Source organism: Onychostoma macrolepis, chromosome 07, assembly GCF_012432095.1.
Source record: "Onychostoma macrolepis isolate SWU-2019 chromosome 07, ASM1243209v1, whole genome shotgun sequence".
Lineage (NCBI taxonomy): Eukaryota > Metazoa > Chordata > Actinopteri > Cypriniformes > Cyprinidae > Onychostoma > Onychostoma macrolepis.
The window spans coordinates 28575986-28864343 of record NC_081161.1 but is presented as its reverse complement, the minus strand read 5'-3'; the positions used below and the strand labels follow the sequence as shown (position 1 = coordinate 28864343).

Sequence of the window (288358 nt, the reverse complement as noted above, 5' to 3'; positions counted from 1 at the left end):
CTGACCTGGGATCAGTGTAGAGGCTGAGGAGGCTATAGCATCAACCGGATACCCCCTGAGGTTCATCCTTTCATAAAACCAGAGAGAGACACAAGAAATAATGTCTGGGAAGTGTTTTTCTTTGTGGAATTTGCAAACCTCACTCATCACATTTGCTCTAGGCTTGTGTTTGTTAGACCATTCTGTGGTTACCAACTGATCTGAAAAGCACCTCCTCATATTTAAATGTATGCCTTTATATTCCCATGTTTCAAACAGTTTAGTGACCACAGCAAAGAGAGTGACAGGCTAGCATGTGCTATTCTGTATGCTTTCCTTTACTCAGCTATAGAACAAGCCTAATGCATTGTACATTTTTACATAAGCCATCATATGCTCTCCCTTTTCTGTCTCCACCCACTCTTCTTACTCACAGCACTGAAAATTAATCCCCTGAAACTTAAGGTAAACAGTGAGTGTGAAATCAGGAGAGAGAGCTGCAGGTCTTTTGAGGATCCAGCTCAGCTTCTGAAAAGTATTCTAGACTTTTTCAGTGATAAATCACACATTCAAATTGAAAAACCTTGTGATAATGTACTACTTTCTTGAGGTAATTTTATAACAGACATTTTCAATTATGTAGCAAGCGCCTGATCAATACTCTGTCAATTGAGACATGTGGCAGGAAAAAGGCTTGGATAACAAGACCGGGAACACCGCATTATGAAAAAAAGAAAAGAAACCTGAATTATTTACAGACCAATATTGTGGTCAAAGTGGTTAAAGATCTCGACTGGTGACCTGGAGAATGAAACCTAATGTGTGATACATGAACTGGAGAGTTAAAAATGCCTAAAACAATTCCACTTGTGTTGGCCAAGGAAAAATGCATTTGGGAATAATAAAATTTGGCAGAAAAATAAAATAAAATAAAATGATAGATTATAGATTGATTATATAAATACACTGCTGCTAAGGTCTAAATTGACCTCTTTATTTTATGGAGTCACACACACTGTCCTCCCACTCCACAGGTTTCTTACCTCATCCTCCTAATTCCCCCTAAATAATTACAACTGCTCATAGACATTCAGACACCCACTTAACCAGACACAATCAGATTAAACAACCTTTCAATATATTTGGTTGACTCCTAGTCAAACTGAGGCACTTTTATTGTATAAAGGCACAAATGACATGCCTACATCTAAAAAATACAGAAATTGTGGGAAATATTTCTCCAATTAAAAAAAGACCACTTAAAACAAAAAGGAAGAAAAAAAGGAAAATCATCTGTGCCCTAAAAGCCTCCATTCTCAGTGGATTTCACATGTACATGTCTTCTGAGAAGGATTGTTAGAGATTTAAGCTAGCATTAGACAAAATACTACTTGAGTCCGATCTGTAAGAATAGCTTCCCACCACCTAATCAACCCGAGGCCTGTGCTGTCTGTCCGCCTGGGTGCCTTGCCTTTGTTGCACCCTGAATAGACGCTAAATATCCTCCCAATCTCCTTCCTGGCTCTGGCTGAGCTCTCAGGGCCCAGTCTATTCACATGCTAATGCAGACAGGCTTGATTCCTTAATCACAATCCTGCTGAAATCCAGGAACAAGGAGATGTAATAGGGAGCCATTTCCTCATTGTTATTTCATTTTTTCCTTTCCGTAATTCTCTTACCTTCTCAGTTTTGCCATGAATTGCAAAGCAGGCCGATGAGAGCGGAAAAAGTTGGAGTCTAAGATGAGCCGTTCTTTATTGTAGCACTGGATGGTTAGTGGCAGCGACTCTCCGCATCAATTCAGTGGAGGATTTGATTTGTTTCTGTTGACGAGCTCTGTTAATTTCCTCTCCCGCCTCATTAAGCTCTAACTGCCAATTAATGTCTTTTGTTCTCGGTAATGGCTGCCTCCCAAACAGAGCCGCACGCACACACATACACACACGGACACAGGCTTACACAACAATAGGGGAAAAGTATCAGTAGTACACCCCTATAGACGGGAAAGGAGAGCGAGAGAGGGAGTCGTTGATTAATTGGGAGCTCAGTGGAACAGCAGGCAGACAGGATCTCTCATTAGCTCCTCTCCAAACTCCACCAGCACTCAGACACCACTCGTAGCCCCTCAGGACATGAGGTCACGATCTCCCATGGCAACAGTTGGACAGACTAACAACGCCCTAATTGCAAAACCTAAACAATGACACCATATCTTCACAAGTTTGCACACATAGCCACACAGATACACATACAAAAGCTTCGGAAATGTCAGTATTACTTGAAGTAGTTCAAGAAAGACGTCGCACAGCCAAAAAAAAAATAAAATAAAATAGATGGTTTTGGGTGGTGTGGTTTGTTTGTCTCTTGAGAACGCTTGTGTGTCATATCACTTATCTCTGCTTCGAGAAATCCTCAACTACGGTCCTATTATTAGCAAAGAGTGGCTTTTTTGAAACACGGGGCTCTTAGATTGTCGAGTGCCGGGGAGAACCACGCTTCACCCTTCGGTCCATTAAGAAAGAATGGCTGTTTTTGTTCCGGCCAGATACTTTCTGCGAGCGCTCCTATAGGGGCTTTTATGGGAAAATATGATTATGCCGTGATTCAGTTTTCAAAGAGATCCATCTGAAAGGTTTTTGAACCTTACATTTTCAAGATGACCTTAATGAACTTTGGTCAGCCCAACTTCTGAAGTACTGAGAACAGTCATCAACTTTTCATTTGAGTCAGAGAGAGCGGGAGAGAGAGAGAGCGAGAGAGAGATCAAAAAAGAGAGTGTGTGTGTGTGGGGGGGGTCATAAATTTTTAGAACATTTTTATGGACCTCAAAGAACGAAGGCAGTGGTGTATGTGTGTGTGTGTTTGTGCAAGTACACTGCAGAAATCTCATTCGTAACCTTCTCTCATCAAACATAACATTCCCAAATCATGCTCTCATCATTGTAAGAACACTGCATGTAGTTTTTTTTATTTGGTAGCTATATTCATAATATTGCATATAGCTAGCACCAGCCAAAACATCTATATCTTGAAAATAAAGGTTCCAAAAGGGGGGTTTTTAATATTCGCAAAGTTCATCCCTCATAAAATGTAGTACATTACCTACTCACTGTCAGTGTGTGATTTCGGACGCACCCCATTCAAGTAGACACAAGTTGTACTGGCCGAGATGGCCATTTTTTCCAAGATGGACATCAAGTGGATTGATTGGCTTTAAGAGACTTCTCGAAACAGGTAAAGAGTGACAAGAAGTGTCACTTATTAATAACCCAATCTATCCTTACCAATATATGCCAACAATGTATGTCAACTGAAAAAAAAAAGTAAATCTGATCTGACACCACATGTGTCAAGTACAGTGTCAATGCATCTCCTCACTGGCCTCAACTGATAGTAATGTAGACATTAACAAGGCAGGAGTGAGTGAGGCTTCAGCTTCCTGTCACTAAGCAGCTGTTGCTGTGTTTACATTTCAAACTGCTGTATCATTAAACCCCTCCAAAGCACTCCACAGAGAGACTTAATGTGAAAGAGGAAGCTTTACAACAGAAACAGGAGCAAGTTTGTGCCAGTACAGAAGCATGCATTAGAAATGAAAAAAAGGGTTTAAAGAAAGAAAAAAAAGATAAAGCTGTAAATGCAAAATTGTAAGTGTCATGCTTGAAAGAATGAAAGAAAGTCATGCACATTTGGAACGACATGAGAGTGAGTAAATGATAACAGTTTGTTTATGGGCAAACTATTCCTTAAAGAATATAATATAAGTAAAGGAAAACACAGATAATATATTCATGAATACATGAACATATACTGTACCACATTTGAACTATAAGTCATATATTCGGAGAATCCGAATATAAAATGATGCTAGCTGCTGAAAGCAAAACAAAAGCTGAAACTAAATCATCTCCAGATCCAGAACAAGCATTTTCACATCCAGACACCCTCCTCTCTCATTCTCTATCCCCACCACTGATCAGTGGATTACACTGATCAAATGAGACAGACAATATGCCCAACATGGTGGCAAAGCAGCCATCCTGCTGTGCCAGGGACTGACAGAACCCACTCACTCGCCTCTGCCAACCCATAGAGGACATGCAGACAGGGGCTGGCACGGGTCCTGAGCCCTGACCACTGCAGCTTCATGCTCATTATCTCTTCCTGGGATTTCCTGTTAGCACACATGCATGAAACAAAAAGCACACACTTACATGCTGCTAGCATTAGCAAGAAACTGTTTTGGCTTGCTAACAGAGTGACAGAAAAAGAACAGAGACAGAAATATCCATGCCTCACTTTTTTGGAACACATATAACTGAATATAAAAAGTGCAATTATTTATATTATACCATACAATCATTATAGAAGTATAATAATATTAAACATGTAAAACTCCCCGTATTTAATTTGACATTTGGCTTGCTGTCCACTTCACCAAAATTATCAAAACAGTTCTTTTATTCTCCACACAATTGTGTTTATGGTGGGATTAACTGCTGTCATCAGAACTAAAGAACTCTCTCCCATCTGTTTTCCATTTCTCTTCTGATTCTACATCTGTTTCTCATTATTCAATTTAATAAAGCAATTAAACAATGCAATTAAAAATAAAAATATGTGGTTAATGAGTCGTTTTGTGGTCCATTAGAAATCGGTGCTCTGTCTCACCTCTTAAATTAGATAAAACTTTGAATACATTTGAGAGCGCACAGCATATTATTTCAGTCCCACTTTATATTAGGTGGCCTTAACTACTGTGTACTTACATTTAAATTAATCATTTGGTACAAATCACTTATTGTTTTTACATTGTACTTATTTTTTAAAAATACCTTTATGTAAGTACATCTGTAATTCATTTATGTAATTACATTTATTACACTGTTGACCCATCCCTTATACTTACCCAAACCTGTCCCTAACCTTAGCCATATCCCACCGCAATAGCAGAAAAAGTGTTTTGCAATACAATAAATACATTTTACTTATTTTTTGATGCAAGTACATAGTAGTTAAGGCCACCATAAAGTGTGACCATTATTTCTTTTGTATGTGTGTGTCATAACTCCAACCTGTGCTCTAGGACTCTTGTTGTGTAATGTGTGTTAATTCCATTAATAAAACTCTCTGCATTCGGATCCTCTTGCCTTCGTCCCTGAGTCTCAAACATAGTTTGCAGGTATTCATTGATTATTGTCTTAAATTTGAATATGCATATATACTTAAATATTTTATTTTAATATTTTAACTATAAAAAAAAATGTAGGAAAATATTTAGTTATATTGACATTTGGCTTAGCCTGTACTGACTGTACACATACAGTATATTAGAATATAACAAACCATTAGCTATGACTTTTGGCTCAATAAACTCCTAATTTGCTGCTTATTAATAGTTAGTAAGGTAGATGTTAAGTTTATTAAATATAATAAAATACCTAACTACATAATACTACTATTGTTAGAAATTGCAACAAAATTAAAATAGAAATATAAACTTTTGAACTGCGGGTTTCGTCTGGTCAGAGGAGAACTGACCCCTGACTGAGCCTGGTTTCTCCCAAGGTTTTTTTTTCTCCATTCTGTCACAGAGGGAGTTTTGGTTCCTTTCCGCTGTCGCCTCTGGCTTGCTCAGTTGGGGACACTTAATTTCTAGCGATTATCGCCGATTTGATTGCACAGATACTATTTAAACTAAACTGAGCTAGACAATGACATCTCTGAATTCAATAATGAAATGCCTTTAACTGAAAATTGAGTGTTTAATCTTATCATTATACATTACTGACACTCTATCCTCCAATTTGATACTGTTAAGTGCTTTGACACAATCTGTATTGTTAAAAGCGCTATATAAATAAAGGTGACTTGACTTGACTTGACTTTAGGTAATGGGTAGGATTAGGGATGTAGAATATGGTCATGCAGAAAATGTGCTTTATAAGTACAAATAAACAGCCAATGTGTTAATAATAGGCATGCTAATAAACAACTATTTAATAGTGAAAATTGGTCCCTATACTGAAGTGTTACCATGCATACAATACATGTTTGCATAAATCTGAAGTGCTTGACACACAAAAACAAGTTTCCCTTGTATCCAAATTTCAGATGTAAAACTGTAGTATGAAGATAAGCAATTATCCAAGCATCAAGTCTCCATTTGTATCCTCACCTGACAAAGCAAAAGTTCCACAACACAATCAACAATCTCCTTTTCTCCAGTCACTCAGAAAAGAAGAGCACTTATTGTCAGTGGGTTTTCAGTGATCAGTATTTTCTCTTTAGACCACTTATTGGCAACAAGTTGTATCCAACACATACAGTTCCATATAAAGTATAGTGGAGGGTCTATATCCTAGAATGGGTATAATTACTCAATGTATCCTGTTGGCCATCAACATGCTAGTCAAACCAGTAGAAGAGGGATGCACCTTTTTTCTCTTTTACAGCTTTAATGGATAAGATGATTAAGCCAAAGTCTTTGAGAGGAAGCAAATGATATGTTTGGGAATTCTCTTGTACAGACTGCATTCTTCCACCATTGCACATTCCCGCCCAATTTTAAAACGTTAGGGTTTCCAGTCTCATAAACAACAGCCTCTGTTCCTCATTGTCTTAATAGCAACCTATCCCTCTCTTCTGTGATCCAGGGGTTTTCAAATGTTTTTGATGTCAAGGACCCCCAAATATGACAATCCCCTTGGGAAGGACTATTTTCTAAAAAAATATAAAGGCAATTATATGTTTGGAATAATTAAGATCTTTTTTGAAAAGAAGAAAGGTTTTTTGAAATAAGTCTCTTGTGCTCACTAAGGCTGCATTATTTGATCAAAAATACAGTAAAACGGCAATGTTGTCAAATATTAATACAATTTAAAATAACCTTTTCAATTTGAATATATTTGAAAAAAAAATTCCCTGTGATGGCTGGACTGAATTTTCAGCAGCCATTACTCCATTAATCTAGCTGTCACATGTCCCTTCAGAAATCATTTGAATATGGTGATTGTGAATTTCTTTTTTTTTTTTTTTGCAAATACACTTAGTATAATCGTCTCCCTTTTTTTCTAGGATGTGAACTCTCTCATGGCCCTTTGATTTTGAAAACCCCTGCTCTAATCTATGCAGCATCTCATATAATTATAAACAATTTACTTAACTTGTTACTGCATGTAACTTAAGTTATGCTGGTTGTTTACATTGTTGTTAGTGAAGCAGAATAATCCATTACTAACTTGTTCACATCGAAACCAGCTTTGCATTATGTTAAACAAAACAAAACGCATTCATCTGCATGTAAACGTGGGAAATGAAAAGTAATACGCACTCGAGCGTATGAATGGCATGAAGGTGGAAAGTATTTACTGACAGAAGCAGTTGTGCACCAACCACCAACTGTGTCTCTCACACACACACACACACACACACACACACACACAAACATCACCATCTGCTCCTGTGTGCGCTGATAGCCCGATGTGAGAACATATTAGCATTGTGAAATGTGTGTGTAGGTGGGTCAGCTCAGTCACGGCAGCGATCAGGGACAGAGGCGGAAAAAAGTACCTCATCAGATTAGGAAGAAAAACGCTTATGGTGTCAAGAGGTATGAATTACAACCAGCCCCATCTGTTCTCACTCTCTCAATGTCATTATCATCAACTCTCTAATTATTCTCATTACGACTGTTTATTTAGTGTCAGTAGTCATTCTCACATGGCAGCGTCGTTCACAACATACCTTGAGAGCACGACCACTGGCGCCTCGTCGGCACTGAGATTCATCGATCAGCGTTAGCACCAGACAAACAGGTCATGCTTTACTTGGACTGCTGAGGTTGAGGTCTTCAAGAACAACACAGCAACTGAAAATAATGAAAAGATGATGCTCATGAATATAAAAACATCAGCTTTTAAAGATTTAATGACATTTCTGAGGCAGAGAGTTGACAACCACCCTCGGTGCACCAGTAACCACAGGAAATCATTAGCAGTAAGAGCTCATTTCAGCCCTGCTCCATCTGATTGAGGAGCTAAAGGAGAACTTCATAATCATGTTAAATTAAAGGTCCTTTAGATTTAATCTTACCCTTTCCAATCTCTTAATTACTTATTTGTCCCAATTATTTGCTTTACTGAGCCCATTAACGGCCCTTTTCACCTCAGAATTAACCAGTAGCAGCTGTAATCATGTCAGTGTGAAGCCCTCTTCATTAGAGCGCGCACACACACACACACACACTGGGGAACATGTCAGAGGAAGCTCACACTCTTCTGATGAAAACCAGCATTAAAGTCACTTCAGGTGGCGTTTCAGAGGAAGAACCCAACTGTGCTGAGATGATCTGTGGCTGTCACACTTTCCTACACAACTCACACACTCATCACAGAATATGAATCATCATACAATACTCACGTCCCACTCTTTGTGTGATGCATCACTGCATATGTAATGTAATTTATGTGCAAATAAAATATTTCCTCAAACAGTCACCTTCTCAGCATGGTGCAAATCTTTCATATCTGCTGTGAATCATCCTGAAGATGCCTGCGCCGCTCGCTCTGCCAAAACAGGATATTAACAATTAAAGCAGCTCCGATTTATCATCATTTCTCAACGCCCTAAAATGTTGGTACATGACGGACATTTATCATTGTAAGAATGAAGTTGTGAACTGCATGTGCAATAATAATAAATCATTGGAGAAATGTGCGATGATAGCACAAGCTTTGCTGTGTTAAAAACCTTAGTAAAAAGCAAATTAATGTCTCAAAAGAGCTTCAAAAACATTGTCCGAATAAGGATTAAGGTGAAACCTTCCCAACTTTATCGGTCCATCTGTGCGGAACAGCATGCACTCGGCTCCTGTTGTTATTACATCTGATTTTTGTCAGAGAGATGGGCCACAAAATTGTTCAGGGCAGGCCATTCAAGAAATGGACAGTTTGTTGGCACTGCTGCTATATGACCTTAGCAGAGAGATTGAGCTATTACACTTTTAATGACCACTGCAGGAAATGTTCCCTTAATCCTGTCTGATTGCTAAAGTTATAAATTTCCACTTCCAACAGGTTTAAAGTTAATGACCATTATGGACATACCTGATGATTAACTTCATAATCACATCCTGCTGCTGTTTCCTTTTCTGTCTAGTCTGTCAGAGTACCACAGTGAATGTAACTGTAATATACAAAAGCATTTGTACACAATCCAAACAATGAAATGGGCAGAAACAATACATACATGCACACATACAGCAAACTTTATAATCAATTATATTGTGATGTGATAAACTTCGTAATATCTTAAATGTGTGTACATAATGCGCACTATTGTTTGAAAGTTTGGGGTCAGTAAGATTTTTTAAATATTTTTGAGTCTCACCAAGTCAGCATTTATTTGATCGAAAATACAGTAAAAACAGCAATACTGTAAAATGTCATTACAATTTAAAATAACTTTTATATTTTAATATATTTTAAAATGTAATGTATTCTTATGAATTTTCAGTAGCCATTACTCCAGTCTTCAGTGTCAAATAATCCTTCAGAAATCATTCTAATATGCAGATTTGCTGCTCTAGAAACACTTCTAAAAACACATTTCTCCCTGGGCAGCCCCTGGGACCACAAACATAATGCACAGCACAATCAGCAGTGCTGCTTGAAAGTTTGTGAACCCTTCAGAATTTTCTATATTTCTGACCCAAAAGATCATCAGATTTTCACAAGTCCTGAAAGTTGACAAAGACAATCCAATCAAAAAAAATGAGACAAAAATACAGTATATACTTTGCCATTTATTTATTGAGAAAAATGATCCATTGTCTGACATACTGTATCTGTCAGTGGCAAAATTATGTGAATCTTTGCTTTCAGTATCTGGTGAGATCCCTTTTTGCAGCAATAACGGTAGGTAAATGTTTCTTGTAACTCTCATGATTCAGTTCTTGGACAGATGTCCTAATACTTTCCTTTAGAATTTGCTTGTATAATTCAGAATTCATTGTTTCATCAACGATGGCAAGCCATCCTGGCCCGGACACAGCAAAACAGGCCCAAACCATGATACTACCACCACCACCACCACAACGTTTCACAGAGGGGATAAGGTTCTTATGCTGGAATGCAGTGCTTTCCTTCCTCTAAACATAACGCTTCTCATTTAAACCAAAAAGTTCTATTTTGGCCTCATCTATCCACAAAACATTTCTCCAATATCCCTCTGGCTTGTCCACATGATCTTTAGCGAACTGCAGACAGGCAGCAATGTTCTTTTTGGAGAGCAGTGGCTTTCTCCTTGCAACTCTGTCATGCACACCATGGTTGCTCAGTGTTCTCCTGATGGTGGGCTCATGAACATTAGCCAATGTGAGAAAGGCCTTCAGTTACTTAGAAGTTACCCCGAGATCCTTTGCAACCTCGTGAACTATTACTGCATACATCTTGCTTTTGGAGTGATCTTTGTTGGTCAACTACTCCTGGGGAGGGTAACAATGGTCTTGAATTTCCTGCATTTATACACAATCCGTGGATTTGTGGAGTCTGAACTCTTTAGAGATGGATTTGTAACATTTTCCAGCCTGATGAGCAACAGCAACTCTTTTTCTGAGGTTGTCAGAGATTTCCTTTGTTCGTGACATGATTCACTTCCACAAACACGATCAGACTTTGATAGATCCCTGTTCTTTAAATAAAGGCACACACTGACACCTGATAGTCATCCCACTGATTAAAAACAACTCTGAACAGATGGACTCCAATTTCACCTTCAAATTAACTGCTAATCCTAGAGATTCACAAACTTTTGCCACTCACAGATATGTAATTCTTATCTCATTTGTTAGACTGGGTTCAATTTTTTAACTTTCAGGACATTATCTTTTTGGTCACATTTATGCAGAAATATAGAAAATTCTGAAGGGTTCGCAAACTTTCAAGCTGCACTGTGCATTATAATGGTTTCTGAAGGACCATGTGACACTGAAGACTGGAGTAAAGGCTTCTGAAAATTCAGCTTTGCCATCACAGATATAAATTACATTTTAAAATATATTAAAATAGAAAACTATTTAAAATGCAATATTTCACAATATAACTTTTTTATATCAACTAAATGCAGCCCTCAGTAACATTTACTGACCCCAAAAATTTGCTATAAGTGAATTGTTTCTGCTATAATGTTTCAGACTGTACAAACGTAACACTCAACACAAAAGGGATGTGGTGAGACTGTCATGTTTGAGCCTTTATAACACAAATTTACCTCAGCCTCCACCTGCAGATGCGGCGAGAAACTCATGAACCTCACATAGACACACCACACTGCCCTCTCAGTGTCTAATCAGACGGATGAAACTAATCTTCTCACACCGACTTCTCCTCCAGTTCAGTAGGAGTCTCCTCAAGAGCCGCAGGAAAGATTCCTGAGCACGCAGGAGGAGAGAGACGGCAGCGGAGGATGAGTGAGGTTACTGTTTCATCTGGCTCAGTAAGCCTGGACTAATTTGAGGCCTGAGTGGAGAGGGCACTTGTGTGCAGGCCTGATGAAAGCTCTTCAGAGGCGAGAAAAGAGTGGAGGATTGTATCAAATTGCTGGTCGCTCTCATAGAGAAGCCCTTCTCTATCTCCCTCTCTCGACAGAGCCTCTTCTCTTTCTTTCCCTCTCTCTCTCTTCAGTGGTGCCACTCAATAGGATAGCCCTTTAATCTCCACCTATTCAGCTGCTCCCTTATTAAGAGTGAAACTAGGAAGAAACAAAAAGAAAAAGAGAAAATAAAAACACCTAGTCTATGTACAGCTTTTTCACATCAGAGCAAAAGAAATGAAAGAGACGAGAGTGAGCGAGAGTAGAACGAGAGCCTGCAGGAAAATCAGTATGTTGGGATTTGGAGTGTATCTCTCACTCTCCTTCATCCTTTCAGCACTCTTTCTGAGGAGAACATCAAACTCAGGGCTGCCAGCTAAGGTAAGCTTCAGAGAGACCGAAGGAGAAAACAGAAAGCAACCAAAGGAGAGAAGAAAAGAACTGGCTTCACTCCGTCAGTGAAGTTTAAACAGAATCCACAGGAACTGAATTAGCTTTGGGTTTGAGACTCTAAAAGGGCTTCTGGACAGGGAGGATAATGCAGATGCCTGACTCACCGAGTAGGGAGAAAGAGTAGGTCAGTTTGTCATCATCTGAAGGAGACAATCGAAATCTGTGGAGATTAGTGAAAATCAATATCTCTCATTTGATCTATCTACTGCCATAATGTACAAAGCCAGCGGCTCATTTAACAGGCTGGTACATCAGTCAATCATCAATCTGCTGCTGACACTCCTTTGCTAACAGCAAGACCAAGTTCATCATCTAGTCTGGTGTATTTAGACAGGAGCGCCCACATTAGCAGTACAGACTGCACTCGTGCCGATGTGAAATCAAGCTTCCTGTGAGAGACCAGTAGGTGTAATAACGGAGCAACAGAGGCCTCAGCACTTCTTTGACACCTGTGACAGAAGTGGCATCAAGTCTCTTTTTTCTATTTTGATGGCGGGACAATAAAGACCTGTTCGCACCAAGTACGATGCCTATAATTTTAATATCAATCTAATGCACTAACCACAGAAACCCCACATGGAAACTGTGACCACCGGGTGTGCCTCACATGTCCTGGAAAGTGAAGCAGCGGGCTCTTTGATCGCCCCCTGGTGGCTTGGTTTAAAATAAATTTAAAAAAATTACACTTCCAATACAATTTTCTGAATAAGGTTTTGGCCATTTAAGGTAGTTATCATCACGCCGATATCTGTTCAATTGTTAATTTTTGTGATAAGTTTCATTTTAGCTAGTAATTTGATGCTATAAAAACGGGGCGTGTCGTTATGATTGATTGGGTCTTCGGGAGTTTGATTCCGCGGCTCCACCTCACTACACTACTGCGCAGACTCTGGCTCCAAACGAATCTCTACTGCGCAGACTCGAAATGATGAATGACTGAAATGATTTCATTTTCTCAAGATGGCAGCTGCCATATTGAGATCCTTTTGCTTCACTTTTCTATAGTGAAAGGAAGCGGAGACGTGTCATCCATCGTTTTTTACAGTCTATGGTGACCACAGAAAGCATCACACATTTTCAACAGAAGTAGAACAATCTTTTGTACTTGAAAGTTAATTTAATATATATTCTGCCTAATTTTGGATATTTTAGCTGGCAATAGGCACGTGCAATTTGACACATTTTACCACATTTAAGTCCACGAAATTGTGCAGATTTTCCCCTAAAACCAGTGCAGACAATGCATTAAATAAGTCCACAGATTCCACCTGGGCTTTTCAGTCTCCAGTCCTTTTTGTCAATGTCAAAAAAAGCAACAAGTTGAAAACATTCCCTCTTTCCTTCTACGGTGCAAAGATGATTCAAAGCCAAAATGTAAAAAAAACAAAAAAAACAATTCACCCTGTAATGTTTTCAATTAAAAAGAAAAGAAAATAAAAAAAACAGTGTCACGCAGAAATGGTTCCTACAGATTTGAGTATACACATGACGTAGCCGGGCAATGTTTTAAATAACACATTTACTAAAGGGCTATTGTGGGCAAACTTCAACAGCAACGTTCCAGGGCAGAGGAAGCGTTATGTTTCATTTCTCTAAGTTACAGTCATTTTACTTCTAGAGCATCAGAATGCAGGTGAGAGACAGACATTTACTGAAATCACTCTTAATGAAACCAACTCAAACCACCAAAATAAATCAATTGGCACAAACACTTCCTGGCCGATAATCCACTTGAGGTGAGAAAATCAAAAAGGTGTGTTGTGTGTCTCACCAGCTGTGGTTGGGGGACCGCAGGGCATATTTGAGTCAGCTGGGTCTGTGGTTACAACAAATAGCTGAGGCAGCAGAAACTATGTCTCTTACACACTCTCTCTCTCACACACACTCACTCAACTTCATGTCTCAACTCTTCAGTCAGCCTTTCAGCAGCTTGACACCATGTGGGGACATCTAGATAACATATCCAGCATTCCCAGCCTCTGTCATTAGTCTCCATACTGAAGACATATGGGGTTAACTCGACACACACCCAGCCTATGATTCAAATCCCACAGTGGTGCTCTCAATTAAACCAACATTCATGACACGTTTTACAAAAAAAAAAAGTTTATTGAATTATTAACAACTGTACATGATCAGTGCTGACACAGTTTGCTACATACTTTGGTGTGAAGTTGAGAGGTTGTGAAAGGCAGACGGGTCAAGGTTTTGTACTGTACTAAAGTTGGAGTTTGCCGTGACCAATTCTGCTGTGGCAACATGAAGCAGACTCCAGTTCCCATAGTTCAAACAGTCCACATTTACACAAAAATGGTTAGCCAGGATCAGGTTTAAAAGAGCCACTCTCTTCTCTCTCATGCGCACACACATTCACACAGAGCTTCCACCAAAGTCAGTGCAGGAAATGAATATATTCATTAGAAAACTGGCTCAACTTGTACAGAAATGAATCCCCAATTGACTCCGATCACTCACGTAGAAGAAGGTTTACATCAATCTGTGAGTGAAAACAGGGCTGCAGGCTCATTAGGGTGGAGCTCTACAGCAAGAGTATGCTGTCAATCACTGGGGTGAGTCACATCCCGTTTCAACAACAGCGAACTATAGTGGGGCCGCTTATGGGATCAGTTGGCAAGTTACTCATCACAATGTGCGATCCACGCCGAGTCAGCATGTTACAATCACACTTCATTATCTGAATTCCTCTTTCCAACAAGACGCCACACAATGCAAAGGGCACAGAAAAGTAGTACAGTTAGTCATTCTCCATGTTTAATATCGGTGTCAATTTACAAACATCTCCTCACTCTCCTCTGGGCTGTTTCCGTCATATTCTGACTTCCGCAGGATTCCAGTCTGATCCCATTTCCATGAATAGCACACAGGCTCAAAAAGCAAAAAATAATTACTAAGATCAGGAAGGGGTTTTCCACATGAGCCTTTTAGCAAATGGCCAGCCCAGAGAGTGTTTACAAAATCAAAATGAAAAAGTGTGTCCTAATCTACATTCATCAAGCATTAAGGACATGAGGACAAAGAAACCCATCACAAGTATATCAGGACATGGAAATATATAATTATATATTTATAAAACGTCTTTATTACTCCATATATACACTTTTTAACAAATTGTCCAGGGAGCGGGAGGCTAAAACTGAAGCACTGCTTCATATTACATCACAGATCGTTCACTTTTTGTTAAAAGGAAGGAAAGGCGGTGGGGGAAAAAAATACTATGGAAGGAATAGGCACACACAATCCCATGAGCAGACCGAAAGCAAAGGCAAGACAATATTTACTACATTAGTGCCGTCAGGAAGTCCTTGGGACAGTTTAACACGTTTCCGCTTGGATCTGTAGAGGACCGCTCCACTGCTGTAAGAATCCAGGTGCGCTAAAAATAAAAACCATCTGGGAACCGATCCCAATGGACAGACCAGTTCCTAACCTGGGTTCCTACTATAAAAGGAGGAAAAGGTGGAGGAGTGATCCCTTGAATCCATTAAATAGCAGGCCCAAAGAGAAACTCCATACATGGGTCTTTATATCTGGCGAAGCAGTGAATTTAGTAGATCACTTCATACACAGTGGCCTTCTTGTCTCCAGATCCTGTCACTATGTACTTATCATCAGCAGAGATGTCGCAGCTCAGGACAGAGGACGACTCCTTGGACTGTGGAGAGAGGAAAGCAGGAAAACGATTAGCTGACATGATCAAACAGAGTCTCGGTGACGACATAAACCAAAGAGCAGCATGTCAACATCACTCCCTTCTAAATATTAACTGAAGCATTTAAGCCACTCTGAGAGGTAAGTAGGTGTGTAGACAATTGGCAACGTATGTGAGCAGTGCAGAGTTGTGTGATTTTTGCCTGAAGCAGGGAGACTTAAGTCGCTCAAACAATTTAACGGCCATCATCTAAATGAATGTTAGCAAGAATTCCCCTTGTGTTAAACAGCATTAATAGATTATCATAGCAGATTATCATGTCAGCAGTCAACTTGAAAGGAGGAAATAAAAATAAAAAGTTGATCAAACACACACATTTTAGTGAAAAGTGACAGAGATGGTGAATGCAAGAGTGGGAAGGTGATTGCAAAGACGGTTTAAATTTAATTCAGGGAATGTTGCCTGCATGTCAAAAAACCAAGCACAAATATTGCTGAGCAAACGCTCACCAGCAAACAATATGACAAACCCAGAGTGGAGTAGCAATCGACTGAGTAAAAGGTTTTATTTACTTGTGTTACATTTCCATTTAGCTTTATTTATTATTTCAGTTTTAGTCATTTTATTTCAGTTATACAAGTTTTTCATCATATATATTTGAAACATTTATATTTACCTATTTAAAAACAATGCAATGGTTTTAAACTTTAACAATAAATACTGATTGAAAACTGTAAATGCTCCACTGACACTACTGATTTTCTGTTTTTTAATGATGTCCATTATTTTGACAAGGCCATTCATAAGGACTCTAAAATTGCAGCCTCACTTCCTCAAACTAAGCACTAAGCCGTTAAACTTTCAAAATGTGTCAACAAATGTCATTTCATGCATTCTAACAGCCCATTTTCTGTACAGCTGCATCTCCACAGCAAAAATAAAAGCCATCACTCAAAGACCCTATTGCAACAGGAATAAAACTCCCAAAGAAAGCCTGAAAACAGAATCTAAGAAGCTCACACAACAGATCACTCAAACACACTGTATTATGGTCTGTAGCAAGGGGAGGGAATGAGGTATTGATTGACATACCTGGAAAATGCTGGCACCGTAGGGAGTCCTCCAGGCATTCAAGAGATTGTCCTTCCCAGTGCTCACAAACCATTTACCTTTAGGAAATGGAACAAACACACATGCACTAATGGGTACAGAGTCAAGGTTGATCTAAATGACTTGATTCACTACAGCTCGACTTATTTGGAAGTAGAGTGGGCCATTAAGAGAAAAAGAGAGAGAGTGCTGGGGGTGGTACAAAGTGCAACATGGCCCCGCTAAAATGGAAAAACACCACTGAATACTAAAGTAAGGCTGAAGTACTCAGTGCAATTGTTTTCCCATGCCATGTCTTAGATATACTTTACACCAAGTCTAATGACCCAGCCCCCCAGCCCCCCATTTATTCTCAGGTGCAAGATGCACTACATAAATGTGAAGTAACAGTATCTCACCACAGTAGGCAAATTTGAGGGAGAGGACACAGCTCTCGTGCAGGTGCAGCTGGTACTTGTCTGGCTTGGTGTGATGAAGCACCTCCACATTACTGCTCTCCATTCCCACAGCCAGCCACTCGCCCGTCGGACAGTAGCCCAGAGAGAAGATCTAGATGAGAGCACAAAAGCACAAAGCCCATCACACAAACTAATCTAAAAGCGCGTAAACAATTTATGCATAAACACTGATTTGGACGTTCAATACATTATCAGAAATGGAAGAGTAAAGAAGTAATTAAAATAAGTCAAGAAAATTTTTAAATGTAGTGGTGCAATGTAAGTGTTCAAAAAAAAAAATTCTCAAACTTAACACTTTCATTCAGCAAGGTGCAGCATGGCAGTTTTCAACATTAATAACGTGTTTCATAAGAAGCAAATCAGCATATTAAAATGATTTTTGAAGGATCATGTGACACTGAAGACTGGAGTAATGGCTGAATATTCATCTGTCATCACAGGAATAAATTACATTTAAAAAAGAAAATCTAATAAAATGCTTATTTTAAGTTGCAATATTTCACAATGATATTATATATTACTCAATGTTTATATATGATTTGTGTGTGTGTGGAGCATTTACCTGTGAAGTAAAGTCATGCTGCTGGAGTTGCCGTCCCTCTCTCAGGTCCCAGGACCGTACTGTGTTGTCCAGTCCACCTGTCCACAATTTGGTACCATCGTGGGAAATGTCTATACAACTTGCACCATCTGTGTGGCCCTGGAACTGCCTACATACATAGACCAGACTTATACACATTGTCGTTTAATGCATCAGAACAGCGTATACATATCTATCCACAAAGAGACGCTATTTCATGCAGCATCACCTGGCATGCTTCTTACCTGACAAGGGTTTGGTTATGAAGGTCCCAGACAGCAATATTTCCATCACTGCAGCAGGAGAAGCAGACCTTGGCGTCAGGGCTGATCGCCAGCGCATAGCAGGCTGGGGCAGAAGAGGTGAGCTCGGCTTTGATACGGGGAGTCTGAGAGGCCAAATCCCATATGGTCAGAGTGCTGGCTTCCCCTCCAACGATCAAAGTGCGGCCATCCGGAAGCAGCTTACAGGAACGGATATAGTTATCCCTGTTCTGAAGAGAGAGAGACAGAAGCAGGGAACATGTTGAGAGACAGACATTTTTGGAATAATACATTAAAAGAGGATTTTTTTTTTTTTACAAGAATATACGTACAAATGTCCCTCTCCAGCCCCTCAATAATCAGGCTGAAGAGGTGAACCAACCTAAATGGCAGGGCTGAAAAGCAGCTGTTCAGCTCCCTGTTATTTGCTCTGGCTCTCTAAATCCTGTCTAACCTGTGTTTATGAAGGTTAATCGAGGAGGAGAGGCGGCCGATAAGAGGGCACAGAATGGTAAGTGGGTAGGGAAAAGCTTTTAAGGGTTTTTAGTTGCAGCACCAGGATGAAGCACATTTTCAAATTAGCAGGAGAATTCTAGACCCGTTCCTGAGGGAGATCAATAAGTCCAGGCTTTCAGACAAATTAAATCACTTTATAATGGCCGAATAGCTCATCAAATACACCGCTTTCTGCACTATGGAGCAAGCACAGGGACATACACACAAAAAAAAGCAAGTTACACAGACTGAGGGGGATAAATGGAGAGCCATGATGGTATTTTCCCCTAGAATAACTACACACAGCCCGAAGATTAGTTCTTTATTTAGCCGTGGGATTAAAGGGAGGATCAAAATTAGAAATAGAAATGTGAGTGAAACTGTGCTTCAGAAAAGATAATTCTGGTCATTTGTGTAGACTGATTAGACAACATGATTTTTTTTACCAGACAGTCGAGTTGTGAAACTGGGCTCTTGCTGCCAGGCTGACTGATGTCCCAGATCTTCACGCAACCTTTGCCGCCAGTATAGACGTGCCGCGTGGGGTTGCTGATGGTTACGGCGCACACCACCTCACCGTGGCTGAGTGTGTTGATCTGACGGGCATGACGGGGAATGCCTGGTCCAATCAGAGCATCTGGAGGAAAAGGTACTGGCTGCATCTGGCCATCTGCGCTAACGTGGAAGGAGTATGCCCTATTTATCAGAACATGAAAGAATGAGAAAAGAATTGGAATGATCAATAATCAATAAGAAATTCTCAAACATGTCACATGATCCTTCAGATATCATTCTAATGTTGATTTGGTGCCCAAAAAAACATTACTTATTAACAATGTTGAAAACAGTTGTGCTACTTTATATTTATGAAAACCATCAATATTTGATCAACAGAGAGTTGAAAAGAACAGTATTTATTTGAAATTGAAATCTTTTCTAACATCATAAATGTCACTTTTGATCAATTTAATGCATCCTTGCTGAATTAAAGTATTCATTTCTCACCAAAAAAAAAAAAAGTATTCCAACAGTGGCATGTTATGCATAGTTTGAATTCAAAAACAGCACTTACGGTTTCCCTCCAGGTATAGAGGTCAGACTTGTTGGCAGACCGGGAGCACGCATGTGGGGATGAGGATCAAAGCCCGCCTACAACACACAGACATCTTAGTATCTTAGCATAAACACACTGAAACTGATTTTAAAATCTAATTTTTCCCTGTATCAGCTCCATTGTCATATAGTAATATATTGTTAATATTCTAGTTTAGCTCTTGTTCGCGCTTCATCTCTTCCCTCAAGCCATTATTAAAGACCCCCCAGACAAGTGTTACTTCCCATGCCATTAGCGCAAACACAGAGAAGCAGAACAAATGCAGTACAAATGCAAAAGGTAATATTTAACTGGAATGCTATCCTAACAGGGTATGCATGTAAAGTTAGCCTCTGAGTTATGGAAGAGAGCCACTAAAGGTCAGTCTAGATGATTAGAGGAACTAATATATGTGTGAGACAGAGAAAGAAAGAAAACTGGAACAGGACAACAAGCTTCTGCAAACCTTTAGGAAAGAAAATAAAGACAGGGAGTCTAACCATAGGCGAGCGTCCATAGGCAGCAGCGGCTGCGGCACTCATCTGAGGGGAGATGTGAAGGCCAGGGTAAACGCCTGGACTGGTCAATGAGCCGTTCATCTCCGGGTGGTGACCCATCATGGCGAACGGAGCCCCATATGGTGCCGCAATCGACAATGGTGTACGTAGAGCAGGTGCTGCTGGGAATATATGAAGAAAAGCCAAAGTTGAAAAGCTATAAATGACTGGTTAGCATAGCCCCATCATTTTTTTTTTGGCTCCAGATTAGCCACAGATTTAGCTCAGGTGGCTGGTTTCAAAAAGTTGTCCAATGCTCAAAAATATGGTCAAAAAAGTTTCAATGAATGTGAACGCCTAATGAATGGATATTTAAAAAGTGCACATTTACTACTTACTCAGCGCTTCCATGCCTGGTGGTTTTCCGGGTATGGGCCTGAGCCCAGGGGTGTTGCTGGTTCCTGGGGTGGGAGCGTCGTTGCGTGGGGTGGGGGTGTTGGACTTTAAACCTGGGGTGGAGGACTTGTCGTTCTGAAAGATGAAGGAACAGAGATGGAATTAACAGAGCTAAAGCTACATACCACAAATGCCCAAATCCAGAGAGCTCTCTCGCACTAATCCAGTCAAACACTGACAGCTCATTATAGCTGAGGAGGATAAAGCTAAACTTCAGACCAAACCCTTCCCCGAGACCTCATCCTCTCACTCATCTTTAATCACTCTCTCTTTTCTCCTCTTCTCCTCTGAGGCTAGCTAAGCGCATTGAGATATTAGCCAAGGCTAGCGGCTAAGCCGCTGTTTGTCTGACAGTAGCCGATGTATTCATGTTACGCTTCAATCTGACATTTATGCTGCAGCTATAAAGCTAAGGAGAGGAAGAGGGTTTTGCAAATGTGCAGAGGCTTGACACCATAAATGCCCATCCTCTATTCCCTAACGCTTACATGTGGGTGGTCTTTCACTTTTGAGGAGGGGGTGCTCCCAGAGGAGGCCACAGAAGCCGGGCTGTTGGGGGCATCTTTCTTGAGCGCTCTGGCCTTATCAAGTCCATTCTCAGGAGGAGAGTGAGACGGGCTGACCCTTGGAGTGGCTGGATCCTACAGTGGGAAAGAGAAACATAAGTCACATACGAAAGAGTAGCAGTTCTCCAACCAAAAATGGGAAACGCATACTAGTTTTTACCTCGTTGGACACATCCACGACCAGATCATCACTTTTGTCACCATCACTGTCCTGTAGTGTATAAACAACAGTTAAATACTGGAGTGATCCAAGAAAATAATGGATTACTAAAAATAGCATGGACATGAGAAAAAAAACATTTGGCTAAAACACAGCTGGCTGTAAACGTTGGCAGTATAAACAATCATACATTTCTAGCATGGTATAGACAGTTTATATATACACTCACCATAATATACACTACCATTCAAAAGTTTGGGGTCAGTTAAAAAAAAAAACTAAAAACAAAAAAACGCTAAAAACTCAGTAGAGTTTTTAAAAACTCAGACAGTAATAGTGTCAAATACTATTATGATCTAAAATAACAGCTTTCTAATTTCAAAATGTTTTTTAGGACTATTGGACAGATAGAAAGCACAAAGGACTGGGTTTATTTTAATTTATTTATTTATTTTATTTTTTAGTATCACTCAGATCTGTAAATATTAGATATTCAACAATGCAAAATCATTTCCTCTATATTTAGACTACATTTAGTCTTTAAAAATAGACTTTAAAACACTAATTAAACAGCTAAATGAAATCTGTAGTAAGTCACAGAATCTTACATATCGGCTCATGTTGTCCTTCTCCTCCACTCTGCGTTTCTTCGGGTCTAGACTGTATTCAGACGAGCCTCTGTGTTTCTCACTGGCCCTCAGGCTGTCTGACGGTGATACTGAATTATTCTGCTTAGACAAAGAAATAAAAAGTTGATCAGCACAAATCACAAATAAAAGCTTACCACTGTGCACTTGGTGACAATACAAACAATGTTCCCCTGAAATAATGCTACATTTATAGAATGAACATTTCGCACTTGCATCAAATCAATAATTCAGGATCCTCCCTCAAAAGATGTCATCTTGAGAAACCCAAACTTACAGAACCCCTTTAAATATCATGTAGCATACACATTTTAAACAAACGCTCCATGTAAGAGCATCTCCCCCAAAGTAACATAACGGACACTTTAGGTTTAGCTCATTAGCTGCAGACAGTCAGCTATGCTCAGGATGGCCCAGACTCTCAGCAGCACAAATACAAATATCAGAGGCGACATGAGGCCACCGGTGGCTTTGAGCAAGCCATGTGTGTAAATTCCTCACTCGCACAAGGTAAACATGGAGAAGCGAGGGGTTAAGCCCCAGGCCCTGTTAGATCACTCCGTACTCCCTGGCATGGAGAAAAGGAGAGAGCGTGGGGCCTGCCAAGCAAGCAAGCCCAGGCCCCATGAAGCAAAGCAGGCAGGACAGCTGAGCAAACTATCCCTGAAGAGTGAGGCCTCTAAACCAGCCTGACCACACCACACTTCAAACATTCTGGGCTAACCTCGCAGCCCTGGGCAACCTGCACTGAGCATTACACAACGCCAATGCGCCAAACTGGACAGCAGGGTCAAGCGAAAACTGATCCCTGCGGCACAGAGGGGGAGAGAGAGAATAACACAGCGAAACGCAAACACCAGACCAGAATAAACGGCCCCTCACCCCGAGAGTTAACCAGCCAGACGACAGCTTGTTTTCCTACCCTCCTGCACATGCCCGCCCTGACTAAAACACAGCAAACAGCCACCCTTTCACTACAACGACTGGGCCTTAAAAAAGGGAGCGGGTCCATGTATGCCACTTTCACTCCCTGGCCCTCTGCCAAGACCACTTGTAGAGCCACACAATTAATCGAAATAAAGGTGAAATAGCAATATGGCTCAGAGCAATTATCAAATTGATAAATATATGCTCAGTGTGTTTCGGAGGGAAGCGTTCTGTAAACAAGCAAGCAAGCAGCAGACTCTCAAAGTGGCTTGTTCACAGTAAATGCTGAACCTCACAAACTACATCTCTGCATGAGCTATGAGTTTGTGTCACTTGTGTGTATTTAAAAACACAACAAATACCAACCAACCATCTACCCTAAATTATGATGAAAAGCTGTCAAAAAAAGATTCGATTTAAGGAAATCCTGTGGTTTTCTGTCTAAAAAGCTTGATTATTTACTATGATATGTGTACTTGAAACATAATAAAATGAAAACAGCCACAATTATTAGTATTGTAATTTTACAGTTCTTCTGTAAAATAAAAAAAATTATTTTGTTGCAATAAATTGTTAAGCCCTTCAAAAATCAAGCACAGCAAACCTGGACCTTCCATTCCAATACTACTAATTATTGTATAATAATTATAATACATAAAAATAGTAATGATATTTTTTTCTAAATCACACATCTCTACTTTGTTTTGGGTGGTTTCAAAAATTAAGAAAGTATTCTTAAACTTTGAGTAGGTACCATAGGAGAAAGGCACAGCAGATAGGACAGGAAAGGAGGAAGGAAGAGCAGCTGGAGCTACATAGCCCAGAATGCAACGAGAGTGGCAGCAGCTGAGTGGCGCTCCCTCTGAGAGCACGGCTGGGCAGGCGGGCACCATCTCTGGGCCAGAGAGTGTGGCACTGCCAGTGCATGATCTCAGTGCCAAGCCCACACTCTCGGTCTGACTGACAAACTTCTATTCATGCAGAGAGAGAAGGGGAGACAGATGAAAAGGAGGATGTGGCTGGGCCAAAGGAAGTGATCTCCAGGCAGAAGGAACTCCATGCTCTCCTGGAGGCGACACAAAGGAATCCCAGCAGCTTAAACCCCACTCACAAACACTCTACAACAATCTCAGTGTTGCTTTTGTCAGCACTAAGCAGCCCATTTCTCTCCCCACCCCCTTCTTCTGCTAATCCAAAAGTAATAAACAGACCTAGACTGCTCTCTCAGCCTGACAGGGGAGCGTGTATGTGTGCGTCTCAGCTGCGGGTTTAATAGGCTGACCTTTTAAGACAGGCTTAACGTGACTCAATAAGCAAAGTCAGAGCGGTGCTATCAGATGACCCGTGACAACAGGAAGTCCTGGCGGGCAGAGAGCAGGATGGCCGCTGCTGCACTAAGCGCTAATCAGCAGCAGAGTCTGATTTCTGCAGGCATGACTGCACCCATTCACACTGCTGCCCATTCAACACACACACACAAAACTCTATTGCCAAGTCAAACCTTTCTGCATATCCAGTTTAAGAGGCGAAATGGGGCAATCCAGCATTTGGGAGATAGGGATACTAAGTGGTTATAAGAAAACTGCAAATAAACATGACAAGAGATATGCACAGAGGGACAGAACGAGAGCTGTGGAGACAAAGAGCCAAAGGAACGAGCGAAAGAGCAGTTAACAAAACTGAAGAAAAGAGGCACAAGGAGAAACAAAGGAGGAGGCAATGAGATATGGTTGAATGAGTCAGGTTTATCTGAGCCAGGAGCCGCAGACATGAAGAGTGGGTGAGGACAAATCCTTTAAGACAGAGAGTCAAAGTCTTTTTTAATTGTGATGAAATTATACCACTGCTAATCCCTGGCCTGTGCTTTTGCGCATTTTTTACCTGGATTAAAAGTAGGATTATACAGCAGGCTCCCCTCTCGTTTTTATTATTATTATTTTTTTTAAAAAGGCTTAGTGTGCCCTAATGCTGCCTGCTCTGCTCTCCTCACGCTGCTAACGTGCTGCTGACTCCCCTCTTTATCAAATGCCAGGACATAAAGGAACAGTTCAACGAAAAATTTAAATTCTGTTGGACAGGTAAGGGAATTGGTGTGTAGAGTCTTCTCTCTAAAACGAATTAAAAGTGTAATTTACATAAAATTTAAGAGACAATCATGCTGATCCACTTTGACAGATAGCAGTGCAGCATCTAACACCACTGTGGTATCGGTACTTAAAGTACACAATGAAGAACGACGCGAACACTTGCTAAAAAAAAAAAAAAAAACTACCGAATGAACCCATACAGTAGTTATGTGTAAGTAACAGACAAACTGAAGTTCTGCATAAAAAAAGTAAGTAGAGACAGACATGAAAAATCAGAAAATGACAGAACTCACCGTGCTAGATTCCCGCTCTTTATCCATGGGAGAATGAAGTCGTCGTTAAAAAAAACAGATAAAGAAAAACACCAAGTCAGAATTTACATTTATTTCCTTACCAAAGCATGAGCATACCGATTCAGGACATTTGTATTTGTTTTCTCTTCAGCGCATACGTGCGTTACCTCTGTGCTCCAGGTCATGATGGTTCTTCTCGTCTTTGACTGGCAGGTGCGCCTGGCTGCCCAGAGCTCCCAGCGCCAGCAGACCTGACCCTGAGCCTGTGACTGGAGGGATGCCTGGGGGCTGCAGCCCCGAGGGGTGAGGGGGCAGCTGGACCGGGGGTCCGTGGGCAGCATGAGAAAGGTGTTGAGCCTGAAGCTGCTGCTGCTGTCAACACACACATGTACATCAAGTGGGTCGGAGGGAAAAGGCATATGGACAGCACACACTGAATAAAGGTGACTGGTTAAGCCCCTCTCTCACAGGATGCACGGAGAGGAACATTGGCACCCTAACACCTCCATTAGTGGCTGGATCAAAGCAGGACACCCTTCACAAGGACATGTCCTCCTTGAGCTCAGCAGTAACAACTCACTCCGACACATACTACAGATTTCTAAACATGCACTGCTGTTAACAATCTACACTACTTAACATGCATTTTTTTGCAACAAACTAGAAATACACAAAACCTTGGCTCATTACATGAGCTTCAAAAAAAAATGTACACACTCCTATCCTATACAATCAAGAAACTATATTAAAATGAGGGTGCATGACTTTCTGGTATTTGTTTTCTGAGTCAATATGTACACACATTCATTCACTATACTACATGTATATACACACACACAGTTAAGTGAGTTAAGCAAAATGTAGGTAAACATCAAATGAACGGCATCCACTACAGTCACCTCACAGCCCATAATATTTCAGAGAGAGTTTACACAGGTCCGTGGTTACTATCTCCTAGGCTATGCCACTCCTCCACGCCTCCTTAACAACAGCCAATCAGACAAGCCATTCTATGTTTGTGTTAATTTAATAGCCTGTAACACATGGCGTCAAAGCAGTGGCTGTTTACAGCTGAGAGAGGAAGATGTAATAATTCAACTGATCAGATCAGGTAAATTTGTGTTGCACTGTGTGATCCATCTTAATTCCATTGGTCATTGCTTAATGTCTGTTAAAAAAAAATGAACAAAATGTTTTGGCTTTTTTTATTTTATTTTGGATTTAGACCTTTTGGGTAAAATATCGGAATCTCTTTTCATGTGAAAAGATTTAATACGAGTCCAATCACAGACTCGTATAAATTTATACCTCAATTCCCACAACTGTACACAGTAATTATAGAATTTATCACCAGACCAATTTTGCTGGATTAACGGTCCTGTGACACATACATCCAATGCACAAGACCTTCCCAAATCTACAGTAGATAGACATGCCCATATTAGTAATAACTGCAAAACCCCAAATCAGTCCACATCAGGACTTAACTAATAACCACCTCAAAAACTAATCCAGTCCATATAGTGCTTAACAAAAAAAATATTCAATTTCAGGATAAAAAGCTGACATACACTACCATTCAAACGTTTGGGGTCAACAGGATTTTTCTTTAAACTGATCAGTGACAGTAAAGACATGCATAAATGTTACCAAAAACACATTATTTCTCATGCAAAATGTAGCTCATTTAGTTAATGCATTAATTTGTTTAAAGCAATCAAAATATGTATCAAATATATTTTATTGATGTCACAGCAGTCCTGTAGTGGTCTTCTCAATGTAAAGAGGGTTCAAAAATATAATAAAAAATTAATATACCATGCGTAAACAAGCACTACTATTCTCCCAGTTAACAGCCATTGCTTTGACACCAACGATTAAAGGAAGCACAATGCAGAACACACACACACACACACACACACACTAGATAACACCGAGAAGCGTTAGGGTCTAAAGAATTTTGGGGTCTCAAATTCACTTCAAAAACCCAAATAACACACACACAGAGGCTGTCTTTAGCACTGACCATCAGAGCAGGGTAGACAGCATGAGGCTGCTGCTGATGAGAGAAAAGAGACGAGCATGTCATTACACGCTCACACTGCTCACTCATGAATAACACATCACTACTTCACAAATCCACCCAGGCACATGAATGCTGACCAACACTATTTCAGCAATGAAGGGTGCTTTTGTATTTAAATGTGTGTTTCTAACCTAACCACAGTGCTGAACACCCTAACCGTCCTAAAAAGACACAATGATCCCTACTAGTCTTCCGCTAATAGCATAGTAGTGACAAATATAACTGGCTAAACATTCACCTTTATCATTACAAGTCATGTTTTGAGTCAGACTGAGGCCATTTATGCTGCTAGTGTGAAATCTGAAATGCAAATGAACAGAAACGGTATGCAAAATCAATCTGGTGTTCTGTATCTAAACAAAGAGCAAACCAGCAGCAAACCCTTGCCGTTTTACATTTTTAAAAAAAGAGATAAAATTCACACTGACTTCTACATTAAGACAATTTTTACAACTTTTTATGAAATGAAGGTCTTATTTGGCTTAACCATCACACCTGTATTAATATGCTTTTTGAGCCCAGTCTTGTTTGGTGTGCATATAATACGTAGTTTTCGCGTGCATATGATACGCAGTTTATACGCAATCTCTTTAAAAATGACTTTAAAAGTGTATTTACCTCTGCTATTCTAAGTCTGTATGCATATTTGGTCTGCACAACTTGAAATTATAGTTTATTATAATTTAAATAAGTTTACAATTTAAATAGCAGTATTAATAAATTTAGCATTATTATTATAATTAAAGTGTGTGTTTTTAAAAAAAAGAAATTACTGTAATATTACTATTATTAATATTACTTTGTGATTTGATCCATCACAGCCCTAACATGCATATATACATATGCCAAATAAAGCAACAGTATGAGTAATGCATACACTTGCATATATGCGTTACTCACACTGTTGCTTTTTTTGGCACAGCTACAGCATCATTAACATAAAAACCTTGTCGGCTGTAACTTATTAGCAAAGCCACAGACATGTACAGCACTGTCACTTTAACAGGTCAGTGGTACCACAGACTAAAGCTTTCATGGGCGTCTCTCTCTCTTGCTAACCCACTTATTTGCTTCTACCCCTCCCTGTGGATATCACTCCCTCTCTCAATGTCTCTCTCTCCTTTCACAATCTTCCTTCTCTCTTTCTCTCTCTGTGCCAAATGCTGCTGGCTCCTGATTAACAGTGAATCTTTAATGACCCTCCCTCCCCCTCCCCGTCAGGGCACACAGATTGATCTCCTGCCATCTCACCAGCCAACAAATAAAAGCTTGTTTTTTTTCCAAGCCTGTGAGGATGTGTGTGAGAGTGTGTGTTAATTCCTGCAACAGTGCGGCAAGTGTCTGCCTGACTACATCTATTTATCCACCATCATGATGACCATGTGACTGCTAAGTGTGTGTATGTGTGAGCAGAAGCAACAAGCCCTGCCCCCATGCCTCCCCCACCTCTCGCCAAGCTGCTCTGCTGAATGGCTAGCTGTTAAATGATGGAGCCCCGTCGACAGTTGCATTCAGGCAGATTCGAGGAAGCAATTACCTTGAAAACAGGGGTCAGAGTCTTGGCTCATTTGCCTTAATTGAATTCCAATATCTGGCTCTGGCTGTCCTGACCCAGCTCAGGACCTCCTACCCACCAGCCCAGCCCAGGCTAATCAAAGTTGGATAGCCACACTCGCCACAGGAGACGCACTAAGTACTTTTACATCCAATAAAAGTTTGATTTTAGTTACTTAGTAGATTTTACTAAAACAATCATTGTTTTTTGTAACATCAAATGGAAACTTTTAAGACACCAAGAAAGTAATTATTCACCTTTTTTGAAATGCTTAAGCAAGCACACACTATAAGTTAACACACTATAAAGATAAGCATGACACTGTCTTTTTCCCCCCACTCTAATTCACGCGTTTGTCACTATTTGTCATTTTCCAAATCAAATGATGTTTATACATAATGTAGTGTTTCCATAACGGTAATATGAGGTATGCGATTGGTTGTCTGTTGCTAAGCATCTAGCCATAACATTCTAACACTTTTCACACTGCACAAGATTGGCACCACAAATTAATATGCTAACCCAGCTCTGGAGCAACGTTTCACACTCCAGGTAAATAGCGTTGCTAACCCCGCTTCTAAATTACAAGTATGAAACATACCTTTACTCAGGGTTAAAAGCGGGGTTTAGAATGACAATAACCAGGGGTTAGGCACAGTGTAATTAGCCTAATACAGAAATTCAAATAAGGTTTGTGTTGCCCAAGTCAATAGGAAGCTTCTCAATGCTCCTTAACACAAGCGCTTTAAAGTATTTAACATGGCTAATCACAGACAACCCTGACAGACTTAGACTTCTCCCTTTGTGTGATCAAAACAAGAGCTTAACTACACAAGCCTAAACATGTTTCTCTCCACATGCCTCTCAAACCCTGTGACAAACAGACACACAGAGAGAGAAGCACTACACGCACAAATGAACTCAAATGATCCAAGCGTCACACATTGACGAGACAAAAACAACAATGGCATAAAAAAGCAAACATCATGGTGTAAACATATGACATTACAAATTAAAACAATGTAAAATCAGACCATGAAGGGCAGGGGCAAATCTGCAGCAAGAGACTGATGGGACTAAGACACACCAACAATCCTGATCTCCGCCTAGAACACAAGTATATACGTCTCTGGCAATCAAGGATTTGCCCTTGGACTGTTTAAGAGCTGTTGAGGTGATAGGTGTTGGATTGAAGGTTTTACAGTGGAGGATTACAGCTGATGTATCACCTTTGACCCAATCCCCGCCTGTGGGAGTAGGCTAGTTTACCTTCTTTAGCAGCGAATTTGATCTTTATTGCTACATACTATAAATCCAATTGTCATTTAGGAGCCAGGCATGAATGCATTAGTACACTAAGCTGCATGTGTGCAGGTTTGTCCCTGGCCCTGGTCAAATGAAGGAGAAAGAGGGGTATACACACGGTGAGAGGCAGATTGGGAAGTCCACGTACCCCGATGATAGCATTCAACTCTGTCATTGTCACTTGCTTAGCACGTTCAACAGCCTGTGCAACCTGCTGTTGGTGCTGGAGGAAAGAGAAAAGACAAATCAATAAACTGAAAATTAGCATGGGCTAACAGAAATAATGGCACTAAGATGGCTTATTTTATGAACAGAAATGGAGAATATTTACCTCTTGTGACAAAAAAGGCATGATTTGAGCAAGAATCGCATTTAGCCGTTTGGCAATCTCAGTCTGAAATAGAAAAACAGAGACACACAAACAGTACGGTTATTAAATGTTGTCAGCTCTTCTCTAATCACTCAAATGTACTTAATTCACGACAGCATGCGCTCCAGCACTCTCACGTTACTTTCACATTGCTGAATGCTCTAATCAAGCCTCCGCGCATCTAAACGAGGCATGATGGGATACCTCCAAAACTCCTGATTAATGAAGTAAAAACTTCAGAAACGTCTGTCTTCACTGATGTTGCCATGTGTCTGATCCGCCTCATAATGAACACGAGGCTCTTCGAGCGCTGATATGGTGTGTGTGGCTCATAAAGCCAAACGGCGCTCCAGCACACTGCTACTGAAACAGATCTGGCCAAATCCACAGCTCTGCCAGGCCAAGATGGGCAGAAGGCCTGTGGTGCCCATCTGGCCAAGTGATGGAGAGAGGGAAGGAGGGATGGGGGGTCGTCTGGCCTCAACCATCCCCCCCACCCCCTCATTACCCAGACAGATTATTTCATTAAGATGCTGAAATATGCTAATGCTGATTTGGTGCTGGGAGATTAACGATGGCAATACTGAGCAATTACCATTTTTCCCCATGCTCCCATTCCAGCAGCGCAGGAGGCGAGGAACCGGAGCCCTACAGCAATATTCAAAATGACTTTTATTGATATGGAGAGACGGACAGGGTAATCAGCCAACATGCTCTGGTTCTCCTGCATTACTCACGGCTACCTGAAGCCCCCAAGAGCTATATTTCATCATGAGCTATGCTAACGCTTCAGGATGAAAAGGAAAGAAGGGAAAGGAGAGCGTGAGGGAGGGGGGAGAGGAAGTATGGGGCGGTGAACAAATTGATTATAGGTTGGAGCAGATGGCCCAGCAGGTGAGGGAGGAGAGAAATCTCTCTTTCTTTCACTGCAAGCCACATTCCGTTCATTTTTTGGCAGCGTGACCTCTGCGCCTGTGGGAGGGTGCTGACCCTGGCACTCTGATGGATTCGGTCTCTCTTTAGAGCGGGCGAGAGTGGATGAGTTCTGACCTGTGATGAACTGTCTCTATGGACGTGAACAAAGGATCTAAGCCCTCTCCACACCCCTTCAGAGTCATTGAGCTATTAATGCTTTCTCAGCCCGGCTTTGCTACACAAACACACACTCCTTCGCAAAACAAACACGTACAACAACAGTAATCTGTTGGTATCCAACCAAAGCGAGGAAATAGTCGAACATGAAAACTCTGCCTGCTCTCATGTGCCAGCCGTACACTGAGCTTCTTTTTCCATCGCTTCACCCCCTCCTCCCCTTGGCTTCCATTCCTGTATGCCACTCTGAGGTTGCCACAGCAACCGGTCCGCCCCTATCTCTCCCTCAGATCATTATGTAAATTGGAGCTCTGCTTGACCATAACAGGCAGTAAAATCATATTACGCGCACAGGGGCAGGTCATTAAATTGAATTTTCGGCCTGTCGATCAGATCAACTCAGCAAATTAATGTGGGATGAAAGGGGGCAGATGGGGGAGGGGGGAGTAACGGCTTCTCTTTCATGGGTGGGGAGAAGTAAGTGTGTGTGTGTGCGTGTCTGTTAAGAGAGGGAAGACTGGGAAACACTACCCTTCTGCCTGAGCCAAAAAAACCCTGGTGACTGTCCAAAGGAGAAGATATTCCACAGCAATTATCAGAAATGACTTTCCCACTGATATCCGACATATGACTTGTTAGTACACAGCACACAATGTACCACAGAATCTAAATACAGAGAGCAGTAAGCACCTGCTTTAGCAAAACAGCTTCCTGTTGTGATGCCGGCTCGAATTAAACAGTGCTGGTTGTGGTAAAAATATCTGCATTTACATTCATAAAAAAAATAAACACTTTAGGCAAGATATGATACAAGGGTGATTCTCAAAAACAAATGTTTATGCATCATGATCCTACAAATGTGCTTTAAGATTTTTTGCACTGTGACATTGACTCACATTTTATCCTCTAATCTCATTATGCTACAAAAATACTGCGATGCCATTATAATTAAAAAAGGGAATTACTAAACAACAAAAAAAGCAAGTAATAGTAAATTGAGAGGGAAAAAATAGTCATGAATCATGAAATTATTTTTTCTTTAAGCGAAATAATTAAAATTCTTCTCTCTTTTTTCTGACCTGGACGTGTTTTGTGAGATTTACTCCATAAATAAAAATTTAAATAATTTAAAAAAATGGCCTGAATCAGAATCACTGTACACAAACTAACCAATAAACATTAACCTCCGATTAAACCCCTGCACCATGGGATAAGAACAGGAAGTGCAGTATTGCTGAGTTCCAGAGGCCTGCCGTAAGCTACTAGAACGGCTCCTACACAGGCTGACAAAAAAAAAAAAAAAAAAAAAGAGCACAGGGAGTGAAAACAAGGCCCTTCAGCAGAGAGGCTTTCTGCTCAGCTTCACAATCCCAGGTGCTCGGTGCTGTCAAGCAGCGTGTGAAGAGCTCTCACACACAGCCCTGTCAATGGCACGCCAGAAGCCATTTACCTGTTGCTGTGGGTACGAGCTGAGTGCAGGGAGACACTGATGAGGATTAAATATGCTGCAAAACAACTGCACACTGAAGGAGAGCCACTCACTGACAAATGAACACACACACAGACCGCTGCACTCTCTCTGTGACTCAATGAACAATTACACACAAGAGGGAGGGAAAGTAGGGAGCGAGTTTTTATAGTTGAACTTACATTTACATGCTCACTCAAACATATGTATTCTGATGACAGATGAAGCTATCTTCACTGATAAGACACGCTAACAAATAAACCAAAGCACTCGGTGGCATTCACACACTTGAGTTCATTCCTTCCCGCCTGACACAGGCTCCTCTAACCCTCGGCTTCCCTTGGGCTGAAAGGCTGCATTGAGCAGCAGCCGTCTGTACAGGGTGTCTCTGTCTTGCCCTCACTGCATATGCAGCACAAATCCTGTTGGAACTGTTTAGTGATGTTTGTGTCTCTCTGTGCATTCATCTGCTGAAGCCGGACACAAAGGACACAGACACGACCACCTGGTTCAGCGCACAGAGCTGAGAGACAGATGTGACCCAAACTTTATACACAAACACAAAACAATATCTATATTCAAAAGTGAAGATGCAATGTGGCAAGCAGCTTAAAATGTCCTATAGGCTTGCATTTGATTACATATTGTCCAATAAAACAACACTTCATTCAGTGCAGCTTTTTCAAGGGAAGAATGTTCAATATTACAGACTTTTTAACTAATGAGTATCGGTTTACATTTAAAACATACGCATGTTGGCTGATACTGGATATTTAACTGTGAGTGCTCAAAGTTAATTGTTAAAGCACTAAATAAATTAAAAACAAATGCATTATTTAGCTAAATAAAAATCAAAAATGTATTTTTTAATTTTGCATTTTACAAATTATAATGTTGTGACGCCAATTCACTATTAAAGCAATTGATTTCATGGTTTATTTTTGTCTAGACAAGAAAAAAAAAATACAGATTTTAATATCGGGCATTATGTAAATAAAAACGGATTACTGGTGCAATAAAGTAAATGTAACAAAATAAATAAAAATACAAACAAATGAACCCTGATAAGCTCAAAAAATTGTGGGTTTTAAACTAGACAAACTGTCAGAATAAAATTATAATATAACCCTATCTGCATTCTGTTAGGAATTCACTGGCCTGCCATGATAATGCGGGCACATTTTGTCACCACTAGACATCTCACTCACATGTACACAAACACTTCTGAAGAGAGACTGCAGTGTGCTCTGAGTCAGTTTGCTTTGGCTCAGAATCAAATCGACCATCATCACCTTGGCAAACAATTCCTGGAATCCTGAATAAATTATTCATCTGAACAAGTTCCCTCCCCGCTGCCAGTCTCAACCCCCCTCCTCGCTCTCTCTCACCCTCTAAGGCCACAGACTGAGCTTCACTTAATGAATCTGGCTTAGTGTGTGCACACACAAAGAACTGACCAAATACGGCCACACCAATGATAACACACACACATACACACTAGTTCTGCATTCATTCAGCAGTGAGCACTTCAGGACAAAATGAGGAAGAAAATGAAGACAGAGGGAACTGTGTTAAACACAGAGGGACAGCAGATCAGGGGCCTCTGAGGCTCAGTAATTAAAGGGCTACATTGACAAGCAGCACAGCCGTCCACTTCCTGCCCCCACACGGCCAGCCCTCGCCCTCATCCTCCCCCTCATGACCGTAAAACTCACCATCCTGCCCCGAGGCTCTAACGTACCGCAAGATTAGCACTGACCCTCGCACCATTACAAACTCTCAAGTGTGTTTACATAAAACGGTTATTTAACACTAATCCAAATCTGGTGGATCCTGAAAGCACATGACAAATCTGGTACCTAGATGCATTTTCCTCCCTTTCCTTTCTTTTCCAAAAGCACTACATGAAGGGCAGACTATGTGTTATCAGACTGCTGTCATCACTAACTCCAGAGAGAGCAGGGAGTCCATGCTCCGATGAATAATTCATGCGTTTGAGTCCACTCAGTCAGAGCCCTATTGATAAACAAAAGAGAGGCTCTGAAAAAAAAGCCAGTCGATTAACCTGTTTGCGCAAAGCCCCTGCACCTTCCCTTCCCTCCCTTTTCATTTTCTCTCCGTCTCTCTCACAGCTGGAGATAAGTGCCTGACAGAACCTTTCAGAAAATGCAGTGTCTGTGAGAGAGAGACATGTGGCCCAGACACACACACACTCTCGGAGTAGCTGATGGATTGTGCATGCTGTTCCAATTCACCACCCTCACACTGATACCATTAACCTTGTGAGGCCTCAGGGTGAGAACCATAAAGGGCCTCTTCAAACTGAGCCCTCCTCACATGACTATACATCATATCACTACTAATGACATCGAGAGAGAGAAAAATAGGAAATGGGGGTGTTGCCTGGTATCTCTTTTAAAATGCATCAATTTCATAACCTCACTTGGTTACGAAACCCCAATCGATCAGTTGCCGAAGAAAAAAAAAAAAAACAACAACATACAGGCTGACAACAATTAGGACTGCCTGTGATGCCAACCATTCACATCAATTACTAAAAGAGGTTAAATAACATTTCCTGCTGGACACAGCTGACCTAGTGACCTTTATCTGGCCAGGCCTCCATCTTTCTCTTGCTTATCCTTTTATTTTTAGTTCTGTTGTGTGCAGACACTTTCAGCCACTTTTATTTATAGGGGCAGCATAGGAAACAAAGAAGAAAAGGGAACAGAATCGGGAAATGGATTCAGACTTGCACAAGCCAGATTCAAACAGACACCAATAACTATGCCTCCAACTACGGTAATCAATTTAATCGTACTTGTCACTACTCAAACTGTATGCTTGCATGTTTTTGTGCATGCACCCGTTGTAATATCTGCAATCCAAAAGAATACCTTCCATGCCATTGTCATCTTTCTGACCAGAAGAATTTGTCTTGTACAATAAAAATAAAATCCCACAAATGAAACCCACGCAATGTACAATGAAAAGAATATGGGGTCCGAGAAGATCACATACCTGTTTATGCATTTCAATGTTCAGCCCATAGGACATCTCATAATACTGCAAGAAAAGAAAAAAAAGAGAGAAATGCATTTAGCACACAATAGTATAATGCTATTGACTGCAGTAGTATCTCCTATATCATGCACCCAATTTATTTCCTAGTTTTTAACTATTTTTTTTTTAAATAAAAAAAGTGCACACAAAGCTAGAACTCAGATAATTGCTTGATTATAGGAGTAGAGAGCAATGTTTAGGTATCTCTCTGGCAACATTTGTTTAGTGGCATTTACTCACTACTAGCATTCATGAAAGCACACTTATCTCATACCAGTTACTAAACAGCGGTTTAAAAAAAATAAACTATGCAAAGACTGACAAATAAGCATCTTGTCCACCATTATTTACTCTCCCTTTCCTCACTGTTCTTCCATCTCTAAGAAACATTTATTTTCATTGAAAATTTCATTTCAGTTCCATCATAGGCATCTCTGTCAATTCAAGAGAAAGTGGTTTTCTATACTCAAAATAGCCGTTAAGACAATTTTCATCTGAACAACTACTGCAAACATTTTTTTCTTTTCTCAGAGCGTGGCTGTGCATTTCATTTCGTTTATCTGGTAGTGGCCTTTTTACCACTCGGCATTCCTCCGAAAAATAATATTTAACAAAGGTGCCGGCATGTTGAGTCAATATCTACTGCATGTTCAAATAAGATAAGAGAGAGTAGAGCTCGGTTAACACTGTTCAACCTGTGCACTATTACATCACATCCTGATGGAATTCAGTTTCCACTCACTGGACTTCTAATAAGAGGTGTTCAGCCACACTAATATTAGTGTAATTCCTGAATTGCACACAAGGGTCAATATTGAGTGAGACTGCAATCATCCTGAAGGTTGATAACGTTTCATCTGGGTCAGGTCTCTATGTAATTTAAGACAAAAACAACTATACACACCTCCACTGAATAAACATGCACGGTTTGATTTTTAATTCATTAGCTGACAAGACCTTTGTTGTTTACATTCACTGCACATCATGAAATTATCATTTAATCTTGACAAATTTTTCACAATGGACTGGTCTCTTAAATGCTGTTGGTTTCAAAAATCCAAATTTGATTAAACTGAGCCTGCCTTTCTCTCACACAAATAAAGAGACAGTCAGCACCTCGGGTCAGAGTGGATGGAACAAGCAGTAACTCCCTGCCCAAAACAGCCTCCAGGCATTTCACAACAAATAAAAACACCCACAACTCTTATAACCTCAACACTGATCCTCCAGGGCAATCAATGCAAATGCTACCACACAATAAATGGGGGTAGTGGATACTAAACACCAGCTCAGATAGCTGGCTGGTGACCCTATTGATGTTTTCAGAGGAACAAAAGATCAACAGATAGAAGACCTCGGATTAAAAACAAACCACATCTTGCTCTTACCATGACATAATGCCGCTGCATCTCCGTCTTCTCATTGGCCAGTTTGTCATACTCCACTTTAAGACTGTAAGGAGGGAGAAAGACCATTATAATGAGTTCCTAGTGTTCCTGGATGGCAAAGCCACTCAAAGATCTCTCGATGGTCACATAAAAACACAATTTATTGACATTATGTACTTATGCAGGGACAATTACATATACAAAAATTAAATTATAAACAGTTACAGTTACTATACACACACAACATTGTTATAGTTACTGTTCAACAACTGCAAAGTTTAAGGTTGCACTGATGCTGCATTCGATTTACACAGAATCAAAGCAGCATCAGAGCCGCCTCAGAGTCTAGTAACAGGTGTGAAATGAGTAGCAGCCATATTTACCTGTGGTACTGAGCTTGAAGGAACTGGAATTCATCTTTGATCCTGTCACAAGATTCTGCTACAGTGAATTTGAAGCCTGGCTGACCAGGCTGGTGAGGTGCCTGAAAAAAATATCAATCATTTATGTGAACTGTTGCAAAGGATAGACTTCACGTTACTAATATAATCCAACCTGGTCACTGTCTGATGCAGTATGCTATTACACCAACAACAGTGGTTTAGCATGTCATTGTACCTTTGACTTCCTACCACCATAACCAAAACAACCTACGACCTTCTCCATTACTCCTTTTACGGCAGTCCAAGGTCTCAGGTTTTACTTTCACTGTGTTTTTGAGCAAGTCATGGGTATAACCACGGGTGTCAATAACACATTTCATGCTTCCCGATTTTCAGGGAAACGATTTTTCATCGGAGCTGAACTGCGGTTTGTCAGAAGTGCCCAGGCGCTCCCTCGAGCTCGGCCCGTCGGTGGTTTTGAGTCTCCAACACTCAGCAGCGGTCGGCGTGACACAGACGGGTCACTGCGTCTAAACAGCCCCGGAGAAAAACGAGCAGCTGATTCCCCTCCTTTCGTTTTTTTCTAAACGTTTTTTCCACTTTGAAGTCAAATGAAAACGCACTACTGTTCAGAAGCAAGTTAACGGACGTCCAGGGGAGTACATCCTTGTTTAGTTTGAGCAGAAATAAAGGACCGAGGCGAGGGAGACGTCACGCGACACAATAGTGCTCAACGGTGGAGAAGGTAAACGTGCTCGTGCGCGGAGCTGCCTGAACACAATGCATCAATATAATTTATGTTACTCACCGGATGCCGGCCCTGCGGATACATCTTGAATGTATCCTTTCTGAGGTGAAGATCCAGGGATGTGGCGCTCTTCAGTAATCCGAGTAGATGAGCGAGAGCCCGTCGGTCACCCCTCCCTGCACTCGCGGACACACAAAGCCCAGTCCGTCCACCGCTTCTCCCGCTCCTTATACCCGATTTAACCCCTTTATCCTTCACACACAGCCAAGGAGCAAGACAAAAACACAGCGCGTTGGCTCATTATCTCCAATAAGAGTCAAGCATTCAGCTGCGCGCGTGCTGTAAACAGAATAGTTGTGTAGAGCGAGTCGAACACACATTTGCTGCTTGTCATCTGCGCTGCGAGCTGCGACTAACAAACTGCTTATGAGTCTTCTCGCAATAACAAGATTACCTGACTACTGTTTGCTTGAATGTAACCCGACAAGATTACAGAACAATGTAAAACACGCTAGATAAGACATAAAGCAACAGAACCCCAATCAATTTAGAGCAATTCCTCGATAAATGGGTCAAAAATTATACACTTGTTCCGTTTAGCACAACGTCGAACCTCGAAGTAAATACGGCAATAGCAGCTTTGCAAAATACAAAACAGGAACGGAGAAAATAAAGCACGAAGAGTGTTGAATTAGCTAAATAAACAGTCTAGATTACAAGTGGATTCTTTTGAAAGTTATCTTCCGCGTTACCTTTAGTCTCCATAAAATCCTTTTCCGCGAATGTTAATTCAGCAATAATTCCTTGCACCGAGGAAACGTCGAAGTCCTCCACTCGTGACCTTATACGATCAGTATTAGGCGCTGGTTGGGAATCAATCCCAACCCTAGAAAAGCAGCGCCTACAACCGCTTCGAGAATGTTTTCCTCAGTAAAGACTTGGTTCTCGCTTGAGCACAATTCGCAGTACTCCCGCTGTTGGTAAATTCTCCCAATCCCTATTTGCTTGTTTGTTTAAAATGTCTGATTGTGAAAAGTTTGCCTCGTACGTGCCAGCCGCTCGCAATCGCTTCGCCTAGTTTCTCCAACACTCACAGTACCACACACAGACTGCCCACTGACACGCGGGCTCAACTACCGCGAGAACAAGCGAACTCGACCAATCAAAGCTCGGAAAGGACTTCACCGCGCCGACCAATCAAACGCGGGATCCCCACGTGGGGCACGTCTGTTCCGCGCGTGCTGATTGGCCAATAAAAATCTGACCTCATGTTCGCCATTTTGGCTCTAAATAGGTTGCTTTCCCCGTAGACAAACAACTTACATGAGCGACGATTGTTCGAAGTCTAGCCACCAACTGAAATCTCAAGAGATAGACTGTAGCCTAAGACATACATATTACAAGCGAAATTGTCTGTTGCGCTTCTATTCACCGATTTATCAGCATGACTGCTGCCGTTTCCACGAAAAGCAGTGTAAAGTTGCATCAAATCTGGTTATACTTGCTTTGACGTTTCATAAATAATGTTTTAATGGCATGTTTTCAATACACTGTGAATCCGTCACTGGTGTAAAATAATATGTGAGCAGATAATCGACTGATTTGAGCCAAAGCATCCATCAAATGTCCCGTTTTATCCTTTCCAAGGACGTCTAGCAAAGTGAAGCGAGAGAGCACCCACATTGCCAATGTATAGTTATGCTACCGATTTTGAATGTAACTCAAATTAACAGCATAATCTGTGAAATCAGCCCTCATTACTTGATTCACGCTGTCTGCTCAGCAACACCCTCCATGCCCACGTCTGCGCCCGAAAAAAAAACCTCAACCTATCATGTTTTGCTCAGACCCACGTGGAGCGCAGCTCCTTGTTCTGCGCGCGCTGACCAATCAGAGCACTGGCGTGTATCTGATTGGCTAAGAGCGACACGGGTTGTCAGTTCGAGACCTAAGTTGTCAATCAAGCCCACGAGGGGTAGAGCGCTGACAAATGCCTGTGCCTCTCAGCCTCCCGCCTGCGAATAGTGCTTGGAATGGCTGCTTAATTAGCTTCGAATGGCTTTTCCTTCCAGCTCAAACAATCTGTCACTACCATGTGGTAAAAAGAGCCCTGCGTAAAACAAAAGAGGGAAAAGCTAGTAGGGGCTAAATATCAGTTTGATTTTTTTTTCTGTGTATGCAAGTCGCATTACCACAAAACAAAACATTTATTCCACTCAAAGGCTGGTTCATCGTAGCCAACTGTTTCTGGCTTTATTTGTTTTCTCCAAATAGGGGTGTAATCTGATATGCTTAATAATCCTCTGTGCTTATTTATTTATTTATTTATTGATCATTTAAAAAAATAATATTAGACATTTGCCTTATAAAACAGTAATCCGGGATACCTTAACATGGAAGGTGCGATGTACTTTTAAACGGACTAATTGGACACGGTTAGGATGTTTGCACTCAGGGACTTCAGGGTCATTTCAATACAAAGATCTGGGAAAAAGCCAACCATTGTTCGATTAAACTGTAAACTTTTGTCCATCCCATTTGGGCGGGCTATTGGCTGGAACAAATGTCTGGAGTGGAGCCGAGGATGGAGCATGGAGTCATAATGAGAGCCATTATTGACATAGTATTGCTCTAACATTGAAGAGAACTACATTTTGTCAGTGCACAAAGGTAATATTTATTCTTTCTCCTGGAATTACAAAAATTTTCAAAATGTTAAACTGGGTTAATGGCAGACACACTTCTATTAACAGTAAGCTCTCTGCAAGCTACTTGTGTACCGTTGTTGTGTGCAGAGATAATAGAGAGTTCCTGCTTGCTCAGTGACCCCTCACAAAAACGTTCTGTATAATACAACAAAAGTGTGAGTCAATGAGTTTTCAAGCTACAGACAAGGGCTACCATAGTCCTGTCAAGTCTATTTTGACGACCGTAGTAACAGCTGAAGATGACAGACTGCACTCCAACCCTCTTTTCAAATTACTGCCTGGGCTATAAAACCAAGTATTTGCCATATACCTGCAAGAGATTCATTTCAGCACAGATTTATGTGTTGCTATATAACCATTGCTAGAGGATGGAACTGATTTAGCTGTAATTATTGAGCGGAAACGCACAACAGTTTCATATCCAAGTGCCTGTTCATTCGCACCTTTGTTCTGACAAACACGCTTTGTATTTTCATGCTAATGCAGCTCCAAATGATAGCTGGCAGGATTATCCTCAGTATGTGAGAAATGCTTCTTTCTCAGTCTCTGCCTGCCTGTTTTCTCATGCATGCAACCTTCCGCTACCTAGCTCTCTCTTCTTTGCTTGATTTCCCTGGTAGTGGAGCAGAAAACTAGGTCCGACTCTGCATGGCGTGCATGTATTGTGGGACGCCTCTGTCTCTGGATTATTGACATGCTTTCATACGTGGGATTGGGGCCTGAAAAGAGACATTCCTGCTTACAATAGCTTCAGTGTGCAGCACTAGGCTGAATGGGCCATGGTGTATCAGAGCGACTTGTCAGGCTGTAATCAATGCAAACAGGATGAAAAGCCTTATCAAAAGAGACAAACGCAGACATGAGCACTGTCGCCAAATGAAAACAAGAGTAAGAAAGATGGAGGCTTTAGCAATTGGCCCTGGCCTGTTGTATGTGGAGTATGTGTGTGTGAGAACGAGGGAGAGAAATCGAGCCAATGAGCACTTAGAAATTCTCATTCTGTTCCAGTAAAAGTAATATCTTCAGTACAGGAGCCGCAGCATAACAGTGCTGACTCACACGCAGAAACAGCATATATTAGATGCTAATGTGCAGGTAATGGATGATATATATCCATATAAAAGGACTCGGTGCTTGTGGATCTGTGAGCGTTAATCCAACACTTTGATTTGGGAGCTGCCAGAGATGATGGGTAAAGAAAAGCTTCTCTTTAGGGATTCTCCTCCCAATCCAATCTGCATCTGTACTGATGGATTCACTATAATCTCACCATAAAGAAGAAAGGGATTCCACACGGGAACCTGTGGCACATAAGCCTGTTGAGAACTCAGCTGGCTGTCACAGTGTGTGTGAGTGTGTATAAGCCTGTTTTGAGCACAGCCGAGTGTGTGTGTGTGTGTGTGTGTGTGTGTTCGGAGAGAGTGTTATATGTTCATAAGCCTGTTTGGGACACAGCTGCCTATCACAGCTATTTGAAAAGCTCCGGGGGTAAGCCATAGGGGCATGAGAGCTCTCTTGAAAAAACTTGGCAGCCATATACTTTACTGAGTTTTTTCTCCATGTTGTCTAAGGAATCAATAGCTGTGTCCACTAGGTTCAGAGACAGGTTAAGTACACATTTCAAGAGAATCTGGATTATTTTCCAAGGGTAAAAACATTTATGGGGCCTCTTTGTGTATGTTAGACTCTCAGTAAAAATAGAGTAATGGAGAACATTTTAGCATCCATATGAGTCTGACATTTCATTGGTTATTGCAGAATGAATGCTGTTTTTCCTCTCTAAATGTTCACACAAACTGTACATTATACAGCCACTGTGAAATTAGCAGTATTACACAAACAGCACTAATGCTTTTATACAACAGCTCAATACAGCTAATATTTAGTATTATTGAGGTACTATTGAGATACTATTTGTTTTTATATTTTTTTTAAATCAATTTAAGTTTTAGTTTTTGTCATTTTTATTGTTTTTTTATGTCTATAGTTTAAAAAAAACATTACACTACACTAAAATAAGTTTCATTTTATAACAAAACTAATAATAATAAACTAAATAATAATGTAATACATTTTTATATTTGATTTAATTTAACTTTATTTCAAGTAAAAGTTTTTTATGTATTTTTTTTTTATGGTTTTAGGTATTATACTAGACATAGTATTGCCAATGCAAAAAGTTCCAAATAAAGCCACAGAAGCCACTGTTCACATCTCTAAGCAACATACAGTAGCTGCAAATGAATCTGTGTTTTTGAACAAATCGGTTGAGTGATTGATTCAATGACTCACTCCTAAAAACAGTTACTTGTTTCATTCCTGATTGAATCAGTGCATTTGAAGGAATTGGTTTAATGAATGAATCAGCGACTCATTTATAAAGACAGTTACTTTTCGCCCTCCACTGGTGTAGTGATGTAACCTGCAGAAAGAGTCGATCTAAAATCTCCAGCACTAATGGACAGACTAGTGCATTAGTGTCTGTCTGGAACACACAAACACACGGAGTGATAGAAACAGTTATATGAAATGACCATCGCTGCTGGAATATTACGTGTGGAACACTGCTCAATTATATTATATTATCTTTGATCATTTGTTAATATGTATGTATTATATTTTTTACATTTAAAATAAAATAGTAAATGCAATAGCTGTTTCTTGGGTGCAGGAGAAACAGCAATGGAGAGACACCAAAAGAAGCAAGTGAGTCTGGAGTTCTTCAGAGGGGTGCAGTTATTTTTGGTGATTGAGACACAAGTGGATAGGGCTTTAAAAGCAGGTCAACAAAGTGGCCAGGTGCTGCAGGCGGAGTGTGAAAGCTTGGGGGGACGAAAAGTCAAGCACCTCCTCAACACCACCAGTATCTGTACTGCCAACCAAGCTATCATCTGACAGAGAGAACAGTGGATGAGAGGAAATATAGCTGACTCTACACCTACACACACAAACACCCACAGATACACTTGTTCATGCTGACTAGCTGTGGAGAGGCTCTACTGAACACTCTCGCATGGTACCTCTCATCAAAGAGTACCTTTTTACAACTGTTTAATGAGAAACTCATAATTCGTTCTAATAAAAGAAAGACAATTCCATCCATAACTGATGAGACTGTAAATGTGAGGGGTTTCTATGATGGAAAGACCTATCTGTATCTTTTGTTCTCATCCTCTCTCAGACGCTGTGTGAACAATTCAACAAATCACAAGCACTCAAAATTTCCCTGGGGGAGATATTGTTCTCTGAGGAAAATTTCATGTAACTATTCCCCTATCCAGTGACACACACACACATACACATCTGCCTAAAATGCAGTATTGTAGGAGGCCCTGTGTAAAACAAAGGTTATCACCTCAGAACAGGTCTTATGGGAAACACACAACAAAGAGCAGTAGTCCAGCCCAGCCCAGCCCTGAGGGTCTCATTAGCATGACACAGCTGTGATCAGGTTAGCACACCCAATCTGTCCATGCTATCAGCCCCCAAGCACAACAAACTTTAAAGTGAACCTGCATTAAAGACGCTAGTGTTTTTCTTTTTAAATATTGTAATTAAAATGATTATTTTTAAAGCTAGAGATGTTATATTAAATTAGGATCAGCCGCAAGATATGTGATACCTCTTGTGATCAAAATGAAAAACACGAAACACTTCCTAATAATAAGTTATTATTATAATTATTACACAAATTATTAAACATAACTTAATTTTTATGACAGTTAAAATCAAAACTCCTTCACAATAGTTCTTTCACAATGTTTTTTTTTTAAAACAACAACTTTTTTTTTTAGTTCTTCTACCCAGATGTCTGTATATGAGTTTTAGTTTAAGACCAAAAACTAAACTATAGATGATTCTAAAATAATTTTAGCAGTAAGTGTTATGTTGAAAGGGCCTTTTTCTGCTTTCCCCAGCTGTCATTCCCATGAAGAGGCTTCAGATTTTTGTCTTTGTCCTTTTCTCAGTATGTTCTATCATTCAGCAGCTGTCGTCTCCATTATATCATTTTGCTTATTGCTCATTATCTAGTGCCTTTGTGTTGATCAAAAATAAATCCCCAACAAACATGGCAAACACACACAGCACTGTATGTTTATTTATCTCTATGGACTTGAAGTGAAATACGTATAGACCACACAAAACCAGAGATCTGTTGTGTGTACATAGACATACACACACCGGACACTATCAAATACATCACACAAACAGGTTTTCCTTGTGCGGACTTATCATGTACTGTACAACATCTCTTTCTCCCATTTACACCAACACAAGCGGAAGATATTCTTGTCACATCCTTAATCTGAAACTCCTGTGGACCTCTATCAGGCTTTTAACATCTCCAATCCCCCGCTCTCTCTTTCTGTTGACTTCACAGAGTGCTGCTACCTTGTTATCAGCGTTTCCCTGTAGTCCACTTAGCGAAAGGCTAGGGAACTGCCCAAGGTCCATCTAACTCACGAGAGAGTGCTGACTATTCTGCCACTGCAATTCTCTCTCTTTCTTTATCTGTCTCTTAGATAGTAACACATTTCAGAAACTCCTGGACAAACTCCATCGGTGTGTAGCCAATCATATTGTGAAACTCAGATAAGGTTAAGTACTCTTTGATGATATTATAGAGTGAGTTTAACACTAGTGCAGAAGGACAGAGCTCACTGTCACGGCCCACAACCCACCGTCAGGCCCACATTTCTTCAGGCATTTTTCATAATGATATTCATAACCTCAGAAGGACTCAGAGGATGGGTGAATAAGTGAAAAATGGATGTTGATGGTGCTATTTTGCTTACTGTACATTCAAAAGGGGTGTTTTTGGCATTAGATTATGCTATGCTAGTGCTCTAAAATGTAAAAAAAAAAAAAAAAATCAATGATGTATTCAAATCAATCTATTCTAACAACGATAACCTTAGTTTATGAGTTCAAATATTTATATAGCCTTTGAGGGAGATGAAAATAAAACTATTTGGCTTTCTGTCCATGATGAAGGACTCAAACACAAACTCGCCTCAAGCCGATGGATCCACCACCCCTAGACTAATTAATTAATGTTTCTATAATTTTTAATACATAATAAAACAGGATTTGGGTTGGCGGAGGGATGCCGGAGGACTTGAGGTAAGTGTTCATTTCCTTTTGAACTTTGTTTAGTTTTCCATTTATTGTACACAAAATACCCAATTAGTCAACTTTGTGGTTTTTGAAGCAATTTCGAATATTTTTTTCCTTAGCTTGCATGCTGACACCAAAATAAGCTCCTTTCATTTAGCAATTACATCACTTGTAGACAATTCTATAATAAAGATTCTTTTAATTTTTTAATTCAAAATTATACTTTTAATGCATTTCCCCTTCTTTTAACCATTTTAACTGTTTTAAATTCAGTACAATTCTTATTATTTTTCCTACCAATTGTACATTCTTCAAAACTATAATAAATGTTCTTTTATTTCCATTAATCAGTGTTTATATAATGTTGAATGCATTTGCATTTATTTTAAATAAACAAAAATCAACGTAAAAATATAATTCTCTTTTCACAACAGGTTTACCTTTTCTTAGACATGTTTGTAAGTCATGTTCTCTGTGATATGACGCATTGGGTCCTGTTTCCTGGGATCTGTTATTATAGCAAGAGATTTTCCTCAGGGATCAATGAAGTTCTACCGTATCCTGTTCTAATTATACTACAGAGAATAAACACAACCGCTTTCCGGTGAGAAACATGACTATGTAAAGATTAAAAGAAGGTTATGAGATTGAAACAAAATAGATTATTGAAAAACTATTCAATCTGGATGTTCCTTTATTTCTTGCAGTACCTTCAAACTCTTCAGTTGCTAACAACATGTTTGTGATGTTTTTTTGTTTTTTTTCTAACCTCCACTGCTTGCTTCATAAATGACCATGAACTCTGCTTGAGTGCTTTAAGAAAGCCCAAGCCGTCGTCGTGACCTAATGAACGCTGCTGGAATAAAGCAGCCGTGCTGTATCTAATGCTCAGGTCTTAAGTGGTTTGTCCCCTTCTGTGAGGTGATGGTGTTTCTGGGAATACAAAACGCTGTCTCTGTACTTCTCTATCAATGCTACTGCTTTATTCAACTCACGTAAAGCACTGCATTTTCTTTCCTTCTGCTTCTTTCCTTCTCTCACAGCAGAAAGCTTTTAAGTCTGTGTACAGTTTGCCACCGGCACTGAAAAGTGATGAGTGTGCCACAACCTGTTGCTTTTAGTGATTACCTTTCATTTGCATTATTTATACAGTAAAATCCTTTCGGTTGCTTTTTAAAGCATTATGTTAACAAGAGGAAAGAGTCACAGGAGCCACAGTTCACTACCACAATAAAGAATTGATCTGAGCAGGATGGGCTGCTTTTAACCTTCCTTTTTAAAGGCTCCATTAATGCACTCACAGAGAAGAGTGGCACTCCCAGCATGCACTAGTGTTAATGGCGCTGTGACAGAGGCCTGGGCGGACAGTCTGGAATGTGCGTCACTGACAGCCTACAACCTACAGGGTGTGAAATTTCTCTCTCTGCTCTCTCTCAAACACACACGTACACAAAACCCACTACACACACTCACACACCCACAAACACAAATAACTCGACAGCATGAGGTGGAGTGACTGGTTGCCATCACAAGCAGAGAGAATAGGAAATGGTTTCAAAGGTGAATTCAGGCAACCAGATCCTGCAAACAGTCAAAACAAGTGAAGGTAAACATCACAGGCATTTTGTGTAAGCCACAGTTAATGGATTAGAATTGTACACTTCCTTTCATTATAATGAAGGGCGATGAATTTCACATTAGGGCGTAGCCAGTGTCATGACACAACGATTATTTGTTAAAGTCAGCCACAAATATCTGAGGATATACGAACAAAGAACAAGATCAGAGGCATAAAATGAGATTTGCATTTACACTGCTGATGTAAGCATCGACGCAAACTGACGTGTGAGGAAAATGTTTGTATAGATTTGAGTAATATCAGTTGCAATGTTTATGTAATCTGTAGATCAGAAAGGTCTATGACACTGAACTGCAATATTCCCACCAGGGTTATACGTCAATTAAAAGGCGTCAAATTACAATTTAATTGAGGCTGCAAACATTATGCATAATAATAATTTGAATCGAAATGTAAAACAATTTAAGTAAAAATTTAAACTAATTGTAATTTAAAAAATAAATAAATAAAAATTTCTACTTTGAACAAAAAAACAACAATTCTCAAGACAAATTTGTAATGTTGGACAGACATTCCAATTCAAATTCTTCTGAGACAAAGTTTTAGTGTTGGCCGGACAAATTTTTGAATGAAGTTTGGCTGAATTTGTTTATAGGCCTTACAGACAGAAAAAAACTATAGAAAGACAGAATGATACATAAAATGACAGACAGACAGATATTTGAACACAAAAGTACTTATATGCTTAGCACATCTTCCTTCAAGGCAGAGGGTGTTCAGCTTACGCAGAGAGGTGCAAAGCAATCAGACAGCCTGTGTCTGCGAATGCAAAAACTAGAGTATCCGTAGGGATGGAGGATAACAATTAAAGAGCGTCTGTCAGAGTCAAGCACCCCCTCTCAGCCTTTTTTCCCATTAATTGGGATGTAGGGAGGCTGAGGGCGGGCAGGTTCAAGAGGCTCCATGTGAATGACAGACCCACTCAGGGGCCTCTTCAGAAACCATCCAGAGCAGATGAGTTTCTGACAAAACGTGATCAACAGCATACGGTAACAGCTGAGGGTGTTCAGCCCCCCCCCCCATGCCCATACAAATACACTTTCTCATTCACTGGTACAGCAGTCTGCCATCAGTGTTCATTTAGAGAGTGATGAGAATGTAGTTTGGATAATAACAGAATTTCTCAAAGGAAAACTATATTGCTCAGGTTGCTCCTTAGGTGTTCAGCTGGTTCATATAAGTATTGTTTTATCTTAAATAAATTCCAATGGATGGGTACAGAGATGGAATGTGAAAAGTAAGAATTCGATGTGAAATGTTTGAGTTACAACAGAAACTCTAGCCCTACACTGTAAAAAATTTCAAGCGGTTTCAACTAAGTATTAGTAACTAGTTCCACGAAAATTTTGTTTTCAGTCAATTTCTGACTTCAAAGTGTTATCTGAATTGTTATTTTTTAGTTGGCTCAACCTTTACCGAACTAGTTTTATAGTCCATTCAACTAAAATGTTTTAATTGGTCAAACGTTTAAAAGATGTCAATTAAAATTTAACCGTTTACTCTATGTGTTTTATATGTTACCTCAAGATTTATTATTTGGGCATCATAAGAAATTGCTGGGGAACTACATAAACATATTTTTATAGTTTAACAAAATTATTAAAAATGATTAACTGCTGTTTATCAATCACTAAAAACACACTTTACAACACATAATAGCCTTTATTTAATAACAATCTCCATTCAACATTTTTTCATACAAACTAAACATACAGGAATGAAGAAAAATGGCCTTGGATGGCCTGACAGTCAGTAAATTAACAGCAAATTTTAGTTTGTGGGTGAACTATCCCTTTAAAGCTCCAGTTGACAAACATTACATCTGTAATACAAAATTCAGTTTAAACTTTGTTTAATGAACTAAGAAAAAACTAAACAAGCTAAACAAAATGTTAGCAAACAAACATTTACAAATATTATTACTGTTCACAATTACATCTTTAAAATGAGGCAGAAGTCAAAAAAAAAAAAAAAAAAAAATGAACCAGGTGTTACAGTATATAAAATCACATCAAGTCACCTTTATTTACATAGTGCTTTATACAATACTGATTGTGTCAAAGCAGATTTACAGAGTCAAACAGGAAAATAGTTTGTCAATAATGCAAGAGGACATTAACAAGTCATTTTTCCAGTTAAAGACAGTTCATTGGTGACTTAGTGTTGACATCATCCAGTTTAGCTCTCTTCCAATAGTGTCTGTGCAATCAGCCAAGCGTCCTCAAACAAGCAAGCCAAAGGCGACAGCAGCAAGGACCCACAACTCCATTGGTGACAGAGATTGAGTAGAAAACCTTGGGAGCAACCAGGCACAGTCGGCGGGCAGTCCTCTGGCCAGACGAAACCAGCATGGCGTGGTTTAATTCTAGGCTGCAACAGAGGTCAGATTGAGCAGAGGACTTGTCTGGTTCTCGTGGTCTTGTCCCGATGGCTGAAGGGGTCTTCACAGGGGATCTGTCTCTGGAGCTCATCTAGCTGACATGGTCTCCGCTGACAGTCAGGGCTGTAGAGGTCATCTCTAGCTGCTGATCCACCATCTGATATGGATACAGACTGGGTGGCTACATTCACCTCGGAATAAGAATGAAACAGACTAATATTAGCGTAGATGCCACTGAGAACAGTAAAGCACATTATAACTGTAGTAACTCTAAACATTCACACATATTACTTGGATTGACAACAAACTCCTAGTCTTGAAAGTACACACAGTATGTAGTTGCAGTGGAGCAGTCTGATCACGAGCCAGTGTTTGGTGCCTTGGAAGAACTGACTGGGTTGCATCTGAAATCTTGCAACGATGACAAAGCACCAATGAAACCTTTGGCCACACGCTGATGGAGAAAGAAAAGTACATTTTAAGTTCAATGATGCCTTTTAAATAATTTACAGTGTATCAATATCAGTTAATACAATTTTTGATGAAACAGAAGTTCTTTTCATTGCACAACAGGGAGCATTGATGCTGACTGAATTTGTAATAGAACATGTACATTTCATATTATAGGGCTAAGTTACCTCAAATAGCATAAAAATAATATCAAAATATAACGGTCCTGTCTGTTGTTGATAAATACCAGTGGTGACGTTTTACAAATTGATTGATCAGTTGTCCCAGTGTTTACGGATCACGGTCTTTCCCTGTGCACAAACTCGTGTTCACTATCTAGTGATTCACTACCTAGAGAACTGGCTGAGACGCTTTGAACAGCCTTGTGAAACGATTCAGTTGTTCATTTTCGTTCAGGAAGACAAACATCTCTTCCGAAGCGCCTTCACGAGACCAAAAACACTGTGTGATCCGACCCATTTGAAAAGAGCGACATTTCACCTTGGCTTGTTGTTTGTCACATTTAATGTCGTGTTTTTATTTCACGGGACAATAGCAAAAGTTTACACACACAAAAACCCATTCAACACACCCATGTTAACTTCAAATTAGCGCATTACTGTGGTTTACATTTAGTACGGTTCATAGATTTCGGTTAATGTTAGTCATATTAAGCATAATGGAGAAAGACCATGCAATCTCTTCATTATCTTTTCACGTCACGGAAACACCAAAAAAATATCATACAACACGCCAAAATTAGCTAAAATTCATTATAGTAACACAGCTTTTGACATTAAGTGTTTTATGGATTAAACAAGCTGAAAGACCACATTCCCTTCACTTAAATTTCCCTCAGACATATCATACAACACTTATTCGATGTTTTTATATATGTTGTACGTTTGTGTATAAATATATACATTTTAAATAAAACATTTACACCTTTTAAATATACATTTTGATAAATTCAGTGTTAAGTACAAATATTTATTCAGTGCCACTTGACTTACCTGACGCCCGAGCTTGACATACTACCCTGTCTTATCCACTTTTTTTCGGATATACAACTCATAAAACACTTTCTAAATGTCCACTCAAAAAATCAAATATGTTGCATGATTTTCTCATAAAATTTAGTCTAAAAAAATAACATGTATTTAGTGGGACTTACCTGACTCGTGAACTTGACAAGATGGTGGCGCTGTTTCTCCCGCGAAGTCACTCAGGCGCGTGCACGTGCAGAATGATCTCAGTGTTGGCTGGATTTGTTTTTATTAGTTTAGTCAACATTTAGCATTCTGAATGTTGACTGGATTTGAAAATAACCATTCATTTAATGTTTTTAAAATATATTTGTGCAGACTTAATATAATATGTCTTCTCAACTAAGCCCAATCAATAAAATTAGTTCAACCTAAATAGTTTTGCTCTTCCAACATTTTGTTAATTGGATTTTTTACAGTGTATTTTGCTTTAAATTTAATCTTACGTACGTCTATAAAAACATTTAAAAGAATAAATTGTCATCATTTACTCAAACTCATGTTTCTCATGTCGTGCCAGTATGACTTTATATTTTCTGTGGAACAAAAAAATAAGATATTTAAAGGGGTCATCGGACGCCCATTTTCTACAAGTTGATATGATTCTTTAGGGTCTTAATGAAAAGTCTGTAACATAGTTTGGTTAAAATTTATCAACGGTAGAGTAAAACAACACCATTTTTACCCTGTCAAAACAGCTGTCTCCAGCAAGCTGTTTTCTTGCATGCCGCTTTAAATGCAAATGAGCTCTGCTGACCCCGCCCCTCTCTTCCGAGGCCACTCTCTGAGAGACGGTAAACTTTAGCCTCATTCATCGTGAAACTTGCTAGCTAGCACGTTATTAGGAAAGGCGATTTGCATAATCATTAAAAACATCTTACACTCACTTCTTCTGGAGCTGGATCATGAATGATTCACGCAAACATAGCTGCATTTAGGTAGATCGGGAGCGCATTCCCTTCAGAAACAAAAGTAATCCACTGCTGCTTCAGCAGCTCAGATGTCGGGAGTAAATGACTACTACTATGTTCATTATTACATCCAACCACAGAACACCTCAATCGCTTAGGAGACATTCTTGTCTACATCTGCTCCGGCGGTGAAACAACTGATGACAGCTTACTCAGGGTGGGTCTGAAGTAAAACGCTACTGTCAGTCAAACAATTGTGGGAGGGCCTGGGTCTGTGTCTGTGTGACATCACACAGACAGGCATCTGAGATTGGCTCAATTTGAGAAAGGGGAAATGATTTAACGAGATTAAAAAAATAAACACTGGGTGGATCTTTATCATTAAAGGGTGGTTGTGTACACACACTGCCAACACATATTTCGGTTCAAACTGCTTGTAAAAGTACACGTTGCATCCGATGACCCCTTTAAAAAAATGCCTTCATATGTTTTTGTTAATACAGTGAAAGTTAATAGAGTCCTATGTTTTTTGGGGGCCCCACTAACTTTCATTGTATGGACAAAATCAGTTTAAACAGTCTTCAAAAAATCTTTCGTTCTACAGAAGACAGAAAGTCATACAAGTTCTGAATGACACAAGGCGACATGAATTTATTCTCCTACAAACCATATGTATGTCACTAGGCAGAAACGTTTAAAGTCTAGTATTTCATATGCAATATGTGAACTGCTCGTTCATGTGGAGAAAGCAAAACAAACACTTGTGTTTCTTTGTAACCCTGCTATAGACAATGAGCAGAGCAGAGGGTGAGAAAAGAAGTTAAGAGCACTTGTAAAGAGGCCAAGAGTGTCAGCAGTGGGGATGTGACTTATCAGTTCAGTGCTAAATGGGTTCAGTGTCCACTGTCACCTCTTAAGACCTTGGACCAAATGCTTGAGGCTACAAAAGCTGAAGACTGCAGTCTATTAAAGTCTGGAAAACAAAAAAAGTCTTATTCAACATAAAATTACATGTTCAATGAATCAATATGATTTAGACGTGTAAATCCCGCCTGTTTCCTTTGACACATACACAGAGTGTTCTGGTCACTATGTACTTCACACACTTTCTGGAAGGAGACGGGAGAAGGCAGGCATGTCGTGACAATACACACCACTGTGTTTTCCTGTTGAACACAAAGGCTATCTGTCACTGCAGGCCCCTTCTGACTCACTCCTCCTAAATGCTAATTTCATGACCTTCCCAGAAAAAAATGAAAGAAAAAAAAGCTTCCCCTCTGGTCCTGACTGCAACTTAAATCCCCCTCCAGGCGAAATTGACTTCACACAAGTACTGCCATGCTCACTGAATGACACAGTCTCTCTAAAAATATCCCCTTCACTGGCAATGGATTGCTGTTGAGCTCTATTTCCTGTCAGAACACACTCGACTAGACGATGAGATGGAGGGAAGGAGAGAGATGAAGGGAAAGAGCGAGAGTGAAGGCACAGAACCGCTTCAAACATGGAGTTATCAAAAAGCACCGAGCAGGGGTTGCGATACACATCAAATGCGCCTCAGGCTCCCTCTTATCATGCATGCATTAACACCCACAGTCCCTCTTACACATCCTAATAAACACAAACACATCTCACAAACGCATCGTGTTGGTTTAACAATCATGAAAGCTCACCACACACACACACACACAAAGAGGTGTGTGCTAGCTCAGAGCAGTCAGTTACTCTGATTAGCACTGATTAACCTCCTCACGGATCATGAAGTCTGCCGGGGCCTGATACAAGATTCATCGATCGTAACGCTCAGCTGTTTCTTCCGGACCGAAAACGTCTCCAAACCAAAAACCTCATAATCATCTTTCCATGATCTTACACACAAGAGAGAGAAAGCGATTAGCCAAATCAACAGAGATTAATGCGCTAACCGTGTGTGTGTGTGTGTGTGTGTGTGTGTAATCCATTAGTCTTCTTTTCCAAAGAAGATTAAAAATGGACTTTCTTTTAATTCTCTAATTATCAGACTGCTCTATGTTAATGTATCTCCAACAAGCTCTCAAGCAATTATTATGAGTATGGCTGATGGCAAGCGAAAAACAAATAGCATATTTAACTGGCGCTAATGGCTTAAATGACTGTACAATTCGGTGCCAGTGAACTTATTTCGTATTTATCCACTTCAAATTAAAACAATCAGAGAAAGCATTTCACAGCAGTCTTCAAGGTCAGTCTTGTTAAATTGCAACCCTTTGAAAAGATTGCATCTATTACACCTGTGTGTCCAGTTCACATTTCTCTCATGTGGTTTGCCAGGAAATAGTTGGGTGTGTTTTTTTCATTTAAGACGTTTTTGCCAAGTGGCTCTGTGAGTCACACACCATCCTGAGGCTTGCACGTCGCCGTGTGAGTTTCTTTCCTGATGGTGTGAATCCGGACCTCTGTGTGAATTAGGGCAAAACTCCCCAGGAAGAACTGTATGGACTAAATGACTAACATGTGGTGTTACCCTACCCTTTTCACTCCTGTCTTCAACCATCTGTCCTTCCCACCCAATAAGTGATCCTTGTCCTTTATATCCAGTCAGGCAGTTGGAGTTCAGGCCAGACAGGATTTCTGGTACTATGGTCGTGGATACATTTGGACTGGTATTCATTGCCATAGTACCATAGAATGCCACAGTGATCATGAGAACATGACGCTCTGACAACTCTTGGCAGATGGCAGAGTCCATTCACTATGGACAAACAAAAATAAACTGAAAACAAACTGAAAAAATACACAATTTAATAATAGTGATCTATTTATTACACTGGCCAATTTTAAAGGCCATCAATGAAGAAAGTTTTTTTTAGAACTAGCTGTAGCAAATTCAAATACCACAAGCAAGGGTTAATGGGCCCATAGTAACCAGATAGTAACAGTAACTCCTTAAGAACAGATCACAAACAGATATCAAACTATAGCTGTGCGCAAAGTGACAAATCTCTTATGCAATAAACCCCACTGCAAATTAACAGACACTTCAGAGGGGAGATATTTTGGAAATTGACACAAAAAAATAAAAAATAAAAACGTTTTCTATGATGATTATTATTATTTATTAAAGAGATATAGATTTTCAGCAGGGGGAGTCTGGTATCTTTGTCAGCATTTTGAGCCACACATTAAAAATGTATTATTGCTTTCCATTTCGTCATACCTGTATGCAGAAGGTGATGCTGGAAACCTCAGCAAAAATGGTTTTGCAGAGCTGTTCATAAAGATGGTCATCGCAAGTTTTGTTTACAAACATTTTTATTTTGTTCCCCTATCATTTGCCATTACATAAATGTAAAATATCATTAAAATATATAACTAAACAAATCTATAGAAAATTATTATTATTATTATTAGTGTTAATTATTATTATATGTGTTAATATGTCATCAGTATGCCTGGTAACCCTTTCATGGTAATCTGAATTGTGATTTACTAATGTTTGTCCCTCTTTAGGGTAAAATGATAAGGCAGGAAGGTTTGAGATTCTGTTGTATGGAGACTCTCATACCGGACATCATGAATGTCCTGCAGAAGTTAATTCAGGAACATCTGTGTTTTCACTGGACGGTTTATTTTTCAATACAAAAGAGTAGGGAAAAATCAATCAGAAGATCTTCTGTTTTACATGACAGATATTTTTCCTCACAGAGCTACTCACACCATTGCCAAGACTGCAGTCCTCACACACTGGACTTCCTAATAGTCTCAGAGCAGGAGTTGCCCTGGTAACATACAGGTAAGTGTCTAGAGTCCTGACGGTCGTGCCACATGAGACAGAGAGAGCAGTTCTGCACTCACGTAATGACTGGCAGTCTAAACAAATGTCTAAAGACAGTTGAGACATGGTCTGCTCACAGTAAACTGTAAAGCGATACAGGACAGGATAATGACAAATGTAAATATATTGAATACAATATGGGTGTTGTTTACTATGATTTTTTTTTTTAATAATGGAATGCCTGTCAATGGAGATAGATATTTTTTTTCACCTGATGGTAAAGTTGCAACACCTACCATCAGGGCTAACTGTCCATGTTAACTAGACCTTGACCCTATGATATACACACGGAGCGACTTTCAATTGGAAGTCTGCATTTTAGTGAGGCTGCGTCCTTAGTCCCGTCTGAGGCCTCGAGGCTAGACTCTTTCTCGACATAGAACGCTAAAATGGTCACTACCAGTATCTATAATTGGGAGAATTAATATTTTAAAAATGAACATATTACCCAAACTACTTTATTTATTTCAAAATATTCCATTACCTTCATATTTATTCTCAAAAACTAAAACCATGTTTGTCAAACTTATATGGAACAATAGGAGGGCAAGACTCCGCTTGTCTTTGTTGTATTTACCATTTGACAGAGGAGGTTTAAAATGTCCAAACTTGTTGTGGTACTACTGGGCTGCACAGCTGAGGTCTGTTATGTTCTATTTTTCATCAAGCGAGTCTCCACACTGGACAGAAACGGAATCTCACAATCTCAATCTACCCCTTCCCTCATACATATATTCGGACACAGCAAAAAACTACAGAAACAAACTAAAAACCAATTGTAAGACATATGTGACCACGGACCACAAAACCAGTCTTAAGTGTCAATTTTTCAAAATTGAGATTTATACATCATCTGAAAGCTGAATAAATAAGCTTTCCATTGATGTATGGTTATGATATACTGTTATATCTATTGTAATGATATATATTATATAAATTGTTATGATAGGACAATATTTGGCCCGAGATACAACTATTTGAAAATCTGTAATCCGAGGGTGCAAAAAAATCTAAATATTGAGAAAATCGCCTTTAAAGTTGTCCAAATGAATTTTTAGCAATGCATATTACTAATCAAAAACGACGTTTTGATATATTTACAGTAGTAAATTTACAAAATATCTTCATGGAATATGAACTTTACTGAATATACTAATGATTTTTGGCATAAAAGAAAAATCTATAATTTTGACCCATTCAATGTATTTTTGGCTATTGCTACAAACATACCCCAGCGACTTAAGACTGGTTTTGTGGTCCAGGGTCACATATATGTTAAAGATATGGTATGATGTACAAAATTACTTAAAAGACTCACATTCGTTATCTAAATATAGTCCAGTATGGGGGAATCAGTTCTTTGTACCAGGAAGAGTGGATGCAACGTTCAAATTATGGGAATCGAAGGGACTTAAAATGATTCAAGATCTTTATTTGACAAACTCTGATATTATTATGTCTTTTGAGGAGTTGAGGCTTAAATTCAGCCTTAATAGGAAAAAAAAATTCAAATACCTCCAGCTGAGAAGCTTCGTTAAAGCAAATCAAGATAATGCTCTTAATAGACCTCCACATTCATCTTTAGAAAAAATGATGATAAAGGATAATCTGAGAAAGGGTATCATATCTGAATTTGCTGACAACTCATCTGAGAATTCACAGTATAAGTTTAATGCATGGAAGGAAGATTTGCAATTTGAAGTTTCAGATGAGGATGAGGATTGGAAAGAAGCTTGTACTAGTGTTCACACTATGTCAATAAATACACGCCTTAAACTTATACAGTATAAATGGATAATGCGGACGTACTGTATGTAACACCGGTGGAATTAAATAGATATAATAAAAACACACCAGACATATGCACAAAATGTATGGAAGCTAGAGGAACTTTGTTTCACTGTATTTGGTAATGCGGAAAGAAAAAATTATTTATATCTATATAAAAGATAATTTCAAAACAAATTTTACTGGACCCAAAGCTTTTTCTGTTGGGCTTATACCCAGAGAAACAAAATTATAGTAGAAGTGAACAAGCATTTATAGACCTCAGCTTGCTTTATGCCAAAAAATGTATAGCTCTGTTGTGGACAAAGATGCACAGACCAAGTACTACGCAATGGATAAGACAGATGTTGTCAAACCTTCCATTAGAAAAGACAACTTGCATATTAAAGGCTAAACAGTATGTATTTGAAAACATATGGAGTCCTTTCATTAATTATATTAAAGATCTGGATTTGATAGATGAAGAAGTGGATGACTAATCTTTGTGGACAATGCAGTTCTGACCTTATAGATTGATAAATTCTTCAACAAATATTATTCAAATATTTCATTTTGTATTCAGTATGATTATAAAAGTCAATTTTGAATAGATTACCATGGGCTAAAACAGGAGGAGCATTCTTGTTCAGTGTTGTTGTGTTTTTCCTTTTGTTTTAGTTTTTTTATGTTGATTTATCTTTGTAGAATAAATGCAGCAATCTTATGGTTGTATGGAATTTGAAAAAAATGTGCACGATTGTAAAAGTATTTAAAAAATGAAAATAAAAGAAAAAATATTGTGGGAAAAAAAAGAATGCTAAAATGAGATGGCCTAGTATTGCTGCTGGCTATGTTACCCTGCAGTGCACAAAAAGACTAATAAAATATATATATTGAATTATAATTTATATTAAGAATGTTTGTGGTCTCCCAGTAATTTACATCATGGGAGGTTGGGCATTATGTGATTAATTTACAACACAACAGAAGCATTTGTATGTGTGTGTTTTGTGTTTCATAATGATCTCAAGCAAGCCTTCCAAGGATCCTTAAAATTTAGAAGGCCTTTGACACCGCTTGATGATGTGGCAGCCGAGATATACAGCCTTACCAGGACACAGCCTTCCTATTGAAAAACAACCACAGAGACTAATGATTTAACCACGAGACACACCTGGAAACAATCACAACAGGAAAACAACCAACATAGGATCAGGAAACAAAAGACAACACTTCAAAATAAAAGTCAACATGAACCCAGAATCTGTTACACCCTTCTCAAATATTGTGAAAGTCAAATACACAGTACATCAAACACTGTAAACATGATTATGATTTCAAGGCATATGATGAAATAGTTCAGCCCAAAATGAATCCTGTCAGTCCGAGGGCTCAATCTGGCACACACTCCTTTATGTGTGGGTTTCAGTCTTCACATCATTCCCACAAGCCCTAAGAACATGGCTTTTGACATATGAATGAACACACACACACACACACACACACACACACACACACACCCTGTACACTAACATCCACCATCATACAAACACATGAAATCTCTTTCTTGTGCTTCCCTCTCTTATTCAGTCTCCCCCAGGACAGCAAGTCCAACCAAGATCTGAAAACACATTTTCGGCTCTACTGAACAATCGACTGTGAGGGTGCAGAGATGCTTGTCCTTGCTGCTCTCTCTCGCCGCCTCTCCACCTTGTGTTCGGACAGTCCAATAAATCTATATTGCTCTGGCAGCGCCACTTACACCTCAAGCCTGCTTTTTAGACAATCTTTTTCAGTACAGACTTTTTCTCCCTCCCCTCCAATGCCAGCTTCCTGTGGATTACTACAGACAGATTGCATGCTCAGCAAAGGACACTGAGTCCACAGCGCGCTAGCACTAATGAGCTATCTGGCCCACTGATGGGGCAACCGCACATACCCACGTCAAAGTCGCTCAGTGACCCTCACTAATTGGGTGCTGGCAGAGAACAGCTCCATTTGCCCAAGAGGCGTGTAGAGAAGCACACCACCTGAACGCGCAATGAGCAGAATAAGTATGCGCCGCATTTATCACATCACATAAGAAAACGCTTCCTGCAGCATGTTGTGAATTTCTTTTTAGTCATACTACAAATTATTTAAGCATGTTTCTATCTAAGAGTAAAAAAGAAACATAATTGTGATCACGTTTAAAATAAAAATAAGTCATATTGTGAGATACAGTGTCACACAATGTCACACACATATACAATCAAGTCACAATTATCTTTTTATATATATATTTTATTAGAGGCATAATTTTAAATTATGCCTTTTAAATTAGAGGCATCAAAGAAGCAGAGCAATAACTAAACTTTGTTTTAGCAAATATATTATAAGAAGATCTTTAAGATATTTAAAGTAGGCCTATCTGTTATTCTTCTTGGTTTCTTTTTCTCTTATGAGGACGCTTCAGTGGCCACATGTTCCACTCACCCTCAAAACCACAGAGAAGACGCTCATCTTAGGCAGGAAGTGGCTGCTGAGGCCAAGACTTTTCAGTAGCAGTAGATGGCAGAACAAAGGAAGTGCGTCACAGATCAGACAGGCTGAACTGTGTCTTGGAACACCGCAGACTGACCACATTCTAGAGCGACTATCTGTGAGAGCACATCTGTACTTCACACAGGAACATAAACAGGTCATGCATCCTTGCACCTAGCGCTCACAAGCCCTGCAAATATCACATGTTCAAAATACTGTTCGGCATCAGGGTGAAGACTTGCAATGAAAGAGAGAAAGATAGAAAAATAAATAAATGTATCACAGTTTCCAGAGAAACATGAAGCAGCATAAATGTTTTCTACTTTGATAATAATAAGAAATGTTTCTTGAGCACCAAATCAGCATATTAGAATGATTTCTGAAGGATCATGTGACACTGAAGGCTGGAGTAATGACTGCTGAAATTTCAGCTTTACCATCACTGGAATAAATGACATTTTATAATATATTATAATAGTTACATTTGAAATTGTAGAAATATTTTACAATATTACATTTATTTTTATAAATGCAGTTTTTGGTAATCATAAGAGACTTCTTTCAAAAATATTCATATTCAATTTTGAAATATACACTGACATATTACATTAGAGGAAGCCAGCATTAAAAGACATTAAGGGGTAATTCAAATGCTTTAAGTCTTTTCAACATAATTTGGGTGTTTGAGAGCCGTACCTGATAAATCCACCAGTGAGGGTCGAATCTGAAGCCTCATTAACAAATGTCTGTGAGCCATGAAGACAGCGGATGGAAACACACACCAATTCCGGATAAAAAGAGGGAGAGAAAGAGACAAACATAAACACATAGAAAGGGAAAAGCAGTGTAAGCTGTAATTAATGTCACACTTGTTAGCATGCTAAGCAAGCTGAGAACCAGACATAAGTTAGAACACTGACTCTTGGTAACACATTTTTACACACCCACGCACACACATCTCACAGTTTGTTTACAAGCATTAAGTCCAGACTTACTTTCAAAAGTTATAATAGTTTATCTACTATTATAATTGTTTTTTATTCTGTTATTTTTAATAGTCCAGGTTTTAGCTGGTCTTAGTGTAATCACATTACAAAACCTTTGTGTGTGCTGCAAAAGTCAGATAAACAGAGCTGAAATATGATAAATTACTAGATAAATGCTACTACAGTCTTCATCTGCCCGTCCATGTACACAACATAATGCGTAATCAAATATATGAAGGCTTAAATGAACATTATCATGGCTTTCTGAGAAATCGTACAACAGCAAGTCCAAATGTAGTCCTGTTAACATAAAGACATGCTGGAGGAAGCCCAGCTACAACTGTATTATCAAGGTCGGTTAGTCCAAAAACCAGACTGTTACATTTACTTTTAAAGTGCATGTAAACACATTTGTGTTCCTGCAGATTCCAGTCTCCCTCTTTGTAGTGCTAATTTTATATCTGCTACCACACAGACATGTGTCAAGAGGAGCTGGCAGGAACCTGCAAATCTGCATAAGCAAATCTACAGGGCCGCAATGAAGACACTTCAGTAATGATCCACCATCTTTATGAGCTTCATTAGCCACACACGCAGAACAGAGGAGCACCTGTGGCAAGGCTGAGCTCCCAGGCCTGGCACTCATGGCCCACCCAAGTGTGTGTATGTGCATGTGTGTGCAGGTTCAGGGCCTACAGCAGTGTTGCGCATCGGGGCCTATGAAACGAGAGCCCTTGATGAGAGACGAGTGGAGCGCTTTACTGTGTGAGAGAGAGCAGACTAAACCACAGCTCTGCAGCAGGCTGTAATTCACCCGCCACTGAAACCACCGACATTGCTGATGCCCCCGTCTGCACTGCACTCGCTCTTTTATACATGCACGCGCACACACACACACACACACACACAGGATTTCCTTGTTTGTTTACGTATCGCCAGGAATTGGTCACATGCAAAAATGCAGCTTCTGACAGAAAGCAAAATTATGATCCAGGGCGCTTTTCGTGTTCGAGGGCTGCGATCATGCCTCAGAGATGAGGTTTCATTTCTCCCACTGACCTCTCAGGATAAACTAGAAAAGCCACTTAACTCTGGGGCTCAGCTGCCAAACCTCAAGAGAGTTAGTCAGAGAGGGAAAAAGAGAGACAGACAGGGAGTGACAAAAAACTGACACAGAAAAAAAAAGAAAGAAGTGGTTACTTGACTACAGTACAAGCAGTGTGGTTGTGTGTGGTGCTACACAATTGTTACATTTAATTTGTTTTATCACACTTTTTGCATGCAGGATCTTGTAGCTATAGGGTTTAAAGAGTTTCCAAATTGGGCCTTAAAATGCCATCAAGTAAACATTTGGCTTTTATGAGTTTACGTTTGCTGGGATCCATCTATATGCTATATGTATATGCTGTGTGTGTGGGTGAGTACTCATAAAATTGCACAAAATTCACTTAGCACATGTGTACATTTAAAGATTACAGTTTTTCCAGGATAACACAGCCAAAATATTGCTATTTTTGTGTAATTAAATTCTCTCTAGAATGAGAATGCCCTGATATCACCTGTAACTAACTAGCTCGTAGGTTTAGGACTGTATTAAGCTAAAGCTACTATTTTTTTTAAGGTTAACACTTTACAATAAGGTTCAGTTTGCAGTGTTCCCCCTACCATTGTTTTAGTGGGGCGGCCCGCTAATTAATTAATTGTATTTAATTTCATTTTCTCTATAGCGCCAGACCACAAAAGAAGTCATTCAGTCCCTATAGAACAGGTCTATACCTTGTTACTTTTATTAAACAAACTAAATAGCCTTATGTTATTTATCTTATTTACACGACGGCATGTCATTTCTGTCTCTACGTTACATGAGGGCTTTTCACACTGCGCTTAACCCCGGGTTATCGTCGTTCTAAACACCGCTTTTAACCCCGGGTCAAGACACGTTTCACACCTGTAATTTGAAAGCGGTGTTAGCACCGCATTTTACCCGGGGTTATGAAACCCTGCTCCGTAGCAGGGTTAGCACCGCATTTGTGGTGTAAACCCCGCATTGCGGTGCTAAGTTTGTTCAGTGTGAAGCGGAGCGGTGTTTGCTTGTTGCTGCTGGACGCTTGGCAACAGACAGCCAATCAGAAACTGAGCAGCGAGGCTCATGTCACGCCATTAACAGGAAACGCGCGTCGTGTAAACTGCAGCTGGTGAGAAGATAATATTCACATACTTTGCTCCTTGTTTTCTTTCTTTTGTCTTTGTGCGTCATGAGTGCATTCACATGTCGCGCCTAAAACGCGTTTAAAACGCTAAGCGCGCTGCTTTCTCCTTCTTTCCAAAGCGCTGTAGCTCGCGCTCCCGTGGCGTCTGCCGTTGCTAAGCAACCATGACCTGCGCTCTTCATGAAGAAGCAGAAGCTTCAGCAAAGGACAAATGCTGTTCCTCCAATCAGAGACAGTGACACCGCGAATATGCAAATAAGAACGTTAACCGGGGTTTAGGAATGTACGGTGTGAAATGTCTGTTAATGAATACCCAGTGTTAACAGTTAACCCCAGGCATAGTATGAGCAGTGTGAAACGTGATTACAGATAACCCAGGATTCTGCTTATCCGGGGTTTAGGATGACCCAGGGTTAACAATTTCAAGTGTGAAAAGCCCTATGGTCGCGCTCTCTGTATCGCGAGTTCCGCCCCGGTTCGCGCGCACACACACACACACATACACACACACACACACACACACACACACAAACGTAAGCGCACACAGAAGTGAGCACGCTCCCACTCCTATTTGTAAATATTAAGCCGCAAAACGACTATTTAAATATGACTTCTGCCTGTATCTGTGCTAATATGGCGCAGACGCTCGGGTTTGTTTACTACTCAAACAGAAGCCCGCGTGACGCTTGCGGCGATATTAAGGTCTCACTAAATGAGGACATAAACACATGAATAACATCTCCAGGGGTGTATTCCAGAAAGCAGGTTATGTGACATACCTGGGTATGTTTGAGGATAAGTGAGCGGATAACCTCAGCTTTCGGTTCCAAAATCGGAGGTTACTTTCAGGGTATGTAAGTAACCATAGCAACTTGCTCTCTGAAGATAACCTGCTCAGGAGCAGGTTATGTTCAGGGTTAGTTCACTTCAGCGCTATCAGAGCATGTATGATCTACTGACGAGACTTCAGTGGGCATGACAGATAGCGCACAATATTATATATTATTACAATACAGTTATGTATATAGCCTACTATATATATATAGTTGTATGCTATTTTAATGATAAAGCGCTAATATAAGCAATAAATAAGGTTAGCCTATATATTGCTCTAATATGGTTATTATATTTTATTGGCATATATAACAGTTATCTGTATAAATTATAAAACACTATTATGAAAATGTAATGTTTAATTTATTATATTAGCCTATATATATATATATTTATTACATTTTATATTATCATCTCACACATGGATCGGCATTTTCTATAATGTATTTCTATAATAAAAATACATATCTGATATGACTTAATATATAATTAGCATCAAACAAACAATATAATTCTTATTCTCAAGGATTAAAGATTAAACGGAAAAAAAATACAAATGATTGCAAAACCATCAATTAGGTGGCGATATGCACTAAGCATAAGGCCAACATGACCTTTGAACAGAAGAAGAAGAAAGAAGCATTATGGCGTGCTTATTCTTAGCGTCCGTTTCCATAGTGACTCGTCGATTCGTTGCTCTGTTGAGAATGTCTTGAGTCTTAACCAGGAACATACTCTGAGTTGAATGAACTTACTCCCGGATGCGTTTTTGGAACCACATACCTCGAGTAAGCAAGGTGTGGTGTTAATCAACCGAAAGTTCAGGGTTTATCTGACGGTAAGTTAACATGCTTTCTGGAATACACCCCAGAACTGCTCTGAGAGTCACTTCATGAGCATTTGACCGTTTCCTTTGAGAAAAACTATCCTCATATCATATACAAACAGGAATGTAAAGGTATTCACGGCAACCCGTCAAAATAAAAGTTCGGTTTCACTTGAAGACATTGGGCAGAAATATATTACTATTGTTCAGCAGACAGTACGTAATAGGCTACTACTACTAAAACTATTAAAACCTTATCATTAAGGAATAATCATACAATGTCTTCAATGTTTTTATCAATATTAATCCCCTTTATTTTCCAAAAAATAAGATTTGTTTCATTTTTATTCATTAAAATATAAATTAAAGGAATGTTTTAATGTCGGGAAAAAAACGGAACAATTAGCTGCACATTAGTATATATGACCATACCTTCAGTTATCATGAACTTTTTCTTTTTGAAAATATTATAAATGTTTGAGAAATTAACATTAATCAAGATTATTAAATGCTGTAAGATCATTGTTCATTAATATTTCATTATAGCTACTGAATTAATTGGTAAATTAGGGGGGATTCAGAATGTTCAAACTCCATATGGAAGCTAACCAGTGCATTTCATGTGATTTAATGGGGCTTTTGGAGATATTTTAAGGGAGAGAAGGTGCACAAATGATTCTCAGAATGTCACATTACCTCAATGAATACTCACATAAAACTGAGCTAGCTCACGTTTATGTGTGTATATTTAACAAGAAAGAATGGCTCAAAAAACTACCCCTTGGTAGCATGTTTGATTACCTTCCAGACTTTGCTTCCTCTTTAACAATCTGTAGTAATTTGTGAGCACAAGAGCAAACATCTGGATGGTCCCATTACAGCTGTGTTTAGAGTGGTCACAGAGCAGTGAGTGGGAGAGAGACCGTCCAAGCACATCGACTGAAATCCCCAAACACATACTGAAGCCATAGAGCACAACCTCATCCAAATTCACATCTATCCTGTGACCTCAACATCCTTCAGCTCTCTAAACTGCTACTCAAGTCTTGCACTGGTTGGTCTATCTGTTTCACAGACCAGAAGTGACCCAAGAGTCACTAAGGCTAAAATCACTATTACTAGTGCTAATAATTAAAGTTAGGGATTTGAACAAACCTCTAACCCTGAGTATTTCATCCTGTAGCTCAAATTGTGTGGCATATGAGGCCTATGCAAAAACATGATGTCAGCAGCTGCTCTGTCTCCATCACGCGTGATTTATGAGCCCATCTTATTCTATCTCCTTCTACATTGGTTTCTTTTTTTGTATTACAAATGGACTCCCCCATCTTTCATCCATCTCTCTCGCTCTCATTCTGCCCAAGGGGCTTTAATGGCTTGATGAGCATAGGCTGAGTGGGCAGCAATGTGATAGAGCTTTGTGACCTGCTAACAAACAAATACATACACAAACAGTCAGTCACACACTGCTTTCACCTCCACAAGACTTATCTATCTATCTCTATGAGCAGGGATTCACTAGACACTGATAGCACTTCTTAACAGCTTATTGCATGCGGCTAAGAACAAGCACACACATTGTTTTCTATGTCTGCACAATACAGACACACATTTAAGAAATAAAGAATTGCTAAAAATGGATTCATGCATAAAATAGTCTTTTCAACCAATTATTGTCCAATTTATTGTCCATTGTTCATCCCATAGTGAAAAATTAACTACACGAACAACTGTACAATTTCCATTTCCATCCAAACGGACTCTAAGTCAACACACATAAAACATGTGTTCACTCTTTAAACCGATTTCTCACTGAATCAGCTGAAGCCAGAACGGCTACTGACTTTGTCAACATAAGCAAATACAAAGAGAGATAAACAGAGCAGGGAGAAAGGAGGAAATTGCTACTGAGGCCAAGTGCATTTCGCTGCAAGCCTGTAAATCACCAGATTATAGCTTTTATGAGCACCACTCGCGTGAAAATAATTGCTAATGTTCGGAGAGTAACCAATGGAAATCGAGGTAATGGAGCAGTTTATAAATTCTGATTGCTATACATGGAAGACTTCCAGCCCATCTACTTTGTTATTTACAGCCTATAATAAAAAATACTTAGAACTGCACAATGAGTGCATGACTGTTACGATCAATAAAAAAAAACCTGCTGTAGCTTAGTTTCTGTTCTGTTATTTTTAGCAAGGCTGCAGTAGAATCTGCCTCTAAGTCCTAAATTAAAGGTCAGTGTGAGTGAACAAAAAACTGCCCTTTATTTTAGTGGGAGAATAAGTGATGAGAGAGAAAAAAAAAATTGTTTTTACATCACTGTAATTAGGAAATCATTTAAAGAGAAGGAAGACTGAACAGGGGTTAAACTAATAATTGCCTGCAGGATGCATGAGCGACACACTGTCTGTGTGTGTGTGTGTGTGTGTGTGTGTGCGTTTTCCAGACAAATGAGGACATAGATTTGTATAATGACAAGGGTATGACATAGGTATTACAAGGAGAAGGTGACTTTTCAGGACATTACCCCATGTCCTCACTTTTCAAAACGCTTATAAATCACACAGAATGGATTGTATCGAAAATCTGAAATAGCACAAAGTTTCTTATAAGGGGTAGGTTTAGGTGTAGGGTTGGTGTAGGACAATAGCACATACAGTTTGTATAAAAACCAATACGCCTATGGGATGCCCCCACTTTTCACAAAAACAAACGTGTGTGTGTCGGTGTGACAGACGGATGTGAATATATGCAGAAACACACAAACACCACAAAACAGTTGTTTTCAATAGAACTCCAGCTTCCTACTGCCCTAGTTGGAGTGCGTTGGTCTTGCACAGTAGTTGATGCACAATTTCTCACACTCATCTCAAAGATTATGGTGTTCATAACAAGCTTTTCTCGGTCTCAAAGCCCACACAGATAACACGCTGCTTTTCACTCGGAGGTGAAAACACCTCCTCAGTATTTAAATCATTTGTGGTTTAAAAAGAGAGAAGCACAACAGTGTCAGGGTGAGGTGGAAGACGTGTTTATGTGTGTGTGAGATGGTGAGAGAGAAAGAGAGAAACAGAGAAAGGGAAGTGGGATCATTAGAGCTGTGTGGAAGGTTGCTATGCATGTGTGTATAAAGTGAAGAGAGAGACCAACAAAGGAGGAAACATACAAAAAGGTGATATGTAAAAAAGCCAGTGTGCGGCTAAAACCAGCTGGGGACTGATGGTTGGTGAATGTTTCATTTTAAGCTCATCCATTGCAGTAAACTCTTATTTTTACAACACTTAATTGGTTTACACACACACATATATATGCATGCATAAAAAGCATCACAGTTTCCACAAAAACATTAAGCAGCACAACTGTTTGTTTTTCAAGTGTCAAATCAGCATATTATAATGATTTCTGAAGGATCATGTGACACTATGGAGTAATGACTGCCGAAACTTCAGCTTTACCATTACAAGAATAAATTACATTTTAAAATATTTAAAACAGACAATGTTATTTTAAACTGTAATAATATTTCACAATATTACTGTTTTTACTGTATTATATATAATTGTATTATACATATATTTACATGAACTTTGCATGCATTGTGTGTGTTTCTCTTTTACTCATGCAGCATATCACAATATTAATCTGAACTATTTTCTACCACACAGGAAAACAAATGCTGAAAACCTGTTAAAGTGCGCAAAAATAGGGCACGCCCACATAATGTCATGCAGAAAGAAAGAAAAACAACGCTTTTATGGCAACCATCACCTCATTCTGCAGTTCCAAGAGAAGATTTCTGTTTGAATCAGTATTTTTCCTTTGAGGGAGGATGAGGTATATAAGTAGGTGACAGACCTTTAAACAATACTAAATACTGAGAAAAGGATGTAACAAAGACAAAATAACTATCGTGGGTTGATTTCAAACGTCATTCTCGCACCACAGCGTTGCCTTCACCTTCATGTAGACTAACACTCCACACACACATACACACTCCAATCCACTTCTCTTTTTCTCACTAGACAAGTAGCGTGCCTGCTAATGTGCGGTTGCGACCTATCTTCATCCCCTTTCCTTTTTTTCTTTTCTCGGCGTTGTTCTCTGTCTTTTGTTTTTTTTGCTCAGTAAATCGCGTGTGAACTTTACCCATGCTGTTGTGGGTTTAACTGCCCCTGAGATGAAATGCATGAGAGAGCGTGTTCACCAAACCTCAGGCAATGATAACACGTGTAAAAGCGTGAGAGACGGTGTTTATATGTGGTGTATGCATGTTTGGCACCCTACATCTCACGGACTAGTATGAGCAGAACAGAAGTAGCAAACAAACAGAGAATGCAAGACGTGCCATGTGGAGTACAGAATGTGTATTTTTAGCTTCCACGCTCTTCTGACAGCCCTGGATACATTCACAAGCATCAAAAGCAATGACAGTGGTGGCAATATGTGCAAAATCCAATTTGTCACCTACACCTACACAGAGAGAGGTGCACAGCTCCTGGAACCGTAAACCTCTGCTTATCACCCACACTGTAATACTGAAAGAGAGGGAAAAAGCATTTAACTCTCAACAGAAAAAAATTAAAGACTGAACGTAGAAATACAATCTTGAACTGATAATGCGCAATTACAGAAAATGCATTGTGTACATGCCCTCAGTTGCCATGACATCACAGAGCAGCATATCATTTTGTGTGGACAAGTCAAAGGCAACAAAGACAGCGGGAAACACATGAAAGGGAAAAGAGAACTCATAACAATTTCAACAACACATGCAGACAGCAGCTTGTAAGAAAGAACATCAATAATTCAAGCAGCTGGTGTGATAGAGTGAAAAGAAAACCAACTGCATAATCACATCACACCGGCACAGTTTACACATCAAGCTGCTAACACATTTATGATTGCTGCACCCCAAAATCAGCCATTGAATGTGTTTATGTGTGTGCTGAGTTCAGAATGAAACAAGTTATGGGTTACACGAGTTACGGGATATTCGGGTTATGAGTTAAATGTGGTAAAGTGTGAGTCTGAATGTTGCAAAAGCACACAACAGAGAGAGAGAGAGAAAAAAGCTTGCAGAGGAGACAGCATGTGGTTTCTGGTCTGTGAGGTTTCACAAGAGCAAACGTCTCTTGCTCACTCAGCACTTATAGATCATTGCACCAAACCGCAGCTGAACCTGTGAGATAACCTTCACACAAACACACTCTGAAAGAGAAAAACAACCTTAAAAATAAACTTGTGGCTGTACCATGGTACATGACAAGATGATAATTTGTGAGAAAGAAAGGGAAGAAAGATGAGACGAGCAAGTGTGAACTCGTGTTTTTGTTACTTTGACCAAGATAGGTGTTTGAGACAAGAGTGTTTGTGTGTGTGCGCACGTTTGTGGTGAAAGTAAGACGCTTTCGCGAGGGGAACTGGTTTTTTGGTAGCCTCATTATTTCTGCCGACATGATGATTCTCACAACCACATCTTCTTTCTTACAGAGCAACAACCAAGGCCGGAAAATAAAAAGCACAACAATACAGTGTTTTGTAGTTGTTGCGATGAGGCAGAATCTATTTTTCTGAGTTACAAACAGAAAAAAGCACAGAATGTGATTCTCTTTCCGATTCTAATCTATCTGAAGATAGTACAATTGGTGGATGGGTTTACATTAACAGTGTCTCTTGGTTTGGCACAATGTCAGAATGAGTCAGATGATGCTAAAAATATCCTCAGAAGTTAAAGGTTACAATTCACAAATTATACTCTCAAGAAGACTTCAGTAACATAGAATGTATTACAATTAATACTGTCATCTGAAGACATTTTTATAGAGCTGTTCAGTCAGGATGTCAATTTGTAGGCCAACTTGGAAGGCTAATTCGCCATAGGTTCTCTTGAGAATTTCCTTTGGGATTTTAAAAAGCCAGCTTTTGAGTTTGTTGTTAACATTAATTTAACAGTTTGTTCTACAACTTCAATTACGCACAGTCAAACCTCAAACATGAAGCCATTGTGTGTGTTTTTTAAATGTAAAATGCTATATATAGACAACAGCAGTTGTCAGATCATCAAGCATGCAAACTCATAAACTTGGGGTTATTGTAGTGTCATACACCAACTTATGTCATGATTTTCCTTATCAGCAATAAAACATTGCCCTTATGATAACTACCTAGCAATCAAATTGTATCAAATTTAAGGCCATAAAAAGTCTTAAAGGGGTCATCGGATGCCCATTTTCCACAAGTTGATATGATTCTTTAGGGTCTTAATGAAAAGTCTATAACATACTTTGGTTAAAATTTCTCAATGGTAGTGTAAAAACACCTTTTTACCATGTAAAAATCAGATCTGTTTTTATCAAGCCATTTTAGTCCATGTTGCTTTAAATGCTAATGACCTCTGCTCTCTTCTATGGGGTGACGAGCAGTACTGTTTACTTTAGCCGCGAAACTGGCTAACTAGCACATTATTAGGAAAGGCGATTTGCAACGATTAATAAAAAACCCGTATACTCACTTCTTCTGTGGATGAAGCTGGATCACGAATGATTTGCGTGAACATAGACACATTTAGGTAGATCGGGGATCATTGCATTCCTTTCAAAAACTAAAGTAACGTTAATCCTCTGCGTCTTCAGCGGCTCAGATGTTGGGAGTAAATGACGACTGCTATGTTCATTATTACATCCAACAACTAAACACCTCAATCGCTTAATCGGAGACATCTTGTAGTCGATGCAATGGCGGAAGGATGACAGCTCACTCAGGGCAGGTCTACGGTAAGACGGTCCTGTCAATCAACTATCGTGGGAGGGGCCTGTACAGAACTACGTCATTCTGACAGGAATCTCAGAACAGCCTGATTTGAGAAACGGGATTTTAAAATAGGGATTTTTAAAAAACACTGGGTGGATTTGTATCATTATAGGATGGATGTGTGCACACACTTCCAACACACATTTATGTTCAAACAACTTGTAAAGTGAATTTTGCGTCCAATGACCCCTTTAAATACCTTAAATGGTATAAGAAAAGTCTTAATTATGATTTCAGTCTTACATTTGGGGACGACAGTAATACAGTCTTACATTTGGGGATGGAAAGACTAGAATCACGATATAGCTGGATTAAACTTTAAAAGGCTATAATTTCACTGAATATATATGGCCTATGAGCACTGCATGTTTCAAAGTCAAAACATGGCACAGGTGTTTTTATATGAATGTATCTCTGAAGGGAACTGTTTACAGAAAAGTTTTGATGGCATTTTATTTTCATCTTACCTATAATGCCTGATGAAGTACACTAAAAAGTTTGCTGTAAATTTTACAGTATTTTTCTGGCAGCTGGATGCCAGTAAATTACTGTAAAAATGGTTACAGTATTATTACTGTAATTGCATTTACAGTATAATAATAACTTAATGTATTTTCATTTACAGTATTACCGTATTTTCATTTACAGTATTTTTACCGTATTTTCATTTACAGTATGAGTGCTGTAGTGTTTATTTTCATGTAGTTTAAACATTTTTTACCTGTAAAAAACAGTCAAATTGTGGTACAGCACTGTAATCCATGATTTTTACCACCCCAACCCCATAAAAATCACGATCATGTGCGACCATCATATACGAATTACTATTTTTATTTAACAAGGACGGTATAGTGAAGATAAAGGCATTTATAATGTTACAAAATATTTTAATTTCAGATAAATGCTGTTCTGAACTTTCTATACATCAAGGAAACCTGAAAAAAAATAGACTGTTTTCAACATAATAATAATAATAGTTTTTTTGAGCAGCAAATCATAATATAAGAATGATTTCTGAAGGATCATGTGACACTGAAGACTGGAGTAATGATGTTAAAAATTCAGCTTTGATGACAGGAATAAATTACATTTTAAAATATATTCAAATAGAAAACATTTATTTTAAATAGTAAAAATATTTCAAAATTGTACCGTTTTTGCTGTACTTTGGATCAAATAAATGCAGGCTTGGTGAGCAGAAGAGGCTTCTTTAAAAATGTTAAAACTTACTTATCTTACTGTTCAAAAACTTTTGACTGGTAGTGTTAATAAAAATCAAATAGTTTGTGTTGTTGTGTTAAATTTCAGTGATTTTGACAGTCAAAGTTGACAAGCTCTCCGATGAGAAACAGCAGGATGGGATTCAGGCAGATCCTTTTTCTTTGCACCCTCTTTCCAGAATTCCAGCTGATCTGTGACTTTCAATGCATTTGGTGCCACAAAGAACTGAATGAACCTGCAAGCACAAGAAAAAAAAAAGCATTATTTTATTTTATCATACACACCTACAAAGGAAGGTACATAATTAGTTGATAATCCATCACATTCAAATTATTAAAGCTCCATTTTTTATAATGCATTCTCAATCAGTAGAGCAAAGTGCTAGAATGCTGAATTAATGGGTTTGATTCCAGGGGCAGTTCTAGGGTGAGTGGATATCCGGGGCTTAGCCCAGAGACATTCATTTATGTATCAGAATACACGGGATACAAGTCAAATAAAACAGGCTATGCTGAAAAGTAACATTGGCTAAGTGGCTTAATTTTTTTTAAAGCGACAAGTGTAATTAATTCTAATTTGCACTTACAAATTGCATAAATAATATTATGAAATTCATGTTTTAAATATAAACACAAAAATATGCAATGATAGAAAAAAAAATAGAATGATACTTTTAAAAATGAGACTAAAATTACCAGTAGGTGGCAGCAAGCCACTGTCTTAATGACTGAGCCATTGAGTCATTTATTTAATCTATTCATTAAAAACTGCTGATTCTTTCAGTTTTTATGAATGGATCAGTGAATCACTGATTCAAGGCATTCAAAAAAGGTAAATTCTTTCAGTAATGAAACACTGTTGTGTGCAGAGACTCACAACATGGCTTTGTTTAGAACCATTTTAGCGAAAAGACAATATTTTCTTCACAATTTAAATCACTTAATATTAACTTCTTGTTTATTGAATTTTGTTGCCCTGACACTTAGTAAAGTCTGCCACAGACCATGCTAAATGCTATCTGTTCATATAATCTAGTCATTTCTAAATGTGTGTATGTGTCCTAGAAAATCTCAATCTTGATGCACACACACTCCTAGCGCCGCCCCTGTTTGATTCCCAGGGAATGAATAACTTAATAAAATGTGTAGGGGAGCGCAGGGCACAAACTAACATGGGGTAAGTTGTAACACACATGGTTTAAATATTTCCACACATGCTAGCATAACCAAATTTACAGTATTTACTAGCTGCCAACACTATATGGAGAATAAAGTGCACCAAAATTCAAAAATCTTTTGAAGATGTCACTGAATATTTATTCTACCAAAGCAGAAGTACATTTCTGGCTGAAGTAAATTGTCATCTCAGTTTTTAGTACTCATTTAAAATTAGACAAATCTGCTATTATTTTAATCTCCAATCTGTTATCAGTTTAGATAGTTTTATAATGCTTCTCTAACTGGCAGAAGACACTAACCAGTTTTAAATTCCAGTTGCACAGATGGGGAACGTTATAACACTGTGTTACAATGTGCCCCGCTATTATTAAACTATGCTATTCAATGACATTAGCGATGCAATTTACACCATTTACTTTTATGAGTTTCAATGAGAAGCCACAAGAAGCAGGTGAATAAAGACTGAGAATCGATGTTTAATGTTCAGAAATTGTTATTTCAAGAAATGTAAAGCATTTCTCGTGTCCTGTGTCCTATGACAGCTGTGTGTGAAGGGAGGGGAGTGTATCATTTCTGAATTTCTGAATGTGTTTCTTCATTTGCGCACTCTGTTTTGAACTACACTGTATATGTAGCTGTGTGTTGCGATCAGGGCCGTCCCAAGCATGGTTGCACTGTGTTCACTGTCAAACTCCAAAATTAGATTATTTTTAATTCTTAAAAAATGCCATTATTTTATTTGAAAAAGTTAATGATTTTATTTTATTGACAAAATATTTTAGTTTGTCTTAGTTTGTATATTTTTTCATTAAATCCGATAATATTTTAAGCTGTCATATGGTTATGTTACTACGTGCCCCTCACATGTTACAATGTACCCCACCTACGGGGCATGTTGTCACTTCCATTCTTTTGAGATAAATAACGAAAAATATATACACCTGTAATTATGAAACAACGCAACATATTTGTACTAGACAAGTGTGAAATTAAAGTGTATAAAAAAAAATTATACTCTGTCCCGTGCTCCCCTACATTAAATACAATATAACTTGCTTTGGCTAAAAGCATCTGGCAAATGCATGAATGTAAATGCAATGTAAAACAAAATGTATTTTGGGTTACCTAATTCTGCATTTCTGTAAAACGGACAGCTGATGATGATTCTGCCCTCATATTCAGGATCCTGTTTTTGCTTGGAGAAATCTCCTGTAACAGTCACATCACACTTTTAGTGTTACTATAGTTTATGATCAGAAAAAAAAACTACCGTACAGTAATACAAACATTTTAAATAAAATAAACATTTTTGGTAACACTTTACAATAAGGTGTCATTTGTTAACATTGTTTGTTTATGTTAGTTAATGCATTAACCAATGAACAATGCATTTATTACACTATTTATTAATCTTTGTTAATAGTTAATGACGATACAGTTGTTGTTTATTCCATGTTAGTTCACAGTGCATTAACTAATGTTAACAAACACAACTTGTGATTTTAATAATGCATTGGTAAATGCTGAAATTAACATTAACAGCAGCCCGTGGCTAATCTGGCTACTTTAGTAACATTAGATGAAAGCTCACCTGTTGTTACGACGGCAATCACAGGAAAAGACTCCTCTGATGCAGACGACATTACCACAAGATCACAAACTTGAAAATAAAATACAAAAGATGTAACGTTACTTTACAGTGGTATTTCTTAACTCGGTTTTCCTCAGTATTTCATGTTAGCTCGCGGTTTTATTTTACGTCTCTCACTGAATAGGGACCGTCTCTAAAGTCGCATACAACATTGGTACACACGTTTCTAACTTAAATAGCATTTGAAGAGAATTACACTTGCGATAAAGAGGCAGTCTACAGAAGATATTATGCTTCTCTGTGTTAGTTAACTTCGGCTAACTGACATTATTAACTTTCACAAGAAGAGGCTCCAAAATACACCTCTGACGTTGTCGACGAAATCTAGACTAGAAATTTGAAAATAACAAACAAAAGTAGTACTTGAAAATACTGTTTAAAATCTCCACTGAATTGAAACAGCGGTGTTGCCTACGCACTTTACCTCAGTAACGTTATTTCACCTTAGTTCGTTGTTAAGGTTAAGTATAACAACTCGCCAGATTAACTAACCTGCATCAAAGGGCAGCAAAACCTACAAACGTGTTTTTCGGTTTAATAAGGTTTATTTTGACTAATATAGGCGACCTTAATTTACTCACCAGTCGATGTTATCACTGTTATGGCGGCGTTAATCCGGCTGTCAGTCAGAAAAAAAGGCCTCAACTCCCGACATGTCAAGGACACGATGAATAATGTTAGTTTGCTGTTAATAAGTTAAAACATCTTAAAATATCTCAGTTTTGCATTAAACAGAAATAATATAGGCCTACTAACCTTTTTGTCCAGTTAACAGTGTAACGTGTCTCTTTTGTCCTTTTACAGCTGATTCCACCAAACAGCAAACAAAATAAATCTCCCTTGCCATTGGTCAGTTTTTCGCGGGCAAGTTCACTACTGTAAATTTACAGTAGTTTACTGTAGTGACCATACATTTTCCCATAATCCTTTGCAGTTTACAGTAAAATACTGTATATACATTTTACAGTAAAATACTGTTCAAATTACAAAAATCGGTTACAGTGTAGCATTTATGAGCTCAGTGCTGCTTTCTGTATAGCTGATACCACGGAAAACACTATATTTCAGCCATCTGTAAATGTGAAAGTCAATGTACCTTCTAAACAAATCTAAACAATGAAGACAGTAATATTTATGTTTTAAATAAATATAATAATTTATATGTTTGACACATCCTTCTCTTAAAATTTTTTAAAGGCTGAAACATGATGTGTATCCTTTTATAAGGCTTTTTTATTTATTTATTTTTTTTGTGAAAGCCTGTATCAGAATTGTAAATCATGTCATTCCCACTCATACGGTGTTTTACTTGTTCAGGTCTTAAAAAAGGGTCATAAAAAGCTTTAAATTGGTTCTTAAAGATTCTGTAGACCATGCAAATAGTGACATTTAATTCCTTCCTTTTGTTGACATTTGCGTTTTGAAAATGTTTTTATTGATGTTTTGTTTTTTTGGAAACTTATCAACTATAACACTGTGTATGTCAAGCATAAAATAAATCAAATGAAATAATAAAAAAAATCATGACCTAACTGTTCTCACCCAAATCCAACTACCATGTCAGTTCTGTAAATTGAGCGCAAATTTACTACAACTACCCAAAATATTTATGAACACTTTATAGCATGGTGTGATGAGTTGCACAACAACTTACTGGGTTTTAATATACTACAATATACCTGACGAAGTGATCGGTGACCACTGTGTTTTGTTCAGATGTGCTCAAATTCAATTCTGGTTGGGTAATGGAGATGTCAAAGGTTTATCCCGCACTAACCTTCTTAGTAAAAAAAAAAAAAAAAAAAAGAATTTGTTAATAGCTCAAGGTGAACCACATTCACCCTCATTAATGATTGCTTGTAAAATCTCATTGTTCATTATCATATAATAATTATATGACCTAATCAACTCATGCACACATATTCCTGACATGTTAATATAATGTCATGTCTCCAAGCTTCAATGAAGTTGCTTATTTCATGTTCGCTCTTGTCTGCCTCTGTGTTTTACAAATGAGCACTGACTTGTGGAGCTGATGTAAAAGCATGAAAGAGAAGTTACGATACAGACAAGCAGAGAGAAAGAGTAAGATTGAAACAAGAGTGCAACTGCTCCATGATGAAATTTGTTGTAGACTAGAAGCAAGGGAGCCCAATTTCCATTGCGGAGTGAGTGTAGGATGAATCAGGGAGTGTAGCCTAGAGTGGTTGTCTCTCCCTAGGGTTGACATCCACACCTGCAGGGGCCTCAGCTGTGAGCTCCATCCTGCTGCTGTAGCCTAATCTCTTTAATCCAGAATTATCCCAGCAGCCATCCACTCACTCCATCCACACTTAATCCCCCCTAATCCCACCAACTCCACACTCACTCAGCCAGCTGCAGACACACCACTATCCTTATCACTAGCAGGGAATGTGAATGTGTGTCAACAGCTTCTCTGATGCCTTGTATTATCAAATAGTACATGCATGCTTCTCAAACAACAGTGTTGTGGATCTGACCGGAGGATTGATTGTATTTCAGATACATTCAGCATGTTTCTAACTAATTATCTGATATGCATTAGCATTTGCAGTGAGGTTTTAACGTGACTCTCAATATGCTGGTTACAACGATATGCCAGTAGGTGGTGACAAGTGACTGTCCTTATGAGTGAATCACTGATTCATTCACTGAATCGATTCATTCGAAATTGGATTAATTCAGGAACAAAACAAGTGATTAATTATGCGTGGGCTTCGTTTTGAACTATTTTTTTATAGTTTTTAAAATGCTTCCATCTTGCTGCACTATTCGTCACCTTATCCTTTTCTCTTATTTCTTGTCACTGTCTGAGCTCTTTATAGGAGGCCAGCAAGAGAAGAAAAAAGAGAAGGTGAGAGACAGATCAGATCAATTTGTGTCATATATTAACAGGATGGAACAAGATCTTCCACTTTCTTATTCTCACTGCATCTCATTCTGCTTGGAATGACAGGTCATTGCGTTTTTACTTCTTGAATCAGCTGAGTGGAGTGTGACAAATCTGCACTTACTTTGTGCATAGAACTTGGAATTAAATGTTTTTGTTTTTACCATAGAAGAAAAATGTTAAAATACTGTAGGCGCTTAGGATATGGTTTGCTCTATTGTGAATGTCAAAAAAAATCTTGATTACACCATAAAAAAAGAACCCTAAATGTTATTTTACTGCAGGGTAAGTTACAACTTATTTTGTCTGTTGTTGTTGTTTTGACATTGAAATTCTATCCTCTGTACCCCTGCTGTTTATTTGTCATGATCATTATCACATCTTGGTTGACGAGAAAAACCACTCTTGGTAATTAGGTGATTAATTACTAAAGTGACCCAGTGTGTACTGGAGTACCACAGATGCATAATGAGACACGTGCTGTTTATTCATACTAGCGATAACAGGCGTTAGTGTCCTCTAATGGTCTGTTTTATAATGGAGCCACTATCAACTGAGAACCTGCTGCTGAGTTTATCCAACTACTTTCTAAATGGAAAGTGATTAGTTTGAATGTGTATAGAACATATATTATATATAGTTCTATAGAATCTAATCATATTTTTACATTGCTCATTGTGGCCCTCGTTGTTTACAGTTGTAAAAAAAGATGACAGCTGACACAATCTATGTCTGTTTCATGCTTTGCCATTCAGAATGAAGAGCTTTGTGTCACTTTTTTCTTTCAGACAGATTGTGATGTTCTGCAGTCAATGATCCTATAGCTTCACATAAAGTTCTCTAATGATCATATATGTGATGTTAGCTCAACAAAAATCAGTAACACTATATGTTGAGGGGATAGATCTCTCTCTCTTGGTTAAATGAAACGTCAAACTGTGCTTAAAGAAAGAAAAAAAGGCCATCACTGTCAAGCGAATGAGTTCACCCTTTGTGAAAATTGTGCCATTTACTCATTCATCCATGTTGCATGACTGTAAGCATTCCTGTATGACTGACTTTCGTCTGTGGAACACAAAATAAGATATTTTGAAAAATGTCTCATACAATAAAAGGCAATTTGATCCAGTGTTGTTTTGGACCCCATCAAAATACCAATGCAACATTATTATCGTAACTATACTGTAATATGTACATTTTAGCTTTTGTACCTCATGGGGTTCCGCCTTAGTGACAGCTTTGTACCTTTTTTTCTTTGCAGCTTTTTTTCTGTCAGCTGAACCACCTGTCAGAGACTAGTTCTCTTCACTCCTGGCCTTCTGCTCACTTTCCATCGGAGCACATTAGAATGAAGAACTCAGTTCATGTGATTCTCGCCCACCACAGCAACACAATCTGCTGCACTATAAATGATCTGAGGACTACCAACATTTAGTGTGAGTCACACTCTACAATTCTCAGATCACTTTTTCAGTGGCAACAGATCAACACTGATAGAGCTCTTTAACGCTTCTGAGAGAAGAGCGATTAAGATCTGGCCTGGTTGACACAGTGGAGAGGCACTCTCATCAAGCTGTTTTTGTTGATTGTGTAGGCACACATTCGCTGGCTGCATGTTGATACGGGAAATTAGAGGCAGAAGTTCTTGTGAGAGGTGAACAAACACATGTTCCTGCCATTCAAATATGTTAAACTTTCAGTAAACTAATATTTGGTGCAAATGTCAGTGTGTAGGTTGAGAAATGAGGGCAGAAACATGTGAACTCTCAGTTACCTTGAACCTGTCACTGTGATGCCACTTCGAAATAGATGCATTCATAATTTAACAGGAATTTCATGCATAAATATCACAGGTTGCCAAGTAATTTATTGCCTCCCCAGGGCCTCACCTGTTAGCGTATATAGAAATTATACATTCATAACACTGGATAATGCAGGCAGTTTGTTTATAGCATCATCCATTTTCTGGTGCTATTTTTCTGAATCCATCCAAGCTGTTTACTTTACCTTAAGGGTTCAGGAACACTAGGAAAAAAATGAGCAGTCTTATTTCCTTGTATATGCATATGACTAAACTACATAAACTGGTAGACAGTTGCATTTAGGACAACATAATATTTATCCATCCATCCAGGTATCAATCCATCCACCCCTCTGAAAAAGGCCTTGTTGAAATACAATAATTTTTGGGTGGTGCACATCTAGACAGAACATTTTTTGAAACACAGTGAGGTGTGACGGTTCTCCCACAGCACTTTGTGGAGGAAAATGTCAGACTTCCAACAGCCATTTATCTTTATTACTTTGATACAGCTCAAATACCTCCTTTCCAGTATGCTTCACAACACGTCCTCCAACAGGTTTTAAAGCATTTTGCTTGAATTTAACAATATGTAACCCTGGACCACAAAACCAGTCTTAACGGTCGATTCTATATGATTCTATTTATATGATTTTATATGATCGTATGAAAGCTGAATAAATAAGCTTTCCATTGATGTATGGTTTGTTAGGATAGGACAATATTTGGCTGAAATATAACTATTTGAAAATCTGGAATATGAGGGTGCAAAAGTTCAAAATATTGAGAAAATCGCCTTTAAAGTTGTCCAAATTAAGTCCTTAGCAATGCATATTACTAATCAAAAATTACATTTTGATATATGCACAGTAGGAAATTTACCAAATATCTTCATGGAACATGATCTTTACTTAATATCCTAATGATTTTTGGCATAAAAAAGAAAAATCGATAATTTGACCCATACAATGTACTGTTGGCTATTGCTACAAATGTACCTATGCGACTTAAGACTGGTTTTGTGGTCCAGGGTCACATATAGGTTTGACATCAGAATGTATTAGACATCTCAATGATAGCAAGCCTCAAAACCAGCCTAGAATAAAAGTTTGCTTAGCTCAGGTCTTTTTGCACTTGTCCCTGATTATTACCAGTCAGAATGATGGAATGAAAGTAACAGAGATGCATAAAATTAAAGTCATCTGACTCTAAGAGGTCACTCCAAACACTGATCTGAGGTCAGCCTTACAGTCCGTCCCACTATCTCAGATTAGCTCTTCATCTGATCCTGTTACAGCACTCAGACACACATCCTCCCAAGAGCAAGAAACATAAGTATGGATGGATAACTCAACACTTCAGCCAGATTGATCTATAATTACAGAAGAGTGCAAATGCCAGAATGAACTGATCTCCCCTCTGTCTGCACTGTAATTAAGATTAAAAATTATACCAATCACTTCAGCTTAAAGCCTGTGATCTGATAGAGCGCCAGGGGCATGTGCTCAGCAGCATTATCTTTACCTCTAATCCAGAGGCTCTTTACTGAGCTTTACCAAATAATGCAGGCATCCGCTTTCTATTTGTCTGGCAGATTGGACCATTGGTGTGCTACTTTCATTTTCAGTAGCCAGATGTTAATGATTAAAGGGGGAAAAAAGACACGTAACATTAAATTGGGCAAACACTGCAACCAAACTGTGGTAAACAAGAGAAGACTCATTGAGTTTTATGAGTGGTTATAATGTTTATGCAATTTAGCAATGCTGTGCTCCGTGTCACGTTAGTGTAAGAGTTATTCATTAAAGGCGTCAGCCTGTTTTATGTTTCACAAAGCATCAGCACTCCTAAAAAGGTCATTTTGCAATGTTTTAAGGTGCTTCACAAATGAATAACTTTTATGGGACTCTGCTGAGAGGCCAGGATATGAATGTGTTGTGGACACAGCGCATTACTGGAGATACAAAGTGAGTTTGATTAAGGGGGCGATTTTGCTGCTCCCTAATGAGAGGTAATAAGAATTACAACAACCTTTCCGAACATTAGCTCAAAGGGCAATAAGCTCATTTGGCAACTCCACCGCACACATCAGTCAAATTTATATTAAAAGAGTCTTGCGTAAATGTAATTCTCTCTTTATAAATGCAACTAGCAGGGATCAGAGCTAGGGGAAATATTTCCTTTGGTTTGGTCACAGTGATAGGTCTAATACACTGAAGCTGAATAAATCTGCCTGCACTCTGCATTTGCACTAAATATTTCTGGTTTATATGTCAAAGTACGTTTAATGCATTCCCTTAGCTTAGCTTAGGCAATATATTGCTCCCAAAAGTAGTATGCTATATAGAGCCATATGGAGCATTTGGTACAATGAAAAAAAGGTTTTAAAATGTCAAGTGCACTGTAAACTTGCTATCTGTCTATTGCTGAAAAAATAGTATTGAATAACAACTTGACATTTCTCCAAACTGAGCTAGAACACATATGTCCTCTGATCCCATGAGGTGTGTGTTACAGTGATGTGAGACAGGAGGAGATCTGTCCCTCCAGACCCAACCGACAGCCTGACATTCAGCTTTCTGAAGAAATAAATGTAGTAGCGGATAAAAGACTACACAAAAATAAAAGCATAATGGACCGTTTTAATGGTATATTCTAATGCTGCTGTTAATTAATTTAACAAGCCATTTACATTAAAGATAAAAAAGCACTTCCTATATAAAATATGTTGTTTTTTAAGCTGTTTTAACTGTGTAGAGCTGGCACTTGTGCTCTCCATCCACATGAATGAGCTGTAAAAGTCTGACTGCAGGCCACTCTCTTAATTGGTCCGCCTATTATGTTTTTGAACAAGCCCTTGAAGATTTGTTGAAGTTAATATTTTATAGCCAACATTCTGCAAACTCCAACCAACTCTTGAATTAATGAGTTGAGACAAGAAACCAAAGACTTGCCAACAGCAGCTACTGGCTGAAAAGCATTAAAGAGAGCTACATCAGCAAGATACTGCCAATTTAGAAATGGAGGAGGAGAGATGGAGACAGAGAGACCGTGTGTGTGTGTGTGTGTGTGTGTGTGTGTGTGTGCGCGTGCAGGCAGAAAAGAGAAAGAAAAGTGTCAAGAGAAAAAGCTTCTTTTTTTTTTTATTCCACTTAGTTCTTTCCACTTCTTAGAATGTTAGTGAGCATATAAATGTGGTCAATGAGACTGTTCCATTAAAAAAAATCCTTTCATGTGCTTTGCAGTTTAACTGACACTTTTACCTATAGTGACTTACAGCATATACATATACAGTATGTAGATCTTAACAACACCATCAGCAAAACCACTCTCCGTTATTCTGAACACCTGCATTTATACATCGGGAAAGAGGTGTCCTTCTCTTTGTGCTTTGCTTTGTTTTTTTTTTAACTTCTCAATAAATGTACAGTATATGCAACAAGTTTAGTCACATTTCCTTAACTTACTCTCAAGTAAATGCATCCATACAGGACAAATTCAAAAGTAGGGGGTCAGTACATTTTTTATGTTTTTGAAAATGTTTCTATAATGCTCACAGGCTGCATTTACTTGATCAAAAATACAGTAAAACAGTAATACTGTGAAATATTATTACAATTTGAAAAACCTGTTTTCTATTTTGCAAAGCTGACATTACGCCATTCTTCAGTGTCACGTGATCCTTAAAAAAAATCATTCTAATATGCTGATTTGGTGCTCAAAATTACTTCTTATTATTATCAACTTTAAAAACTGTTGTGCTGCTTATTTTTTGCGGAAAGTGTGATACAGGGTTCTTCGATGTTCAGATATATACCAACGCACACATACAGGTGCATCTAAATAAATTAGAATGTTGTGGAAAAGTTCATTTATTTCAGTAATTCAATTCAAATTGTGAAACTTGTGAATTAAATAAATTAATGCACACAGACTGAAGTAGTTTAAGTCTTTGGTTCTTTTAATTGTGATGATTTTGGCTCACATTTAACAAAAACCCACCAATTCACTATCTCAACAAATTAGAATATGGTGACATGCCAATCAGCTAATCAACTCAAAACACCTGCAAAGCTTTCCTGAGCCTTCAAAATGGTCTCTCAGTTTGGTTCACTAGGCTACACAATCATGGGGAAGACTGCTGATCTGACAGTTGTCCAGAAGACAATCATTGACACCGTTCACGAGGAGGGTAAGCCACAAGCATTCATTGCCAAAGAAGCTGGCTGTTCACAGAGTGCTGTATCCAAGCATGTTAACAGAAAGTTGAGTGGAAGGAAAACGTGTGGAAGAAAAAGATGCACAACCAACCGAGAGAACCGCAGCCTTACGAGGATTGTCAAGCAAAATCGATTCAAGAATTTGGGTGAACTTCACAAGGAATGGACTGAGGCTGGGGTCAAGGCATCAAGAGCCACCACACACAGACGTGTCAAGGAATTTGGCTACAGTTCAGCCACTCCTGAACCACAGACAACGTCAGAAGCGTCTTACCTGGGCTAAGGAGAAGAAGAACTGGACTGTTGCCCAGTGGTCCAAAGTCCTCTTTTCAGATGAGAGAAAGTTTTGTATTTCATTTGGAAACCAAGGTCCTAGAGTCTGGAGGAAGGGTGGAGAAGCTCATAGCCCAAGTTGCTTGAAGTCCAGTGTTAAGTTTCCAACAGTCTGTGATGATTTGGGGTGCAATGTCATCTGCTGGTGTTGGTCCATTGTGTTTTTTGAAAACCAAAGTCACTGCACCCATTTACCAAGAAATTTTGGAGCACTTCATGCTTCCTTCTGCTGACCAGCTTTATGGAGATGCTGATTTCATTTTCCAGCAGGATTTGGTACCTGCCCACACTGCCAAAAGCACCAAAAGTTGGTTAAATGACCATGGTGTTGGTGTGCTTGACTGGCCAGCAGACTCACCAGACCTGAACCCCATAGAGAATCTATGGGGTATTGTCAAGAGGAAGATGAGAAACAAGAGACCAAAAAATGCAGATGAGCTGAAGGCCACTGTCAAAGAAACCTGGGCTTCCATACCACCTCAGCAGTGCCACAAACTGATCAGCTCCATGCCACGCCGAATTGAGGTAATTAAAGCAAAAGGAGCCCCTACCAAGTATTGAGTATATATACAGTAAATTAACATACTTTCCAGAAGGCCAACAATTCACTAAAAATGTTTTTTTATTGGTCTTATGAAGTATTCTAATTTGTTGGTGGGTTTTTGTTAAATGTGAGCCAAAATCATCACAATTAAAAGAACCAAAGACATAAACTACTTCAGTCTGTGTGCATTGAATTTATTTAATACACGAGTTTCACAATTTGAGTTGAATTACTGAAATAAATGAACTTTTCCACGACATTCTAATTTATTGAGATGCACCTGTACATTATGGATACACATACATTACATAAATTATACTGCAGCTCAAAATATGATATTTAAACAGCTTCATCTAATTGCACTGATCTTTCCATAAAGGGAAAGCTCACACTTCAGCAATCATCCGAGCTGTCACTCTAAAGGTGCTCTGTATTTCCCTCTGAGACAATCCAAGTGCATGCTCACACTTCACCTTGATTAGTCCACATTGCTGTAAATCAACTTAATATATTTTAATGGTTGATGGCATTTGCTTGGAGAGCAGCATCAACAAGTGTGTAATTATCTCCCTAATTAAGCTGCCAAAACACACGCACTGCCAGAGCACCTCTGAAACAGTGAGTGCTCTGTTCATTAGCATCTCTGTAAGCTTATTAATCATCTAACAGGCAATTAGCAAGCCGTTACCATTCATGCCTGCTATGTAAATATCTTCCTAGGTTAATTTTTCCCTCTGATAATATAGAAAACATTATGAAAATTAGCTCCGTGACCATATAAATTATCTGTGTTGTTAAAGGCAGAACAATGGTACCGCAAAGATAAGCACAAATAAATTTGTTATAAGAAAAAAAAAAAAAAAGGATCAGCGGTAGGGGGAACGATTAACCTGACAGACGTTGGCTCGCCTCTGAGGCCCTTTATGGGCTGTGGTTATGGCCTCCATCAGGCTTCTGTTGGACAGATCACGCGGCTTTATCCTTGCAGGAGGCTACAGATGATAGACAGTCCTAGAGCCACTTACTACTGCAACCCAGCCTGCACCTCTGACACTACAAATGAAGAAATGAAAATGACTAACACCCTAAACAACAAGGCATAATGAATCACAACACAGGGCAACAAAGCTAACGCTCCATTAGTAAATTAAAGCGCTGCCCTGAGCTGCCCTTCGATTCTCATCTTAGTCCTCGCGGAGGACGGGAAATGGAGTGTAAATGGGATTTTCCACTAGATTCAAACCAAATTTCAGCGAGACCCACAAATAACACATACATCATAAATTTCATGCAGGCTCAGCCAGAAGCCCCGGTCCCTTCGGCCTGTGTTGTTAATGCGATGTAGTCACTGAGAGGATATTATGTCAAGCGTTTAAGCGGTCTGTGGTTCAGGGCTCTGGGACAAACCAAGCTGGTGAAGTTGTGGGGAGATGATGTTCCGTGAAGACTAGTAAATTGCTTGTATTTTTATGCCATCATGGTGCTATCATATTTGTAGAGGTATAACGTTCAGTAGGGTAGTTTATCATCTAGATGACAGTGAAAGGGACAAAACACATGAACTCTTTGGTTTTTAATGAAAAAAACACCAAATACTTTGGACCACTGACAGACACAGAGGCACAGTGGACTATTTATCAGAGGTTCACAGAACGTTTCGAAGAGGGACGACAGACATGCACACAAACGCCCTTCGATTTGGACAAGAAAGTGGATTCACTTGCCAGATGGTTTAGCCATTTCTCATTCCCAAATGGCTGAAAACTCTTTCCCACTCGACTCCGGCAAAAGAGCGGCCACCATGTGCGTCCTAATCAACAGCAATACAAGAGGCTTGTATATCTAAATATGCGTGACTTCACCAAGCTTTATGCGGCCCAGATGTGCCCTCACCCCCAAACCGAGGTGATGTATGGAGACTTGGCTTTAGAGAGACTATGAGGAGCTGATCTGAAAAGCAGCCCACATCTGAAATTTTGAACGCTGCTCGCCAGACCTACTTAACAGGGTGCATTTCCAAAGTCTTCAGCGTGGGGAGTTTAACAGCTCAGGCTTGCCAAGGACGAACATTACCGCATGCATCCCAAGTCCAAACACACATATATCTTCATTTCTTCGCCATCTGATGTGAATTTTCTGCGGAAGAGAAATCTAGACACGGAGCGTTCGATTACGCTCGTTCCCGTGCGCTCCTTTGGGCTGCTGTTAAGAACAGTCGATGACTGAGGCTCTTTCAATTACGGCTAGTTTCTCTCCTCGCTAATTACTGCCACTTGTGTTGATTTCTTCTCAAAAGGGCCATAATTTCTCTCCTCCTCAACCCCTCACTGCCACCCAATCAATTAACATGAGTAATACTAGGGCTATTAGAGGCCTGCACGCTGCCTCAGGAGGAAGTTTTGCCATCAGCAGGACGAATGATTGCTTAATATAGCAGACAGACTCAGAGGAAAGCTTACCACAGTACAATCCGCTAAAATCGATAGCGGCAGTCAGCCTATATTGTTTCAAACGAGGAGAGCCGAGCTACGATAAAAGCGCTCAATAGGAGCGTCTGGGCCTCCGAGACGCTGAGCAGGCATTAAGCTCCGGTGGCAACAGGGAGACATTACTCTCTTTGGGTAGACACTCAGCACCCTGTCCAATAGCTCAATCTCTGGTGCCAAACACATGCGTGCAGCAAGAGGAAGTGGATCTTTGTGGGGCTCTAGGGACGTCTTCTGTGGTGAGGACAAACATGCTGAGCTGTTGAGTCGGTATGTTGTGTTTTATCTTGATAAAACTAGGCAGTGGCTCGTTGGGACGGGTGTTTTTAATCTTCTGTATGGCAGGTTATCAACACCATCAATTGGCGTTTTGTTCTTTTAACAATTGAAACAGGGACAGTTACAATATAGCTTAAGGTGGCTTTAATTTCCTCTGTTTGTTAAGCTATTTTATTACACAGCGTGTTTCTGATTAATCAATAGCAGCATTCTGCTTTCAAATAACATTAAACTGTGTTTGAATGTTTACCCTGGCAACCAATCTCCTGATAGTTTAATGTCTCTGATCTCATTAATATTCATATAGGTATGCACGTACACTTCCGTACATTTCCATATGTGTGGATACACGCTGAAACAATATGGAGATGCTGACAGTAATTAAAATGCTATTTACAGATGCACCACATTAGAAATGTAAAAACCTTCTACAACTCTTTTACATTATGTTTATGTAACAAACATGTACAACTATATATTATGTGTAGATCATTTACATTGTACTTATATTTTTAAAAATACCTATGTAATTACATCTGTAATTAATTTCTGAAATTACATTTATAATTACACTGTTGACCCATCCCTTACACCTTAAACCACCCTTAAACTTACCCACACCACCAAACCTGCCCTTAACCGTACCCGTATCCCACCTCAATAGCAGCAAAAGTGTTTTGCAATACAATATGACCACAATAAGTATTTTTAATTTTTTTATGTAAGTACATAGTAGTTAAGGCCACCTAATATAAAGTGTGACCCATATATGTATGCCTAATTTACATAAGCACTTTACATCAACCTGTCAGGCTTCATTTGGCTGTCATGACCGGGCTGACTTACATTTAACATTTATGCAGAACTATGTGCTTGTTTACCTTCAAAACTGTTGGCTGAGTACATAAAACCGCAGGATCCAGACCCTGTGACCTCTCTTCAGCCCTCATATCAAGTTGCTCTTATCTACAGACAAGCACAGAGAGGATGAAAGGAGAGAGGGATCATTTAAATCAACAGCAGCTGATCACTGAGCAAATTCACATTTTTCTCATATTCCGTGGTATTTAGAGTTTACAGAAAACAAACTTTCCACATAGTAAGTCCAGCACGAACAGTAAAAAACAGCATGTATAGGTTAAAGATCAGAGTAGAGGTCAAAGTAAAAAAGTTGCCATATTTATGATTTATTTGTGTTTATAACATTTTTATTTTATTACTTGAAAATAAACAGAATTGCATATGCATGACAAATGAATCTGTTTGTGAACAATACTATGACACCATGTACACTTTAAAAGAACATATGAATACTAATCTAAAGAACACATCCTAACAACCAGACGATTTGACTTGAGAAATACATTATGTGATGATGAGCCATATGGATACTGCTGCTGTGCATAATTGAAGATGCTTTCTTTGAAGCCATGAACAACATGCTTATTTATTCTTACACAATTATGGGGGAAAAAATTAAAGAAACACTGCCAATCTGGCCTCATGAGAAATGAAATGAAGATTAACTGTACCATGCATTATTATAATCTCATAAATATACACCTCCATATTTTAGATTGCTAACCAGAATGATGATTAACTGCAGTATGCAGTTTTGCTTTGTAATTTACAGGCGAAGTGAACTGGATGTAGCCGCCACTGAACACTCATCAGCTTTTAAATCACTGAATCTCTTCAAAGAAACAAAGCAGCTGACACATAACAAAATATTGCTATGTGTTGTGCGAGTCTCTTTTGATCTCCCACATCTCTCTTTGCAGTGAAGTCTTCCACAGAGATTTGCATTGAGCATTAAGATTCCAGCAGCGTCTCCCAATCTCTTCACTCCTTGTAGGGTCAGAGAAATCAAAGCGGCATACATCAGACGAATATCAGAGCAAGACTCATGGATTAGTGCCCATGGGGTCCTGGCACTAATTAAAAAAGAAGTGGGAAAACGGTTCCCATCGGCTCCCGGTGGACACGCTATGGAATGATTAGCTGCAGGTGATCGATACATCCCATCAGCCCATCACAGGTGTACTGCTCTGGGGAGTCAGGCGGCGTAGACGAGGCTCATCTGGATTCTAAATAAAAACAAGTGCGCTTGGCAGAGAGGAAGGATAAATTATTGAACTTTTGCAGAGGAATGGAAAAGATGAAATCTGAAACAAGCAGAGATGGGCTGTACAGACAGATCAGGTAGAGTGCAGCTGTAAATAGGCCTTTACACTGCCTGATGCCACTGATGTTTCGGTCTGTAGATACACGAGCATTAATGGGAAGCTCGAGTTGAATCCATTAGAGCAGCTTCCTGTGCAAACATTATAGACAACTCTCCAACGATGCAGTTAGGCAGCTTAGTTTAACCCTCATGGGAACATCTCGAGAATTTCTTCCAGTCATGTAATGCAACATCAGGCAATCATACATATATTAAAAATAATAAAAACAATATATATTTGACCTTGTTATAATAATCATAATTATTTATATATATATATATAGAGAGAGAGAGAGAGAGAGAGAAACTACACCATTTTTTTTGTTTGTTTCTTTTTCATATATTTGACCTCACCATCATTTTTTTATCTCAAAAAAATCTCACCATGGCATTAAATATATGTTATTATCTATCAGTAGACAGACAGAAATGCACATAATAATAATAATAAATAAATCATTTTTCATTCACTGTATTATTCATATTAATTCATAAATTCATATTAAACATTTAAATTCATACATGTACATGAAAAAAAGATCTCACCATGGCATTACATGGCATTATATGCACTGTAAAAAAAATTACATTTTGAAAAATTGTGGAAACTGAAAAATAAACATTGACTCAACAAATTGCTTCCAAAAATTACTCCCAAACAAAAAAATACATTGTACTAATTTTATCTGAAGGTCCGAAGTTAAAATTAAAAATATATATTTCACCGAACATATTAAATTGTGCTCAGCCAATCTATCAAGCAGAAGTGAAAAATCTGTGTTGGCCTTGGCCCAACAAGCCTTGCGCGTGTACAGCTGTTTGGCCATTTTTGTTCTATTTCGCCAACAAAAATAATCATAATTTGCATCTCTGAGCAACATGTCCGTGTTTCATTCCTGAATGAATCAACCTTTAAATGATTTGGTTAAATCGCAATGACTCACTTATTAACAGTGACTGCCACCTACTGCCGGTTTTAATTTCACATTTAAAGTATCTTTTCATTTTTTAAATAATTCCAAATATCAGTATTCAACGTTTTAATGTTTAAAATATCAAAACATTATTTATGCAGTTATAACTGTAGCTTAAATGGTTCATGTCCTGCATTAAAGAGTTTGTAAATGTTTCTAAATGCCACTTCAGATGCAGCTTGTGTGTTTCCTCTGCATTGTAAAGATGCATTTTGTTGATACTGATTTCATTTGCTTGGTAACAGCCCAAATGTCTTATTCTAATTGACTACTAAAATGTAAGAATTTGACTCAAACGATGATGCACATTTTTAGAAAAATGACTTTATGAAGGTAAAAATGCCCATAAAAGGTAAAACTCAATTTAAACGTATTGGAAAAGATTAATTTCTATGACTGCTGTGAACTGACCACCACACAGAATATGCAGAATATCAAAACTTTAGGAGTCCACAGTAGTCCTTAAAATGTCAGCACAAAAACACACTCAGCAAAATATTGTCCATCTAAATATTGTTATCGATAAAATCCCAGAAAATATTGAGATATAATTTGTGTCAATATCGCACACCTCTATCTCTCGGTTACCTAAAGTTACTATTTATTGAACAAATTTATTTTTATTTCACATTATGATTATTATATTAAATGTATGAGACAAGGAAAACGTTTCTGCTGTAACAATTTTTTTTTGTTCTCCTCAGTGTAACCCACCATTGCTAGGTCTGAGCTTATGAGGAACCATTTAGTCAGAAGTGTAAAAAAGGAACCACTATGAATTTCACAGTGAGTATTTAACTCAGTTCTTATTGAATATGTTAATTCTATATTAGTGTCAAATACTATGAGCTCTTAGATGTAATTTGTGTGACGTGGCTCTGTGTAATGCAGGCTGCATAAGTTATTGAAGTTATATGTAGACTTATATTGACATTGCTATTTTATATTTTTTTACAGAGCCATTGGAGAACCACACAACTGCAATGAAAATTGGAATAGTAAGCATCAGCAGTTGCACTTCAAGAGCCCTGTCAAATGTGCTAAATGTCTCCGTTGTCCTGGAAGAGGAGGTGGTGCTTCACAACTTAGGAGACTTTATAAATTGATTTATTGATTTATTGTACTCTTTGGATTATTGTGTGCACTCAACATGGAGTACAACAAGGATTTACAGTAAAAGGTTAGTTCACCAAAAATGGAAACTGTCATTAATTACTCGGCCTCATGTCGTACCCAAACCCATAAGACCTTCAGTCATCTTCAGAACACATTTTAAGATATTTTTGATAAATCCAAGAGCTCTCTGACCCTCCATAGAAAGCTATGCAACTTACACATTAAAGGTCCAGAACAGTAGGAAAGACATCATTAAAGTATTCAGTGTGAGTCCAGTGGTTTAACCTAAATTTTATGAAGCAGTTTTGTTTGCAGAAAAAAAAAAAAAAAACAATTTACTACTTGATTTACAAAATAATATCCAAAGTGTGGTGGTGCTTCCCCTTTTGGGTTGCAGATCAATGTTTTAGTAAATAAGGTGGTTATTTATTTATTTTTGCGCAAACAAAGCACTCGTGTTGGTTCCTAAAATTGAGGTTTAAACCACTGGAGTCACGTTGATTACTCTAATGATGTCTTTCCTACTGTTCTGGACCTTGAATGTGTAAGCTGCATAGCTTTCTATGGAGGGACGGAAAGCTCTCAGATCTCATCAAAAATATCTTAATTTGTGTTCTGAAGATGAACAAAGGCCTGGACAGAACAGATGTGGAATGACAGAATTTTCAGTTTTTAGGTGAACTAACCCTAAACAGTTCAAAGTACCTCTTATGAGATTATTTATTTTATTTTATTTTTTGGCAAACATTTGAAGTGCAAGTTTCATGAGCTCAGAGTACCTTTTGTGAGAATGGTAATATTCAGGTGACACTAAACACTGGTTGAAGTAACCTCAGATAAATTATTACATTTTATGGTGTTTTTGATATTTTTTCATTGTGAATGTATTAATGTTTAAAGAGCAATTCATCAGCTTTGTGTATCTTATGAAAATTAAAATGCATGATTTTGTAAGGTTTACTGTGTAGAAAAATTTCAATGTACTTATTGTAAGGTATTTTTACAATATTGTTGTAGATTTTATTAAAAAATGTATTAAAATGTGTCCGTGTTCAGTGTATAATCATTTAATGTTTGCTTTTTTGTTTTTAAAAAAATCATTTTCTTTTGGGACAACGGGGGAATAAACAATTCAGTAAGGTTGCTTTAGCAATATACATTTGCCAATATACATTTTTAGATTAGGTAAAACAAAAAGTGTATGCTACTACTATTTAAAATATTTAATTGGGCCAATAACATGGTTTGGTAGATTTAATGTTTTTCCAATTGGCTCAACATATTATTTCTCATTGAGCCAATGTTAATAGACTGTTGCCACAACTGAAAAAATTAAATAAGCAGAAATTCAATTGGGCCAATGGAAAAATTTAGATGTAATCAGTCACTAGAAAATTTTGAGTTGGGAAGATCTGAAATTTTTTACAGTGTGTTGTTATCTATTCACAGACAGACAAAAATCTATTAGGCAGAAAGCACTGACGCTGCTTCTTTTTTCCTCAGCCACACCAAAAGAGTTAAAAGCATGACTTGTAAGAGCTAAAATCATCCCACGTTGTACATGCGAAAATTCTTCATAGCAAAGCACTGGGCTGTAGGTTACCGTGGTAACATGCAAGGGTTTAGATGCTCCCCCCTGCTGTTAACAGCATGGATCTTCTGAGCAGACAACAATGAGGCAGGTAATTTCCTCCGGCCCCCTGGAGTGCCTATCATCTCTCTTTACTGCCTCCTACACATCTCAATACAAACCTGAGCTTCTATGCTCATACTGAAAACCAAAGAACACCTGCAATCTCATGCGCAGCGCTGTGCTCATTAGCTAACAGGCATTTTACAGGGAACGGTACGAGAGGAGTCAACATGTCATAGAGCGATGCAGGCAAAAACAGAGGTCTGTTCCAGCCTGTGCTAAAAGTGTTTCCAAAGACATCAGGCCTAATTTGCCTGTAAATAATTGATTTGCTATCGTTCGGGTCCCACCGGAGACCCTCACTTTGTCAGTAGACTGCAAGGCTGCATCCACTGAAAATTAGCCTATCAAATGTGTCTGACCTCCTGGTTCTTGGACGTCACACACAAAAATACATTCACACAAGCACGCAGCATGCAGAGCAAACATAGCCGCTTTCTCTCTTCATAGCTTCCCTTCAGAAATAACCTTCAACTAACCTTTAAACCGTACTGAATAATTTAGATCTCATTTTCATATCAATGCAGGAGTCAAGCCAGGCAATTATCTTTTATCTGTATATTTCTCTGTCAGACCAAAGCATAATAAAGTTTTCCCAAGTGGGCCTGGAGAGAGAGGGGGGGGAAAAAACTAAGAGGAAGAAAGCATAGCACGCTCCCGTTATCTTAAGACATTAATGATTGATGAATAATGCTATAATGCCTCTAAAACCTTTTGTGAAACACCTGCAGTTAGTGGCTGGGTTGAAGAGAGAGAGACATGATAAACATGAGAAATTGTCAGATCACATATTCAATTAGGCCAGAGGAGCAGGTGTGCGTTTGCATCAAGAGAGAGTTTCACCATTAATAGACTGTGACACACTTACAAGCCAATCCAAGAGCATAATGAGAAACATCCTATTTAATTGACAGTGTCGAGGGGAACAGTATTTGGGCATCTAGAATACACACATTAAAAACTTTTTTTTTTGAGGCGATTAGCTTCCAGGGGAATTAGATATGACTGCAATGTCCAGTCACACAGATGTGCTATACATCTGACTTTGTCTCAGATCAATGATGATGGCATCATTTATTTAGTGGCGTCTGAGCTGTGGCCTAGAGACCAGCACACATGATCTGACATGCTGAATTACGTAAGGTCAAATCTGGCTTGCATCGTTTTCCAATATTGCTCTTCTCCCCATCATCATCTCCTGCCAGCAATAGTCTGCTATCAATAAAGTGGTCAAATCATGCCATATCCTGGAAAAGTAGATTTACAAACCAAGTCCACCAAGACCAAACTAGGCTGAAATCATTATAATTACAACATACTGTCAAAAAGTGCACTGATGATTTACTTGAAGCACTGTTCACTTGCTATAGATTTATTTTTGCAATGTTATTTTCATCCTTATTGTTTTTTTCCTGGTCTATATGAGTTATTTGGATTGCAGACCTGGTGAAATGACATTTACTTCCTTGTGGCAAGAAATAATATACTAACTTGACTTTAAAGTGTTAGTTCACCCAAAAATTCTGTCATTAATTACTCACCCTCAAGACATTTTTGATGAAATCCGAGAGCTTTCTGACCCTCCATAGAGAGCAAATTTTTGGGTGAACTATCCCCTTTAATGCACTTGAGAGTATTTTACTTAAAACAACAATAAAAAAGAAACATCTGATAGAGGATGCGACAATGTGTCGTGTTGGAAAAAAAAGCTTCTGGGACAAATCATAGACTTAACATGCATGAGGCATTTGGGGTGCAGTATCTAATGTTACATTAGTAACAGAGCTCAGCATTAAATCACTGGAAAAACTCTTCTAAACTTCTCCTGTTTGGCAGAACCAGGTTTGTTGCTCCACTGAGGTCTTCCTTTCTCCACTGTGTGCAGTGCTCTGCGAATAAGAAAGCCAGCAATGATATAGCAGTTCCTTACCCTTAAGTGTGTTGTGCATTCACAGCACTGTTAATTACCGAAGTGCATATGCGTGCATGGGGAACAACGCCAATAACATGCCCAGAGTCAAAAACACATTCATGCAAACACGCACACACTAAGCTCTTCAAAAGCCTATATGCTTTAGCAATGAAATATAAATATCATATCATGTGGTATTGTGGGTAATTAATTCTCATGAATAAGCGAATATGGTTGCATATAAAAGAGGAATCAGAAAAGCTTGCTGTAGTGTTTGACTGCAGCTCCCTGCTGAGAGAGTTATAATAACCTCAGCCCAGCATTTTCTTACGATAATAACACAATATCTCTCTCTAATTATGGAAATCGGGACCAACATTAGCATACTGAGCAGAGAGTTGCTAAAGAGAATCTGGCAGCTGAATATAGTTGAAACTGGCAAAAAACAAGTGTACGAGTTTGGCTTTCTACAAAGAACAAATAAAGATGTAAAAATATCTTTATCTCATTATCTAATCCATCAGAGTGGAATTATTGAGTGCTTGCTTGTAAACTGCATATCACTGGCATTGTTAGCAGATATTTTAATATGGTAATGGGAGCAGCAGTCAACCTTCTTCAAACAATCACATTACCATCACAAGTTTTAATGGAGCAACTACAGCCATCTGTTTATAAACACCGAGCTAATTCAGAGGGTCCATGCTGTGCTGTTTCAGCAAGTAAGGATCAACGTTTTTTGCAGAGGCATTTTGTAAAGTATAAAGATAAATGACTGCAGTGTTTAGCAGGCCTGCAGACCACATGCATTGACATGTCGACACAAAAACTATAAAAGCTGGAAATCAAGAAGCAGCGCAAACCAAACACATTTCCTAAACACAGAGAGAAAAAGATATGGTGAATGAAAAAAAAGAGGAATTAGCAAGAATGGGTGAGACCACAGAAAAGCAAAACAGTCTGAACAGAAATACAATTTAAAATGTCTGATAGACTCACATAAACTTTAAAAAGATACAGTATAGCCCCCCCCCAAAAAACATATATAACAGTTTTCAATTTTAATATATTTTACCATTTATTTTATTCCTGTGATGGCAAAGCTACATTTTCAGCAGCCATTCCTTTGTGTCACATGATTCTTCAGAAATCATTCTAATGTGCTGATTCGATGATAAAACATTTCTTATTATTATCAGTGTTGAAAATAGTTTGCAACTTAATATTTTTGTGGGTGGGGGGGAAGCGAATTATACTTATTCAAGATTCTTTGATCAATTAGCATTTATTAGCATTTGAAATAGATTTTCTGTAACATTATACATGTCTTTAATGTGACTTTTTGAGTAGCATATACATACTGTTCAAAATTCCATAACATCTCTGCACATGAGTGTATAGAAAAAAAAGAATATGGCATTAAATGTAGGCTCCACAAATCTCTACATATCTAATGTTACACATTAAAGCCTTTGACACGCTCCTTCCACCTCCCATCCCCCTATTATCACAGGTAAAGTAATGAGCAGTGGGAAATTCATTTATTTCTCTCTTGCTATCTCTCAGTTGCCGCAGGCAGTCAGGGAGGGTTAGCATTTCACTAATGTGTTCATAATTTAAATGGCAATGCTGTCTGTTGGCGGAGCATTCCATGAATTATGCAACAAGACGTCTCAGTCTTCAAGCAGACAAATAGAACAGGCTCATACCTCTGCAAAACAAACAATATTCCAATCAAAATGCCACTATTAATTAGCTAATTAGAAACCTCAAACAAGTGTGAGCTCGTGACAGATAAAGAAACAGCGCTAACCAATTTTCTTAAGTGATCATAATTAGAAAGATATCATTAGTGGGTGTTAATTACAAAAGAGCATTCAAACAAATTTGAATATTAGTTTTCAGTAAAAACAAATGATTCCCCTTTCAGCTGACTTCTGGTCTTCATCTCACTTCATGCGGCGCTTAGGATGATGATACACACACACACACACACACACACACACACACACAGGACACAAAGAGTGGGAAATGCGGAAGGCATTTGTTATGAAGAGACGCTGATTTTGAAAACCCTCGTGTCGTAGTGGAAAAGGAATCATTACTAATGAATGAAGGGAAGATAAAAAAGAAAAGATTTCTCTCAAATCTTTCAGTGTTATGTGAATCTTTAATGCAAATGGAATTTCAAATGAGCTGAAGCTATCTTCAGAGACCTCTACTGTTTTCCACCAGCCCTCGATTAAAATTTATATCACCAATGATTTATAAATTTCATTAATAGCCCAGCTTTGAGGGAACAGGAGAGACAGAGAGACGGCAGGCGTGCTCACATGCTCTCTCTCTCTATCCCTCTGCACAGAGTCTGATGTCTCCTGCATGCTCCCAAAGTATTACTCTCCCTCTGTCTCCCCGTCTCCAATTTAATATTCCATTTTCCTCACACATTATAGAAAAATCTAGTCTTGCACCGTCTCCCCCCTTCCCCGATGTCAAAATCAGAGTGATTTTATAATTGGGCCCTTGCTCATTGTTATTCAAAACCCGGTAGAGCCAATTAGTTTTACCCTTTCTGACCTGTTCGTGCTTTGCAGGAGCGCTAACTAAAGACTCTAAGTGAGGGAGCTGCAAAGGAGGTCTTATCTTCCCCCCGTTCTGATTAATAATCCTGTCACAGCCTTCTCACTCTTTAAAAAGAAAAGCCTGGTTAAGGCCCAGTCTTTCTCCATCACTCCCTTCCCTTTTTATGCCTTTCTATTAATCTTTAATGGTGGCTGGGTCACTCACTCCCCTTTGTCTTGTCAGATAAATGTAGTGTTAACAAGATAATGAGCTTTCAGGTGGATGGGGGAGAGGGGAGCTATGCTAGCAGGGTGACCCCCGTTCCAGCTGAGATGGGTGAGCTTTGGGGGAACAGGACAGGAAGTGTGGGTCAGGCTCTGTAGTACCATGGTTTTATCATCTTGATCATTTCATACGATGAGCAAAAAGAGAAGTGTCAAATCAAAAAGCAATGACTGGCCTTGTGAATGCACAATCATTTCTGCGCAGCTCAGGAGACCAGTATCATACAGCTGGGCGACAGAGCCGAAGGTATTTTCCATACCACTTGATATCAACATTTATCACAATACACAGTTACATTGAATGCTTTCCACATGTTTGTTAGACCTTGAGGATGAATGCGAAAATATAACTTGTTCACTACTAAAATCCATACCTTTTAATTTAGGGCCCCACAATGTCCATTTTATTTTTCTCTAAATTCTGTGTTTTATGATTTAATACAAATTTATCAGCAAAAATGGTGTCTAATGACAACAATTACAACAAAACTGTATAGTATAAATAAGACTCTGTATAATAGACCTATATACAATAGTTATATATTTCTGTCATCATTTCTTCATGTTAAACTGAACTTTTATTTTGTAGGTTTGATGTGAAGATCTTTCAGCTTCAGTGTGTATTTGACGGTAGTTTCTCTAACATAAAACTGTGAAAATCTTGTGAAATAACTCTTAGAACAGTTCTGGTGATAAAGTTCACATGGACTGTCCTCCATGTAGTGAGATGGCAGGCGCTGAAAGCACTGTGAGCGTCATGTGTGTTTAAGCTGTAGTGTAGTAAACAAAACTGCATCACTCATTTGACACACAGAACATGCAGACTTATTAGCAATATGCACATACTTGCTGCTGGTTGACTGACTGGCAAGTGCATTTCCACCATATTGAATACCAGTAATTGTTGTTATCATTGATATCAACTAATTTTATCATGATCTTGATAAGATAATGTTTATCACCTAGCACTATCGTAGATGTATAAGATGTATGCAAAGAGCTTCTCACGATCATGTGCACTGTTTCGCATTCAAACAAGAAATTCAATAGAGTAGGCTGGCATCTAAATTATGGGTGAGGGCGATCTGACACAGTAATGCAGCAAAATTACTTTTTTACAAAACCAAAATGACATTTAAGCTGAAATTGACACTGAAAATAAGGTTTCAGCAATTAAGTTTTGATAACTGTTTAGGATGTCATGCTCTCATGAGTCATAGTGAAGTTCTTCAGCAACAAGCCGGCTCTCAATATTTCAGTCGAAAAAGAATTTGCATATTTCTACTCCAGCATTATTTTTAGTTGTGGTGTAGTGCGTTCACAATGCTGACATTTACCTGTTGTGGCTTGTTCACATTGTGTGCATGGAATAAATGCATCAACAGTCAAAATACATTACCAGAGACCCACTAATTAAATGTCACTATTTCAGTCAACGATTTCAGTCCTCCAAAACTAATTTGGCCAAATTGAATATTCTTTTTGCCATTTCATCCAAATATTTTAGTTTAGTTAGAAATTTTCGTGCACCACTAGTGGATCTAATGGATTCAGTTTAAGCAAGAACATCAAAAGCAATTGATCCAGCTCAAAAGCATTCAATTTCACAAATATCCTTGTCATCGAAACCAAATGGTAGGTGAACTTTCATCCTGTATAGTAATATTAAAAGGAATTGTGTCCTGTCTGTTAGTAAGATGCAACACAGGTGTTTTTGATTGTGCCTTTGCATTAAAAGTGAATGAAAAACTCAATGAGACTTCAATCTGGGCTGATCACTGCAGAAACAATAACTCTGAGAGACAGAAAGGAAACGAATGTCCAATGAAGATGACTGACATCCCCAAAGGAGTCTGTTTAGGCGTATAGCTAAAATAATTTTAAAACAGGAGAGGTTAGTCCTTTAACATTTTTATATTTCTAAAATCACAATATGCTACACTACATTCAGCTTCATTCAGTGTATTTAGAATTTGAGGGCTGAGATCCAGCACAGAGAAATAGTTTCTTAGCAAATTCATCCTGTGACATCAAACGCAGTGCCATTGGTTTTGATTTTATTATATGTCTGTGTCCCATTTAAAACAATAAAAAAGATCTTCCTGCGCCGATGCTCATCTTACAGCTACATGTTTGTCTCTATATGGTTTTAAGCTACAACCCTTTGTTCATCTCTTCTCAAAGCTATGGGAACAGAGGAGGGGAATGTAAAAGCAATATGTTGCAAGAATGGGAAATGAGGGACTTGATCCTTCCTGTTTTTTTTTTCTCTTTCGCAGTTTTCCCCCCTTTTGCAGGATATTGCGATGAGGGGATTGTGGCTAGAGGGGAAAGAGGGATGTTAAATAAATCTCCCCTATGAACACTCAAGGTCTTCCAGCAATGACATATTCCACACATTTGTCCATTTTCCCATCTCTTATACCCTGATATATATCTCTCCTAATATATATATATATATATATATATATATATATATATATATACACATACATACACACACACACACACATATATATATATACACATATACATACATACATACATACATATGAACTATTTATATACACAAACACTCACGCACTGCACTTGCCCTCAGGAAACCATGTAGAGATGGGGGGCCAGTGTAATTGTCTCCCCTGCCTGGGCTGGCCGCCCAGAGGCCTCCTACACAAACCATTACATTAAATCTGTTATCCAACCAGCCGCAGTGCGCCGTGGGGGCATCTTTAAACACATCCTCCATTTCCGCATGCACGCAGACCTACTGCTGCTTCTTACAAACCACATAACACAGTCAGGCTGACTGACCCAAACCAGTGAGTACAACCAGACCAAACGCATTTCTGAAAATTAATACAACAACATTGATTTTCAGGGACGTTAATGGCCAATAAGGTATGAGGTTATGTCCGCAAAGCATCTCTGGCTTGGACGGCAAGCGTTGTGTTAAATTCTGTGTCACAAGACTAGTAGAGGTTGGTGTGGTTTGGTAAAGAGGAAATGGTGCTTTTGCTTTGAGGGTGGTTACTGTGGCCAGCACTCTCGGGTCTGACCACGGGCCAGTGAAAAGAGAACTTGGGGCTTTTAGAGCAGAGATGAAGTCAAGGGTGAGAGTGTAATGGTGGAAGGAAAAGAGGAATGGGCAGAGGGAGGGAAGATGACAGAGAGAGGAAGAGAACAGCATGCTACCAGCTGACACAGAGAAGCAGGAAAGCCATAGAAAACAAATGTCTGTGGTCTGCCTAAAGTTCAGGGTGGGGCAGAGTTTGAGGCTTTGGCCATTGTGAACAACACACTCAGACATGGTTCTCAGAGAACTGTAGATCGAGTCACATGAAAATGAGATGGCTGAACACAAAGAGCAAACACTTGGGTCCTTATTTGCTAATAATTTCATAGTATTTGCATATTTATGTTCACAGAAAGACATTTCTTTGGCAGAATTTTCGCTGGATTCACAAGAGGTTCATACACACATTTGTTCTCACCTTTGTTTTAAGATGTTAATGACTCCGGGTTCTGAATGATGGAGAGCGATTCCACAGATAGTCATTTGCATAAAACTCTCACGCGAGAACAGGCACAGCAAGTGAACACTCCACAAAACCTGTTAAAACACAATGAAATGTTTTTTTATGTCGTCTACATGCAATTATACATTTCGAATATATCTTAATGCAAATGCATTTTTGAATTATGATCTCGTGAACAGATTTTACACGCAGATATGAAAGAAAACTACTTATGGTCGTTCCGCTTTTGAATTTGCTGCCCCAAATGATTGGAATGTGCTACAAAAGTTATTGAAATTAGAGACACATATTCTAGTATGTGCATTTTAAAAATTACTAGTAAGTGCTCTGATTTCGACCTGTAAATGTTTTAACTGAGATTTTAGTCTTTTATGTGTTTTATGTATTGTAATATGTGTTTGTATGTTTCTCAGGAGATATTAATTCTCCTGCCAGGCTGTTACTGAAAATAAGAACTTAATTAACTTGCCTGGTTAAATAAAGGTTAAATTAAAAATATATATATAAGCACATACACCTGGTTAGTGAATGAGACCCATCGTTTGAGTATGTGTGAAGCTCCATTTTACAATGAATCTATATAAAGCAGATGGAATAAAAATAAAGTATTATTAAAGATGCAAATGTTAACAGTTCAGTGAAAAAGGGGTGAATGATATATGTGCACAACTATATGGTTGTCTATGCTTACACAAACTTGTATATAGACTGGGCAAGGAGTCGTTAAGTTTTACAGGCCAACTATTTCCAATGAGTGCTAAGTGACTTGTAATAAACTGGAATTTAGTTACAACAATCAGCTTTTGACCTTTTGCCCATTTAATAGGCAATTGTCCTCTGCGAAATGGCAGCCTTCTGCATCACAGCCATAATTTTTTTAAATAGTAATCTGGTATTCCTAATAAACAACACACTTTTAAAACATCCTTATACTGAGTGTTGAAAGAGAGGCTTGAGTCAATTAAAGCAATATTCTTTGTACGTATGCCAACCCTGACATATAAGCCAAACACTCACTCTTGACTGGAACAATCTGATACTGGATCCTGTTTTGTTATTGAACACATCCGTTAAAACCAAATGTCTGAGCTAAATTGTCTCCAAACATGCATTAAAAACTAGTTGAAACATTCCTTGGGGCTTGAGGAGCTGTCATCACTGATTCTATCCAACTTTTGCAACATTGTATTTTTGTTTTTTTGCTCCTTCACAATACTTTAGATGTCCTCAATCTAAACACTTTATTAAACCAAGCAAATTAACTGTAATAAATGACGACATCTATTAAATGTCTCAAAATATTTACTGTAATCTGGAAGACCCACTTATACAGATTGTGATATCATACCCACAGAGTTATGATTATATTGTACTTTTTTTGTTTTTGTAAATCATACTAAAGGTGATTATTGGCCCTGAATATGATAACCTTTATTTCAGAAACATATTTGCATGTATCTTTTTACACAACAACAATGCAATTAAATTAATGAAGGCTTAAATCATTTCTTTTGGGATTTTTTAGTAGTAACTCTATCAGAATTTGTTTTATCAATCTAAAGAAAAAAAAAAGTTTTGTCTTAATTGAGAATAAGGTTTTTTTCCCTCTCACGGCAAAGGATTTTTTCCCTTAATACTCTTTGAAAATGAGGTTACATGAGACCATCTTAGACATGTCTGGATCCACGGTAAAAGTTGTGTAAAAAAAAGAAGAAGAAAAAAGAGCAAATTAGTTTTTAGTTGTGTTTTTTGCAACCATTTCCTTTTTCTCTACATAATCCACATGCACAGGGGCTTCTTTCGCTTCCAGCTAATGTTAAACTGGACCCTCACTTGCCTTTCAATGATACTCCACTACTCGCAGTCATAAATACTTCATACCTAAAACTACACAAAACTCTTTTTGGTTGGATAATTCCACATGCTGGTCCCAAGAGCACTGTTCTCCATCCATATAGTCTGAAGTGTTGTAGCATTAAGTATCATCTGGACGGACCTGCCCATCTTCACACCTGACTGATGGGTTGATCTGAGGACAGAGAATAGAATAAAATAAATGTAGTTCAATGGTGTAGCCACTGTCAGAAAATATATGAATGGTGCAAAGAGAGCTAAAAATGACAAGAGATAGAAGCACACTAGATCAAAATCTGTTTTCTACAGAATTTTCATTCTGTTAGAAAAAGACTGGCAACAGGATCATACATGTATGCTAGTGCTTAAACTCACATTTGAATAATCATTGTCATCCCCTGAGGCTGACAAGATGTTGGAGTGGTTGCATAAGCATCCTAATTTACTACAGGATACTGCTTCAGTCGACAACAAATGTTCTCAAATAAATTTTGTGCGATATGCAATACAGCAACTCTATACCGATCCTGCACTATATCAGCATTAAACTTCTTTAAAATGAAGAGAGAGTGACACTGACAAAATTTCAAGTGTGTTATGAAATTAATGAGACCTCTTTCTCATCATATTCTCAGAAGAACCAAAAAAAAATGACCTGAATGACTGTTTATTTGACACAATTGGAATAGACAGACAAATCAAATCTGCTATGCAGGGCTCAGTTGACTATAAAAACTTAGCATCCGATGCAAGCTGCTAAAGTAAAGAAAAAGTAAAGAAGATAGTAGGGAACATTGTCTTGATCCTCAGCAAAGTGCAACATAACATTTTCATATAATAAGTAATGACAGCAGCCCTATAAATGATAAAAGCCTTCATCCGATGTATCAAAACTGACTCAAACTGGAACTGTCACTGGGTCGGTACCCTTTCAAAAGGTACTTGTACATACACTTTAGGTATTAATATTTACTTTTAAAATATTAATATGCACTTTTAGGGTACTAATATGTAGCATTTTGGGGTAAGAATGGTACAAAGATATACCATTTACTGTAGCTTTTGTAGGGTACCACCTCAGTGATAGCTTTGTACCATTTTTTTCTGAGAGTGTACCTAAACGGCATCAGGGAGGGATGGTAGACGACAACCAAGTTAGTTGTTAATACTGGCTAATAATGCAATAAATACTGAATCCCAAAATGCAATGCACTTTATCTTATGTTCTCAAAATGATGAATTAACTAGAATCATGTGTCACGCTTCTAAACTTCTTTCTTTTTTTATCAGGCAAAATTGTTTTCAACTTTTTTTTTTTTTAATCTAGAATAACTGGGAAACATTTGCAGTAACAATGTGGTCATAAGTCTGCTGTAGAACTGTTTCACATACTAAGTGTAGCCAGTGTACAGTATGCAGTCAGCAGTACACTATTATTCATTCATTCTTTTTAGATTAATAGAAAAACTATAGCACAGAATTCCTGTCAGAATGGACAACGTACCTTACAAAGGAAATAAAGCACACTCCACAATAAATTAATACTCTAATGTAAAGGGATGAAGAATATACAATAAGGTTAGCACCTATTACACAAAAACGCATTGGTTTTAACTGATTGGCTTTCTTGACTGATTTCATGGTGCTATTGTAACCATGCTGAGACCATTTCCACTGGAAATGCAAATTTTAAACTGTGCACCCCTACGAGAGAACAACATTAAACACAGCTATTGAACTTTTCCATCATGTTGAAGAATGTGAGCTATGACATTTTACCAAAAATAGGAAATTGGACCATTCCTGAACAAATCAGAAGTGTAAGCTTTGGTATGCAGCAACATCAAAGAGAGACTAAACGAACAATGAAATTCCAAACACTTGAGGCAGGTTGACCCAGGTTCTTCCCTTCTGAGCAGGAAAATATCAGGTGGGGTCGGGATCTAACAACCACCTGGGATCCATTAGGGTCTCCATTATATCTGGGCTTCTATTTCTTTCCCAGCTCGCAAAGCCTCTGAAGTGCGAGCTAGCACCGAGATCGCACGGCTGCCAAGGTTGTTAACCTGCAGGCATTTGTAATGTCGAGCGGGAGTTGCTTTATTAGCGGAGTGAAATAATCTCTACCAAAGTGGTTGAGATGATGACAGACCCAGATTTATGACCCCTGTAAAAGCCCCAGCATCGCGGCTGCTCCAGCATGCATCATGAAAACTAATAAGAAGTGAGACTCACTGCCAATGGCATAAATTCATGCAGATTTTGATCTCAGAACATCTGCAAGGCTAGAATAATTTATGTTGAACTCTCCACGAAGGGGCTTACAAGCCCTCTGATAACTTGTTTTGGTCTGTTTTGTGAGGAGGCCTCAGGTAATCCTTCGCCTCAGGGACAATACCTGTCAGAACTGCATCCAAAACCACAGAAAGCGCACATCAAAAGCCACGAATTCAGAAGCAGAGTCTCTCTGGTCTCTCCACAGCATCTGAAATGATTGCATTTATCTACCGTTTGTGATGCGATTGGTGTAGCAGAAAGAATTTAATCATGTATTCTCCTAATATGACTTGGATGAAAATGAGAAAAAAACACTTATGCAAATGACAGAGACTGATAAGTAGGGAGTTCTTATATACATATGCATTTTTACATACACTCAAATGCATCTGCAGTGCTCTCTTTCTGTGCACACATACTGGGTTTTGACATCTAACTGCTTATAAAACAGCTCAATTACACAAACACACTTCTCTGAATGTGGCATCTAGTTTTAGTGCAATCTGGATGATTGGGAATCTCCGCAGGCAAAGTGTATAGTTTGTGATTGGCACACAAGTCTAAAGGCAGCCAACAGCCAATTTCTGGTCATTTAAGCATTGTTGTTGTCATTTGATCATGACAGAGTTACCATTTACACCCACTGCCTTTATAATCCCTTTTTTGGCTAGGTTCAGGAAAGAAGAAAAAAAAAAAAACAGCAGCACTTTATGCTCAGATGCTTGAATCCACACCTCACATCTCTGCGGACTCTTTACAATCATTTCAGCAGATGTAGCAGCAGGTGAGCCTGGGTAAATATTCACAGAGGCATTATGATGCGAGTTGGCATTCTATTGCCCATCTAGAACCGGAATGAGTAGCCATGACACACCAGCAAATTCAGTAGATCACCTGCCAACACCTCAGCCAATGAAAATCAAGTATTAAATCACACAAATATTTGATGATAGACCATTTCACCTGTGTAAACAGAGATACAGGGCCAACATATTCACTACAGAGAAAGCATGAGCTCAAGCTGTACATCTGCAAGGACAGAGATTTATATCCGAATCTTTCTAGGGTACTCCTTAAAAGCCAACAGTTTTACAGTCTCCGGACGAACTTGTTTCATTGGGCAGGGACGCAACAACTGGATCGAGAGGAACATTGGTGAGTCCAAAAACAAGACAAAAAGAGAAATAAATACATTTTGTAAGTCTTTAACTGAAATTCATTACTATGATGAAGCCAAAAAAGGGAGTAAGTTAGAAAGAGAGAGACTGACATGCGATGCAACAATGTTCACAATGAATATATGTCAGGTCCTGGCTTCTAAGAGCATCAGTAATCATTCTGCTCTATCGTGAATCAATGCCAAAGTCTTAAAACATAATGTAGGTCTGCCCTCTGGAGGATGGGAGTGGAACTACACCACACTTCTGTCTCACTATAAAGGCAATAACTCCTCAAGGGAGAGTCTTAAAAATCAGATATGAAAACTGGGAAACCATTCTAAACCCAGATTCATTGTTACGACCTCAGGCAGTGATTCAGAGAGGACAGTGCTTACTACCAATAAAATGTGAATCTCTTGACCATTTAGCCTGCGGAAGCTAATGAGGCATTAGCTGGAGAATATTTAATGGACTCTGCTGGCATAGTAATTAAGGGCAAATGACAGAATTGGAGAGTGGGCACAATGGGGCCTGCACTGTTATAACCACTTAACATGATGGAGTCTGTTAGGCACAATATCTTAAGTCTAAAAATTGGAAAATTGTCCCCTCCTCCCAAGCAAATTACTGGAACAAAACTTGGCCAATAAGAGCAAAACATGTAAGAGAATATATACAATTTCTTTACATAAACAAATGGCTATTAGGTTTTGCAGGTCTCACTGTAAAAAAATAAGGCAACCTATCACAATCAACTTAAGTTAACTCAACTAGCAAATGACAACTTAAAAACTTTAGTTCATCTAATGAATAAAAGTCAGTCCACTGAGTGTCCAAAGATTTTTTTAATAATGCTAATCTTTTTTTAACAATCCTCTTTCTTTTAGATTTATGTTCATTTTCAAAGCTTTCTACATAATATGGGTAGAATTTGCCTCTTAAATCTAAAGGCAAACATTTATGCTGATAAACAAATGTATTAAACAAGTTGCAATGCACACAGTACCTCAGCACACGATTCTCAAACATGGTGAGAATCATCAAATTTTAAATCAGTATAAATATGAACTCAGATCCACATGACAGCTTACTGGCCATGACAACAGCAGCAGCATGAATTAAGCCAGTAAAACAATGATAATATTTTAACAATAAATAACATAAAATGTTTTCAAGCTGCAATGCATGCTGGGAACTTGTGCAATATTGTACAATATAAAATTGTTTGTTCAGATGACTCAATTTGAAAAGTTGGGAGAACATTTGGATATGTTGTGAACAAATACTTGAGTATCTAAGGTAAACAAAAAAAACTTGCTAGCGACATGTTTAGAGTATTTTTGTTCAGTTCACAAAAATTTAAACTGAAAGTTGGATTTTTTACAGTGCTGAAAACATCACATTCAGATTGTACCTATGGACATCTCTGTACTGTGTAAAATAATAGTATCTTGAGGGAACATTTTACTACTCAAAAGGTACTAATATGCACCTTTTAGGGGTAGATCAGGTATAACGGTGTCCCTTTAAGGACACTTAGTGACAGGCTGTTACATGTCTAAAGGTACACATCTTACAAATTTTTTTCAAACAGAATTTGTGATGTCATGACCTTAATTGTTCATCAGCATATCTGATCGGACCGTTCCTGTGCAGTGCACTCATTCAATACGCCTTACATGATTTGCCAGACCGTTGACTCTTTCTGTGGGCCGTGATACACAGGATTCAGACGTTTGTTGTGTAGATGGATCATAAATATTTCCTTTTGTTTGTGAAAGGTAGAAACTGGCTCTCTGAAAGCCAGAGGCATGAAAGGCTGGATGCAGCAGCCACTGTTCCCCACAGGATCCTACCATCTAACACCTGCAAGCATCCGGAAACAGTTATTCAGGGGATTTGCATCCAGGGCGAACTACGATCATTAAGGTGCAATCAAAGGCAGACGATGCAAGCAAATCACAGCAATACAAACCTGCAAAAGCTGCAGATGAAAGGAGGAAGATTAGAGAGATTTAGAGGACATTTAAAGCCATTAATCCAATACCTTGCCTTCTAAGAAGAGGGGAAAAGCAATTTAATTAACATCCAGGACAGCAAGCTGAAGGCATGTTATACGTACACACTCATGGCAACATCAAAAGAGCCAGTCCATGATTAGAGACGTTTTATGTAATGAATTTCTGTTCACCTTCTGGTATATAAAAGCAGGTTTAAAGTCTGACATTTCAAGGTAAATTTGGTGAAAATGACATTCAAAGTGATTAGAACATTCTTGCTTGTTAAAGTCTACCAAACTCTCACTTTACGAAGATGTAGGCAAGATTGTGCCTCTAACTCAACACTACAATAAACCCCTGTGCAGCTCTCAAAACACATGGTATTAATTTAGCTTTCCTTTTTTCTTGCAAAGTGTTCAACAAGGGTTTGTTAAAGTTTACCAAATGTGGCTGAATTTCAAGGAAAGAAACAAATGCAGATGTAATTTTCCACTTTACAGCCTGTTTATGTATTGTGAATTCCTTCCTAGGAGACGGGGGCTTTCATGTCTTAATTGGATTGTGTGACTGCGGCTTTGTCTAACAAATGCACATTTTCAACGCTAATGATCGACAGTCACAACCCTGAATTTGCCTAAAGCACTTTGACTGTGAGCCTAATGAGTAATGAATAAACTAATACCTTATGTTCTGCTAGCAGGAAACTCTTCAGGAACATTAAACATTTCAAACACCTCCAGATCCGCACCTTCACCCCGCTGCTGGCCTCCTGCCGGAGGTATGAAATGAAAGTAGTAAACACTGAAAGCTGGGTGCAAAATGAAAAGACAAGCTGAAGCAAATCACTTGAAGATCAGCAAGAATGGTTCATTAGTTCAATGACATGATTGTGCAATAAAAGCAACTAAAAAATTATATATTATAATGGAGCAATAATTGGCAGTCTATGGTTACCATAAGCAATATAGCAGTATATATAGTATAATGCACAATATATTGAGACTGTATTGGTTATCACACAATATGATACAGTATATATTTATGTATTTTGTGCGTGCATAAAATATACTAGTGCTATCAAATGATTAATAGTGATTAATCGCATCCAAAAAAAAAAGCTTTTGTTTACACACACATACATATACATATACATATATATATATATATATATATGTATGTATGTATGTGCATTGTGTTTATGATATATATAAATACACACACATACATACAGTATATATTTATAGTATTATATATACACATTTAATATATAAACATTTTATCAACAGTCTGTATTTATACAATGGCATGCGAAAGTTTGGGAACCCCTTGCGGAATCTGTGAAAATTTGAATAATTTGAACAAAATGAGAGAGATCATACAAAATAAAGAAAAATTTAAAAACAGTCGTAGATCATTCAGGTAACCACACACAGTATTAAGAACCAAGGGTTCCCAAACTTTTGAAGGAGGTTATTTTAATAATTTCAGCTATTTCTTTTTTTTTGTCTTGTGGACATCTTTTATGTAAAATATATTTATGTAAATAACTCAGGACAGTACCAAATAAAAAATAACATGCATCTTGTATGATCTCTTTGATTTTGTTCACATTCTTCACATTTTCAGATTCTGCAAGGGGTTTCCAAACTTTCACATGCCACTGTATGTACATAATAAATATACAAAGTACACACTCATATATTTTGTAAACAAGAACTTTTATTTTGGATGCAATTAATCGTTTGACAGCACTAATATACACCATTCAATAGTTTGGGGTCAGTGAGATTAATATTTGTATTCAGTTAGGACGCATTATATTGATCAAAACCGACAGTTAAGACTTCATAAAGATTTCTATTTTAAACGAGTTCTGTTCTTTTGATCTTTCTGTTCATCAAAGAATCATGGGAAAAAGAAAAAGAAATCACCTTAGATATTACATATTTAAATGTGCATCCTCATTTACACTATTTTCATATCTATACTTCAGAAGCAAATAAGGTTTTCCTTTGTGAAAGTTACTGCCCCGCTGTGAACTGTTGTAACATTTTTTAATTCCATTTGCTAATAATACTAATAATTTAAAAACACTGTAAAATGTCCTCCTTAGCCAATCTCAAAATGAATATCCACTTTCAACTTCTACATTATAATGTTGATTCACTGAATTTAGTTGTGTGTGTGTGTGTGTTACCATTTTATCAAATTAAATAGTATATTTTATTCTCCGCCATTTAATGGTTATCAGCCATAATATCCAAATAATTATCAGCGTTTTATTATCAGTGTATCCCTGAAATAAAGACAAACTAGTTCCTAAATTCTTCGAGGTTCAACTGAATCAAGTAAACCAGTATTTCCTCCAGTAAATTCGGACCATCAACCAGTTGAGTTGGGGGGGGGGGCATAAAGATGGCCAAAAAAGGAAAACATTATGCTCTCCTCACCTTTCCCCTCAATTTACCTCTTAACAAGCCTTTAAAGAACCACAAGCCCACACCGCAGAGCAAGAAAAGTAGTCAAAACCAAACCCTTTATAAAATCAAGAAAGTACATTAGTTGCAGCACTATTTCCAAGCAGCCAACCAACAATTCCGCAGGCTTATTCTGTTAAACCACGGACAGAGCCCCATGTGTCAGCTCTTAACAGACATGTGAAATGCAGTCGATTTTCCATTGAAGCCTGGGGATTATTAAGAGCCTGAGCTTGGAAGAGAGGACAACCACATGTTTCTTGTTGAGCCCTGACCGGAAAAAGGGGGAGAAAGTAAAAATGAGTTGATACACAAGGCATTAGTGGTTAACCAAGAGCTAATGAGGGAAAAAGAACAACAATGAGCTCAGATGTAACCATTTAAATGTGCAGTTTAAAATTTCAACTTCGCAGTACAAGACCCCCTCCTGCACAATTACCTCGCGGTTTAGGAGTCTCTTTGAAATGTGCTCAACGGTATCAAATTTTTGTAACCGTGTGATCCAATCAACCCTCCGCCGCCTATGTGCTGACCCACTCAAACAAGGATGTTTATTTTTGGAGGTAAAACACCAAAAGTACAGAACACAACCCTATGGTCTTCCCTCGTGCATAAAAACCCATCCGTGGATGGATGGAGCCGTGGCCTGGCGGTGGTAGCGGGACTCTCCTGGGGCCAGCCAATAAATCCAACAAAATAAAAGTCTCCTTTATTTTTTCAAACATTTTTTCCCTCATCCCAGGTGTTATATGATGGATGATGAGGTCAGGGAGGTATGGATCACATGGCAAGGATCAGAGTGGAGCTGGGCAGGAGACATGTTGAATCCATCTACTCCAAATCAGCCCCATGTGTCCTCCAGAGCCCTGTTATCCTATAAATGAACTTTATTGAGGCAACAAAGTGCAGGGACCTCTGCAAAAACATTAAAGGGGTGAGCAGAGGTGACCGATCCAGGGTGGCTAATGAGAAAAGATGGGGTTTTCCATGACATTCTTTTAAAAGGTACTAACGCGGCCAGCACGACGTATAGGAGACCTGCTGATAAGAGGGTGAAACTGATGAGAACGGGATGTGATGCACATCTGCATTCGTTATTAAACTATTAAAAGGAAAGGTAAGAAAACTTCAAATGCACACAAAATCAAAACAGACAGAACAAAAAATAGACGTGCAGCACAGCTAAAAAGGGAGCAAATTATTCGCATGACACGTGGAGTGCTCTGCGGTCAAAGTGAGCGTGAATCATGATGCAAAGACTACCGACTGAGTAACTAACCACATTAAAGCAACACGAACAGGGTTGATCCCTCCGCTCCAAGTCTGCCCACCTACCAGGGGGCCAGCTAAACGACAGGGTTCCACTGTGATCCTTACGGACATGATTAATGGTAGAGAGAAAGGGAAAGAGAGGGGAGTGGTGGGAGGATGTCTGGTTCTGCTTATGGTCCTGGAAATGAGATTAAAGGGAAAGCTCCAAACAGATTGAATTGTATTTGCCATAATTGCTGAGAACAGCTTATGCAGGGCAGGCCACAAATAACAGACTCATAAAAACAAGAGACTGCAAGAGAAGGCGGAGAGAGAGGGATTCAGAGGCAAACTGAGAGCTGTCGTTTCAGCAATCACATACACAAAACTGTGAACTTAATCCGGTGTGAGATTTCATGTTTAGAGCTTAGAAAATGACCTCCAGCATCTCCAGAAATATAGATGAAAAGTGTCTGATCAAAGCATATTGCAGAAACTAAGATAGGAAAACCACATTGATTCTGTTGAAGTATTACATTTTTTACTCACCTTAAAATAAGAATGACCTTTATGGGGAGAAAAATATTGTCCTTTCTTTGTATTTGTAAATCTCATTTTGTTTTAAAGGCAAGTTAAATGCTAAGGTACAAATCAATGCAAACCACATGAGGAAAAAAAAAGAGCCCTCAATTGGATTTAAAGTAACAACATGTGCGTTCACTTCAAGGAGAGTGAAAGGGGCTGGAACGGTCTGCCAAAGGCAAGGTTCACTTCATGACACTCCGAGACTGCTGGGATTAATCTTTTTCATTTGCACAGAGCCAGTTTAGTCTAAAAGAGGCACTTTTATTGATGTTAGACTCAAAATTAGCAAAATAAAAAGGAAAGAAAATGTCCATGAAGGAAAAACACAGACTAACTGATAATCATAAGAGCACAGTTAGAATGTAATACTAATAAATAATGAAAGCGTTACAATTAGTCGTCCCCAAAAGAGAAAACCAATAGCATCAGTTAATACCAATGAATCCAAATGGCATGACGCCAGTGGTATTTTTTTTAAATAAATTAAAATCAATACTGGAAAGCCATGGTTGGGTGCTCAATTTTAGAATATCTGTTTGGAAACTCAAATAATAATTAGACAGTTTAGGGAAAAAAAAAAAAAAAAGATCCACAAAATATAAAGCATGTCAGTTTACAGTCATGTTCTGAAACCTGAACAGATTATTGTGCCTTTCCATTCCAGTCCTGCTGAATTCTGTAATAGTTACCACAAACATGGTGTTCATTAATCAAAAGTATTACAAAGCCATGTAAAAGGTGATATATCAGATTTGGGAAGCATCAAAAGGGAGAATTCCTAAATGCATCACATTCTCCTACATAAAACCACACATCAAACTTGGCCAGCCAAGTCACACCACTAGATGGCGATATCAGCCAGGATACAGGACCATGAGGGATAGAGTGTAATGAAAGTCCTCAGTGTTAAATGCTTCACTCATGAGACGCAGTCTGCTGCTGTCACTGCAGAAGCAAAGCAATTTTACATAAACACTTCAGTAAAACAACTACTCCACCCTAAATCACCCAACCCAATAGACACCCACTGACTCAAATACATCACACATGGACATGAGCAAAACTGCAAAGGATAAGTGTACGAAGAAGCTGCAGTGGTGTGCTCTGATCTTTTATGACTTTGGACCATAACAATTCTGGAACCCTCCAAAACAATGGTGCAAATGACTTTTACTGTGCATTTATGCTCTTACTGTATACTGTATGTGCATTAACTTACATGTAATATTACTATTGTCCACCCAGGATGTGCCTCTGTGCCCACCACTCCACTAAAGCCTGGAAGCTAGTTTCCCTAGTGTTGAAAGGTCTACTTCCTCTAACCAGAATAGTACTGTAACCATTGCTGAGGATACAATAACTCTGGACTAAGAACAGAACGTTAAAATCTCTCATCCCTCATTAATACACTGTACATGTAGCTCAGATCAAGGCTATAAGAGTGGAGGGAGGGAATGTTCTTCTTTAAACTGTAGTTAGGTTATTTCAACATGAAATAAGAAGGTACATGAGACTCAATCACTGAATGTGCAGTTTACATCTTTCCATCACCTCTATAGCATGTAGCAATAGCGTACCTAGTTAAGCCAGTATGCTTATTTGTGAATAAATCATTATCCATTGCCTCTCATGTTTACGATTTATGTTTTTGGATAAGTATAACTATCCTTACTGCTATATCTAGTTACTTTCACTACGCAAGTCTATGTTATAGATACACAACGTTAGTGCTTACAACACTCAACCTAATCAGGACATGTCAAACGTTGCAAAATGTGACTTTCTGACTGAAGTATTCCAGAGCAGTATCAAACCGCACTGAGCTGAACGGGAGGTTACTATGTGAATGATGAATTGGAGTCAGTGTAGTCTCAGTGTGCTGAGTTCAACACACAAAACCTTGTCTCATTCGAATGATCTGCAATAAGGCAGCTTGGACATCTTCATCCATGTGACCCTGAAAGAAAAGAAGTGACCGGTATTTAGTGAGGATATATCCATTTTTAGAATTGCTTCCAGAAACTTCTATGTAACTACAGGCTATGACCCGTATACTATTACAGTGTCTCAATATAACAGCACTGTTGATCTCTGCACGTCATCTATGGTACAAAGAAAACCATATGCTATAGCATACCTAAGAGTTTTCAATAAATGGCCTTGACATAGGAGCAAAACAGAAGGAACTGCTACTGCAGAAAAGAAAAAGAAAAAAACCCTTCACACTCAACTCACATTCACACACAATTACCTGTGCTGCACTGAGAAGATGAGTTCGATAAATTGAAACCACTTCTCTGTGTTGCCTCTCAGCATCCTGTTTAGAAAAAAAAAGACAAGACATATTGCACAGTGTTTTACAAGTTTGAGATGAGGTCTTGCAAGCTTAGATGGTCCATGAGTTTAAAAATTCAGCTTTGACATCACAATAAATTACATTTTCAAATGTATTAAAATTGTAATATTTAGCTAATTTCTTCTTTCAAAAACATGAACACAATATTTTGAATTATAGTGCATTCTTTTGAAATTTAAAATGCATTTAAATTATTTAAATTAAACACATTATTGGAAAAAAATTAGCTCTCAAGTAAAACAGATCATTTACTTCAGAACACCACCAAATCTTTTCTTACTTCAGTTTCTTACTTCAACTTTTTTAAATTATAGGACAAAAGGCTCTAAAGTCAGTCAGTGAGTGTGTGTATTATTTAGTCCAAGGTGACGGCATGTCATATTTATGGGCAATTACAAACAAATCTACCGGTATGTGCACGTGCACAGAGCTACTCACAGCCAGCTGCTGCTGGAGGCTCTTGACCTGGGCTTGGAGTGTGTCAATGTGTTGAGTCTGTCTCTTGTTGGGCGTGTTGCCAGCATAAGCCAGCTGGGATAAGCCATTCAGAGCCTGTTTCAGCCTTTCAACATCTGCCAACAGTTCTGTGATCTGAAACGAAGAACACCTCGCTTATAACCAGACAAAATATCAGGCACTTATCGAAAAAGCTCTTCCAAATAACAAATTAGTATATAACAGTCTCACCCTTTTGTCTTTAAGCTCAGTCTGCTCTGTGGATGCCTGAATCCTCTTCTGCAATTCTCCAATGGTGCTCATTGATTCCTCATATCTCTCCTTCAGATCTCTGATCTCCTTCTCGATTGAGGCACTCTTTACCTGCAAGGCCTCGGTTTCTGCTCTCGCCCTCTTTTCACCCTCCCTAGCCCGAGTTGTTTCCCTGTATAGGTCCTCATATTGCTCATCCAGTCCTGAGAGCCGATCGCCAAGTTCACGCACCCCCTCCTCCAACTTCTGCTTTTCAGCTCTGAGCTCGGTCACCTGCTCTTCATGGCTGCGGAGGTTATCCAGAGCATGCGTGGCTCTGAGAAGCTCAGTCTGCAGAGTAGCTACGTCCTCAGCCCTCTGCGCACTGGTTTCTTCCTCCTCCCGCAGTGCCAAGCGAAGCTCATTCACCTCGCGTTCCAGAGCCTCTCTAACCTGGCTATACTGGGCCTCATCACAGCTCTGACTCTGAAGCTGTTTCTCTAGTTCATGAACACGCTGGACCTCCAGTCTATGAGCTTCACGCAAGCACTTGCACTCCTTTTGCGCCTCCTGCAGGCTGCCACTCAAAGAGCTCTGCATGGCCTCAAACTGCTCCAGATGGATATACTCACTGTTCAGTTTCTTTTGGAGACTCTGGATATCAGAGTTGCACAATGCATTTTTCTCCTCTAGTTCAGCCCGCTGGATTGTAACCTCTTTATATTGCTGCTCCAGCTCCATCAACTTCAGACTCAGCTCCTCCACCTGGCCCTTGCAGAGATCTTCCACTTCTTTGTACTTCTCACTGGACACCAGCCCCGTCTGAAGTTTCTGCTGCAGAGATGCCATCTCATCTTTCAATTTTTCATTCTCTTGCCTTTGGCATTCCCCTTTGGTCTTTTCGTCATTGTACAACTCCTGCATTTCGGCAAGTTTTTCTGCCAAGTCCTTCAAAGCGGTGTTGAAATGCAGCTCTTTTTCCTCTATAGCAGTCAACGGAACAAACTTTGTCTGCAATGCCTCTTGAATAGTATCCAACTCTTTCTTCTGTGCTTCAATTTCCTCATGGAGCTTTGATGCGCTCTCTTGAGCACACTGGTATTTGGAGTAGGCATCTCGAGCTCTTCCCTCTGCTTCTGATAAAGCTTTGCTCATTGTGCTTTTCAATGTCTCATGTTCCACAAGGCTGATATAATCGTTTTCTAACTTGGCCTGCACATTCTCAAACTCCTCCTTCAACATAGCATTTCCTTCTTTCGCCTTCTGTAACTCCTCGTACCGAACTCTATAATCATCCTGCAACTTTGCGATTTCAATCTTCGCTTTCTCCAAAGCCTCATTTAACTCTGCCTGCACTCTCTCACGCTCATTCTTTGTGACAAACTCAATGTCAAAGCTCCGCTTCAGTGATAATTTTTCAGCTGCCAAAATCTCAAGTTCATTGACTTTCTCCTGGTATTGATCTTGAAGGCTATTAAGATCTCTTTCCAGTTCTGTGTTGTGTTCTGTGAGTGCAGCCATCTCGCTCTCATAACGTTCACAAGGGATGTACATGCTCCTCAGATTGGCAATGTTCTCACAAAGAGAGGTCTTCTCTTCCTGCAGCCTTTGTAGCTGCTCCTCAGCCTGTTTTCTCTTCTCCGTCTCCTCTGCTAACCTAACCCTCAACTCCTCCACAGCGAGTCCCATAGACCTCTTCACCTCCTCATGGTTTTCCAAGGTCACAAACTTGGTCTTCATATTGTTGCCGAGCTCCTGCAGCTCCTCTCTGAGCAGTTCTCTCTCATCCTCACCTTCCTCCACTTCACATATCAATGACTGACACTTTGCAGTGACATCTGCAAGTTTCTTCTTCAGGGATGAGCTTTGCTCCTCCAGAGCAGCCCGGACTCGCTCGTGCTCTTGCAGGGGTACAGTTTGTCGGTCGTCCATTGCACGGTGGAGCTCTGCCACTTCCTCCAGCACACGATCATAATCTTCCCTTAACTCAGCCAGCTGTAGCTCCTTCTCATCTACAGCATTGGTAAGGAGGTTCTTCATGTTGTCAAACTTCTCTCCTGGAACCATTGAGGTCAACCTGGCATCCACAGTCTTCACTTGACCCTCCATGTTTTTATGGTCCTCTCGCATCACACTCAGCTCTGCAGTGAGCCTCTCAACCTCCACAGCAAGAAGCCCTTCACTTTTCTTATACTCCTCCAAAGCTTTCTCACTCTGCTTTAAATGGTTCCTGACCCGTCCAACCTCAGCAGAAGCACCCTCATATTTTCCCTTCACCTCATTCAGCTGTGCTTTGAGGTCATCAACAACTTGGTTACTGAGATGCTCCTTTACTGCCACCACATGAGCCTGAAGCTGTTTCACCTTTGCCTCAGAGTCTATCATTCGCTTCTGCACATCTCCCATGGCTTCCTCCAGCTCGTGTATCTGCTGATCCGATTCGCGTTTGGTGGTCTCACACTTCCTAGTCAGCTCCTCACACTCCTGTGACTTGCATGCTAGAGCTTTTTGGAGGCGGCCCACCTCCTCTTGTGCAGCCTCTTGCTGTCTGCGGACACATTCAAGCTCTTGACGAAGTGACTCAGGATCACCAGCCACTGGCCGAGAAAGCTCCAAAGGTCGAGCAACGGATCGAGATGGTCCTGTAGGCTGCAAGATCTGAATTCAAACACAAGTAGGCATTCATTATTAATCACAAAATATTCTAACAAATTATCCTAGTGTCTGTGTGTCTTAAGTGGATCCTCTGCCACAGTGGAAAAGCCTGGAAATAAAGATAGATAGATAGATAGATAGATAGATAGATAGATAGAGATAGAGAGAGAGAGAGAGAGAGAGAGAGAGAGAGAGAGAGAGAGAGAGAGAGAGAGAGAGAGAGAGAGAGAGAGAGAGAGAGAGAGAGAGAGAGAGAGAGAGAGAGAGAGAGAGAGAGAGAGAGAGAGAGAGAGAGAGAGAGATTTCCTTTTCCTCTCGACTATTAGAACAAGGGGCAAAAAAATAAATAAATAAAAAATATTCAACAGCCAGCCTTAGAGATGAGAAGATGGAATGGTTCCCATACTTTTTCTCATATGGGGTCACACTAGGGCTTAAAACGTTCAAAGAAAACTTTATCTAGGCCGCATCCCAAGTCAGACATCTGATCCTACTTTAGTAGGAGCATTTTTTCATCTTTTTAAAGTGTGCGGTGACCTCTAACATAGGTGAGAGTGAAGTCGTCTCTGCTGCTAATGTGACAACAAAATTGCATCCACCACATCTGCCCAAAAGCTGATCCCAGGCATAGTATGTCCCTTCAGAGAATAGAGCTAATAAATCATAAACCCTTCTGACACTGCAGGCTATGGAAGTTCTGAAATGAAATGAGAGAGAGCAACTTATCTGACTGCCACTGCCTCTCCTAAGCTTAATGCAGCTGACACAGCCAGTCTGCTTCACTGCATTACTAAACATCAGAAGAAGGGAAAAAACTAAAATACCAAACCTTGGGTGAAATGACCGTAAGTGTAAAGCTTGTGCATGCTCAGCAAACCTTTACAATCAATTCTTGATTTTACATTTAAGCTTTGAACTTAAAGTCTGATGCTACTGATGAACTGCATAAGGAAAATAGGATATCTATATATGTACACTGAACTGACTGACTTCTGTGTATTTACACAAGTACATAGAGTAATAATAAACTGTATTTACTGTTAAACTGTACTTAATGTTAACATGTAAGCAGTTGAATGTTACAGATAATTCCTATGTCACACATATTAGAGGCATAAAATAAAGCGTTACCCTCTTAATATACAAAAAATAAATATATACTTATGACAATGTTTAATAAATAAACATTTAGACATTTTGGATATTTTATTATCCATTGACAGCAATTTTAAAAATCACAGAAGTTTTATTTTAGCATATAAATGTTTAGGTGACTTGTTTTATTGCAGAACAAAATACATTGCTGTATATGACCTTGTTTGTAAAAATAAAACAATCTTCTGTGGTAACAGAGAGCATGCTATACTTTAACGATAGACTCTAACTTGTATTGAAGGGAATATCTTATGGATTAAAATCTGTTAGTAGCAGAAAACTGGCATGTGTTGAAGTTGGTTTACATCAACATGAAATATAATTAGCTTTTTGTCCTCAGCTGAAATCCTTGGCATTAATGTTAAGAAGATTTTAAAGAAAATTCACCTGAGCAGAATCCAGGCTGTGTGACTGTCGCACTAGTACATTGTCTTTTCCTGCAGAGAAAAAAGAACCAAAAATGAAAACGCACACAAACACACCTTTACTTACAGGAAAAAATATTTTCTGACATCCCTACACTCAACATTATTTCAACATCAGTACACGGTTTATATCGAGGTCTCCAATATCAGAAGAGTCATACTTAATCAGTCTTAAGATCCAAATTTTAAAAAGACAAAATCACCTTTGATCACAGACTGGCCAGGGTAATCTCCCTGTAAAATAAAAACATGCAGATTTATTCATCATTTCATCAAACTTTGATCATGAACTGCTGGATCTGGAGTTAACGAGCAGCAGTCCTTGATGAGCATGTTGCAAATATTTTTACTGACCAAATGGCTCCGCTGCTGGACTCTCACAGTCTCCATGGCCCTGGCTCCTTCCTCCGTCTCTTTGGCAGAAAGTAAACGCTTCAGCTGTTCTCTCTGGTGTACAAAACAGAGATGCACATGAATATTCAACAGCAACTAACACCCAACCTTGATAATAACAAATAAACAACTTTCCATCAATACTATGACAGAAATGGGATGAAGAGATGAAAATGAGAATAGATAATGTCATTGGGACAGAAGGAAACCATTTCCAGGACAGCACACAAATTACCTCCTTGTGAATGTCCTCCACTGTTGACTTTTCCTAAAAAAAATAAAATAAAATAAAATAAAAAAAAGATAGAATAGAAATAGAATAGAAAAAGAGAGAACATATTTTACACAAGAATTGCCATATGTAAATATTTTGGAGTGCTGAAAACACCTATCTAAGGCGCAAACAAAACGCCTGAAGAAATACCTGACTGAGTTGCTGCTGAAGCATGTTAACTTTATCGAGCAGCGTTCTCTGTTCCTGGTGGAACTTCTTTAGTGTCTCCTGTTGGCTCTCATTCTTTTTCTCCAAGTCCTAGAAAACACAAACATACACACATTTACAAACAGTGTCATTGATTGCTCACTCATTTGTATTAGTATACAATTTGCAATGCAAAATATGTCTGTGATCAATGTTTTATAACCCTTATAGTTATTAAACAATTCATCTACAGAATGTGTAAGAAACATGCAAATGGCACAGAATCAAACAAGTCCAGGTCTAATACTGATGAACAATAATGAACAAACCATTAATAAAGAACAAGAACATTTGACTGGCCCTCACCTGTATGATCTTATCACGGTTAGAGGTTTCAGAGACCATCTCCACAGATTGCAACTGACACAGAAAATAAAATATAAAAATGATAAACCATACAAAAATAATCACGATGACTTTTTAATCTAATTGCAGGTTCAAAAACTTTCTAAATCAGTGAAGGGTTTCTAAGTCCGAAAAAACTAACTTACAACAATAAAAGAAAGTTATTATAATTTTAGGCTAATATTGTTCATATAAACTAGAGAATATTGTTTTCAGATTCAAAACTGTGCTGTTCCTGGCTGTGGAGAAGAAATTGCTGCTCTACATATGCTTCTGATAAATCCAAAATGATTGGCTGCAGTTTATTTCCACTATGGTCACTGATTATTACAGCCTGACCTTTAAAACACCTTTATTGCCTTCAAAGCATTTTCTAAATTAGAAAATTATGACTTACTAAGATAAGAGAACTTCAGGAGGATGAAAAGAGCTTAGATTATAAAAAGTGCTGGATATGGTTCTTTTAGAGAAAATTTATATTGTGTACTACTATCATCGAACACTGGGTGGCAGTGGTGCGTAAAAGTTTCTACAGCACTGCAGTCTCTACTGTGCAGGTACAGTCACATTTGTGCATCAAAACACTAAACATGGTTTGAGACAAGGAATTATATTGGATTAAAATAATTTATTATCCTTTTAATATGAGAGATGCACAAGTGCTGAAATAAGAAACAAACTAAACTGCACTCTGCACATCAATCATAAATTGCATTAGTATGATTCCAGACTCACTGCTCTAGATAGCTTCAGTGAAATTACAATGAGAATAAATGCAGCCCTTTTCTGTGCAGTATGTTTAAAGAAAATATACTGGTATGTATTGGAGTAAGTAATAAAACTCAGATACTAACAAAAGTTAATAAGTGAAGGGGGGAAAGGTTTTAACCTTTTGTGATTTATTATAATCTGTGTATTATGTTTCTTTAAAATCTCCTCTGCAGGGAGTTGCTCAGAATGAAGTGAAGGTGAAAATGTTGTGTATACCTGTCTCTTTTTTTGTTCCATCTTGGCAGCCTCTTTTGCTGCGAATATAAACGAGTAAAGATTAATTAGCAATTCATGAAACAACCGAAAAAATAAATAAATAAATACAGAAGGAGAATTGAGATGTTTTTTTCCACTCAGGAGTTATGGCATGTATAAATATAAGATGTTATTTTTTACTCTAAAGTATGAAGCTGAAAAGACACTGTTCTACACTCTTCTTAGGAAGTGTGTGCATAAGCTCTTGGGGCTTTGATCTCTATAACCTTACTACCTGATAAACGCCTATTCACACCAAAAGTGATGCAACAAAGTAATGCGAACTGCAGGGGGAAAAAGGATTAAAAATCTGACGAAAAGTTGCATTCATTCGATTTACACCAAGAATGGCAGACATTTTCATCAGCTTCTTTGGGAAAAGTTCCAATATGTGAAACATTTAAATGGAAAAAAGAAAAAAAGAAAAAAACTTCACTTAAATGCAAAGGATAATGGAATGGAACAATGGAAGTAATGAGGTGATAAAGGAATATCTCATTCCAAAGAAAATAGTGGTCTATGCCAGAAATTGCTAGGCAAATCACTTCTTTTCGCTCTGCTTGTTTGTTGTCACTATGTCACTATTTGGAGTGCTTGTTCTGGACGCATCAACAAAAAGCTTGGACTGTGAAACTGCAGTGAAGGACTACATAATAACCTGCTTGATTTTGCCCTCCCTTTTTTATTTTCAATTTAAAATTTGAGATTCCTCTCCTTAACTAACCTCTTGTACTTTCTTTCTCATTTACATTACTGAACGTCCAGTATATTAGATTGCAGACTTCTATCTGTTCTGATGTGACAAACAATGACTGATGCAAATAATAAAATGCAACCAACCATAAAATTGTGTGTACATTCAAACTCAATCTCTGGACACATTTCAGTCACTTGGTAATATGGCTAATATTAACACAATATTTGGTCCAGTATTTGTTCTATGTTCTTTGGACCAGTGAATCACATGATGCTCATGCATTTGCCAATTCAGTTTATGTTATACAGTTCATACAGTGTTGTCCCAATGCAGTTAAAGGTACATTTTAATTCCTTGCTATTTAAAGGGGTCATATAATGCGATTTGATGTTTTCCTTTGTCTTTGGAGTGTTACAAGCTGTTTGTGCATTTATAAGACCTGTAAAGTTGCAAAGATTAAAGTCTCAAACCCAAAGAGATATTCTTTATAAAAGTTAAGACTCTGCCACGCCTTCCTAAAACGGCTCATTCAAACACGGCCCCAGATGTCTACATCACTGTGTGGGAAGATTTGCATAACACCGCCCAAATGTATACACAATGAAAGGCGGCGTAACTTTTATTCTTGCTGTAGTGTTGTTGTTGCCGCCACCGCCATGTCGTGGAGACGCTGTGTTTCATTGTGAAAGCGAAAGTACTTTGTTTGGCCTTCCAAATGAGTACACAACTAGAAATCAGTGGTTAAGTTATATTTACAACACTGTTCCAGAACAGTACAACGCAAATATTCGAGTGTGTGCAGCGCATTTTACAGAGGACTGTTTCCTGAACCTGGGAGAGAGTAGCCTACAATGTGAACACTATGAATGGCTGTGAATAAAGTGGGACAATTCCAACGTCGTAAGGACAGTCTGGTGCTTCTGACTCACAGCCTGTAAGTACGTTTCGATATTTAAAGAATTTGCTACTGACTATTCAAACGCGAGTTTCGAGCAGCGCTTGTTTGTCGTTTCTACGAACACAAATGCAGACATGGTAATGTTTACCGCGTAAAAAGACCGTATGAGTCATTATAATCAGTAATTTTGTCCTCACCGAATGCAACAAATGCCTCGTTTATAATGGGTTTTATTATTTTCGTCTCGTCGCGCCGGGACACGGCATCACAACATGGTAAGGGGCATAACATTTCCGTCACACACTTGAGGTATTCAGCCAATCACAACGCCCTGGATAGCTGACCAATCAGAGCACGCCTCGCTTTTCAGAACGATGAGCTTTGTCAGAATCGGCGGTTTCAGAAAGGCGGAGCAACAATAATGTACAGTATGAGGAAAATAATGTGTTTTTTGAACCTCGAACCGCGTGTAAACACATTGCATTTCACCAAATACACAAAATAATGTTCTTTTTGGCAACATCATATGACCCCTTTAAGCACTGGGCTAATGCTCTAACACCGTACACATATGAGAGAGAGAGATCATAAAAACAGGACGCAACAAAACCTTTTGTGGCACTGTCCAGATAATTCTTGACCAGAGAGACAAGCTCCTGGTTTTTGCTGAGCCGTGCATAGTGATAACTGTCATGGCCGAAACCATCCACAGCAGTGACGTCAGCACCATGTTTCAACAAAACGTCCACAGCATCCTTACACGCATACTCGCAGCCCAGAATCAATGCTGTTCTGAGTAAACAAACAAGTACACAAACACATTTTCAATATGACTGAGTGACATCAAAATATTACATTTAAAAACGCTCCTGTGAACTATTAGGACAAGAACAACACTAATACATTTTTATATCCCTCTATTCACCTTCTTTTAACATGAAAGTAAGCTATTTTCCATGAAATTGTGAGATTTCAGATTCATTAGCCGCTTTAGATCAGTAACCAGAAGAATAATAGTGCAGCCGCAGCGTTAAATTGCTCACGCTATAAATCATTATGTTTATGATTATAGATCATAAATTAAGGTATTATGCTAACAATAATGCCAATTTGTATCATCAAGCAGCTAAAATAACAAAAGCACCTGATACCAAAAATAAATAAAAAAATGGCGGCACCAGCGCTTACTTTAAAAATAAGGTGGATAAAATCTAAAGAGATGTCAGAAAAAAACACGGCGGGGCAAGAAAAGCAAGAAGAGAGGCAATATAAACCAATTACTGAGAAATATGAATGTGGTATTTACTTGTTCTGTTTGTCTCTGACTGTGATGTCACTTCCTCGTTCTAACAGCAGCTGACAGATGTGTGGATGACACATTTGAGTGGCAAGCACCAATGGAGTCCGACCATCCTATAAACACATAAAAGTGCACATTTGCATTAACTCAAACAGAAGAGACATTAAAAAAAAAAAAAACACTAATCTGAGAGAGCATTGAAGATAAAGTACATCTGAGGGGAAATAAAAATACAGAACATTTGTCCAGGTAAAAAGAATGAGATGACAAAGAAGCTATCTGGATATTAAATATCCCACAAGCCACATATTAACTCACAAAGTCGCTGGCATTAACTGATGCCCCGCTGTCACAGAGCAGCTTCACACTGGAGGAGCAGCCGGCCATAACTGAAAAGAAAAACAATAATAATATTCCATAACACTTCCCCCAAGCATGTGAATTAGATTCAGTAGACTCATCTGACATCACACTCAAATATAAAAAATAAAAAAAATGAATAAATAAATCTAAAACCTCCACTGGGCACTGAGTAAGAGCAAGAGCAAGAGCTCTAAATCTTACATGAAAGCCTTCTGAGGGAAGGAAAATAAGCCCATGAACTACATCTTATTGATTACGACTGCTGCCGCCTCAAAGAATCACATTCAATGTTCATCCACTACCCTTTCCATCTCTGCTTTACCACTTGTTGTAGGAGGAAGTAAAAAGAAAGCATGAAAGACCAAAAAAAAAAAAAAAAAAAAGTAAGGAGCAGAAAACCCACAAGTTAGGTGGAAGAGAGAGGACTGCAGAGTTCAATTCCAACAAAACCTCAAAATGTACAAATGCTTTTTGCTTACCAGCATCATGCAAGGCTGTTCTTCCCTGCAGGTCCACGTTTCCCACTGGGCAATTGTGCTGAAACACAAAACACTCGTCACACTCACAGTCACGCCATTCATGGCCATTAAGCTTTAAAAAGGTCAGAGGATGAGTCTAAACTTTCGAAAACATCCATGATGACTGCCTGCTCCTAAAGAGATGAACACAAAAACCAAGAATGGACCAGAATGACATGGGTGTGTGAGACTCTAGTTTGAAGCTTTGAAATGATTCTGAACCTGAGAAGTGAAACCAGGTCAAGCAAAGGAGTGTTGCTAAGATACTGGCCTCAGTGGTCTTCAATCCCACCACCCCCTGTGCCCTCATTTCTAAAATCTCTTTTTCTCTCTCCATATTCCACTCTCTGTCCTACTTTCTCAAGCCCAACACTTTCTCCACCTCTTTTTTGCTACCTCTATCAAAACAACTCCTCTGACTTCAGTCACTATAAAAACCTTTTATGCTCTAGCAACAGCCTCCAAAACCAGTAGCGAGGTCACATGGTCTTGCTGGCTAACTGTGTCCTGGGTAACTCTATCTGATGGGCTCTAGGAGCCAGTGTCGGATTGCACATGATGATGGCATAGAAATATAGACTGCAGGTTACAGTACGGGCAGCCTGTCAACACTGCAGACACCCGGGAAAATACTCTCATCCACCGAGTGTCAATGTTGTTTGAATAGCAGGACAGTCATGACACTTATGGTGGATTACGCTTCATATTAGCTGTCAGTGATTTCAAAGGCAAGCATCAGACAATCTTTCAGATACTAAAACTCATTTTTACATAATTAGTTGAGTCAGATTTTTCTCATTTTGCTCCCTGCGGTACAAAGTAATTAACACAAACAAGTCACTGTGACAAAGACGCTGTTGTTGGAGTCATCAACAAGCAAGTGATAGGAATCATTTCCCATCTTAATTATCTCAAGCACCATCACTCACAACGGCACAGAGACAGAGTTTTACCCTCTTGCAAAATGTATTGGTGGATTAATTGATTGAAATTAAGTGGCGTGTCTGTAAACAAGATCTGCTCGATTTGCCTTCAAACAGCATAATTTTCTCATAATCAGGATGTCAGGTTCAGAGTTATGTAATTGAGTTCAGGTCATTGCTTTATTTGTTACACTTTGTTTATGAGCCTGTGGGCTGAAGTAAGCTCACTGACAGGGCCGTCGCTACGAATTCTGGGCCCTGTGCACTGAATTTGCAATGGAGGGGGGCGGGGGTCGTAAAATGTCAAATAACGTTTGGGGTGATGGGTCATAGGGCCTTCAATTGGAGTAAATGAATAAATAACACAGGATAGAAACGATAGATATTACTGAATTCACGACAAATGCAACAAACTTAATAATGCATTTTTGTCACATAGAAAAGCTTCACCCTCACCCTCATGTCGTTCCAAATGACTTTCTTCTGTTGAACACAAAAGAACATTTTGTAGAATGTTACCAAACCAAACCACCTACTGTATAGACAAACATTTCTTGAATTTCTCAAATTATGTTCCACAGACGAAAGAAATTCATACAGGTTTGGAATGACATGATGTTGATTTTTTAAGATATTTATCTTTAAATCAGGCCCTTATTGAATTAACATTTTACTTCAATTAAAATTCATTAGAACTAAACATCTAAAAAGAAAGAAGTATCCAGAGTTTAACTGACTAGTAGGATGGTGGTCACAAGAAGTAAAACCATGGTCCTCATTATATGGATTTTAAAATAAGTAGCCTAATAAACTATAAAATTTGTAGTAAAAAAAAAAAAAAAAAACTAAACATGAAGAAACTACAAAACAGCTATGAAATTAAAATGGCATATTCCCCAATATGTAGTAACATAATAAATACATTTCTACCAACACAGGCTATTTATACAGTGTTAATAACTTTAAGTTAAATTACTATGGTGCTGAATTGACAAGCCTATTAGCGTTTTCCAATATACCTCATTGTCGTGGCTGTTTTCAGCCAGCATCACTAACCTTTCTCATATCACACGACTGTATAACAATTCTGTGTCACATCTGAATGGATCAAGCGACTTGCGCTGTTTATCTCTTATAAATCGTGGCAGAAGCGCGGCGCGCGCGGTGCGGGAGACTGATCACGCGCTGCTTTGACGCGCGGCTGCCGGATGCAATGGGGAGCGCTGCTTCGCGCTTCTGGAGTATGCTTTATGCGGTTTCGCATGCGCTGCAATTTAAAAACAGCGCCTAATATCGGGGAGGTCTCCTTCGTTTCGGAGATTGTGGGCCCCCCAGATCTCTTGGCCCTATGCACTCTGTTACCCTTTCCCCCCCACTAGCAACGCCCCTGCTCCCCGATAGCAATAAAGGTTTGCAAAACAAAAAAAAGATTATGCAGCCCTTCCTTGAACACAGAGATGACAATGAAGCAGGGCTGGGTATCAGCCTATGATACAGTACACAAATCAGAAAACTGTTCAATAGGCCTACTTAATTTAAACAGTATTTCTTAAAGAAAAAATTATCCTTTTTTTCCAGAAAGGATGTGCATTGTAAATGTATTTACCATTTCAATTAAAACTTTCTATTCAAGAATCCTAAAAAAAAGCATTACAGTTTCTACAAAAATATTAAGCAGCATAACTACCTTCAGCTATGATAAGAAATGTTTCTTAAGCACCAAATCTTTGATATCACTGTGAATAATTACACAAAAAAGCAAACATTTTACAGTAGTACTACTATATTTTGGTGCATTTTGATCAAATAAGTTGGTGAGACTTCAAAAACATTAAAAATCTTACCAGCCGTATTGAATCATACATCATGATTCAACACTTTGCTATATAACAATATATCTGGATTGCTATTAAAATTATATTAAATGTAATAGATATTCAGAAAGAGATCAGATGAGCGATTCAGAGAGTGTCTCTCCTCTGTTGTTTCTTTTGTTTAATACTGCATTTCAATGATACAGCTTTGACTGTGCTAAAAAATGCTGTTCAGAAAGTGCCTAATTGAACTTCAGACTTTATACAAGTCATAAATAATATAAATATAATTAGAAAAATAGTGAAGTATAAGGAGAAAACCTGGGCACATTGATAAAAGACTGAATCGGCACAGCCCTACAATGAAGGCTGTAAATAATCCTTTCTGAAGTTCATCTCATCATCACAGTCCTCAGAAAACCTCATATCTACTCTTAAAAGAAAAAAGTTTCTAGCCATTCCTTACAACTGTTTTTGATAGCGAAAAGCAGCTTTACCTGGAGCAGTTTCTGCACACATAATGACTGGGCATTTCTGGCTGCCAGGTGTAAGGCATTTTTTCCTACAGGAACAAAACAACAAATCAATAGGAGCCATTAGATAACAAAAGTGTTTTAGATGAACCAATCTTAACCAGTCCGCTTGTAGAGACCGATGTCAACAGTGGGAGTCTAACAAAAATGTTCCACATCCATTCCCATTTAACAAAACGGTTGTTTTGTACACATCACTTGATAGGGACATATTTATGGCTTATGTCTACAAAAGTTTTCCAGAGTAACCTCACTCTCCAGTGAAAAATGTGTGCTATATCATTTACATTTAAAGAGACGTTCAACCAAAATAAAAATTCTGTCATCAATTATACTCACCCTTATGTCATTCCAAACTCATAAGATTTTGAAATACAAATGAAGATATTTTTAATGAATTCTGAGATACATCTGTTCCTCAGTTTTGAAATTATTGGTTTGGAAGTTGACGGAGAGTGACAGAGAGTAAGTGATGAGTGAATTTGTACATTATCACTTTAAGGAAACCGGACCGAGAGTTTTCCTGTCCACAAAAGTACATTTAAGGGATAAGTTCATTTATGGTGTATATTCTATCATTATACGTGTTCCCTGGTATTCAAACTCACCCATCTAGAGTAAAATCCTCACCTGTGGCATCCTTGGCTGTGACATCCACACCATGATTAAGAATGAGGTTCAGGCAGTCGAGATGTCCTCTGGAGGCAGCAAGATGGAACCTGAAAAGAAAGAGAGAGAAAGAACAGAAACAGGAGAAAGGGTTAATCTTGTGGAAAGTGCATGCTGAAAATTGATGCCTGCTCTTACCACCATCATCAGCATTCTAGAGGAGGAAAGGACTACCATCAAGAGAAACTCAATTCTCTCTCTCAAATGCATCTGCTCGCAAAACTCCTCACTTTACATTACATAAGCACACTTTTTATTCATACATATCTATAAACATACTTCCATTAGCAAAATGCTGGCCAAGATAATGTCCATATTTAATGAATTCGCATTCACTTCTTACTTCATATGCAAGATGCAGAATTGATAAAAATCAGCACTTTGAGCTCAGTTTAAAGAGGCGAGAATGTCTCCGAGACATGTTGTAAAGAGAGATGTGCAGAGAGAGTTTTCACCTGTGTTTGGAAAGTGTTATTTTAGACGGTGTTGATGGTGAGAAGCTAAACATGTAGACAGGCCTTTGACCTGAAGATTGACGGGTGAAATTGTGGATAACTCCACACACTGTCCTAAACAATCACCCATGGAGTGATGGATGGGTGGCAATTTGTTATCATTAGAATTAAGGACAGAGAATGCACCTTGTGTGTTAGCAGTACCGTTTCAGCGATGTAGAGGTTCATCACAATCCCTAGTGTGTATCACTTTCTGAAACTTTATTTTTATGAAAATTCACACATCAGTTGCATTACAGTCATTTTGTAAGTCATCAAAACAACATTGTTCCACTACTATATGATGTTTTCAAATTTTATCTAAATTTAAAGTTAATACAATTTCCAGGGAAGCCAAAAGGGAGACACAGCTCATTGCTTCGCAGGTTCCTCCAAATATGATTTCATAACTAAAAATGACTCAACGCAATAACATTTTATTAGGTATATGGAAAGAAGGTGACTGTTATAATGGTAAGTGACCCTCATTAGAGGAGACTGAAGGGCTCAGATGGTCATGAAGACCCAGACATGTCATTCTAGCTTGGCTCCAACTCCTTGGCTGACTCGCATATCTGCGGCTTCAAGATACATTATGTATTTTTAGAGGTGCTAGAGAGGTGGGATGGGGGACCAGTTTGAATTCAAAACAAGAGTTTTGCATGCTGTACTAGTCTGTCACCAGAGTCTCTGCAGTTCAGCAAAAGCCATTTGAACGCATCGGAGTATCTGATAAGTGTGGAATGCATTAGGAATCTCAATACTTTACTGAATGCAAGGCTCATTCTTAATATTTTGCTGCTGCAAGAGGCCTTTAAGTAACTCAAAAAGAATCTTTTGAACTTCTAAAGAAATTTCTGTCTGTATGCGTTTATACTAAAATTAACTGTCACATCTGTCAATGGCGAACAAATTGAGAAAATTCACTAGTCATAAATATTTCTTACTAATCAAACATCTTCAAAAAACATTTTTTTAAAAAAAAAATTAATTAAAATATAAAGCCTGAGTTGAGACAGAAGCAAACAAATTCTGTTACACTACTAAGGACCTTCGTTTGCTGGTTTGCCTCTTTATATAATTGTTATTTATATACATATTATAGTATTTATTAATATTTTGAACTGTCATTTATTATCACTTTAAGTTTAAGTTTCATTAATATTGTGATTTATTGTATATTGTTTTTATTTATTATGTAGATTTATCTTTATTTTCACTTTATAATTTAAAGCTGCAGTCCGTAACTTTTTTGGGTTAAAAATGATCCGAAATCAACATTTAAAAAAGTACATAACCCCCCAATGTTCAAAACTATCGCCTCACTTCAGCCCGATTCACAACGGTTATCCTATAATAATGTTTTCTAATTTGAGTGGTACGGGTAAGTTTTCGCGGGAAATTTGAGCACGGCACTGCGTCATTACATCACGTCTGTAAACAAAGACATTTTCCCGGCTACTAGGCTCTCGCATGTGAGGATCCTACAGGTGGTGGATCTTTTATAGTCTTTTCTCACAACAGCTGGAATAATTAAATGTATCATTTTGATGGCGGATTGTAATCCAGAAAGGCTTATGTGTTTATATGAAACACATGTGAATGAAATTAAATTATATTCCAGTTTTAAATGTGCTTCTGATTACAGATACCTGAGTTTATACAAGATTTGTATTTTAAAAGACAACCAGTTCGAAGGGAGCATAGTTTGCTTTTTGGGTTAAAAGAATTTCTTAACATGAAATTCGAATGGTATGACAATTAGATATTAGACTGTACAGAAATTGAAATCTACACACTAATACACACTATACTCATTGTCACGCAATGCTGATGTTAACATTAATAATTTGAGAATAAAGTAGAACAATAATAATAATAATATGCACGGTTAGATGTGCTATGAGCTAACCGATCGTTAGAATTAATTACCATTGCTAGCGAGATTTGTTGTAATTCTTTTTTCCTCAGTTGGTCAGAACAAACGTGGCAGACTTGTTACTTACTTGCTCAGATGGCAATATATGGTGAAAATTCTTATTTGGGTCACATATTCCAAGACGTAGGCTAGAATCTGTGATTCCCGAGTACAGTATCCACACTGGTGCGGTGACTGGCTGCCACACATTCACGTCAAAACATTAGATTCATCCGCGTTGGAGCCGTGCCGGAACACCAGATCACAACTAGGGTTGGGTACCGTTCACATTTGAACCAGTATCGGTACCGGTACCCAACGGTACCTTTTTTCGGTACTTTACTCTCTGTGTAATAACAAAAACATTTATTTCAGTGAAAAAATAAGTCCAAAACTCTCAATTTCAACATTTTGAACAATAGGACCCTACAATTTTTTTTCTTTTTTTTCTTCCAGAAATTCTTTTATTTTTTCTGATAATCAAATGAAGGCATGAAACATTTATTTATTTTTAATCAAATCAAAATGAAACCCTTTATTTTTTGCCAAACAAAGAGGTTTACTGTTAATATTAATACATGGTAGAACAATTGTGTGAATATACCTTTAAAAAAAAAAAAGTTAATAATAATTGTATTTTTTTTCTACAATTAAGTCGTTAATGTGGTTGTAATAATAATTTTTATCATTTAATTGTTTTATTTAAATTTGTCAGTAAATGGAATATATAAAAGACGTACATTATACTGTACAAAAGTAATATATTTGTTACGTGTTAAACCGCACTTTTATTTTGACAGGTTGCCGTGAAGTTTCTGTGTGTATACAGTATGATATGATGCTGGTTCTCTCAAATGAAACGGTAAAATTCTCATGAAGTGCATCTCACAACATGAACTTACAGGCTGTGAGAGTCAGAGTCCGAAAATCACCACGAGTTCACGTGCGCTTCAGTATTTGTGTAGTAAACAAAACCGCGTCTCCGCCATTCATACATACCGAGGCTAACGGAACATGCAGGATTCATATTTAAACTGTGTTTTTGTGCTTTAGTCACATACACTAGTTCATACCGCGATTCGAATTAAGTGACAGACATTCTTTTATTCATCCAAAACTTGACGAATTCCGTGGCATTCCGCGCTATAGAGTAAATTCCGTTTTTATGAATGGACTCCGCATCCTGTCCACGTCTTCGCGGAAACCACATGACCCTAGAAATGTAAGCACACTTCAGAACATTTCGGTTTGCCCTGTGTGTAGCGTTTTAAAGAGTTGCAGGGGTGACAAGTCACAGGGTCTCTCTCTCTCTCTCGGTCTCTCTCGTATGCGCCCAATTGCGTTCTCAGGTACTGAAATTTGGTACCAAATGATTTAATGTGAATCGATACTTGGTAGTACCGACGCAATTCGGTCCGTACCCTTAAAAGTACAGAGTTCGGTACCCAACCCTAATCACAACCCAGGCAATTCCAGGTTTTCAAACAGAGATGGCGACAAAGAGGCAAAACTTACGGAATGCAGCTTTAAGTTTAAAGTTTAAAATGTAATATTTATATTTTATTTAAACTTTATTTCAATTACACACACACACACACACACAGACAGATATATAACCATTTCCTCTTAATCTTTGAAAAACAGGACAGGTCATAGTGTGTCACTGGTAAATTGAGGTAAAAGTTACTAGAAAATGTGAGAGCTACTAATATGACACTTCACTGACATCAGTGAGGGTTAGATTTTCAGTCTTGCAATTTTACTTAAATCATATTACGTTTCAGTTCCTAACAAAGTTATTGGCCAACTTATTTACTAACCAAAACCAATTTTACTCTCATTGGGGATCTGCAAAGTGTTAGTTACAAACTGTGTGTATAGTATCTATTTTCAAAACTGGGTGTGTTAAATAAACAAAAGTTTACTGCCACAGCAGGAAGGCTTGGTCTATGTTTCCTGTGAGCTAACCATCTATTAGCAAGCTCCATCAAGCAGGTGTATTTGATTCCATACTCTTATTTAAAGACAGAAACACACAGAAATCTGCTCATTTCCATCTGCCCACAAGGCAGAAAATGTTGTCCTAATGCAGGTTACCAATTTACCCACCAGAACTACTGGATTACACCCTACAAGCCCTGTGGTCTGCCCTCCCTGTGAGCTATTCTGACCGGTAAGGGAAATAACAGGCTAGAAATGCAGTCTGCTTGTGGGGTCCTGCTATATATGAACAGAGGATTTCCACAAATCCAAACTTAACATTTGACCCGTGTATTTCACTCGACTATGCACAAAAAGGCTGCATATCCCCATGTTCAGGTCATTTGGCAGCCATTATGGCACACTGACGTCCACAAGCATGTTTCATATAACAGGCTGGTGTTTATTAATTGAGCTCTGTTACACTATAACACCGACCCGGCGACTGTGACGGCGACCGATGCTCTTGATTTAGTCCTGAGAAATTCTAGCACCTTATTACAAGTCAAGCTCTTCTCCACCCACAGGGCAAGAAGAATCTCACACTATGACAAAAATACCCAAAGGGGAACCTTATGGCTTTAAATGAGGGAATGAAACAAAGCTGTGGTTAAATCAAGCTGAAATGTGTCTGTCTGTGCCCTACATAGACCCTGTCAAGGCAGTAAAAACATCAGGGATTGATGGGAGGCCAACTAGGCTTTCTAAAACAGGAAAAGACACAGTTGATCCTCAAGTGTTGGAGTCTACTGTGTGGCCATGTAATAATGTGGAACATCACTCAGTGATATTGAATAATGAGGTTCAACGATTCACCTTTGACCCCAAATACGTTTCCTGCATTTATCCCAAAATAAAAGGCATCATCTAAAGCTCTCTGGACTTGGAACTTTCAGAAGAAGATTAAATAAGCAGTTAACATGACAGTTCAGGAAAGAAAAAAAACTTCTAGATCCTAATTTTAGTCAGTGTACACAAGCATAGATTTATTCACTAAAGACCTACTTCCGGCCCAGGAGGCCCAGGCTGTTCTGGACTCTTCTGGTCTGCACTGGGTCATGCATCTCTAACCACAACATGTTTTCCCATTTTTACTCAAATTCCTGATCAGGCACAAAATACTTCAATCCAGATTAGACAAAAACATAGGGCCTATCAGTGAAACTATAAATACCAAATTGTGAACAAAAGCATAAATACATACATGAATAAACAGGGCTCCTCCAATTTAAAAATGAAACTAATGAAGGGCTAATGAAGTGACAATCAGTTTGATGCATGATAAATCTGTGTACTATGTTGAAAGCAGAGTTTACAATTATGATCAAGAAAAGAAATAATTTTCCTATAATGAAAAATCTTAAATACTGTTAAAATACTGTTTTGCCTATACTACTACAGAAATATTCAGATGTAAAGAGTGTTCAAGTATTTGAATAAATATGAATAATCTCTCAGTTTGTGTGTGTTTCAGGCAGGTATGTGCAAAACTACATACTTGCAAAACAGACTAATTGGTACGCTGCCTAGTCGATTCATTGGTCTTAAGGATGCCCTGTATAATTAGACTGGTTTGGGGTTAATCCCATCAAGAGAGGCCATGTTTCTTAGGGATGTGCTCTTAAGTTAAACAGTTAGACCACATGCAAAGACGACGATAAGAACGCAGGATTCTGGAAACAAGTTTTGAAATACAAGTTTAACTTCACACGCTTTCCTAAACAAACAAATCTAGATAAAAGAACTAGATAAACCAGTTGACCTTACTAATAGCCTAATCAGTTGTTGGATGACTAGTCAACCATGGTGACCCATCCTTAGTGACAGGGATACTTACGCAGAGCGGCCCTCTACATCAAGTTTGGTGGGGATGATGCCCTTCTTGCCAAGCACTGCTGCAACCTTGTCCACCTCCCTCCTCTCCACTGCCTTCATCAGCCGGTCATCATACTTATTCCAGTCTGTGTTCTAAAGCATAGACAGAGAGACACATCAGAACACTCATAACATCAGCATGTACACAAAGACAGCAGTTCAATAAAGCTGCTGAGGTGACACCTATTGTTCATGACTCCCCTAATGATCAGGGTGTAATTAGCTGAATGAAGGAATGTTAACAACTCCAGTGCGCCATGTATTCAAATATTCAAAAGCACAACAGGAAACGAAAGGCTTGAAATCTTCACAAAATAAAAAGGATGAAAAATACTTTTCACTTTAAGTATCTGATGGAAATGGAAATGTTTATGATGTTGAATGTCAATAAAAATGTAATTAAAATAAAATAACTGTAATAATAAATGAATCACCCAGGACACTAAATAACTTATGAACCAAAGTAACACCTGAGGAAATAAATACTTTAGAGTAGTCTTAATACACATTACTCAAATAAAAAAAAAGCTTTTGCATTAACAAAAGATGCTTTAAGTCTGACATGGCCATACAAGTTCACACAAGCTTTTCAAAAGATGTCTAAGCTCCAAAGATCTCAGGCAACAGTTCACTCTCCAGGAGAATCCTGCAGGATTCCTGAATTCTTTGAATTTATGGAGAAAGCTACAAGTCATTCTCTCACACTGGAGCAGTTTAAAACACACATACACGCTCAATTAAATATCAGCCTCCCTCGTTCCAGCTTTTGCATACATCAGAAAAAAGAACTGAAAGAACAGCAAAGTTTAAGGGAGAAGTACCACTGGAGAATCTTGATACCTACAAAGTACATGGAGGTGCATTTGAGCCATCGACTCATCTTGGCGGTCCTTTTGCCGTGGTCTGGAGAAGTACAAAAATAAGAAAAAGTTCTGTTTCAAAAAATGAACACTCAGCCAGCGAGTGTTTGTGCGTTTGTGGTCTTCAGATGAATCCCCCTCTCCAGCAGGCAGCCTGCACCTCGCAGGGGGACCAGAAACCTCTGCAGAGTCCTCGAACTTCTCTCCAGCCCACAGCCTCTCCACGAGACTTCATCACGGCACGAGAAACGGCGCAAACACACAGAGAGTGAGCCGCTGTAGCACAGGGACCAGCCCCGGGACAGCAGCTCCTCCTCCGGGGCTGAGTCTCTGTCTCTTCTCCTCTCTGTCAGACCGTCCTCCTTTCCGTGCAGCCTCGATCTTGCTTTCCGTTCTCTTCTCTTCTCCTCTCCTTCTGTCTGTATCTGCTTTGCTCCTCTATGCCAAATGGCAAGGACGTTCAACCTCTGGCAGTAAATATGTGAGCTCTTCCAGGTCTAAAATATCCCTGTAAACAGCACGCAGACAAGCTCAGGGTGGTTACCTCTTTATTTTTGCCCCTCAGACCTTCCTCCAATGACTGATTGGGGTAGAACTGCTAATAATAAACCATCCTAGCATATCTAGTCCATGAGTAACTGTTACGGTGACACCCGTGAGCAACAAGGCCAGCCAAATGAGAGGAACCTCTGCACTGCAGGCACATACTATATCCCCCTCCGCAGCCTCGGCCGCACATAAAGCTACAACCATTAATCTCTAGGAGATTAAAGTCTCTGGTCCAGACCAGGTCATCATCTGGCGGTCTGAGACGACGCTTCCAGCCTCACTCGCACCGGGGGGGTCTGAGCTGACGGATGAAGCACACGGTAGCAGGATTAGGTGTCGGCTTTTTACAATCAGCTGCCTGGCATATGGAGCCTGAAACCCTGTTTACAATCGGCCCATGCCGTCTCTGTATCTGCAAGACAAACACTACGCAAACGATCTATTTCTAAAAGCAAGACGTCAGCTTTTAATTTGGTAGGTGAGAGACTTGAAAGTGGATCAAAAGGCTGCAGGGACGCATTAGATTTTCAGACCAGCGCCAGTGGGGGAGTTCGGTTACCCCCGAGCGATACAGCAGAATACATGTGAGAATACCCACACGTATAGCATGTCATATGGGGGGCAATGGGAAGGGTATCGACTCTCAAAACCTGCTCGGTCCCATAGAAACAATGACACTGAAATGGATGCATATAGGGTCTAGTACCTTAAATAAGCACAATAGTGAGTGTGTGGATCTGTGGACTATTTCTGTTTTGTTTTGTCTTTTGCAGAGGACACTGGGTGAATAGGCTAAATACCTCACAACTGCAATTCAGTGCCATATTAAAGAAAATATACACTATGTGTCTGTTTGTTTGGGCACATGTGATTGATGCTATATTAATAAAGATTTACGGTTCAACAGTGGCCAACACATATGAGAACCACTTCAATACGGTTTATAAAGTCATCCCAGGATGAAGCACATGCAAATTAAGTTTGCAGAGCTGTAATCTATGCAAAGAGTGACACTTTAAGAGTTCAGTATAGTTCAACTGTCGCTTCATAATTCTTATACTTCAATTTGTGTCATTTCATAGTTTCGATGAACTTGCTATTGTTGTAAAATGACAAAAAAATAAATAAATGAAAAAATAAATAAAGAATGAATAGGTGTGGCCAATATTTTGACTGGTGTGTTAACACTATTATACACGCACACACACAAACAGATGGTTGCAAGTATGCGGATAACCCTTTCAAATGAATGGGTTTGACTATTCAAGTAATTCAAGAGAATTGTGTACTTCAAACTATGTTGAAACAGTTAGAGGTGGGCCTTAATGAAAGTAACAAAATTACCTTTAAATGATAATAATAACGCCTTCTGCTGTAGCTCTAATATGAATACTCCTCAGGCAGGTTTAATGTCTACAACTTTGAAAGTGATTAAAGGATAGTTCCACCAAATTCTGTCATTATTCACTTGCCCTCATGTCATTCTAAACCTGTACGACTTGATCTCTGTGAATAACAAAAGATAATATTTAGAAAAATGTTTCTTTCTTTTATTTTATGAACAAAAAAGACCCGTTTTCCCTGAATATTTTATGAAAGTCATACAGGTTTAAAGCTACATGAGTGTGAGGACAGAATTTTTATTGTTGGAATAATATATTTTAAGGCTACATCAAGCACTTAGTATTGTAGAACTTTAGTGTTCATAACATCTGCAAAGATCAGTGTACTTATTTTCCAAAAAAATTAAATCATCATCAGTATATTAATTGATTCAAATTAAAACTCATTAAGAATCTTAACCACTGGATACAGTTGACGAACCATGACTGTATGCGTTGTCATGCATGAACGAAATCCATTTGCATACAAGGGACAGGTGCAAACAGGTTGGTTTCTTATAAAGTTGAGTAATAGGGTGTGTCGTTTTTCTAGTGCAGATTTTAACATGCCCATGAAATCCACACAAAAACACACTCGACTTGTGTTTTTAACACAAACAGATTAATAAAGACCAAAAAAATAAGCTCTCTGGTTGGACAATGTATCTAGGTTGAATCTTGGCTGCCGGGCAGTCTGGGTGTCTCTATGTGTTATAATTCATGTCAACACCTTGTAAAAATGAAACCCTATCCCCCATCCCAAAATCACACACACATATACACATACACACCCACAGCCTTGCCTGGCAACAGCACACGTACATGGCCATAAATCAAGACACATAGAAGAAAGCTATAGATACTTGTGTCCAGATATACGAAGAGAACACACAGAGAGTATAAGAGATAGAGCAATACCAAGCAGTTATTATGAGCATGGGTCTCATTGCATAAAATGAGTAACCGAGTCAGTTTAACTACTAACCTGCACTAGCCCAGGGCCATATGTTGACAGTTACGAATTATTAATGGCATAAGCTGAAATCTGCACAACAGCTCACTCAACATCGTTGCTCCCTGTAAGGACACCTGCAGCTAAAAATCAGGCCATCGCATACATCTGTTTTGGTCATATTTCCACTCTTCTCACACAGAAAAACTCTCGTCCCTTCAGACCAGTGACATGCCATCCACACATCAACAGGTCTGATTTAGTGCTGCACTAACCACAATCGGCCCCCCCAAAGTGGAGCAGAGAGCGGTCACGCTGGATTTAGAAAGTTCTGGAGGCAGACGTAACCCTCTCAAGTGACTGTAAAGGGTGGGATTGCTGAAGGTGGGAAGAGAGGAAAAGAACGGGATTCTTGGAGTTCAGCCTAGTAGCCTACCCCATCACTAATTCCACATCAAAAACATCTCACAGCCGGATATCACAAGCCTGAAGCAGAGAATACTGGTGTAATATCCTCTTTTTGTATTAAAAAAAAAGAAAAAAAAAAAAAGCAACCAATATTAGAAGTATGCAAAAAGAAAATCATCTCGGGTCACGTTTTTTAATGTGATCCAAATTTTTAGTGCCGAGCATGGCAAACTGGTTTGACCTTCCTTCACAATTTCCCACATCAGTGTGGTTACGGTTCACTAAAAAAAGTTCTAATTTAAATAAGGCTGAAATCAAATGCTGAATATAAAAAGCTGAAATATAATCAATTAAAGCTGAAGTACTAAAATGACTAGAACTAAACTGAAATAAGAAGCTAAAAAAAAAAAAAAAAAAAATTACAGAAGCACAAAAAAAGACCAAAACTTTTGAAATAAAATGAAATCTGAATATATAAAAAAGTAAATTCAACATATAAATCAATATAGCTATATAAACAATACTAATATAAGACTGTCCCACATTCACTTCAGAAACTCATCCCCGTCATGCTAAAAAAATTAAAACATTTTTTCCTATGCACTCATCTCTCATTAAACTGCCCTTATTCATTAACTCATTCAAATTATATGTAAATCACTTGTTTTGTGAAACATTTTGTAAGTCTCTAGTGGTGTTTGATTTGTATTATGAGGGTTAAGGGTCTAAACCAGGGATCCTCAAATCTGACCCAAGAGATCCACTTTCCTGCAGAGTTTAGCTCTAACCCTAATCAAACACACCTGAGCATGCTAATCAGAGCCTTCAAGATCATTCGAAAATCACAGGTAGGTGAGTTTGATCAGGGATGGAGCTAAACTCTGCAGTGGATTGGCCCTCCAGGGAAAAATTTGAGGAACCCTGGTCTAACCTGTCATTATTGTGCACACTGTAGTTAGCTGGAGACTATTTGAAGGTCTACTGCTATGCTAAAGTCGAGTGTCTGTTGTCAAGCGCTGGGCTAAATGGATGCTCTAATTAGGGTCGCTACCCTCCCAAAAGGCATCTTGATGATCTCAGCAAAGTGTGTCGGTATGCTAAAGAAAAGCAGAGAGGAACTATCGGAAGATCTGTTTATATGTACACTATAGCTAAACGAAGATAGCTATTGGCTGATGGCAGTCTCGTCCCACTGACTTTCCAAATATTATGACTGAAAAGGGTGTAATGCTGCCATAACACCGAACCCGAGTTAACAGACATAGGGCATATCTGTTTCTCACACATTATCTAATCTTCGGTTCTAACTATAAGGTAGTTGGCTCTGGCCCCACCAGTTAACTTCAGTTATCTCCTATGGTGTCATTATTACAGTAGGAGAAAGAATGCTAGACTAGTGAGTGTAGATGTCAAACATAGGACGCTAACAAAGTAATAATCACAAGACTTGTTGTCATATACACTTCCTGGTTTAAATGTCTTGGCAATGTATTCATGTAAACACTTATGCACAGTCTCCTGTAAGGGGTAGGTTTTGGTGTAGGGCAATAGCACATACAGTTTGTACAGTATAAAAACCATTATGCCTATGGGATGTCCCCACTTTTCACAAAAAAACTAACGTGTGTCTGTGTGTGTACTGGTATATATGGTTTGAGGACACAAGTGTGTAGATGTAGGGCAATAGCACATACAGTAAGTACAGTATAAAAACCATTACGACTATGGGATGTCCCCACTTTTCACAAAAACAAACGTGTGTGTGTAAAATGATATAAAATAAAAAAAATAATAATTATATATATATATATATATATATACACACACACACACATTTAATATTCAGATCAAAATAACAGGTCAGTCCATTAGGCCTTGCAGTATTATGTATAATTCATTAATAAATAATAATTCAACAATAGTTGAACAATTCAACAATTTTCCTGACCAGACAAAGAGAATGTGACTGTATTTAAATTTTTATTACCAACTTTTTACTTAAATAATCACTTGGAAGAACTTGAAGCAATGCTGATTAGTTGAGAATCGCCTGAGGGCTGCATGCCATTGTTTTAATTTAAGGAGTGAATTCAGCTGAATATTATTTGCATTTTAATTATTATTTGCAAGTTTAATATTACTTTAATGAAATCAAAAATGAAGTATTGTAAACTCACTGGTAATTCTATAATTTTGATATAAAAATGACCCTACTAGAGATTAAAGGTGACTAAAGAAAGAGGTGTTTATTTAGCATTGATTGTAATATTACAGCGCACAAAGCATTGTTTCAATCACTTTATCATTGTCTCTTTGTGGGAGAAACTGAGAAGAATACAGATTTTGCGAAAACAAGACAGGGCCAGACAGGAACACAGACACACAGTTGGGTCTCGTCCAGCTGTTTGATCAAAACCTTCTGATCTGACCTTTGACCCAGTGGTCAGTACACTTCCCTGCTATTTTCCTCTACTTCCGACAGCTGGGTAAAGCCCAAGATCAGATTTCTGCTGACCTGTACAGTGTCATCCTCATATTTCATCCTTCTTCAGACCCCCACTGCATAATTCTTAGCACATCACAAAACCAACATGGGACAATCTAGCGATATCATTGACACTATTAGGCAACTTAATACTTTTGTGTTATGTAATTCTCTTATAAATATTCAAGTCCTTGACCATTTGTCAAAAAGCTTCTTAATTAAAATGAAAAGCGAGTAGTGTTTGAGAGCAGAGTGCTCATTATTCCACAAACACTCAGAGAATCTCAACATAAGAGAGGAATGAAAAATTAACATCTCATCAGCATGCCCATGCCTGTGTTTAGGAAACGTGCAAGCACTTGGCAAGAGTTCAAGGCAAATATGTCGGAGGGAAAGATGATTTCATTAATTAAAAAGCAAGCTCACTACTAATCAGCGCTATATATTGTAACGTGACAAGTGGATATGGAGATAATATTTTGTTTAAGGTTTTTGAAAGAAGTCTTTCATGCTCAAAAAGGCTGCATTTATTTGATCAAAAATACAGCAACACATAATACTGTGGAATATTATCATAATCATTTTAAATAACAGTTTATCTGAATATATTTTTAAAAATAATTTATCCCTGTGATGGTTGAAGTTGAACTTGATTCTATATAAATAATTTTAACACACTGATTTGGTAGTCAGGAAACATTTATTATTATTTTCAAAGTTGAAAACAGTTGTGCTGCTTAATAATGAATAGAAAGTTCACAAGAACAGCATTTATTTGAAATATTTTCTATTTCATTATAAATGTCTTTACGGTCACTTTTGACAAGTTTATGTGTTTTGAATTGTGTCCTTGCTGAATACGGGGGAAAAAAAGGTTGTTTATGGCACAAATGCAGCTGGTCATTGCGCTCAGAATGAGATCAACTTTAAACCAGACTGAAAGCAGTAAGATCAGATGCCTTATTCATCATTCAGTCAGGAGGGACAGATAGAGGCTGTGGGTGGCACAGCATATCTCAGTGGATTCTAGACAGGGGAGTCATGACTTCTTCAGAGTTCATCCTCTGTTGACCGGCGCCAGTCCGTCCAACGTCTCTATCACAGCAGAGGCATCTTATTCCACCAGAGCAGAGTCCTATCACCGCTCTGATGAATGAGGATGAATTCCAGACTAAATAACTCCCACTATAACTCTCTCACACAGTCACCCCTTTTTCAATTGTTATTTCAAACAAAATGAAGTAGGATCCCTTCCCATGTCAGGGGGCCAAAATAAACAGCCTCTGCAACTTACGTTTATTTAAAAGTTCAACTTTTATGGAGCTTTGGAGAGAGCCTCTCTAAAATGTGCTCTGATATTTCCACCTATTTGTTTGTGTACTTGTTGACACTGAAAAATTCCTAAAAATTATGAAAACATGGAACATCTGGATAAAAGATTATCAAAACTCTTTAGCCCGTTTGATTAAATGTGTATTACATGAGAGAAAGAGAGGAGTGAGAAGCTTAAAAAAAAAAAAAAAAAGGAAATGGTCTCTTTAATAATAACAACAGTCATGGTGGGGAATGCTTTGGATTTTTGGCATTACATTATAGTGACCTCGCCTGCTCCCATTTCTGTGGATTCTGGTCTGTGGTGGAAAATAGGAGTGTGACAGCACTTTCTCTAACACATTTCAATTCTTTCCCCTACAATAACACTGGAGCCCCCTAATGGACTGACTTAACCACTGAGATGGATGACTGTTCCTGCAATCCTTTCATTCATCCATAAACTCATGTACAAATAACATGCACTTACTAAACTTGAAAATCAAAACTTGAATTGTGGCTTTTATTTTATCATTATTTTATTGTCTACTAACTCTGAAGCAGTCCAAAACTTCCCACCCACTGACTAGCAAGTATCAAAGCAACATTCATGTCTATGATGTAACTCTAGCTATTGTCAATCCTACGATGATCTCTTCAATATGTCCCACACTTGCAAACTTGCCTCAAAACATCAAGGGGTCTTTAAAAGAACTGACTGCAAAACTTGCTCACAGCATTCCAGAAATTCAAAAGGTCCACGTGTTTCATTAAAACAATATTTGACTGACCTCAGTTAACTCATCTAGGTCTCAGTAAAATCCCACTAGAAAAACAAGAGAAGAAAACATTCATCTGGCCCAATATTGCATTTGCCTGAAGGAAACACCTGAAACAACATAAAGCCAACATAACTCAGAAGTACACAAAACACACCGATGAGAATCAGAATCAGTGGATCAGTGTTGATCAGAAGAACAGATAGCAAAAATGAGTGTGTGTCTGCATGTTTGTTTGAGTGTGAAAGAGACTAAGAAAGGACATCACACCGCTGTGACTCCAGCTAAAGCCTAGCAACCATTCCACTCAGTAACCAATGCTGAGACTGGCAGGTTAAGACTTGTCTCACTACACCCTTTAGAAACTCCTTCTCACTCCCCCTCCTCTTCCTACATACCAGACACACACACACAATGCCTACTAAATTCTTCCCTACATGGGAGAAAAAAAAAAAAGAAAAAAAAAGGCATCATCTAGGATGGTAGACCTCCTTAAGGCATTTCTATGTTATCATTTACTCACCCTCATGTCATTCCAAACATGTATGACTTTTTTCTTCTGTGATATTTTGAAAAAAAAAAAAAAAAAGTCATCAGTAGGGTCAAAAACAACACTGACTTTGTTTGTATATGGCAAAATAAGCACATTCTTCAGCAGTATGGAAAAACATGAGTGAGAAGAATTTTTATTTTTTTGATGGACTACAAGTAAAAACACATTTATCATAAAACATTGTTGCAAGTTATCATTTACCAAGGTGGTATAAATAGCAGAAGGGGTGACAGCTGGTTTAACAGCAGATATTTTATGATGGAGCAAACCTGAAAGAGTTATGCTGCTGACAAAACAATGGGCCATGAATTCATTTCTCCGTGGAGTGGGGTTAGTAGACCATTAACCTACTGGTAAGAAAAGTGGGCAAAAAACAGAGTACATTTGTCAATATATAAAGAAAATGGTCTACGTGAGAGCCGTGCCAGTGCCACATCTCTCCTCTAGGAGGCAGTCCAAACGCCTTACATTAACAAACTATTGCGGATTTGTTAAAATAAACATCCAAAGTGATGACAAGTAAAATCTGCTTCTATGCTCCTATTAAGTAAGATAGTAAATGATTTAGTGGAGCTGTCTGACTCTGAGAAACACCTTTCGTCAGGTTTCTTTACTGCTGATTACTGTGACCCAACACAGCTGCAGTCAAAGTTATTGTTGCTGTGGTTCAGCACTGAGGTGTGTGTGTGTGTGTGTGTGTGCGCGCGTGTGTGTGCGTGTGTGTGCGTGCTGAGATCAGCAGTACTAGAGCCACACAAAATCACAGGCTGTCAGACAGTGTTTGGAGACCCAGTTTCATAGTATGTCTCTCTCCAAAAACTGTACACCTCTACTCATAAAACAGATCAACCTCAAATGTTTCATAAAGGACCTCAAATACACTTCGTTTTAATTTTGAAATCGCGTTCTAATAACGTAGATAATCAGATTATAAATACAATCAATGATAAATGCACTACTTACAAACTTTATTAACACTTTTCTCAACATAACAAAATAGCCTTATCACAAAGACTTAAAAAAAATAAATAAATAAATAAAATTAAAAAAATAAATAAAATCAGCATTTGACAACTGTAATTAACAGACCCAATCCAAAGGTTTTGGGGTCCCAATGCAATTTGGGGTGGTATAGTTGGATACCTGGTCAAATAGCCCATAATTAATGAGTAATCCGAGAGTAATCTCTCTTAGGTATTCATCAACACAATGAATAGTGTCTCTGCATGTAGGACTGCAGCCTCTTGTTTGCCAAGTACATTCCACACGATCAATATGCAGCAACACATTTCATTCATTATCCATCTCTCCAGCTCCTGAGCTGGCACTAAAGTCTTTTCTGTTGCAGATTATAAAAAAAACTAGGTATTATCACATTTTTGAACAGCTACAACGGTTGCTTTATGTTGAAACATTAAGCGTATAGCAATCAATACATATGAGACCCTGGACCACAAAACCAGTCTTAAGTCGCTGAGGTATATTTGTAGCAATAGCCAAAAATACATTGTATGGATCTAAATTATCGATTTTTCTTTTATGCCAAAAATCATTAGGATATTAAGTAAAGATCATGTTCCATGAAGATATTTTGTGAATTTCTTACTGTAAATATCAAAACTTCATTTTTGATTAGTAATATGCATTGCTAAGAACTTCATTTGGACAACTTTAAAGGCGATTTTCTCAATATTTAGATTTTTTTGCACCCTCAGATTCCAGATTTTCAAATAGTTGTATCTCGACCAAATATTGTCAGATCCTAACAAACCATGCATCAATGGAAAGATTATTCATTCAGGTTTCAGGTGATGTATAAATCTCAATTTCAAAAAATTGACACTTAAGACTGGTTTTGTGGTCCAGGGTCACATCAACGACGTGCTGCTATTTTTTGTTGTTTGTTTTTTCCAGTTCTATTAATTAAACATGATTCTTACAGCGACTCATTAAAAGCTTGCAAATTAACATAGTAAACACTAACACAAATATAGATCTTAAGTGACAGAACACTAATGCAGTTTCCTGAATCTTATCCGTTAGGTTTTCTTGTTTGTGATGTTAGGCCTTAATGAGAATTTGGGGGCATTTATGAACGTTAAGACCCAAGTGAAACGGAATATGTGAAAGGTCAAATACCAGGAATACCTTAAATGTCTCAAAATGATGTCATGTGATATGGATACTCAAGGTTTCTATGGTGTTTCTGGGAAAAGAGCCAGGTAGAAAACAGGAGAAGTATGGACAATGGGATGAGTGTTTAGTAAATACAAAAAAAAGGCACAAAGTATTCTTTATAGCATCATGTCTACAAATGAATATAGCCTACTGCTATCTGAGAACACTCTAGGGAGATGAAGAAAGACAAAGGAGGGTCCCTGCCTTACTACAGGCTCCAAAACATACAAAGTCATGGAAGCATGTTGTTTTGTACATGTTTTGAACACACTTATTGTACAAGACAAGTGTGGGCAAGCATGGGAAAATGGCTCAACAGAAAAACAGCTGCTTTACTGCTTAGCAAGCACAACTACTTTTGACAAAAATACAGAATTAGAATAGAAACGAAACTAAACTAAAGAAACTTTTTGTCACCTAAAAGTGCTATACTGAGGACTTTCAACACATGAAAAAAAAAAAATTATACAAAATTTTTTTAAGGTAAGTGGTTGCAAATAATTTATTTTAGCTACAATTAAGAACTAAAAACCGTGTTGAAAATTAGTCAACTAAATTTGTTTATTTAAATGTAGCTAAAATAAATTGATTGCAACCACTTACCTTAAAAAAAATTTAGTAAATACAATGAATCATTTTTTTCAGTGTAACACAAATTCAAGACAAACCTGTTACTTAATGACCCTATTATTTTAAACACTTAATTAGTGAACACATCATCTAAAATTTCCCCTCTCCTTGCAAGTTTCAAAAGCATAAAAATTGAAACAAGTCTCCTATCCTCTAGCAGAAAAGTGGCTGTTTTGGTTGTGTAAGGTGATCTCAGAAAGGGTGAGGCAAGAAATGCCTCATATCCTTTCAGACCCTTCCCAGGAGAGTGAGAATGGGACAGATAAGTAGATACAGTCCGTTTCCGATAGAGTGGAAGGGAGGAGTGAACCATTTATTAAAATAGGGGGTGATAAAGAAACGTGCCAGATGTTATGCTGTTTACACCAATCATACAACTGGGTAACATCTGGTACACATATCAGCACATTCCTCTCTCTCTTTTTCCAACCATCCTCTGGATGACTTCAACAAAAATGGAATGAGGAAGAGCCATAGAAAGCCTGCATACAACTAAAAACTTGCTGATAAGCCCTGCACTTTTAAGATCAGTGATCAAATGGCATTAAACATTTGCCTCAAATGGCTTCTTCCATTTTCAAATGAGCAATGTACAAACTTGCTCAAATAGAGTCTCTCAAAATTCACAAAAGTTTTTCCATCCATCATCATCAACAAAAAACTTTTTGAAACTGACAAAAGTGTGTAAGGGGGTTCAATAAATTACATCACACAACCTGGCCACAGCATTGTAGTCTTTGAATCAACATTAAAATTTTTTTTTTTTTTAAATCAAAAATCACAAGCATAACCAGAATCCATTAATAAACCTCACAGTAACAAACTAACCTGTTTTATAGTGACAATAAAATGTTAAGTGGACAGGGAAAAAATAAAGTAGCTTAAGCTGCTGTGCCATGGCACAGAAACGGGATGTCCATTAACTGAACGTGCACGGCATCAGCCGGTTCCTGTGCAGACAGCTTTGTTCACAATAATGGGAGCAATCTTGTTTTCTGGGTTGATTTTTTTTTTTTTTTTCACAAGTCAGTCCTGAAATACGGTTTTGAAAACTTGGTGAAAAGATTATCCTGGCCCTCCACCCCCAGACCTCTGGCGACAGCAGTTCCTGGTTCAAGACCAGCAGGTTTTAGCGACCAGTACAGAGCCAAATTTTCTGGCCAAGAACCACCTATACTAACGCTTAAAACTAAGCTGCATTAAAGTGCACGTTCATTAATCAGTCTCCCAAATTCTCTGCAGTGGATCAGCTTAATCATTTCAGGTACAAAATAATGTGACATTCGTGTTATCAAAAACTCTTGAAGACACAATTGGTCCAAGACATCCTCTCTCTCTCTCTCTCTCTCCACGAGTGCCTTTCTGAATTAATGAACTCAGATCAGATGAGACCCCAATTGTACATGTTCAAAACAGAGCACACAGATTTTTAAACCGCCTTGAATCGGTGCAAAAGGAAAACACTCTTAAATCATTTATAATGTGTTAACCATCAGACTTAGCCTAATATTTCTTTCATGCGCATTACTTATATAAAAGAGATTCATAATCTGATACCATGTGCAAATCACATACTTGAGAACGAACCTGCTTATCAGGTAATTTTCCTTTCCACTTTAATAAAGTAAAACCGTGCTTTTTGGACTTAATTTACCCTCTGTCAATATACTCAATACTTTAACAGCAAAGCTCAAATTAGTTCTCTGTGAGGAATGAACAGGGAACCGGACTCTGTAACTACATGTTAGTCAATGGGTTCAGTGGAAACTCATCTAATTGCAGTAACGTCAGCTCTGCTGTGTACTGATGACAGGGTTCCGGGTTCCAGACTTTTGAGCTGTGCATATAAGCCTGAGGGCTTTCAACTACAACAAATTCCCATTGCCTGTAATCCCCAGCCATTTATTCATCCTAGGATAACCTTCAATCCTCACTGTCAGTTTCCCACTACACTGGGGGCCTGAGCTTAACACAGCAAAGCTTTCAGAGAGGCTCAGTGGGCACTGGAGACACGGACACAGCAAAGCTTTCAGACAGACACAGCAGGCACAAACAGAGATACACCATGTTTCGACACTCCTGTACTTTCACCAATCAATTCAGGAAATAACTAAATAAATAAATGCTGCACGATATTGCTGGAGGACCGGATGATTAACTCTTTTCAAAACATTTTACAGATGGTGAAAATAAAACTCTTTGGTTATTCCTGATGGGGGGACTAAATAACATGACCAATGGATACAGCAAACTAACCCCAATTACTTAGATCAAAGATAAGCAGTAGGGCTGGATAAAATTACTTATTTGAACAATTACTTAAAATCCAATGGTTTGACGTCAGAAGACTATTTTTCCTTATGTGAAACATCAAATATGTTTTGAAGAACAGTGGGAACCAAAAGGCTTATTGGAGCTTATTGACTTCCACTGCATGGAACGGCAGAATATCTTCTTTCGCATTAGGCAGATGGGGTCGACCGATTATCGGCCTGGCCGATTATCGGCGCCGATATTACTCATTTTTATGATTATCGGTCGTTTTCAAAACCGATGTGCCGATAAAATTATTTAATTTTGAAACGCGGTATTTGGCTCTGATGCAGCCTGTCAGAACTCACCACTCTGTGGCCTCGAGCAGTCTCCGCCACCGCGCATCTGATTTGTTGGGAGTCATGAGTCAGACCAATCAATGTGGAAGACTAAGGCACTCTAACACTGAAAGCGCTTGCTACAGTTTCAGTGATTATCACGCATCAGTTGTCTCTCAAAGGCAGCAGCAGACCTTGCTCAAGTTGCAATCTAACACTGAAAGCGCTTGCTACAATTTCAGTGATTATCACGCATCAGTTGTCTCTCAAAGGCAGCAGCAGACCTTGCTCAAGTTGCAATAAATCACAATCCACTACACTGAAGTTGCAAAACACCTCAATATTATCCATTTATGGTTTCCGCGATAGGAAAACGCAGACGGAATCGCGGAAGCCAGTCATATAAAGGGAATTTACTGCGCACGGAGTTCGTCAAAGTTTGGATGAATTAATCAAAAGTAGGTCAGTTAAATTGACTCGCGCTATGGACTAGCATCTGTAAATACTAAGCTGCAAAAAGACTTATTTAAATATGAATTCTCTGTATATGTGAATGGCACAGACGCGCGGTTTTGATTATACACACACACACACACACACTGAAGTGCGCGACGCTCGCGGTGTTTTCAGCATCTGCCTTCTCACTAAATGAGGACATAAATACATGAAAAACATCCCCAGAACTGCTCTGAGAGTTACTTCATGAGCATTTGACCGTTTCATTTGAGTAAAACGATCGTCATATCACATAAGAGGTCCTCATGGCAACCCGTCAAAATAAAAGTTTGGTTTATCTACTACTACTACTACTACTACAACAACAACAACGTTTGTTTAAAAGAATAATCACACAATATGCTATTTCTTCCATGTTTTAATTTTAATGGTAAACAGATTTGTTTGCCACAAAATTGAGTTTAACTCTCATTTGATTAAAAGATAACTGAAATTAATGTTTTATGGATTCATTTGCACTGCACTGTAAATTAAAACTAATCGAAATTACTGTCACATAGGCTAAGATTAAGAGACTGTCACAAAGGCCAAGATTAGGACGACATAAATTTTGACATTTCAATAGGCTATTGAACCCAGTGTGCCTATAACAGGCTATTAGTGTTATAGTTTAATTAAAATAGTTACAGTCTTCTTCACAACTTCTACAATGGAGCTATGAAGACAATTAAATTATTTACACTTATTATATTATAATTATGAGAGGTTATGCTATTACACATACATTTCTAACATGTAAATTATTGAAGCCAAATACTTACATTTTCCCCAAGCTGTTTAGCTGTAGTACAGTATTCATAGGCTTAATCATGAAGCGTGCAGTGGCCCCACTTTTAACTCTCTCTTTATATTACCCTTATTGTAGATGGATGCATGGAGGATGACAAGAGTAAGAAGTGCAATCAACACCAGGGAAGGCAGTTTTTGTCAGAGCCCTTGTTATTCTTAATTTTGACATTAATATTCATTTTTACATCAGACATAATATATCGGTTATCGGTCCACTTGGTCTGTAATAATCGGTATCGGCCCTGAAAAACACATATTGGTCGACCCCTAGTAGGTATACAGATTTGTATCAACGTGAGGTTCAGTAAATGACAATTTTCATTTTTGTGTGAATTATCCCTTTAAGCACTGCACAGTTGGTCTGGTTTGCTTTTTGGTGCCAGTGCACCCTTTGGAGCTAGAGAACAAAGAAGCCCTTAAAATGGTTATTTGTAATGCAAACCGCTTCAGTGATTCAGCAAAGTAATCTTACCATGATATCTTTCCTTCAACACCAAACAACAGCCAATCCTGAAGACAATCTGCGACAGTCACTTACGATACAATCAGCAAAGAAGGTACTACAGAAAACTACTGCTGAGATATGGTGAGAGGCAATTACATTCAAGTTAGTACAATTAAACATCGGTGAGATCACACTTTAGATGTTATGAAAAGTAAACTGTGGAAGTTTCACTCAACTAAAAAAACTAAATTAAGGTAGAAAGGTTTGAGAAATCGGTCTCTGAGGGTTGATAGCTTTAGGTAGTTTGTTCATTGAAATTAATACTGAAAACAGAAACTGCGAGTGAGATGCAGTACTGGGGACATTGTGCATTCACTTAATTCAGGCCTCAGGCATGCCTCAAGGGCTCCAAAGAGCCAGAAATACCACTGCTTGCACACTATGATACTTTTGAAGACAGCGTTGAGCAGAATGTAAACATTGCAGTACACTGCAATGACTAAACATCATCAGTTCACCCCAAATTAAAATCTCTGTCATCATTTACTCACCGTCATGCTGTTCCAAACCTGTTTGACTATTTATTACTGGCAACATAAATTGATTTTGGAGGAATATTTTGTAATGGTTTTCTGTATAATAAAGGCGAATGGCGACTGAGGATGTCATTCTGCTTTTAGGGCCCTATAATTGCCGTATAATTGACTACAGAGAAGTCTTCACTACAACAAAAACTGTGGAAGTTTTACTTTATTTTTTTTAAATAATAAAAGAATTTCCGCCATTTTTGAAAATAATTTTATATTAAGTGATAAAAAAAACAGAGTCTCAAAATATCTGAATAATAAAGAAAACACACATCATACCCATCGTTCTGATTAATATTCATTTTTATTAATGTTCTGGTCACAAGCTCCACAGCTATTAGAATATTGCTGTATACATATACATAATCCAAATAAACTAAAATATTATTAGTGTATTATTGCACATTTTTGTTTTGCTATTCTCTTTTGGAAATACTGGAGATCCTCGCTCTTGCCATTTTTTTTGTTTGTTTTTTTGTTATTTAATAAGTTTATTCATGATGAGATGAATATTTGTAAAATTATTGAAATACAAATCCCATACCAGAAATGTCAAAAAGTAACTAAAGAAGTTTCACACTCTTCTATATCTAATACGACTTAAAATTACCTTTGTTTTAACATAAGATATTGGACATAAATTAATGTTCGATTACAGGGGATATTCTGCATAAGGTATTTACATTAAGACCAGATACCAACTGTCCAGTTCGGATTTATGAAAATCTTAATGCGGTTCCTAAAATCTGGTTTTATATGGTTCTAAAACACAGGATAACACACTTCATTCTGATTAAGACTGATTACGCATCAATGTGTCCTATGGTCTGACGGAAAAGTGTATAAAAATAAATAAATGTAAAAAACTTCTAACACTGAAGATAAACCTCTCTCATGCTATTTGTAACTAAGAATGAAGATACAGTTTTCTCATGTTATTTGTATGTTAAGTTTTTTTTTTTTGCTATGCTATGTGTGTGTGTGTGTGTGTAAGAATGAATGACTGCTGAAACTGAGAGAACTTTTCCAGCCACTGAAAGAATCTACAGACATGTCACAAAAAGAGAGGGTGTGCTCCCATGATCCTTTGTGTTCTGTTAAGTCAGAGGGTAACCAGTGACAATAGTCCAGCTCTGAAAGCATGTGGAAATGCTTTTTCCCATGTGTCAAATAGGCATCAAGTCAAAACACAGCTCACAGAGTAAGAGCGCACATTCGATCATCAAATGCGGAGCGTAAACGACATCAGTTCCTCGGAATAGTCTTCACTTCACAGTGAGATCCCTTCATTTTAAAGCCAAAACAAAACCCTTGAAAAAGCTCTTCAATAACTAGCCCCCATGCAGCCTCCCACACTGCTCTGGGTGCCAGCCTCTTTGACATGGAAATTAAAAAGAGGGGAGGGTGAAGATCTCAAGGATCAGTTGCTTCTGAATTAAGGCTGTTTGTGTTTTTTGATTCCATGTTCTACTCGAGTAAAATAACACTATTAACTCATTTTCAGAAGCTCAATATGATATCTTAATCATTTCCAGTGATCCCTGGTCTCGTTTTTATACAGTCAACAAAATATTTTACAACTGCAACGAGAGGCAAGTTTAAAGTTTCCCAAAGTTCGGCATATTCATGTTAATTCATGCAGCATAAAGACCAGTGCCCATGTCCCGGCCTGTTAGAGATGTGACACATGATTAAATGTCAAAAGATTTGCCTTAATGCTGGACGATCTGAGTGTAAACCCTCTTGAGAACAAAACAACTACCTATAAGAAGTAGATTAAATAACACACCGAAAAATAAATGAAGCTTATCGACTATGCCAAAAAACAAAACTTCGATTCAGGAGTTTTCATAAAACAAAACAAGCACATCTGTTTTAAACTCGTAACTTACTGTGATGGTAACTTCATGCTTTTTCAGTCGATACTTCAAACTCTTCATGTTTTCTCTTTGGTTGTATAAATAAACAGTAGCTTGTCGGTTAGTACTTGAATAAATTAAAACTACAGTTACGTTTTACGGTTTAGATTGATTACGCAAAAACAACTTTTAACGTCCGACAACACACTGCGAGTTTCACCTGACGCGAAACACCAGCAGGCTTATCTGAACCCGTTTCCTTACCGACAACGCCGTAGCCCAATGGCAGTGAGGGATCGCGGACTAAAGTACGTTCGAGCCAATCAGACGCTAGGGGGGGCGGGACTTCCTCGTGGTCCTAGCGGCGTTTGAAATTGCAACAGGAGATGCTGTTGTGCGCCTGACGTCATCCTTACCTGGAAAAAGGCTGGACTTTGTCTCAGATAGATAGAGGCAATTGAGAGAGTTGTTGTGACAAATATTTATTTGATAACAACACCTGGATTGCTTTGGGTGGAGCCATACAGTTCAGGAAAGACAACTGTTACGTACGAAAAAGGTAGCCTATCTATTATAGTGAATTTTATTATTCTAATTACAGCGCCAATATTTATGATGCTAATGATATTTTCATTTATAACTCAAAAACATTTCTTCTTTCAAATGCGAGTTTGCATTAATCGCTGGTGTTAAACAATAGCCCTAAATGACAATCGGCGCTACAGTTCACAATAGCCTACCAAAAAATGGTTTGCATAGGCTACCTTTATTTTTCAAGATATCTGAATACATGTCTATCATTGGTTATATTTATGCCATTTAAGAGATGTGTTGCCCCCTTCTGGCCTTGAAAAGAACAAAAGAAACGAGAAAAGCCCCTTGATGAATGAAACTGGTGAGTGAGGTGTTTGAGATTCTGATAGAACATTGTTAGTTTTTAAACGTTAAATTTGCATATGGAACACTATATTTTGCCGAAAAACAAACAAATAAATATTAATAAATTAATTCGATTCTGTGTTTGCCTATTGGATATCTCTTTGTTTGGCACATCTGAATACATTTATATATCGTTATACATTGAGAGATTGAAAATTAAACTTTGTCATTGTTGGAACTATTTTTTCTGTGCCATGGATATTGTCCAGGAAGTGACATTGAGATATTTAGAGGAAGAGGCCTGATTGTCCTTGTATAAGCCCTCAGGTCAAGCTCATACAGTTATTCAGCAGGAAATTTGACTTTCTCACTGCCAAGTTTTGATTCCTGGACAAAGTACTGTCACAACAATATTAACAGGACAATTTGGTTAATGACTTCATCTGCCTCTGAAAGATATTTGACACCCATGCGTTTCACATAATTTATAAAAATTGGATGAAAACAGTAATATAATGACAGAGAATTAATGTTGATGTACTGTAGCATTCACAATGTTTCGTTTATTTATGTTCTTCATGCGCAAATCACCTTTCAGTCACTTGAGTCAGGACAAAGAACTGATCAGAGTAGCGATTAAGAACAAAAATATTATTTTTGCTTCATTTTAGACCATGAACCAATTCATTTTCACAAATGAGGACTTGTCATCAGGGATGACACTAATGTTTCCACACTCCTGTAGGCAACATCTGTGCGACCTTCAACTGGTAGTGAGAAATTTGGCGGGGTGGTTTTTTTAGCTGGAAGGAAGAATAATTCACTCTTGTCAAGTTAAGCTGGGGATCGCATATGCAGGAACAGAAGGGGAGATGTTTAGATGTAAATTGTAATGTCATTTCGCAGCTGTAGTCAAGAAAGGGGAAAATGATACAATTATTTTTTTGAAGTTGTAAATCTTCCAACCTTAATGTTTACTTCACTGTTACTTGCTTATTCTTCATAACTATTTGTGAAATGCACTAGCAATTTCTGTGTGAAAATTGTTTCGAAGTAAATCCTACACCGTGTTTGTTTGTTTGTTTTTGTCAGCGTGCTACAGTTCCACTACTTAATGATGTGTTGCCATCAGAAAGTAAGATCAATACCAGAGATCTCTCAGGACGGGGATGAGATCAAGAGGGAAAGTTCACAAGGTTTGAGTAAAGCACTAAAGGATTTTCTTGTCTGAGCCTGATATATGAATGCTGGTCGTAGTTACTGTAGCTCAACTGGCTGAACCTGGTACTATCACCAAGGTCATGGGTTAAATTCAGAGAATATACAGACACTGATAAAATACCCCGAATGAGGTTTATGAAGTCCTTATCACTGTGGACAGTAAGAGATGATCCATTGTGTGTTCATTCGAAATTTTTTCATCTTTCATTTGTCTATGCAAACAAAGCCCAAGCTTAATTAGTCTCTTAATTGTTCGAAAAAAATTCTTAATGGATGTTATTTCCATAGACCACAATGGATGTTGTTATCACAGAAAATATGGCTGGATTTTGAAAGCCTGTTCAAACAATTCTATTAACTATTAGAGAATTTATTATGAGTCATTGTCAGATTACGAAGTCTCACTAAAGATAAAAAATAAAACAGACATGATTAAATAGATTCCACTTTTCATTTGAAAAGGTCAAACAATTAAGATTAATTATAATGATAATAAAAAGAAATTACAACATAAATAAATAACTATTCAAAAATACAAGCAAGTCATTTATACACATGCAATACAGTACATTCACTTCTACTTTTTGGTAAATATTGTTACTGAATACACCCAGGGTGGAGAGCAATATACTGAAACACTGTGGGTAGAATACACACATCCAAAAAGACAAATTAAATTCCAATGTGATGAAATTCTTATCTAGATCATAATGGGAATACGTTGATTTGATGATGTGCATTAGGAAGTGACTAGTATAACATAACTCCAAACCCACTCAGTAATAGGAAACCATGTCTCCACAGGAAATCCTGTTAACAGTGGAGGATCTGATTATATTAGCACACTCAGCGGGAGACCAAAGCGAGTTTTGTAATATTGACAAACATCCATGGGCAAACCGGTGAATTTGTATCCACACAGCACTCAGTCGTTTAACATTCATACCTCTGTCTTTTGTACACAAACAGGACACATGCAGAATTTTTCTTCGTTTTTTTTTTCTAGACAAACTAATAGTATTCAAATGACATTTAAGTGCACATATAAAATGAGAGCAGCAGAATTATAGGAGCCATAATTGTGCCTATACTGCTCTGTTTTTAAAGGATACTTCTGGTTTGGTCTTCGGTGGGAAAATATTTGCATCCAAAAAAAAGATTGCCTGCTGCCCAGACTGTTCCTCACAGTCCGCTGACCTCTACAGACTAAACACGGGAGTGTGACGTATCATAACCAAAAGAACATCATCAAGATCATCACTTCTGTGCCGGGTGTCCATTAAAAGGCTCCAGTGTGAGCGTGACGGTAAACAGCAGCAGATGTACAGTCTTTTCAAATCTTCCAAATTGCCTGCAAATGACCGTCATTAGCTTACTATGTAAGTGATTTAAAGCAACCGCAATTTAACAAGACGTTAAGCATTCTCATCAATTATGAACCTGATCGCCCTTTTCCGGGTAATTAACTGCATGCCACGGAGCTGTCATTTCTACTGGATAGAAGAACACGTTTGGATGTGTGCAAAGAGACTGATATGGCCGTGCCTGACTACATGAAACATATTTCTGCCTAGCTTTGCTTGATATATTCCTGAATGCTTTGATTCACAAAGCTGTGATCAGGGTGGATGGTGGTATCTTGGCTGGGAGCTTGAGGGAGGGTCTGTCAGTAATGCTAATTGAGAATGAGACCAGACTGACAGGGAAGCACTGTGAGAGGGAAATTCAGAGAGCGCGTTGTCAATCAGTGAGTGCGAGAGAAAAGGAGAATCAGCAAATTAGACTGAAACTTTTACTTTGGCTTTTGCTCAACCAAGTGGTTTGGGTATCCATCCTTATTAAGCTGTAAGGTGTAAAACATCAAATTAACTGATGTTGCTGAGAAAGTGTTTTTTCTTTTTTTAATAATTGTAAATGGCTTGTGCTTATAATATAATGTAGCTACAAAGGGTAGACTGGGGCTAGTGTCACTATTTTTTTCTACAAATAATATTAAGGTAGGTTTATTTTATAATGTCAAATGTTTGTATAGGACTTTAAAATCCTAACTGCAAAAGGATACTGAACCTAACTCTTATTGATAAATAAATAAATAATATTCATTGAACAAATTCACTGTTCATTGACCAATAGCATGTGTGGTAAGTTGTCAAAATGGAGTTTGGCATTAAACAACTTATTATATGCTTTTCAGCTAAATTTAAACTGTATACCTATGCAACACATAATAATTTAGAAAACATCAAAAACATCATAGGTAATATCCTACAATATCAAATCAAAGTTTTTGCCAACAACAAATATTCTAACTTGCCCTGGCCTCACTTTTATGCAAAATACCCTTTTCCTGAAAACACAGTTCAGACTTTAGGTTTAAATCTAGCAGGCTCGGAGTGGTTTTAATATGCCCATTTGTTACCCAGCGGTTATAGCAAAATGATGATACTGGAATTTAATTTCAGAGGATGAAATTCACAAAGATTTAAGAGGGTTTTAAACAATGTGCTTGAACACAAAATCCCTGCTAGGAAAAAAAAAACTGAATAAATTGAATAAATAAATTGGAAATTTGACCTAAAGCCTTATATTTGCTCGGACATAATCCTCAGAAACATGCATGGTCTCTTATGTATTCTGTCTTTATTAAAGTCAGATTTTAATTGAATTTAAATAGATTTTAATTTAACACTCAGAAACAAGATATACACAATTACCCCTATAACTGAGATATAAAGTGCACAATAGGCTACTGTATAATTATTTTTGACATTTCATGGAAGAGGAACTGTTAAAGTATGGTGCCCTGAATGGTATTATGCCTTTAGTTGCGTTATTGTTTTTTTTAAACGCAAAATTAAGGTAACATTTTATATCGACAGTTAGCCTATTTTAAAATAATGTTTCACAAGAACAACAAAGACATTCACGCAATACAACTGTACACCATGCGTATACTGTTACTGGCAGTTCATCCAAAAAGAACAATTCTAGCCTATTCTTATTTACTCACCCTCATGTTGTCCAAAACCTGTGAACTGACATCCCTTTTGAGCTCCACTGCAGAAATAAAGTCATACAGTCTTAGAAAAACATGAGGTTGAGTAAATAATGATTGACAGTTACATTTTGGTTAAAATAACCCCTTCAACAATGAATACCGTTTGTTCCTCAGGACTGAGTCTTGTTTCTCTCAAACTCGGAGAAACAGGTCCTTCAGTTTTTTCCTGAACTCTTTACGCATAAGACAGTAAATAAGTGGGTTCAAACAGCTGTTCGCGTGCGCCAGGCACACGGTCACCGGAAACACATAGGTATGAACGATATAGTACGACTTATCCCAATACACAGCATTGAATTTCACCAGCACGCCCCAAAACGTTATGGCATGATTGGGCATCCAGCAGAGGAAGAACGACAAGACCACGATGGTGACGGACTTTGTGACTTGCGTTCTTCGTTTCGAGTTGTTCTTCATGCTCCGCTGTCGGATGAGCCTCAAGAGCAGCAGATAACTGATGGACACTATCGCCATGGGCAAAATAAAAGCGATCAGTATTTTCTGGAGATGATAGACTGCCAACCAATACTGTCCGTCGGGGAACCGCAACAAACAAAGTTTTTCGCCGGCCACGTTGGTGACCGTGGAGAAGATGGACGTTGGCGCGGTGGCCACGGTGGCCAGAGACCACAGGACGACACTGACCCACCTGATGGAGCAGCTGGTCTGTCTGCTGCGGTCCTTCAGAGCTGAAGCCACTGACCAGTACCGAGTGATGCTCATCGCGGTCAGGAAGAAGACGCTCGCGTACATGTTCATCACGGTCACCGACAGGATGATCTTACACATGGCGTCTCCAAACGGCCAGCTGAAGTCCAGCGCCGTGTCCACGGCCCAGAAAGGCAAAGTCAACACAAACTGAAAATCCGTTACGGCCAAATTGAGGATGAAAAAGTTTATTTTGGATGTGCGTCTCTCTTGTCTCACGCGAATAAAGAAGAACACCAACAGGTTCCCGATCAGACCAACGACGCAAACCACCGAGTAGGTGATGGAGATCAAGCATCTCAACACCGGACTCCCGTCGGCGGTCACATCAATGTCTTCCAGGCTTTTAAAGCGCTCGCGATCACTGATTGATCTGTTGATTACACCACTCTGATTACTGTCTCCCATTATATCCAGCGATTTCACTACTTCTGCGTTGCCCATTACGATAAATAATGTAGCATGTACACATTTATATGTAGGCTACTTATCTATAGTTAGTAGACCTATTGTTTAATCAGATTTATTAGTTAAGTTTAGGCTTTTTAACTGATAACCGGCAAAGCATCACTCATCCTTCCCTTCATCACCATGCAAACAAGATCAAGGTTCTGAAACTATTGAGCAATGAGCACAATGCGGCGCGCGCTAGAATTTATGTCAGGCGCTTTTTAAATGTCCCCGCCCACCGAGAGCAGCGATTCGTCTTCGCGTTTGATTGACAGGACGGCGTCAAATAAACATATACAAAACCTTTGTGAGTTTTTGGGTTCATACCATTATTAAATAACATACATTAGTGAAAAAATATATAAAAAAAGAAAAAGGAAATACTTTACAGTTTATTCACAGTTTAATAGCTGTCCAGTTAATATTCATATCTTGTTACGTATGTATGTATATATATATATATATATATATATATATATATATAATATATTTATCCAGACAAAATTAGATTAGTTATGTCAAAGTTAAACTTGATCTACAGTCTTAAGATTGATTTTACCTATAGCACATACTTATAAATCTACAGGCATTAAATGGTAATAACCTCAGAATAAGAATCTTGACTAAATAGCTGTCAATACACAGTCATGACTCATTAGTTATTTGCTTAAGTCAATAATGAGAAGTAAGAGCTTTAAGAGAGCAGGTGGATCTTGGCAAGTTTTTACTGCCATCTGCTGTTCACATGTAAATATACACCAGTTTTTCTCGAGGCTTTGGTTAAGTTGCTCAAGTTGAGCCTGATACTGATAGGTTTTTCAGTTGTCGCAGGAGCATTATTGCAATTGGAGTAAGCACAGAATCTTTGCATTTATTTTAAAGGTATAAAAGTTTTACAATGTTCATGGTATTTGAAACACCATGTGTTATCAGAATGACTGGTGGGCTAAAGAACTAAATTTAGAGAAACCAAACTCAGCCATATTTTATGAGCGTATATAGGCTAGTTGTTTGGACTCTATGTATGTGGGTTTTATCATTCATAAATGAGGACAAAGGTGCTTTAAGATAAAGCATAAAATAAAGATATATTTATATAAATATTTATATATTTATATATCTCAAAAAGTATCTCAAAATATTAGAATATTTATATTTGAGTTAAATGACCATCCCTACAGTATAAATTCTGGGTATCTCTTGTTCTTTGAAACCACAATAATGGGGAAGACTGCTGACTTGGCAATGGTCCAGAAGACAATCATTGACGCCCTCCACAAAGAGGGTAAGTCACAGAGGGTCATTACTGAAAGGTGTGGCTGTTTACAGAGTGCTGTATCAAAGCATATTAAATGCAAAGTTGACTGGAAGGAAGGAATTGGGTAGGAAAAGCTGCACAAGCAACAGGGATGACAAGCTTGAGAACACTGTCAAGCAAAGCTGATTCAAACACTTGTGAGAGCTTCACAAGGAGTGGACTGAAGCTGGAGTCAGTGCATCAAGAGTCACCACGCTCAGACGTCTTCAGGAAAAGGGCCACCAAGCCACTTCTGAAACAGAAACAACGTCAGAAGCATCTTACCTGGGCTGTGGAGAAAAAGAACTGGACTGTTGCTCAGTGGTCCAGAGTCCTCTTTTCAGATAAAAATAAATTTTGCATTTCATTTTGAAATCAAGTTCTGGAGTCTGGAGGAAGACTGGAGAGGCACAGAGTCCAAGCTGCTTGAAGGCCAGTGTGAAGTGTCTGAAGTCAGTGATGATTTGGGGTGCTGTGACGTCTGCTGGTGTTGGTCCATTGTGTTTTATCAAGTCCAAAGTCAATGCAGCCATCTACCAGGAGATTTTGGAGGACTTTATGCTTCCATCTGCTGACAATCTTTATGGAGATGCTGATTTCTTTTTCCAGTAGGACTTTAGCATCTGCCCACAGTACAAAACCACTTCCAAGTGGTTTGCTGAGCATGATATTACTGTGCTTGACTGGCCAGCCAACATGCCTGACCTCAACTCCATATGCAATCTATGGGATATTTTCAAGAGAAAGATGAGAAACAGTGGATCCAACAACACAGATGAGCTGAAGGCTCAATAGTGCCTCAGCAGTGCCGCAGGCTGATTGCTTCCATGCCACACCTCACTGATGCTGGCGTTTGTGTTAAAGGAGCCCAGACCAAGTATTGAGTGCATAAATGAACATACTTTAAAGAACTTGAACTTTTCTGTTTTGCAAATCCTTTTTTTTTTTTTTTATTGATCTTAGGAAATATTCTGATATTTTGAGATACTGGATTTTTTACTTTCATGAGCTGTAAGCTCTAATCATCAAAATTAAAACAAAAATAAACTTTTGAAATGTTTTACTTTACATGTAATGAATCTAGAATATATGAAAGTTTCACTTTTCGAAAAAAAAAAAAAAAAAAAAGAACCTTTTCACGATATTCTAATTTTTTGAGATGCACCTATATATATATATATATATATATATATATATTCACATAAGGCCTATTTGAACTGAAAATGGGTTAAAGCTTGTTGCCCCAGATACAGTGGCTGTGATTATTTCTGAAATATGAACAGGCACCTGGTTAGTTCTCAATTTAGAATCCTCACCTTTCCACAGATTGATTCAGGCTTGTCTGACCTTTATCACTGAGCAGTACGCCATTCAACTCAAATGGGTTATGTCCATCTTCCATTGCGAGTTACAGCAAGGTAAAATATCTGAGCTATTCAGCACAAGTGTAAAGGAGTGTAATGTCCAAATTCTCAAATGTACTATAAGAAATATAAAATCATATACACATCAGCTTGTTTTTAATCAAGACAAAAGCCAAAGTTAACTCAATGCATTTTATTACATCTAAATGTCTCTACATAAACATGTAACATTCAATAAGTAAACAATTTCTTTCAATGCATGTAATAAATATTTTTTTTTTCACTTAGTACTTTATACAAACTGACATTGGTCTACTGTACAATATGTCTTCCACATCTTAAAAATCTTTTTTTTTTCTTTTAATAAAACATGCCACATAGACACAGAGTGGATGAAATTTAAGGCAGTGAGCATAGATGTCAGCTTACTGAAATGGAAAACAAAATAAACTTGGACTTTGAAAGTCCATTCATAACACAGTTCTGCATCTAAAATATATAAATTAGTTTGTTGTGAAGTTGCAGATCCAACTTTAACATATAAATGCACATCACTGGAACATCCAAGTTTGCACAATGTTTGCCTTACATCAAGAACAAAAACATGCACACACTTTCATTCACACATTCACACACACACACACACACACAACTTATCCTTTTATCAATCATAAACAAAAATCAACAAATTAATAAAAACTTGTATTGTGTTTGTCATTGAACCTTGCCTGTGTATCCCTGGTAACAAATCTTGTCAAATACATAATGTCATTGAATCAAAGGACAACAACTGTCCATTTACTTGTTAAAATAAAGAGTCAATCATTAACACTGCTAGAGATCTAACAAGTACTCAATTTGGTATTAAGGATTTTGCAATAACAGTATATGTATTTTTGTCTCAGTCATGTTTATCTCAATAATTACTTAACCAATTACATTTCAAACCAATCCTAGAGCCAAGAAATAAATCAACTGATAAACATCTAATACTTTCCTAAGAAATGTAGATTAAAAGGAGGTTTAGAGGTCAAAGGAACAACAAAACAAAATGCGATAGCTAGATTCTGTCACACGCAATTACCCCAGTCCCAACCCAATTAGGCTTTGAAAGGAGGTCTTGTCAACACACTGAGAAATCCACACCAGCACGCTCACACACACACACACACACACACACACACACACACTTAGATAGCCTGTTTCATTTAAGTATATATATATATTTTTTTTTTAAAGATTTTACCAATTTCTAAATAAACTATTTCCATTTGCTTTTTGAACACACAAATTTCCCCCCAATCTTAAATAAACTTCCTGTGTTAATCCCAATCAGCACTTGAAAGTACATCCAAATGTGGTTACTCAATAGGATTATTTGCTTAGAAACACCAAGTCTGTAGATAAGAGCTCCATATCTGACAGTCAACATGAAGAACAGATTAATACAGGCTAACTGAAGTACATAATAACAGGTCCAGTCTTTCACACGCAAAACACACTCACACAAGGCACACGTGACAAAACAGAAGAAATGAGTGGCTTTAGTTTTCCCGTACAGTACCAAACACAGATGACCTAACAGACAACTGAACAGAGACCTCAGTCACTGCATGAGGCTGAAACAAACATCTATGAGCAATTACACGCCAATGCCAATGACATCGTAACCTCACCATCTACGCCACTGCAGAACCTCCAAACAAATCATTCCTTCTGAAAAATTCAAGAAGAGCGGGACGGAAGGAAAGGAGAAAATGAACAATCAAGCATGGCAGCCACAAAAAAAAAAAAAAAAAAAAAGAGAGTAAATCCTTATTTTCCACACAAAGTGTACATTTAAGTTCACTGAACTCACAAGCTCTCACTCTAGAAACGTCAACACTAAACAGTGTTCTTTTGGCATTGAGCAAGAAAATATGGATGCAAAATTGTTAGAGAATTACATTGTTTTAAAAACAGTCATGAATTACATTTCACATAAGAATCATGAGGTCAGATATTGGCAATCTGTAACAATGCTATTACTTCCAGTTGTTAACCTGAATGTAAAGGAATGCTTCTTAACGGCCCATCAAAATAAAAAGAGTTCATCAAAAAATGATTAATTTATTTAAAAAAAAAGTCATTTACTCTCATGTTGTTCCAAACCTGTATGACTTTTTTCTGTGCAACACAAAAGAATGTTGTAATGGGGTCAAAAACAACGCTGGACCCCACCGACTTTCATTGTATGGGGGGAAAAAACACTGAAAATATCTTCTTTTGTCTTCCGCAGAAGAATATACAATATGAGGGTGTGTAAACGACAGAATGTCAATTTTTGGGTGAACTTTCCCTTTAAAAGCATTATATAAAATAATCCTGCATGTTTAGGGGAAATGTTATGGATTGGCAAAGACGACAAGTTTTGCTGGGAAGAGAAAAGAACCAAGAGTCCGGCAGACGGTCCGATCAGAGCCATTGTGCCCTGTGGAATCAGACAAAATATAGACGATTACAGAAGATGGGGATATAAAAAGTGTTCATAGTATGTTAAAGAGGTTGAGACAAAGCTGTGAAGGAAAAAGAGCGTCAGTTTCCCAAGAGATAAAACCCAAATAAATTTTAGCAAGCCAGAAGGGGGAAAAAAACTCTTTCAAGTTTACATATACATTAGATAGCTAGATAGATAGGTATATACAAAAGTAAAACAAAAAATATATTTGTTCTCTGTACACGGCAACGATTATCATCGTTTACAAAAACACCCTTCAGTCATCCTGTATGTCCTGTTTTCTTCCCAATGTTTGGAAGTCTCTTCAGTCAGTTTCGGTCCTGGATCAGTCTAACGAGATGACGTCTGGGATGGGACCGTAGATGGCAGACGTCGGGCCCGATTCGGAGGTTGGGCGTGGGGCGGGTGGATGTCCGAGGCTTTCCCGCAGGCTGTTGGAGGACACCAGGCTGCTGCCGGTGCTGCTGCCGTTGACGTTAATGGGAGGGAGGTTGTTGCCTACGGGGGTAGAGGGAGGGTCAAGGAAGAGCTGGGACGAGCCGTACGGGAGAAAACGACTCAGGAGGAGGTCGTGATCTTCCGATGCTGATGCGGCTGCTGCCATCACCATGTTGTAGTGCTGGAGAGACAGCAACAAAAGAGTCAGGCAAACAGAAGATGGTCGCTAGAGTAGCTACATAAAGTTTAATAGTCAGGCCAGGAAACGTTTTTGTTGTTACCTGATGATTCTCTCCTTGTAAAAACGGAAAAAAGTTGAGATCTGTAACAGGTAGAGATAACAGAGATGAATGAGCACAAACGTTGAAGCTTAAACAAGCAAATTTTCTACATTAAACAGGCTCCTAATGATGTTTGTCCACTGTACCTGACAGGTCAGTGGGTGTAGAGTAGTAGTGGCGGTAGTCCTGAATTAAGGGAGGAGGTGGGGGAATGTAATTGGTGTCCACCTGAGGCATGCTGGGTGTTCGACTCACAGGAGACGCTTGTCTGTGGAGATTTAGTACCCTGTGAACACGCCAACAAACAAGCTAGCTTGAGTAAAATATTTTGCAAAACCCACACATAGAATGTTATTTGTGCATGTATAAGAAGCTAAATTTTACTGAAATGTACCCATTATCCATCTGAGGAGAGATGCTAGATAGCGAGGGACAGCTTTTCTTCTGAGGGGGTTCTTCATCTTCCTCTTCTTCAGACGAGCTGTCAAGTGTCAAATCAATCACCTCCACTTTTTTGCTGTTGCCTCCACTGTTGCCGTTCGTTTGAGAGTTCTGCTCCAACACTGTCGTACGACATCCACCTGATTACACACACATGCATAGCAGACTGTAAACCAAATAATCTCAGGGTGTATGTTCAGCTTATATAAGCATGTGCATGGCAAGGAGGGATGGAATTTTTCAGGGGAAGGTAATGTCACATTCATTGTTTGGCACTATCTACCAGATCAAGAAACGCTCAAGAAATATTTCTCATAATTAAAATGAAAAGCGACTATGAAAGCTGCTTTTTTTCATGATCTACTGATGAATAGAAAGTTCAATAGAACAGCATTTATTTGAAATTATTTGATTTTTTTTGGAACAATGTAACAGTACTGTCACTTTTGATATGTTTATTGCATTCTTGCTTAATAAAAGTATTCATTTCTTTCATGGAATAACATCTTTTGTTGTTGTTGTTTTTTTGTTTTTGTTTGAACTGTATTTTTTTAATTTAAAAAAACTCTTTAATTATCAAAATACAATGCTGTGTAAAATTACTGTATTAGGGCTTTCAAGATGCCAAGAATGCACCCAAACCCCATCCTGCAGCAGTTCCTCAACAATATGAGGAGATGATCAGCAGTAACTGGGACTGACCATCAATGCCATTGTATGAAGCCGACACCTCCTGCACTTCCTTTTTCGACCTCATGGGGGCCCAGCTGCCATCTTCTTTGAACTGGATTTCATCACAGTCTAAACAGCTGTTCAGAATCTCCATAAACAACCTAAGGATGGACAGAGAGACCGGTAGGGAAAAGGAGAGGAAAAAGACACAAAGGAGAGATTAGAGAAGAGAGAATGTAAATTTAGGGATCATCCGCTCTCTGGAAAACAGCTGGAAAACTTCATGCAAAATGTGTGAGTTTATATTGTTACATAAATATTTTGACCACAACTATATATGTGAGCCTGGACCATAAAACCAGTCATGAGTAGCACGAGTCTATTTGTAGCAATAGCCAGCAATACATTGTATGGGTTAAAATGACAGATTTTTCTTTTACGCCAAAAATCATTAGGATATAAAGTAAAGATCATGTTCCATGAAGATATTTTGTAACTTTTCTACCGCAAATATAGCAAAACGTAATTTTTGATTAGTAATATGCATTGCTAAGAACTTCATTTGGGCAACTTTAAATGTGATTTTCTAAATATTTTGATTTTTTTGCACTCTCAGATTCCAGATTTTCAAATAGTTGTATCTCGGCCAAATATTGTCCTATCCTGACAAAACATACATCAAAGGAAAGCTTATTTATTCAAAAAAATGACCCTTATGACTGGTTTTGTGATCCAGGGTCACATATAAGTAAATATATATATAAATCACATAGGGTTAGGATCAATGTTCCCTCTAAGCTGCGCGCGCGTGTGGCCGCGCACTTCTTCCACCGTGGCCGCGCAGAGAAATAATGTGCCGCGCACACGCAAAAATGAGTTGGGAAAGCCATTTGATTGTATTCTAGTAGAAATGAAAGAATTGCCATGCTCGGGTAAACCGCTATAGAGCTGCTGCCGCTATCGAGTTAGAACCGTTGAATGCGGTTTACAGGTTTCATAGAAAGAGAACGATGTGATGTGTGCCAAATGAGTCGCTGTAGAAACCCAATACTTCAATGGTTGCGGACGAAGTAGCTCAAATCGAGAGCCATCGCAATGACATGTGAAATAAAACGTCCTCATGTATTAAAGAAGAGCGTCTTGATTAAGTGCTGGAGATAGCGGACGATGGGCACAGAACGGTAACAAAACTCTGAGACATTTACAGTCACACACACAGGTGTATTGTGCAAACTGTACTTTAGAGATGTTTAGACAGCTATAGAAGAATTCACGTTCAAGTATTTTTTTTTTTTTTTTTTTAGTATTTAACTTCCAGATCTCAGTTAGTTAGTATGCTTCAGTTTGTTTTCTATTCTCTTCTATCAGTTTAAATGCTTAAGTTGTTTTGATATTATATTATGTTAGGCCTATATTATAAACCTAATAAATAATTGACCTTGTTTTTTAATGGAGTCACTTATGCTCATCAAGGCTGTATTTATTTGATCAAAATACAGAAAAAAACCCTTAGTAATATTGTGAACTCTTAGGCTATTGCAGTTTCTAATACTGGTTTTCTATTTTAATATATTTTAAAATATAGTGTATTCCTGTAAAGCAAAGCTGAATTTTCAGCATCATTACTCCAGTCTTCAGTGTCACATGATCCTTCAGAAATCATTCTAATATTCTGATTTATTATCAGTGTTGAAACTGTTGGGCTGCTTAATATTTTTTGTTACCTTTTTTCTTTGATTCTTTGATTAGGCTAATAAAAAGTTAAAAAGAACAGCATTAATTAAAAATATAAATATTTTATTTATGTAAGTCTTTACTATCACTTTTTATCCATTTAACACATCCTTGCTGAATAAAAGTATTAATAAAAAAAATAAATAAATAAGAATTTTTTGAATAGTATAGTGTATATTGTAACACAAAATTTCTATTTTGAATAAACACTGTTCTTTTTAACTTTTTATTTCTCAAAGAATCCTGAAAAATATCACAGGTCCCAAAAAATATTAAGCGGCACAACTTTTTCCAACACTGATTATAAATTAGCATATTAGAATGATTTCTGAAGGATCATGTGATCATGTGATCATGTTAAATATACATTAAATTGTAATATTATTTCACAAAATTACTGCTTTATTTAAAAAAAAAGCAGCCTTAGTGCTGTTCTTAAAGAAATTCTTACAATCCCCAACTTTTCAACAGTAGTGTGTATTTATTAAATAGGTTATCATTGGACAAATATGATATTCACAGCTTCACCATTGCACTTTAAAATATTATCTAAAACACTGAAAATTCAGCTTTGCTTCACAGGAATAAATTATATTTTAAAATATATTAAAATAGAAAACTTTTATTTTAAATTGCAATAATATTTCACAATATTATTTTGTGAAATAATATTCAGTATTTTTAATCAAATAGATACAGCCTTGATGAGCCTAAGAAACTTCTTTAAAAAAATGTACTGATCCCAAACTTTTGAACGGCATGTATTGTACTGTAAAAATGTTTTCTCAGATAACCTAAAATGTGCATCATTTAGTTACGTCAAGGGTAAAATCAAATATAAATAGCACATTAAAGTTAAAAGTTACACACGCGCTGTACAGGTCTGGTATAAAGAATGTTTTTGCTCAGGTGCCCGAAATGTCTGCCCAATAGAGAAAAGTTTTGCTCAGCAAGAAAAAAAATTAGAGGGAACATTGGTTAGGATTGTAAAAACAACTTAATTAATTTCTTGTGCTGTTCTGTTATTGTTTTGCATACCCGTCAATGATGAGATGTTCATAGGGTGCTTTTTTGTCACATACAGGACACACCCATGTGGGCTTCTTTTCATTCATCTGGATGTAGAGCGTAGCATCAAAACACTGCAGGTGTGAACACGTCAACGCCCGACACGGAATCATTAGCCGCATCTTTCCCAGCTGCATAACACAATCATGAAGGAATTAACACACACAGACATCCCCACATGGAAGAAATCCAGGCAAACTCACACATACATAAACAGATGTAGGTTTGGACACAGACCAAAGAATGAAAAGAGAAACATGAACAAAACATATAATCATGGCAACATACAACTGACATTAAACAGCCTAATTGTTTTAGACAGATTTATGAGTCATAATATATAAAATCCTCTGAATCTGATTTCATTTTGAGTTTAAAATAAAAAACGTCAGTCTTTGCTTTGTGTGATCTATACTTTGAAACACTAGAATCTTAAACAATAACATGTTATAAAGCTCTGCTTCTCATAAGGACTTTGTAAGGTCCTATAGCTGGTTGCAACAAACCTGTGATGTGAAAAAAAAAAAGCCTTTGTGATAATTAGTTTGGATTTGTATTTAAGAATTTTCTTAGCTTAAGAGGTTTGTTGCAGCTGGTCCTTGGCCTTAAACTAACATGTATATATAACATGTAACATGTAAAATATGCATTTGTGTGTGTGACCGAGTGATCAGACAAATAAGATGCTTACCGGACATAATAATGAAACTCTTAGGCTGGTGGTTGCTATTTCACTGTCAGGGTCTGCCGTTAACTTTTCTTTTACTGCAGGACATGAGCAAAAGAACACATTAGCAGCTGAAAACAAACAGAGATCTTTACAACTGCATTGCTATTAATAAATGACTTTGAGTTACTAATACAACTGGAGGAGTGAAAGAACAATACGGTCACATTTAACCTAGCAATAATAAAAGACTGAACACTTCAATGCATCATATTCACACCTACACAACCATTAAGAAGGTTGGGATTAGTAAGATTTTAATTTCTTTTTGAATGCAATGAATATTTTTATACAGTATGGATACATTAAATTGATGTTGAAATTCACCGTAACCACATTTATAATGTTAAAAAAAGTTTTCTGTTCTGAAATTTCAACAAAGAATATTATAAAAATATATCACAATTTCCACTAAATATTCAGGAGCACAAGCACAATTGTTTTAATAACATTAATAATAAGAAGAAATCAGCTTCACCAAATCAGCATATGAGATTGATTTCTGATAGATCATGTGACACTGAAGACTGGAGTAATGACTGCTGTAAATTCAGCTTTAGGAATAAGGAATAGGAATAAATTACTTTTTAATATATATTAAAATAATAATAATAATTTTCTTTTACTATTATTCAAATTAGCCTATTATTATTTTAAATTGTAATATTATTTCACAAAATTACTGCTTTATTTAAAAAAAAAGCAGCCTTAGTGCTGTTCTTAAAGAAATTCTTACAATCCCCAACTTTTCAACAGTAGTGTGTATTTATTAAATAGGTTATCATTGGACAAATATGATATTCACAGCTTCACCATTGCACTTTAAAATATTATCTAAAACACTTGTTTGTATTTCTCAAATCATCTGAATAAATATTATTGCTTCAGAACTTGGTTGAGCTGCCTCAGGCTGCTGTGCTGTAGCTTGTTTACAACAGGGGCATCAGGGCGTTCTTTCAGAATTAACAAGCCTCTTCAGTTTATAAGTTGCTACATAACATTTTAAAGTATCATGGAAAGTTTAACAAAGTGATCTGTAGCAGAACTGGAATGTTGCATTTCTGTCAGTGATTAGATCAATCCTAGATGAATTCACACCATTCTATACGTAAGGGATAATCAATGGCTAGCTGTGCATTAAACGATCTGAATGCACGACGTGGAGGCGAAGAACCGCCCGATGCGCAGCGGAGGGTGGTTGCCTCCGCGAAGTGCATTCAAATCGTTTAATGCACAGCTAGCCGTTGATTATCCCATTTATGCCATGGTCATTTGCCAGCATTCACATATTGAAGATGTTAATAATATTTGCGCTGCAATATTTGACCGGAACGATAAAAATGACGGTTATTTTCATCTGTATTACTATTCAACTCTAACTGTATTAATATAGAACATGATTAAACTGACCTGGAACTACCTGTGCAGTTAAACGAATTTAATCAACACCTGCCAGCCAATCAGAATCGAGTATTCAGACAGACCATGGCATAAAGAATAAAAGATTCTGGTATATACACAATCAAGCACTATTTAGTCTTGATGGGTTTAAGAAAATGACTACTGACTGCAGTCTATGGAGCACAATTCTTAAGGTTTTAAATTAGACAAAATAATTCACCAACAAATTATTAGTCCACAATATACAAGAGGACACAGAGACTATTTCTGTCTGAATTAAACTAGCAAGAAAAAACTCCATCTTCATTGCCATCTTTAGATTAGATATCAAGAAAACGTAAGCTCTTAACAGAGCTGTTCAGTCACTGAAGCCCTCTTTTAGCAACTTGTTCAAAATTCACATCTGAGGCAATTATTACAATTTAAAATAACTGGTTAAACATATTTTTAAATCATTTTTACCTTTTGTTTTCATTGATGAAAAGACATAAAAAACAGCCTTTATTTGAAATAGAAGTCTTTGGCAACAAAGTCTTTACTTGACTTTTAATTTAATGCATCCTTGCAGAATAAAATAACAGTAGTATAAATCAAAAGTGTAAATCTGCTATTCTAAAAACCCAATGGAAATTCCTGTAGAAACACATAGCTCAAAACTGATCTTTTTTTCCCAGGTTTTAGGACAACAAACAGAACAGCTTTATTTCTCTTGGGAATGTGCATGCTTACTGAGTGCTCTGGAGTGATCTGGATTTCTGATGCCTTTAGCCCGTAGCCTCTGCAATAGCATTGTAGATGACAGTTGTTTGACCAGGTACACCGCCATAGAGTAACTCTGAGAAAACAATCCAACAATGGATTCGTTAGTAGAGACACATTGGCATCCCACAATTCAATCCGAGCAACAGTTTGTAACATAGTAACATCTTATTAAAACAGTATGCAGTCTATATATATATATATATATATATAAGAGTGTAAGTTAACATGTGAAATGTGTAATAATTGATGGAATAACTTATTAACCGTAACATCACAGTGAGACAATGTGATACTAATGCAGAGTGCGCAAAACCTACTGCAGAGAAGAAGCTTCTTCTAGGCATCATTTATTTATATTTTCAGGTCAGATCTTACATCATCGTTTTATCAGTGCCATATGAACAGGTTCTGTAATAAAGAGCCCTTAAGATTCAGTGAGAAGGTACAGCTCATATAATTTTCACGACTCCTGAGCAAGAGTGAAAAATTTAAGGAATCTACCACAGAAAGCGCCAGGATTGCTCATTGCTTGCCGAGGCAAGTTATACGCTAAGAAATGACATCACTCATGAAGCTGAATATTATATGTAGGTGCAGTGATGTATTATGCGCAAGAAGATGAATATGTTAGCTTATAAGATATAGGGATCTGCGGATGAAGTAATGAACTCCTGTCTGCCTACAGCAATCTCAAAGTAAAACAGTGACCTTTTTTTTCCTAAATCTTTTTCTTAATATGCATTAACTGCTAATGGACAAGAACATTCATCCACCACAAATGCATTTCTAGAACATATAAAGGTAAATGAGCATTCACAAAGATCAAAAATTATTTCAGATAATGTATAAAACTGCAGGGAAATATTTACGATTAGCACAGACCACAACACAGAGAATAGACAAGGCATTTAAATGACTAATATGCAAGTTAATTAATTTCTGTTTAATGTCATATCCATCAATACTCTACAAAAAGTATTTTTGTTTTTCTGAAAAATGACTGAAATAAGGGCATCTGCAAGAGTGTTATTTTGATATTCTTTTTTTTAGCTGTGCCTCAAAACGCCACTCTGAGAGAATACTAAAATACTACACACATGCTGACCTTTTCACATAAACTGCATAAAGCTGATGCTATAATTGGCCATCATGTGACTGTAAATGGCTGCGAGACACGTATGGGGAGCTAAAAATAAATGTTGATTTCCACAAGAGTTCCTATAATAGGCTTACTTGATTTGTCTTATTAGACTACAAATTACTTTCCATCTTTTCCCATTGAAGGTGAAAAAAACATTATAAAACAAATGTTGCAGTAGTTGTATTCACAAATCAGGAGAGGGAGGGATTATTATTAACTTACACGTCCAATTTCTGAGGTCCAGGACACTACGATGGTGTTGGGGACAGTTGTGGACAGTCTGACCAATGAGGTAATGTTGATGGGTCTGCTGGGCCTCTTTGGTTCCACGCCATTTTTGGTAGGAGGCAGATATCCCTGGTGAACACAACAAATGATGAACTTGTGTATTTTATTCAAATAAAAATATTTAAAATAATTTTTTTTTTAAACAAATCGACCATGTGTCTCAGTTTAGAATGATGGATAGATGGACTGTAGTTTAACTTACTGGGAGATTACACGGTTTCCCATTGACTTTAACGCAAAGATTAGAGGGGAAGTGGTCCTCCTGAGGGCAGCTTGTCTCTGATAGACAAAACCTGGATTAAGCAGAAAACAGCAGTCTAGTGCTCCTGGAAAGTTTTATACAGTATCATGTTTATGCAAAACGTTTCAGTGAATCAAAATGTGAATAACTTACCGTAACTGTACTTGCACTGTAAAGTCACATTTGGTCCCCGATATGTCCCTATAAAGAGAGAAATTCGAAAACTAATAATTTGAGGCAATAAATGAGTCCAACATGACATCACACAATCAGTGCCTTAAGCAGGCATGTGATCAGCAAGAGACAAAAAAGAAGGGAAATCTAACCACGCCCACAAGCCACACCCCCAGCACTTATTATTAAAAAAATTTATTTTAGCACATTAAACGATATATCTTATATTGTAATAATACATACTATTGTCCTATAAAAAATAAAAAGCAGCATTTAATAATCATGATAACAATATAATATAATATATTATAATAAAGTACTATAATATACCGGTAGTAATGTATATAGAATTGTTATTATCATTAAAGTACCTGCCAAAAGTTTGGAAAAATTACAGCTATTAATGATTTTTAAATAAATATGTTCTGCTCATCAAGGCTGAATTTATTTGATCAAAATAAAGTTAAAAAAAAACAAAAAAAAAACAGCAATATTATATTGTATAGCAATATTGTATAGCAAACAATAAAAAAGTTTTCAATTTTAATATATTATAAAATGTTATTCCTGTGATGCAAAGCAGAATTTTCTTCATCATTACTCCAGTTTTCAGTGTCACATGATCTTTTAGAAATCATTAAAATTTATTTGACTCAAGAAACATTTCTGATTATTAGCAATGTTGAAAACAATTTTGCCGCTTCATATTTTGTGTGGAAATGATGATACACTTTATTTTTCAGGATTTTTTGATAAATATAAAGTTTAACGAACAGCATTCATTTGCATTCATCAAATATATAAATTAAATTTGTTAATGCATTTATTAAATAGAAATAATTTTAAATGTCTTCATTTAAATCTTCACTTTCATGCATGATGAATAAAATTATTAATTTCTCTCTCATTTTAAATCTTATGCAAATGTTTGAGTGGTATCATTGTTTCCACAAATATATTAAGCAGCAAAACTGTTTTTACCATTGATAATGAGAAATGTTTCTTGAGCAGCAAATCAGCACATTAGAATGATTTCTGAATGATCATGTGACACTGAAACTTCTCTTTGTAAACAATAACAGATTTATAAACGCTTCTAATGAGGAATGTTGCGTTCCCAAATACAAATTAAAGCGGCTCAAACCAATCACAGCGCAGCTAGTACTAACAGTGAATCGAAACTAAAAACAGTACTGTAACAGCAGACATGTAGCGTCTGACTACAGCCTATTATATAATTACATAAACAATTTTTTTTTTAGTTGCAATTTTAGAACAAAGAACATGCAAGGGCAATAACATACAAATTACATCAAATACAATAATAAACAAAAAACAATAATAAATAAATCGGCCCAAAATCAGCCCGATTATCTTGTGGTGTGTACCCAGCATTAGGTATTAGCTTAAGGCCATTTGTGCGATTTCAAATATTATGTAGTAACCAAAAAAAAAAAAAAAAACTCGGATCTACGCGAGTCACACTCCTTCAGAGTTCGGAAAATACGGAAATCCTTATTTATACGGAAAAATCACATCGCTGCTTAAGACACTCCTCTTTTTATTTTGGGATTTTGCTTTGTAACTTCATTATTTCATTTCTGAAGGAATATTATGAATAAACAGACTTACATTGAGCTGCTGACTTGTTGGACCTGCTGTGGCGTCAATGCAAATGCAAAACATGTTTCCTGAAACCTCTGGCTGTTATCTGAGGCTGCAGAGAGAAAAAAATCCAGAGAAGAATAATAACTACACTGAAACAACCTTACATAAAATATAGTTCATATTTAATGCTTACTGTGAACAAAACCCAACAGAACTGTAAATGACTTTGTGCTGAGTGAAAATTTCATATAAGGTTTGTGGGCTCTGAAAAATATCTGAACAAGCTTAAATATGCAAAGTATTTCAACCAATCCTAATTATTTAGATGAAGTCTTTTTAATGTTTCATTCTCAATAGCAAAGCAAGATTCCTGTACTCATAATTCCACCCATATGTGAGAGGGCTACAATCAAAGCTCGAAGAGTAATGTTACAGTCTTCTCCCCCAACTCTGATCCATGTCCAGCTTAAATAACATCAATATTCCTTCAAAACAAACTTTTTCTGGGAATGCTCATATCATTCCCACTCAGTTCATTTCCACTGTCATCGAAGGGAGAGAACCAAGCTGTTTTTTTTTCCAAAGGTTCAAGGACAAGACAAACAATGTGTCAGAAACCATTATGGTTACAGGCGGCACTCTGAAACGGTTGCTATGACAGAGTGCATGTTTGAAACTATACAGATTATGTGAGGATTGTTACTGATTGGAAACATTTGTTGTTGCGCTACCAGATTCAGCCTGCAACAAGTCATGCAAGTCTTTAGGGACTGTGCTGTTAATTACACTCAGTAACAATAAGAATGCTATAATAACAGACTGCAAATCACAGATCTGCATCTTTTTGATAAAGGTTAAACACCAAGCTTCGGGCCCATTTAGAGATGGAGTATTTGGTCTTGCCGGAATAGATACTAGCTATTTTGAATTCCTTTGGCCACAATAATTGTATAATGAAAATCTGGCATCGTGGCAGCCCTATTTTTTTTTTTTTTAAAAGGAGGAGGTTTCTGAGAGAACTGCTAAAAATTAGAAACATTAGAAAAGCCGATCATGTGACAAAGGAAGAAAGACCAACTACTGTGTCGTTCAGTAACGGTGTCGTTTTTTTCACTTTTGCACTCTTACACACAAACATAGACTTACACACAACGCTCTAACTAATGCAAGTGCTCTCATCCAGAGAAAGTATGTACGTGGATACGTTGTTTACGTTCAGATCAAAACAACATATATGATACTCGCCAAAATGGCGCTATAGGGTGAAGCGGAGGAGACGAATTGTTGAATAACGTCGTTATTTTTGTTTTCTTTGTGCACAAAAAGTATTCTCGTAGTTTCGTAAAATTACGGTTGAACCACTGATGTAACAAGGATTATTTAAAGATATCCTTGCTACGTTTCTAAGCCTTGATCATGTCAGGATCCTTGCTGTCTATGGTAGGGTCAGAGAACTTCATTATCAGAGAATTATGGTAGGAATTCATCAAAAATATCTTAATTTATGTTCCAAAGATGAACGAAGGGCTTTCAGGTTTGGAACGACATGAAGGTGAGTAATTAATGACAGAATTCTCAGAATTTTTCACAAAAAAATAGCACAAAAATCGGTACGGCATACACAAGATGAAAAGAGTTTATGATGGAGAAAACAGTGATACCTAGGTCGCTTCTTTTTTATTATTATGATAGGACAGTGTAGAGCTGACAGAAAGAAAGTGGGAGAGAGAGAGGGGGGCGGGATCAGAAAGGTTCTGATTCAAACTCGGGACGCCCATAGTGCAGCAGCGCTGTATATCGGCATGCTACATGCCCACAAGGCTATCGGCACCAACAAGTAGCTTCTTTTTTGTTGGAAAGGCAAGGGAATGATGATCTTGCTGATGAATCACGTTGATAGATGGCAGTGAAGCATCTAACCATTAAAGGGGTCATATAATGCTACATGCACTTTTACAAGTTGTTTGAACTGAAATGTGTGTTGGCAGTGTGTGTACACAACCACCCTATAATGATAAAAATCCACCCAGTGTTTTTTTTTGTAATCTCGTCAAATCTTTACCCCTTTCTCAAATTGAGCCGTCTGTCCGTGTGACGTCACACGGACGGAGGCCCCCCACGATTGTTGATTGACAGCAGCTTTTAACACAGACTGCACTGGTGGCTTAGCTCAGACCCACCCTGAGTGAGCTGTCATCAGTTGTTTCACCACCGGAGCAGATGTAGACAAGAATGACTCCAAGAATGATTTTGTTGTTGGATGTAATAATGAACATAGCAGTAGTCATTTACTCCTGTCATCTGAGCGGCTGAAGAGGATTAGGTTTTGTTCTGAAGGGAATGCTCCCTCGATCTACCTAAATGCATCCTCTTCACCTCCAGGAAAAGTGAGTACAAGGTTTTTTAAATGAATCTTTGCAAATGGCCTTTCCTAATAATGTGCTAATTAGCAAGTTTCAAGATGAATGCGGCTAAAGTAAACAGTCCCTCAGAGAGCGGCTTGGAAGAGAGGGGCGGAGTCAGCAGAGCTCATTAACATTTAAAGGAAAATGACACAATACGGCTTGCTCTGACAAGAGCTGTTTTTGACAGGGTGAAAAAGGTGTTTTTTACACTACCAATGAGAAATTTTAACCAAACTATGTTACAGACTTTTCATTAAGACCCTAAAGAATAATATCAACTTGTGGAAAATGGGCATTATATGACCCCTTTAAAGTACAGAGGAACAGCGATGTTAACGCTAGCTAAAGAATTACTGAATGTACTACAGCACTCTTGCTTGTATAATATCTTCCTAAAAGAAAGCTTGATTTGTTAATGAGACATTCGATTCGCAAGTGGTGCCATGTTGTTATCTTGACGAAGGTCATCATGTAAACACACTAGGGTTGTCACGATACCATAAAAATGTCTTACGATACTATGCCAGCTGAAGTATCACGATACCATGCAGTATTGTGTTAATTTAAAATTCAATTCTACAAAATAAATAAATAGATGTAAGTGAAAACAGACAATATTATTCTCTGAATACTTAATGTGAATGAATGACTGGCTATTGTTATCCATGAAATGATCTAAACAAAACTCATCTTAGCACTGCACAGAAGCTGCATGGAGTGACATTTAGATGTGGCATTTATACATAATTGCATAAATAATGTTATGAGATTAGTGTTTTAAATACTAAATTCTGAATATAGAAATATGTTGGAAAATAATGTAATATGCCTACTTTTAGATGGGAAACTTAAAAACGGCCAGCAGGTGGCAGAAGTTCGTGATTGAATCACTGAGTCATTCAAACGATTCTTTCAAAACGGCTGAATCCTTCAGGAGTGAATCAAATGACTGTTTTTATGAATGGTTCAGTGAATCAGTGATTCGCCCAAATCAACGCGGATTTGGATTCGAACACAGAAACAAAAACAGCACTCTTTCTCGTGTCGTATTGCCGAACTGTCAGGAGCATTTTTTTGCTCGCGTATCTTTAAATTTCCGAGTTAGCAGCATGTATATTAAAACATAACATTATAAATGAATAAACAAAATATACATAATGATTGATAAGAACCAAGTGCAAAGCCGCTATGCTGATGAATGGATTTGCATTCGTGATCGCAAAGATGCTTCCAGAAACGAACTATTACACCTGTTCTAGAAGTGGTCAAATTAATTACACTGTGAGAATACTTTCTTGTAAGATATTATGATGTTGAATAAGTGATGCTTGAGCTGCTGTTTTTTTTAAATGACATAAGATGGTCTGAATCAGACCCTTTCTTCTGATAAACTGCAGCATGAACAACGACGTGCAAGTGTGACTTCCCATTGCAAACTGAACTGAAGCATCGGGAAACACTCAGCACCATATAACGCGTAACGTTATACACAGAGCACAGCAGAAAGACAATTGGCAATCAACTTGTAATGTTTCTGCTGGCATGCATGTTCAAATGAACGTTTTAAACAGTGTTCTTGCCGTGCATACAACATATCTTACGGTACCGTATGGACGATACTACCGTTTAAAAAATGCAATGGCACCGCGGGTATTTTTAAGCTTTAGTATCGCGATACTACCGTAGTACCGGTGTATCGTGCAACCCTAAAACACACATCTTCAAAAATTACACAAAATGTCTTAATTTCCTGCTTCTTTGTGAAGCTGTTTTTCAGGTTGTTACCATTTTACTTTCTCGACACTTGCTGCACGCTCTCCCCCTCCCAGCTGCTTTTATTCTCGATTCATTTTATTTTCTCTGTTGCCTTCATTTGTCTTTTCCCTTCTCATACACGTACAATACATCATCCTGTTGACAGGTCTATTGACTTTGCTCTATTTCATCAGCATACATCAAAAAGAAAAGGCGATCTCTGAATATGAGTGTATGAGGCATCGTTATGGAGCTAATTACTTCCCATTTAACTATGCATATTGACCAGGGCCGTGCTGATTAAAGGCCAAACAGGTGCCGCTATACACCCACCTACACATTTTCACAGGCCGTACCTTCCTCTGGCCCTTTCTTTCCTGCTTTGCTTGTATTCAATCTGTCTCTTGTTCTCTCCTGCACCTTCATCAAATATCTCGCTTTCCTTAACATGAAACAGCAGGGGTGCAATTAAACCTGGAAAATCGACTCGACGACACATAATTAGCCTGATCTCTATTCTCACAATCAACACTGGGGAGGTAAAAGACGAGAGAGCTAGAGAAAGAGAAAGATGGGTAGGGGAGAGACATAGAAAATAACGGTGCTGAGATGGAGGGAAACAAAGGGAGATTGACGGGGAGAGGCGGACAGGGGCATATGAGAGAGAGAGAGAGAGAGATTGAGAGAGAGAGAGCACAAGCACAAGTTCCCTCCCCCATGTCTAATCTAAAAATAGCCCAGCAGTCTTCATCATCTGATTTGCTTCAACAGTTGGATGCAAAGTGGACGTGAAGGCCTGTGTGTTACAGTTTGTTTCTGACAAACCTTCCCGTTTATCTGCACGCGCCTAATTAACACAGACATAAATCCTGCTCTGTAGCCATGTGTGAGGGCAACAGTATCTAAGAGTGTACCTTTCTTAGCATCCGATTACAAATGTGAAGCCAAACCAAAACCCGAAGATATGCATGAGTTTTTATGTATGACAAAACGCTGTGCTTATTCTAACAAAAGCTTTCTGGTTGGTAAAGTCATTTGTTGCTGAATTTAGATTAGAATGAGCTAAAAAAGCATTTGATCTTCTCTTTCACAGGTGGGTGTCTTGTGAATTAGACTCTTTATTGTGTTGACTGCACTGTGTGATTGATAGTGATGTCTGTGTGTTTTCATTCTTCAGAGAGGCTCGCCGAGTCATGATTCTGGATACGGAGTTAAGTAATAGTTAGACTGACACTCACTGCAGCTGCACAACTTTGTGAGGAATTGGCGCAAAATCAAACCAACAAACCTAAATCTCATATCACGATATGAGTAATAATCCAGATAATCCAGTTCAGGAATGCACTAATTTAAAAAATTCCAATAAGATGGTAATGGAATGGAATAAAAATGATTTTAATCATGAAGGCACTTCATTTAATTGACTTTATTTTAATTTAGAAGCATGGATGTTCAATGAAATACACTTTTTCATCGTTATATGATTGGTAGGTTAAATCTGGTCTGAAAATCTTTTGGAAGAAAATACTTTTCAAAATTCAAAAGTGACAGGTATGACATTTATAGTTTTACAAAAGATTTCTCTCTCAATTAAATGCTATTAATCAAATTATCTTATAAAAAAAAAAAAAAAAAATACAACATTTTCCACAACAATATTAAGCAGCACAACTGTTTTCAACATTGATAATAATAAGAAATGTTTCTTGAGCACCAAATCAGCGTATTAGAATGGTTTCTGATAGATCATGTGACACTAAAGCCTGGAGTAATGGAAAGTGGGAACAAGCATCCCAGCACTGATTGTGAGAGCAATTAATATTACATGTATGTGTTTATTTTAGCAATGCTGCAGTCACTCATCAGCATATCAAACTGCATATTACTATTAGTAACTGTTTTATTTAGTCATGAGCTTTATGGAAAGCCAAACACTTTGAAAACCATGCAAACCAACATCCACGAGACGCACATGACTGTAAGCGGATCTGTTTACACGCTCGACCCACTAATAGCGTGCCTGAGATCAATTTAGGTATTCGTGTAAACATAGTCAGTGATGTTTGAAGTGAACATAAACAGACAGGACCACTAAAAATAAAATTCAGACCACTACAGCCTATCAAAGCTGATATATGTCCATCTGGCCACAGAGAAAATAGTGTGACTAAAGACAATACAGGAAGTAATACTCATAGACTTAGCATTTTAGAAAACTGGCGACAAGACACAAAATTGTGAGGGTATGATTGAACGAACTGCGCTGTTGCTTTAGTGTGCCCACACACAGCCCCATACTAAGCCTCTGTAGATCATTCATCTTAATGAAAACACTGCTAGGATACTCTAAACCCGACATACACGCCAATAAAAATTCCTCAGTCTTTCTGCAGAACACTAAGACAGAAAGAGAAACACAAAGAAATGGAGAGAAAGAGAAAAACAGAAAGGGAGACTGTGCACAACTGTAACTAATACTGAATTATCTACTAATTTGTTACTTTCTGTTTAAATGCGATCACAGCTTCGGCAATGTTGTATTGTTTGCGGTAATTAAAGCTAATTTCAATTCAAACTAAACTGAGAGACAAAGTGTCTTCTAGTGTTGAGCTGATGGGCTTCCACACACTCTAAATCTGTTTAACTCATTTCATCCCCAAAACTATTCTGACATTGCTGAAATTGTCTGTGATGCAGTCTTTATTCAGAAAGTGTATATACTGTATTGTTAGGTTCATAACTGAAGGATGCACACTGCACTGCTCTCAATGTGTGGGAGTACATTCATGCTGCGAACAGCAGCGATACACATCTCTGCTAATTAATAAAAGACACTGACATCCTTTCTATGACGAAAATTCATCTAAAAAGGGTCCAAGTTCTTTAAATGCTCCTACATGCCAGCATGCCAGAGAATGATTGAGATAATGACTAATGTATGCATAGAGCATGGATCGCTCTGATGAGAGCAGAATAATGTGATTATGAAGAATAAATAAATACTTGCTTCCTGTGGCGTATAAAGCAGGGGGCAACGCTATGCTGTTAAAGATAAATATGTTGTTCAAGCACAATGAGAATCACACACATGATCACATGAAAGGACAAATAATCCAGGAAAAAGATCTCTAAATGGATTTGAAAGTTTGGAATTTCTCAATGATTATGATAACAGGTGTAACTCAATATAAAAATCTAGCAATTTAGTTTGTGAACATTTTGTGTGCTGTAGATGAAAAATGGCAATAATGTTTAGTAAAACATGCTACTCATTTATGACTTGAACAACTATATTCCCCATCATTCTCTGTGACACCATGGGTACAATAACGCTGCATCAGCTTCATACCTACACTACCGTTCAAAAGTTTGGAGGGGTTTTTTGTTTGTTTGTTTGTTAAAAAGACATTACTTTTATTCAGCAAGGACACATTAAATTGATCAAAAGTAGCAAGTTACAAAACTTTTTTTTTTTTCTGTTGTTCTTTTGATCTTTCCATCCCTCCAGGATTTCACGATTTTTTTGTGTGATTTTTGCGATCAAAATGACTGATTTTGTGGTGGTAATTTCCATAAATTTGTGACAAATTTGCGATTTTTTTTTTCTTTTAAATTATATCACATTTACCAAATTAACTCAAATTAAACAGTGTCAGTGGTGCAGAAGGACAATAGTAAACACTCAATTTTCAGTTAAAGGCATTTCATTATTGAATTCAGTGATGTCATCATCCAGCTCAGTTCAGTTCTAATAGTATTTGTGCAATCAATTCGACGATATCACTGGAAATTAAGTGTCCCCAATAGGGCTGCACGATTAATCGCATGCGATTTTGAACCAGCTGGAGTTTATTAAACGTGCAGATTATGTATTATGTTAGATTCACAATATTCACAAATAACAAACAAAATGCATAAAGCTGGTTTATTTTGGTCTCTTAGTCAATTCTGAAACATTTGAACTTTTAAAACAACCTCAGGACCCTTTTTCCACCTTACCTATGTAAACATTAACAAATAAGTATTGTAGCTGTACATACTGCTTGTAAATCCAATTCATACATTTGGTATTTTGGTCTCTTAATAAATTCTGATATATTGATATATGTATTATATATTGATATATAAAAAAATAGAAGGGGAAAAAATTCAATAATTAAACAACACTGCGTAGTCAGCGTTGGTATTGTATCAGACTTTACTGATCAGTGTGCACTTAATGCACTTAACATTATATGAAATTCAAGTTCAAATGGAGTTAAAGTTTTTGACCAGCGAATGACGGAGATGGAGTGTCATTAGAACGGCTGTAACTGTCGCAATATATGCTTTCATCAACTTTTACAGGTTATATAACATTTATTGTAGCTATATGGGCGCTTAGTTTTTCTTGTTGTTTAATACACTTGGTCAAAATCTCAAATTAAGCGCTTATGCTTAAAACGTACAAAAGTATATTGGATAGATGGCAAATAACCTACTTCTTCTCCGCTCTTCAAGCACACAAAAACATTAGCCTTTACAGACATAGTGTTTGAGTAAAGAAAACGCTGTACTATTTAAACATCAATTATTTATTCACCCTTTCATTGCGAAAAAGCGGAGATCGGTCTCCTCCAGGAGACAAGCTCTTTTTAATGCTTATCATTGGTTAAACATTTTTAAAACCCTCTGATTTAAAATAATAATAACGAATTATAATAGAGATATGAAGTTTGGATAATTTTCCACGGCGCACCTGACTGGGCTAGGGTATGGCAACTGCATACTCTGCCATACGGAAACGCCGCCCCTGCTCGTGCGGTATATCGGGATATTGCTTAGCCCGGTCCTTGGCACTGATGTGATGTGAGGAGGCAGGTGAGACAAATTTGCCGCCATTGTTTCTTGACAGACCGCTCACATACACAGACGTCATCACGTGAACAACATCTGAATCCACGTAACGTAAAATAATTCAGTTAGATGATTATAATTTTATGTTATGTGAGGTCTTTTATTTATTTTTTTGCGATTATTTTGCGGTTAAGTGACGAATTATGCAGGATCACAAAAAAATGCGACATTTTGTTTATTTTGCATTGCATTCAGCGATCGCTGAATCGCGAAAAACTGGAGGGACTGATAAATTGAATGCATTTTAGAATTATTATTAAAATTATAATATTTCACAATATTTGTGTTTTATGGCTTTTTTAAATAAATGCAGCCTTGGTGAACATAAGAGGCTCTTTCCAAAAAAATAAAATAAAATAAAATCTTGCAGACCCCAAACTTAGGAAGCTGCATGTTATGGAAAGAGAAAAGTGTCCACTGAGTTAATTTTTTTGATAAAAATCACCTAAACGTTTTACGAATTTGTAAGTAGGACGTTCTCACAAGGACTTAAACACAGCATTTAGCAGGGTGTGATTTAACATCATTAATTCTACCATTACTTTAAAGCAAAGGGAAATAAGAGAATCAAAACACAACACATCAAAGAACAAACAGAGAACAGGCTATTTATTAGCTATAATAAATAAAATGGTGTCTAACCATGCTAACACCAAACCTAAAGATCTGTTCCAAGAGACTAATGAGCACACAACTGCTAAAATGGTCTTCAGCACTTGCAGTGAATGAGATTGTATGCCATTGGAATATAATCTATGATTCAATAAAGCTCAATGAAAATTCAAATATGCACAAACTGATCAAACACACCATTGTTTTACTCAGACTGAAGGTATAGGCTTATTTAGTTAGCGTTAATGACTAAACACATATCTAACATGTGTGCTTATCTATTCAAAACTGCTAAATTTACACTTTACTTTATTACACAGCAAGTCTAGTACTGTATATTGCGCTCTTAAAAAAGCCATACTGTCACACTAGTACTGCTGGGATTGTGTTTTCTGTACTGCATATCACCTTTCACATGTGCAATTCAAAACCTATACGACTGTGAAACAAACTGTGAAAAGTTTCAGTTGGTGTGTGATCCAAGCACCTATTTACACCACTGAGCATATGACTCTGAGCTAAGTGACTGCTATTTAAAAGGATTACTCTAATACAAAATCAAATGGCAAAATCATTATGGCCTTTAAAAAACAGAGAGAGAAAGCAATTGAAGAGACTATATTAACAGTAACATCATATAGTGTATGAAGAAATTAATAGTAACCTGCAGCATTAAATTGAAAAATTGTAACACCTTGAGTATAGTTACTTTGAAATACACACAGCCAAAAATACACTTCATACTGTATGTTCTCCCATCTTAAAGTAATCTCCAGAGCAGACATTTTGCTCTGACTTTAGATGTTTTAGCACAGCACACCCTGAATAGTCTATCTATCAGCAGGCTGATATTTTATACATGAGCTGTGGGGTGGATGCATTTTTGGGGTGGAAGCTTCATAGGTTTGTGCATTTCTGAGTGAAGTAGATGAGTGTTTGTTAGCTGCAAAAGAATGTTGCCACTATATGCACGTTTTGTTACTATAACCTGGTCTAGATGTCATTTGTGTTTAGCAGTGAGTGCTCTAGCACAGTCTGGAACTCATCTATGTGGAAGTATACTGTTGTCCAGAACTCATTCCTGAGGAACAAAGGAACAGTCGAAAATCGCTGAAGTAAGCAACACTAGTGATTCAGCTAAAGAAAAGCTTAATGACTGTCACATGTCTTCTAACAACTTTCACCATAACAGAAGATATATCATTGCAATTAGCTCTGAAACCAAATGTTTTTATTCTTTTACACCATTTTTCCAGAACAGTGGCAAGACACTCTTGAAACAAAGCTACAAAAGCAAACTATATGTCATGTATTGAGCTGAACAAGATATTTCACATAAAAGACATTTAAATATATTCCACAAGAGAAAATAATAGTTGAATTTATAAAAATGACCCATTCAGAAGTTTACATATGCTTGATTCTTAATACTTGTTACGTGTTGTTACCTGGATGATCCTCAGCCGGTTTTTTTTGTTTGTTTGTTTGTTTTGTTTTGTAATAGTTGTTCATGAGTCCCTTATTTGTCCTGAATAGTGTGAAAAGATGGATCTCAAAATCATACATTCATTGTTGGAAAGGGTTCAAATACGCGAAAGATGCTGGAAAACCAAAAGAAAAAAAAAACAGCTGTGGATCATCCAGGTAACAATACAGTATTAAGAATCAAGTGTATGTAAACTTTTGACTTTTTTATAAACTTTTTCAACTATTATTTTCTCTTGTGGACTATCTAAACCAGGGATCCTCAAATCTGGCCCACGAGATCCACTTTCCTGCAGAGTTTAGCTCTAACCCTAATCAAACACACCTGAGCATGCTAATCAGAGCCTTCAAGATCATTAGAAAATCACAGGTAGGTGAGTTTGATCAGGGATGGAGCTAAACTCTGCAGCAGATTGGCCCTCCAGGGAAAGATTTGAGGAACCCTGATCTAAACTAATCTTTTTGAAATATCTTATTCAGGTCAGTACTAAATAAAAAATAACATGCATTTTGCATGATCCCTCTTATTTCGGTAAAATAATTAACATTTTGCAGATACTGCAAAGTGTATGTAAAATTCTGACCACAACTGTATATAGATAGATAGATTTTCACACGTTAATTTTGGACACTGGCTGTTTGGACCACTGCAATGTGTGCTCTAGAATATTCTTTGTGAGTGTTGTTGGTTCCATAGTGTATGTACTCATGATTTCAACACTGTATGCAAATGAGAGTGAGCGAGACAGTTTAGGAAAAGAGAGAGAGGCTGTGGTTGGTTGTGGGGATTGGCAGTCTATTTGAACAACACTCCTCAGGCAAACGAACATGCTGATGCCAAACCAGCCAACACCATTAAAATGCTAATGTAAGGAAAAACGGGTCCACGCATCTCTACGGTTGCCATACATCACACAGATCTACAGATACACGCTGTTCTAAAAAACACACCACTAAAAATGTGCACTAACATACACACACCTCACTATCACTCCTCTAAATCTCAGAAACTCACCAAGACTCGTGGGTTTAATGAGCTCATCCAGTACATCGTAGAAGGGCAGCCGTTGCAGTTTGACATCAGGGTGCACGGGGTGCAGGTTCGTGGGGAGGTGGGGCAGGCCCAGCTCGTGTTTGGGCCCGAGGAGGGAGATGGGGAGCAGAGGGGATGGGGGTGCTCCGTGCCCATCAAATCCCAACTGCGTGAGGCCGGGGGGCAAGGAGGCAGCGGCGGGGTGGACTCCGGGCAGGGCCAGTTCTGCTGGGGACACCAGCTTGGTGGGGAAGCGTCGTCTGTAGAGCTCCTTGATCTTCATCTGGACGGCAGGGCTGCAGCCGGCTTTAAGGAGGTGTAAGGCTTTAGTCAGGAGCTCGTGCTTTCGTCCATGTTTATTTCTGCCCGCGTAGCCCAGAAGAACCTGCAGCTCTGACACCCGCAGGCTCATCACCATTTGCTACAGGAGAAGGAAAGAACGAGAGCGGCAGAAATGAACACGCACATTCTGAGCCAACTCGATGACAACATCACACTTCCAGCGCCAAACACACTTAATTTGCATAGGCCAAACTGTTTACTGGGCAAACACGCATACACATACACATACTCGCAGCTCAGACACTGATACACACATCTGAAGGCACACACTCAAATACAAACACATCTCTCACACACGCGCTTTCCCTCAGGCTAGGATAGTTCAGTAATGGTCTAAGCTATGAAATATGCAAGAGCAGCCCCAAACACACACAAACACAACGGAAGTGTCACATTCCACAGGCTTGAAAACGAGACGGAAAAACCAAACAGAAGAGGGCAAACAATGCAGAGCAAAGACGGGCAATGTACACACTAACATTCCTAATAATAAACCATTCTTCTCCAGAAGGGCAAACGAACACATGCTTTCCAGTTTGATTGATGTGTGCTTCCTGGTGAGATTAAAGAGACCAAAAGTTCACCAAAAAATGAACAGTCTTGTCATTTCTTCTTATGCGACCTTGCATCCTTGTGTTTTCACAGTACATCATCCTCAACCCTTGAAGTTCAATTCCAATACTCAAGAATGCAAAAACAGAGGACATTCATGAAAGTACCCAAGCGTTCTCAATATTGAGGATGCAGCAAATGTAGACTTAAGAAAAGCAAACCGTTAAAAATCCCAGTAAATGCTGTGGATAGACGTCGTATGTAAGCTTAAAGGAATAGTTCAAACAGTTGTTAGCCCCTATTGACTTTTTCCCTACTATGATTTCTGTTTTGATTACCAGCATTCTTCAAAATATCTTCTTTTGTGTTCATCATAAAAAAGACATTTATACAGGTTTGGAACGACATGAGGGTGAGTAAACGATAACAAAATGTTCATTTTGGGGTGAACTATTCCTTTAAACTTCTAAACTTCCTGCTGCATGCGTGCAAATGCGTGACTGCTTGTGAAAGTAAATATGTAGTTTTGTTTGCCATAATCTTAATAAAGACCTGAAAAAAGCCTGCAGTGCTTTATCGTGGCATATTATAAAGAATCTTACAGAGCACAATTTACAAATACTTGCAGTAAAATAAAAAGATATAAAATAATGTAAGTAAATGTTTTAATCAGTTACGATGATGTTATGTTATATAACTGTGCTGTCCTGCTATTTAAAATGTTCTGGGATGGCCAGTTGAGTAATAAGACATCTCTATTCTCACAGATGCGTTCTGTGTCCTTGTGTCATTTTGAGTTTGTTCTTTTAAGGGTAGCCTGGCAAGACCGGTCTCCATGAGAATGCAAACCCATTCTCTGCATTCTTAGAATTGAAAAACATCCTCTGTCATCATTTACTCACCGTCATGTAATTCCAAACCTGTATAGAAGTGAAAAATGTACACTTATGTGTTCATACAATGTAAGTCAGTGGGGTCCAGTGTTGTTTTAACCTCCATTGGCTTTCACTATATATACCAAAACATTTCAAATACGTTTCAAAATATCTTCCTGTGTTTCAAAAAAAAAGTTATACAGGTTTGGAATGCCATGAGGGTGAGTGAATGATGACAGAATTAGAATGTTGGGTGGAACTATCCGTTTAACCATTTGCATCTAAGTAATGTCTGTTTGCATTCTTTCCTGTGTAAATAAATATAGCTTCTCCTTTGGACAAGATATTAGATTAGAATTAACCAGACAATAAAAAGCTAACAATGCACTGATTAACAACTCAATCCCTCTGCTGCAAACAAGAACAAATCAGAGCAGATGCTCTTACAACTAGGATCCTGCCAGACATTCCTGAATAAAACACATGATGCATTTCTGCTTTAAAATGAGGAGAGGAGAGGAGAGGAGAGGAGAGGAGAGGAGAGGAGAGGAGAGGAGAGGAGAGGAGAGGAGAGGAGAGGAGAGGAGAGGAGAGGAGAGGAGAGCAGAGGAGAGGAGAGGAGAGGAGAGGAGAGGAGAGCAGAGCAGAGCAGAGCAGAGGAGAGGTTGGTTCAGAAAGAAAAAGAGAATGACAGTGGGCATGAGAGAGAGAGAGAGAGAGAGAGAGAGAAGGAGATGGGGGAAGGGCAGAGACATGAGCTGCTCGGCTTCCAAAACAAATGAAATTGAACACACACACACACACACACACAGAGAGACTACTCCAGTAAAAATACTCATAATGCTGTTTGAAAGCAGAGTCCGCCGACAAAGGTGCCATGACTGCAGCTTACAAGAACGACTCTAATGTCCCCCTATATGACCCATTAAAATCCAATCAGTCATTAATTCACTCACTGATCCATCATATTCCAACAATTGTCGGGAACAAATGCAGAAATGACAATCAATAACTGAGCTGTTCGGGTGAAGGGATGGAGAAATCAGAACTAAAAAGAGATGTAGACATTAATTTACGGACAAATCATTCGGTCTGGTGAACACACTCAGAAGAAAGGGTAAAAAAGCAGGTGAAATACTGCAGACCAGCCAGGAACATCTCACACAACAACACACTGACAACACAGGAGATTCACACAGCACTGAAGAGAGATGTGTGTGTGTGAGCGAAGCAGAATGAGAGATGTATGATTGAGCTTATGAGTCTGAACAGCTCGACTGAACAGGAAAAAAAGAGAAAGAGAGAGAGATGGAGGTTCCTGACCATGAGCACGCACACTGCATCTGTCAAATGCTTCACATGTCTGTCAGTTCTCTCTCTGAGACACACTTGCTTTTTCACATGTCCAGGGTGTCAAAGTAGTGACTTGTTTTATCAATCAAATAATGTAGTAATGAGAGTACTGAAGACACTGTGAAAAAAATAAAAAATAAAATCAGGTCCAATCATAATAAAGGAGGTAGCTGTGGTTAAATTACATTCCAGGAATTGGATATCAGGGTGTGAGGCATTGTGACGCATTGTGAAGCATTTTGCAGAACAACACTGAACCCGAAACTGATGCATATATAACCAGACAGCAGGACGTTTAACACATATAGTCTATTCTGTACATTTAATAACATTTTGATGTTGTTTGAACTGGAGTTCATGTGAGTACAAGACCTGTTGTCACATCAGCTCAGACAATTCGCCAATGTTGTTGGAAAAGTTCTGTATTGACGTTATATATGAACAAAGCCGTTAAAATGAGTGCTTTGAGACACTTTTGAGACCCTTCATGTAATTTAACACCACTTGACAGTTGCAGTATTAAGCCTAGAAAACCATGATAAAAATGAAGTTAAAATACAGAATTCACCAAACACCTTTGTGTGCAGCCTGCATGTTTTGTTCACATGAATTTTATTCCTCTGACTTTTCTCACCAAAGTCAACCGCCCACATATCTCCCTCCTACACTCATCCCCCTCTCCCTCATCACAGCCCAACCAACTAATACAGCATAATTTCACACACACCAAATCCCAGATGTCAGAAAGAACAGGTCTTAGTTGCGCCAGTGTCAACGTCAGATATGGCCACCCTGCTGAGGTTTTCCTGCACAACACTGTGTCATACGAGTTTCAAAGTGGTTCAACACCACCACCACTCTAAAATCCACAGAGAGAAGAAACACAGAGGTGTACTTGATGTCTGCAGAGTCAGGCAGCTTTATTCCAATAGAATAAACCACTATGAATAGGTAGAGTACTAAAAAAAAAGTCTGCAAAGCTAACTCATTCTTTCCAATCATACATCAATCCAATCACCTGATATGGCCCTGCAAAGTGGACTTAACAGGGTATCTTGCCATTTTATGAAAGACTTCAAATCACAGCGAGCATGCATGTTGAGGCAACTAGATCGTCAGAAAATAATTAATGCAAAAATGTGCTTCACATTGGGCTATTTCTCTGAAGTGCTGCATTTCCTTATACAGCATTTAATATCATCATCATCACACTATCATTCAAAATGTTTGGGTCTGTGAGATATTTTTAATGTTTTTAAAAGAAGTCTCTAATACTCACCAAGGTTGCATTTATTTGATCAACAAATAGTAAAAACCGTAATATTGTGAAATATTACAATCAACAAAAATAATAACTTTTTTCTATTTTATTATATTTTAAAATTGTAATAAATTTTATTAATAATGTTGAAAACAGTTGCTCCCTAATATTTTATGGAAACTGTGAAACATCTTTTTTCAGAATTCTTTAAGTAGAAAAAAGCATTTATTTGTAATTTAAGACTTACATTTTTTTTTTAAACTGACTACGCATTTTTTATTTATTAGAGGCTCCAAGTTTGACAAATACAGATAGAACTTGAGTTTATATGAATAATACATGAAAATACTTTTATAAACATAAAAGTATAATAATCCAATCCATGTTACTCATGTGTTGTCTGAGGTTGATGTAGTTCCAAATGAATGCACCATGTGAACTTCTGCTGAAATCCCCAGCACAGTGTGTAGGGAGCAGTGAAGACTGTGTAAGGACTCTGTGAAACAGAACGCAGCTTGAATCTGACCATCTAGTGAAGGGCTTATTAAACAGGTGCACATTAGTGAAGGTCTGTGTAATAATAAATGCACCCACAAACAGCACAAAGGTTACGACTGTTCAGCGTACGAGCAAAAAAACCTAAATTATTTACTTATCTAATGCAAATTTATGGGTTGATGCATTTGTCTCGGGGCAACAGAAAGGATAGTACTTCTCATTTCTTCTGAAAAACATTCAAAATCTTTTCTTTTTTTTTTGCAGCGTATGTAAACGTGTATGTGTGTGTGTATTTTGGCTCCTGCTGTCCAGGGTAAATCTGTGCCAGGTACATGCTCTAATATCACTTGATGCGGGTGATCCAGCCAAGTATTCTTCAAGGTCATGCAGATTTTTACTTATTAAAAACAGAAAAGAGAACATAAAATGCCAAATACACCAGCACAAAACTGAAGGTGTTTGTGTGTTTCTCCATTGCTGAAACAGAGAAGTGTTTTTCAGGCTCAGGTGTAACGCGTGTTAATTTAAGCATTTGTGTAGGTGCGTTTGCGGTCTGTCTTTGGGGTTCAGGTGCACATGAGCCGTGATGAAGATCATCTTTCTTGAACTGTAATTTCAGAGGATGAAGGTGATTCAGTGAAAGAATCCCTCCGTCTTTTCACATGCCTGTCTGTCTGATGCTGCGACTGAGAGCCAACAAACAGTTGAGGGGTCACAAACACACACATACCTACCCCCAATTTCACTTGCATGCACACTCTCTTTCTCTCTAGCTAAGAGCCCAGAACACAATTAGTGTGCCAGCTTTTCCTCCAACTCTCTCTCTCTCTCTCTCTCTCTCTCGTCCACCCCTCCCCCACCATCTCCAGCCCTGCAGCTCACTGGCGGAAGATCAACACTCACATACCTCAGTGCTTTGTGTTTCACCAACACAGCTCCAGTGGTGAGCGCACACACACACATAAATCCATGTAACCATACTATCATAGCATGATCTAAAGGCTCCAGATATGACAGCAGTAAATAGCAAAGTCCCCAACAGAGCCACTCAACTACCTTCTAAATGGTGTGCTACTCAATGGAGCTCATTTACAAAAGAAAGGACAAGTGACTAAACATGCATATAGACCAAAAAACCCAAAATATGATGAACAGATGCTGTTTTGTTTAGAATTATTATTTGCAAAAGGAAAGTGTTCTGTTTTAGTATTCTATCACATTACGAATTACACCTTCGTCTTTCAATTGTACTAGAGATCAACCGATGTTGATATTTTATAACTGAAAACCAACGTTGTTTATATGTCTGAAAAATGATTTGCAGCACTTCATTAGAGTCCATTTTGAATAGCATGTTATCAGAATTAATAATGTTTTTGTATACAAGCTACAATTGCATTAAATCTGTTAGTCTGAATTCACAAAGATGGACTGGTACAATTTTAGAATGTCTGAACATTTAAAACTTTATGTTTTGAAAAGAATTATTTTTCGCTCATTTTCTGTAATTACTGAAAAATGTGCCTTTAAAAGTGAAGATAAAATCTTTTGTTTTTCCAACATTTATAATCTGTCATCTAGAAAGAATTATGAGTAGTGGTAGATTGGTTTCATTAAACAGGAAAAAAAGAAAAAGAAGAAAGAAGAATTAGCTACAAAAACTTCATGCTTTATCTTTACTCACATAACAAAACTAAACTAAACTTTTACAAAATGTGCTCAAAATAGGAAACAAAAATAGAAATGTCATATGCATTGTCAATACAGTTGGTAGATTCTAGGGATGTAAAGGTATTATCGATATCGTGGTATCACGTTAGCAACAGTGTCTCGATATCATCGTGGTCACATGACGATATGAAACAATAGGTCTTCCGGGCAAAAAGTGTACTTTTTAAAATATGTTTAAAGTTCTTATTCTAACATAAAAGGTCTTTAAAGTTGTGTTTTGGGCCATTATGCTTGGTACAGTATCTGTCAAACGAACAAAAACGAAAGCACAATATGGCTTAATTCCTTCAAGTCTGTTTTTGCTGCGCATTTCAAAGCGAAGCAGCACTTTGTTCAGGCGATCAGCTCATGATCCATTGTTCCCGCGCCTCAGAACAGCTCTGTTCACAGTAAACGAATGCTGTGAACTCATTTATTGCATGTGCTGTGAGTTTAGCACATGTTTGGGAATACAACAGCCACCAGTTATGCTTTATGATTACAGCATTTCACTAGATTTGTTGTGAGACGCACTTTTGTAAGCCTGTTTCACTGAAGCTGGAGTTTTCCATCAGAATAAAAGCTCTACGGCCGTTTCCAGGATTGTTTACATTCAGGATAAAGCATGGGCATGCTAAGCGTAAACAACGCTGATTATGTTGATTACGTTCTGGGGTACTCTCCAAAATGGCAGAAGATGGTAACTCGGGGAGAAGAATTGTTGAATAAGTTATGTTATTATTGTATTCTTTGGCACAAAAAGTATTCTTGTAGCTTCGTAAAAATGATGGTTAAACCCCTGATGTCACATGGACTATTTTACTGATGTCCTTGCTAGGTTTCTGTGCGTTGATTGTGGTAATATCTTTGCTGTTTATGGAGGGTCAGAGAGCTATCTGATTCCATCAAATCTTAATTTGTGTTCTGAAGATGAACAAAGGTTTTACGGGTTTGGAACGGCATGAGGGTATGACAGAATTTTCATTTTTGGGTGAACTAACTAGGGATACAACGATACCATTTTTTCCGATCCGATCCGATCCAGAAAATTCTGAAGCCGCCTTTCCACTATCTCCGACGAACGACAAGCAACAGACCGGAAGTCATTCATTTCGAATGGAGAGTAGTGCGGGAGCTGCGTGGAGTTCCCATCATATGCATATGCGGAAAATTCGGATCCAATTTTAGCTTCGGGTGCATTAAATATTTGAACATCTGTGGCTAGACCGTATGCGACCGCCCGACCAGATGTGATGAATTCTATTAAAAACATGAGCATGATGTTAGAATTACCAATATTTTGTTCACTTTAACATTATTCATTAAACACTATTCCTGTAAAATGGCGCTTTAGAATAATTACGGCATTATTTTATAATTATTAAATCATTATTTACAACGATTAGCCCCATAAAACCTACTATGTTTTTATTTTGGGGGTCATTTGTGATGATACATTCATACATTAATTATTCAAATCATTAATTTTACCATGGTGAATAATATGCCCAGGTAACAGTTGCTGCACGACTTTTTTACAGAGTTGCGATTAATAAAGCGTAATTTTCGCACAATTACTTGAAGAATATCATGCTATGGCTTCAAAACAATATTAATATGCTGGGAGATTTGAAAATGATGCTTATGAATGTTAGCATCGCACACATCCAGCGTTTTCAGAGATGATAAGTTTGTTCGGTAGCTCACGGAGTACGGAGCCGGACTTAGGAGACGAGAAGCACCGGTTTGAATCCCGTGTAACTACGGTTCGACAAAGCAGTTAAAATCTGCATAAAAGGAAGTTCAAATAGCACAGTTGCATCAGCTAATACGTTTTTATATCAGTTTTGCATTTGTTAACACTATTGGGTAGGTTTAGGGCTGGATTTGGTGTAGGGCATATTTCCAACACGACAGAGCATTAAGCTTTAGCGACAGTCCCCGGATATTTGAATTCTGAACCACTTCCGCAATACGTATCTGAAGCAACGTAATACAAAAAAAAAACAGCAATACCAATATCTACGTAATAAAAATGTGCCAGGGTTCACATATTGAACCTGTGTTTTAGCGCCACTCAGTGGACATTTCTATTTGAAACTGCGGCGAAACGTGCAGCAAGGTACGTAAAACGGTGTCGCACAAAAAGTGGCAGAGGTATATTTTTATGAGACCAGGTTGAGAATTTCTATACTTCTGTGTCACTCTTTTGTATGTTAAACAAAATCTATCAAGACAACTTAATTTTAATGAAAAAAATAACATGAAAAAAATATAGCCTATAGGGGCTGTGTAAAACGTTTGGTCATGCGTTTTGTAATATAAATCCGATCGCTCAAACCACTTCAGGAGGTGGTCTGGGCCGCATTCCAGACGAAGCTGGACATGTGTAAATGCATCTGGCTGTTGAAACCACATATGTAAATTTTACTCCTCCCAAAATGTAAAAAATAATAAACGTGTGAGTGTTACAGGCTATGACATTATAGTCAGATATGATTGCGCTAATGTAGCACGCATCGCCGCAGACGAGCAGAGTATCTCTTCAACAAGCAGACGCGCAAACTGCCGCAAATGAAACTGAAAGTAAGACGCAGACACCAACACAATCATCTTTACAAGTAGTAAGACAAACTTATCTTTCCAGTGCCGATGCCGCGCGCTCTCCTATTGCGGTCTTTGATCTTGAAATGAGCCGATAATTAATAAAATGCAGCGCTTATCTTTTGATTTCGTTGACGTGAACTTCGTTTTGCGACTATGTGGCAAAGTGTAAATGGAAACGTTTTAACAAATCAGATTGATATCCGATCAGCGAAAACGCGCATGAAATGACCAGGTGTAAACAGGCCCATTCATAATCTATGACAAAAATACTATTATAAACTAGGTTATTGAATATTTTTGCAGCAAAAGTTATTCTATAAAAATCATGAGTGCAAAATTTTATAAAAATCGAAACATTTAGTGAAGTAGCGGGGAACAAATAAAAGTGAAGGACTAAATCTGGTAAAATGTTACACATTGCTCTTTGTATTGTTGCAAAATACATTAATGATAACAAGTAAATGTATTTATTTATAAATATAAACTACAAAATAAAAAAAATAAAAAACATTTCTTTTAAATGTATAGCACATAATGAAAGCAGCAACATGTTGCTGCCTCCTCCATTACTGTGCTATACATTAGATTATTAATAGTCTTGATAGGACAGAACAAGAAACTCTATAAATAATCTTTCATTGCGCAAAAGTATTATAATACGAAAAGCTCCAAAAGCTTCCCGTGTGCAGAATGAAGCGCTTGAAGCAGCACGGAGTCACAGCGCGCAGCTCCGGATAGAGAAGTTCAAAGCACAAAGGAAAGAGATATCGATGCGTAACTTATTAAATCTGTGCGATAATTTATTGAGCCTTTTCTTTTAACAGTTTTAAATTTTAGTTATTGTGTGCTCTTGGAGAGTTTCGTCGTCTTGACTGTAGTAACCGAACGTGACACAGTTTGAATGCTGAACGGATGATGACAGACAGACGCAGCTGAAAGAAGATTTTACGTGAACTTGAGTATAACGACTTAAATATTCATCTGTAGGCTACCTCACATTAAACTATGGGACGGCTTCAGAACACTTTGACTTTATGGTGCTTTATAATGTTTTTGTGCGTTCGTGGAGCTTAACAAAGACACAGAATAGTATACGCACAATATCGGATTTGGATCGGTCTCATCTGACCGATACCCGATCCACAGAAAATGCCTGTATCGGAGCCGATACCGATCCTGAATATCGGATCGATGCATCCCTAGAACTAACCCTTTAAAAGTGCAGTGTGAATTGCTGACAGCTAGTTTAAGGGATAACATTACTGCAGTCTAAATTCAAAATATGGAGCTTTTAAATTAGGAAAGAAGTTTTGTAATTTCCATACTGTAGCATAAAGCAAAAATAATATACCGAAATATTCATTTTTATTTATTGTACAGTGCAATTGTTTTAAAATATATGTCTATTTCTGTTATATGAATAGCAATAATTTAAAATTGTTGTTACATTTATTATTATATTCTAATTAATTTGGCTTCCTAAAACACCATAATTTAGACTGAGACCACAACCACAACTAAAAAGAGGGTTGAGTCCCCTTCAAAGTTCAGGTACAAGTCAATTCACTGACTTTTTCTAAAATAAGTTTTCTAAGTTAAGATCATGGGTTAATTTTGAATTCTCAAAATGCATTAGATTGAATAATTGAACTTTAAAATGTACAAAATTTCCATTTGTTTCCCAAGTCTTCATTTGTCTTTTTTTTGTTTTTTTAAATATTGCAATAAATATTGTACCGTGGACTTTATATCGAGATATTGTTATTCGTTATATCATGCGATTTTGATGTCGTTACATCCCTTGTAGATTCTGCAAGGTGAAAGGTGAACTAGCCTACTCCTACTCTTAACAGGTCAGTAGTAGTGCAACTACTGTTAATAGGTCAAACAGACACTGATATCGACCAGCATCAAAATTTTGCCAAGTCAAATAATCAGCCTGTTTAATACATCAGTCATCAATTTGGTTTTAAACACTTCCAAATCATTTGTTTTTAACAGGGGAATGGAGTAGGTTCCCTTGAACATTTGCCAGAGAGGAGGCTTGCCGTTAATCACTTACCATTTGCAAGCTCAAAAACAGGCAAAACCAAGGATACGACAGCTTTCTGAGCCCACCTGGCATACTTTCGCATATGTGTTGATGAAGCAGGTGCAAAGGCACTAATCACTTATACATTCCAAAAAAAAAAACCTTTTCCTGATGCAAGCATGTGCGTCAGTGTGTAATCTCTTCATAAACAGTCGGCTCTATCACACTCAAACTGTCTCTCAAACAACAACTTTTCTCCCTATGGATCTTAAGATGTCCCATCTCTTTATGCTCTAATGCCTGGACACAGCCAGACTACAGAGGACTTTCTGCAGGAAACACAATGAAAAATTCAGACCAGAATTCAGAGCATAACATGAATCCAAAACACTAGCAAACCAGAGACCAAAGCACACTTGAGCCTTATTTCCTGGAAGTGAAAGTCAACATTGTTCCTGTGTTTACACAGAGAAACATATTAAATTATATTTATCACCAAATGCATTTCCAAAGCACTATATAATGCCAAAACACTGAAGACAGTTTTTAAAGTCATGATGAATCAAAGTAGCAAGAGATCTTTTTTCTCTATTGTTGGGACTTGGTTCTATAAATCAGTTTTGGATTTAAAAAAAATAAATACGAGCTTGCAGTCAGTTGTGGAGGGATGGGGTTTAAACTGACTAAACGATCAGAAAAGTCAGACATGTCACCAAATAAGCCTGTCTTTCTCATTGAAACATCAAGTTATGGCTTTTTTAAATTAAATATAAAAAACAAAACAAAACAGAGACTACAACACCCTCAATTACAAACAAATTACAGAGAGAGCGAGAGGATGAGAGCTTCTCGGCATCCTCTTTCTTCAGTCAGCCTGGATGTGCATCACTGTCTCTTGGCAGCTTTAAAATGTAAAATCTAATTTGTTGACCATGTGGAGCTCATTGTGTTTTAAATCTAAACCTCATTCATCTATGATGTAGTGTGAAGTATGCTGAGAGGAGACATGGAGACTTTAATAGATGATTAAGATTATAGTCCTTGTCCAAACAGAGAATGAGTGCTGAGCCGACTACACATATTTATAAGCCATAATAGCAGCAAATGACCCCAGATCAGTAGGATGATTCCACAACGTTCTGGAAGAAATTCCTCTATTCCAGGATTTGGTTATGTGCTGCATTGTGTGAGAGAACATGCAGTGTGAGCTAAGCCCCCAGGAAATTGGTACAGGAGCTAGAGCCAGGTAAGAGAACATCTGCTGAAGGGAGATATAAAACACACACACACACACACACACACACACACAACAACAATCCCCACCTTAATCACCTCTCAGTTGATGGAGGCTATTTGTGTGGCCAGAGATAGCTGGCTACAGCCTGAGAGAGGGAATGAGCAGATCAGTATAAGCATGTGTGTGTTAAAATAGATCTCAACAAATGCATAAAATAATGAAACTAGGAAAGCGTTATTTTTTCTTTGTGCTGACTTACAGCAACAACCCTACGATAAAACATCTGGACCAACACTGATATTTCCTGCAGGTAAGCAACAGGACGATATAAATCTTTCATTCATGCTTCAAAAACAGCTTAGGTTACATCATCTCTTACCTAATCACCATTATATAAATCAACACCAGATATGAATATGATATGGCAAATATCCATGCTCCTCTGGGAATCACTGCAACTGAAAATTTAAAGAGGTATAAATAAATAAGAGGTGTAATAAATAAGTGATCTGATCCATTAATTACATTTCCCTTCCGGAATTAATAAAGTTCAGATTCTGTTGAAATTAAATTTCTTTAAAAAAAACAACAACATTTGTTGAATTCATACTCCTGGATACAACCTAACATATCACTCGTGAGGTAATTGAATGGACTCTGAGCACAATGGCTTCCACATTTAATCTCAGTGCAGCACAGTGTACGGAAATTGTGAGAAAATTAAGCACAAAATGAATCTTGAGGAAGTGTCCCACAACAGGACAAAGCAATAGATGGGGGAGTCGTGGCCTAATGGTTAGAGAGTTGGACTCGTAACCTAAAGGTTGCGAGTTCGAGTCTCAGGTCCGGCAGGAATTGTAGGTGGGGGGAGTAAATGTACAGCACTCTCTCCACCCTCAATACCACGACTGAGGTGAGACCCTTGAGCAAGGTACCGAACCCCCAACTTCGGTACAGCGCCACAGCATAAATGGCTGCCCACAGTGTGTCCACTTTGGATGGGTTAAATGCAGAGGGTAACCATACTTGGCCACATGTCACGTCACCTTCACTTTCTTCAATTAAAGATTCAGCTTTAAGCTTAAGAACTCATTACTACACTGTATGTTTTAATCAGGTGTGTTTCTAGCCTTTCATCAGTACATCAAATTCATCAAAAAAGTGTCCCAATATTTTGAAACTTTTTCTTTTTGGATACTATATTTGGATATATTTATATAACTTGGCTTTGCAGTAGAAAGTCGAGCTGCTTCATTGCTGACAAATGATAAAATACATTTTCAGGGTTTGTTTCTAGTTTATTGTTGTATAGTCAATATCAAATAATATTATAGAAATATGACAGAAAGAATCTGCTACTACCACAGATCGCAATGGAAAAATATTATACCAAGATCACGTGGCACTGAGATTCCAGTGAAAATACTTAAGCAGTCAACATGCATAGAGTCCATTGTGTTTACCAAGAACACATGAGTCTTCACATCACAAGCCCCTGAGCCTTTGAACTGATGCATATCAGTCCAGTAAGCAACACGTGGACAAGTCTATTTCTCTTATCCGCCCTACCCACACCTGCCAATCTCACTGTTATCCCAAGACAAAGTAACATTTTGTACAGTTGCTGATTACTGCCTTTAAAGTAACTATTAAATATTTCTGCAAGCAAAGTGAATACAGGTGGTGTAAAATATCAGGTTAGACGCCAAATCTAATTATGGCTTTTCTCTCTGCACTGGTGGACCAGCCAAAGACACAGACCAAGGGCAAACAATAGGTCTACATGTAAGAAATGAGTAATAAATGCAAAACAAGAACAAAGGACTAAATTTATGGAAAGCAAAAAGACAAGAAGAAACTTTGCATGAGAATAAATAAAAGAGCATCACACAAATCAACAAAGCGGAGACATTTAAAACAGTATGAACTTATTTTAGTCTGGGGCCGGTTGCATAAAAGATTTAGTCTTAAAAATTTGTCATCTAATTTTGTTCTTTAAACTGGTCAACATTTTTTAAATTCGGTTACATTAAAACATAGATTAGTCTAAGCTGAATCCAAAATATAAGACTGATTACCCCTTGGTTAACTGCTAGTTCTTAAGACACTGTCTTAACATAGAGGCTAAGTTTTTGCAACTGGCCCCTACTGTCAGCTCTCTATCATGATACAGAGGCTTTCAAAATCCATAGACACAAAAAAATAAAAACAAGCCTTATCAGACATCCACAGCTTTAAAAAATAAATAAATAAAAATAACACTTCAGCATGTTGTGGATCAGTATTTTCCATTCTTATACAGTTTTGAGCTCAGCTCACAGACCCTATTAACTGAAATTCAACAACATCAGAACATCACAGTCATGCAACACCTGTCATTAACACACTACATTAAACTTAAAGGGTTAGTTTACACAAAAAATGAATATTGCTCCAAAACCGTATGACTTACTTTTTTGTGTAACACAAAAGATGCAGCTTCAGTCACCATTCACTTTCAGTTTTTTCTCCCCCCTCATATAATAAGCAAATGGTGACTGATGCTGTCGGCCTTCAGTTTCAATGAATTTTTAGTGAACTAACACAACAATTTTTTTTTAACTAACACATCAATTTTTACAACATTGTATTATTATTTTTATTTATTTTTTTTTTTAAGAAAAGCTTTTTCATCCTTCTATGAACAGAAGGATGTTCACTGGTATTGAAGCATACGGCTGGTGAACTTAAATGTTGCGTCGGCATCTAAGTGAAGACATCTGACTGAAGTTTGGAGATCAGCTGCAATAATCAGCTCAGTTTTTATCTGCTGAAATCTGAGTGACGGTGCTCGTGCACTTCCTCTCACTTGATTGACAGCTCGTCAACAGCGCTCGCGCCCTGCACGCGAAGCGATGGAGCTTTCTAGCAAATCTACAAGTACAGGCGACTACATCACACACAAACCATCAAAATACACACATGCGGTCTCCTAACAGCATATTATAAAACAGCCTGAGTCTGAGACTGATTTTCGGCAGACACTCTTAACGTGAGTTTTTAGGGAGAAAGAGTTAAAGTTGGTAATTCCCCAGAGGAGAGCTCTGGTCAGACAGCTCCCTCTACATCAACAATAACACGCTGAAAGCTTTCTACAACACCTCCACTGCAAAACCATCTCTCGTGCAACTTTAGCCACGAGAACGGAGGTTAAATGCATTATAGCGGCCTCTTAAAACAGCAGGTAAGTAGTACGCGTACTTCTAACGGTACAATAAGATCTCCCTGCACACTATCCGACTGGAAATTGAGCGCAGCGTTTTACCTTTAGTTCCGCACTCTCCGCCATCTTGTGACTGCTAGCGCAGGCGTGACGCTATCGGGTCACGTGGTGTGCACGCGCAGCTCGTTGCCGGCGTAACCGTTCACACGTTTTTCAAACAATAGTGTCCAAAATGTTGCTCTACGTTTTTGAGAGGAAAGCCTGTATGTTTTGGAAAAGTTCATATGATTACTGCCCCGAAAACAGGGAGATTCATGGACAGGAAGGCTAAGCCTGTTTTAGGGTTTTTAGGGCGTCTGAGCATACTTTCCCAGGATTTTTAAATCTCCCAAAAGTTCGTTCATTTATTTTAGTATGACAGTGGGTTTCAAATCTATTAAAATAATGTTGTTTTTTGGTCAGAATTAACTAAAAGTATTCAGTCTAAAAGCCTCAGCTTTGTTAGACACTCGTCTACAATTTTTTTTTTTATTATTCAAATAAAAAGTAGTTACACTCTGTCCACATCCTTCCAACACCAACAAAAGGAACAAAATTGCTGTAGTATCCAAAGTACCTGGATTTTATTTTAAATAAGAAGACATGCAGGTAAAACATAGACCATTTTACTTAGGTGTATCTTGTGGCTAAAAACATTGAGGAGAAAATCATTTTTAATGTTACTGAATTTACAGAATTGTTATGACCCCCTAAAAAAACCTCATACAGCGATGTAGACATAAATCCAGAGCATGCACAAGGTGGTTTTCCAGGTAGAATGAATGAATGAATGAAAATGTCATAGTTTTAAGCGGTTTTAACTAAATAAAGTGTGTAACATGAAAAAAAAAAAAAAAAAAACTTTTATATTAATAAATATTTTTTTTAATAGACCACACAAAATAAATACGTTATTTTACTTAGGCCTATTCAAAAATTATAAATGACAACAAGTGCATGCTTAAATTATCACTAATTACAAAATATGTTTGTACTGTAGTTTGCTTTTTGTATTTTTCATGCCCCCTGCCAGGTAGCCTATTGAGTGGGTGCACATGCCAGACATGGTCTAAATAAGTGTGTGATCAAACGCATTACACTGTCCGCAGTTATAGTACATTTGTATCGCTGAAGAAGCACATCGGCAATGTGCAATGTCTGTGTTTACCACTAGATGGTAGTGTTGTATTTCACAACAGTAACAGACGCTGAGACTCATTTTTGGGTTAGTGCGTTACGGTTCAAAAAACACCGCTACTGAACACGTTTGCAGAAATATAGCCTAGGCTAGACCTCTTTCTTGAAAATCTGGCATGTTGGGAAAGGGAGCGGTACGTTTTTAAACATGTTTAAGTTAGGCTGTATATTTATTTGTCTGTAGGATAGCCTACAGCAAGATAACGATCAGGGCGTTATTATTATCACGCAAATGTTTTTCCAGGCATGAATTTCAGGTAAGATAACTACAGTTTCTGGATTTAGAAATCGTGTCTTAAAATAGACATTTAATCTTTGATAATTAAAAAGTAGCAAAAGTATGTTCGAAACATTGCGTGACGGAGATATTTTGAATTTATGAGTCAATACTTGTGACTTTAATTGAAGTTTTATTGAAGAATGAGACAAGATAATATTATTTTCGGGGGAAAAAAAGAGAGACAGAGAGAAAGAAACACTCCAGAGGTCATATGACTTTTAGTTTGAGCACTTTCATGTGGAATAACAACTTTTGTGGTATTCTCAATTGTTTATTTGGAAAATATGGGATAAGTGCTTGTTCAAACTTGTGTTTGTTGTACATTAATATGAAGTACAGCTGATTTTCAATAATTTTTGGGTTGATTAATTTTGGATGGATAGGTCTGAAATGTTGCTTATTTAAAGTGCTTAAAATTGATGATACACAATTAATTTGGATAGCACATCAGTGAATTCATTTTGAGAAAAACAAATACATGTAAAAACACAAATACATAAATAATGAGAATAATAATCAACAATTCCAGTTTATGAAATTTCACATTATACAGTTCATTGCACATTGCCACGTATTATGTATTTGTATTGTTTTTAAAAAATCAACCTATTTACACAAGTAACAGCATAATTATTTGAATGTTTCTTGTCATCCTCTGGCTTGTTTTACTGTTTTCATAAAGTAATCCTAGACACTTTCATCCACGGCGGAATGTTCAAATGCCAGTGAATAGCCTACTTGGGATGGATTGTGATTCAGCAGTCCTCAGGCCTCAGTGTTCGGTGTGCATAACTTGAACCTCTCAAACAGAGTGTGAGTGGAGAATTCCTTTAGGGGAGGTTTACAGATGTCACTGGGATCCTGGGATGCAGCTTTAAGTTAAGGTGGTAAGAGGGGTGGCTTGAATGTGCAGGTCCCTGTGCAGTGGCGCGGAGTGAGCATTTTGCAGGAGAAATGGTGAAGAGCGTCGTGAGCTTCTAGGGAAAAGGTTGATTTAGTTCCATGAATCACAGCACAAGGGAAATCTACAGCTAAACCTATAGAATTCTTTACTGAATCGTGCGACTTTCTCCAAATGTCACAGTGACACACCATTCTGTGTGTTTAATGAGTGAAGATTAGATCAAACTCCTTTTTAATCATCACCACCATGTTGCAGTTAGTCAGATGCAAATTTTGATGTTTTAATCCTTTTTAAGTACATTCATTTGTTTAAAAAAAAAGTAGCACTTGCATATTTCTTTTGCAATTCTTTTAGAATAAAGTTTATGGTTGATAGTGTATGTCTCTAAATTACCTTTAAGCTTCTGCTGAATTGCATAACGAGCCTTTCTCTCCTGATCCAACTCGTTGCACAATGTGTCTAAATAAAATAAAAAGAAAAAATTCATAAATCATTTAGAGTGGGTCACAAACATGAAATGTTTTTAGAATCCATGTGACCTAATATTTTCTGAAAGTATGCAAGTGTTACTTTTTCTAAGCTGTCATTTTTTCTTTTCACTAGTGCAAAAATATGTATTACCTCGGACAATCTGCAGCTGCTGGACCATCTCCTCTCGATAAGACAGTTCCCTCTTCATTTGATCCTGAAAATTATCTGTTAGAGTCAACACGTATTATATTAACTTAAGTTATGAAATGATATAGCAAATTAAAGCATGGTGTGAATATATCCATCTCTTAATTACCTTTCAAACTTTGAAATTCCCGTTCCAGTTTTTTTCTTAGCTCCACTTGCTCCAAGAGCTGCTTTTGGAGCTCCTCTGTGGAAACCGACAGGAATCACATCATTTATCATATCACTGTGACTTTTAATCACCACACATATCCCAATAGCTTTTGAGTAAGCTACAGTCTTTTAGAGAAAATTATCCCAAGTAAATCGGATATTTTTTTTTATCATGTATTTTCACTCTCTGTTTGGTTTTCTTGTCTAATAGCGCTATTTAGGTTACTAAGGCTAAACACACGGTCCCCGTGTTCTCAAGCATGACATTGCAAAATAATTAGGACAGTTGCCTGAGGGGTGTGTGGAAAACGAGCCTGGCAATGTGGATCGTCTGCAGTTCAAGGACAATTCTCAGTTATACACAATTGTATAGCGATCACACGCATTTTTAAATACATAATGCGTGTAAAATGGAGAAACATTGCACACAAAGAGCTATTTGCCTTAAAAGTAGACATTGCCTTGTCTGTTTTTAAACAATCATAAAATGTCAATTGGCTGACATAAAATGTCACGTTACCTTGTGTATAAACTGCTATTTTAACAAATAGAACAGCTCAAAATCGTCCATGAAATATATAAATATTTACCTTTCGCCATATTCTCGATGTCTTTCTCGAAATTAAATCTGTTATCAGTATTTCTCAGTGTAGCGTCGCCTGCCACAAAATAAGGAAGAAATATATTATTGCACTGAATTTTAAAGATGATTTATTTTGTATAAATATACAATATTGTTTTAAAAAATGCACACACAAGAACAGGACAATATTTCCATTGCTATAATACTCACTTGGGTTCTCTTTGCTAACACCAATATGATCCGAACAGGATTTTTGTGATTCACATTCGTCGTCAGTAGGGCTGTTGTTTGAAATGTGTGAATCTAAAATAAAATAGTCTTGTTAGCAGGCCACTTATTCAGAGTAAATATAAATCCTATAATTTCTTCTAAAATCGACGAAATTAAAGTATACGCCATATAATACTAATGAATTGTAGGATATTTTCCCCAGTCATCTCAATAGCAAAGAATTGTCCTAGTTTACCCAAATTCACTTATTTAAATGTTAGTTTATTAAATGGTCTTACCGGTTGTTTCCGGTGCGCAGCGAGGAGGTTTAGAGGCCGAACAGGGCAGAGATGCTCCCTCCTTTTCATGCGAGTACACCTGCAAAAATTAACCAAGCATTTATAAAATAGCACAACCCCAATTATGCATAATTTTCTTCTTTTCATATACGCAACCTTGCGTCAGACAACAGACTGCGTTTGTACTCTTCTAATGATCTACGAATATTTGGCAACATCAAGCCAAATTACTCGTATTAGAAGGTAAATTCGGTCAGATGGACTGACAAAGAGAATAATTTGCGCAGTATCCACGGGGGAGCCCTTACACCAACGCACCAATAGCCCGCGGGCGACGACAGAAATGACCGTTCATTCTAAACATTTAATTTACTATAATTACGCGCCGCTGGGTTCTTTTATTTAGATCGTTCTGCGCTAATAAATAGAGTATAAACGATCTGTATCCATAACAACATAAACTGCGAATTGTTCACAAATAGAAAACTATGAATGTAGAGTCCACAGGCTCAATTATGCGTCATTACTTGCTATTACAGTTGAAAGAGTGCTGTATCAGACAAGTGCTATTCTGAACAATGACTGTTTTAATTCAGTCTGCCATTTTGTTGATTCAAAATAATTTGACGCTAAGAGGGAGCTATTTAGGCCTATTTGATGTTTTAACAGGCTACTGGATATAGATTCAAATGGTGTCAGTGCCACTGAATATGACAGTTCGTGGTGTGACTCACTTCGTAAGTAATGGCATCGCTTTTCTTTGCCACCTGCTTGTTCTGCTTTTGATCAGGGGAGCCCGCGTCACTAAACGTGGCTGTCTGGTCATCGTCCGGCTGCGGAGTTTGACTGTTTTCCCTCACGGGACTTTGTCGGTCATCCACGGAAAGTTGTATAGACTCCTCGTCCTCCGCAATTCTGTGAGTCTCCACGTCGACATCTGGTTCTTCCCCGCTGTCCACACACGGAGAGGCTGATCTGTAGCTGGAGCTCTCGCTCACAAAGTCTGGCGACAAATGCCCAGGATGAGCTCCGCTGTACGCGTCCCTGTTCCCGTAGAGCTTAGCTATGCTCTCTGCGTCTTTAACGACAGGTCTGAACGCAGAAATATAGCTCAGCTTTCTGGGGGTGCTGGGTTGACCCTCACTTGACCTGGCCTCGTCCCCAGATTTGTCCTCGTCGTTCCTGAGGGACTGCGAACTAGAGCAGCGCTCGCTGTCGAACAGACTGTCTCTAGATGTGTTTCCTCCCCGCTCACTTTCTGACATGTCAGTTTCGGTTTGCCGGCCACCCAGGAGCTCCGTGTGCGATTTTGGTTGTGCTGGTTGATAGGATGAGAGCGGCAGGCTGCCCGCGGTAGGCCAGAACATGGGGAACGATGGATAGAGACCGTCCTTCGCACCGGGCCAAAACACACCAGGTACATTGGTCTTATTCTGCTCACCAACTCCATCATCTTTCTTTTGACACAGTCCAAAGGCTGGGAAACTATACGGATGCGGGAAGATGGGTGGCGGGATCTTCTGAAGCATGCCGAAACTCTTACTAGGCACAGGGATGACCGGGTAGTTACGCACGCTGCTGGTTAAGCTGAGGTTCCCACGGTCGTCGTCGCAGCGCAAAGTTTTGTGAGGAATATCAGGGGAAGCGGTCTGCGTGATGTTTCTGGAGGCCTGCGGTTTGAGCGGGGAGGACATTTCTGATCCATTCCCTGGCATTGCCCGTTTCCGGCTCCCGCCGTTAAACATGGCCTTGACGTCCTCCCACGCGTGACAAATGTCATCAGACAAGCTTTTGTCGGTGAGTTTTAGATGGCGTCTCCACGAATTAAAATTGGCTGCGTCCGGCTGGGTGTATTTCGACTCAGGTGTGCGGTGCGAATGAAATATAAATTTGTTGGGTGAAAAATACATGTTGCAATAGGTGCACTTGATGCATTTCGCCCTGGAGCTGTTGTACCTCGCAGGTATGAAGCTTCCTCGGCTGCCCCAGGCGCACTCGTGTGAAACATCGAATGCAAAATTCTCGGGTAATTTGGGAGGGTTGTGAGCCCCGAGGAAGGATTTGCAGAGGCGCTCGGCCTCGCGTTTGGTGATCATGCCGCAGCGGCGCGAGGAGATGGGCATGGCCCCCGCGCGCCTCAGGATCTCCAGCTGCACCGGTGTGCACTGGACACACGTAATTCCAAGCGCCACGCGTCTGTTGTGGATTTCGTTGTAGCTGTAGCTCTTCAATAAAGTGTTGGAAATCTGCGCCAGACACAGCCTCTCCTGACCGTCGATGACCAAAGAGACGATGGGCACTCCGTACAGCACAGTCTCACTCACTTGATTTGGCTTCAGCGAGCTGCTGCTAGAGTAAGGCTGCAGTTCTTGCTTTGAGTTGGGGGAAGAGCAAACATCTCGTCCCGTAGAAAGCTGACTGGGTATCGACTCCATTCCTGGAAGTCTGTGAGGAACGAGTCAGAAATGTGCAATTACAATTCAATTCAAGAACTGTATTTTACGCAACTTTTGAGAGATGATCTAGAATTATTCATGTGTAATTATTAATGTGTAGCCTAAGCGCTGTCCTAATATAAACACTTTTTTTATTATTATAGGCTAACAATTACTATTACTTTTGTTTTTATTTTATTTTATTATTATTTATTATAGTTTTAATATAGGTCTACAACAGTATCTCAATAAAAAGGCAAAATGAAAAAAAAATTGGTAGTATTTTCTGTTTTAAATGTCTCCTTTCTGACTACAATTTTGTCTGTCACATTTTTGTTTCATTCTCGATAGAATTACTTTTGCGAGATAAGAAATGATATTTAAAAATGTAAAAAATGTTACAATCATTTGAATAATTATTTTAGCATTGTATTACAGACTATACTGTTAGTATTTTAATTAAACGCTTCACGTTCTAAATGACAGCTTTAGGCCTGCTAATTAATATTTGCAATTAATAGGCCTACCTCGCTTTTTGGTTTGAGAATATTGCCGGCTCTAACGCTATCCTTAAAAGCTCGCACTCTCTGACCTGAGAGTCTGCATCATTGCTTAATGTCTCCAAATCGGCTCAGAAGCCGGAGCGATTTACTTAAAGGCCTCTTACGGCTCTAATACGCAAAGGGGCAGAAGGGAAGAATCTTTTAGCTACTCCAATGAGCTTAGCAACAAGGAAAAGAAGCAGTAAGCCGCTTTCTGTGTAATTACACAGCCTGTGTTGTTCGACTTTGATCTGTTAATAAAAGTCTTATCATTTATAATTAAAACATTGTGCAAGGAGCTGTTATATTTCAGTCCTACACACATATTCGTTTGCTAGATGTATCCGTAATCCTTCCATCTTTACGTTGTACAATTATTCCATAGATTTGTCATATTATTTTGTATCAAGTGATTTAGGTGCAATAAATTCCCTTTCGTAATAAAGGATCAGCATATTTTTAAACATTAGCTACAGGCTAGCTTTTCTTCTAAAATAATAAGCGCGTTAATTTAAGAAAATACACACGCTGGTTATGATTTTGATCAACTTGTAAATATAAAAAGAAACTTACCTTTTTACCAGGAAACGAAGTCAGATGAGCGAGTGTGTTTGCGTCAAATTAACAGGCCTAAAACAAGGACAAAACGTCCGTCTGTAGTGCGTGATGAGAACTGCGAGGCTGGATAGAGTCTCTCCTCTCAAAACAGCTTTAGAGTTTCCATTCCACTCAGCTCTCGTGCGTGGTGACGGGAGCGCGAGCAGAGTGACCACATGGCAATCCCGGAGCTCGTGCCTCTTCTTAATAGGTTGTGCGCGATCTACTTCAAGAGAGGGGACGCCAAAAAGAATAAGAAGGCACACCCACTGAGATCAAATCCGATTCTGGTATTAACCGTTTGCTTCCACTACTCCAAAACAAAGATCACTGCCAATTTATAATTGAGCTGCTTCTACAGACGATAGATAGATAGATAGATAGATAGATAGATAGATAGATAGATAGATAGATAGATAGATAGATAGATAGATAGATAGATCATCAAATCAAATAACAATAAAGATGCCACCAAAAGCAGGGCGCTAAGTGCAATTTTAGCCGTTTTGTGCGATTGCGCATGAATTAAGGCGGTACAGAGAGATGAAGAACAATGAACAACGATAAATTTTGATTTGTTATTTCCCCCCACTGATATCATGTACATCTGCATCTCATTGTTTTGAATTAATACGCTTCCTATAGATTTTAGAACTTAATAATGTTTATGTTTGAGTGACACGTTGGAAACCAAACAATATATCATTATGAATTTGCACTGAATATTTCCTCTAGGCGACATGTCCGCAGGCCATGCAGTCTAAACTGTTATTAGAGGCTCGTGGTCGTCGCATTTTACGTCACATGTCTCCCGGTGAATGATGCACATTTGTTAAACACACCAGCCAGTGAGAGCGGCTAGTGTGTACAAACAGTGATATATCAGAGCAATGGACTGAGGTAAGTGGTGCAACCTTATATGGCCGTATTAACTATTTAAAACCTGATCAATGACCTTCAGTTAACCCCACTAAGTCTTGACGTAAAGATATCAATATCGAACCGGGCAAAGTTGTCCTGTCCACTCTGAAATACGACAGTGGAAAATTGTCAGTCTCTCAGAAATGTTTTGGCGATGTGCGCGGGCATCACCAGTCACGCGTTTCAGTGCCCGCGTCTCCCACTTTAGGAGGGTTTGCAAAGACAGACGTTGGATAAAATGTAAAAAAAAATCACTGTAGTCTGTTTTAAACAAATGAAATATATGTCTTAAACAACTGATATATTCACCTATTACATTTTTCCATCCCATTTAATTATTACAGCCACCGTCTGTTTTATTAGGCTACCTTCCGTCATTCGCTGAGGTGTCAAAACAGACCTGATTAAACGGTAGTTAATTATATAAAATGTTAACAATTACCCGTAATCAATTAGTTAATAATGTCCAAAAAATGCCTTAGAGGGATGATTCTTCTTAGCAGAGCCATTACATCAGAACTGCCTTCGAGCTAAACTGTGTTTTGCGTTAAGTGAACATGTATCTAGGCACATGGAGAGGCTGCATCATTGGCTATTTTATTATAAACTCTTCCAAAATGTTTGAGTAAAAAAATAAGTAAATACATTAAAATAAGTAAATAAATAAATACATTTTAAAGGTATAAAGTGTAGCTTATATCGTCAGAGTTTAAAAAAAAAAATAAATGGGAAAGTTTAAAAATCTGTCAAGCGATGCTCCGTATGCCCTGTGACCAAGGGGCCACCGGCTTAACCTAATTCAATATTAATAGGAAGGGAAACTTTAACCAGATCTGCCTGGACGTGTCTCCTTTCACAACCAAGGAGCTTCGTTCTGGCCCAACAATAATTACAATTTTATTCTGTAATTATTCCTTTCTTGTTAATTATTTAGAGCTCAGACTCAATGCAGCATTGTTAGTGTTTATGGCGGGGAGACAGGGGCTCACATGTCCTACAAGACTAGATCCTCCCACGAGCAGGTACAGCTACACAACAGCCGTCTTTAAACAAGCCATCCTGCCATCATTTAGTCAGACCTTGGAGAAGAATATCCCTTGTAAAAATGTGTAAGCAGTGCACGTTCATGTACCACCTTAAAATATTGAAATCACTCTAACAAAAATACATTTGAAGTCATTTAATGGTTGCATATAGCTATTTATCACAATTAATTTCCCCGCCGACCAGGTTGCTTCGTGATAAACTTGATGTGCTTAGTAACCTCTCTGACATGCTATTAAATAATCAATGATTGTTTTTACATAACGGTCGAATCAATACGATAAATATTGTGTTTCAGGACGACATATGCCATTATTGGCTCATTAATATACAAGCTATTATATTACACGAGCATGAGTAAACTAATTAAAGAAACTTTATATAGGCCAGTTGCTGAGTATGAAAGAAAGAATCGAGAAAACAAAACGTCTTCATTAGTGCACTGTAAATGTTCTTTTGCGTAAGATTAAAACATGTTATTAAAATATAATTAGTTGCAATAAAATTACTTTAATTTAGTTTAATACCAACAACGGCATTTAGCTATTACCGCACAACTTCTCTCTCCTTTTATATTGAATCTGTCAGTATAGTGACAAATGGTTCGGACAACAGAATAGACTAAATAAATAAATAAACCAACCTGATTATAGTAGGCCTCAGCAGGCTTACTATAATCGGAATGAGTCAGGCACAAATATATTAAAGGTACTTTAATGCCATCATCAGCTGAACTGCACACCTTTACAGGACAGTTTGAACTGATGCCCTCTGGTTGCCGTTTTAGAGAACTAAAGACAATGTTCAAGAGACCAGACAACTCTTATATATATATTTTTTAAGTTTTATTTATTTATTTGAGTGGGCTGATATTCAGATAACCAATTTTATTTAAACCACAGCATGTTAAAGCGAATAAAAATAATAATAATAATTTAAAAAAGTATAAAATGCAATAACTTTTTTTTCTTCTTTAAAATTTTATTTTACCAAGAAGCGCATTTTATTGAGAGAACGCACTAACAAGTTCAGATAACAACAAAGACGGAAACCCTTTAGATTTAAACCAGTGTGTTTTAGAAAAATACGAGATGCTGTCCTGGAGGTCACTGCGAAGATTGGCACATAAATCAAAGGCAGACTAATTCAGCAAGAGAGGTTTAATAAACGCATCAGCTGAAAAGCAGTGTTCTACAGTCACCGTTATATCCGCGCAGTATAAAAGCGCGACCCCAATAAATTTCATTTTAGCGCGAGATCAATCAGCTTCTCTCATATTGATCTCTGTCGCCTTGACACCCCCGAGTCGCCTGCCGCAACCTTTTTGTTTCGAGTGAAAATAGCGTTTCGATTACTGTTTTTATTAGGAAAAGATTGCTACAAGAGGTTCACCGTGGCCTGAAAATTAAGTGGTGACATTTTAATTACTAGACATTGATAAAGGAATCTCGCTAATGGCTGTGAACAGGTCTTTCAGTGCTCGTCCGGCCCCCGCGCTAATCAAACTGGACTGCAGGAGAAAGGTCGCATTAGAGCAGCGGTATATGGGCCCCAACAGCTGAAGGAGGAGGAATACTGAGGGCCTTTAGCTGCTGGGGCCCATAGACTGCTGCTCTAATGAGACCTCTCTCCTGCAAACCAGTTGGATTGGACTGTTTGACCCTAAAATGCAAACGTGGGACAATATGACTTGCAATTGTTTAGCTATTTTTCCATTGACAAGGACTATTTATCAACTAAAGTTAAAGATCCATGTGTCAAAAAACAATTAACTCTCTTTTTATTTATACAAGGGCTGACTATATATAATATATATATATATATATATATATATATATATATATATATATGAATGAAGAGTTCAGATGCAAAATCCTCTAAGTGCCGTCTGAAATTTTCATCTAAAATGAGCATTTTCTATGTACAGGTTCAGTAATTTTACTCTAACAGCAATGCATATATATATATATATATATATATATATATATATATATAAAAATGCATGTGTGTGTTTGTGTGGATATTCATTATGCTTTTTGTATTGATCACCATAATGTTACATCCGATGCACAGTGTTATTGTAAACATTAAGGTTGGACTGTGTAAGTGAACACTAACAGTGATCCGGTTCAATATGCACTCATGTGGAGAGGAGAGTGACTCCGACCTCTGTATCAGATTCCTGTCCTCCCCATTGTAGTCATCCCGTACGGACCCCAACACTCAGAAAACACTGGACCAAAACTACATCCCATGACCACTAATGAATTATGTGTAATCAAATACCATCCTTTCAAACACACAAAGTGTAAACTATGTAATGCTAATCATCTGAGGGACAAGTCTAAACCTAATCCAGAGGAGTATCTTTAAATGAATAGCATCTTTGAAGATGGAAGTTGGTTTATAATACCATATACTAAATTATTTAACTTATAAATAACTTAAGCAGGTCTTAGAACAGCTACATGTAAATACATTTACGCAAAGACTGCATGGTCAAATTTTATTCAGAGAACATAACTCATACTGCATGTTTTTGCGTTGGACCTGAATGATCCTGCAAATGGTCCAGAGAGGTGTGCTATATGAGCACCAGCACCACATACTGTCGTCACAAATCATGTAAATCTAGCTTAGATTGTCCTGAAAAACATGGAGACATGAAATGCAGACAAATGAAACAATGAGACCTGAAAGGTTTTATTGGGAAAAATCACATTTATGTGCAAACCTCACCTCATCTGCATTAGGTAGTCACATGGTTATTTTTGTTCCTCATATATTTAGTTTTGGCCAGTTGTCATTAAAATCTAAGAAATTAATTTGAGACCGTTGTACATATTAAGACATAGGTGCAAAAAATAATATAACTTATAATAAAGCTTAAAAAAACCCAACAATGCAATAATGTATTTGGCTTTGGTATGTGACGACTACATTTTCAGAACTGTACACATTCTCCATTATATAAAATGCTCTTCTTCAATTGTGTGATGGCAGTCATATCCACTGGTGTAATAATTCAAAAGACACAGGCAGGGACGAACAACAATATCTAATTAAAATATCTGGCACTTGCATTTAAAAAAGTCCTTAAAGTAATACTGACAAGACATTAAAATGGCACATAAATATAAGAAAAGAAGGCAGATGTGATGACCTGATGTGGTTAATGTAAGGATGTTGCTAATTTGCTTTGATAAAACCCTAAGTGAAGGAAGGAAGTTAAGTCAGTGACTTTAGATGCATATGTTGTATAAGGACTTTGTTCACTATTTGGTTCACTATAAAGAGAAACAGGAATTCAGGTTTAAAAGGGTGCTTATGAGTCACTATTGCCATTCTTGCACCTGCTGCACTAATCTGCATCTGCTAATGTGATCTAAGAATACACAGGTTCTCATCTGAAATCCCATCTGAAGTTCATTTTAGAGTTTTTCTTTCATCAAAGACATGGGGAAATATTAACCACACTTGTCCGATTTTAAAACGTACACTTCCACTCAAAGGTTTGTGGTCAGTAAGATTTTTGAAAGCGGTTTCTTGTGCTCACCAAGGCATCATTTATTTGATCACAAATATAGTAAAAAAATTAATGCTGTGAAATAGTATTACTATTTAAAATATGTTTTAAAATGTAACTTATTCCTGCAATGGCAGAGCTGAATTTACAGCAGTCTCCAGTGTCACATGATCCTTCAGAAATCATTCTAATATGCTGATTTGGTGTTCAAGAAATATTTCTTCTTATTATCAGTGTTGAAAACAGTTGTGCCGCTTCATATTTTTGAGGCAAACGTGGTACTTTTTGCAGGAAGTTCAAAAGAACATTAATTGGCAACAGTCTTTACTGTCAATTTTGTTCAATTGAATTCTTCCTTACTTACCGATTACAAACTTTTAAACAGTAGTGTACATAGAGCTAAAAGTGTATAAAATTACCTTTTTATGAGAGAGATTAAGGCAATGCCCAAATCAAAGTAACCAATTCCCATGAACCCCTTGAATAAAGTTCACAGCTGGGCTTATACTGGATGAGGGCAAGAACCAAACCCACTGGCCTCTCGTGTATCACTACAGTCGGCTGCTGCTGGACTATCTAAAAGCTCATCCACACAAGCCTTCCACCATAACAAGGCATCACATTTTTCCATCTTCAATGGTGTATTGCCACAACTGGAAGGCCATTTGTGAAACTCAACCAAAAGTGGCTTTTAAAACAACAGCAGCATGACTTGCACTGCAGCAGGGAGCAAGGCTTGACACAAGCCCATATATTTAAAAACTGAGATGATTTATGACATGCCCACAATGTTTTGGCAAAACCAGATTGTTGCTTTAAGTACAGACAGAGACAGTGTTTTCTCTCAAATCCAAACCCACAGGAGCGAAATCTGAGTCGAGCAAGCAACAACCCCCTGCAAGGATCTTCTGCGAAAACATTTACTTTGGAATCTGCACAGCAAGTCAAAAGAAACCCACTGCAGAAGAACAAAGTTAAAGATTTGCATCAACACAAACCAACACACACGGTTAAAATCCTCATTTGCAGGATGCTAGCATAATCTGCATTAGACCCGTAGCAGTTCTCTCACCATGCACCATTTAATTCAAGGTTGGGAGGAGGTGCTCTATGTGAGGTGCTGCGAGATCAGCCGCTGCGTCTCTAGGTTCAGTGGAAGAGTAAAGTGAGGAAATGTGGACACCATATTATCCCGGTGCTGCTGCTGCTCACATGAGTCCCTGTGCTTGCTGGCTTTTGCGCTCCTCTAGACTGCGGCACACCCACATGGACACGACCTCCGTGTTGCCATCATTATATTGCATGATAAAGGGGTGGTCCTGAAGGGAGGAAAAGAAAAAAACAAAACAGAATGAGGCAAATGATTCTTCACTGATACATAACAGCAGTATAAATTAGTAATGGAGACTGAACAACAATTATGTTCACTTGTTCAAAGACGCCAAAATTATGGGTTGTACATACAGTAAGCACATCATTCTGAAACCACAAATCTCACTGCGGTGTGCCATAAAAATAAAAAAAGGACAGATACAGTTTACAGCTTTCCATTATGTTCATGCCAAGATGATGCCAACTGATTTTCTTTTCTATATTCAACAGAGATGAACAGTAACAGAATGAGCAGCGTAAATGAGTGTTGATTTTTCTGCCGCAAAGCTTCTCAAGTGCCAACTTGGCATTAAATAGTTCAACTTAGAATTGAAGGACAGTGATCCAAATACAAATTCATTAGGAAATACAAGCTGAACTGAAAAGAAGCCGACATCTCATCAGTAAACAAACAGCTGTTTCTTGATCTGATGTTCATTTGACGCAGACTGAACACCTTTGATGATCTTCTCATACCCTTTCACCACTACCGCATCCTCTCTCATTCTTTCCTTCTCTCACTCAACGAGGACAACGCTCTACCATCAATCGTTCTGTCCTCTTAATGGTGAGCTCTGCCTGTGCCACAGTGAGGTTAATCACTCTCAGTGCTGGAGTGCTGGAGAGGGCAGTCCTGAGGGGCGACTCTACCAGCCACCCATCTCATCAATCACACGGCCTCGCTGCCAGCTTCTCAAGCAGCTCTGCTTCTGTATGTTGAGCCTGCCTGCTCAGGTGAGGCTCTGACCCCAGCGACAGACAGAGGAGAGAGGTCATCTCATAATTCTTCTACTATCGCCACTTTTGGCCCAAGTCTGAACTGGGAAATTAAGTCTCTTAAAACACACTTTTTATACTTTCACTTGTTACATTTGTCCATGGATGTAAAATACATGCATCACAGCAGATGTTCTATCAAACAACATTCATAAAAGTTTTGCATAATTTGACAAAACTGCAGCTTACCTGGAAATGACAATAAATAAATATTCAACAAGACATTCAGAGTCTTCAGAAAGGCTGTCTCCTTGGTAATCAAATACACTAACTTTTCCAAAAAACTTTATTAAGGCCAAAATTGCTCTGTTTATTGGAAATGATACCACAGCTGTCATATATAAATCCCTTTCACAAAATAAATATCAAAATGGTTTATTTCAGAATTGAATTTGTTTAGATATTATTTTAAATCTAATATTTTTGTTGTGGATTTTCATATTTCTGGGACAAGGGTAAAATAATACAATTATTACATAAAACATTTGAAAAATAACAAAAATAAATGATGAAGGCATGGTAAAACATTTTAATGTGATTTTCATATAACAAAAAAACAAAAATTTGTAATAAAATCAACCCCTCAGACATTAAAGCGGCTAAAGTTAACAAAACAATCAGAGCCTAAGCACATTAACAATATATCATTTCATTTTAAAGTTTTAGTCATTTAAAAAAATTTATAATTTAAAGTTATTTTAGTACGTAAAAAGTACATAAAATTAAACTATTAAAATGAGAAATGTTGCCTTGGCAACTAGCTAAAATATTTCATTATTTTACCTGTATATGCTATTTTATTTTTTAAGCTAACAGTTATTTCTTTCAGGACGTGAAAAAAAAGCTTTATTTAGCTATAATTCATGTATCTAGGAGAAAGCAAACTGATGTGCAGGTCTGCTAACTAATGCAAACACACATACATTAGGATGCGTCTCTGCCGACCTGAAATAAATCAGAGCTTAGATGGTCACCTGCTTGTTTGACTGTGCTGAGACGGATCACAAACACACAAACCACACCACCTGTGTGTCCCTCTGTTGTGTGTGTGTGTGTGTGTGTGTGTGTGCTGGAGCATGCCAGAAACAGGACCTCCATTAATTAACCCACCTGCTGCTAACTTAGCACACTTGCAGAGTGGAGAGGCCGTATAAATACTCTGTTAGTTAGGTCATTATCGTCTCCCGGCTTTACCTTTCCAACACGTGAACAAAAAAATAAATAAATGGGAAAATCTCATTTAAAAGTGTGGCTACATTAATCACAGCCCCATATCAAAGTGTGATAATCACCTGAATTCTCTATTAAAGTAAAACTGCCAAACCCAGGGGAAATCTCACATCTCTCTTTAATTGTTTTGAGTCTGTTAAAGGCTTTTTAATCTAAGATTAATTTATGCAATTTTAAATAACTCTACATATGATTAATAAGCTTGAAAATTAAAAGGAGTCCAAAGCAATTATAACAAGTGGTTGGTCATCACCTCATTAGAATGTGTTGGCGAACAGCGACAGCTCTGCGTAATGCGTGTCATTGTGTGTGTGTGTGTGTGTATGCATGCACAAGGCCGATATCGAAGCCGAGAGAAAACACGAGAGAGAGAAACAGACTAAGGAAGGTGAAGAAGTCGGAGTAATAACTAGGTCTTTTCAGATTTGCATACTAACGACCTGCTCCCACTGGATACAGGACGATGTATATGAGCTCTTGGACAATGTTAAGATTTCATAAATGCTGATCTTTTAATTCAGCAGTCAGCATGGGACAGACCATCTATCTGGATTAAAAAGCTGCAGGGTAAGGCTGCTTCAATTATAGTTAAGCTAACGCTACGTCTGTGAGTGAGACCACCTATGAAACAAACATCTCAACAACAGCCAGTCATTTCTCAGATAGAGCTCCAAAACAGGTCTGTGTTTCAAACTCAATGTTTTCAGAAAACTCAGTACACAATATTGCTTGACTCTTACGACCTAGGTCTTTTTAGTAAAGCTTATAACTCTATGATTCAAATCAGAATTGGTAAAGTAGTTAAAAACTACTGTTCAAAAGATTGAGGTGAGTTTAAAAAAAAAAAAAAATTAATTAATCCTTTTGGTCACACTTTATATTAGGTGGCCTTAACTACTATGTACTTATTGCATTGATAATAAGAAGAAATGCTTCTTGAATTTCTTGAGATTTCTGAAGGCCGGGGTAATGGCTCCTGAAAATTCAATTTTGCCATCACAGACATGAATGACATTCTGAAATATATTAAAATTGAAAACAGTTATTAAAATGTAATAAATCACAATATTTCTGTTTTACTGTATTCTTGATCAAATACATGCAGCCTTGGTTAGCATAAGATATTGCTTTCAAAAACATTAAAACGTCTTACCTAACACAAACGTTTGAATGATAGTGTAAATATTATCGATTTTGTCAGCAGATTCCTTCCATTAATCATTAATGTAACTGGATTACACGCAAGAGAAACTGTTAAATTCTTTAAAATTCCCATTGCTAATATTTCTTTATAAAGACAACCACACATAAAGTGACTTTTTGATAGCTGCCCAAGCTAAATTAAAATCAAAACTGCAACTGATTGATTTATTCTGACGATCTGATCTCTAACATTTGATCAAGTCTTTGTGGCAAAGAGAGTCCGGCAGCTTTGAAGACCCCCATTCTCAGGGGTGTGGGCGAGAGGGAGGGATGGCAGACAGACACAGTGTCAGAGAGCTAAAAGGTAGGATTACCCTCGGGGGAGTTCAAGAAGCTCCTCAGCGTGCTAATGTGTAAACAAGTCATCAGAGCAGTGTCAGAGGGCTTTCAAAGCCTGTTCTCATCCGAATCCCCACGGCACGGGCCGCTGGCATTCAGCGGGACTGTGTGTCTTTTTAAGGGCCGCTCCCATGGGTCTTAAAACACATGAACGTAAGCAATTGCTCCTTAGCTCATCAGCCCACACAATCAGGAAACGTGGGGGTGGCTACAGGAGCGCTGTGACAGATTCGGTGAGTTAGTGGGACTCTTTCAGCTTTTTGTCCCTGGCTGAGGCTCATATCTGCTGCAGCTGAGCCCCCTGGACAGCCCGCAGGGAAAGGGGGGATGGCAGAGGCCAGGAGGGGACAAAAGGTGCTAAAAGGTTGAGTGACAATGAGAGAGAAAGATGTCAATCACTGCACCGTGTCTAACTAAAACTAACTTGTATCCTGTTTTTCTGATCTTAAGACCCTAAAAATGTTTAAAAACACACACACACACACACACACACACACACAATCATTCAAAAGTTTGGGATCCGTAAGATTTTTTTTTTTAATATTATGTCTCTTATGCCTCCAAGGAAAAAACGTTAAATATACGAAATATTCTTACAATTTAAAAGAGCTGTTTTCTATTTAAATATATTTTAAAATGTAATTTATTCCTGTGATTCCAAAGCTGAATTATCAGCATCCATTACTCCAGTCTTCAATGTCACATGGCCTTCAGAAATCATATTAACATGCTGATTTGGTGCTCGAGAAACATTATTATCAATGTAAAAAAATTTTTTAAAGACTTTTTTTTTCTTCAAAATAAGAGCATTTACTTTTAATATTAATCTTTTGTAAAATTATAAATGTCACTTAATTTGTTTAATGCATTCCTGCTAAATAAATAAGCACTGACAAAAAAAAAACCCCAAAAAACTTTGGAAAGTGTATTAGAAAAAAATTTGCAGTGTATTAGATCAGTCAAAAAAGACAAACACTGATATGTGTTTTAATAACAGTGCAAGTATCCAGACATCTGATGTCTGGATAGATATATTTAATTAGAGGATGAAGAACATTTTTCATTTGTTCTCAGAGCGACGAGTTAAATGCTAAGCATCATTGAAAGTGGAGACTGTTTGTCTATCACCCTCCTGATAGAGTTGAACTTGACAGTGAGTGAGCAAACACTGAAGCACAGGTATCACACTCATGCTCTCTGCATTAGCAGTCAGATCTCTGTGGACTGCGCTGTCCATGGTGCTGAGAAACTCCAGCTGCTGTGCTGACAGCTTTTAAAGGCTCTGAGTGCTAACTTCTTTGACAGTGTGAGCCGACACGCAACCTAGTCAGCCCAGCCACTGGAGGATTTTGAGTTGTTCCAAATGGCACAGAAATAGAATTAACACCGCATCTACACCGGACATGAGCAATGCGGCGCAATGTGACAAAATACAGTAGAACCCATTATGATCAGTGATGCTGTCTACAGTGGATGTGGCACGACAGTAAACTGATGCTTTGTTCTATTTATGGCATTTATTGACTCAAATTTCAAATGATCTGCAACAGTTGCTTCGTCGCGTCCAGTGTAGACAATTTTAGAGTTAAAAAGCATTAGAGCCTGTAGACTGATTTCCAAGACACAGATGTAGCCTGGGCTGAGACTCAGAATTCCAATGGATAATATGGAAATTAAGCCTGAGCTTTAGAGTTGAGACAAAAATATTCACAAGTTTCCGTTTTGGATGAGAGTCAATAATAAATAAATGATGTTATACACTGGGGAAAAATACAATTGTGTTTTAATTGTTTAATTATGTTTTATTTATGTTATACAGTCTTCCTATTTCAAAATTTTATTCAAAAAATTTACTCTACACCATTTATTTCAATGTGTGACAATAGGAAAACATTAAATACACATCAAAATGAATTAACCATTAATTATGTATTGTTATAAATTATATCATTTGTTGATTATGAAAACCCAAAATATATTTAAAAAAAAAATCACTTTAAATAAATTTAGAAAAAAGCATCCACCCTTTTTATTTAGGGGGGGGGTTGTATTTAATTTTGAGTACATGAATTCTTCCTAAATTCAGAGAACTGAAATGAATCTGATCCCACAGACCAGACATTTTTAACATTAAAAGCTTTTTTCAGCCTTTAATTAACCTCTGGCTGACGATCTCAAAAAAGTTCACATTGGTGAAAGTTCCCTTCACAAAATTTATGACATTGTATTGTCCCTTTTATATCTCCTAATGGGAGAAGCCTCAAGAAGTGCTTAGACTACCAAAAGCACATCTTTTAAAGATGTTAAAATGTAAACATTTAGAAGCATTTAATATCACAATGCTCAAGAACCTTTTTACCCGACAGCAACTAATAGTCATGTGCCCTTCACAAACACACATAGCATCCTGCTGCTGTTTTGTCCTTCCACGGCTGAATCCACGGCAGAGGACTCAAAGGTTACACAACACTTAAAAAATTCAAATCAATAGACGTTACTTGCATGGTGCACATTAGTGGAGTATGTAACACAGGACAGATAAACAAAAGCCAGAAGAAACAAAAAGGTCAAGGTTTTACCCAAAGCCTTACACAGAGTCCCAACAAAAGCCTTCCTACCATCGAATACACCCATTCAACTTACTCCATCCATGAAATAATTGGCATTTCATGTTCCAATCCTCTTGAAGGCTGATTTGGACTTAGGGGGAAAATGTGAAAGAGCGAAAAAGAGACTCACCATAAGATTGTTTGGAGCTGGTCTTTCTTTGGGTTGCTTCCTCATACTGTAAGAACAAAAGCAGAAGAGGTCATTATATGTGATTGCGCATGTAGTAATTAATCATCCTCTGTTAAATTCAAAAGGATGAATGCAAAAGAAGCATGTCAGAACTCCTTGAGATATGATTGAGGAGGCCAAACCTTGACTTACCTGCTTTGCTCATCCAATGAGGATTTAAAGAATTTCTCTACACATTTGAGGACATTTTTAACCCAATATTAAAGTAGTAGGGTTTTATGAGTTAAAGATTCAAATGATACTTGCTACGTATGTGATATAATAGTATGTTTTTCATCAAATACTGGCCAATTTATCAGTCAACGAAAGTATGAATCTCACAATAACACTGGACAGCAAGGATTAAATCTTTATATAGGCTTTTAAGGGAACGATATAAAATATATTTTGTCATTTTTTGCTGCTGTGCTTTCAAGGTTTCTCGTATAGACAGTGTCTATACATGTACAATGAGTGTTCAATATATTTTGCACTGCACATCCCCTTCAATAAGACAAGTTCACAAAACAATCCATGTTGAAATGTGCCACTGAAACTGTTAAGGTCAGACTGAAGTGATCAGGGACCTTGTGAAAAATAAACTTTAGTCACTCTGTTTGAAAGCATATCAAAGAACTTTATAGCAGCAGGTGCTGCACACAGTCAGCCAGAAACAGCACAAAATTCGACAAATTCAGGGTTCCTAGTCTTTAATGAACACCAGATTCAAGGACTTTTTCAAGTACCTCCGCAAACACCGACTTTAATCCTGTTTCAGTATACATGGTGTACCTGAAGGCCTTTAATAACACATCAAGTATAATATTTGCACATGCACGCTCAATATAGCAATCTTACTGCTTACATTTTGTCAAGTTTTCTGCGGTTGTTGTGCAATAGCCTACACAACACTGAATCTGACATTTGTGCCGCCGCTCTGCCCTCACACAGTTGCTTCAATCAAATATAAAGTGACGTCTTCTGTCAGTGTGCATCTCACGTCGCCGGTGTAATATTGATATGTCGGTGAAGAACACTGCGATTCATGATATATGAACTCATAAAAGCCAAACTCTTCATTACATGAATATACATATACATATAAATTAGTCCGCAACAGATTTTAACACCAGGAATCATACATTTGCTGACTTTTTAAAATAGTTAGAAGAAAAACTAGGCATCAAACACTAAACGACTCAGGATCACACACTACCAGGCTTTCAAGTTTCAAGAACACCGCAAACTCAAACTCGTGCCTTGTTGCTAAAAGATGTGTGACAATTGAAAACAAGGTGTTATAAAATCAGCTCGCAATATCAAACATGTTTGATTTTCCTCAGACCGGATGAACAAAGTCTGAGGCTAAAATAACGGAGTCTGTGACCATCATACTAAATGTAGAAGTCAGCAAATGCCATTCCTCTAGCCTTCAGTTGAGGTACTAAAATAACTAAAACTAATAAATAAAAATAAAAGAATAAATACTAAAAATAACCAAAAGTGAAAAAGAAAAAAAAAAACAATTATACACACAAATATATATATCATAGTTTTTGGCAAGATTTTGAATTAGGTTTATATATATACACATTATATATTATTATTATTATATATATATATATATATATATATATAGTCATGTCCAAAAATATCGGCACCCTTGGTAAATATGATCAAAGAATGCTGTGAAAATTAATCTGAATTGTTAATCCTTTTGATCTTTTATTAAAAAAATTCACAAAAATCTAACCTTTCATTGGATAATAAGAATTTAAATTCGGGGGAAATATCATTATGAAGTAAATGTTTTTCTCAAAAACATATTGGACACAATTATTGGCACCCCTAAAAATTCTTATGAGTAAAATATCTCTGAAGTATATTCCCATTCATATTCAAAATTTTGAGCAATCCAGGGTGATTATGAACATGAAATTATCCAGCCATGGCTTCCTGTTTCACAGAAATATAAATAGGAGGGAAAACAAAGCCCAAATTCCCTTAATCATCCATCACAATGAGAAAAAACAAAAGAATATATTTCTGATGTGCAGCAAAAGATAATTCAGCTTCACAAATTAGTGAAGTGGCTTTAAGAAAAGAGCTAGATCAGTGAAAATTCCCATTTCCACCATCAGGACAATAATTAAGAATTTCCAATCAACATAAAATTTTACGAAACTGCCTGGAAGAGGACGTGTGTCTATATCGTCCTAATGCACGGTGAGAAAGAGAGTTTGAGTGGCTAAAGACTCTCCAAGGACCACAGCTGGAGAATTGCAGAAAATAGTTGAGTCTCGGGGTCAGAAAACCTTAAAAAAATGTGTCAAACAACACCTACATCACCACATGTTGTTTGGGAGGGTTTCAAGAAAAATTCTTCTAGCTCATCCAAAAACAAACTCCAGCATGTTCAGTTATCAGACACGACTGGAACTTCAAATGGGACTGGCTTCTATGGACAGATGAAACTAAAAAATTAGCTTTTTAGCAGCAAACACTCAAGATGGGTTTAGGGCTGAAACGATTAGTCGACATTATCGACAACGTCGACAATAAAAAAAATTGTCGACAAATATTTTTGTTGTCGAGTAATCGTTTGATCTCACATGACCTAATGCAAGAGCCTGCAATACTGCGGTTCGACCAGTGTGGCGCTGTAGAGCAAGAATGTAATTCTGCTCTCCTGGATGAAATTCAAGAGAAGACACACCCGAACCTGAGCGGCGTTTGATGAATATGTAAATATATATTGCGCGCTTTCCTCTCAGTAACAAAATAAACACAACAAAAACTGACAGCAGTTAAAAATGCATCTGATTACAATGATGTGGATGTTTGCATGAGCTCTGCTTTTCAGTACTCAAGTAAAGTCAGTTCACATCATGTTTATTTATATAGTACTTTATGCAATAGATACCCTTAAATCAAACAGCTTTACGGTATTACACATGAAAACCAGAGTCAGTGTCGCTTTCAGTTAGAATTACAACTTGATTTTCTGAAATAAAGCAGCTCTCCAGTGTGGAGCTAGCTAATGATAAAATGTTTTTATTAGTGGGGAAAAAATATTTAATTAAAGTGATAGTTTGTTTTACAGAAATCAAAGCTTGATCTAGCCCAGGACTGTTTTGGTTATCATAACCCTATATGGTAGGCTATTTTAAGACATTATGTTTTGAATAAAATAGTTTATCCAAAGCATCTCATCACTTACCTTTATTTTGATTCTTATCACTTACAAAAGGAGATGTTAGGCAGAATGATGTGTTACTTTTCCATGTAGCTAATTAAATGGTGAGAGAGTGTCTGTCTGTCATCTCATTTTGTGTGCCAAATACATCTATTTGTATAATGAATTGGTAACACTTTAACTAATGTTAACAAATGATACCTTATTGTAATGTATTAATTAACATGAATGAACAATGAACAATACATTTATTAAATTCATGTATTAATCTTTGCTAATGTTGGTTAATAAAAATACAGTTATTCATTGTTTGTTCATGTTAGTTCACAGTGCATTTACCAATGTTAAAAAACACAACTTGTGATTTTTATAAATGCATTAGTAAATGCTGAAATTAAACATTAACCAAGATTAATAAATGCTGTAGAAGTATTGTTCATTCTTAGTTCATGTTAACTAATGTTAACCAATGAACCTTATTGTAAAGTGTTACCAATTAATTGTATAATAATTGTAATGACATAATATGCTTCTCTAAAGCTGAATTGACCTTTATGTTAGAATATGTATAACTTAATATTTTAACTAATTGCAAAAGCTGAATAATCAAAGTCTACTGATTAATCAGTTAAATAATCGACGATTAGTCGATTAATCGTTCTAATAATCGTTAGATTAATCAATTATCAAAATATGCCCCATGTGTGCAATGAAATATACTGCTGTATTTTTGATGTTGTGGGCCTATATTTCTGCTGGAGGTCCTGGGCATCTTGTTTAGACACATGGCATCACTGATTCTATCAAATACCAACAGATAAAAAAAAATCAATAAGTGACTGACTCTGTTAGAAATCTTATAATGGGCCATGTTTGGATCTTCCAACCGTACAATAATGTAGGTTGGAAGTGCTCACTGAGCACAAAACCAAGCTTCTGCTGGCCATTCCAGTCCTCTGACCTGAACCCTATAGAAAATGAGTGGGGTGAACTGAAGAGGAGAAGCACCAACATGGAGCTGTGAATCTAAAGGGTCTGGAGTGATTCTGGATGAAGGAATGGTCTCTGATCTCTTGTCAGGTGTTCTCCAAACTCTTCGGGCATTATAGGAGAAAACTCAGAGCTGTTAAACTGGCAAATGGAGGTTTCAAAACGTATTGAATAAAAGGGCGCCGTTAATTGTGGCCAATGTGTATTAGAGAAAAACATTTATTTCATAATGATATTTCCCCCCATTTTAAATTCTTATTATCCAATGAAAGGTTAGATTTTTGTGAATTTTTTAAAATCAAAATCAAAAGGATTAACAATGCAGATTAATTTTCACAGCCTTCCTTGATAAACCTAATTCAAAATCTTACCAAAAACTATGATCGTATATTAATGATGCTAAAATAACACTGGTCTGTATTACAACACTCACTTCAGTACCTGGGCCACAGACTGCTGATTAATATGACAAGCACTCCAGAGTTGCAGATGTCATGCCAATGTGGTTGTCAAGAACATCAAATGTACTTCAAAATTCAGTTAGAATGTCATCTAAGGCTACGTTTACACTAGTGTGTTTTCATTTTAAAACCCATAACTTTTACTACGTTTACACTACTACACTCCTGTCGTTTACACTACTCCGGCGTTTTCAACTCTCAAAAACGGAGACTTTCGAAAAAGCTGCAGACCCCGTTTTAGTTGGAAAACTCTGGGGTTGCGTTTCAGTGTAAACGGACCAAAACTGAGACTTTTGAAAACAATGTCTGCCCACATTCGCTCTGAGTATCCTTGACGACTGTGTAAACAATAACATCATGCTCATCGTTGCACCTGCATGAATGGTCATGTGACATGCGTTTTTGGTTTTGTAGAGTAGACTGAGATCGTTTCTGAAACACAGTGAAAACGGCAGTGTAGACAAGTATCATTTTTATTATAAAACGCCGTTTTAAAACGAAAACTCACTAGTTGTACACAGGGCCTAAGTTTGTGGGTTTTCCAGCCGAGAGAGCATTCAATTACTTTCAAGGACTTTCCAATTCTTGAATCTGTGTCTGAAAATACTTTCAAGAGCATGTAAACCCTACAAATTGTCCTTCATTTTGCTCTATAATTCATTCATTTTCCGAGGGTTATCTCTATATTACTTCACTGTGACTATGCAGGTCACATGTCTGATCACAACATGTAAGTCACATCACATGTTCCTGCATTAGGTTTCTAATATAAGAAATCCTAGAATAAGAGAACAAACCGATTTGTAGTTTAGTGTCAATACACAATCTTTTAAACTGAAGAGGAAGTTTAGAATTCTAACAGAGTTTACAGTATGTTTTATTAGTGTCATGAACTCAATAAACAATCATAAATCCCATATTTCTTAATAGATGCAGATTATGCATCCAGTATATCTTCTATCTACACCATCTTTATCTTCACATCCTCTTTATCATTGCACTGTTGAGGTTAATATAACTGCATCTCAAAGTGATAAAGGGAGAGGTAAGTAATTATCAATTCTCCTTGGCACAGATCACACCTAAGTGCAAGTAAATTAGTCAAGCTGACCCAGATAAGAAATGGGAGGGATTATAGGGACAGAGCGGCCTACAGAGGGGCCCATTTGGACCATGATGAATGACACACACACTCAGAGCAAGCTAATAATAGAAGGGGATGTTGGAAGAGCAGTGCCAGGCAGGGGTGGCACTAGAGAGCCAGCTGACCTGTTTGTGTAAATAAAGTGTGCTGCAGGTAAACATCAGCTGCTAAACAAATCCCAAAACATCTGGTTTCACCCACCATGCCCTCAGGCAAAAGAGGTTGGTGGGGAATTCTGGTTTCTTGGGGCATGACCTGTGGAAGGCAATTTTGAGTGCGGATGTATTTGAGAAAGGAAGGTCAGCAAACCAGGGACAGATGTTGGGTAAATATTTACTGTTGTGTATAGCTAGCCTAACTACTGTACTGTCTGGTGTGTAGACCCAGGAAAGGCTATTGTGTGTTAGACCACAACATGTTACATGTTTTACACGACTTGGAGTCGGCATGATTTTTAAAATGTTTTTGAAAGAAAGGCAAGGCTGCAATTATTTGATCAAAAATACAGTAAACCGTAATAATGGGAAATATTTTTACTATTTAAATACTTTTTCTATTTGAATATATTTCAATGATGGCAAAGCTGAATTTTCAGCAACCATTACTCTAGTCTTCAGTGTCACATGATTCTTCAGAAATCATTCTAATATACTGATTTGCTCAAGAAACATTTCTTATCAGTGTTGAAACCAGTTGTGCTGCTTAATATTTGTTGAAACCAACATATATATATATATATATATTTTTTTTTTAAAGATTCTTTGATGAATAGAAAGTTTAGTATTTACATAAACACACACAAACATATTTATACATCCCCATGTTTCAAAGTGGGGGTTTGAACAATAAATCCTTATAATTTATTGGCATAAATGCAAAAAATAACTTTCAGCTATCACTTTATAACATAATTATGGCAATATATACAAGACACAGTCAGACATTTGGCAGCTTCAGTATTTTTCAATGTTCTAAATGTATTGTTTTTTTTTTTTTAAATAAAATGTTTTTTATAGTTTGTGTTGCGGCTTATCAATGCAAATTCATTACAACATTACAAGGATTTATTTATTTATGAGAGGTGAAAAAGAAGAAACAGGTGTTCAGTTGGTATTGGAAACACTCACCATTGTGTAATGAAGTGAACAAATTTCTCACTGAACTGACCAATTGGAAGCACCGGAGGATCCTAAAAAAATAAACATATTCACATTATCAAAATTATTATTTACGAAAATATCCACAATATCAACCTGATGTTTATTCTTTACAAAAAAAAAAATTGATGGTGTATAACTTGTAGATTTTGTGTGGCCTTGACTAGTTTGCAGAAGGGTTACAGTCTATAATGAGGTATTCTATGTGCGGACATTCAAAAGCAGCCGTGTATATTAAATTTTGGAAGCACCTGAACCCCTCTTTTGTTGGACAGTGGACGATTGCTGATGCACAGAAAAAGGGACAAACACTCACAAACAGACAAAAAGCTTACGCTCTCAGAGCAAGACAGCCATTCATGGGCTCATAAGGCAGAAGGCAAGAACATTTAGTTGCGACCTCAACCTCCAAATAATGTTAACAGGGTAAGGACATTAAATCATATACTTCTAAAGGACCAACACACTGAAACCAAATGGAATAAATGAAATGAAGTCAAATTCCAGATCTATTTCTAATTGTGTAATTGTTGCTTTCATGCATGTATTCAGACACCTCTAAGATCAAATTGAGATATATTCAGTGTAGCACAACTTTCTGTTAATCGAAGGCCCTATTTGATCTAAGACTAGAGAAGAAAGAAAAAAATGTGGCCTGTTTCAGAGAAAAAGAATTGATGACATCAACATGCTACACAGACACAAAAGCCTTGATGTTAAAGACAGAATTGAGATTCAAGGTGTTTGAGAAGGACTGATGTATTGGAAGGGAAAGTGAATAGATTTTCTTTTAGGAAATGTCTGTTTGTGAGGGACAAAGAGAAGAAGAAACTGCTTTAACAGCCAGTAGGAATAAAATTAAACATTTTTTGCACAATACAAGCAATCTTGTTGCAGTTGGAAAACACACACATACACATAGATAGCAGGATGATAGAAAGGAATGATCTGATCCGAGGTTATGAGGAGACTAAAAAGATTGCACATGCGACAAAAACAAAAATCGAGTTGTTATTGGAGATAGTCTAGAAATGTATGTGCATTAGAAGTGATGCCTGCCCGAATAACTCTTATAAACATTATTTTTAAGTCTCATTCACAAAACTGTCTCAAACTCAGTCAAGAGTTAGTGGTTTGAATCACATTCACTCCTTCCTGATTCGGGAGTTCATAACTGGCTCCCTCACTGAACACAAGTAATTTATCAGTTACATTTTTCAAAAAGAAACTATTCAAAATGAAAAATTGTTAGTGGAATGTATGCTGTATTTTAGGTTCATGAGATTTACATTTTTAACTTATTCATGTACAACAAAATGTAATTAAATATAAATGTCTTTTCAACATTTGGGATGCTAATAATATCAAATATATTACAAAAAATATCATAGGTTATTTTTTTAACATATGATTAACTGTAATGGAACATTTAAGCATATTTAAACTACATTCAACATTTATTTTCCCCAAACAGACAAAAATATTCCTTCAAAACAGAATGATACTTAAATGGCACAAACACGACAAAACTGGAGCTAATTTATACTAGAAAAACATATATTATTTAACTGTTTATATAATCAATGTGTGGTCTATATATAATGCACTAAAAGCATCCCTTCATAGCTGTCAGTGTCTGAAAAAATCTTGGCATTTGTCTCCTAAATGTTTCTTTTTATCGTCTCCCTAGTCATGTTTTTTTTTTGTTTTTTGTTTTTTTGTTTTTTTGGTATGAAGCCCTGATTTTCTGTGATCTAGAGAGTTTGAAACACATCTATTCAAACGAACACTAGTGCAGCTATACATCATTACACGGCCAAGACTCACAGCCTGGAGGCCACAGTACACATTCATGTCCCAAGTCTGGACCAAAAACACAAATTCAGAGCAACACTCATAACCCACATGTAAATACAGCGAGATGCACACAGCCGTACACAAACAGATGCATGTACACTTGAGGATGCACAAACACCTTCATTTGGGGGTCTTTGATGTGGCGGCTGCATGATGAGGATGATGATGAAAGCACTGTTATATTATGCAGCTTGCTGCCATTATCCAACACTACAAACAGAGCCAGACCATGGCCCGTCTTCCTCCACAATACCAGCAGTAAATATACATGTAATTGCCCAGCAGCAATTATCAGGCAAAATTAGATCAGTAATTACAGAGGTGAATTTAAGCCTGAGTCTTATTAGAAGCATCAGGGTTGTTTCAATACACGACCGGAGAGGGACAATTAAAGACGGGCCGCTGTGCAGATGGACAAGTGTGCCATTCTGAAAAAAGAGCGTCTCCTATAAAGAAGTGCGCTAGCAACAACTATTAGACACCAAGAAGAGCTGGACCTGATCGAGGGATTTGGAGAAAAATAAAAGATTAAACAAAAGAAACAAAACAAAAAAAAAAAACTTTCGTGCTTCACCTTTTAGCTGTTTATTCACCCTTCCCATGAGACCTGTGAGGCCTTGCGGCTGATTATTTATACCGGGGTCACCGTGGATACCAGTCATCTATATTCACACACAATGCCCTTCAAACAAGACTGTCCTAGACTGTCATTACCATCATCCTCTCCAAGTCTAAGTGGTCAGATTATTAAATCAACGACCTGTGACCTTCCTGAATTTCTCCCATATACTTCATGACACTTCTTTGTTTTTTAGTGGCTTTTCATAATTTCCAATGGTAAGCTCATGTTCGTCATTACCGATGGTAAGCTCACCATGGCCTACAGCTCTCGAACCTCCTTTGGGGGCATTCACACAGACCGTGCTTTTTGCTTTTAAAAATGTGAGATGCAGGTAGTGGAATGGGGAAAAAATGCAAAGTCTTGAGACGAGTTTTATAAAAGTTGAACTAGGGTTGTACCGACAGACGATAGTATTGTGTATCGACAACAGCCAGAGATTTAGCCTGTAGCTGATGCCTTAAAAGATATAAAGACGATTATTATTATTATTAGGCTAGTATTATCTAATTAATATTAGCGCTTATTTGTTCCATCATATTTCTTTTTACGCGTTTTTACAGTGTTGCGTGTTATAACCAATCGCACTTGATTCTGTTGAGCTTATGAATGCAACGGCCAATCAGAGGCATTCAGATGAGTCATCGCTAAAACACCGGAGTTTTGTTGTTAAGTGCACAGCACGCGCGTTGACTGAATTCAGCTCTTTTGCGAATTCTCTCATCATAAACAACAAGAGATAGCTTTACTGATTATAATGGGAGTGTTTTTTTAAAGTGCATTAATTTGCGCTAGACTGAAGTCAGTGATGATGTTCTTTGATAATTAAATGTTCCTTGCTTGTTTTCTGTAGCTGCTGTTTGAATAACTGAGGAAATGTAAGCAGTATAATTGGTAACTTACAATGTTTTTATTAAATTGTGATGATGTTAAATACAAATTCAGTCACATAAAAATATTTTACGACATGACATCCATATGCTACTTGACTAAGATAAAATGTGTGGATTACACTAACATCAGGCTGCTTTTAGCCATACCCTGGAGTTGGTTCATTCTCCGGCTATGAAACTAAGGAAGGAAATAATTAAATAAATTAGCATGATAATATCATGTATCGGCGATCTCACAGGTTGACGACAGGACAATTTGACTATGGAGCATATCACCCAACACTAAGCTGAAGCTCAATTTTTGAAAGCTGTGTCAGGCACAAGATGCTGCAATAGACGCGAGATGTGAATGCAACAGTCAAACATGTCCATCTAGCACGTTTACAGAAAAACACTGGGAGTAGTGCAGTAAAATGGAAAAAAAATGCATTCTTTGTGAACAGACTCTTAGATCTGCTAATTTAGAAAATGAATCACCTGAGGTTTGCTGAGGTACAGTCACTTAGATTAGATGTTTTGCTTTTCTTGTTATTCTAACTTTGGTTTTACTAGAAAAAAAACTCAGGATGTCCTGGTGGCCCAGAGGTGAATGTGTAGAGCTGCTGTCGAGTGAGCAGACAACAAATAAATCAAAATAAAGCATAATGCAATGGGAAAGAATGTGGGGTTCTTGAGTTTTAAAAATTCAAAACTACTATCAAACTAGACAGCCAGACTATCATTACCAGCATCCCCTTGAAGTCAAATTAGTCAGATTATTAGATCAACTACCTGTGACCTTCCTGAATTTCTCCCATATGATTCCTGACACTTTTTTCTTCCTTCTAGGGACTTTTCAACATTACTGATAAACACATTTAATGGGTCTCAGATCGTACATTCACATCACAGAATGTGAACTGGTCTTGATGTCCTTCTTGAGCAGATATCCTCTTTATTCTGCCTGTTTCTCATATTCTCTCAGGTATAGTTTCTAAATGTTCTCTTTTCTCCTGCTCTTTCAGTCCATCACATTGACTCTACCTCTTTCTCGGTCTGTGCACTAGATTACTCTTTAAAGTAGGTCCTGGGGAGTACCCACAACTCCCGTCTCAAGCTCTCTCTCACCGTCTCTCTCCGAAGGTTGTAAATCAGTGGCAGTGAGTAATAAGGCCTTGGTCAGCTGAATGCAGTCGGCAGCGGTGTGGTGGCGCACTCTTTGGCCTGAGGGAGACGGAGCGAAGGGCACGGCAGAAAATAGTTTGAGTGATGCCTCTGCCGGATGAGTAATGAACAGTTCAAGCGGGTCAACTCATTACACGAGCGGCCGTTTAATTATTAATTACGTGCAGCAATCTATAGCAGAAAGGACACGTTGGGTATGTTTAATGTGTGTTTATGCTTCCCTCTCCATCTCTCTGTGGCGTTCTGTTATTAGCATGTGTCAGTGAGTAGCTCAAGCAGAGAAGAGAAGGGAGAGGCTCCCCCCACACACACAATTAACACAATTACTTATTAATTACTCGCATAGCGGTGGAAAGCGCATTTAAATGTCGGAGTTACCGTGGCCTACGGGCTTTAACTAAATGCTGAGGAGACTGATGCAAATTTGGGGATTGTTTGAGTGCTGAGTGTGGTACAAGATGACCTCTCGTAACTCTTCAGATTTGCTAATTTAAGGAACAAATCCATTGAGGTTTGCTAAGGTACAGCCATTCAGATCCAATAGTTTTAGCAGATGATTGGGTAACCATGTCATTTTACTGTGGTCCAGGGGTGAGTGTGTAAAGCTGCTCTACATAACGCAACAAAATAGGAAAGAATGTGAGATTCTGGAGATACATTTTAATAATAATTCCAACTATTTGGAACCTGACACAACGTCTTAAAAAATGCATCGTGTGTTGTGTAAAAAATGTCATGGTAAAACTGAAATAGTAAATCTTCATAGTCCAATCTACATGATCCTTCAAAAATGACTCTAATATGCTAATTTGCTGGTGTTCTTATAACCATTTTCAACATTGAAAATAATAAGAAATATTTGGCAAAATGATTTCTGATGAATCATTTGGCACTGAAGACTGGAGTAATGGCTTCTGAAAATTCAGTTTTGCCATCACATGAATAAATTACATTTCAAAATATATCAATATAGTAAGCAGTCATTTTACGATGACTGCATATCAGAGAAGTGAGTTTAACACAAGAGCTGTATCTATTTCAAGGATTATCTGGGTTTAACTGACCCTGACCCAACTCCTCAGAGAGACATGGGTGAGAAAATGTGTCAGGGTTTAGTTGGGTGTATTTTAGCGCCTAACGGATGTCAAGGTTAATGCAACAACTCTGTGGTCCGCAACCCTCTGTTGTCCAGAGCCCTGTCATGCTACATTAAACCAGCAAAATGTGTGTGCGCGCTTGTTTACACTTGCGCAAGAGAGAGATAGAACAAGAGAGAAAGAAATACATAGAATAAAAAAACAATGTATGGAGCTTTAAATTAGTTAGTGCATATAAGAAAATATAAGAAATTTTGTCATTTATTTGTTAAACTGTGATTGTTTTACTGTTTGTCTGAAGCAACTCCAATTTGCTGCCCAACCCTCCTCAATGTACTTTCAAGTTTTAGCTGAATTTCCAAATCCAGAGTTAAGGCAATCGTTCCGTTCAAGGCCTTGACATCAGCACGGCCGAGCTCTCGACAGCACCAGCTCTTCAGAGCTCAAACCCTGAGCAGAGCTGATAATGCACCTCGCTTCATTAGGAAACAAAATATCAGCTTTCCACCCCATTAGGGATGGTTTCGTACATGGGACACAGACTCACCTCATCAACAATGCACTGCAATAACTGAAGAGGCTGTGATAGAGGGGGGTAGAAGAAAAAGAGATTAGACCCCATACAACGTCCTTACAGTGCAAAGGAAATAAAATCATTAATGCAATAAAACAGGTAGCAATACAGCTTAATCAAATGCACTCTGACTCGGGAAAAGCCATTTGATCTGTAATGTTTTCTTATTTCTAATGGCACCTAATCTGAATACAGGCTGTTAAGACAGAGCGTATTATTGTCTGGTATTAACTTCAGAGGGAGGCAACCATGCGAGGTGAGGAGAAAACTGCAAGGGGTTGCGAGAGGAGCCGCCTACATCTCTGAAAATACATGAAAAACACTTACCATTAAAGAGCCCTGGTTCTTTTGAATCTGCAAGGAGAAAAAAAAGGGATTTAGGTGAGAATGTGTAAGCGAGAACAAAAACATGCAATTAGCATGTTACAATCACAAGCGTTGCACCAATACATGTTTATGATCACTGGGGGAAGAATAGGAAAACCCTGATGGCAAGATATGGGCATGATGTGTTAACATCGTTTACATAATGAAAACACAGCTGCTAATAGTCTGATCCTCAATTAGGATAAGCTTCACCAAGCATTTTTTCCATTAATTTCATATCTCCTGCATTTTGTTCACCTCCAGGTTTATATGTTTGACTCTTAAAAGTAAAATCATGATAAACTTCTCAAAACGCAGTCTGGAAATAAAAATAGTGGGTTATTTTTTTTTTTGACAGTAATATAACTTGTTTCAGAGCAATTGTTTTACATTCATAATCATGTGATAACAATAAAATACATAGCATTTAGGTTGGAAAGGGGCGTCCTGAAAAAATAAAATAAAAATCAGTACTTTTCTGCTTTGTAGTTCCCTCTTGCTGGATGCAGAGGGTTTAGATAGACTGAGAACTTTTTCACATATTTTGTTGTTTGAATTAAAATGTTACTTTCAGGGCAACATTCTGCTTATGCAATCTGGCTTAAAACTCCTGCCTGGACCTTATAGTTTCAACTAACAGCTAACGGTGTGAGACTGCTTTGATGACATATTACGCTAGAACATTGATTCTCTTTCTCAATTAAACATGGCCCAGCTCTCTTTAAATACCTGGAGACGCTGGACCTATAATGTAGGAGCTAAATAACACACAGCATTGGCTAAAACTGCAAAGCACGGCAATCACAGGACAATTAAAGGCATAAATATTTGTTGTATGCACCGTTTTCCAATTAAACCACTGGAGTTAGATGAAATACTTCAATGTGATCTCCACTGAACAATCAAGACCACTTAAAACCCAGATTATTTGAGAAGGTTTTTACAAGAAAATACAATTTTATTTTAAAAAGTTTATTTATTGTTTCTCTGTTTGTAACACTCCACCTGTCTGTGTTTGTGCTGTTTCAGACCAATGTATGTGAGCAGGGCAGAGTCGAAGAAGAGTGATTTTACTGGGAAAAAGAGCAGCCAATGTTTTCTTTGACTCTAGGATCACTCAGAGGGGTTTCACCAGGGAGTATGTGAGAAGAATTGGAAAAATCTAGAGTGGAGCTGGAGCGAAATGATTACACAACGCTTTGTCCAAATTTTCTTTGAACTGCAAGTTACTCTATATTAACTTCTTGTTTACATAACTGTTGTATAAAAGTAATATCACACTCAAAACTGTGCTGTTATACAAAATTTTGCCAAGGCTGTGATTACCTGCGGCCTCAATAGCAACAACACTCTTGCTAGGGTGATATTGCTTAAATTTAGCATTAAAGCTCTGGGAGAGCAAAATCATACAGTATATTCAGATGAATACAAGGCTTAAAATGAGCTGAAACCAAAACAGCCGGAAAACAGAAAAGGCAACAACAAATCAATCAGGAGGAAAAGCGCTGGAGGCTGTATACACACGCCAGCCAGTCTGCAGTCTTCAAAGATTTTCCGAGCGAGCCATCGGGAGACGCCATTAACTCCTGACAAAGAATGCAAATTAATCCCAACATGGGGTGAGATGAAATTAAAGAGCCTTTTATAATCAATGACAAGATAACACACAGAAATCACACACACCATGCACTCACACACACAAAACGGCAGCATATTTGCGGCTCTGAGTGCGAATGGAGCGGGGGCAGGGCATCAGAAGTCGTTGCAAAAATTCAGCGGGCATCTCTCGAGATCTCAGAACACAATGGACAATGACTATTTGAGCATGTGTGTGTGTGTGTGAGAGAGAGAAAACAGACAGATGCCTGGGCTGATGTGAGTGACAGGCCAGGCCCGAGGTAGCGTGTGTGCTGGCTGCGTGGTGTGTGCACGCGTGTGTGTGCGATGCCTGCAGGTGAAGAGTCTGCAGCACCATATGGAGCTGTGAAAATTAACATCAAGAGCAAAAACGCTCTAGCAGTGGGAGGTTTAGCTCTCCCTCTCTTTCTTACTGACTAACCCCCTCCCTCTTTCTCCTTCATGCCTTTCTCTCTCTCTCTCTCTCTCTCTTTCCATTCCATACGAATTCAGAAATGCAGGAACAGGGAAAGGGAGAGTAAGGAAGATTAAAGGAGGAAGTAATAAATTAATGGGGTGTGTATACATGAAATGCTTCAGTATAATGCCTCTGGCTCTACGGGCCAAGAACAAAAGTTTTGCCATTCATTGGTTTCAATTGCTATTGCTTTATCTGATAATGATATACTGCATGATGAGAAGAACCTGAATGGATTTCACACATTCCCATGTCATTGTCAAAGAGGGTTTTTGTTTTTGTTTTGAAGGGTTAGATACAGGCCAACATAAAAAGTACAAATTTAGTTCTGCAGTCCTGTGAGGAAGAGAAATGCAGTACAATATTTAACATCAACAGATCCAATCACGGTTCCAGACACCGTGTGTATGAGGGAGTGTTTGTGTGTACATGTGAATACATTAGTTTATGTAATAATACTCTGTGGATTAACATGATAATGGCCCTGTTAATAGATAATGCTGGAGAGCAGAGGAAAACAATTTCAAATGAGACAAGCCTCCAGGCCACGGGATAATGCACACACACAAATGCACGAATGCACTCGTATGCAGAAACCACCCTGGCCTCTAGCCTTCTCATGTTCTAATGTGTAATGTTCATCATCTCACAGTTTGTTCATCCTATATTTTGTCCATCTCTTTTATGTTACAAATATTAACGCTAAAAATGGATCAGAATTTAGAATTGATTAATCAAAGCGCTCCTCATAATATCCTTCCAATTTCACACATTGCATGTCAATATTGTAACTTTCGCCGTTGTGCACAAAAGCTTTGTATCAAGTGATGTGTGAGCTAAAGTACAAAACACACACCAGTGCCAAGCCCAGCCTCCGTGACCGTTCGATGCTCAAGGCTTTGGCTCTAGATACAGCCTCAAAATGTTCCTTTCTGATTTCCTCTGCATGCCCTGAGTGGCTGCTTTGTTTTAATATGCTAATTAACCCAACAGGCATGCTGGGAGTAATTTATTGAGCATTAGTCAACATTTCCCTCATTAAACTCACTGCACTCTTACATGCAGAACTTTAAAAAGCAGAGTCTGATTAGAGAAAACTAGGGCACTGAATCAGATTTTGGTATACATTATATTTCTACAGTATATGCACAGGGCTGAAAATACACCACTGTCCAAAAGTTTGGGGTCTGTAAGATTTTTTTTTAAATGTTTTTGAAGTCTCTCATGCTTAACAAGGCTGTATTTATTCGATCAGAAAATACACTAAAAACAGCTTTTTATTTGTATTTATTTGAAAATGTAGGGCATTTCTGTGAGATACACTAAATGTGTGTGGCATATCGTATTTGTCAGCAGATATTACTCCAGTCATATGCTGATTTAGTGCTCAAGAATCATTTCAGCACAACAGTTGTGCTGCTTAATTTTTGTGGAAACTGCGATGCAGTTTTTCAGGATTATTTGATGAATAGAAAGTTTAAAAGAACCACATTTATTTGAAATAGAAATAAAATATTTGATTAACATTATAAATGTCTTATGTCACTTTCAATCAATTTGCATTAACATTAATCTAGATTGACACATTTTGTAAAATATTACTCATGATATGTCATTCATTACTTTAATAATGTCAATCGGTGTCAACGTCAATAAATTAAACAAAAGTGTTACCATGTATAAATTGATTTAGAAAAGGGAGTTTCCAAAGAACTAGAGAAGAATAAGAAACTCAGGCTGATGATACACGGTGCAACTTTTTGAGCAATTTTGCCAGGCAACTTTTTTTGAGCAATGTTGCTTAGACACGTTCCCATTGAGAATGGGTAACACATTTCTATCTGGATATTTTAGATTGGTCGTGGGCCCTGTGTCTCACCTGGTTGCCCATTGATGGTAACATTGCCCAAAGTTGCTCAGCAACATTGCTCAAAAAGTTGCCCCGTGTATCATCAGCCTCAGTCTGCTGTTTATAAGCGGTTCATTGATATTCCTTAGGATGGCATTCAAAAATGTATGTAATTTTGAAAGTAAGGCTATACTTGTCCCACAATTTTTGACAATCTAATTAAACATGTACAACTAAGTATACTATACACACTATACATCTACACCATGTCATACAACAGGCACCATAAAGTGACATGCTTTGTGCATAGGGTACCATGAGGTTCTTAAACTGGGAACCCTCCAAATAATCCCTTAAAAAGGGATAATCTTGCTAAATCCCTGAATGAAATCTGATTACAGAGTGATTGGGATTGAGGAATGGAGCGGGTCTGCACTGCAGGACTGTACGTAATGTCATGTAATCTGAGTAAACATGGGTTGGATGAACAGCCAGTTAATTACTGCCCATACATTAAGTTAAAGAGGAAGTGGGGGTCTGCCGTGCCTCTAGGGCACAGAACTGTTGAGTATTGAGAGCTGAAAGTTAAACTGGTTAAAATGCTATCTGATTTGATGTAGTAGACTCACCTGTGGATATGGAAAAGAGCCCAGCGCCAACTGCCAATGAAATAACAGAAGGAAAGTTAAGTTATAATGAAGCACAAAGGAATAAATCACATACACCTGCATAAGCACATGAGCTTTTACCAGTACATGAACATACTAAAATTAATTCCTTAATACATTACACTCATGTTTTTGGGCATTTAATTGCATATTAATTGCAATTAAATGAGAATGTATATACAGTTTATAATAAACGTACATTAAATGCACTTTGTTGAAGTGTTTTTTTACCCACTTATGTGGGAATTAAGAAGGTTTTTTCAGTTATTTCATAATTTTATAAAGCCTTTAAGATGTGGTTAATGTGCATTGACAAATTTACTAACAATCATTTATGTTAACTGAAAAACATTTCTTTTGAAACTATGTATGTCAGTACTATATACAGTATCTCAAAAAAGTGAATACACCCCTCACATTTCGGCAATCATTTTAGTATATCTTTTCAAGGGACAATTCTATAGAATTGAAACTTGGATATATTTTAGAGTAATCAATGTGCAACTTGTATAGCAGTACAGATTTACTGTCCTCTGAAAATAACTCTACATACAGCCATTATTGTCAAAAAAGTACATTATTGTACACCCTACGTGAAAACAGCTATATGTCGTTTAACCATGCAAAGCCACATGTCCTATTCATCATGTTTATGTTTTTGTCTGCTTGACAGGACTATACAAATTTGTGTATCTTGTTTTAGAGCAGTTCAAATTTGGTGCTTTGAGTACAGTTCTCTCATGCTGACCACAGGATGTTCAACATGGCACCACATGGCAAAGAACTCTCTGAGGATTTGAGAATTAGAATTGTTGCTCTCCACAAAGATGGCCGAGGCTATAAGAAGTTCGGTAACACCCTGAAACTGAGTTACAGTACAGTGGCCAGTGGCATACAGAGGTTTTCCAAGACGGGTTCCACTCGGAACAGGCCTCGCAAGGGTCGATCAAAGAAGTTGAGTCTTTGTGCTGTGCGTCAGGTGCAGAAGCTGGCTTCAAAAAAAAAGACGCATGAGTGCTGCCAGCATTGCTTTAGAGGTTGCAGAAGTGGAAGGTCAGCTTGTCAGTGCTCGGACCATACGCCGCACACTGCAACAAGTCGGTTTGCATGGCTGTCATCCCAGAAGGAAGCCTCTTCTGAAGCTGGCTCACAAAAAAGCCTGCAAACAACTTGCTGAAGACAACCTGGCCAAGAGCATGACTTACTGCAACCATGTCCTGTGGTCTGATGAGTCTAAGGTAAACTTGTTTGGCTCAGATGGTGTCCAGCATGTGTGGTGACGCCCTGGTGAGGAGTACCAAGAAAATGGTGTCTTGCCTGCAGTCAAGCATGGTGGTGGTAGCATCATGGTCTGGGGCTGCATGAGTGCTGCTGGTGCTGGGGAGCTGCGGTTCATTGAGGGAAACATGGATTCCAACATGTACTATGACATTCTGAAGCAGAACATGAAGCCCTCTCTTCAGAAACTGGGCCGAACAGCAGTTTTCCAAAATAATAACGACCCCAAACACATCGCCAAGATGACAATTGCCTTGCTGATGAAGCTGAAGGTGATGGAGTGGCCAAGTATGTCTCCAGACCTGAACCCTATTGAACACCTGTGGGGCATCCTCAAGCTGAAGGTGGAGAAGCACCATGTGTCTAACATCCAACAGCTCCGTGATGTCATTGTGGAGGAGTGGAAGAGGATGCCAGCAACAACCTGAGCAGCTCTGGTGAACTCCAAGCCCAGGAGGATTAAAGCAGTGCTAGATAACAATGGTGCCCCTACAAAATATTGACACTTTGGACACAGTTTTGACATGTTCACTTAGGGTGTACTCAATTTTGTTGTCAGTTATTTGGACAATAATGGCTATATGCTGAGTTATATTTAGAGGACAGTAAATTTGTACTTCTATACAAGCTGCACATTGACTACTCTAAAATATATCCAAGTTTCATTTGTGTAGTATTGTCCCTTGAGAAGATATACTAAACTTTTTGCTGAAATGTGAGGGGTGTACTCACTTTTGTGAGATACTGTATAGTCAAGTACTTTATATATGCTTTAGTATGTTAGTCAACACTTCAGAATAAGTGTACTTCTTTAAAGCATGACAAATGATTATTAAAACACTCTCTCAAATGCCCATTTATTTCATTAATATTGTAAAAATTCAGTGCACATTCAATACAATACAGTAAGTGCACTTCTTTTTCACAAGGGTTCAAGGAGCAGTTATATTTATAATCCTGTCTACATCCCAGCATCACAGCAGGTGTATGTGCTTCAGCAGGTGTTATTCTGTGAAGTCTACAGCACATGTTGAAATAAAGAACAGATGTGGAAAATGCAGCAAACCCAGAAGCAAAAAGTCAAATTAAAAATAAACCTATTTTCAAACCTTACTTTAATTACATTCCAGTTGCATTTAGAGAATTAATCCAAATCAAACCACAGTGCATTCATTTATTAAATCTAACATACCAATCTCAGTTCAGTAGGTGAGTTCAGTTCATTAGTTAAGAAATCTGCCAACAGAACAGAGGTAATTCACCCAAACTACTTAAACATTCCAGCAGCCGAGCCGAATCGATCACGTCCCTAACAACATGCTAAGGTCAATACTAAATCATAATCAAATCAATATACTGTTCATCAACTCATGATAATGTCAATCCATATGACCCTTGATATTTCCCTCCCTAAACGTCTCACTGATAATATCTAACAGTATTGATAAATACAATGAAGGGATTGAGTGGAGGGATACAATAACAATTCATCACAGCCAATGAGAAGCGCTGACAATTACAAAATGGGAATCAATAAAGCCAATGAGAACTACCAGCACGGCATTTTCAGTACACGAATCAAACAACCATATTAAAATCAAATCCACTCATACGTACAGTTCTTGCTGCTGGTTTCTGCTTAGAAAAACATCCAATACAAAAAAATTCACTATACTCATTCACCTCTCTTCTCTTTTTCAGGAACAAACACACACACCTCTGGAACAGAGAACACAGCACTCTAATTACTGGACGTTCTGCTGGCTGAGTGATTGATAGCGTTTTGCCACACTGACTCCAAATCTTTCACTCTTACACACACACACACACACACACACTCATTTTCTTTAATGTTTCACTACACACACATTTTGTCCTTAATATTATGTCTTCACCATTTATTAATCCCATTTTTATATATAGAAACCACATGCATGCACACAAAATCTCATTCCTTACTTTATGCTCACATGTGAATTTGAAAGGAGAGGGTCCAAAACGATAGCAGAGCAGAGTCTGTGTGTGTGTGTGTGTGTGTGTGTGTGTGTGTGTGTGTAAAGCAGTCAGTGGGAGATCTTGAGTGTGATCCATGCATAGCTGTAGGCCAACATCTGTTTGGACAGGCTGCCTGCAGGGACTATCAACTGCACTCAGCAGAAACACTGACACCAGTCCACCCGAACTACAAACGCTGGGCTGTGTGTATACATGGGTGTTTATAAGAAATTATTATATGGCTGTTTTACCTCCATGAAAGAGATTCCAACGCTCCACACGTCTGAGTGAATACCATACTGTTCCCCTGATATCCGCTCTGGCTACAGAGGTACAAAGTCACATGAAGAATCATTACAATGCAGTGTACAAATCTGCATATGAATTGTAATTAGAGTAGAATGGTGGCACTGAAGGCCACACAAACATTCATTCCTGATTTCTGTCTGAGCTATTTAACAAGCTCTGTTGTCAAAATGTGTGTGTGCATGAGTGTAAATCGTACTTTAGAAAGCATAAAGCATTTGTATTTTTCCTTAAAAATCATTTGATTGTATTGTGTTCATTACAGGCACATACTTGACTGACAGCCTTTACAACCAAATATGCATGAGCTATGCATTCTATATTCAAGTAAAATAACATTAAAGACTGAACAGAAAAATTATTACAGGTATGAATGCAGCTTACCGCCATGTATGCATTGGTTCCAACGTACGTTTTAGCAATGGAGTTCACCAACTGTGGATGAAAGCAGGAGAAACATTTTTAGAAAGGAATAATTATTTGTAAATGATACAGTAGTGTGGCCTTCACAGATCAATTTTGAGTTATTACATTCATTCATGACAATTTAGGATTCAACCATGCATTTAAATGTGGATGTAACTCTCAAAACTTGGCATTGTGTGCAGCATGAAAAATTCTTCCTTTAATGGATCATACAGATAACAAGCAAAGAGTGCTCCCTTCATAATCACTGAAGCTGTCAATCACTTCAGTTCAGAGCAAGCTCACTCCCGAAAAAAAAAAAAAAAAAAAGATATCTTCAGTGGTAATGGTTTAGTTGCCAAGGTTGTTGTTGTTGTTGTTTTACAGAAAAAAGTCAGTCATGTGTGTCTGGAACAATGTCAGGGACAGTAAATGTTGACAGACCTATTTTTGGGGTGAACTATCCCTTTAAGCAGCAAATTTGATTTTTAAATCAAGTTTTATGGATTTATCTCAAGCATGAACAACAGTAATAGTCATCATCTAAAAGGATACGTAGCCCTTCACAAAAAAATTTGGTTTGTTAATGTTAATTAAAATGTTACATACAGAAATCAACATTAACCTACAGTACATTAATCAACTCTGTAAAAGAATGCATTAACTAAACCTAACAAGTGAAACCTGTTAGTTTTGAAGTGCTATCTTCAAAACCAACGAACAAATAGATTCCTCTTGCCTATCCTAATAACTGATGTAGATCTTAGCTGTGACAGTACTGGATATCTAGTACCATCACACTTCAGCCTCAAAGGTGAAACATTACCCCCTCTGTATGTGCACAGGTAAAAATAATATAGACAAGCCATCACATTCAGTCCTCTGATAGAAGCAGCACAGTTATCTCTGTTTAAACACTGAAATTCAGTACAGATGTGACAGCAGACGACCTGAGCTCTCTTCCATATGCTAAAGGACACAGTAAGAGGAACTGATTTAAATCTACTGAAAAGAGTGTGTTATTGCGGAGTGTTATTGAAATGCCAGCCTGGTTTAATTTTAGTCTGTACTCTCACAGGGGAGAGACAGTGAGATCCGGGCACAATGGCACATGTCAGCAATGACAGGACAAACATAATGAGAGCTTTCCCCCGTGGCCTGACGTGCGTCTGTGTGCGCGTGTGTGTAAGTGAATAAGAGAGACATAGGTTTACTCTACAGTGTCATGGTCTGGACGGGCACAGAGGAGAACACACGCACACACACGCACCTTATCCAGGGGTCAGCCTCAGCTTGAATCTCTTCGGGGAACATGGGTATGAATATTAATTAAAAGAGGGCCGTTTGGAGTGATTGGGTCCCATTGTTGGACTCCTGAGTGTATTAGAGGTGGAGAGACTGATGCTGACTTTCTCAGTCTACGCTATTGTCTCCAGCCACACGCACGCACACGCCGTCACTCACACACACTGAATATCTGGTCAATGTGGTAATTACAAAGAGCTGGAAGTGAGAGGAGAGGAGCAATCTAGGGGGTATCTGGGGGTTAGGGAGCAAAGGCAAAAAGTCCCTGGAGGAACAAGATAGAGAAGAGAACAGAGACATTGAGACTGATGGGACAATGGCTGATCTGAGCTGACTGTGCTCACAACATACATACACATGAGAAGCACTTGTGTGAGTATATGCATTCATGCAGACAAACAAAAATGCACGCAAGTAGTCACAGGATCCAAATTAATTAACACGTACCTGTGTGCTGACTCCAAAGTCACACAGTTTGACCTGACCCCGTGTGTTAACCAGCATGTTGGAGGTTTCACATCTGCACAGAGATACAATGCATTTACACAGTGACTCAAAATTATATATGCCAGCATTTAACATTATAGATGTCACTAGATTACTGAACTTCTGCAGTGTAATCTAGAGGAGATTTCGACTTTTATTATTTATTGCATATTTTAATAAGCAAATTTAAAAATAACCTGTGCATTAAGAACAAATGAACAGTCCTTTCATTAATAGTTAACTAGTTAATTTATCAAGATCAATATCCAACATTTCGATATTATCAGTATTTTTACACATTTTACAAATTACATAACAATAGTTCTCTCACCTCTGTGTAAAATCTTCAGGCTCCAGAGGTACGTTAATCCTTTTACCACCTACAGACACACACAGTCACTCTCATTGAAAACAAACTCAGAAGAGACTCAAAAGGGTTTGAGAGCTATGTCTGTAGAGGATAGAGCTGTAAATTATCTGAACAGTGGCGTATCTTTGATTATTGTGAGGAAGTGTGTGGGAGAGGGTAATGAGGGTCAGAAACGAGAGCAATGACAATTCAGCACTAATAAAATGTTACAAAGAAAAAGCACACATACACATACTTGTCTGAGCTGTAACAGATTCTTGAACATGTCGTAAACTCCAAAATCCAAGCTTTCAAAATTCCCTCATACACTTATTTGATAACAGTTTTGTGACTTGAAGAGGACTTACCGCAACAGCAATTCTGCCCAAGACATGCTCTGGGATTCTCCAGTAGACATCCAGAGAGCCACCTACATTTAAAACAAATAAATACAATTAAATTTCACATATTATGAGTGATGCTTTCTTTTGTGACTGTTGCCTCCCAGAAGCCTCACAAATGTCAAAACCGATGAGACTTACCATCCATAAACTCAGTGCATATCGATATTCTGTTCTCCACAAAGAAAGCACTGTAGAACTTTATGATGTATGGAGAATCACACTGTAAACAACACAATCAAATATATCAAAACTATGGTAAAACATTTATATGCCCATAACACATTTAGCACTTTATCATTAATGTACACTACCACTGGAAAGTTCGGGCTCTGTACAATTTTTTTTAATGCTTTTGGAAAAATCTCACCAAGAATGTGCTGCTTAATATTTTTGTGGAAACTGTAAAACAGGATTCTTTGATATGAACACTTGATGAAGAGGATATTTATTTATACTTTTTGGCCAACAGTTTATTGAGTTTACTGATAAATTTTGCATGATTCATCGAAAGGGTTCTCAATGATTTGTTTCATTAAGACTTTGGCTGGTAGTTATTTGTAGAAAGTCATGTAATGCTAATGCGGCAGTATTTTATTCAGAATGTGAAATTGGCTGATTATTCTATGCGACTGGCTCATTGTTGCAAAGGGTGATTTGTAATAAATTAAAGTCTATCCTGCATCTGTTGTCAGAGCAGGTTACAGGAACAGGTGGACTGAACTACATAGGCGTTGATCCCTGAATAATTCATGACATTTCTTTTATCCTTATCACAGTCATACACCTAATCTGAAAGCTGAAACCACACACAGCTCTAAATGAATTTGGTTTTTACCTGGAAAGTGGCTCCAAACTTTACCAAGAACAAAACATTGAGAGCATTCAGGTGTTACTTCCCACAGACACTCTCAAGGCTAACAAAGTAACACTTGAGTGTAAAATGCTCTAAGTTTAGTTATTGAGAGGGAAGTAAGAAACTGATATGACTAAAGCATTGTAAGTCACTGGTCATACTGGGTGAGCACATTTTCAAAATTAGGTCTGGAAAAGAGGACTGAAATACACATATACAGTACTACCCTATAGATACAGATTAAGTAATCAAGCAGGCATAAAAAGAGGTTCAGACCTTATAAAGGATCTCAAGCTCTGACATGATCTGCTTCTGGAGCTCCACGGTGATATCGAGAGGAATAACCTACAGTAGAAGCATAAGGACAGCATTTCAATAAACAAATAAACACTCACATTGACCTTTCTGAACTATCAAATGAGTAAGTTGAAATCCCAAATGAAATCCATTTACACCCAAACAGAACTCATAAGCAAAGTTTGTTATATCAAACTCACACATGCAGTGCTAGACACTTCACTGCCTTATTTCCCCGACACTTTTGCATCAGGTAAAAACAACATGCAAACATATACAGTCATTCAAGTATACTTTTCTGTGCATCAATACTTCTGTTTCAGCTGGATTTTGAGTTTGAGAGTGAATGCTTGAGAAACATGCTCAAAGAGTTTCTCTTTAACCAGAACTGACAGGAAAATAAACAGCCTACCACTTAAAAAATATTAAAAGCAGGCATTTAAACTCCCAAAGAGATATTCCGAGGCCAAAGTTTCATCTAATATTACAAAGTTCTGAAATAAAAACGGTTTGTTTTTTGTTGCAATCTAGGTGTTTGATCTCTCTCTCTTCTCCACTTTTGTAATGAAGCAGCGACTAGCTAAAATGCTTCTTTAGTTAAGGTTAGATTATCAGCCTCCCACTGAAATAATTGATTACAGGTAAGGCAGTAAGGCAAGGCCACGCAGTTAAAGCTCAGCAGAGATCACTTACAGCCTTAGCCAAATAGATAGCCCTGCTCGAGCAGACCCAGGCAGAGCGCAGACGGAAAGATGAGCAGACACAGCAGAAGAAACGAGAGGAGAGGAGGACAGATAGGAGATAAGACAGAAGAGAAGTGAGAGGATAAAAGTAAACTAAACAGATGTCAATGAGGATGATGGGAAGAGGGAGAAAGAGTAGAAGAAATGACAGAACAGAGACCAGCTAAGATAGAAAAAGAAAGAGCCACTCTAGCGTATGAGGGCCACAGGTTCTCAATCATGCTTAACTGAGGCAAAGTGTGTAGGAGGGCTGGATTTGCTCTTTTGTACTTCAATTAGTAGAGCACAATTAACATCTCCAGCGGTTATTCATTGCATCTTGCCGCAGTGAAGTCCACCTGCAACAGAGCCGCCTGAGGTCACCTCTTTAGCTCTGTAGGTTCTTTATCTATTTAAAAAGCAAACTAGCTGTATGATTTTCTTACCTGTTAGTTGAATGTGTGCTATAATATCATATGTTGGGTCTTTATGTGTTTTCATGGTTGTTGTATGCGAGCCGAATAGCTCTGCCAATATGTAATCTACAAAATATGTACAAGTTTTATTAAGTGTACTAAGGAAAACCAGTGAATTCCTATAAGTTAACATAACGTTTGAGGGGTCGCTTTCAGTTCCAGAGCTTGAGGCTCTAAAGCATACAGAGACATGTATTGTTCTTACCTTCACCGCTACAATTCTCTTCCCAAGCAAGTGGTAAGCTCTGTCAAAATGGAAAAAATGTACAATTAATGGCAATGCAAATTTTCTTAGCAGTACCTTACCTTTGTAAAATGTACAAACAAAAAAATCTAAATGTATACACAGACTACTCTTCAAAAGCTTGGGAAAGGTTTTAAATAAATGAAATTTATTCAGCAAGGATGCATTAAATTGATAAAAAGTATAAGTAAAGACATTTACAATTTTACAAAAAAAAAAAATCCATTTTAAATAAATGCTGTTCTTTTGAACTTTCTATTCATCAAAGAATCCTTAAAAATCATGGTTTTCACAAAAAATAAGCAGCACAAGTGTTTTCAACATTAATCATAAGAAATATTTCTTGAGCACCAGTTCAACATATTAGACTGATTACTGAAGGATCATGTGACACTGAAGACTGGAGTAATAGCTAAAAAAAAATCCAGCTTTGCCTTCACAGGAATACATTACATTTATCATTTATTAGAGCAGAAAACATTCATTTTTCACAATATTACTTTTTTTTTTTTTTTTTACTATTTGTGATCATTTTTAAACTGCAGCATTTGTGAGCATAAGACTTCTTTCAAAAACATTACAATATCTTACGGACCCCAAACTATGTGACATAACACAAACACAAACACACACACAAACACACACACATGTATCTGTATTTTTATCTTATGCAATTAAACATTTTAAACTTTGCTTAAGCGTCCAAACACTTTTTTTGTAGCCACTATACACACAATAAAAAAAAAAAATAAAAAAAAATAGGGACAGACATTCAATGATTGACATTTAAGGATGGAAACTATGTTCAGGGTTTTGTTTAAGTCAGAGGAACCTGAGATGTACATCCATATGACTAAGACAAACACCCAGGTGCTTTTTAAACATTTGTATTTATTTACAGATTATCAGCAGCTTAATCGCTACGAAAAAGAGCTCAGAGGAGGGGTGTCCTCATCCTAAGTGTCAAATGCAGGTGAGGTCAACCCTGAGTCAGTCACCTGCGAAACCTCAGCCATTCTGAGCTGTGGAGCGTTATCGGCTCCGTTCCTGTTTCAGCGTGAGCTCTCCCAGACAGGCCTCCTGTTACAGGTCGAATTAACGGCAAAGCCGCAATTATTTAATTATGATCCTTGCTCATTCCGAGCAGTGGATCTGGTTACTGCAGTAGGTGCTGAAGAGGGGTTGGGTTACAATAACCCACGACACGGTCCATTCCACCAGATAATATACTATAACAACAGACAGCTGCCAAACGAGGGTGGATTCAACAACACAGGCGCACGGTATGCGTGTTTGTGTAAATGAGAAAAGAAACGACAGAACAAGAAAAAGACTGATTTGATTACGAATCTCTGTATGTATGTGCGCATATGCCTGCAGTAAAAAAATTGGTAGTGGTTTGTGTTTGAGACAGTGCATGTGATTTATGGGAAATAGATGGCTGATCTGGTTACAGCTCCAGACACCTCGTAACTCCGGCAAGCCTTTAATTAATGTCGCTCTAAGTGACGCGACGGCTAACTTCCCTCATTTAGAACGAAGACACTCGATCCCATCTCACCTCAGTGTCCACTGCAGGTACACTTTACACTTCGGAAGATTCTGCGCCATACAAGATACACAGATGCTCAGTGATATGTTTGCTTATTGTTAACACAAAAATATGTACTGAAAATTAAATCTTAAAGGGTTCAAGTAAATGTGAAGGAACACAACTGAATAGTCAGAATCAAGTGATATCAATACCTATATCTGTTGGAGGTGATAAAGCTCATGGCTGACTATCGGAAGGTTGCTAGTTTCACTTCACGCATGTAGCGAGTCATTAACATCACCACTGCACCCTTGAGCAAGACATTTAACCCCAGGTCTCTCCATAGGAATCGACTGTGTAATATGTACGCTATAAGTTGCTTTGGATAAAAGCATCTGCTTAATGACTACTTACTAATGCCAACTCAACCAATGATGTTGTCTAAACGGTCGCCTCAGGACATTCTGAACAGTAATGTATCCTACTAAGCCCATTCGCAAAGTTCAGATAAAGTCCTTGAACTTTGACCCAGCTGAGTAAGTCATGCAGCAATGACTTAAGACTGACAGACGCATGGTCAGGACGAGGTGACATAGTGACGTGTGGTCCTGACCCCCGTAAATGTGTCCCTATTCTCTGTTTGTTATTTACACTCCAGAGCCCGAGGTAATGAAAGCTCTGTCATGCAGTATTCATGGATCTCTCGAAGACAGCCATCCCATGCATGTGCGTTTGCAGACGAACACACACGCATGCAACCACACAAACAGGTTTCAATTACAGTGGCCAATGCAGACCAGACAGTTCTCTCAGTCTCTTTCTCAATGCCATCTAACCTGAGATGACCAGATGATCACCTCACCTGAAAGAAAGCCACAAAGAGATGTGCGCGAGAAGAAACAAAGCCTACAGCAATGGTTCTCACCCGGTGGGTCGTGACCCAAAAATGAGTTGCAGGTTAGTTCTAATAGGATCACAAATGGTAGGGACAAAAAACAATGTCAAAGGCAAATAATCAAAAGCTTATACAGTATATATATTATTATTTATATTTATATATACATATATGTGTGAATATTCCCCAAAGCCTTGAACAGAACTATATATGACCACAACTACATTAAATTAAGCGTTCACATGGTTTGTGCTGATCACAAGGCATTTTTAGCAGTGAGTTATTGGTTGCCGAGAGCATAAAACCAATTCAAGAGAAATTTTGAGAGTGACATTTGTCTACATCAATCATTCTGTATATTCTTGTATCTGTGCATATATTTGTTCAGAATTCTAGTGTATGAATTTAAGAATGTTTTTGTTTACTTCATCTTTTCTTGGATATGTGAGCAAGAAACATGCCTATAAACACAGTAACACAACATCAAGGGGTGCAGGTTAGGTGAAAGCCTTACAGAAAAAAAAATGTATTTATTCCTAAGAAAAGCAATTTAAGTGAATACCCTTGGCGCCATCCTGTATGCAGTCTGATGGTCACAAAGGTGTGTGTTTTGCATAAAGGAGAGTCCGTGTATGTGAGCGAGCACAGTAGAGGTGATCGAGGACAGCTGTGGAGATGGATGAGAGACTGGCCTAAATTTCCCTACGAGCAACATCAGAGATTATATTACATTTCACCTGCCGCTACCTGTACTGCACTGCAGCTGTCAGTCTGAGCAGGAAACACAATAACAGTAAATGTTACCCTTCTTTAAAGCTCATGAATATGTAGAGAACAAAATAGAACTAAAAAAAAAAAAAAACTTTCTTGGTATTACAATTTTGCATTGGTTTTTAGCGCCTTCTCTATACAGACCACTTATGTTCAGAACAGCTGTACTTTTCTATCTAACACTTTAAAAAGAAAAAACAGTTTTGAATTAGGAGATGAATGCAAAATTCAGCAGTTTCTTTTGTTTGAGGGGAAAAATAATTCTAGGCAAACACATTTAGTGCTGAGCTCGCCAGACTGCATTCTTGTCTGGGTTGCAGTATTGGCTTTTTTAAAATGGTTGAACAATTTACAACAACCCAGAGGTGCTCCTCCAGTAAGAGAAGCATATGATGAAAGTCTGTGTTATCCACAAAAACACACAGAGCTTTGTCAACAGCATAGGTTCAAGAATGTAATTTAATGAATTGTGAGTGCAAGACAATGACCTTGCTCTGTCCTGTATAGGCTGTGGTATATCACTTTGGCACAGAAAGGAGCTTAAGAAAGGATCAAAAATAGTCACTTCAACTTCATGAGCACTAAATCAGGGTTGTCCTTAAGTCACATGTCTCAAGACATTTAATGACTCATAATATTGGGGTTTGTTGAAGGATGTCTGAAAACATGAGCACATGTGAGACCAATGTAAAATTAATCAGAACATGAGTGTGGACAACAAAACACTTTTTCCTTTTCAGTTACATTCTCGTGATTCAATTTGCTGGCTCTGGTTAAAACCTATAGATTGCAATAAAGGGTAAAGACGACCTTTGAAGAGGCTGACCACAATCAGTCCAATTAAATCTCAAGGTAAAAACCACGACAGCAAAACTCACTTGTAAACTGTTCCGCCATTTCCATGGCCAAGCTGCTCCTGGTACTGGAGGTCATGTTCATTTATCTAAAAAAACAGAGAAAGACTCTAAATAATCAAGGGGGGTGGGTGAATCGTCTATTTCCTTGGTGGGTATGTGTATGCATGCATTCATATACTTGTCTCTATGAGACTGCCACTACAGCAGTTTTCTATTTTTTTCTTTAGCTCAATAAATGTGTAAAATGGTAAAACAAACCAAAGTGAGCTGATGAATTGAGAGACAGAAACTGAGGAACACAGAAAAGAGAAAGCAAGGCAGAGACAAAAGAGACCCCACAATTGTAAAAGCAACACCAAGTGGAAAAAAAAACCTACTTGGGTCCAAAAAAAAAACACTGAAATTCCAGTGTAAGGTCAATTGACCCTTTGCAAAGAGCTTGACTGACAGGCGATCTGGCCTGGATATATAAATTATTCATATTTATTCAAATAAATTATAAACATTTTATAATAATGATGATGCTGTTATTATTATTAACAGCAGCATTTTTCATTAGTATATTATTATATTGAATTATAGTTAAATCTTCTACCAAGCAATATGATATCATTTCCATATATCAAGAACTATATGCCTTAACAAGTACGCGTAGGGGAAGTAATTCTCTTGTGAACTGGACCTGATGTGAAGTCAATGCTCTGCTGACGGGCCACACCCTGACTGCTGGGGCCCAGTGCAGGACATCCGATTAGGCTAAAGTGTGCGTGTGCCCGTGCGTGTGTGAATGCATGAGGGAGGATGCTAGTGCTCCATTAACTGCGCATGTTACAGGTGTCACAGGGGATGTGACTGTCTTAATTGTCTATCTGACACACTTTTGTTGACAGACTGGCCTGCTGGGGGCCTGTGGAGGGAGGAGAATGGGTGACAGTGAAACGGGGAGGGGTGAGCAGAAGGACACACAGATACAGCTCTGATCACTCAAGATAAAGATCTCAACCACACCACAGAGAAACGGTCAGAAAGCAGCCCTTTAGGAGCAATCAATAGAAGCTTTTTTTCACATTCGCACACATGGGCTATGGTGACAAATTAAATGGGATATGTGATATATCAAGCATCACTGGATGAGTGCAAACAGCATCGCTAACAAGATAATCAGATTCGACTGAAGTGGGAATACTGTGCATTATATGTCTGCATCAGAACGTATGCAGAAGTAAATGTGTGTGTGTTGTGAAGGGAGGGCTACTATACCTGTCCATTCGTCAAAATCTTCTTAAGCTCAGCTGAAGATTTCTTTAAACTGCTGAAGTGAAAAGACAAAGTATGACATTTTGTAAAAGCTTTGCAAAAAGCTGACATGATGAGTAAATTTTTAGAGCAGGTACTTCACATTAGAAATGTAAGATGTGAATAATTTGTCTAGTATGATCTGCTGCACTCCATTTCCCCACATCACTGCTGAATAACACACACTGCCCTTCAGAATGTATGTGCCAGCCAGGGGGTTTCATTCTCTAAAACAGAATCTAATTAATGCTGAAAAAATGTTTCAGATGTATGTTTAGGGCAAGAAGTCTGCAAACTCCTTTCTCTTGTAAAGAGAATGACATTATTGAGACTCTTATAATGAAATAAATGAATATGTGACCCTGGACCACAAAACCAGTCTTAAGTGTCAATTTTTCAAAATTGAGATTTATACATCATCAGAACGCTGAATAAATAAGCTTTCCATTGATGTATGGTTTGTTATGATAGGACAATATTTGGCCGAAATACAACCATTTGAACATCTGGAATCTGATGGTGCAAAAAAATCTAAATATTGAGAAAATTGCCTTTAAAGTTGTCCAAATGAAGTTCTTAGCAATGCATATTAATTATCGAAAATTAAGTTGAGATACATGTATGGTAAGAAATTTACAAAATATCTTCATGGAACATATCCTAATGATTTTTGGCATAAAAGAAAAATTTATAATTTTGACCCATACAATGTATTTTTGGCTATTGCTACAAATATACCCCAGCGACTCAAGACTGGTTTTGTGGTCCAGGGTCACATATTACTTTCAATTCAGCTTCAAAAATATTTTCAAAAGGCAAACTTCAACTGTTCACAACAAGGCCTTATTGATTAATATTTACTTTCCTTAAAAATAAATTATTCCTTTAATTTCTTTTAAAACGTTTTCTACTTCTATCATGACTGATTTCCAAAGCTCAAAGACACCATAATGGGACAAAACCATCCATAAATAAGCAGGAATTACATTTGTAACATACACTAAAATTCAAAAGTTTGGGGTCATTAAGATTTTTATTTTTTTTGATGATGCTTTAAAAGAAGCATCTTATGCTCACAAAGGTTGCATATGTTTGATCGAAAATACAATACAGTAGCATTGTTAAATATTAGTACAATTAAAAATAACTTTTCTAGTTGAATACAAAAATTATTTTAATTAAAATGATATTGATTTCTGTGATGGCAAAGCTAAATTTTCTTATCAGCCATTCCAGTCTTCAGTGTCACATGATTCATCAGAAACATTCTAATATGCTGCTTTGATGCTTCAAAAACATTTATTTTTATTATAAATGTTAAAAAACATTGCTACTACTATCAGATTCCACCGCTTAGTAATATATTTCATAACTGTAAGCTGCTGATCAAGCAATATGGAAAACTTTAATAGCATCCAACAAAACAGATCTAAACACATTTTATAGTCAACTACTGATTTCGTAAAGGTATTTCTAATGAATCATTAATGTAGTTACCTTAATCTGTATTTATAAACAAAATAAATCTTAGAAAGAAGATTTTTCTCTCAATGAGGGCAGGCATGATCTGGGATCACTCACCTATCATTGGACCGGGAATCAGCCGCAGAGGAGCCCCTGCCACTCGAGGATTCGGGCCGCGTGTTCACCTGCGGGCAAACAAAGACAATCAGAGCCCTGTGCTAATTAACCTGTGATTCAACAGCAAACTGCCTGGTTTGGCCGCAAGGTTAATTGGCTTTTGTGAGGGAGACAGAGAGAAATAAAGAGAGAGGCTTGAGGAAAGGGGTCACTTCATCTATCAGGCAAAATTAAATATATCTCTGGGAACATCCTTGAATAAAAAAAAAAAAAGAATGAATCAACATCACGTCCTTTATTTGTCATTAAAGAGGATTCATGAAGCTGATGCTAACAGATCACAGTGGGAGAATGACGGAAAAAGCTCAAAGAGAGTCTCTATATAAATAAGTAGATTAATTGAGGTCTGTAGGTTGTATAGTGTAGTGCAGTAAAGGAGTGATTCTCTTCTTAATTAGTGTCTATGAAGACCTCATTTAGATCGGTTTATCAGGGTTTTTTATTCTCATCAAGCCAATTAATCCAGAATTAAACAAAACCCATTGCAAAACAAGAATAAGATGGTCCGTATCACACTATTTAAATAAACAGAAACTGCATCACCCTAAACCTGGGGTTAATTAGTTTTTTTTTTAAACAAATTAATATTTTTATTCAGCAAGGATGCATTCATTATTTAAAAGAAACAGTATAGACATTTACAGTGTTGCAAAAGATTACTATTTCAAATAAATTACGTTATTTTGTATTAACTTTCTATTAAACTTACTTTCTATTAATCAAAGAATCCTGAAAAAAAAGTATCAAAACCATAAAAATACTAAGCAGCATAAATGTTTTCAATATTAAAAGATTTTTCTTGATCACCACATCAGCATATTAGAATAATTTCTGAAGGATCATGTGACACTAAAGACTGGAGTAATGACTGCTGAAAATTCAGCTTTGCCATCACTGGTGTAAACTACATTGCAAACTATAATAAAATGCAAAACAGCCATTTTAAATTGCAATAATAGTTCATAATATTTTCCGGGTGATGCACGAGAGCATAAAAAGAGCATAAGATGCATAAAATGTTGTGTTGTGCATAAAAAACTTCTCAAAAATATAAAATCACCACATAAGCTTTAAACGTGTTTTTGTTTTAACATTGCATAATTTTGTATAATGTTATCTAATTGAGTAACATAGAAAGCAGAACAAATAATTCTTATTTTAGCAGATAAAATACAAATCAAACGCACAGAGGGGGTAGAAAATGAGGAACGGATAGACAGAGTGTCTTGACTTCAATTGACATTTCAATAAGTGGTACACAGCATAACCAATCCATGCCCAACTCTGCTGAAACAATCATTGAGACACATACCTTCAGGCCGTGTATGTTGCGGATCCCTGGGGTCTTACCGGCTGAAAAGAAAATTGACTAGATTGTAGATCACGTGAGGCCAGTGAAAAAGATCATGAGCAGAATATATTAAATGTTTAAAATGACAGAATGATTCTATCTGCATCATTGCAAAACAGACACACTGAGACACAGCTTAGGGAGCCTTTAACTATCATAAGGAATATTGCGTGTGTGAATGCGTATATATTCAGAAAGACATTGCTTCACTAAACCAAACTGATATTTATTCCTCTCACAGAAGCCACTGAGTATAAAATAAAGTGGGATTTTGCTAACAGAAAATGTTCATACACAAACACATGTGAGCAGGGCATTGCTGAGTATGGGTTTTAAACTGTGATCTAGGCTCTAGGTGGGCCTCGGGCACATTTACTGCTGCGGTGTTGAACTGTAATTTGGACCAGCACACTAACACACACAATACACACCTCGTGGAAATATCTGTAAAGGCTCAGGTAACAGTCCATTGATGCGTTGCTCCATCACTGTGTTGCAATACTGCAGAGAATAAAGTGGATTTAAAAAAAATAAATAAATCTCTTAAAAACAGTCCGGATCATTGTTTCAGTATATTATACAGAATCAGTATTATGCTCAATAAAGGTCCCATGGAGTACATAAAAGCAATCTTGTGTCAAAAAACACATTTTCTGTCTCTCAGAGTCACTTGCATGTTAGGAGGAAAAGAAAAGATGCTAAATGAATTGGGCACCCTGCTCAGGTAATCTTTTTGAAACACCAGTCACCCTCTGTATCAATTCCTCCATTGTAATGGCTGCCAGACGTAGACCAATCACTGAGTTTTCTCATTTCAGCCTGACGTAAAAGCAATCTGCCAGTAATGGCTGCCTATTAATTAATTACACTGCATAATAGGCTGAAATGGAGTCTGGCATTTAAACCTTATACTATATGATATTATTAATGTCATGGCAAGCTTTTTGTGTAATTATTTTTTACCTTTAATTAATCCAATAATTTGTTTAATTTCTCTAATAATGCCATTAATAAAGAAATTGTAAAGACTTGTTTTGTAATGACAATGTACATTTATTTACATGAGACTCTGTAATATAATATATAAATATGGGTGTGTACACACACACACACACACATATACATGTGTATGTGTGTTAGTGCTGTCAAAAGATTCATCGCAATTAATCGTATTCAAAATAAGTTTTTCTTTACATAATATATTGTATATCTGTATATATTTATTATTTATATATAAATACACACATACAGTATAATTTTGAAATTGTTTACATATATTTACATGTACATATTTATATTCATATAATTTATATTATATATAAATATTTAATATATAAACATACAATTTTTCTTAAATATATACATGCATGTGTGTATATTTATATATACATAATAAATATACAGTACACAAGTTAACAAAAACTTATTTTGCATGCATTAAATCGCGATTAATCATTTGACAGCACTAAAATACACACATGAAAAAATATTTTATATTTAAATTAACTATAATTTGTTAGTTGATATATTATTTATTATGATTATTCACATTATATTTACATTATAAATACTCAATATTAATTAAAAATTGATCTTGCAGTTGATATGTAGTCACTTTTGCTGAATCCATTTTAAAACTTTTTTTCAGAAACTTGTCTCATACGTGTATTTTACATGTGATTTTGCAGTTGACATGTCATCTACCACTTTTGCTGATTCTATTTCTAAAGAACTCCACTCTCTCTTTCGAACCCGCGCAGAGATTTTTGTCTCCTGCCAAAAGAACATTAAATTGATGTTTCGGTTAACAGAACCATCTGGTTGTTCATCCTCTTCTCTCAATCCAGCACGAGACCTTTGTCTCCAAACACAGAGCCCCCATCACACACAATAAAGCCATTAAAAACCACAGATCCAGATGGACAAGAGAGGAGGGGAGAATGTCAGTGTTTGAAAGAAAGACAGAGACCGAGAGAAAGAGAGACAAAGGTAGAACAAGACAAAGGTCAAAAGCAAGCCTAACCGAGGGGCCAGCGGTACAGCGCCATCCCTCCGCCGCGTGCGAATGCGTGATGAATACGCCGGGGCGCGCGTGAGGACATGCAGAGGAAGCAGTGTTAGAGCAGCTGTTATTAAATACCCTATTTATCACTGTCACCTCTCTGCACTGCCTGCAGGCACTGAAACCATGTAGCTCAACCAAAACACACACCTTTAATTTTCCACTCGGTTGCTTTATCGATTAGGGCTGCAATTACCTAACTAATCTGTAACAGTGTATTAAAAGAAACCTCCCTTTGTTGGACAATAACTAAAGGCAGTTTGATCACAGGAAGGCAGCTTGAGAGCTGGAGGGAACAGAGTCGTCGGACCTCCGCTCTGTTGGACCCCGATCATTAACACACCCCGAGTAAAACGCACCGTAATTAGTCGGCCCAGCCTGGGAGATCTGTGCCTGTGTGTGTGTTAGTGAGGCTACATCTGACATGGGTCAGTCTTTAACTTTGAACTAACATCCTGGAAAGGCTGACGGTAAGAAGCAGCTCACCGGGGATCCAGAATATCTCAGAGACCTCAGACTGATGATCGCTGCTGGAGTAAAAAAAAAAAAAAACGTTTGAGTTTGAAGGTCGGATTCCACCAGAGAGCTCGGCGAATTAGCTTACGCACCTGTAAAGCAAGAACTCATCTCTTAATTCTTATTAAGTCTACATAACGGTAGATCCCTTCACATGGAATTAATTGAAGCAAATTTATAAAAGGTCCCCACAGAGACCCCAAGAGCCACCAAGGCAGAGGGCACACACTTGAAATATGACCACAATGATCGGTTAAAAAACATGTTACACGCATATTAAAATCCCCCTTCTCAGCAGCTTGCGCTCTCCCCAGAGGAGCAAACGGCGTCATTGGAGGAAAAACTCATTTTCACAAAAAGTGGACTCAGTTGTGCTGTTAACCAAAATGCAACGGGGAGGCAATCTGCAACGCGCGGTAATATTCACTGTCAGAGTAATATGGCCTCAAAGAATTCTTTGGTGATGTGCGATGGCACGTTCCTTAGGAGGAACATAAGCATTAAAGCAGATTGTCGCAAATACTCGCAGATATCTCCAATGTCAGAATGTGTGTTTCAAAACCAGCCACACGGCGACCGCAGAATTAATCAAGACAGAGAAAAAAAAAAGTTGAATTACACTCAGGCAGTGCAGGACACCCGCGAGACATCATTGTCAGTGTGTCACCTTCTGGCCTAATCTGGCTAATGACTGCAATGGCCTTGAGAGGTACAACTTTGATAAAGCATCTAAAAATAAATAAATATCAAATCTAAGTGATTTCATTTCCTGCAGAAGCGGTGGTTTTGAAGCCCATGGCTACTCGAGAGTCATTGAGAGCTGATGGGGGGTAAAAGACAACACCAGCTGAAAGTGGATTTTGAAAAATTCCTCTACCCAGGAGGGCTGTGCTTCTAATGAGGCGAAACTTTAAGTATTGAATAATAAATAATAAAAGTTGATAGTTCATTTAACTTCCACTGTACTTCACAGGGGGAAAAACTATTACGAGTCATTACGCTTGGTGTCCACAATGTGAGCATTAAGTATTGAAAGCACTTCTACCGCGGTCTCAAAAGAAGAACTTTAAAAACAACAAACTGAAATCTGAGAGAGATGAAGAAGAGAGGAAACAGGAGTAGGCAACAACATTTCCAGACTATTTGAATAGGCAATCAGGCAAAAGTTTATGATAGCTTATTAAATGCGTGAGACACAAATATTTTCAGCGTTTTCAATCTGTGCCTGGTCACAGGGGGAGGCCACTGCCTGAGTCAACACAAAAATAATGAATAATAAAAAATAAACAGGATTTTATTATCACAGTTTTCCCTTTGCTAATCTTGCTTGGTTAACACCTGTGTAATTTAAAAGGGGGTTCGAGCCAGAGACGCATGTTGCCATGGAAACATCAAGAGGTGCAGCCAGAAAAGAGAAATAGATGAAGAAATTGAAAAGAAAATATGTAGCTACTTGTCATCCTTGCCAATCAGCAAAGTAATGAGAACACTTTCCCCAAGGGTGAATAGATCTGGAATAATAGATTTGTAATAGCTTTTCCCTTCCAACAAAAACACTCTCAGCATTCAAAAGTCTAATACAACAGACTGTAATAGAGCGCAACAGTGACCACACATTTTTCAGCAGCCTTGGTTCCGGAAGTACTTTTTCTTTGTCTGTTTTCTCCATAGGCATTTCATTACAGCATTGTGATTGAACAGTCTTATGAACCAATCAGCTTCAGGATGAGGTATTGCAATTTATCAGTGATAACCGTACTGTTTCAAAACACACAGTGCCAGTAACTATTACAAACTCTCTCTCTCCATGTCCCTAGAATTATATTTTGAGTGTGATTTATTGGCCAAAAATGAGAAAACATAGTTAAAGATGAATTTGACTGATAGCTTTTTCCCCAGACTTTCTATAGATGTCCAGATAAATTCTTTTTGGCCACAATAACCATGCAGTGAAAATCTGATATTGGGACAGCCCTACCACAAACTATGATTTGACTGTAAAAAAACAGAATCAGAAAAAAAGTACAAGACTGTGTACTGGAATGAATCCCATAGTATTGCAAATGATGTTGTTGAATAAAGCAACAGTACAATATAAAACAACTGACTTAAAGTAATTAATAATAAGTATAAAACAGTCTTTTTTAATTTCAGATTTATTATATCTTTTCATGTGACGATACTGAAGAAATGACACTTTGCTACAATGTAAAGTAGTGAGTGTACAGCTTGTATAACAGTGTAAATTTGCTGTCCCCTCAAAATAACTCAACACACAGCCATTAATGTCTAAACCGCTGGCCACAAAAGTGAGTACACCCTAGGGCTCGAGTTTGTACAATATATCGATGTATTCTTTATAAGCGATACGATATAAGGCAATACCGTTTATATCGATACACAGTAGTTTGAAAATGAGTGCATCTGAAAATACAGCGGAGGACACAGACTGAGCTACTGCGGAGAAAGTGCATAATACAATTTGCTCTAAACACGTGACAAACTTTATATGAAGGGCTTTAAAAACTCGTAAGATATAGAAGTTTAGTTTCAATTTAAAACAGCTCTGAAAGGCTGCGTGTGCCGATGACAGAGACTCGCGCTGTTTAATGTGTTTGAGATGTGCCGTTTTCCTAAATGTGTAACTTACATTTCTCAGGTATATTCTCCATCTTTAAATGTTAGAAAGCCATGGAAATATTTCCATTTTGCTATCAGAAGTGCATGAGCTTTTGCTTTGAGATTCTCCGCTAAACTTCACAGTCTTCATTGAACGAGCGCCGCCGCGCGCATGCAAGTAGGGCTTGCCAAACAGACGTAGCGCAATGAAATAGGATATACATTTTGCTGAAATATTTGTAGTTGGACAATAAATGTGTCATATATAGAATTTTAAACCTACAAGTAAGTGTATTTGTATGATAGCACTAACTAAAGTGACTGTAATGGAGTAATCAAAACAGCCTTTTTACTCAATTAGTCTGTGCTTTTATTATTATTTTAATATTTAGTTTAGTAAATTTAACTTCTGCTTTAAAAGCATTATTTTTGTTTTTAGATTGCAATGTTACAATGTTAGAATGTAATTTTAACCCTTTTTTGACACAATATATGGTTACATTCACTTTGTTTATTTTTTTAATCCAAATATCAATAAATAAATAAATAAATAAATAAAAAATACTGAGATATATACCGTATACCGCAAATCAGCCAAAAAATACCGAGATATGAATTTTTGCTCATATCGCCCAACCCTAGCCCTAAGTGAAAAGTCCAAATTGGGCCCAATTAGCCATTTTCTCTCTCCGGTGTCATGTGACTCTTTAGTGTCACAAGGTCTCAGGTATGAATGGGGAGCAGGTGTGTTAAATTTGGTGTTATTGCTCTCACTCTCTCATACTGGTCACTGGAAGTTCAACATAGCACCTCATGGCAAAGAACTCTCTGAGGATCTGAAAAAAAGAATTGTTGCTCTGCATAAAGATGGCGTAGGCTATGAGAAGATTGCCAAAACCCTGAAACTGAGCTGCAGCACAGTGGCCAAGACCGTACCACTCAGAACAGTCGACCAAAGAAGTTGAGTGCACGTGCTCAGCGTCATATCCAGAGGTTGTGTTTGGGAAATAGACGTATGAATGCTGCCAGCATTGCTGCAGAGGTTGAAGGGGTGGGGGGTCAGCCTGCCAGTGCTCAGACCATACGCCGCACACTGCATGGCTGTCGTCCCAGAAGGAAGCCTCTTCTAAAGATGATGCACAAGAAAGCCCGCAAACAGTTTGCTGAAGACAAGCAGACTAAGGACATGGATTACTGGAACCATGTCCTGTGGTCTGATGAGACCAAGATAAACTTATTTGGTTCAGATGGTGTCAAGCGTGTGTGGCGGCAGCCAGGAGAGGAGTACAAAGACAAGTGTTTCTTGCCTACAGTCAAGCATGGTGGTGGGAGTGTCATGGTCTGGGGCTGCATGAGTGCTGCCGGCACTGGGGAGCTACAGTTCATTGAGGGAACCATGTACTGTGACATACTGAAGCAGAGCATGATCCCCTCCCTTCGGAGACTGGGCCGCAGGGCAGTATTCCAACATGATAACGACCCCAAACACTTGCTAAAGAAGCCGAGGGTAAAGGTGATGGACTGGCCAAGCATGTCTCCAGACATAAACCCAATTGAGCATCTGTGAGGAGCACGAGGTCTCTAACATCCACCAGCTCCGTGATGTTGTCATGGAGGAGTGGAAGAGGACTCCAGTGGCAACCTGTGAAGCTCTGGTGAACTCCATGCCCAAGAGGGTTAAGGCAGTGCTGGAAAATAATGGTGGCCACACAAAATATTGACACTTTGGGCCCAATTTGGACATTTTCACTTAGGGGTGTACTCACTTTTGTGGCCAGCAGTTTAGACATTAATGGCTGTGTGTTGAGTTATTTTGAGGGGACAGCAAATTTACACTGTTATACAAGCTGTACACTCACTACTTTACATTGTAGCAAAGTGTCATTTCTTCAGTATCGTCACAAAGATATAATAAAATATTTAAAAAAATGTGAGGGGTGTACTCACTTCTGTGAGATACTGTAAGTACCGTATTGACCCGAATATAAGACGATGTTTTTTTTCTTGGAAATACATCTGAAAAAAACGCGGTCGTCTTATATTCGGGGTCTAGACTTTGACATGTCAGTAATACACCACAACAATAGGTGGCGCCAAAAACGCATAAAACGAGTGTGCTATGAAATATGTAATGTAATGTGTGCTGTAAAGATCGCGAGTGAAAACAAAAGAAAAAGAAATGCTTACAGCAGCACCAGTCGTGACTGTCATGTTAGCCTGATGGGACCAAACTTCCTCTGTAAGTGATTTTAAAACATAAGACAGTGCCCAGATTTGAAGACTACAATAAGATATCACTTCTACTGTTAATAAAATTTTGGTAGGCTACTATGAGAAGGATAGCCTAAATGTTATATAATTAAGATGGGCTACCTGTTATTTCAATGGTATATCAAAAAGTGTATATTTTTCAATGTCATTGTTGGTACATTTGACCAGTATTTACCATACTTTCAAAACAAAAATTAAAATAGGAAAAATATGCAATTTGAAAATAATTTAAGAAAAAATGTGTTTTACAGAGAGAAAAAAAAAAAAAGATTTGGTTTTCAAAAAGCCTTTTTCCAAAAGGTACATCTGGAAAAAGGGGGGTCGTCTTATAATCAGGGTCATCTTATATTCGGGACAATACAGTACCTAAAAGCGCAGTGAGACAGACTTAGTTACATCATTTGCAAAGCTTCATGCAATGCTCTTTTGTCAAGAGTTTTGTGCGACTTCTCTGATTGGAGGAGTTTTGTTTACAGTTATAGGCAGTGTAGTTCTTTACTGCCAATCTGGCTATTAAAAACATTTGAGAAATTATGCTGAAATTACTCTGCTTATCAGCAAAATTAAAGGTTTATCCATCAGGCATACTCACATATGACAGCATGGCTTTGAGCTCCTCATCACTGCGAACTGTGATTCGGTCGCCAACTTCATCCTCATCTGAAATAAACGAGAACACATCTGAATCATCTAACAGCTACTCACTTGCCTCTTTAAACAAACATTTTTATCATTCATCTGTAAATTTGTATATTAAATAAATAAAATTAAATATAGTAAAATACTTTAAATACAACAACAATGCTCACATTCAAAAGCTGTGACTGTGGCTTCAGGCATGACATCTCTGATCGCGGCCTGCCAAACAAGAGGAGAATCACACATTTGACTGACAGCTGTCAATCAGCATCGCTATTCTGACCACGACTCATCACGGAGTGACACGCCCCATGAATGGGTTCTCTCTCTAAAATGTCCTGAGACACCACATAAAAACACACTGTGACTAAAGTTAAAACAGTAACTCACCAGCAAATCGTTGAAGTTGAGATGTGATGGACAGTCCACTGATGAATCCATGTCTCCCACCGGTGTCTTTATCCGAATAACGATTCCCTCAGATTCCATGCTGCACAGGTTATTCAAAACAAGTAAAAGCATAACAAAAGCACACCGAGAAACATAATCTTGGCTTTCAGTGCAGATTCCCAGACACACAGGAGCTGAACAGCAGGCTAGACGGCTAGCTGCTTAACTAAGCTCACTAACAGTGAAGAAAACATGAGAGTATTTCCCACACAACTGACGCAGCGGCTACTCGTCTAATAAACGAACCACGTGTCATTCCAGATGAACTGACTGCTGTTAATCCAATTTTTAACTATTTTTTCAGTAGTTAAACTGTCAACAATGAAAGTAAAGCAGAGGAAGTTTAGCGGAAGTGTTTTGACATTTACCCGGAAGCTGAACGTCCATTCGATGCATATAAAAGCCTAAAACATTAGCTGTATGCTAGACATTACTCGCGACGTTTCTGTATCAATTATTGTTGCCTGTAATTATTTTTTCAAAATGTTGTCATTAAATTAAATTATTTAGTCAATTGTTCGGTCATGACGTTATTTTGTAGGCCAGCTTGTTTAAGACTTTAGATAAATTATGTATTTTTATTTGTTTGTATCATTTTAATCACACATCATTTTAGTCATAAATCAACTATAAACACATTGCAAAATCTTTCTCTTTCTGTCTTTTATTTGTTTTTTTTTCAGCTTTCACTTTGAATTACAGTTCATTTTTGCTTTATATTATTTATTTTATATATAAATATATTTAGTCTAAGTAGCAACGTAATAGTGGAGGTACAGTAAAATGGTTATCACAAAATAAACACAGACAGTTTGATCAAAACTGATTCAGAGATATTTTTCACAAATAAATAAATATATGTGACCCTGGACCACAAAACCAGTCATAAGTAGCAACAATGTATGGGTCAAAATTATCGATTTTTCTTTTATGCCAAAAATCATTAGAATATTAAGTAAATTTCATGTTCCATGAAGATATTTTGTAAATTTCCTACCGTAAATATATCAAAACTTGATTTTTGATTAGTAATATGCATTGAACTTCATTTGGACCGCTTTAAAAGCGATTTTCTCAATATTATTATTATTATTTTTTTTTTTTTGCACGCTCAGATTCCAGATTTTCAAATAGTTGTATCTCGGCCATCAATGGAAAGCTTATTTATTCAGCTTTCAGACGATGTATAAATCTCAATTTCGAATAATTTACCTGTATGGCTGGTTTTGTGGTCCATGGTCACATAAAATACAAATGCATATTTATTTGATAGAAGCAAGGTAATACAGTCACAAAGTTTTTATTGCTGTAGATAATTTCCTACCTCACCCATAATTTAACTTTGTTATTTACTTCATCTCTTTCATATTTTACCTCTATTATTTACTTCTTTGCAGCTTTAGTTATACACAATTTAAATTGCATTATTATTTAAAGATTTCCACTTTGCACAACTCATTAGCGTGTAATTGAATGTACAACAAAGAACATTTAGTGTGCTGTTGATTACAGCCTTATCTTAGGGGATGACTCATTCGCTCAATCATGGTCACAGCCTGATTGCAAAAGCCTCAACAGACATTGATCATTCAGCAAAGTAGTGTTTTGTTTCTTTGGACCTCAGAGTCCAGCTAATGCAGCCTTGATACCCTGGACCACAGGCAGGATTTAGAGCATCGTGTAATGATAAACAGCTATGAAAGCCAAGTCTGACCCATGGCGAGCTGAAATCTACAATGATATGATCGCGGCCTTCCAAACAGGATCAGGTCTCACATCAAACTTTAAAACAATAGTGATTCCAGCCTCTCAATGGGGTGGCCTGTTATCAGCCCTAAAGCTGCCCTGTCAATGGAACAAATTTGCAGTCTGAAAGAGCAATGAAAGAATGCCACCTTAAATGTTTTCTTTGCTCACTTTGTAAGAGGACAAAAGCGAAATGCTTAAATACGCAATGGGGTTGACTTTTACTGAATGAAGACCATTCCCATCTCAAACTACAATCGAAACAGTCCGGTTTTAACCCTCTAGTAAAAACTTACAAAGAGCTCTGTTTAATAATCAGATTAAATTACTCGTATTACAATTGCCAAATAGTTTTGATAGCTCTAAAATGTACCGTTTGTATAAACAGCTGAATACACAAGTGGCTCATAAACACACAATCAAACCTAATGAGTGGTTAACCCTTCATGCTCTGAGGTCTTTCTGAATGAGTGCTGCTCTGCATGACATTGATTGTGTGTCACACAGCACAATAAGTAATGGCTGAGTCTCATTGTTGCAGACTTAGAGGCTGAATTGTAGACAGAAATGGAGAACCAGAGTCAATGTATCTAGCTGTAAAGTGCTGATTAGAAGAGAGATGTAACTGCAGTTTGTCGTCCCTCTGTGGACCTGCTGTTAATGTCTGGTGCAGTATTAAAAAAAAACATGCCACATCAGCAAACACAATTATCAGAAATCAAACTGGACCTATAGCCATGAGGATGAGCATAGAATGGAGAGAGAGGGCTGGAATGCAGTGTCTGGTAATTAAAAAACATTTTATCAGCCCAAACGGTCTTCTCTCTCTTCCTCTCCATCGACAAGCTGCTTAGCTGAGACAGAGCAGTTTGACTACAGACACATGAGCTGCTGGGGTTTCACTCTCTGCTCTGGAGAAGAACAGGAATAAAAGACAAGCTGGGAATGTTTCCATCACAGCAAAATTGGTAGTGAGACATACATTTTCTGATATTATTGTTAGTAGAAATTCAGAAAAGGGTTTGATCAGAGAGTTGGATCAACCTGAAGAGTTCAGTCACACAAATCAGCAAAAAGTCTTGCAATTTCTGAAACTTCACACATTTGTTCCTCGGTTTGTAAAAGATCAGCACTACATTCAGTATTGACTGTCACACCACTCACCCACCGGATCCACTGCATCTGGAATGTGTCCACCACTCTGATTGGAAAAAGTGTGTGCAATATGTAAATGAGATCCTCATTGCTTCCATAAAGTAGTGATGCACATGCATAATAAATTGGCTTGTTAATATTTTATTACCTGTTTATTTTGCTCATCTATCACTGCAGTTGAGGGGTTTGCATTGGGTACCAACTACATCTCACTTTGCATAAGAGAAATGCAGTTGGCATTTATAATGTTGTCAGTTTTTAAATAAATATTTTCCAAATTACATATTATATTGTAAATATATTTGCTTGTTTGTATTCATTTTGAGTAATTAGTAGGCAATTAGGGACCTCCTTTTATATACCTTTATTATAATACATTTATTGTTCTGTCTCTTCGAGACAACACACTGAATCTCAAACAAGCCATATCAGAATTTGTACAAGATTTGTACAAAATAGTAATTTCTAAAGAATGTGTTGTTATGCTGTGCACTATAACTGACAAACGCCCTCACTATCTACTGCCAACACCACATGTTGTGGCCTGGCTTTGCCATGACTGCCCTAACATCTGTTTGTTAAATGGGATCATTATAAGCATATTAAGAGGTCAGTGAGATCAAGGTTTTGTGTTTAAACTAGTCCATTTCCACAGTCATATCAGAGCAGAAACACTGCGAGATGGGAGTTGATAAATCAAGCCTGAGGGGGTCTGGTAATAGCTCTGAGTCAGGTAGCACAGCCCTCTCAGCTTATCCTATTCGTCACCTTAAACGTTCTGCCAGCGTGTATGCTAATGTACTCACACCACTGCCTCTAGATCTGACCTATACTGAAGACATAATAAGCGCTCCGCTCCTTCTGTTTTAGACAGCCCCAGTCCTGTCAAGAGATCCAGTAATGTCTGCAGTACCATCCATGTCTACTCACACACATCTTATTTTACACTTTAAAATGTTTCTAGATTTAAAGTCGCATATTTTGTGTACTGTATACACTGTATATCATGTATATACACTACCATTCTAAAGTTTTGTGTCAGTAATATTCTCTTAAAGACATCTATAATGCTAATTATCACTTATAATGTTTATAATAAATAAATTCTGAGTAACACTTTACAATAAGGTGTCATTTGTTAACATTAGTTAATGTATTAACTAACATGAACAAACAACGAACAATACATTTATTACACTATTTATTCATCTTTGTTAACGTTAGTTAATAAAAATACAGTATTTCATTGTTAGCTCACAGTGCATTAACTACTGTTAACAAACACAACTTGAGATTTTAATAATGCATTAGTAAATGCTGAAATTAACATTAAGATTAATAAATGCTGTAGATGTATTGTTCATTCTTAGTTCATGTTCAACTAATGTTAACTAATGAACCTTATTGTAAAGTGTTACCAAATTCTGTTATTTTAAACTTTCTATTCAACAAAGAATCATCAAATAAAAAATGTTAAAATATTTCATTATATTACATTATTTAAATAATTTATACTGTTTTTTTTTTGTTTTGTTTTTTCACTCAAATGAGCATAAGGTGCTTCTTTCAAAAAACATAAAAAAATAAAAAAATAAATTGTACCCAAAATTTTGAACTGTAGTGTATTTGTAAGCGATACAGTCAGCTGGACATTATTCCAAAATAATCACTGACCAGCACCCCAGCACAAAGCAGAAAGGTCTTACATCACTCAGAAGCAGTTTATTTTGCAATAATGAATGACGGACTGTGTGTTGAAATACTGATTTATTAGTTTGGCTTATTTATTAACACAGGTTTCATGGATGAGTTGTATGCTGTTGTCAACGAAAATGTTCTATATTAAGACATTTTTGAGCACTACTCCTGCAGTGGACCAATCAGAATGATATGTGACTTGGCTAAGAAATGTATCTGTATTTTGATTTTGATTGGATATTAGAACTAGAGCTGAATCTGGTCTCTCACAACATTCACGTCCTGGTATAAATGTTCTCTCCTATCAGGCTGATCATATATCCCAGCTTCCTCATCTCAGTTATATCTGAAGACAGAATTAATGGCCAGAACTACAGGCAAATGTATAAAAGTACCAGAGGTATCGAGGTATTCTGCTCAGTATTGATCCTAAAGCAGCTCTCGAATGCTTAATCCAGCGGCCGGCATGATGAGCAGGCTCCAGAGGGTCATTTACAGCGTCTGTAAGTATCCAGCCGCACTGCCTCATTGTAAAACATAACAAAAGCAACTGAAATACAAGCCTGGACTGTACCTGTGCTCTATAGCGTCACTTTTTCATTAAAAACCACAATCCTGCAGCTGAGCCTCAGGGAAAGCCACAATGCAGCCCTCTAACACAAGGGCAAACACACGGGACCTGACGCTAGCCTTCAAAAAAAAAAAGCAGTAAATAAATAGATAAATTGAGGTGGGTTTTTGCGAAAGGCTTGAATGTAAATGGAGTATTGAATGTAACTGGGTTTGTCCAGCATGCAACATTTGGGCTTTTATGTCTGTGGGTTTCTTTAACGTTTAGAAAGACTCCAGCTCCCTTTGTGTGCAAAAAGCTGATTTAGTGCACTAAAGAGCACTGCGAGATCCACCGCACATAAGCAGCTAATGTTACATACTCTAAAGTAGCCTGTAAATATCATACAGAGTGTATCTATAACTGGCACATTAAACAGATGTTGGTCTGTTGACTAAGCTACAATGCTGTGTACAATTTGTGCTTCTTTATGTGTGTAGTGCTAGCTTGAGCCTTTGTGTAATTACAGGGTAAAAGTTCAGACTATAAAAACCCTCAATGACACAGGAAATGTTTGACTGTCGTGTCTTGTGACCCCTGACTGTGATGGAGACCGGCCACACGCTTCAATCTTGCAGAGGTACGCAGGTCAGAGACGGCACATTTGATGAATAGCACTTGGCCTTTATGGTTCTCGATATGTGTTTTGTGTCTGAAATCGGAGGGTCATTTTCAATCCGAAGAAACTAATCTTAACCAACATGTAATCACAGTCAAAGTGAAAGAAAGGATCCTGATGGAGTTCCTTCCCATTCTGTCCATATAACAGTGCCCTCTGGTGGTAGAACTGGCTTGAGCTCCTCACAACATTGACATAAAATAAAACATACCTCAAAAGAACCTGCTAAGAGGCCATAGTTCTGTATAAACAGACAACAGCCTCTTGGCAAACAAAGCCATTGTGAGCAGACCTTGTTCTATGACTGTGTGGAAGGAAATGGAGATGGCTCATTAGGTGTGCTTGCTTTGTAGCAGGGGATCCATCTGTAAAACATGCAGCACATGAGGAAACAGGAAGGAACTTTATGATTGCTAGAATCAATGTGTGAGAGATATTCTGTGTTGACACATCCTTGACGGATACGAATCTCACTCTCTCTCTCTTTGTTTCTCATTCTCTCATCTCCTTCCCAAGAGATTTTCACTCCTGTCACAACCCTGGATCGTCCAGCCGCTAGAGGTCAAAGGTCACACTCTAAAAGAGAAATTAGTTTATTGACACAATAAGACCTGGCAATTTATTTGATGTTCCATCACACAGTGTTCCAACCTTCCTCATGTTTGCCTCTCAATTTCACAGATCCCACGGGAAGGAGAGAAACAGAAGCTATATAAATGAGAAATCTATCACGGCTGTTATCATGCTCTGAGGTCCCTTGATCCCGAGTCCACATAGTGGCTAATCTGGTTTAGATACCTCATATTGTAATGATTGAACTTGTTAAATTCCTATTCGACTGAATAATAATAAAACTGACTCAAAGCTATTTAATTACACAGGTTTTTGTGATTAAGCACAATTAATGACATTACATATATAGTACATTTATAGTTATATACTATATATATATATATATATATATATATATATATATATATATATATATATTTAAATTAATAATGTATATATTTCTATACTTATATATTATATAATATACATATTTTTATTTGCAGAATGATAATTATATACAATGATAAATATAAACTATATATATATATAGATAGATAGATAGATAGATAGATAGATAGATAGATAGATAGATAGATAGATAGATAGATAGATTTTTATTTTTATAAATTTATATTTATATATATATATATATATATATATATATATATATATAAATATTTACAGAATGAATTCCCAAATTAAAGCAGAGTCAACATAAATAATATTTGTTTAATGGCATCATTTTACTATGTATCAAGTGCTATAGACTTTAGTATTGCTAATACTGATACCAATACCTCTATCAAACAGATTTTCTTTTCAAAGTTTCTGGGGATAAAATTCTAAATTTTAGCCATTTAACATTATATTTGAAATATATATATTTTTTTATTAAATATGCATAAACTAAATTATCGGACTAATGACTGTATGTTGTATTTATAAAAAACAAGATCATTATCAATCTCATAGCAAATTTTAATAATAAGTATAATAGTTATAAAGATAAATACTTTAGTTAAATGGTATTTGAATGTAACATTTAACAAACATGCAATCATAAAAAAGGAATCAATCAATTTCACAACAAGGACTTCAATAGGGAATATTGAGCTTTCAGTTGCAGATATTTGTCGTTGGCAGAAACACATCTGCAGTCATTATGTTCCTGGAGCACTGAATGAAAAGTGCTTAACCTTTGCTGTGCACCTACATCTGTTCGATCAGATGAGCAGACATTCAATAAGGTGGATTTCTGCGTAATGACAGCTGATCTGAAATGGAAATAAGACAGCCAGTTTAGCACAGGATGTGAAAGAGGCGAGCCGTTTGTTTCCAGGTTTGCATCTGTGGATATACACAAACATGTGCATCAGGAACATTTAAAGTATAGAGCTGGATGTGACAGCTCATTAACACACAATTGTCTAATGATGTGAAAAACAAGGCCTCTGACACTTTACCAAGACTAAGCAGCTCATCTACCCTATAAACACAGACATATTCCCTCTCTCGCTCTATCCTGGAGAGGGTGATAAATGCCTGTGCAAGCGAGTCAACTGGACGATCAATCAGAGGCCAGCCCTCCTTCATCTGGTCAATGGCACTCTTGTTTCTGCTGTGGGAGAATGGCACAATGACTTTACCACTTAATTATGTTGTTAATTGCTGTGTTAAGATTTCTGCAGGAGGTCCCTCAGGTTAGTAATTGAGGGTGGTCGCACCTGCAGACTCCAGGCACGCTGCATTTATTCACAATTCAATAACTTGAGTCAGGCGATAATAATCATCTGCTTTCAAATGCTGCTGCCCTTACTGTTAACCTGCTCTCATAGGAAATATTGATATTCTCCACAGCAAATTGCTTGATGAGTAAAGCAATGTGTTTTTACAGATTTCATGCTCTCGAGAATATTGTTGATTAAGACCTTATTTACATTGCTTTTAAAGAATTTTTAAAACTCACTTTGAAATTGATGAATTGTAAACATGTTTATTAAATGTTTTTGAAGGAAGTCTCTTATGCTCTCCAATGCTGCATTTATTTGATAGAAAAACACAGTAAAAACAATAATATAGTACTACAATTTAAAATAACTGTTTTCTACTGCAATATATTTTAAAATGTAATTTAATCCTGTGATGGCAAAGCTCAGTTTTCAGCAGCCATTACTCCAGTCTTAATGTGAACTTTTCAAATACACATTCTTGCACATACACTTAAAATCTTAACAGAACAACTGAAAACATTTTTATTTTTAAAATCTGGTCTCCATCTGCTGATGCCATACAGAGTCAGTGTGCGATTAATGAATACAATTGAGGACACTGCTGCTGCCCAGCACAGTTCTAGTCATAAGTCAGCTCTGTTACAACTGCCTGAGGTTAAACCACACACTCTTTGCCTCAGGCTAATAACCTAAATATGCCCCCTAATACGGCCACCTCAACAACAGGCACACTTGACGTGCTCTCCATCATAAAACATGTGGTTTGATTACCTTGCAAAGTACAGAAGAAGTAACCTTGCATTCATCTGGCCAAGTTTCAGTGCGTTCCCTCCTGTGGTGCTTCCAGAACAGCCAATAATTAAACAATATGCACACAGGCTGGTGAATAGCAGGAGCTGCTCTCCGTTTTGGGGAGGGTTGTGCATGGGGCAAGGGAGGCCTAGCTGTGTCTACAGCTGGGACTGTAGCAGTTAACACTCTTAATGCACCATTAACATAAACTATAACATTTGACTGAACCTGCCACGCACTCCTACACACATACACATCACGCTGTCTGGCCCATTAACACAACTATAACATTACAATGAAGAGTTTCACACACAAACACACTATTACGCAAAGTGTAACCATTACCACAAGCTGTAACATTAGGCTTCACCAGACATAATGACGGCACTAAACCAATAGTAGAGAATGAGCATGCCAGACTGTGATGCGGCTGTTTGACTTTGTATAACCTGTATGTGGTTGAAAGTAATATGCAAAGTTTGGAATTTATTACTATAACATTCTACACAACAGTAATTGACAAATTTGACTTTTCAATGACTCCTTCTACAGGTTATATTGTTGTTTTTTTCAGTAAATGGTGACAATGAGTCTGAAATGGAGTCATTTGATTCTTTATTGATGAATTATTTATTCAACTGATTCATTCAATAACAAAACAGGCCTTTGGGCCTGTTCTAATACCCACAATTGCAGTCGATGCACTTGACCACTTGTCCTAATTAGATTAGGTGAAGGCTTCAAGTGTGTAAAGAACTTTTGATTACCAGATGGGACACATGTGTATATTGTAAAATGCTAAAAGTGTTTACAGAGCTTAATTTCTATTTTTTTAAACTTTGTACTTTGAAATAAACTTCTCTAGTCAGTAGTCTCCAACATGACATGATTTAGTTGTGGTGCTAAAGTGGTAAAAAAGTAGTTGCAAATATTTAACAAAATGCACATACTCTTCTCTGCACCAATGAAATGTGCAACACTTAAAAATGATCTATAATAATTTAAATGTAATAATGAATTAATTTTACTATTAATATTATGGACAATGCAAAGTTTTCCTAGACATCTCACGATGAATGATGGGTATATAGTGATTCAAGTGTGGATTTAGTGTGTGTTAAGGTCATGTTTCCAACCTAGTCCCAGACTTTTGTCTCAAGATGGACACCAGTAATGTTTTTTCTAAGGCACGTTTATAAAAATTACTTAAATGTCCTAATTGAACTATGGCCTAATCCTGGTTTAGTCTAAGCCCTGTGTGTGAAACCAGGCCTTAGTGTCTTCATGAATGAGTGACTGAATCATGCAAATGATTTGTTCAACTACACTGATTCACCCAGGAACACCACTACTGCATTTTATTTCCTTGGTGTGATTAATTCTACTGCAGCTTTGTTTGGAACCACTTTTACTGGCAGAGCAAAAATAGGGAGAGTAAAGGGCCATTCACTCAGAATGCCTTTTAGTGTTGAATAAACACGAGACACAGATAGTAGTATGGGAAAAATGCAAGGTCTTTTTTAAAGCATTTTTTAAAAGGTGAACTCCATTGCTGTATTTTTCAAATGCAGTGTCGTGTGTGAGATGCTGCAAAAGATGTGAGATGTGAGCTCAGCGTTCAAAAACATTAGTCTAGTGCATGTTTACATGTAAAAATTAAGGAAAAGCAGTGCAGGGAATGCAAAAATGGCCTCAAAGTAAATATATTAAATACAGTATATTAATAAATGCATTGGCATATAAAGACAAACTCATACCATGGTCCACACACAAGATAAAAGATGTAAAGTCAAGTGCAAAAGTTTTCTGAACATGAGAGAGAAACAAACATGCAGTAAAAGCCCACTGACACAGTGCAATAACCTCTGTTTTCTGTGTCCTGTGAACAGGCTTGCCATTGATTAAAACAGCAAGGTGTGCAATAAAGCGCAGGCGAAGTGCTGGCTCCATATGGCCTCAGACCCCGAGGCTGTGAGCTTGCTCTTAAGCCTCCCCCTGCTCCCCTGCTCCCCTCTCTCATCTTCCCAATTCTACAGATGGTAAAAACACAATTCAAAGCCCCAACACAATGGGTCCTTGGCAGCAGTTCAACCATTTACTTCAGTAATTAACAGTGCAGATACCACTACAATTATGGGATGGATACTAACTATGTCACCCTGAGAATTAGAGTGAGCTAACGGCTTGTTCTGCATGATAGGTGACTCTACTCTAAAAATATATAAAATAGGATAGTTCTAAACAGTGATAAACAACATGCTTGCAGGACATCGTGATTACCTCATAATTAGCTCACAAAAGTTCCCGTCAAGCAGCAAAATGTAGTAATTAAAGTGTGACAGAAAATCTTTGTAAGCAGCAGAAAAATTTACATTTCAGGCTTGTGTGTACTGATTACATATTAAATCAATGCATTGCCAACTGCTAAGCACAAATAAGCCCTACACTGAAGGGTCTGTAATTGCAGCAGAATGAAGGGCTTGCCTCACTTTCTCTCACTGCAGACAATAACTTCAAATTATGTCCGAATCCCACTCAAATTATCCCATCTCATCATCTATTCTCTAGAAGCATGCTGAATGTATACTACATATCTAAAAGGTTTTATGATCTGGATACTCACAAGCCATCAAGCACTCTTTTGGACATAAATACATTGCAAACCCAAAATCTAGACAGCTGCTGGGCTACTTGAGCCCACAACAGCTCATACTTCCCCTTATACTTAGTGTTGGCCTATTATATACACTCTTAAAAATAAAGGTGCTTCAAAAGGTTCTTCGCAGCGATGCCATAGAAGAACCTTTTTTGGTTCCACACAGAAACATTCAGTCAAAGGTTCTTTAAAGAACCATCTCTTTCTTACCTTTTTATAATCTGAAGAACCTTCTTTCGCCACAAAGAACCTTTTGTGAAACAGAAAGGTTCTTTGGATGTTAAAGGTTCTTTATGGGCATCGTGAAGCACCTTTATTTTTAAGAGTGTAGTATTTGAATAGAACACTGTACTACTAAATTATATATACGTAAAACAAATATGTACACTGAAACATTTTTTGCTATTTTGATTAAATGTTAATTATGCTTCTAGTGGCTACATGTGTATTTGCTGTCAAATAAATAAAATGTGAACCAGAAAAATTTAGTTGTTGCTACATTTGAAGGGAATAGCCATTTGCTCTCTTATCTAAAATATTCTTATCTAAACATAGCGTCAGCATTAAAGGAAGTTATTGTCTTTTCTTCCCTACTATGACATATATCTAAATGAAATGGCTTCTCAAATGAGGAAAAATGAGTTGATTTTGTCCATCGGGAATTGATTGGATTGTTTTCGTTTGTCAGGGAAGTGACAAATGTCATTTTTGACAGGAATGAAAACGAGGCTGTGAGGGACAGAAGCACAAAAGTCTTTCAATAGACAAAACTCCATGGAACAGTTTTGAAAGTTGCGAGTTGTGAAAATTACATGATCTAGGACCTTGATAAAGTGTGTGCCATTGCAAAAATGTAAGTCTATCCCTCACAGCCTCATTTTCATCTGTGTAAAGTTCAGCATGGCGTCTAACCTGACTAAAGTCTATTGCTGTGATCTCATGTAAGATAAATCATTTGTGACCCTGGACCACAAAACCAGTCTTAAGTCGCTGGGGTATATTTGTAGCAATAGCCAAAAATACATTGTATGGGTCAAAATTACAGATTTTTCTTTTATGACAAAAATCATTAGGATATTAAGTATGTTCATGTTCCATGAAGATATTTTGTACATTTCTTACCGTAAATGTATCAAAACTTAATTGTTGATTAGTAATATGCATTGCTAAGAACTTCATTTGGACAACTTTAAAGGCAATTTTCTCAATATTTAGATTTTTTTGCACCCTCAGATTCCAGATTTTCAAATAGTTGAATCTCAGCCAAATATTGTCCGATCCTAACAAACCATACATCCATGGAAAACGTATTCTCAATATTCTCAATTTTGAAAAATTGACACTTAAGACTGGTTTTGTCGTCCATGGTCACATTTAATAAACACTGCACTATTCTATTAATGCATAAGAATTTTTATTTTTATTTTATTTATGTAGTACCACGTAAGTTTTGGGGGCTTATGAGGACTGAACATTTTTGTGTTGTTGGCAAATTATCCTGTAGTATTAAATCATTTTAATCATTAACAAATGACTCACTGAAAAGCCTTCTATGCTTCTTTCCTGAAAAGCTTGTTTTATTCTCCAAGGTTGCCAATCAAGCGACTTCCCCTAAAATGTGTGGGAATAACTGATAACAGTTTGACCTGTTTTTCATCACCTCTGCACCTTCCAGCAAAACACTCCATGGTGTGACGTGATTAGTTAATATGTTTAAATGCATGACCACCAGAATTAATCTGTCATAGATGCAGTTCAACACACACAAAAAAACACTGCCTTTATTTAAGAAATCAAGACAGAGGCCAATTGCATATAATCCTGTGACAAACCAATTAAAAATATGTCTATATTCAGCTTTTGTGTAGATGGTAATAGTGGGCACCACAGCACACAATGCAGCCTGTTATACAACTACATTTTGGGCAATGCTGTTCTGTCCTATGGAATGCATCTATACCCGACGGAAAAGGCACATTGCACAAGACCATATGCTGCCAAAGTTCCAACAGGGACCATATTACCGTCTAATTCTGCATTGCAGGAAATGAAGGAATCAGTGCTGGCATTGAGTCTGATTAACTCCGCATGACTCCATCAATACCCCAGTGAGCTGGTCTGCTTCTCTCTCCACAGGTGAGCACTGTGTTCCCATTCCCAACAACAACACACATATACACACAAAAGTGTCCATCTATCTCCGGAGGTGAGGAGGAATTGTATGAACTGCAAATGATCTTACAAGATGATCTCCTGCATGAATAATAAATATAATTGCATTTAGAGGAGAGAGAGAGAGAGAGAAAGGGAAACCGAGCTAGCTACTGCTGCTACTGCAACACAAACACACCATTATTTGTTATGCCAATAAAGCACATTGAGCAACAATTGAGAATGCTCGGATTTAAAGGAATAAATGTAATCAAATTATCAAATTAGCACTAATTAACATCAGGGTGCTGAGTCTGACTATTAAAGCTCACAAAAGTAGACCCGAAAAAAAAACAGCTCAAGTCAACTTCTTAATTATTCTTGTGCATGCAGCATTTCCAAGACTCGTGCGCCCTAAGTGCAGATAAAGACACCATCTGCTGGTAATTAGAGCTAAATAATATCAGACATTATAGCTAATCATTTTGACTGCAAATTTGATTAAAACCTGTGTATAATTCTGGCTAGTTTTTGTTCTTCAGAAAAAAAGGGTCCATGTGTTTTGCAAAACCATAGTCAGGAAAAAAGCGACACATTAAAACAGGCTGATTATTCTTTTCCAAAAACCTCAGGAAACATATAAACATAAAAAGAATAGCACGCCCAAGCCTAATCTTTTATAGCTCATTTGCGTTAAATGAGAAGGAATTACTGTGTATCACTACGGCCCGCTACAACAGCAAGGCATTGGCCTTAATGGCTTTTTATTAGCTTAATCTCCAAATTAAATGGTGTTTGAAGCTGAAGACGCTCTCTTTTCTACACTGTTATTACCCCCATCATCATGAACCCATTTTCCTGCCGAGACCAATTTGAATAAGACGACAAGGCTGCTTCAAATCTGTGATGGCTGTGTGTGTGCGTGCGTGCATGTGCGTGTGATGGACCTGCAGGCGAGAGAGAGAAAAAGAGAGAGATCCATAATGAGGGATGCTGGGGAATTGCCCTCCTGGAAGACCTGATGTGTTTCCAGTTGGCTGCCAGCTGCCAGAAATCAAGACAAACACTGATCATTGACAGGAGGATTAACACTGCTTCGCACAGACATACACACCTGAACACGCCGACGTACAGAGATCTTTTAACGGGCGATGCTTAAAGCAAAAACTGCATTAATTAAATCAGTTACAGGCTTTCAAACATCTTCGACTCGTATATTCAATTAGTCAGCAACATGGTGTAGCTAGCAGGGGGACATTATGGGTGTAATTAACAACGTATTAATGTGTAAATGAGACAAAACTCTCTCGCTCTCCCTCTTTTTCGTCAGAAATTCACAAGTAAATAAATACGTCTTTGACTATACAAACAT

General features: G+C 37.9%; 6 protein-coding genes and 1 long non-coding RNA gene across 31 annotated transcripts; all 7 read right to left on the bottom strand.

Moving 5' to 3' along the window:
* Positions 1 to 14774: 14774 nt before the first annotated feature.
* tle3b (TLE family member 3, transcriptional corepressor b) lies at positions 14775 to 40641 on the bottom strand. 16 transcript variants are annotated; one of them, XM_058781316.1, is made up of 22 exons: positions 40546 to 40641; positions 38845 to 39036; positions 38037 to 38137; positions 37654 to 37717; positions 36224 to 36268; positions 30604 to 30666; positions 30391 to 30495; positions 27353 to 27385; positions 25494 to 25698; positions 25327 to 25343; positions 21981 to 22100; positions 21373 to 21423; positions 21135 to 21287; positions 20589 to 20721; positions 20194 to 20372; positions 19673 to 19749; positions 19047 to 19296; positions 18088 to 18335; positions 17825 to 17972; positions 17203 to 17353; positions 16787 to 16863; positions 14775 to 15697 (listed from the first exon to the last, which is right to left on the bottom strand). In XM_058781316.1, exons 2-22 carry the CDS (start codon positions 38866 to 38868, stop codon positions 15590 to 15592), a joined length of 2352 nt encoding a protein of 783 aa, XP_058637299.1. In that variant the 5' UTR covers positions 38869 to 39036; positions 40546 to 40641; the 3' UTR covers positions 14775 to 15589. The 16 variants fall into 16 exon arrangements, with proteins under 16 accessions (XP_058637299.1, XP_058637300.1, XP_058637298.1 ...); XM_058781317.1 differs by lacking the exon at positions 40546 to 40641 and adding an exon at positions 39537 to 39944 and having other exon boundaries at positions 20194 to 20369; XM_058781315.1 differs by lacking the exon at positions 40546 to 40641 and adding an exon at positions 39537 to 39942.
* Positions 40642 to 74096: 33455 nt separating this feature from the next.
* On the bottom strand, positions 74097 to 78070 carry LOC131543834 (uncharacterized). Its single transcript, XR_009271993.1, has 4 exons — positions 77441 to 78070; positions 76800 to 76868; positions 76334 to 76417; positions 74097 to 74265 (listed from the first exon to the last, which is right to left on the bottom strand). It is a non-coding gene; the product is annotated as an uncharacterized LOC131543834 (long non-coding RNA).
* Positions 78071 to 90322: 12252 nt separating this feature from the next.
* On the bottom strand, positions 90323 to 157982 carry uacab (uveal autoantigen with coiled-coil domains and ankyrin repeats b). Of its 3 annotated transcripts, XM_058781649.1 has the most exons (22): positions 157751 to 157982; positions 138806 to 138936; positions 132538 to 132626; positions 131872 to 131936; positions 128599 to 128656; positions 128075 to 128145; positions 127763 to 127869; positions 127067 to 127248; positions 124823 to 124860; positions 123797 to 123850; positions 123434 to 123541; positions 123245 to 123277; positions 122971 to 123063; positions 122820 to 122850; positions 122579 to 122628; positions 118382 to 121039; positions 118133 to 118285; positions 117590 to 117655; positions 117238 to 117295; positions 105616 to 105763; positions 103690 to 103808; positions 90323 to 90399 (listed from the first exon to the last, which is right to left on the bottom strand). In XM_058781649.1, exons 1-20 carry the CDS (start codon positions 157796 to 157798, stop codon positions 105741 to 105743), a joined length of 4116 nt encoding a protein of 1371 aa, XP_058637632.1. In that variant the 5' UTR covers positions 157799 to 157982; the 3' UTR covers positions 90323 to 90399; positions 103690 to 103808; positions 105616 to 105740. The 3 variants fall into 3 exon arrangements, with proteins under 3 accessions (XP_058637632.1, XP_058637631.1, XP_058637633.1); XM_058781648.1 differs by lacking the exons at positions 90323 to 90399; positions 103690 to 103808; positions 105616 to 105763 and adding an exon at positions 115874 to 116283; XM_058781650.1 differs by lacking the exons at positions 90323 to 90399; positions 103690 to 103808; positions 105616 to 105763; positions 157751 to 157982 and adding exons at positions 115874 to 116283; positions 139688 to 140153.
* Positions 157983 to 162268: 4286 nt separating this feature from the next.
* On the bottom strand, positions 162269 to 164081 carry rxfp3.3a1 (relaxin family peptide receptor 3.3a1). Its single transcript, XM_058782671.1, has one exon. It carries the CDS (start codon positions 164025 to 164027, stop codon positions 163008 to 163010), a length of 1020 nt encoding a protein of 339 aa, XP_058638654.1. The 5' UTR covers positions 164028 to 164081; the 3' UTR covers positions 162269 to 163007.
* Positions 164082 to 166872: 2791 nt separating this feature from the next.
* On the bottom strand, positions 166873 to 208251 carry pias1a (protein inhibitor of activated STAT, 1a). The gene is made up of 14 exons (XM_058782510.1): positions 208125 to 208251; positions 192336 to 192774; positions 180192 to 180276; positions 178539 to 178586; positions 178347 to 178437; positions 178079 to 178213; positions 176683 to 176788; positions 174517 to 174590; positions 173796 to 173956; positions 171054 to 171184; positions 170305 to 170491; positions 170057 to 170196; positions 169911 to 169951; positions 166873 to 169810 (listed from the first exon to the last, which is right to left on the bottom strand). Exons 1-14 carry the CDS (start codon positions 208146 to 208148, stop codon positions 169517 to 169519), a joined length of 1956 nt encoding a protein of 651 aa, XP_058638493.1. The 5' UTR covers positions 208149 to 208251; the 3' UTR covers positions 166873 to 169516.
* Positions 208252 to 208704: 453 nt separating this feature from the next.
* skor1a (SKI family transcriptional corepressor 1a) lies at positions 208705 to 216117 on the bottom strand. Of its 8 annotated transcripts, none has more exons than XM_058782481.1 (9): positions 215913 to 216117; positions 213097 to 214807; positions 212363 to 212441; positions 212064 to 212156; positions 211861 to 211929; positions 211230 to 211304; positions 211064 to 211138; positions 210836 to 210901; positions 208705 to 210515 (listed from the first exon to the last, which is right to left on the bottom strand). In XM_058782481.1, exons 2-9 carry the CDS (start codon positions 214795 to 214797, stop codon positions 210418 to 210420), a joined length of 2256 nt encoding a protein of 751 aa, XP_058638464.1. In that variant the 5' UTR covers positions 214798 to 214807; positions 215913 to 216117; the 3' UTR covers positions 208705 to 210417. The 8 variants fall into 8 exon arrangements, with proteins under 8 accessions (XP_058638464.1, XP_058638465.1, XP_058638466.1 ...); XM_058782482.1 differs by having other exon boundaries at positions 208705 to 210512; XM_058782487.1 differs by having other exon boundaries at positions 210378 to 210512; positions 211064 to 211127.
* A 4463-nt stretch (positions 216118 to 220580) lies between these two features.
* map2k5 (mitogen-activated protein kinase kinase 5) lies at positions 220581 to 273634 on the bottom strand. The gene is given in 23 exon segments (XM_058782096.1): positions 220581 to 222746; positions 229087 to 229132; positions 236044 to 236105; positions 242251 to 242283; positions 242605 to 242631; positions 247217 to 247246; positions 250780 to 250851; positions 251219 to 251269; positions 252992 to 253053; positions 253056 to 253064; positions 253362 to 253410; positions 253748 to 253809; positions 253922 to 254003; positions 254913 to 254981; positions 256337 to 256376; positions 260454 to 260518; positions 261693 to 261744; positions 263310 to 263377; positions 264682 to 264722; positions 265152 to 265221; positions 272781 to 272848; positions 272998 to 273046; positions 273218 to 273634. Coding segments are annotated over 23 exon segments (1350 nt in total). The 5' UTR covers positions 273350 to 273634; the 3' UTR covers positions 220581 to 222635.
* Positions 273635 to 288358: the final 14724 nt, after the last annotated feature.

Bases quoted from the DNA above. Each gene is read 5' to 3' on its own strand.
- uacab (XM_058781648.1), bottom strand. From the start codon at position 157,798: ATGAAGAGTTTGAAGTATCGACTGAAAAAGCATGAAGTTACCATCACA. The intron at 123,278-123,433 runs GTATTTCTTCAG...TATTTTTTTTAG, and splicing joins TTCAGCAGCAACTCAGTCAG to GAAAAGTCAACAGTGGAGGA. The intron at 122,851-122,970 runs GTCAGTAAAAAT...TTTATTTTACAG, and splicing joins TCCAGCAGCGGAGCCATTTG to GGAGATTACCCTGGCCAGTC.
- pias1a (XM_058782510.1), bottom strand. From the start codon at position 208,148: ATGGCGGAGAGTGCGGAACTAAAG. The intron at 176,789-178,078 runs GTAAGTTAATAA...TTGTTTTCTCAG, and splicing joins GGACCTCAGAAATTGGACGT to AGTTACTCTATGGCGGTGTA. The intron at 169,952-170,056 runs GTACAGTGGACA...TACCTGTTACAG, and splicing joins TACACCCACTGACCTGTCAG to ATCTCAACTTTTTTCCGTTT.
- skor1a (XM_058782481.1), bottom strand. From the start codon at position 214,797: ATGGAGTCGATACCCAGTCAGCTTTCTACGGGACGAGATGTTTGCTCT. The intron at 211,930-212,063 runs GTGAGTATTATA...ATTTTGTGGCAG, and splicing joins TGTTAGCAAAGAGAACCCAA to GCGACGCTACACTGAGAAAT. The intron at 211,305-211,860 runs GTAAATATTTAT...CGGTTTCCACAG, and splicing joins CATCGAGAATATGGCGAAAG to AGGAGCTCCAAAAGCAGCTC.
- tle3b (XM_058781316.1), bottom strand. From the start codon at position 38,868: ATGTATCCGCAGGGCCGGCATCCG. The intron at 37,718-38,036 runs GTAAATATGGCT...CCCTCCTTACAG, and splicing joins CTTCAAGCTCAGTACCACAG to TCTTAAAGTGGAGTATGACA. The intron at 19,750-20,193 runs GTTAGACTCCCT...TGTGTGTTGTAG, and splicing joins CCTATGGACGCTCGCCTATG to GCGGGCTTTGATCCTCATCC.
- rxfp3.3a1 (XM_058782671.1), bottom strand. From the start codon at position 164,027: ATGGGCAACGCAGAAGTAGTGAAATCGCTGGATATAATGGGAGACAGT.